Source organism: Dermochelys coriacea, chromosome 12 (genome assembly GCF_009764565.3).
Source record: "Dermochelys coriacea isolate rDerCor1 chromosome 12, rDerCor1.pri.v4, whole genome shotgun sequence".
Classification (NCBI taxonomy): Eukaryota; Metazoa; Chordata; order Testudines; family Dermochelyidae; genus Dermochelys; species Dermochelys coriacea.
Window position 1 is genome coordinate 3,382,440 of NC_050079.1, and position 272,221 is coordinate 3,654,660.

Here is a 272,221-nt window from a genome sequence, read left to right on the forward strand (position 1 = left end):
TGATCACCAACCCTGCAGAATGTTTCACAGGTTGGGCTCTGGGGTTTTAACTGGTGGTTTTATAGCCCTGCAGCCAGCTCCTCCTAGGCAGGAAGTGTACAGACCGTGGTGCCGAGTTAGGGCCAGGCTGAGACGAGCTGGACCCATCACTCCACCATGATCTCTGGGCTGTTACAATAAAGTAAAACCGTGATCTAACCTTTGTCCCTCCATCCTAGGTTTGGGTTCATTTTGCCAAATAGAAGCTGAAAACCAAGACGGACTTCCCCCATTTTGGTCTTCTCTACTGTTAGGTGCCCTCTTGCACTGCAGTTGTGAGACACATCTACAATTCACATGGTATCTTTGCACAGGGTATCACATTCTCCCCCAACCACCTTCCCAAGGTACGAGTCACTCCTATTGACTTCACCTTGGAGATGCTGTCTCCCTGCAAGGAGAATCGGACTCCAATGGCTTTCAGGAGAAGGGTTTATAGAGATTTTAGACCCCACAACAATGTTTTGGGCATTGCCCTGTGGTTTGGGTTCAGAGTGCAGCTGCGAAGCTGATTGTGGGGAGGCAGGAAGCGGACGCAGAGGGTGTTGATAGGCAGGCAGCAGGAACTGGAGATTAAATAGAAGTGCACAACTGAAGTAACATGTTGCTGGCCCCTCTTCCTTTTCCATACCCTCCAGCCGTCTGCTACTAATATTAACTGGTCATGATCCCAGTCCCCCTGGGGCAGATGATGGAGTTCTGATTTCCCAGAATGCCTGCAATGAGATCTACAGACCCCACGCTGGGCAATTCAGGGGGAAATGAGCTCTTGTGGGCCAACCCAGCACTGCCCTGAGAGGTGCCAGACTTGGAGGGGGTCTAAAGGAGAAGACAGCACAGCTGGAGCAGACTGCAGAGGGCAGAGGCTTCTGGCCCCCAGCTCCTGGGAAAGGGCTGGCTGACGGCAAGAGCTTCGTGGATGCCTGATGGCTCCCTGAGCTGAACCAGCCCTGGGGGACTATTATTCCCTGCTAGCCTGTGGACCCAGTTAGGGTGCTCAGGAAGCAGTGGCCCCACCATGCCAATGGAAGAGCTGCTTTGGGGTCATTGACCATCCCTTTCAGAGCCGCTCGTTAGTGGTTTGGCCAGAGGGGCTCTTATGACCACAGCAGCAGGGCAGAGCACTTGAATGTGGCTGACCAAAGGCCTTGCCCTGGCCCCTCGGGGCATCCTGGGAGAGGAGTGTAGTAACAGTGCCGCTGTGCTTCCTGCTTTCCCCTTGACCGGTGTACCTTGCCATTTCCCCTTCTCATCCCTGGGGGTCATGCACACGGCTGTTCCCTCTCTTGGATGGCAGGCTGGTCTCTCCTGCGTTGGGGCCCTGCAGGGGTGGAAGAGCGACATGGGGGGCCATGCTGGCTCTGAGGTAGGGAGGAATGCACCGGGGAGGAACTCTGCCGTGCTGCATGGCTGGTAGCAGGGGCTTGGCAGAGGGGCACAGGACGAGTTTATAGAAAATTACAAAAACAAAGGGAGACAAGTTCTCTCTCATGGATTTTATTGTCAGTTTCTAAATGGCCCAAAGGGCTGGTCCCTGCTCAATGCCCCAGAGGAAGGCGAAAAACCTCCAGGGTCTCTGGCCAATCTGCCCTGGAGGAAAATTCCTTCCTGACCCCAAACATGGCGATCAGTTTCACCCTGTGCATGTGAGCCAGGACCACAGTGGGGAAAGGACCCACTGGTCACTATGGTTACATACCCTGGAGGGGCCTGGGACAGGGTATTGTCTGTGTCCCAGTATTAGCCAGTGGCCAGTGCTTTCTTCTTTGCTTCCATCCCAGCAGACGGGACCAGCTGCTCCCCTTAGCCCAAGAGGTGACCCCAGGCAACTTTTGAATATTGTTTCTTGAATACTGACCACACTGGCTGTGTTTCCTTCAATTGAAAGTCTAACCAAAGCCACTGATGTTATTCAGAAGTGACAAGCAGGTTCATCACCTCCTGATAAAGATGAATCCCGATGTCTGCCATCCCCCTGAGCTCCTCTTAGATTCTGGGATGGTGTGATCAGCTGTAACAAACATTTTGATGCAATGGAAGTTAGTACTTTTGTGGCACTGATTGTATGCTCATTTGGTAGACTTACCAAATGCTTCTTACCTCTCCCCAGAGACAATTCTGTTGCTTTATTGAATGAAGGGTCTTTTTCATGGTCTCATATCTTATGAGAGCCAATTGTCCTTTCAGGTGTTGGATCTGTTCAGCTCCATTCCTATTACTTTGTACTCAAATCCTGAGCATCTGTAACTCTTATTTCCTGAAAAGACCAATCAGCTTCACAAACTAGTTCCTGCAAAGCACAGCTGTGGCTGTAGAGATCAGCATTTGACAGGTAACTTGTTTGCGTATTATAAGTTTTACAGGCCCATAAATGTACACGATGCATCACGATCTGCTCCATTTGGCAATAAGAGAATCCTAAGCGCTCACCTCTGTCAGTGATGGTCTCCTGCATTGGGGTTTGAAACTTGATGGTGATAAGGGATTGTCTTCCCATTCCAGTCAAGGAAGGCAACTTTTTTTCCTCTCTGCAAGTCTGGGAACATGTTCCTTTATTCTTAAGTAATATGACTGCTTATAGTCCTCAACCCCAAGCAGATCAGATCAGCTGCATTTCTTTCACCTGAAGAGAAACCAGATCCATTAGTTTCTCCATTGTGAGGTGAGTTCCTTACCTCTTGGCAGCAGTGATGAGTTTCACTGGTTTCCTTCCTATAGATATCACAGATCTTCTAGGAACTTCCTGAAGTTTTCACACCCTCAAAGTTCAAATCAGCTGCATTTCTCTCATCTGAAAGTATAACAGGATCTATTCATTTCCACTTGAATGTGAAAGAAATGTGCTTTTTTTCCTTCCCAACTGACATGCCTGGTTCAGCTAGTTGCATTTGCATTAATCCCCACAAGAGCACAACAGCTCCCTGGTCTTTTTCCACCTGGAGATGTGTGACCTATTTATTTGGTCTGTAAGTGTTGCTTTAGTATGAGGTTCATTTGACAACCAGGGAAACTTAAATGCTTACCTCCACGTCTGCTGACTTGCTTCATATTCAGATTTGCAACTAGCTGAACTATTTGAAATGACTCTTCTGTTTTCTGTTTGTTGCTCCTTGAAATAACAGCATCTTCTCATTGGAGTCCTCCATGGATTCAGCAGCTGGCAAGTCCATGTTGCTTTGTCTTGCCTCTGCTTTCACACTCTCCCATGACAAGTAAGGTCCTCCACAGTTCTCCCTGAAAGTAAACTCCACACCACTTGATATACACATGGATGTTTGGAGACTGGTATTTCTTACCTCCTTGCCCGGGACAGCCACTTACCCTTACTTCTCCCTGGCAGGAATGGCCACCTGGTCTGTTCACATCTCCAGTTAGCAAAACCTGACAACTATTTATTATTATTTCTCATTACCAGTTATGAAGAGTCATCAATAGAAATGTTTCCTTAGCATCCAGATCATTAGGCTTCTACAGACTTCCCAGTGCTCACTTACTTCTCAGTGATGTTGCACCACAAAGCTTTGATTCTTAGAGGTACAGCCAACTACACTGGTTACAACTTGAGCATATAATTGGCTGCTTTCCTCTTTCTGAACTAGAAGTAAAAGATGCTTTTCTTCCCCCTGGCCAGGTATTGTTACCTGTCTGACTATTATTAAATTCAGCAGCCTCTTATCTTCTCCTCTTCCCCCCTGCAATGGTCAGACCTTTATTTCACCTGAAAATAGAAACAGAGTCTGTTATTCCTGCCCCTGTGCTGAGAGGAGGTGCATTCCTTACCTCTTGATAGAAATGATCAATTCCACTGATTTCTTCTTGACATTTGATAAATAAGCAACAATGATCAATTCTGCACAAAGAGAATCAGCTGGACAACTCATCTCTGCAAATGTAAGAGCAGGTTAAATGCTCATCTTCACATTCTGGTTAGTTGCATTTTTTCTGTGATACATCCTTGTAGGAACAACCAACCATTAGCCGGGAAGGAGAAAGGAGTAGATGTCATGATCATTGGTTAGAATTACTGACTTTCCTTACCTCTGAACAGGTAACTCCCAATTTTTTATTGCTTTATTCAGTACAGCAACTTCTTGTGCTCTTTAGAGAGGTGATGATTTTATCCATTACATTTCTTCCACCTGAAAGTATGACCAGAACCATTGACTATTATGGTAAGGGTGTATTCTATATCTTACCTCCCTAAAAGGATGGATCCGCTAATTCATTCCTGTATCCTACAGCCATCTGTCATCCTTGTATCTCAAAATATGACCTTCTGCAAAGATCAATGTTTGACAGAGTATTTTTGTGAGACAATAAATGTAAATGATTTGTCATTGGATTCGTTTTGTAACGGTGAGTATAAATGCACACCTTCTGTGGGATGAATTCCTGTATTGGTTTATCTTGTTCCTCTCCATACAATCAGCTGTTTTTTAGCAATCTAGTAGGTATAAGTGGCTTCCTTATTCTTGAGTAGAACAAGTAGATATTTCTGTAACCTCTCGGAAGCTTTGGTTATGTATATTGCTTTATTCTGACAAAACTGCTTGTAGCCTTTGACAGCAAAGGATAGATTCACTTCCTTCACCTGAAAGTACACTCAGATTGGTTAGTTTCCACTCCATTGCTAGGAGAAAGTGCATTCCTTACCTTTTGATAGGAACAGTTTCTCTGACTACTAAAGTGGTACAATAAGAACTTCTGACAGACGAGCTGCAATGAACCAATCAACGGAAATCAGACCAACTGCAATGTCGTCTCTTGAAAGGTGAGAACCATGCTGATGTCACCTCTCAGCTATGGCCACTTGTACCCTTTCCTTCCTGAATTGTACAAATGCCTCCATTATTACCCCTAGTCATTACACCTGGCTGCTTGCCTACGTCTTGACAAAGGCAATCAGGATTCTACCTGAAGCTAAAGAAAACCGTCCTGGTTCTTACCCCCATCCACTTCCTCTGTGCTTCTCCTTTCTCTTCTCTTGTAGCCTCTTTGCCCATTCCTTTTTCATGTCTCTCTCCTCACCCATTTCCCTTCCCTCTTTCTTCTCTGTCCCTTCCTCAGTTCCCTGGTGTTTCTCACTAACTTCTTCATTCCCCCCGCCCGCCATCTGATGCCTCATTTCTCCTCCCTCCCAGTCTTTTCCCTGCCTTGTTTCCTTCCTCCTTACAAGAATTCTTTCCTTCATCCTTCTGTGTCTCACATTCCCTTCTTTAGCAATGGAAGCAGGTTGGTCCCACAAGGCCCTACTCCGTCACCCTGGTCCCTGTACTCAGACCCACAGGGAGCAGCCATGTGCTCTGGGCGACATCCTGGTGTGAAATGCTGCAGCCCCTGGTGGCCGACCCAACAATCACTGCATCACAACAGAGTCGCGGGTCATCGTCACCACCTCCTCATCTGGGCAAAGAGACCTGCCCCACGTCCCACTGGGGAGCTGTAGGGGGAAGGCACTGGCTGGCTCTGAACTCTCACATGAGTCAAATTACACTTCAGATCTAGAGTCACCAGCTGGGGCTCTGTCTGTGACAGTGAGTTCCAGGGTCACGAACGGCTCCTTTCCCTGTGATTTGGATGGAGTGGGACTATGTAGCCCTCACCTATGAAAGCTTATGTCATAGTTCCCTTCCCCTGCCTGTCTCCACCTCTGTGTTTGACTCGGTCCCCACCCCTACGGTGGAATGTTCCACCTGCATCACAATGGGCCAATTCTGAGCAGTGCTGAGTTCCTGCATCTCCCTCGGGAACCAGTGGGAGCTGCAGGTGCCCAGCCCCTCTCAGGACTAACCCTGTTGGCTGCATTTCATGGCACCACGCTGTGCCCTCCATCTTGTGGTCTAGGCCGATCGCTACAGACCCACCAGGGGACTGACAGCCAGCACCTCCTGTGCAGGGGAATCCAGGCAGGGGTTTCAGTGTTAGCTGGAGATGGGCAGATACCAGAGCCATCACTCCACCCTTCCATGATCGCACGGGGCTCTGATAAAAGGACACCTGTTATTGGCTGTGTGGGCCCATACGTTGTCCTGGCTCTAGCCAGGTAGCTGGCCCAGCCGACCTCAGTCAAACTGCCCAAAAGACCACAGACTCGTTCGGTGGCAAAGGCGCTTGGACAGCTTTGTAGTCAACAAAGCACTTGTCCTGCCACCCCATAGACTCTACATGGACACTAGTTCACGGACGCCCATGAGAATGGACCAGCTGACTCAGTCAGCAGTCAGCCTTTCCATTGCCCCCTTGACCAGATGTGCCTTCCATGACCCCTCTTTTATACACTGATACAGACAAGTTGTGTATTACCCCCACACGTGGTTAGTTACCATCCTGTAGCTGTGGGTTTGAACCCTAGGAGGGGTCAGTGTGTCCCTGTACCATCTTTGGGGAGTGTATTTATTCTATAACTCTGTAGCGGAGTATTCTTGTATTACCCTTCTGGAATGTTTTTCGTTAATAACTAGTGCCTAGTATTTATTAGGCGTGTCTCTGTTTTAGCAACACCAGCCACATCTTTACCAAGTTCATGTACTGGACAGTGAAGTTGTAAGCAGGCATGTGCTTTGTAGCAGGGCCTGACTCTTGCTCATAGTCTGACTTTGGCTGATTTTTGGTTCAGGCCTCATCTTGTACCAGGCCCTATGTTTCAGGCTCTTTCTGCTACAACACCCATATCCAAACCACCCCAAGTTTGGCTTTGGTTATCCCAGCAGATGAGTTTTCAAAACCCAAGATCCTAACAATCTCTCCTTTTGTTCTTTAGTGTTAGAGCCTCTCCAGCCTCGTTTGTGAGTGAACCTCCCTGTAACTTGGGTTGCCTTGAACTCCCAGATCTGTTTACCTTGACCCCCTGGGCAGGAGCAACTCCCATTGATTTCCACTTGGAGATACTCTTACCCTCCAGTCAGCATCAAGCCCCAACATTGCTGGCCTGAATCTTTCAGAAGGTTGGGCTTATAGAGTTTGCGAGTGAGCAAAGAGTCAGCTCTGGTTTCCCACAACCATTTGTACTTCACTGTGTGGTTTGGGTTCAGTCTGATGATCTAAGGACAATGTTTGTGAGAACTAGAGATGTGTCAACAGGAAGTGGAGATGAAATAGAGTTGTTCAGCTATATTGTATAGGGGAGGTTAATGAGAGCTAGAATTGAAGGGAAGGGAGCGGGAAAGACAGATCTCTCAATGGTCTCTGATTGTCTCATTCAGAAACATAACTCCATAAAACACAAGCAGGAAAGAAGATAGAAGTGGCATTTTGTTTACTTCTACCAGTTCAGGAGGTGCCCCAGTGTTCCTTATGACCAATTTATGGAAATATTGGACACTATGAGGTTGATGCATGGGGCATATTTATAGCGTTACTAGTTTTTCAGTGTGAAGGATTTTGGTAACTGGAAGACCTAATGACTTTGAAACAAAGCTAACCATTATGGATAAGGCCTTTAGACCTAATTAGGGCCCTGGTTACTCCAGGGCCAGCTGGGTCTATGTTCAGGGGCCTATTCTATATCCTTTTGCTCTGTGTGGGTATAGCAGGATGGAAATTTTTGCAGCAGCTTCATTCACCTTATTAACAATATTTTGCCTGAATTGAATATGAAGAAAGATCATATAATCAGTGCAGCAGCCCCTGCATGGGTCAGGTTATAAGAGGATGTCTGATTCACCACAAAGACAGCAGCAGTATTTTCTGCAGCTCCTGAAATACAAAGTTCAGTGTCACTAGATGAAATTATTGCAACCGAAGGAAGAATTAAATAAAAAAAAATTGTTTGCAAATGATCCACTGTAGAATGTTTCCATTTCTCTAAAAAGAAGCCAGGTGCACAAGCATGAACTCTCTGCTGAAGGTCACGGCATGAAATTTAGAGTGGGGAGGGTTCAGACTGGGCAGTTTGCACAGGCCTGCCCTAGTGGCACTGTTAGCCAGCCTTCCCACTGGCTCCAGCCTGCCATATGGGCTTCATGGGGCCATCGAGAGAGCACTGGCTGGCTCCTAGGGATCTAGAGAGAAGCCCAGATGCAGTGAATTGGGCCTGCAGGCCCCGAGGTGGAGGCTCCAGGGAGGCCTCTGCAGGCTCCAGGGAGGCAAATTTCAACAACAATGGGCCAATTGGACTTGGGGGGAGGGTTCAAAGAAGGGCGATAGCGGTGAGAGACACGAGACAAAAGGAAGGTAGAGGGGGGAGAAGACTGAGGGAAAGAGAGAGCTGGGAGTGGAAAAGAGCAGATGGGAGAGAAAGAAAGGGAATGTGTGCAAAGCAGGGGAGAGGGATAGAAAGATGTAGGGGGCTTAAGGAAAGGGAAAGTAAAATAGAAAAAGAGAGAGGAAATGCGGTGGGAAGGAAGTATGAGATGGAAGGAAAGGACAATTCATGCTATTATTTATTCCCATTGCACCTCGAGTCCTCAGCCACCAGTAGAGCCCTACTGTTTTAGGCCTTGTACATACGTACTGTAAGAGACCGTCCCTACCCTGAAGAGCTCACTGTCTAAGAGGGGGACAAGAAAAAGGTATACTGTAGAGGAGGAGTTTACTTATTCCCTATGCACAGGGACGCCGCCAGTCTCTTCCCAGCTGTGGGGCTGAGATGGGCCAGATAGAAAATTGGGCATTGTGCCCCCCATTGCCACAAGCCCCACCCTTCTTTGTAGCCCCTGTCTATGGCCAAGTTGGAGGCCGGAACGAGGTAGTGAAGGTCTTGACTGCTGACAGGCAGTAAGAGCTGCCCTGGCAGGGGAACCTGGCTCTGGGGCCAGCCGAGCCCTCAGGGAGCAGCGACCACAGAAGTGGGGCCCAGGAGCCTGGGCTGGAGTTTTTCCACTGAATGCATCCAATGAAGTGAGCTATAGCTCACGAAAGCTTATGCTCAAATAAATTTGTTCGTCTTTAAGGTGCCACAAGTCCTCCTTTTCTTTTTGCGAATATAGACTAACACAGCTGCTACTCTGAAACCTATTTCCCCATGTTTATTCCCCCCTCCCCCCATACTCCACTGTTCCTCAGACGTTCTTGTCAACTGCTGGAAATGGCCCACCTTGATTATCACTACAAAAGGTTTTGTCCCCCCTGCTCTCTTGCTGGTAATAGCTTAAGTGGTCACTCTCATTACAGTGTGTACGGTAACACCCATTGTTTCATGTTCTCTGTGTATATAAATCTCCCCACTGTATTTTCCACTGAATGCATCCGATGAAGTCAGCTGTAGCTCACGAAAGCTTATGCTCAAATAAATTTGTTCATCTCTAAGGTGCCACAAGTATTCCTTTTCTTCATGGGGAAATAATTTTATTTTGTGTAATGACCCATCCACTCCCAGTCTTTATTCAAGCCTAAGTTAATTGTATCCAGTTTGCAAATTAATTCCAATTCACCAGTCTCTCCTTGGAGTCTGTTTTTTTGTTAAAGAATTGCAACTTTTAGGTCTGTAATTGAGTGACCAAAGAGACTGAAGTGTTCTCCGACTGGTTTTTGAATGTTATAATTCTTGACGTCTGATTTGTGTCCATTTATTCTTTTACGTAAAGACTGTCCAGTTTGACCAATGACAGTCTCTACGTAAAAGAATAAATGCTGATACAGCACATCTTCATAAAAATCACACCTCTCATTGACAGTGTTGTCCTGGCAAGAGTTTCTAGTGTAGACCTGGCATAAGAAGAAAATCCTGTAAATTGATTTTCAATGATGATGCTCAGATCAAAACCAATACCACAGTCATTACCTCTCTATGTCCTTTTATTCCACAGAAATATTTGTTACAGTTCATCCCTCCTTTCCCTCCAAACACTCGCTTCTCTGAAAGCGTCAAACCCCACAAACTCACCCATCCACAAAGACAGGAGAAGTGGCCAAAGCAGAGAGAGCCTTTCCAGCTGGGCTCTCATGTTCCTTAGAGAACCTTTCCCTGGGCAGCACTGTCAGGGTCCCTAATTGAGGAGGTTGCAGATCTGCTGCTAAACTAGCCGATGCTCTTATTTCTTGCAGCTCATTGTCTGAGGTAGCACCAGAGCCATTGATGCACTCTCTCTCCCCGTCCCCTTTCTGTGCTGGCTCTTGGGAACTCTCCTCTCCTCTATGGTATTTTTATCTGCTGATTCTTTGTTCCACGTGTGAGTTTCCTGCCAGTATCCCCTGCCCACTTCCCTAGTGTGTTCTCACATTCTCTCACACTGAATGTTTTCAAATCACACGGTGAATTGGAAAAATATTGTTGTTGAATTGATTTTTAAAACTTCCTCTCTTTACTAACCCGGCCTTCTCAAAGTTTGACAATATCAGACCAGCAATGTCGGTGGCCCAGAATCTCCCTCTGCAAGGTCTGAGTAATTTCTGTTCCAGTTGTAATCTCTCAAATGGGGTGTGGATCGGGGTCCCAAATAACAAATATACCATTTAAAATACAGGTGTCATTCCCAAAGAGTGGTGCAGTAGGGTTGTAGTACAAAGAGTGAACAAAATTGAAGGGCAGGTTTAACTTTGCTTTTGAAAATCTCATTAGGTTCTATTCTCTTCTGCAAAACTAAACCCGAAACCCAGCCATGGGTCACACCTGAGTCCTATCTTATCTGAGCCCTCAGAGATCATGAAGGGTTTGGGTGGGCAATTCTGCTGTTGGCCCATCAGTCACTCAGACTGACATGCTGCTTGCATATGGAAGGCCTTGGTAGCTGTGGTATTAAATCCATGATTAAGAAAGAAAAATCCCTGATGCCTAATACATGCTGCCACATCCAGGAGATGGCAGACCCAGGTGCACAGATGTGAGGTCCCTTCACACAAAATGGTGCAATTTAACTCTACATAGGAAATGACACACACCTGTCAATCTAAGTTTAAAACAAAGAGTGTGTTTTTCTTAACAATAAGAGCAGCATCCACTGGTAAATAAGCAATGCCCCAACGGAGGGTAAGCAGAGCAAGGGGTCACACCTGTGAAGGGAAGAGGAGAGCAGCTGTACCTAGTGTGACAGGGAATGTCCCTGGTGATAGTGTTTGGGAAGAAGGCAGCACCGTTGGCCATACATGTGTAGATGTGAGCAATGCAACAGGTGTCAGCTGTCACGATGGAGGCAACGAAGTATGTCACACCTGTCAAGAGGAAGGCAGTGCAGATGTGCAAAAGGAAATCTCACGTTACTTCAGACAGACTAAGGCGAGATCTACACGAGGGACTGTCTTCTGTGTCTAGGCCTGTGGTTGTGCAATCACCCTCCATTGTTCCCCCAAACCAAGTGTCTGCAGGCAAACAGAGAGCGAGGGAGCTAGGCCACCTGAGGGGTGTGGTGTATATGCCTCCGGCTGTGGCCTGGCCCCGTTCCCATGCCAACTGGCAGCATGGACGGGAGGTGGGGGGGGCGGGAAGGGAGTATACCAGATTTTGTGTTTCAATCGTCCTCCACCGCCAGCCCCACAATGCACGGACTCCTTTTCTGCCTGGTCCTTACCCAATCTATAGCGGGCCGCGTCCCCCCTTTTCACCCCTAGGCATGAACTGCGCTGACCACATCAGCTTTCCGCTGCACTCTTAAAGAGGAGCTGCGCAGAACAGGGGTGGAGTTTGGGGGTTAGGGTCAGGGAGGGAAAGTGGACACTAGTTATCTGAGAAAAGGTTAGTCCCAGCTGTCCTTTCTCCCTTGGAAGATTACGAAATCCTACTACCCCCTCCCTGGTGTCTGGCTCCTCTCCACACTGAGCCGTGCTGCACAAGGTCGGAAATGAGGGGGCGTAAGGAAGCCGGTCTGGCAGTTGGATAAACACAGTGCGATGTCCCTTTGCTCTGGAGAGGCGAGGGGCTTGTGGTGCTCCTCCAAAGCTCCAGGGAACCAAATAAAGGGGCAGTGTCTCTTTCTCTCCCTGTACTTTCCCCGGTTGCTAGGCAGGCACAGAGGCAGGATTTTCTGATGATGCCAGGGCAGGGTGGGGCAGGTGGTGGTCATAGTTCACATCTTCCTTTGCACAGCAACTCCATGTGCTTGGTGACAATATAGTCAATTTCCAGTCGAATTGCCTCCTAGTTTTATAAGCATATTTCAACAAATTTGTGGTGTAGCAGAAGCAGAAGCTGGATCTTGATGGTCAACGGCAGTACATATCTGCTTGGTCCACCTTCACAGCTGATCCAACCCCTCCATTCAGTGATAGGTAGATAGGTACCAGCCAACATTTGCAGAAACATCTCTCTGGCATAGCGTGCCGGATCTCCTCCACAGAACTGGAAAGCCATGTACCTGTTCCATGCTGGTACCTTGGCAACCTCTATTTTCTCCAAATGTTGGCTGGCCTTTAAAGAAGAAATTGTAAGCTGGTAGCATTGCCCCGGTATCAACTGCCACGCCCCTGCCTCCTGAGAGTCTATGAAAATTCTACATTTTTAAAAACCTTGAATACACCTGTCTTACTATCAGTAGCCTTTCTCCTTCCTCATGGGCTGCAAAAGCTGTCTGGGAACCCAGCATGGTCTAACAGTCACATTCCAGGAATGCTGAAAAGTAGCAATATTGTGGCCTCCCTCCGCAAATTAAAAGGAGGAAGATTTCTTGGCTTCTTCAACATGAAAAAACATATAATGCTACCCTTGTCTTTGAAATGGCAGGACCTTTGGCTCCTGGGAGGGAAACCATTCTGCTAGAAGGGCAGGAGCGGCGCTCCAGAGACAGCAGAGACAGACGGCGTAAGACTGTGTAGCACCTGGTTATTGGCATGGACAGGAGGAATCAGGAGCAATTTGAGTTCCTTAGGGCATGGGAGGATTTGACTCTTCATCATCAAAAGACAACATGTAATGGGGTGGACTAGGCCCAGAGGCTGCTTTCTGGAGGCCTCAGTGTCCTGCCACATCTATCACAGAAAGGAGCAGTAGAGGAAACCTCCAAGCAGCCTAGAGTGGCTGCAGGTGAAGCAGCCAATCAGGGACCAGGACAGCCCCGTAAAAAAGGAGCTGCAGAGGCAGAGACAGTCAGTTCCTTGCTGGAGCGAGAGGAGGGCACACAGTGCTCCTGGATGGCCAGAGGGAACTGCAGCACCACAGAGAGCTCAGTGCTGGCAGGGACTGGGGGAGCGAGAAAGGGCTGCTGGCTGGCAGCTGAGCCTGAACTTAGGTGAGCCCTGAGGTAAGGGTGAAGCTTTGGCAAAGGCTGGGGCCATGGGAAAGTGGCCCAGGGAACTGAAAGCAGTGTAGTTAAAGGGACACGGTGGCATGACTGCTATTCTTAAGATCTCTGGACTGGGACCCAGAGTAGTGGGTGGGCCTAGGTCTCCTGCAACCCTCCAATAGGCCACTGTGGAATTGGCTTACAATCAGACAGCGAGAAACCCCCAGAAGGGAACTGAGCTACTTTGTGGCCCAGCTGGGGCCAGAGTAGACCAAAAGGGCGAAACCTTTGCCTCCAGGGAGGAAGCCTTGGAGTTACGGCCTGATACCAGGGCTGGGACTATTTAAAGATTGCAGACACACTCAACCAGAAGGGGGCACCATGAAAGGTGGGTGCCATGCCATTACACACCGATGAACCTGTTCATGGAGGAAACGGCACACCATAGGGAAAGGGGCATTCCCTAATGGAGAGACTGAGAGAATGGGTGGCCAAACAAGTTTGGGGTCCATCTTCTACTGCATCCACTGCACCTCTCTGAACCACTACCATCATCCCCTACGTCGGTCACTGCCTAAGGTGCTGCTGAGGCAGAGGACCCAATCCCACCCAGAGTGACCAGGAGGGGTCTGCAGGACTCCCACAACTACACCCTCTACCAGCACCCAAAACGCCTCACAGGGGAACCCCCATGAGCATGCATAAGGGGAATAACAACTCTGTAGGAGTCCTGGAACCTCACCAAATGCCTTCCCCCCAAACCGCATGCAGGAGACATCCCTATCTGTCCCCAAGATCAATTATCCCCTCGATGTCATGGGGAGGGCAAGGAGGCAGATGCAGAGACAACATTTGGCTGTTGTTCATGGATTCAGTCCCATTATGTTTTGTTGGTTTCCATCTCTTTCTTAAAATAGTTTCCTTACACGTTCCATGTAGTCCTTTAATTAAATGTTATCATTTTCTTGATCTGGGTGAGGTCCCTCCTTCCTAGCCAAGATGAACATAAGATGTTTTCAGGCTCAGGATTGGGGCCCAGAATTCACAGCACATGAATTGGAATGGTGTAACTATTTGACATGAGTAGTTGACTAGTTTGACATGAGTCTCATGAAAATTATTCTTTTCCTTACAGCCCTGGCTTCTGGAGTCAAGAGGACTGGTGTTGAGTTCAGCCTTCATTCTTAAAGTAAAAAATAAGTTTCTGGCCCTCATGTGACCCCAGTGCACCCTAAAGACTCAAAAAAGCAGAAGGCAAACAAAACCAACACAAAATGTACTAACGTTTACATGATCATATAGTTTTAAAACCAATCTCATGACTTTTGGTGAGCATGACTCATGATTATTGAATATTTGGGGTTGGTAATACTGTATCTTACTGCAACTGCTTTTCTGTCTGTCCCACACCCACTTCCCTTCCGCACAGGGGTAAGGAAATATCCCAAGTCCCAAGGATGAAGAAAATGCAGCTAGTGTGATGTGCTTACAGACCCCACCGCTATCTCCAAATGTAGCGGAACTCCCAACACAGACAATGGGTAGATTAATGTCTTTGCGACTTGGTTGATGTGCAGAAAAACAAAACACAATCCAAGTACCAATACAGGCAGCTGCCACTACCCCGTGATTAAAAGGCCCTTCCTAGCCCCCACTGCCCAACCTTGACCAGTTTCACATGTAGTAGGGATTAGTGCTTCATAATAGCCACTAAGCGCACTTAGCACTGCTGACAAAAAATGGTTTTAAAAAATGGGTGCATGTCCCCACCCCTCACTTCCCCAAAGCAAATGGTGCTAAGGTGGTTAAGAGTGACGGAGTACTGCTGATAAGAGGGGTGTGAACAGCTAAGAAAAAAGAATCGCACAATGACTGTATTACAACTCAGCCACCATCCTCCACAGCCTAAAAACGTGTTAACCCAGTGGAGTTGCCCTGTTAAAACTGTCTTTAATGTGTGAATTGTCACAGGAATGAACACCCTCCCAAAGCTATGTAGCCCCCGGGTGTGTGCCAATGTTCCCTCAGGAGATTTTTCCAGCAGCTGGACAGGGTGTGACAGTGTCCCTTGGCACAGGTAGATGTCATCCTTTGCCTCCCTGCTGTGCCAAGATGCATCCATGTATGGCAACCCTGATTTCCCTTGCATGCTGGAAACCAGGACCAGTGTGCACATGGGTGGAATCCAGCTGTCTGTACAGTGTTTATAAACTTGACTTGTCCAGAGCCACTTTGCCTTCACAAATGTTGTGGAGCGAGTCCCTTGTAAAAATTCCAACCAACTTCAATAAGGTCAGGATTTCACCCATTGTGCATCCAGATAGAGGCTTGGAGGGACAGGAGAAAGATCTATAATTCCATGGTGTTTGCTCAGCTATTTGAATCCATTTACCTTCATACCCAAAACTCCAGGAGTCAATTTCCCCTGCCCCTGAGCTCTGCTTTTGCTCCATCTCCTTTTGGTACAAGAATGGGAGACTGATAAGTAGCAGTGGTTGCTCAGAGAGGGCAAATTAGACATTGCCCTAACGTCTCTATCTAAGCTTCAGCCCTGGCTGCATATTCACTCTGAGCATCACCTCGGAGTCAGTTTTGTCTGTCCATCAGCAGTTGCCCCTGCCCCTGCCCCTCCACTCTGCCGGTTCCCGGCATCAACTGCCCGCCGCAGGGTCCTAGCGTCCCCCAACCACTAGTGTCAGGGCAGGCTGCCCCAGGCTGACCCTCACCCTGCCCTTCTGCCTCGAACGGACCCTTCCCTTTTCTGGTGGGCCTCCCACCCACAGTAACCACTCCTGCCCCAGGCTGGGCAAGGGGCAGCCCTATCCCCCACCCCCAGTGAGGCTACAGTGAGGGGCAGCAGCAGGGGAGGAGGCGCACATGTGATGGCAGCCCCCCCCCGCACCCACGATAGGGGATTTGAGGGGGCTTCTTGGACCTGAGGGGGCCCTGGGAGCATGTGCAGTGTCAGTAATGCAAAGTGAGTGTGCTGCTAGCAGGGAGAGGGCTGGGGGCAGTCCCTCTCTCTTTCCCCAGCTGGGGGCAGCCTGCCTGCATCCCAAACTCCTCATCCGTGGCCCCGCCCCACCCTAGAGCCTGCACCTCCAGCCAGAGCTCTCACCCCCCTGCACCCCAACCCTCTGCCCCAGCCCTGAGCCCGCTCCTGCACCATGAGCCCCCCAGCCCCACCCCACAGTCCTCAGCCCCACACCTCAACTCTCTGCCCCAGCCCTGAACCCTCTCCCAAAACCCTCATCCTAGCCCCACCCCAGAGCCCTCACATTTTTCCATTATTTTAAAAAATATATATCGGCTTACAAGGCAGGGGTGTGTGTGTGTTTGGGGGTGGGGGATGGGACTTGGATCCGTTCTGGGCACCACCAAAAATTATACAAATCTGCCACCCCTGGTGCCAACTTGCCCTAGGCACTTTCAAAACGTGGTTCTGGGAGGGGGGGGTGGATCCCACTGTAGTCTCCTATGAGGCCTGTATCCTCTTCCTCCTACTCCCCATAGATTACTGCTTGAAAAAAGCCTTTCGTGGCAATCACAAACATTTCTTCTTTTTACTTCTACTACTGTATCTGCTGATCAGAAAATTAACCCAATAAGGTTTTTTAACATTTATTTGCACACAGGAAATATTAGCAAGTTAGCACTCAGAGCCCATTGATGTCTGTTCTCTAACAAAGAAAAGTGCAATTGAACAAATAAAGTCAATGAAGTTTCATAAAATTGCTGGATCAGGAACAAAATGGCTACAGGGTCATAAGCTATGTCAGTAAGAGCGAGACTGCGAATAGCCAACCATCCTTAATTACAGCGGTATATCACAGCAACAGTGTCACTCCAAAGCAGAACCTGTGTCAGAAGGGCAAAGCCTGCTCTCAAGCATTCAGGCCCAGATCCTCCAAGGTTGTAGGTGCCTAACTCCCATTGATTTCTCCAGGCATTAGGTGCCTAAGAACCTTTGAGGATCTGTGCTTATCGCCTCCAAGCAGCCTAGAGTGGCTGCAGCTGATGCAGCCGATCAGGGCTCAGGACGGCCCCGTAAAAAGGAGCTGCAGAGGCAGAGACAGTCAGTTCCTTGCTGGAGCTAGAGGAGGGCACATGATGCTCCTGGCTGGCCACAGGGAACTGCAGCACCACAGAGAGCTCAGTGCTGGCAGGGACTGGGGGAGTGAGAAAGGGCTCTTGGCTGAAGGCTGGGTCTGAACTTAATCCTGGGTGAAACTTGCTGTAAAAGCTTTAGTTAATATTTAAAATCTGCTGGCGAACAAATTCATTTCGTTGTTTGGCTCGTCAGTGCGTGGAATTCAGGGAAGCTTAATTCAAGCCCAGAAGGGACCGTCGAGTTTGACCTCCCTGATACAGCAACTCCAGACTTAAAGTCGTCCTGGTTAACGTTGTTTCATTGTTATGTTGCTGATCAATTAGGAACATGCTCGTTTAACATTGCGCAATGCTCCCTTAGATTGTTGTTTGGCAGCCACCAGCTTTGTCCACTGCTTGCAGGAAGAGCAGCCCATTGAAGCGAGCTGGGGGGGGGCTTGGAACCAGAGTGGACCGGCAGCCCCCCCATCGGCTCCCCTAAGTTCCCTGTGCAGCAGCTGCCCAGCAGGCTATCAATTGCGGGCATTTCAGCTGTCCCTCCCCCCACTGCCGTGTGCTGCTCCTGCCCTCTGCCTTTGAGCTGCTCCAGGAGCCTCCTGATTGCTGTGCAGGGGGTGGAGAAGAGGGGCTAATGTCAGGGTGTCCCCCTCCCCCCTGCTCCTGAATCCCACTTACCCTATCTCCATAGAGCAGGGTGGGGGACATGACAGGGCTCAGGACTGAGGGAGATTGCTGGCAGCAGCTGCTGTCTCAACTTATCGATCTACTTAAAAAGGCAATGTGCTTAGAGTGGAGTCAGCCTACTTAAAGGGGCAATGCATGTCTCTGTCACACAGGTGAGAGTCTCTGTCTCTGTCTGCCATGCTGTCTCCCCTCCCTACATTTGTGCTGCCTTGTAGAGTGTGAGGCTACATTAACAACGTGTTAACCCTTGAGGGCTCAGCTGTTCCAGTTCATCATTTAGCAGTAAGGCATTCCCTGGGAAATATCCCACCCTCTGACTTCACCACCTCAACCAAGCTTCACAATCATCATTGCTGTGTTCAGTATTAAATTGTTTGTTTAAAACTTATACTGTGTATAGTCTTTTGTCTGGTGAAAAAAAATGTCCCTGGAACCTAACCCCCCCATTTACATTAATTCTTATGGGGAAATTGGATTCGCTTCACATCGTTTCACTTAAAGTCACATTTTTCAGGAACATAACTACAACGTTAAGCGAGGAGTTACTGTACTGAATTTCCTGTAAATATGGGTCCTTTTGTATAATACAAGATGGGTTATTTTGAACTATGCATATGTAAGAGGACTGTTATCCCCTTATTAAATCTCAGTGGGGGTGTTTTGGTTGCCTAACTCCCAGTACCAAGGGGAAGGGCCGATGGGAAATCAGGACTCTGAGACTGACAGTCCCCAGGAACAATGGGGAGAGGCCAGTGCTCCAGGTCAGCCTGACTGACAGAGCCACAGCTTAAACGGAGTCAGGTGGCAAGGGGGTCCCATCCTCCCTGTGATCTGGAATTGCCTGGGTCAGACAGAGGGGGGCCAAGATAAGGAGAAAGCAGGGGCCCGAGCTGAGCTGGGGAGTAGGGCCGTGCCAGATCCAGAGGGGCCAGAAAAGCAGCCCAGGAAGCGGGTCAGTGCTGGGAGCAGAATCACAGAAGCAGCCCACAGAGCAGACCTGTCCTGGGAGCAGAGCTGTCGCACCCAGAGCCAGAGGAGCCAGAGAAGCAGCGCAGAGAGCTGGAGGCAGAGTGGTGGAGCTGGAGCTGAGGCTGGAGCTGTCCAGAGCCGGGTGCGGTGAGCAGCTGGGGAGAGCAAGGGGGACTCGGGGTAGCAGGCCCAGTGCAGAGAGACGCCCCCATCCCCCCTGCAGGCCAGACTTGGAGGGGGATTGTAACCCAGACGGTGCAGAGGCGATGCTGGGAAGAAGGGTCCTGCCACCTAGAGCCTGAGGGCATGTGGCCTCCACAAGAGCAAGTGTCCAACCCGCAGCATCCCTGCAGCACAGCCAGGCCTGGGCAGGGGCCCAAGACGTGTGAGGAACAGACTGAACTGCCCTGACATCAAAGAGACGCTGGTTGTGGTGTCCCCATGCCACAGAGCAGGGTGATGTGTTTTCCTTTCACCTTTCCCATTTTTTCCTTATTTTTTTTTAAATTTATTGCTGTTTTATAAATTGCATTTGCTTTGAACTGTATGGAATGATCAGTGGGTCAGGGAAGCATCCAGTGCAGAGAGAACACCCTGGAGTGGGGACACCCTAACCCCTGCCCTAAGTGACCATGACAAGGTTGGTGCTCGAACCCCCCAGGAATCCTGGGTGCAGCCATGTTGGGGTTACAAGGACTCTGCCACACGGGAGAGTGGAAGGGGAGCCCTCGAAGTCAGGCAGGCGTCTAGGTAAAGGGAGTGTGAGTGAGGACTCAGATCCTTTCACTAGCCCACTTCACCGGGGTCATGTCTAAGCCAGGAAATTTCCCCTCGATAGGGGACCATTCCCCCACTTACACACATTCTTGCAGAAGTAGTCTGTGTGTTACCTGATCTGTGAGTTGCCCCACTGCTCAGTCTTTCTGGGCTTTATTAAAAGTATTTCTTCAAGACTCAAATAAAGACGGATTCAAAAGGATTGCGTTAGTTTCATCTCCTTCCAATGAACAGAAGTAACAAGACTTTCAAAATGAATTAACTTAAACTGTTTTTACTCTCAAATCATGAGCGGAAAGTGGTGGCTTACATAATCACACAAACAGGTTTTAAAGAAGAACTGAAAGTGCCTCTACCCTGCTCAGGGTAGAGTTCGGGGGACTGGGCTTCTCCTGCATGTTCTACTGTCCTTCCCCAGCCACCAGCAGTCTATGGATGGGAGGTGCCTTAAAACTATAAACTCATAAGAGTTTCCTCACATCTCACTTAAATGATCATATCTCCACATAGCTACAGTTCTGGTGGCATGTTAAACCCTAAACCTCCTCTTATAGTTAATGCTGGGGGCTAGCTCCTCGGCTGGTGTAAAGCAGGGTAGCTCTATTGAATATAATGAAGTCATACCAGTTTACACCTGAAGAGAGTCTGACCCCTTGTGTTTTAATTTTACTGATTTAATGGTTTCTCCACCCTTAAAAAAAAATGATTTAAGTAGCAAGGACACTGAAAATAGACAGCAGAGTCCTGGGAAAGGCTAAGGGCCTCGAATGTGACTGTATGTTTGGGGTTGATACAGGAAGAGACCAAAACAGAACTCAAACTAATACAGATGCGAACAAACCCCTGCCTCTCAGGCTGAAGCATCTAGGCAATGTGCTACATGGTAGCGTTGTGGAGATGGATGTGAAGGGTAACCACTGGTTATGCTCAGCTCTATTAAAGGGATTTGTGTCTGTGGCTAGACAGAGCTCTGGGCACAAGACTGCAGACCACACACTCAGTCATGTGCTCGGAGGGGAAAAAGGGGAAGTGAGAGTTTAGAAGCTGTAAAAACCGAAGAAGCAAATGACTCTGTCTATGTCTACCCGGCAGCCTATGTCAGCCTAACTTATGTCACTCAGGGATGGGAATAAACCACCTCTTCGAGTGACATAAGTTACACCAACATAAGCATTTGTGTGCACAGTCAATGTGCTGTGTCAGTGGGAGAGCTTCTCCCGCCAACATCGCTTCTGCTGTTCATGGAGGTGGGTTTTTTATGCCGACAGGAGAGCTTTCGCCCATCGGCCCAGAGTGTCTTCACCAGATGTGCAGCACCGGCGCAGTTATATCGGTACAGCTGCCACGCTGTACATGTAGATGTGGCCCTAGTCGCATGTCAAGGGGCTGAAGAGAGCGTCAGTGACAGCAGCAGTGAGGGTGGGAATTGGAAAAGGGGCATGTCACGGGGTGGTCACCCACTCCAGCCCTGAAAGGGTTACAGCCAGCCCTGGGAGAGGGCTGGGGCAGTGAGCCAAAGGCTAGGCTGATGGGGAAGGCAGCCACAGCTGGGACCACACTCCAATCAGGCCACAGCTGGCCCTATAAAAGGCTGTGGGCCGGGTGCTCAGGCAGTCTCTCTCTAGCTGTGGAGAGAGATAGGCCTGGCTGCTTGGGAGCTCAGCAGGGTACCCAGAGTGGAGCAGGGCTGGGAAAGGCCAGAGGAGCTCCAGGCTGGAAAACCCCCAGCCTGCAGGCCTTGCTGAAGGTCTAAAGCAGGTACTGGGGTTGCAGAGGGGCAGCCCAGGGGTAGGCAAAGGCAGTAGATCCAAACCCCCCTTGCTGCTGATGAGTGGTTCACAGACTGCAGTCTGCCCCAGTGTGTGGGGGCTAGATGACTGGCAATAGCCACTGAGGCAAGGTGGGGTTAGAGGGTTGAGGGGGTTCCCCTGGGTGGGGAGTCCCAGAGGGTGGGCAGACCCAAGGTAAAGGGGCACTGGGGTCCAGCAGGGACACGGGGCGCTCCCAGGCTGGAAAAGCTAATTCCCTGGACAACCATCGGGAGGTGCTGCACCAGTGAGTCGTTGCTATGTTTCTTAAGGGCAAAGGGTTACAACACTGCACACTAAACTGGGACTCGGGAGATCTGGATTTGATTCTCTGCTCCCTGTGTGACCTTGGGCGAATCACTTTGGTGGAGGTGAACTAATTTGAATAGGAGCTATGTAACTAAATCTACTATCTGGCTTTGAACATCTCAACCTTAATCTCCCTCTCTCTCTCAGATTTTGACAACAGGATGGGAGGCACCATTAGATTTTTTTTTTTTCCATTTTTCTTCCAGGTGCCTGTCTTATTTCTCTAGATAGTACTGCAAGCTCTTTGGAGGCAGAGATGGATTGTTACTATGTTTATATAGTGTCTAGAATAAGATGGCCCAGATCTTGGTAGAAAGGTGTAGGTGCTACTGTAATGGTAATATTCATGTATTGCAAAGCTGGTCAAAAACCACATACATTTTAGTTTCTATTTTGCAAGTTTCTGCAACACTTTTATCCATATTTTTTTAAACTTTAGGCCAAATGTTTGTAGTTAAACTCCATACTGAACATGGCTTTTTTCCCCTATATGCAAATAAAAGATTTTTAACTTGAGTTTATGAAAATGCAAAAAAACATTCAAAAATTATCAGTTTTCTTTTCAAAAAAGCCCACCCCACACTTTTTTTTTTTAAAGCAGAAAATATTTTTGAGCAAAAAATGTCATTGGGTCTAACAAATGACCAATAACAACATGGGGCAGCAGGGGACAGAGTCACATGCAAGCATCACAATGACTCTTCCTGGGAGTGGAAAATAGTTTTCAGTTGCACAGTGTGGAAACCTTCACAGTGCCCTGGTTTGTCTTTAAACTAAGCTCCCACACCATCCTTATCTAATCTCTGGAGAAAGTCCAGAGAAGAGCTAGAGAAACATGACCTGTGGGGAAAGATTAAACAACCCAGTGTCTTCAATCTGAGAAGAGACGACTGAGAGGGGACATAACAACCTTTTATGTAACTGAAAATTGTTGGAGGAAGGAGAAAAATTGTTCTCCTTATCCTCTCAGGATAGGACGCTGTAGATATGAAAAGGATGCAACTCAGCCCAGTGAGAAGGGGTCATTTTTGTACAGTTACCTTTTAAGCTTAGTTGCACATTAAGAGTAAGATTTCAAAATGCTTTCTGGAAACATGGAAAAAGAAACACAGAACTTTGAACGAACACCTGTGAGTGACACACAATGTTTGGTAACACTTGGAAGTTGTATAGCCAAAACCTGAAGAGAACCTTAGGCACACTGCCTCCGCATTAATCTGTGACTAACCCTCTGGCAGTAAACTAAGGGGGGGGAGGTGTGACATTGCACCCCACGTTCTTCATAGTTGATTATGATATGATTATGGCATAATTATGATGCATTTTGTATCAAATGGGTCACGTAAGGTGTTCCATTTAACAAATGATCATATCCTCCCCATACAATACCCAGGCCATAAAGAGGGTGTCATGTTATGACCCTTAGCCTTGGCTCTAAACACTAGACACCTGTCACACTTAAAGTCTTGTTCCAGATCCTCATCTGGTGTAGCTCTATTGAGCCCAATGGAGTTGTACCTGTTTACACCCAAGGAGGCTCTGGCTCCATGGCTCTTCATTTTACTAAGGCTTCTCCAAATACAATGTCTTAAAAAGACATTGACTAGCAGGGATCTCTGAATGTAGCCAGACAGAGCCCAGGGAAAGGCTAAAGGCCTCTGTAAGAGACCATGTTCTGGAGCAACCCAGGCAGATACCAAGATAGGAAACCACCACAGATGAGAACAAGACCCTTTCTCTCAGGTGATGTGTTACATGGGAGCTCTGCAGAGATAGATGTGAAAGAGAACACACTGCTTACACACTGAGATCTATTTAAGGGATTTCTGGGTGTGGCTAAACAGAGTTCTGACTACGTGCAGCAAGTTCACACACACAGTCACGTACGCGGAGGGGGAAAGTGGAGGTGAGCACTCAGAAGCTGTAAAGCTGAACAAGAGAAAATCTTCTGTCCTCTAAGTCATTTTGCCTATGGAAAGGGAACGCCAACATTTAGTAACTTTAAAAGGCTCCACCTTTTGATATGAAACATTGCATCCAAGGCACAAGATTGGGACTCGGAAGATATTGGTTCAAGTCCCTGCTCACTCTGCGGCCTTAAGCCAGTCATTTGGGTTCAGCTTAATCACGTTTTATGGGAGTTAAATCTCTGAATCCTCGAGTCAGCTTTGAAAATCTCAGCCTTGATCTCCCTGTGCCTCAGGTGCCTACCTGCAAATCAGAATGAGATTTCCTGTGTCCTAGAGAGACAAGACAGCAATGGGTCGATTGTTCAGTGCAGGAATTGTCTTGTCTCCGATTATCTGTTTGCCCAGTGCTAGAATAATGTGTCCTGGAGCTTGGTTGGAACCTCTAGTTGCTTCTGTAATAGTGCTAATAAATATTATTGGTCAAATATTGCAAGCTGTTTGGAAACGTTGCACAAATCTGTTTTCCATTTTTTGCAGGGCTCATAATGGGCCTGTTTTCCACGTACCTTAAAGCCATTCTTCATTTTTGTTTAACCAAATTTGTGGGTTTTGATAGAGAAAGTTATGTTTGAAGTGGTTATCAAAACATTGTTCACTTTTTTTAACCATTAATGATTTTTTTCACTTTTAACTGGAAAAAACGTGTGTCAAAAATTTCACCTGGCTCCAATAAAACAAGAGAGGGCAGCTGGTGTGGCTTCCACATAGGCTAAGTGACCCAACAAGCCCACCAAGGAGTGGAGAAAGCTGCACAATGTAGAAAATTGATCTGCGAGCTGTTCTGGTTCATGAACTAATCCCCCCAGATCAACCAAGATTTCTTGGGTACAGAAGGCTTTAACCATGGCCAGTTTGGTCTTCACAATTAGTTGCAGGGACTACTAGATTCATAGTTTGTTTTTTTTTTAGGTCAGATGGGCCTATCACCATCATTTTAGTTTGATCTTCTGCATGATACAGTCCACAGAATTTCACCCAGCAACCTCTGCATGAAGCCCGTATCTTCTAGTTGAGCTAACGCGTATCTTTTAGAAAGAGATCTTGATTTAAAGCAATGGAGAAACCACCACATCCCTGGGGCGAATTCTTCCAATGGTGATTTGTGCTGCTGCAGCTGGTGTGAAAATGCGAGTTGAGAACACATGAACCACCTTGAAAATCTAACCCTTAAAGGGCTGATGTATTGAGAGGCCTACCTGCTGCCCTCCGGAACTAAACTGGATGTTGGGTGTACTTTATTCCTGGAAGTCCTGCATCACGCCCACGATGTCACCTCTACAGAGAGACGTTTCACAGCAGAGCAGCGATGTAGCGTGCACCAGTGAGGCCTGTACATTGAGAGGGCTACAGAATAACCCTGTTCCCTCCGCAAGACACTGCGGAGCCACATGGTGCATATCTGCCCATCTCCACCGTATCTAAGCATTGCTGACCACTTTTACTCCTACATATAGGAAGAGAGGATTAAAGGAACTGCCAGAATGGATTGTATCAATATCAATCTAGTTCAGTATCTTCTCTCCAGGAGGAGTCAATACCTGACACTGCAGAGTAAGGTGGAGGAATCCACAGATTGGATAATTCTGGAATAAAAATATTAGAGCGTAGAGCCAAGAACCAATTTCTGGAGGATTCTGCTAGAAACTGACCCTTTCAATGAGGGATTCCTATTTACAGTTACATTTTGGGACCCATCAACTAGCCAGTTTTTAATCTATTTCACATGTGTGCCATTGATTTTTTTGTATCATTCTAGTGTATTAATCAAAGCGTCATGTGGTACCAAGTCAAATGCCAGATAGAAGTCAAAAAATTAGATTAGAACCAGGTCTCCTGAATCTGTCTAGTGCCCTATCCCCTGCAGCACAGAGCCCTCCTCCATAGCATATTTGGGGGCAGCTGGGTGTACAGCTGGAAATAGTTATCAGTCTAGCAAGCCTATACTCCAATGTCCAGCAGCTTGGGCCAAGCAGGATTAAAAGGACATTATTAAAGATGATGGGGTTTTGTTTTCCTCCTTTCAGTTTCTAAGGACGATGCTGCCCTGGTCATATATCAGGCCCCGCTCTGTATCTCTGCAGCTGTGGGGATGGAGCCCATTATGGAGTGCAGGCTCCCTCCCATGGAGGCAAGTGAAATAGTTTATATCTTATGGTACAAAGAGGGGGAGACACTAAACTCATCAGACAGCCACCTCCTACTGTCTGAAAATCTCACAGCAGGGTCTGGTACTCTCAAGATATCCTGTGTGCAGGCTCAGGATGCTGGAGTTTGTCTGTGAGATGGGGAATATCACCCACAGCTCTACCGGGAATGGCACAAACCTGGAAGTCCATGGTGAGTGGGTCCCACACTGAGCAGTGAGTTTCCTTCTCGCATTTTTCCTCCCTTTGCTTTACTCCCCCTCCCCCTCGCATCTCCACCCAATGGCTAATGGAACAGGGAGTTCATGGTGAGCAGGTCAGACTTTCAGTGACTTTTCCCTGCTAGTGATGGGCTCCAGGACAGACTGAAAACACTCATGGTACAGGTGAGAATACACCATACAGGTTCATGGTGCTGATCACATGCGGCCCAGGACATGAAGAGCCTCGTTGGCCAGGGAGTACTGGGATCTCACTCGGTTGGCTTATGCAACACAAACTCTATTGAGTGGAAGGGTTGCCATTTAATTAAGCAGCCAATAGAGGACATCCCTTCCACCCAATCAGCACTTGAAGGTAGGAATTTAAATACTCTTCCCACCCCCAGACCTGAAACTATGAGGACAGGACAGAGTTTTCTGTGCTGCCAGCTCAAGACCTCAGCATATGCTCCTGCTACTAGTTGCCTTTTCCTCTCCAATGAGAAACACCATCTCTCTAGGTGCCCACTTCTCATGAGTGCCCCTTCCCCAGCAGGTTCGCCTACCTCCCCTTCCACATGGCATCTAGGGTCCTACATTCTCTCCCCAGGAGTCAGTTTCTCCCCAGCTGGCACCTAGCACGTAGGAAGGTCTATCGGCTGGTGCTGTGAGGTCTTTGTGGTTTCCAAGATAGCAACAGATCAGTAGCCCTAATGCACCAGATCCAAGCTCTGTTTTGTCTAGTAGCCTGTCTCCATCAATGGCCTGCATCACATGCCCACAGATGTGTGATGACCCCACAGAAGGCAGTCTAAGATAATCTGTCACCATGAAGGACTCATTCTAATTACTCATAGTAAGGCTATGATTTAGTCACAGGTATTTTTAGTAAATGTCATGGACAGGTCACGGGCAATAAACAAAAATTTGTGACCTGTCCATGACATACTAGAAATACCTCTGATTAATCTTTGCGGTGGGGTCACTGCAGGAGAGTGGGGTTGCTGGGGGAGGCCCTAGGGGTCAGCTGCTGGGGTGGGGGGGCAGGGCTAGCAGTACCAGCTGCTGGGGGCCACTGAGCAATGGCTGCTCTGGCTGCTACTGGGACCACTGCTTAGGTGATCCCGGGGGCCAACAGCAGTGGCTGCTGCTCAGGTGGTTCCTGGGGCTGCCCGAGCAGTGGTGGGTGTGGCTGGCCCCAGGCCCACTTCAGCAACGGCAATCTCGCTGGCCTGGGAACTGCCCACCTGCCCCTGCTCCAGTGGCCCCTGGACCACTGCTCAGGTGGTCCCAAGGCCAGCTGCTTAGGGCTGCCTGAGCAGCAGCTGGTGCGGTTGGCCCTAGGGCCACTCCAGCAGCAGTTGGTGTGACTGGCTACGGGGGCCATCCAAGCACCTGGGTCAGCCACACTGGCTGCCGCAGAGGTCATGGAGAGTCACAATCTGTGACTTCCACAACCTCTGTGACAAGTACAGAGCCCTACTCATTGGAGATTAGTATAAGCCCTGCTGCATAAGATTTTTCCATTCCTTCCCAAACATTTTTTTGGGCAACTCTCACACTATTCACTAGGGCTACTGGCTACCAAGGCTGTCTCAGTGACCATATAGTGTCACATCTGCTCCCCGTCTTGGTGGCTAAAATAGTAGGTAAGTGAATAGCTAGTAATGCCCTGTCACTATGAATGGGGGAAACCCCTGGGAATCACGAACATCCCCAAGGATGCTGCTGTCTGGCTGAATATGGCCCTCTCCAGCGCAAACCAATGGGAGAAACTACTTGTTTGTTGTATCATTATTCAACCAGCTCTTCCGAGAGGAAGACTCCGAGGGAACCACAAAAGCCAGGCAGATATTTAGCTCAGAGAGACACGACCCTCTGGCTATGCCACTGATTTCCAGCCACCCAGGAGAAAGAATCCAGTATCTGATGGCTGTTGGGAAGGTGAGAGTGGATGGAACCGGGCTGCCTTTCACAGGACTCGCTTGCAACTGGAGGGCAGTTAGGAATGCAGGGATAGTGCCTGTAAATAGCTGCCATCACAATGTGTGACGCTCTTGCAACAGCATTTGTCTTCAGGCAGCAAAATCCCTATAGCCAAGGGGGCATCACACAATTCATTCCAGCCCCTTCAGATCCCCAGCAGTGGCACAAAGGGGCTGAAAGCCATCAGACCTCCCCAGCGGATGATTCAGCCTACATAGATTCATAGATACTAAGGTCAGAAGGGACCATTCTGATCATCTAGTCCGACTTCCTGCACAGCGCAGGCCACAGAATCTCACCCACCCACTCCTATGAAAAACCTCACCCATGTCTGAGCTATTGAAGTCCTTAAATCATGGTTCAAAGACTTCAAGGAGCAGAGAAGCCTCCCTCAAGTCAACCATGCCCCATGCTACAGAGGAAGGTGAAAAACCTCCAGGACCTCTCCAATCTGCCCTGGAGGAAAATTCCTTCCTGACCCCAAATATGGCGATCAGCTAAACCCTGAGCATATGGGCAAGATTCACCAGCCAGATACTGCAGAAAATTCTTTCCTGGGTAACTCAGATCCCATCCATCTAATATCCCATCTCAGGGGATTTGGCCTATTTACCCTGAATATTTAAAGATCAATTACTTACCAAAATCCCATTATCTCATTATACCATCTCCTCCATAAACTTATCAAGTAGAATCTTAAAACCAGATAGATATTTTGCCCCCACTGCTTCCCTTGGAAGGCTATTCCAAAACTTCACTCCTCTGATGGTTAAAAACCTTCGTCTGATTTCAAGTCATAAGTGATGGGGAAGATCCCAGACAGGGTAGAGCCAGCATGGCCAGCTCCTATGCCACCCCTTTGCTGCCTGTGGCATAACGGGCAAGTTGAGGCCCTGGAGATGCAGGAGGGTATTTGTGGAGATTATAGGAATGGAGACTTTGTTAATTTATGTTCCAGGTTCAACCCCACCTATGAATCAATCTGCAATGGAAGGATGTGTTTACATTACTGCACCTCAGAAAGAGAAAGGTAATTGCTTTAATGCCACGGAAAGCCTTTCCTGTCTTGCAAGATCAAATTGAAATACATTCATTTTCAGCTCTTTCAGACTGTTCCTCAAATGCAGCCTCTGCCCTTAGCAGAATGTGATATTTCTTTACACTGTCCCCATCACCAGCCCATTGTACACTGTTGTGAACACACCACTGCAGTGACTAGTTATTGATTCTGAAACATTTCTGCTGAGAAAGCACTAAAGGGCTCAATCAGTTTGGACAGCACCTAGCACCTACACCATGGGGCCTAACAGACTACAGGAAAGTCCTGCCCCACAGAATTTAGCATCTAAAATGAACCAAAGGAAAGTATGGTAAGACCAACAGAGTCAGCACTAGCTCCTGCCTGGCCCTACACATCTGCCAGCTTTAGTCAGAGGGAATATTTGCCCCAATAGTGGAGTAATTCCTTACAGCTTTCTAGATGCACCAAGGGATGTTTATATTCCACTTGGACAAGCATTAGAGGTGGAACATGGGCTGTGGTTGAATGACTCATCTAGAGATGGGCTTTGTATTGCCGAATCTCCAGTACTGCACTAAGCATGAGCCCCTGGCAGAGATTTCATGTCTCCCTAGATTGAATTCCAACTATTGGCAGTTGCAGTTGGGCTGAGACATTGTCACCTGGAGGTGGTAGAATGGTATCCCTAAGAAAACTCTCATCCCAGGGATTCAGGTTTCTTTCAGCTTGCTCACAGTCTATCAGGAATCCAAAAGTTAAATATTTCTTTCCATCTTCTGTATGTTTCAGTGGCAACATTGTAGGCATTAATATTCTGCTTCTCAGAAACGTCGTTGGAGGGCAGCTCTTGTTGACTCTAATGCTTGCAGTCATCATCGGACATTTCATGTCAGCTAGAGTCCAATTGGATCATGTTCTCGGATATACGTTAAAATGTGTCTGCCTCCTCTCCTCCTATTCGAAGATCACAGGTGGGGAAGTACATTTTGGAAAGTTTGACCTGTGGTTCAAGGAAAGACCCACCGGATGTGTGGAGAGGACCTTAGATAATAGTTTTCACTAGCTATAGAACTGCTTCACTCTTAGGGGTTAACACAGTTGCATTTGTTGTCCTTGTTCAACATAAGTGTAAAGAAACTGGGAGGATCAAGGTTGGGAGGGAGAGAGTGGCTAGAAGACCGGTAGCCAGCAATCCTGGGTTCTCTTCCTGACCTGCCACTAACTAGCTGTTGGACGTTGGGTAAGTCATTTCTCCCTGTGCCTTGGTATCTCCATGAGCAAGATGGGGATAGCGATATCTACCTACCTAACAGGGGATTGGAGAGTCTCCATTCTTCTCAAGAGCATTGGACTCCTTGGATAATAACATAAGAATGGCTATACTGGATATGACCAAAGGTCCATCTAGCATGGCCAATGGCCAATGCCAGGTGCCCCAGAGGGAATGAACAGAACAGGGCAATCATCAAATGATCCATCCCCTTTTGCCAATTCCCAGCTTCTGTTACAGAGCATGGATTATTAAAGCATTGCCTTTAATAAGGGCTCTGTAACTCCTTAGAGAAGGAGAAGTCCCCAGCCAGCAACTAAACCACCAAGTGGAAGCACCGAGTCTCTCTCACCTTTTCATCACAATCTGGGCAGAGAGTTGGGATTCCAGAGCACCCAGGTCGTGGGACCTGGCCTGTAATGGGGTAACCTGACTAATGAAATTGCTTATAAAGGCAGCCTGTGTGAAAGCTGGAAGTCTTTAGCTGAGTCTCACCTGGACAGGCAGTTCAGAAACAGGTGGGGACCCTTGACTGATGTCTGAGACAGGTGATGAGGGAGATCAGGGTGAAGGGGAGGAGCTGGTGCAGAGTGGACAGCCCTCGCTGGTAGTCCAGAACATGGTTCATTTAATGCACATTTCTCTTGTTTCCAGGTCTCATTGGATATTCAGAATAACCCAACCTGCTGGAAACATCAGGACATCGAAAGGAACAAACTCTTGTTGCTTTGCTCTGCTCCCCCCCCCCCAAAATCAGCAGTATCCTAGACAGCATTGAACTGCCAATCTTGTCCCACTAATGAGAAAGGAAAACCCAACCTTTCCCTCCCACTCCAGAGCACCTGGTCACCCAGCAGCTCCTGACCATTCATCAGCAGGTGTCTCTCCTAGACTACAGCTACAAATTCATTTTCTCTGAGGGGAAGACACCACCAGCACCAGGTTCATTAGTTGGAAGCCAATTCCCAGCTGTAACAGAAACTCTCGCTCCTAAAGAAGTTTAAGTAGCTCCCAGCTCCTCCTGGCGTCCATTCTGCAGCCTGCTCTGAAATCCACAGGACATAGGACCCCCTTCCCCCATGGAGACATACCATGATTACCCCTGTTACTCATCCCAAAATGTTCTGATTTTTCCAAAATCTCCTTCCAGCTAACTAAATTCCCAGGCAGTAAATAACTGTCAGTAACACAGCAAGCATCACTGTTCCCTGGGCCCAGTCTGAGACCAGCGCTGAGCAGAAAGAGCAATGGTTAGCATTGCACGTAGGGTTCCCAGCCTATGGCTCAGTCTTTCCCCTTTCGTTCAATTCTGTTTTAAATGGCTCAGCCTTGCACATGGTCTCTGGTTAAATAGGATTCCAGGACAGCAATGATGGGGAAACTGACATTAGCCGAGACAAAAAGTGGGAGGGAAGAGTTATATTGGGCCTCATGATGTATCACTGTGTAATCTTGAGGGTATTCATTAGTATTATCTTTTGGAGCAGGAGTGGAAAGGCTGGTCCCAGACAGTACTTCTCTGGGTCCTTCCCACCAAATTCCCTGTGAATATGGGTCCTGTCATGCAATACAAAATGGATGATTATTGACACAGAAGGGTCTATCAGTGTGTGTGTCACTAAATTGTTCAGTGGGTTAAAATTATTTGTAGGGAAGGCACCTCCAGCGTGAGCCCTGAGCTAGAGCCCAGCTCCAGCCTCGTTGGTTGATGCTCCATTTCCCACTTCACTGAGCGGGACGCAAAGCCCAGCTGCCCCAGATACCAACTGAAGCTCCAGCAGCTCCCAGCTTCCCCATTCCAGACCCCGTCCTCGAACCCTGACCATCCCCAAGGAGCCAGCCCGGGGTTGCCATGGTTACCTTTGATGGCCCCTCCTGAATTGTTCTGCTTCTTCCAATGTTGCTTCCTGTTGGCCAGATTCCATCGCAGGAAATAATGAACTTGAACGGTTTGAGCCCCTAGACAGTAGTGGCTTAAGCAAAAAAATCACCCAACTAGGTGTTAAAGAACTGCAAGAGACTCCAGAGTTTTGACCCTGCCCAGGGCAGAGTTCAGGGTGCTGCATTTCTCCTGCATGCTCCACTCAACTCCAACCCCACTTAGTGTTCCAGCCGCTGTTGCTTCTGGGCTCCATGGGTCTCTTTGGGGTGTGTCCCATCCACCCTACTGGGTCTGTGTGAAGAGGGGGCACATTTGCAATTTAAACTCTCGATGCATTTGCTCAAATCCCGATTCACAAATGAATGGATCCACCACACAGAGAACCACAGCTCCAAGGCACACTGGGGTCCCCTGCAGCCTTTGCAAAGATTCCAGATAAAGCCTTGAGCCAGATCCTCAACTTAGCTCTGCTGAATCCAATCTTATACCAGTTTACACCACATGGAGAAGTGACTCTGAGTCTTAATTGTCTTGACCAAACGGCATCTCCCAATACTCTTGGCCCTCCCAAATTATTTGAGTGGCAGGAATTTCCAAAAATAGAGCCCTGAATATTGGCTTAAAGCCTCTGTAAATGATCAGGTTCTAGGGCAGAGGTGGGCAAACTATAGCCTGCGGGCCACATCTGGCCTGCGGGACCCTTCTGCCCAGACCCTGAGATCCTGGCCTGGGGGTCTAGCCCCCAGCCCCTCCCCTGCTGTTCCCCTACCCCACAGCTTCAGCTCACTGTGCCGCCAGCGCAGTGCTCTGGGCAGCGGGGCTGGGAGCTCTTGCCAGGCAGCGCAGCTGCAGAGTCTGGCCTGACCCGGTGCTCTGTGCTCTGCGGTGCATGGCTGGCTCCAGCCGGGCAGCGCGGCTGCCTCTCCTGGTGCTCTGGGCAGCACGGTTATAGCACCGCTAGCCACCGGTGCTCCAGACAGTGAAGTAAGGGGGCGGGGGGGGGGGGTTGATAGAGGGCCGGGGAGTTTGGGGGGGTAGTTAGGGGGTGGGGGTGTGGATAGGGGTCAGGACGGTCAGAGGGCAGGGAACAGGGGGGTTGAATGGAGGCAGGGGTCCTGGGAGGGGCAGTCAGGAAGGAGGGGGGGGTTGGTTGGGGCAACGGAGGGCAGTCAGGGGCAGAGGTTCCGGGGCGGTCAGGGAGAAGGGGTGGTTGGATGGGGCAGGAGTCCCCAGGGGGCAGTCAAGATTGGCCTGCTAAACTCAGGGTTGTGAGTTCAATCCTTGAGGGGGCCGTTTAGGGATCTGGGGCAAAAATTGGGGATTGGTCCTGCTTTGAGCAGGGGGTTGGACTAGATGATCTCCTGAGGTCCCTTCCAACCCTGAGATTCTATGATTCTATGAGAGGAGGGGTTGGATGGGGCAGGGGTCCGGGGGTGGTCAGGGGGATAGGGAGGGGTGAACAGGGCAGAGGTCCAGGGGGGCCATCAGGGGACAGGAAATGGGGGGGTTGGATGGGGCAGGAGTCCTGGAGGGGCCATGGGGAGGGGGCAGGCCATGCTGGCTGTTTGGGGAGGCACAGCCTCCCCTAACCGGCCCTCCATACAATTTTGGAAACTCAATGTGCCCCTCAGGCCAAAAAGTTTGCCCGCCCCTGTTCTAGGTTCTGACCCAGTTTCAGGGTAACTGCGCCTGTGTTCCTCCTCTATGATCCATGAAGGGGACCCACTCAATGATTTCTTGCTCCTCAGCCATCACCTTTCTTGGCCAGAGTTTGGCATCTCTCTTCCTCCTGACCAGAGTGTTCGGGCTGCACAGCTCCTGGCTGGGGTGATATCCCCAGCACGCCAGACTGCCTAAAGGCCAGCACCTGGGGCATTGCTTTCTTTCCTGAGGCTATGCCCACTGTTGTAAGTTACCACACAGCTCTTTCTAAGCAAGCACATTTATTCTTAAGTGGAAAGCAGTACAGAGAAACCACATTAAAACAAAGAAGAACCTATACGAATGCTAAGAAGCTTACCAGAGATCACCCCAAATCCAGCCTCTGGCTCTGGAATGTGTCAGTCCTTCAAAACCCACAAGTGGGTTTACCCCGTAGTTACAGGTTCATAACCATCTCAGATTCAGAACCGGAACCAAGCCTGGGCAGATCAGCCTGTTTTTTTTATACTCTGATTCTGTAGAGTGGGTGACCTGTGCTAAACCAGTAACAAAATATCTAACCCTATCTGTGCATCTGTTATGCTCATCACTGTGGAATCCAGGCACCATGTAACAGATAAGGTATATCTATTTCTGTCTGCAAGAGGACCTGGCACAATGTGCTGCAATATAAACAAGACAGCCAAGTGCATGCATTAAATGATTAACTCTTTGATGATTACTTATTTGTAACCACTATGCCCATGTAGGAACTTTCTGGGTATCATTTTGCTACTAATTACATCCCCCCAGAATTTCCTCTTGGGTAAGAACACAGTTCTCCCTGCAACAAAAGCACAGGCACATAATACATGAACCAAAGGAAACTCTCCACTAACTATGAGCGATATAGGGTCGGTGATATACAGCTGAGCAGTTCAGATGCCATCCAGGAGAAGGCAATGGTGCAAATGCACTGTGATCAGTTCCTTAGAACAGTCCATTCCAAAACAAAATAACAACTTAGCACTTAAGTAGCACTTCACATTTTCAAGGCACTGCACGCATATGTGCTATGACTTAAGTACCTAAATATAAGGACTAATGTACAATTAACCTGACCAAGCCATGTCTACAAGAGACACAAGTTACAAAAGCTTGCCATCCTGAATTAGATGTAAGTGGAGTGCATCTTCACCCACTTTACCGCCCCTGCAACGACAGGAGCTGGGGAAAGTGTTGATTTTTCAGCCCCACCTGTGTCTGGAAAGCGCCCTGTTTCTCCTTTCAGTCCCCATAGTGTACATCAGGGCACATGTGATTAGATATTGTTTGTGTTTAGGAGAGTGTTCAGAATGTAATTACTCGTGCGAAACTGCAGGAATGGGGAGTAGATAGGAGAATCTTACAAACAGAATTCCAGTGGATTTGAAATCCTGTCAGTGACCTTGGTGAAGAAAATGAGAAAGAAGTATGCACAGACATAGCCACGAGAGGGAGCCCACATAGCAGAAACTGTCAGAGGCTGGTGAAACATTTAGGTTTTGTCTACACTAGCACTTTTGTCAGCAAAACTTTTGTCAGTGAGGGGTGTGAAAAAACAAACATCCGGACCAACATCAGTTTCACCGACAAAAGTGCCAGTGTGGACAGCGCTGTGTCAGCAGAAGAGCTCGTTGGGGGTAGTTTAATTAGGCCAGAGCTCTCTCCTGATGGAACAGAGCAGCTACACAGAAAACTTTACAGTGGCGCAGCTGCAGTGACACAGATGTGCTGTTGTAAGGTCTATAGTGTAGACACAGTCTAAGCAGAAAAAGAAAGTTTCTTTTCTAATGCATTGCAAAGCAAGAGCAATGTAAATCTGACTCCATTTCAGTCAGGAGATGATGCATTTAGTGGCTCTGCATTATTAAAATTACCACTTATTAGCATGCACTATAGTGAGAGGATCTGTGTCAGAGGGTGAAGTTCCAGTATTTGGAGAAAATCTCAGATTTTACCATCAGATATGCTCTAATACGGATAGAAATGGCAGCACCTGTCAGAGAGGGCTGAAAATCATGACTAGGAAATCAAAGTGAGCTAGGCCCAAATCAGTACCCTGGATCCCAATACACAGAAGTGTGTGTGTGTGAATGAGAGAGAGAGAAGTGTGATAAACGTGTGTGTAAAAATCGAAACCCAGATCTGTTCCACAATCTCACATGTAGGTGATCCCTATCTTCATAATGAACCAAATTAAAACCCCAGATTGACACCGCCCTGAGGGACTTGGGGGTGTTTGAAAACTGGATGCAAAGTAACTTTAAGCTTAATGCTAAGGCTCATACAACTGGCCATCTCTCTTCTTCAGGGTCCAATCCCAGTCCAGTCTTCTCGCGCCGAAGATAAGTACAACAAGCAGCCAAGAAGAGGAACAGGTCTGTTGATGGCAGTCAAGGAGAGGAATGTATCTGCCACACAGGGAGCCAGAAGAAGACAATGTACAACCAGTGCTGGGATGGGGATACAGGGAGTGGGTTACCTTTTCAATGGTAAAATCACCCAACAGTGTTTGCCCGTTCAAATCTCTGCATGCACAATTGCTCCCTTGACGGGGCAGTTAGATACATAACCCATATCAGGCCTGATCCTAGATGCACTGAGCATCAGAAGCCCCCCACTGACTTCAGTGGCAATTGCTGGGCTACGGCTCCTCTCAGAAGCGGCCCAAGGGGTGCCCAGTTGCAGGTTTTCACGCAGACAAACCCAGGTGCCTGTAAATATTTGCAGAAGTATTTTTAGGGCCCAGGAAAATGTTGGCTGTAAAGAAGAACGTTTTCTAAAAAGCAAAGTGTTTTTTTAAATGGTGATGAAGAAATAAGATTTAACGAATGGAATTAAGCAACGGGAACAGGGTCAGGGAAACAAGTTAGGAACTGTTATGATTAAAGACAGACACCCAATTCTTGCTGCTTAACTCAGTAATTAGTTGATATTAAAATCTCATTTTGGTAACAGTGCGTAGTGAATATTAATAGATCCCTTATTAATAATGAATTTTAATGGAGCAAGAAGGGTTATGTTAACTATAAATATGCAGAGTAACTAGCTTTCACACTAAAGATCTTGCCTGCTAAATAAATCACAGAGGCTGATTCAGAAAGAGTTAATTAGACTCTGATCCATGAAAGAGGCAAACTAAGAAGACACTGAGCATAAAACAAGCTTGGTAAGGAGGTATCAGTGATCTGTGTTCCACCATCGAACTTAGGGACCTAAAAGGCAGCTACGCAGAAGATCCAGACACAGAAAGTTGTATGAGAAAGCGTGATGTAGTGGTTAGAGCAGGAAGTCAATGCTTGGGTTCAGGGTTGTAATAAAGGTGCCAGACACAGGAGTGCTGGGGGCAGAGTGTGGAGAAGGGGGTCCCAGTCACTTGACATGGGCCAGGGTTACAAAAGGGTAATACCACCATCACATGGCAAAGCTCAATATCCAGTAACTCCAGGTGTGTCTCTCCTTCTTGGGTCTCCAACCGAATGGTCTCACCTGGTTCACTGGATTGACAACGGGCCTTTTCCAAGTGATGTTGCCTGGGTCACAGCACTCCGGACATTTCTGCAGGCCTAGCTAGCCATTTGCAGTGCCCTTGATCCCACTGGGATGTATTGTCAATCGCCAGAGATTCCAGGCCCGGAGCAGTCTCGATGCTTTGCCCCTCTCAGATTTCTCTACCATGACCTTTGCCTCCAAGAGAGTCTGGAACGCTGCAAAGCCCCCTGCTCAGCTCTCTGACGGGTTCCCTTCCGGACTGGGATTCAGGAGCCTCATTTGTTCCATTTTTGCTCCGAGGTGCAGTTTTCTCCTGGCACCATGTCATAAAGGAGTGCCCATAAGGGATTGGTCTTTATTTCCTGGCCACAGTCACGTGACACGAATGTTCACATCAGTTACGGTCTTCACTGGCTGCTGTGGCTACTGTTATCCGGACTGCTCTTCAGACTCTGTGCTCCCCAGCCCCAGCGAGGTGCAGAGCTAATTCTGCACACCCAACGCATTGTCTGAGCTGCACCACAAACCACTGTCTCACAAGTGCTCCTTCCACGTCTGCATGGCTCTCGCTTAGACAGAAAGGAAGGTATTTTTTCCTCCTGCAACCATGCTTAAAGCATCAGAGCTTAGATCACCATAGCATCTAGTCCGCCACTTTCCACGGCGATGTCAGAGTGCAACCTGGTGGTTGCTGGGCTTTATTCAAATCTCAAGCAGCAGTGTCTTCATCCAACTGGAGGTCACTCCTGTGAGATGTTGGCTTCAGACTAAGGGACAGGTCAGCTGCTGGTGAGAGTCAGTAAAACTCTCATTGTTTCATGTTCTCTGTGTGTGTGTGTATATAAATCTCTCCTCTGTTTTTTCCACCAAATGCATCCGATGAAGTGAGCTGTAGCTCACGAAAGCTTATGCTCAAATAAATTTGTTAGTCTCTAAGGTGCCACAAGTACTCCTTTTCTTTTTGCGAATACAGACTAACACGGCTGCTACTCTGAAACCAGTAAAACTCTGATAATTTACATTTCCTGGGGGTCTGTCTCTAAGCCCCTACTTCTCTCCTGTTACACCAAGCCTACAGTTGGGTAACTCTGTAGAGTCATGCAGCTGTAAAGCTGGTAACAACACAGCAGAGAATCAGACCTAAATTATTATCTGCCATAAGATAAGAGTTTTAAGAGTGTATGAGAAAATAGAGGGGAAATAAGACAAAGGATTCGGGGCCAAATCCTCAGGAAATGTAAACTGGCATGGTTCCATGGAGAGACATCAGTTCACACTAGCTGAGGATCTGGCCCATGCTCTGAAGCTCTGGCATTGAAGGGCTGGGAAACATAGCTCCAGGGCATTGAGGCATAGCACTGGCAGACTCCCCAGACCAGAGTCTGGCAACCTGCACTTGACCTATGTCCACACCATAAAATGCCTGAGCTTTGACCCATGTCATGGTGGGACTCCGGCTCTGACCCACCTGCCCTAGCAAGGTCTGCAAGCAGGGTACAGAGCAGTTCCCCAAGCCAGACTGATTTCTGGACGGATGGAAGCAGAGTTTTGGCTGAAGTCTGTGTCTGAGCCTCAGCTTAGTGTGCTGTGCAGCCAGACCCAAAGAACCCACCTCAGAAAATTCAACATGAGTAATCTGGCACACACTGGGCAGTCAAGGGTTCCTGAAAGGTTACGTTACAATGAAAGGCAAAGGCACGGTCCAGCAGAGATTCCAGGCATGGAATCCTAACGCTGCAGCAGTCATGTGCATTACAGGCGATGCCAGCTTGTCTCCTGGTGAGCCTCAGATAGGACACACATTAAATTTGTGAACACGTTAAATCGTTCACTTACAAGGGGGTAAATGTGGAGTACTGCCGCCTACTTCAGGAGTGTGACTTCAGAATTATGCCACAACTGAGAGCAGCCTTAACTGCTCCTCTTATAACAGGGGCCTTCAGGATTTCTGTTCCCAGCATGCAAGGTTCCATCTTCATCCAAGTTCTGTTGAGAGGAACCTGGAGCACTGCATGCTGGGAATGGTCGTCTCTGTAGGCTGCAACTCCAAACTGAAGCATTATGCCAATAACCTGCCTCCTTCAGGCTTCTACCAAGTTGCCAATGTAGCCCTCCTGCTGGGCCAACTTTGAGCCTGCCCTTAAAGCTATTTGCAGAATGGCTCATTCTCCATGGACTCCCCCCCAATCCCATGCAGCATCTGAACGAGGGGGACCTTTCTCTTGCAAGCCCTGTCATGCATCTAAAGGAACGATTTGTTTTAAAAGACTAAGAGCTGTTAGAAGTGAGCTTGCCCGTGTCACCTCATTACAGAGATTCTCTAACCTGTCCCTTATTATTATTTATAGTATCATAGAGTGTAAAGGTCTTAGCTGTGATCAGGTTGTGCTATCTGGTTGTGCTGTCTGCTGGATCACAGCCCAATTCCTCAACCGCAAGCCCAAACTAACCCCCCCCAGGCTGCTTCTTGTTAGCAGAGCTCACAGAGGTTCTCTTCTTTAGTTAAGTCTTTGCTCGCCAGATGAGGCGCCTCACGCAGAGAGAGTCTAACAGCAGCCAAACTATTTTGGTGGAGATTGGCCTTGGAGGCTATATATAAAAATACACACTCGCTGCTAGACGCATGTGGACAACTGTCACCTGGCTCCTTCATGGCAGAAAGGCAGAGCGAGACATGCTCCAGAACAAGTCACAGCCTTCTGAAGTAGCTCTGTTGTATTAAGGACACTCCAGCCCAGAAGGAGCAAAAAATAATTCTCATATAATAACGCATCTGGTTCTCTTAATCCCCGGCCCCAGAGAAAGGAACTGGTGAAGAGAACTGAGAGTTTGGCACTGTAAAACTGAAAACTCCCCCAGAACCCTCTTTCAATAGAGAACCTGCTGAGGAGACAGCTCACAGCCAGGATGAGCGAGGTGTCTATCCTGGAGAGAACAACCTTCCTATTAGGATTGCTTTGCCTTTGTACAGGTAAGACGACTGCACCGTTCTCCTTATCAGGACTTCAGTTTAGCCATCCCAGTCTAGTTATAGGGGGTTTGCTCTGGGTCTGCCAGTCTCCAGAGTTGTAATCTTCTGTTTATCCACAGAGCAGGGGACAGCAGTGCAAACTTCCCCACTCCAGCCACGTGCATTAACCCTGCTGTGGAGGGACCCCCCTTCTCTAGCAATGCCAAGGTAGTTCAGCCTCTTCGCCCCATTCATTCCATGGTCCTTTAGCTTTCAGCATCTTCCCTTCCCATCCCTCATAGAATATCAGGGTTGGAAGGGACCTCAGGAGATCATCTAGTCCAACCCCCTGCTCAAAGCAGGACCAATCACCAACTAAATCATCCCAACCAGGGCTTTGTTAAGCCTGACCTTAAAAACTTCTAAGGAAGGAGATTCCACCACCTCCCTAGGTAATGGATTCCAGTGTTTCACCACCCTCCTAGTGAAAAAGTTTTTCCCAATATCCAGCCTAAACCTCCCCCACTTGCACTCCTCGTTCTCTCATTTGCTACCACTGAGAACAGTCTAGATCCATCCTCTTTGGAACCCCCTTGACCCATCCACATTTACAGCTCTGGACAGTGCAAAGGACTTTGATCTCAGCAGAACCAGGGATGATATTTTAAGGTACCAAATGACAGGTTTCAGAGTAGCAGCCGTGTTAGTCTGTATTCGCAAAAAGAAAAGGAGTACTTGTGGCACCTTAGAGACTAACAAATTTATTAGAGCATAAGCTTTCGTGAGTGAAGTGAGCTGTAGCTCACGAAAGCTTATGCTCTAATAAAAGTGTTAGTCTCTAAGGTGCCACAAGTACTCCTTTTCTTTTTAAGGTACCAAAGTGAACACTAGCTGCTGAGCAATATCAGTGGCACATACTGTACAAACGTAGACACGCAGCTGCAGGGGTGACTTTCCTGAAACTGCACCTCTAAACAATCCCCCATAGCATTGCACTGATGTAGTTGCCCCATCCATTTAATTTTGTGTTCCCCATGTTTGCCTTTCCCTATGCCCAAAACAAACATCAGCTCATGAAGTTGCTGTGATAGACGCAGTACTAAAAACACAGCTAGACTAGAAATCTCTAATTTTCACTCTCCCACTACCAGTGCGCCAGAACAAATTCATCCCATGCTGCAATCAGCTGCACGCTCGCTAGTGACACACCCATCCCTGCCTCAGTTAGGGGGTCCAGCTCCTGAGCTCATAACTAGAATCAGATTTAGAAAAACCTTGGCGGGTTTGGAAGATAAAGTGTTTCAGAACATTATTTTAAATGATTATTTTCTCTTCCTCATCTAGGCTCTGCAAAGGCTGCTGCCCCAGGCATGTATCAGTCCCCGCGCTGCATCTTTGCAGTCATGGGGTCGGAGCCCATTATCGAGTGCAGGTTCCCTCCCATGGAGGCACGTGAAATAGCTTTTATCTCATGGTACAAAGAGGAGACTGAATCCCTCAGATAGGCGCTTCAAGTGGTCTAAAAACCTCACAGCAGAGTCTGGTTCTCTCCGGATACCCCATGTGCAGGCTCAGGATGCTGGAGTCTATACCTGTGAGGTGGGGAATGCCACCCACAACTTTAAAGGAAATAGAATGAAACTGGAAGTTCATGGTAAGCGGGTCCCAGCCTGAGCCGTGAGTTTCCTTTACTCATTTCTCCTTGCCAGCTGACGAGCTGCAGCGTGGGAGTAGAGGGGGCATCGCAGGGAAGTAATGTGGGATGGCCTGATGGTGGGTGAACTATAGATGGGGAGAGAGGGAATATTGAGTGGGTGGGGATGAAGGGTGCATGGTGGGGGTCAGACAGGCAAGCTAAGGAGAGGCACTGGCTGAGGGAACCACCTGCTCGGACAGATGTCAAGTAACAGCTGTCAGAGATCATAGCCCAAATCTCAATCAATCCATGGTGTCCAAGTGTGGACATAATAGCAAACCTTATCTCAGCTGAGGGTGTGGACAGACTCAGTGGCTGATGCAGCATCATTGTTTGAAGCACAATTGATTGACTGCTCTAGTGTAGACAAGCTCTTAGTGTTGATTCAGTCTCATTTAGGTGAATTGGATGGTCAATTCAGTGGCTAATATGAGTTACCCAATGTAGAAAATTGGGCCCAAAGTCGCAAATGGAGGATCTGGGGGCATACGGAGGGAGTAGGGCTCATTCTGTGCCAGTTAGGAAGGTTGGAAAAAAGACCCGAGCCAAATCCTCCTCAGCTGGGAGAAGCGACCCACCTGCAGATCAAAGGTAAAAACCGCAAACCATGCTTGAGATCTTAATTCTTAGAATGGGCAAAGGTAATTAAACTAATTCCAAATGCTGGCTAGTGGGAAGAGCCCCTGAGAGCTGGGGGGCATGTGTCCCACCTGCTTTTCACATGGTTGTTATGGCCTTATTTCTAAACCAACCCTCATAAGTCCCAGCAGAAGCTCTTGTCCCCATTGAGGGTTCTTTCAAGGGCAATGTTTTGATTCTGCAAAACTGGGGCTATTCACGCTAGCGGGGCCCTGAGCTTGACCATGTCAAAAGAAGCCTTTTGAATGATCTGAGGGCCAAAAGAAGCAGCTAAGAGGTGCTTTAGCTGGTAGCAGACACCTTCCTCTCTCCCTAAAGCTCAGGTAAGTCCAGAACCCACCATTCACTATTAGGGGCTAGGAAGAAACGTTCCTCTGCACAGATGTGAAGGGGTTACTCACTGGCCAGCACACTCCCTTGTGGCCAGTGCAGCAGGCTCTTCACATCTGGTGCCCTTATTCACGGCCCCTCTAGCCCTGCAGTTGTTTGCCCCATCTCACAGCTCAGCCCTCCACCCAGGACATGGATAGTCCCATCCCTTCCAGGGTAGTAAAAAGCCCAGCCAATCAAGAGCATAATGACTTATGCCAGGCCTTCAGCCCCACCCAGGGCTCAGGGTCCTTGTCCCCCTTGAACCAGAGGGGCTTATACATTCCTTTCCTTGGGAGGTGGGGGTGGGGGGGTCAGTAGAAGAATGCAGGCCAGCCCCGGGACCCTGTATTATGCAGTTATGGTCTGCTGCTACCTCAGACTCACTGCTACTGTCCTGGGCTACTTCCTATCTTCATCTGCCTCCAGGCCTTTCTCAGAGCAGTTCCCCTCACCCCTTCGGCTGCTTCCTGCCAGTTTGTGACTGTGGCAGAGCCCACCAAGATTCCTTTGAAAATCCCAGCTGTCAAAGTGAGACTCTCTGTGTTGCTGATTTATATTCTAGGTTCAGGTTAGAAACCGGAGAATCAAACTGCAGCAGAAGGGTATGTTCTTTTTACTGCGCACCAGGAAGGTAATCACTGCTGGGGGGACCCGGGGTGGGGGAAGGAGCAGGATACCGAACCTATTTCATTATCAAAGATGATCAGTTTTAGAGAACTAGAAACAAAATAGTGACACAAACAGATTTTCAGCCATATCAGGTGTCTAATTTGATCTTGCTCAACCAGATTACTTTGTGCACACAATTATCCCTTTTGCATGTGCACTTGTGATAACTGCACACAGACACAATCACATGCATGTTTTTCAGGTGCCATTCCATAGCAGGCCCTGAGGCTACACTTTTAAAGATAAACTGGAATAATTGTATCGAACATACAACAATCCTGCACTGAACACAGTTAAACACAGGCCCAAGGTCAGCTCCACAGCTAGCGTAAACTAGCGTAAATGTCACTAAAGCGACATCAATTTATAGCAGCTGAGAGTCTGGCATGTGAAATCGGTTCTTCCCTCCATCCTTTGAACCCCGAGCTCCTCCACCTCCAGAAACCTGAAATATGCCACCAAGAGTGGAATGTATGTAGTCAGCTCTGAAAATTCACTCTTCATTAGTAGTTGCCCCTGTATTAGTCATTCAGTTACCACAAGGCCGGATGGATGAACTCTTTCTGTAGAACACTCACAGAAAACAAACCCGACCAAGGGTGTAAACATAGTCAAAGCAAATTAGAAATGTAAACCCGTATTTACAGAAATTATTTTGCAGCATTTAGCCAGCTCTTGAAATGACATCCTGTGCTCTTAAACTCACCCTGCATTTTGTGTAGTGTTTTTAAGCACGGTAAGACAGCTGTTGCATTCCACCTCAGAGGTGGCTGCATTTCAGTCATGTGTAAAGCTACTCCTATATTTACAGTGCATAAGTTGAGCAGTCAGCCAGAAAAGCATGTTAGGTTCCATTTGGATGAAAGGTGCTACATAAGTGAAAGAGCTTTTAATCCTGTGGAATTTCCCTAGTCAACATGAACCTTAGCACTAAACCTGGCCTTGTCTATACTACAAAGTGAGGTTGACATAAGCCGCTTTATGTCAGTCTAATTGTGGATATGTCTGCGTTTAAATTGGTCTCCCACAGATGTAAGTGCCCCATTACGCTGACATAGCAGCGGCACCTGCCTGAGCAACGTTGAGCCAAGGTCAACATACAGAGGTTGATGCAGTACAAGTGTAGACACTGTGATGATCACTATGGTGATCCTACCAGTCTTCCAGCAGGTGTCCCACAATGCCTGATGCTGATTGCTCTGGTTACAATTGTCAGCTCCACTGCGCAGGGGTCACGTAGACGGGAAACCCCTTCCCCACTTTAAAACCCTTGTGAATTTTTGAAGTGACTTTTCCTGGTTGCCTAGCTTGGTGGACACACCTCTATCTGCTCTCTGCTGCTGTGTACAACCGATCATGGCAGCGGCAAGCTTCAGCCATGCTCCTCCCTGGAGCAGACAAGAGGCATTGGGGCTTGTAGGGAGAAGAGGCTGTGTAGACAGAGCTCCGAACCTGCTATAGAAACGTCGACATCTACCAGCAGATTGCTTGGGGATGCAGGAGGAGGGTACCATGGGGACCAGCAGCAGTGCAGGGTGAAAGCCAAGGAGCTGCAGACTGCGTGCCAGAAGACCAGAGGCCAACGATCAATCTGGTGCCAAGCTGCAGACCCGCTGCTTTTACAGCAAGGTGCATGCCATCCTCAGCAGAGACGTCTCCCGCCCAGCACCAGATACTGCCAAGAAGCCCAAGTCATAGGCCCCTGCTGTGAACAGTGGAAGAGGTAGAGAGGTGGTGTATGGGGGACAGGCAACTGGGAGAGCCAGCTGTGCAGAGAGCCAGGACACATTTATGACTCCACCCCAGTGCAGCCAGTCGAGCACAAGTGAGCCCGATGCAGGGGAAGGAACCTCGGGTAAGTGTGTAAAAAAATTCTCCGTTACTGGGAAGCAGTAAAATAGCAGGACACAGCTTTGGACTTTCGTTAATTTACTTGTGCTAGAAGAGGCAGTGGTTCATCCAAGAGAGGTAGAGTTGCTATCTGCTTTTTGTTCACTTCTAGAGTTCCAAGGGGGGCAGGGCATGCAGAGCAGTTTGTTTACGTACACAAGGATATCCCTTGAACCCTTTTGAGAGATCTTTATGAAGCTTCCATGGAGGTTCTCTGCAGTCCTCTGCTGAAAGTTTCTAGGGAGGGCAGCCTTATTTCATCCTCTGTGGTATGACACCTCCCCACACCAGTCTGTGATAACTTTGGCAGGCACTGTTGCAGCACACAGACTAGCAGTATATGGGTCTGGGGGGCTTTGAGACCCCAGCAGCAGCTGTGCTCTCTCTGTGCCTTTGTTACTCTCAGAGGTGAGATATCAGCTAAAATCACCACCACCTGTGGAAAATGGTGCCAGTCTTCAGTGCCTTTTCTTATACTCAGTTTCATGCAACTGAGCAATCCTTCTCGTTTCCTTCACCCTTGGCAGGTCATACTCAACATAGCTGGTGCTGCCAGTGGCACCAGGGTTCAGGAACTCCAAAGCACAAGCATCAATAAGCTTGTCTTGTTTAACACTTTAGGAGAGCAAGGGAAGGGGGGGGAGTTCTGAGTCTTAAGTTTCACTTTCCGTTCCTAGTCTCCTGACTATGGTACCTCTGTGTGTTTTATGTGGCCTCAAGGGGCTCTTCCCCCACACCAGTGGAATGACTTATTTTCTCCTCCTTATCTGGGACAGAGGATGCAGGAGGCCATGTTCTGTGAGAGCCTTCAAGCCAGTGCTGCATCAGACCTTGAACAGTGGGCCTGGAGGGTGAATATTGCAGACTGTACAGAGAAGGAAAGAGGGGGCAGGAGAAAGGCACAGGAGATGCTCCAAGACATGATGGAGCTTCTCTGACAGCAAACTCAGAAGCTGCAGGCTTTTGTTGACCTCCAGGTTCAACAATCCTGGGCTCAACTCCCATTGCAGTCAGTGGAGAACTGCAGCATAGCTCCTCCCTACACCCCCCCAGCTTTTCTCATGGCCTCAGGGCCTAACCCTACCACTCCACGCTGGGGGAAAAGCATGGACAGCCACAGCTTCATCTATATTGACCTGTGAGAGCCACAGTTGATGTAGGTGTAGTTACAATGGACATCAATACTCCTTTCTCTTGTTCATTTACTAAGGTTCCTCCATTTTTTAAAGGTAAAATTGAAGTTGTTCAGATTATTTTTTGGAGCTGTTTTCATTAGTGAATAAAAAGCTTTTTTTTTTTTAATAATGCATTGTTATCGGTTTACATAACAGGGTATATAATACCTGCTGGCAGTGAAAAGAGTGGTCTTGTACACTCACAACCCAATGAATCAGTACTGAACACTACAGCTGTCATAAATGTATAGCAGACCCCGCAACATTAATAGATAATGGAGCTGTTATATGCACAGATGTGCCGTAAGCACCACACAGTTGCTAACAGGCCCCCAGCCTGCCACCCCATGTTGAGCAGAATATACCAAAGCACATTACTGCGGCTTCCTGTTAATGTGCTCTTTCAAAGCCTCCATAAGTCGTATAGCTCTTTGCTGAGCTCATCTGATAGCCCTTGTGTCTGGCTGTTCAAACTCAGCAGACAGCCATTCCACCTCCACTCCTGCAGCAAGTTTTCCCACTTTGCTTCACAAATATTATGCAGGACACAACAGGCACCTATAAGCATTGGGATATTTTTCACACTGAGATCCAATCTGGTGGTCAAACAGCGCCAGCACCCTTTCAATCTACCAAGAGCACATTCAACTGTCATTCTGCACCTGCTGAGCCTGTAGTTGAATCGCTCCTTGCTGCTGTCAATGTGGCCAGTTTATGGCTTCATGAACCAGGGAAGTAAGAGGTTGGCTGGGTCCTCCAGGTCATTATTGGCATTTCAACATGTCCAACGATAATCTGCCAGTCGGGAAAGAAGGTCCCTGCTTGTAGTTTTCTTAACAGAACAGTGTTCTTAAAGATGCAACTGTCATGCACCAACAATGATGTTAGGGAAGCATCCCCAGTGATCCACCAGCACTTGCATAGCCATGGAAAAGTAGGTCAGTGCAGTTCTCATTTTGGTGTCCCTGCACTGGAGAAGTTGGGTGAGCTCAGTGCAGAGGATCCAGGAATGTGACCTTGTGCATCCAAAAATTCTGCAGCCACTGCTCTTCATCCCAAACCTGCATTATGATGTGATCTCACCGGTCAGTGCTCATTCCTTGGGCCCAGAAGCGGCACTCCACTGTTTGCAGCTGCTCTGTGAGCAACAGCCACCACCTTGAATTGGTTCTCGCTACGTCCAACATTAAACTGACTGCCAGAAAATCATCATGTTCCCCATGAACCTTCTTCTGGCTCTGAAAATACAGGAGGATCCTCCATCCTGTGTTTGCAACGCTCATGACAACAGTGCAGAGCTGTGCAGGTTCCGGGCTTTTGTCAGAGATAGTGGACAGCGACAGGTCCTATGCGGATTCATGGAAAATCGAAAATAGGTGTTAAAATGATGGGATAGAGATATTAGGGATGGACAACACTGCATTGTGAGAAGTTGACCTTTTGCTCCCAGCCACCACTGCCTGAGTCATTTCTGCCCCCCCCTGCATTCCCAAAAGACACTGCACTGGATGGTGGCAGGTTGTACACTGTGCCTCAACACAAGCACTCCTGGTGCTTACACACTTCACCAATGCGAGGAAACAGCTGTGTACGGGCACAAGCAATGTACTCTCTGCGGCAGCTGAATGCCGACTTAACCTGTAGCGGCAAAACTTGGTAATGTAGACATGGCTTATTAGTCATTAGTAGAGTTGATCAGAGAGAAATGGAAATAAAATCATTGAAAAATGTTATGATTTTTTTCCCTGTTCTAGGGAGATTTGGTTGGTTGGTTGGTTGGTTGGTTTAATTTTATTTTCCCTCTGAAATTTGAAAAGAAATTGACCAAATATAACTAGACCAAAAACGTGGGAGAAAATGTTGGCAACAATTGTTCAAATATTTTTCCTTTAAGAAAAAGGTGAAAATTTTCAAGCAGTTTTCTTTTATTTTGATGACTGTTGTGCATTATTACAAGCCCAACCATGAAATAATTTTACCTTGTTTAGTTATTTGTTCTCACTTAGTCAGTGTGTTCTTGACATGAATACCGTCTCTCATCTCTGCTCAACACAGCACCTATGGTTTTGACAGTGGGTCTGCCTCTTCTGTTCTGCTGACACTGAGCATGCTCATCATCTGCTACTTCAAACGGCCAAAATGTGAGTTTGCTTGTCCAAGCAAAATGCATCCTATCCAATGAGAGCAACATGCGCACTTCAAATCTTCATCTTAGACCAGGTCCAGAGACTGCAGGTAACACGGATCACAGACTTTATAGTCAACATCAGAAATTGCTTTGCCAACAAAACTTACAGCAAGAAATCCACAGTCTCTGAGCAAACAAAATATGACCCTTACAGAGGATCCTACCAGCGAGGGCACTGGGGCTTAGTTACACTCACAAATTGCACCAGTTTAACTTAAATCAGATCTTACTATTCTTATTTATCTATATGAATTTGTCATTGCTATTCTGTGCTCCAGGACACTCAGGCTCCCCATTGTCTGTTTTTAGGGCTCCCAGCTGAGGAAAGCTTGAGGAGCCAATTGGATATGCACACAGAGATGTCAACACAACAAGGCAAGAACTCACAAGAAATTGCTCCAATTTTTGTCCTCTTGAGGCCAGAGGACGTCACTGTGGCCTCTTCTCTAGATGTGCTCAAGCAGTCAGGTGACACACATAGGAGTCAGGTATAGAGAATAATCCTGTGCTAATGATCCCAAGTGGTCACTTCCAGCCCTATCGTCAATGATTCCAGACAAAGCCAGTGATCCATAGAGGCTAGGGACCCGTTTCAGCAAGTCAGTTCCCTCAGCCCTGGACTCAGGAAGAGTTAAGGGGAGTCACAGGTGCTCAGCTCCTTTGAAAACTAGGCCCTACTCGCTGTTCTACAAGATGCTGAATGCTTCCCAGGCGCTCAGGATCCTTCAGGATCAGGCCCTACATTAACCCAGATCTATATCTCTGAGGTAGGGGGCAGGGTTTCTTTGTGAAAAGGCTACAATCACCATTCTGCGTAACTTACATGCTAATTATTGTTTGTTTGTTTTAATAAGTAACTGCAGGAGTATCCCCCGAGTTGTATCACATGCCAAAAAGCACCACTAGACTCGCACAACAGAAGGAAAGACAACTGCAACCTCAGGTACAAAGCTGCTTTTCCAGTCCCACAGAGCATTACAACATCAAGTACCCTGCTCAGTTTCCCTCCCCAAAGCAACTGTCCTATGATCAAGGCTATTCATGATCACTTTCAGGCAACTGGGATGTAACAGAACGTGTCCCAGTAAGAGGAATCTGCCAGGGCAGTAAGTTGCTCTGGGTTTGCAGTAGGGCTTTGTTAGGTTTAGTCTGTTATTTTCTAACACAGAATCGCTCTAAATTGTATTTAAAGGGGGGTTAAAGCTAGAGGGGGCCTTGATCAATCAAAATTAAGTGCCCCCCAAAACTAGGTGATACGGGCTGGTGGACAAAACTCATCTCAACGTTCAAAACGTGGGAGGGGAAACAGTAGTCGCCATCTTGGGAATGCAAGACGCGTCTTCAGGGGTGCGCCTAGACTGACTGATTGACTCCTTGGATAGTTAAAGCTCTCTGTATTTGCTAAGCAGGAGCGGGATCATATTTATCTGGCTAACAGACAGAAGTGACGTGTAAGGGAGGTAACTGCATATCAGTAAGCAGGGGTGACTTGCATGGAGAGGTAAATTACTCACTGAAGGGGTGCTGGAAGATGGTATTAGTCACATTGAGGGCTTGTCTACACTACCACATGGGGTCAATCTAAGATACGCAACTTCAGCTACATTAATAGCGTAGCTGAAGTCGACGAACTTAGATCTACTTACAGCAATGTCTTCACTGCGGTAAGTTGACAGCTGACGCTCTCCTGTCGACTTAGCTTGAGCTCCTCATTCTGGTGGAGTACCGAAGTCAACAGGAAAGCGATCAGCGGTTGATTTATTGCTATACTAAATGCGATAAATCGACCCCCACTGCATCGATTGCTACCCGCTGATCCAGCGGGTAGTGTAGACAAGCCCTGATATAGACACAAACTACATTCTGAATTTCCCTCATGTCCTTAACCCCGTCCAAAATGAATACTGCATGAAGCATTCATGCCTCCCATTCTATCCCGTCTGAGAAATAATGACAAATAAGTGACTCAAGATCCACATGAAAGCTAAAACCAGCTCTTAATTCTTGTCAGAGCCCACGGCAGACTGCCAGACATGAAACTGCTTGACTTCTGGCTCAGCCTCTCTCTCCTGGCTTTGGTGGTCTTTCACAAACCAAAGCCCCAAAGTTATGTTGATTCCCTCACACATCTCTTCCGCTAAGAGTGCATTGTAAACAAACCTTATTAAAAAATCTCTTGCAGGGCTTGGAGTGTATCAATAAAGCAGAGCTTGGTTCTTTGCTCTTGAGAATGATCTCAAGGGCTTATCGATGATGACAAAGGCAGAGCGAGAGCCATGTCAGCCTAGATGGTTCCCACATTCCCACAGTGCTTTAAAGCTGATCTCAGAGATAATGCAGAAGCTGGGCCTGAGCACGCCGCAGCACTGGGCTCTCCACAAACCTGCTTTGGTGCTCAGCTCTTTTTTAAAAGGCCAAGTCCTGGGAAACTGCTTTGATCTTTCTAATGCAATACCTCTCCTTTTAAAAAGCCATGGCCTGCTTTTGTGTTGGAGACAGCGTCAAAAAACTACACATGCAGGCACGCTGCTTTAGGCACCAGCTAAACCAGCATCTGCAGGGACAAGCATCCTCCTATCCCAGCTCCCTCTCTGCAGTAGAAGCAAAGGAAAATTTGCTAAGGGGCAGATTATAAACTCAAACAGTTACTAGTGTCCTTCATCCAGGACCACCTCTAACAAATCTCATGAGAAAAAGCATTTCAAGAAGGCTTTTCCTAATGAGATCTGAGGAGACTTTGTCGGATCAGCAGCCCTTTCTAACTGACCTTTGCTTAAAGAATGTTGGTGGAAGACGGACTCAAGAGGCAAGGGCCAGTTCTGTATTTGGTGTCTTCATTCAATGAGATCCTCAGACCACGGTCATGTATGTGTTTTGTTCTGAATGTCCCAGACTCCCGCGAACCCAATCGAAGACAGCCTGAATTATAGCTCTCTGCACTTCAGTCAGGAATATCCAGAGGCTCCACACATGGATGGAGAGAGAACAGAACTATATGCACCAGTGAAGAAAAAGGAAAGGTCAACCTCTGATGCAGTGTATGCCCCATCATTGGACTAATCAGCGTGGTCCGAGTCACGTTGGATGGCTTATCCCATTGGCAGACAAGTCCCAGTTTTGTCCTGTCTGCGCTTCAGATCTCACTTGAAATAAAAGAGCTCTGCCTTCTATTAGACCCAGTTGCAATCCTCTGAGCAGAAACACGGGTTGCAATGGGACTATTGCCTTTCTCGCTCCGATAATTCGTTGACACAGAAGTGTACCCACAGTCTAATCACTTTTGAATTTCTGTCCATAGATGCATAACAATTTTCAAGCTTAATGTTTCTACTGTCTGAGGCTGAAGACGTGTGTGCAAGTATTTTTATACTAGTCACAGCCACCAATAAACAACAATTGCCAAGGTTTTATTTTAATTGGTGAGTGAAGTCCAGCTATGTTCATATTCCACTCACAGAACTATTAGTAGGAGGAGTGGAATTATAAGAACACCTACAGGCACTGCTGATATCAGGACCTCATTGTGCTAGGGGTTGTGCATACACATAATTAGAGACACTCCTTGCCCCAAAGACCTTACCGGCTAAGGGGAGCAGGAAGCAAGCCATGGAAAGATTAAGGAATCTGCTCAAGCTCACAGATGTTAAGGGGACATTCACTCACCAAACTTTCCCAGTGTAAGGTGGGAAACTGAGGCAAAGGACACTGCTCAATGCGCTGTGGGGTCAGGTTTGCTTATGGTCACATGCTTTTGAATATCGTTGTGATGTTTTCCCAGATTAATGCTGGGTTCCCTTTCCCCTTTTTGATAAAGGTCCTCTTTTGCTATACACTGCCTCAGTGCTTGTGAGTGGGGGAAGTATGGCCCCTTAGAGGTGCCCAGGGGGGTGTTGGGTTTTCCCAGGTTACTGGATGGGGGCCTGAGCCGATTCTGTTTTGTATTGTTAATAGGAACCCTTAAATACTGAGCCCAGCCCTTGTTGCTGCCAACTCCACCTGGCAGAAGGGTTACATTTTGGGGTTCACGGAGGTGTGTTCACCTCCCACCCCAGGGAGGTGTAAGGAGAGGCATCGAGAAATGCCTCTGCAACTAGCTCATAGCTGCCATCGCTTCTCTGCCTCTCTCTTCCACCGCTGCTTCTCTGCCGCCACCACTGGCCACCATCTCTCTTCCACTGCTGCTCCTCTGTCCCGGCTGGCCACCGTCCTCTTCCACTGCTGCTCCTCTGTCCCGGCTGGCCACCGTCTCTCTTCCACTGCTGCTCCTCTGCCCCGGCTGGCCACCGTCTCTCTTCCACTGCTGCTCCTCTGCCCCGGCTGGCCACCGTCTCTCTTCCACCGCTGCTCCTCTGCCCCGGCTGGCCACTGCTGCTTCTGTGCAGGCACTAGCCACTGCTGTGGCTGGCCACTGTCTCTGCTGCCACAATGTCATGTTCTGCAGTTCCACTGCTTCACCCAGCTTGTAACGATCTGAGCTCTGTGATTTCAGCAGAGAGTGGGGAACCTCACCGCCAGTGCAATCTCTAGGTTGTCTTTCACTGTCCCCACGCAAGGTCAAAGGCTTCGCTCCTAGACCTGCTCAGCAGTGCAGTCAGCACTAGGAATCACGAACCGGAAACAAGGACTCTCAGTTGACTCTAATCTGCTCCATCATTGAACACTGGAGAGGGGCAAGACAATGGTGTCTAGGCAGAGTCCACACCACCAGGTAGGAAGCAAAACTTACTAGTGACATCTACTTTCTGAGCAAACGCAAGAAAACAAAACATCGTGCCCAGAGCTCTGACCACTACATATAATTTCCAATATGCTGAACAGCTCTGAAGAAGGACTTCAGAAAAACTGAGGAACCACTTACTGCACCTCACATACTCCAGGAGGGACTCCCTCCAACAAGAAATCATCACATGCTCCTACACACTGGAAGAAAAAAAATAACCAGGAAAGTTACCTGGAAATCATGAAAGAAATCCAAACCAATGATAAAACATAAACCCTGCTGACAGACATCAACCCAAAAACAAAAAGGGGAACCAATTACAACTTCTTCACAACCCAGAGAACACCACGTCCAGGAAAAACCATGGCTCCTTTACCCACCACATGGTGACTATACGACACCTCAACATCATCAATTCATTAAAACTAACTGGAGATGAATTATCTGTACTCGCTAAGGGACCGTGTGACAGGATCCCTGGGGTGCAACCAGGGACTGTGGGACCACTGTGCCCCCTTAACTCGCTAATCCGGGCTGTCTCTCACAATGCCATCAGGTGACAAGCAGCAAACCCCTCCAGATGCTGTTACCACTTGGTACAAATGCATGTGGAGCCCCACACCCAGCTAGATTGTATGAATACTCCCAAAGGTACTCACAAATCACACAGAGTAAGGCGCCAGCCAAATCCCCCTAGCTCCCAGCCTTGTACCTCAGGCATATACTGTCTTGCACTACTCAAGACCCTTTCTTGAGCAATGCACATTTATTAATTGGTTCAGTACTTCATCAATGGAAAATGGACATGCCACGGCCTTTGTGACCTGAGCAGATTTACCAAGCACTTCAGTCAAACTCACCGGTAAAGATAAATCGTAAAACAAGCTTATTGATTACAAAAAATAGATTTTAAGTGATTATAACTGCTAGGCAAAAAGTAAGAGTGGTTACTGAAAAAAGTAAAATATAAGCACACAGTCTAAACTCTCAACCTATAGACTGAGCAATATCTAGATTAAGCAGTTTTTCTCACCCCACAGGATATTAGTCTTTCATATGCTGGCTTTCCCTCTTAGCCTCAGGATCAGTCTCTATAGCTCCAGCATTCTTGTTGCCTTCAGCGTAGGTGGGGGGAAGAAAAAGGACCAAGCATGGGGCCACTGTGTTCTGTTTTATACCCTTAGTCCATGTGCTTGGAGAACATAAGTCCAGGCATGTGTGGTGGGCATTGCCAAGTCACCAGGTAAGCTTGAGCAATTCCCCTAGTGTGCCTTGTCCAAGTGAGTCATTTAATTGTAACTCCCTTGCTGGACAATGGCTGTTGATGGTTGTTCAACACCCGCGCTAGGCATTGGTTATTTTCCTTGTTCTTGTCTCTGGGAATCTAATATTTGGGTGATTCCCCAATTCACAGCATGTATTAGTGACAACCATACCACACAATCTCATAACTTCATATACACTAATGATGTACACATTTAGATAAAACAATGGCTTTTGGTAGATCATAACTTTACCCATAATACCTTACATGGCATGCTTTATATGAAATATCACAATTATATATAAATAATGAATATGGGGGTTACAGGGTGCTCCCTGAGGTATAGAGTCTCACAGACTCATCTTCTGCCCACCACGGAGCCAGGCACCATACTAACTCATGAAGAACTAGAAGAATTCTTCCACCAACTTTGCCTCAAGTAATTATTTCACAACAAAGATGATACCACTCACAATTACCACCGAGAATCATAAAAAAGAAGATTAATCTAATTCAGGGGTGGGAAAACTATGACCTGTGGTCCACATCCAGCCCACCAGCCGATTTAATCCAGCCCTCGAGCTCCAGCTGAGGAGCGGGGTCAGGGGCTGCTCTGTGTGGCTCCCAGAAGCAGCGGCATGTTCCCACTCCAGCTTCTACATTTAAGGCCAGCCAGGGGACTCCGCACACTGACCCTGCCCCAAGCGCTGCCCCTGCAGCTCCCATTGGCCAGGAACTCAGCCAGTGAGAGCTGCAGGGGCGGCACCTGTGGACGGGGCAGTGCACAGAGCCGCCTGGCCATGCCTCTGCATAGGAGCTGGAGGGAGACATGCCATTGCTTCTGAGAGCTGTTTGAGGTAAGCGCCACCCAGAGCCTATACCCCTGAGCCCCTCCCATGCCCCAACCCCCTGCCCCAGCCCTGATCCCCCTCCCAACCTCCAAACCTCTCGGTCCCAGCCCGGAGCACCCTCCTGCACCCCCACCCCTCATCCCCAGAGCCTGCACCCCAAGCTGGAGTTCCCAATCCCCCACACACACACTCCAACCCCCTGCTCTAGCCCAGAGCCCCCTCCTGCACCCTGAACTCCCCATTTCTGGCCCCACCCCAGAGCCCACACCCCCAGCCAGGGCCCTCACCCCCCCCGTGACCCAGCCCTGATCCCCCTCCCACCCTCAGAACCCCTCGATCCCAGCCTGGAGCACCGGCCTACATCCCAAACCCCTCATCCGCAACCCCACCCCAGAGCCTGCACACCTCCAGCGGGAGACCTCCGGCCAGCACTCCAACCACCTGTGAGCATTCACAGCCCACCATACAATTTCCATACCCAGATGTGGCCCTTGGGCCACAAAGTTTGCCCACCCCTCATCTAATCAGACACCAAAGTGAAGATGAAACCACACTCTTGATCATTACATTGATTGCTTGAAGGGAAAAAATTGAAAATCCTCAACAACAACAAAAATCACATCACCACAATCTCTCCACCGCCAAAAGGATGGTGGTACAGTCCCTGAAATCTAACCACCAGATAGTGATCAAACCAGCAGACATACGGGCACTATGATAGTCCTCAACCATGATACATATGTTAACAAGGCCAATCGACAACTCTCTGACACCACCTACTATAAAGAACTCCAGTTTGTCCAAGAATTTAAGGATCATCATCAAATCCTTCCCCAAACCACTCCAAGAGAAACTAATCCCACACAAACCTCTCCCAGGATCTTCTACATGTTTCTCAAGGTGCAAAAACAAGGGAACCCAAGGGAGACACATCATATCTGTCCATAGCACTCTTACAGAAGGAATATTGGGATTCATAGAAACCATCCTCAAACCACTCACCACACCAAGGGCCAGGTGCCTCAGGACACAAATGACTTCCTCCACAAACGCGGCAACATTAACAGCCTCAAAACACTATCCTTGCCACCATGGATGTCACTTCCCTATACACCAACATCCATCAAAATGACAGCATTGCTGTCTGCCTCAAATATTTACACGACAATGATCAACCCTCAGATATACACCCCAAACACATCGCTGAACTCATCCATTTCATCCTCACCCGTAACAATTTTACATTCAAATACTTTGTCCAAACCATGGGAACAACCGTGGGTACTAGGATGGCTCCCCAATATGCCAGCCTCTTCATGGGCCACCTTGAAGAAGAATTTCTGGGAAAATGCACCACAAAAACAATGATATACCCGAGATACATCGATGATATTTTCATCCTCTGGACAGACAACAAACTCTCTCAGATTTTTCACCACAACTTCAACCACCACCACCAGTCCACTACATTCTCTCTGGAATACTCTCACACTAGCATCAACTTCCTGGACACCATCATCAGCTTCACAATGGAACCCTACAGATAACCCTAGACAACAAACCAACAGATCACCACACCTACCTTCATAAACCCAGTAACCACCCCAAACAACCAAAGAAAATCTGTTATCTACTGCCAGGCACTCAGATACCACTGAATATGCTCTGAGGACAAAGTCTGGAACATATACCCTAATACTCCCAAAACCACCTTCACAAGCAAGGACGCTCCACCAGAGAGGTAGCTCACATTATGGAATGGGACTCCCAAATACCCAGAGAGAACATGTTTGAATATAGAAATGAACCCCCCTGTGACAGCACACCACTGGTTGTCACCTACTACCTCACACTGGAACCCATACAGGGTATCTTCAAACTACTATTCGACAGGGACCCCATTCTGAAAAAAATCCTTCCTGAACCCACTTCTGACCTTCAAACAAGCCCCCAACCTCTCCAAGCTCATTATCCAAAGTAATCTCCCCACAGACCAGGACACACCAACTCAAAAAGGCACCAGACCCTGCCATAACAAATGCAAAACCTGCATCCACTTCTGGACTCCACACTTTAGGAAAGGTTAGACAAATGGGAGAGAGTATGGGGGAGAGCAAAACAACACAGATAAAAGGTTTAGAAAACTTGACCTATGAGGAAAGGTTAGAAAAACAGGGATGTTTAGCTTTGATAGAAGACTGAGGGGGAACCTGATAACTAGAGTCTGCAACAGGGTTCACTCACCATTCTGATGCCTCCTGCTAGCCGTCCTGGGGATTAGCTCTGCATGTTAGTGCACCCTCTTCGGGTGGTGCCTTGCTGCTGAAAGTTCTGCTCTAGAACTCACTTCTCTCCAAGGACCGTGGCGTCCTCTTCAGAAACACAGCTCTCTGGCCGTGCCACACTCTGTGCTCCCCCATTCTGGGGCACCTGCAGTCCGCTGTTCAGCCACTTCCCTTAGTGGCTACTGCAGTGAATTGTCTGGCCACTTCCTCGTGTCCCCAGCATCCTCTTTGCTCTTGCCTAGGGGCCTCAGCCTGCAAACCCCAGCAGCCAGCCTGGAGCGGTCTTTTACTCCCCTGGTCCCTGCTAGCAGCACTGCTCTGTCCAGCATGCTGGCAGTTCTCTCAGCCCTCCAGAGAGACAGCCGTTCATCCCTGAGCTCCCAACAGAAAACTGAACTCCTCTGCCCTGCAGCTCCTTTTTTTATATAGCTGATTGGCTGCCTCCTACGCAACCTCCCTAGGGCTCTATTAACCGCTTAGAGCCCAGGGTGGGGCAGGTGCTCCATCAGAGGGTCCTACCAAATTCACAGTCCATTCTGATCAATATCATGGCCAAAGGGTTTTTTAGTTGGTCAATTTCACATTTTCAGATGTTTACATCTGAAAGGTACCCGGAGGTGGGTCTGATCTTCCCCCCGAGAGCAGCCGGGCAGGTAAAGAGGAAGTCCTGTCCCTCCCCAGCCCAGCTGGACTAGCAGCTAGGAGCCCCCTGCTGGGGAGCTCCCAGCAGCACGTGGGAGATCAGACCCATCTTCACCCCCGACAACCTCCCCCAGGTGTAGGAAGCTCCATGGCTGCTGCCTTCAGACTCCCTTAGTCATCTCTTTTCCAAGCTGAACAGTCCCAGTCTCTTTAACCTCTCCCCATATGTTGTTCCATATCCTTAATAATTTTTGTTGCCCGTCTCTGTTCCAATTCAAATATATCTTTTTTGAGATGGGGCAACCAGACCTGCCCACAGTATGCAAGGTGTGGGTATACCATGGATTTATATAGTGGCACTGTGATATTTACGGTCTTACTATCTCTCTCTTTCCTAATGGTTCCTAACATTGTTAGCTTTGACTGCTGCTGCACATTGAGCAGATGTTTTCAAAGAACTATCCACAATGACTCAGATCCCTTTCTTGAGTGTAGCAGCTAATTTAGATCCCATCATTCTGTATGTAGAGTTGGGATGTTTTCCAAAGCGCATTACTTTGCATTTATCAACATTGAATTTCCTCTGCCATTTTGTTGCCCAGTCACCCAGTTTTGTAAGCTCCTGTTATTACTCTTCAGAGTCTGCTTTGCACTTAACGATCTTGAGAGACAAGGTGGGTGAGGTAATATCTTTCTTTGTACCAACTTCTGGTGGTGAGAGACACAAGCTTTCGAGCTTACACAAAGCTCTTCTTCAAGTTGAAAGCTTCTCTCTCTCTCAACAACAGAAGTTGGTCCAACAAAAGATATTACTTCACCCACTGTGTCTCTCTAATGTCCTGGGAGCAACAGAGCTACAACATTGCATTAACTATCTTGAGTAATTTTGTACCACCTGCAAACTTTGCCACCTTACTATTTACCTCTTTTTCCAAATCATTTAACACCTCTCCAGTTCCCTTCCAGCCCTACATTTCTATGATTGTTGTCATCACAAAGGCATAAATGTGCTTTTGTCACTATAATTTATATTACTGGGGGAACAGATATAACCTATATCACAGCACAAAAGCACTCTTTTGGCAGAGTAAGCTGTGTCTATACTGGCAACCCTTACTAGTGTAAACCGGGCTCAAGTCACTTTTGAAAACAACACAAGTTTCAACACAGATGCATTTGAAAATTTTACCCCAGACCAGAAAATGCCACCAGTGCAAACAAACAATCTAGTTTGTTGTTCCTTTCTGTTTATTTACCACCCCCCTGAGCCCCATCACAATTTATTTATTTTTACCTCTCAGACTATCAACATAAATGTTATTGTACACAGCTACAGACAACCTCATTCTATTAGAAAATTCAAGCCTGTTACAAAACTGTCTTCGGTCTATAGCTTAAGCCAGATGTAACCTTTTTAAAACCAGAACACATGCACAGCATGCCATTAACCAGCACATAAAAAAAACCTAGAGAGTTTATTTGTAAACACATGGTTTTATTTACAACAGCTTTGTCTATGTGCATTTCAGCTTTTGCTGTAGAACAGTTTAAAAAAACCAAACCAAACACACGATGACAAGGCTCTTATTCTCTCTTCAGCCCTCCAAAACCAGCTTTATTTAAATTCTGCACAGACACTGTAACACGCAAACACCTGACCTATTATTCACACCAGTTGCCTTTAACTAATTATCATTTTTTGATCATCAAGCATTCTTCCACAGAAATATTTTACATGCAGCCAGTCTCCATTTTATTTCTCTGTAAGACCCCGTTCTTGCACACACTGGCCCATGCATTGCAGCGTTGGGGTCTAACTTTGTACAGGCTCTTTGTGCTGTAGGGTGGGTGTGCACCATTTAAACAATAGCTGGGATACCATCAGTATATCAGGGCATGTCCTGCCATGGGATGTTCATGTGACACGGGGTCCTGGCAGCACATCTATATAAAATAAACCTACCATGCCCACCCCCATACACTTCATACAGCCATTTTCAACTAATATTTGAACACCAGCTTTTACTTTTCACCTGCAGCTTGGTCCTTTATCAGCCTCTAACTCAGTGGTTCTCAACCTATTTACCATTGTGGGTCTCATCTGCAGCTCTCTCTGTGTTATGTGGGCCACATCCACACAATATATATACTACCTGTGTGGCCCTGAGGATGTCACATGGGCCTTAGCTATGTGCTGATTGGACTGTGGGTTGGGAACCACTGCTCTAGTTGAATCCTTTCAATTCTCTTACAAACAGTGCTTTTCTGAAAGAAGGTTTAGTAATTTACTAGTCCTATAAGGAGCAGCTGCTGTTGTGTTAGAATGTAGCATGTGACCGATAACAAAAGGTTGTCCTCTATTGTGGAAGGTGGAGCTCCAGCCTCTAGGGGGTGGATCAGACAATGGAAGGCTCTGATTACGGTATTACTTGAATAAAAAGAATTGTTAAATACAAGTTGCCATTGCCTCAGTAAGAACTTTTACCTCAGTGCAATAAACACTATTAAAACACTCTCTGTGCAAAAAACTTGGCACAGATATTCCTGACATCATGATTCACATCATCTGAAGTCCAGCTGACAGAGTTATGGCCTGTCAGTCATCAGTCCTCAATCATCTTCCCCTTTCCTCATTGTTTTATGCAGTCATATATGGTGTGACAAAGCTATGTCCTTGTCTCCGTGGATCCTGCGTTTCCTGGTGGATTTCGCTAGCCTCAGAGGCTCACTGTGACCCCTACACGTACCCTTCTCTCTCTAGAAGCAAAGGTCACAGCCTACTGAGCCATTTTCATCATAAGCCAGCAAGGGAGGTGAGGAGAAGTAACCCTCCCTCACAGAGTCTCTGTTGTTTCCCAGTATCAGGGATTAATCAGGGGGACAAAGGAGGGGAGCCTGGGCCCGCCCTCTACTCCGGGCTCCAGCCCAGACACTCTAATAATATCAGCTATGGTAGCTGACCTTTTAGAAACAGGATGCGTACAATTCCCTGGGCTACTTCCCCACAGCAGCCTCCACTTCACCCTTACCTCAGGGCCTCCTTCCTTGTGTCTGATGTGGTGTGTACTGCTCAGTCTCTCCAACAGCACAGCTTCCTCCCACAGCTCCTGACATGCCCACCCACCTGACTAACTGGAAGGCTTTTAACTAGTTTCAGCCAGCCCCGATAGGCTTCAGGTGTCCCAATCAAACTAGCTGTCCTCCCTACCTTCTGGAAAGATCTTAATTGGCTCCAGGTGTCTTGATTAACCTGGAGCAACTGCCATTTGGTTACCATGGTAACAGGGATTTGTTTAGCCTGGGGCTAACATACCTGTTTCTCACTACTTTCCTATAGCCATCTGGCCTTGCCCTGTCACAGTGGAAACGTACAATTTTAGTTACAGACTCACACCTGGGCTCAGCTCAATGTCAAGTCCCTTCTTTAAAGTTAGATTTATCCTTCTCAGCAGAATTAGCACTGCCCTATCTTAGACCTTGTCTACACTACTGAGGAAAGTCAACCAAAGTTACGCTACTCCAGTTACATGAATAAAGGGCAACAAAAATGATGAGCGGGTATGGAACGGCTTCCACATGAGGAGAGATTAATAAGACTGGGACTTTTCACTTGGAAAAGAGATGACTAAAGAGGGATACGATAGAGGTCTATAAAAGCATAACTGGTGTGGAGAAAGTGAATAAGGAAGCGTTTACTCCTCATAACATAAGACCATAACATTTGGAGGTCACCAAATGAAATTAATAGAAAGCAGGTTTAAAAACAAACAAAAGGAAGTATTTCTTCACACAACGCACAGTCAACCTGTGGAATTGTTTGCCACAGGATGTTGTGAAGGCCAAGACTATAACAGGGTTCTAAAAAGAACTAGATAAGTTCATGGAGGATCAGTGGCTATTAGCCAGGATGGGCAAGGACAGTGTCTCTAGCCTCTGTTTGCCAAAAGCTGGAAATGGGCAACAGGGGATGAATCACTTGATGATTCCCTGCTCTGTTCATTCCCTCTGGGGCACCTGGCCTTGGCCACTGTCGGACACTGGGCTAGATGGACCTTCGGTCTGACCCAGCATGGCCATTCTTATGTTGACTTACTGCGGTGTCTACACCAGATTGCATCAACAGGAGATACATCGACTTACCTTATCCTCTCGTTCCGGTGCAGTACCACAGTGCACTCTGTGGTCGAGTTAGGGCTCTTCACTAGACCCACTATTTCGAGCCCCGCTGCATCGATCACAGAAGTGTCCATCACCAATAAGTGTAAACACGGCCATAGTGTCCTGTTGAGGAATCAGGTCGGAGCGAAAGCCGCACAGGCTCAGTCCATTTGTGTATGCAAGACCTTTGGTGTCCGGAGGGTCCAAGGCCCCTGAAGAGCTGTCATTCAGCATGGACAACCCATGGAAAGTGTGGCTATCCTCCACAAATGGACAATCAAACAGTCACCGAATTGTGACTGCGGTGACGTACAAACTACATGACATCACAGACAACTGCCCCATTCACGCTTACGGTGGTGGCATCAGGGGGATCCGCCTCGCTAGCCCAGAAGCATTAGAATGGCTTTCAAATCTCAAGATTCAATTATAATCGCAGCCTGTTGCTTTTCAAATGCCATATGAAAGAAGAAGATTCAGCTGCTAAGGGATTTAGAATAGTGAACTCTCATAAATTACACTGGTTTAGTGTTACTATGGCTGGCTCTGATCACAGGCACCCCAAAAATTTAAACACATTTTATGCGCAGATTGCCTACAGCTCAGCACCCTGCAGCCTGACGTTGGGTTAGTTTAATAGCAGCTCCACATGCTTATAGGTACTCTCCTTTTCCAACAGTTCAGGCAACGGAAAGATTTCCTCTTCCTCTGTTTCTGGGCCTGCTCCAGGAGAGAAGGCATCATTCTCACTCACATCTCCTGATCAGGTTCTGGAATCTCAAAGGTAGGACAAGAGTTTGGCCTTTCACTCCTCCTCTGAAGAGTTGCTGATGTTGCATTTTCTTTGCTGTGCCCTAACTATCAATGGAAGTGAAGCAAACTCCACATTTCTCACAAGGCATAGAATCCACATTGTCTCTCAGTTACTTGTTTTCATAAATGTAGCTATCAAACAAAATTATCCATGAGTGGCTCTACTGAACAGCCAGTAGTTAAGTGGTTGGTTCACTCTGAGGTTTCCCAACTACTACCTGCCCTGGGGTGTTGTGAGCGTAAATATATTAAAGACTCCGAGGTGCTCAGTTACTATCATAATGGGGGGCCAGATAAGTACATTACATAGACTGCTTCTGAATCCTTCCCCGTAGCCATAAATAATCCAACTCGCTTGGACCACTGGATGGGTCTACAAGACCCCAGATCAAAACTGATGGAGGGAGGGAAATATGGGCAGTCCACGGAGGTTGCTTTCATTTCTGTCCTAGCCTTTGGTACTCCAGGGAGTACCACCCACCACGAGATTGGATTTAGGGGTCTTCAGATAAGGGATGGGATAGCCGGTGCTGACTGGTCTAGCGGGCGGGGCTAAGGGGGGGGGATAAGGACAGAGCCTATGGCCCAGGACAGATGCTAATCAATCAGTCAGGGGGTAGAACTAGGGGGGCCACCATCTATGAAAACAAATCTACAATGTAGAGTACCCCTCTTCCTTTCCAGTAATGCTCCCTGGCATAGTAAATTCCCATTTCTGTGAGCCTCATACACAGCAATAATGGAAAATATGTTTTATAGAAGAAATTGTGATTGTTATAAGATCAACAATGGTTATATGAACTCAGAGGCCCTTGAAGTATCAGAAATTACATTTAGCTTTTTAAAAACTGACTAGATTCCAAATTGACTGGGCCCCTGTAACTAAAATATCCAAACCCCATATTTTATTTAATCCTGACTGGCTGCCATGTCCACACGGAGACCAGATTCATTTGAGAAACCATCTTTACATGTAGGACTTTTCACATGAAAACATCTAGCATCTAGGCAAATATCCAGTCTCTGAGAGGGACCAGCTAACTCTTTTAAGCACCAGAAAGCATAAAACTCCCATAACACTCCCAGAAATGCAATATTACTCCATAGAGAATATTTGGTACTGCCCCAAATGCTGATCAGCTTCACGTCCAGAAGCTTGGGGGCTGACAGCACTTGTGATTTTCAGTCCTGGGCAAGATGAAGCAATCCAAAAGGCCATTCGAAGAGCTTCTTTCCAGTTTCAAACTATTTTTTATAAGCACTATATTTGTTCAAAGGTACTTTTAGAAACCAAACAAAAAACAGTTACCAACATCTGAAAGAGTCCCCGTTACGGATCCCCCATGAAAAGGAACTCTCTTCTCCTTTAAACTCGGAGGATAGGACAAGCCGCAATGGACTTAAATTGCAGCAAGGGTGGTTTAGGTTGGACGTTAGGAAAAACTTCCTGTTAGGGTAGTTAAGTACTGGAATAAATTACCTAGGGAGGTTGTAGAATCACCATCACTGGAGATTTTTAAGAGCAGGTTAGACAAACACATGTCAGGGATGGTCTAGATAATACTTAGTCCTGCCATGAGTGCAGGGGACTGGACTAGATGACCTCACGAGGTCCCTTCGAGTCCTACGATTCTAGGAGGAAAAGCCCAGAAGATGCTCCTGCTGAAACACTGTCATGTCAAAAAATACTACCGTCTAGATGAGCAGCACAGAGGAGACTAGCCAACCTTTCGCTCTACAAACTAATTCAAAAATAAAACTCTTGGCTTTGCCAGGACATTTCTCCACGGCAGCAGGCCAATTCACAGTCACTTCACACGAAAGCCTCACTAGTAGCTCTACCACTTCTATATTTGAAAAGGAAGCAAGACTAAGATATATGGAAGCATTACGTGGTGACCTAAACAGATGACTCTAAACGGGTCTAGTGGGCTATTCTCCATGTAGTTACTGAAGGAGCTTAAAGATGATGAGCCCTGGGATTACTTTAAATCAAAGCTGCAGAAGCTATCAGAAGCCTGTATCCCAAGAAAAGGGAAAAAATTCATAGGAAGGAGTTGTAGACCAAGCTGGGTGAGCAAGCATCTTAGAGAGGTGATTAAGAAGTAGTAGAAAGCATACAGGGAGTAGAAGATGGGAGGGATCAAGAAGGAAAGCTACCTAATTGAGGTCAGAACATGTAGGGATCAAGTGAGACAGGCTAAAAGTCAAGTAGAGTTGGACCTTGCAAAGGGAATTAAAACCAATAGTAAAAGGTTCTATAGCCATATAAATAAGAAGAAAACTAAGAAAGAAGAAGTGGGGCCGCTAAACACTGAGGATGGAGTGGAGGTTAAAGATAATCTAGGCATGGCCCAATATCTAAACAAATACTTTGCCTCAATCTTTAATAAGGCTAAAGAGGATCTTAGGGATAATGGTAGCATGACAAATGGGAATGAGGATATGGAGGTAGATATTACCATATCTGAGGTAGAAGCGAAATTGAAACAGCTTAATGGGACTAAATCGGGGGCCCAGATAATCTTCATCCAAGAATATTAAAGGAATTGGCACCTGAAATTGCAAGCCCATTAGCAAGAATTTTTAATGAATCTGTAAACTCAGGAGTAGTAGCGAATGATTGGAGAATTGCTAATATAGTTCCTATTTTTAAGAAAGGAAAAAAAAGTGATCCGGGTAAATACAGGCCAGTTAGTTTGACATCTGTAGTATGCAAGATCCTGGAAAAAATTTTGAAGAGAAATTAGTTAAGGACATTGAAGTCAATGGTAAATGGGACAAAATATAACATGGTTTTACAAAAGGTAGATCGTGCCAAACCAACCTAATCTCCTTTTTTGAAAAAGTAACAGATTTTTTTAGATAAAGGAAATGCAGTGGATCTAATTTACCTAGATAAATTCTAGGTGAGACCTCACCTAGAATACTGTGTGCTGTTCTGGTCTCCCATGTTTAAAAAGGATGAATTCAAACTGGAGCAGGTACAGAGAAGGGCTACTAGGATGATCCGAGGAATGGAAAACTTGTCTTATGAAAGGAGACTTAAGGAGCTTGGCTTGTTTAGCCTAACTAAAAGAAGGTTGAGGGGAGATAGGATTGCTCTCTATAAATATATCAGAGGGATAAATACAGGAGAGGGAGAGGAATTATTTCAGCTCAGCACCAATGTGGACACAAGAACAAATGGGTATAAACTGGCCACCAGGAAGTTTAGACTTGAAATCAGACGAAGGTTTTTAACCATCAGAGGAGTGAAGTTTTGGAATAGCCTTCCAAGGGAAGCAGTGGGGGCAAAAGATCTATCTGGTTTTAAGATTCTACTTGATAAGTTTATGGAGGAGATGGTATGATGGGATAATGGGATTTTGGTAAGTAATTGATCTTTAAATATTCAGGGTAAATAGGCCAAATCCCCTGAGATGGGATAGTAGATGGATGGGATCTGAGTTACCCAGGAAAGAATTTTCTGTAGTATCTGGCTGGTGAATCTTGCCCATATGCTCAGGGTTTAGCTGATTGCCATATTTGGGGTCGGGAAGGAATTTTCCTCCAGGACAGATTGGAGAGGCCCTGGAGGTTTTTCGCCTTCCTCTGTAGCATGGGGCATGGTTGACTTGAGGGAGGCTTCTCTGCTCCTTGAAGTCTTTAAACCATGATTTAAGGACTTCTTGTGGGAGGACTACCCCAACACAGAGGGATCCTCTGGCAGCATGAAGCAGATATAATAGCTCCTAATGCACCCCCACCCCCTTCCCTAGTCAGCATAGTGGGCACGTGCCTTGCAGTTTGTGTAAGTTAGCTCACATCTCACTTCAGGGAACCAACTCAGCACACAGCCATACAATCATAGAATATTAGGATTGGAAGGGATCACAGGAGGTCATCTAGTTCAACCCCCTGCTCAAAGCAGGACCAATCCCCAATTTTTGCCCCAGATCCCTATATGGCCCCCTCAAGGATTGAACTCACAACCTTGGGTTTAGCAGGTCAATGCTCAAACCCCTGAACTATCCCTCCCCCACAAGATCAGGGATGGCTCAAAGCACTGTGTGTGCGTCTTGGCCACACAGGCTCTAACCCCCACAAAACTATAAAGCACTATCACTTTAAAAGAAAATACCTTGTGGAATATGGGGGGATAGAGGCTTTTCTCTCCTTTCCTCAGACTATGAAGACCTAGGAGAGTTTTTAGGTTGTTGCGATTTTCCCTGCGTTTACCTAACTTGCCTGGAGCTGCTATAGTGCTCATGACAGAACCATTTCTTCAGCAGTAGAGCAAGGAAACTGTTCCAGGAAGCCCCTTAGCGTCCACATGCCCTTTGCCAGCTGGCAGCCTAGGCAACTGTCATGGTGTTTAGTCACTTGAGAGGCTGTTGTATAATCTCAATCTATCGTATTTAACTCTGGCATCTAGCTGGGACCCACACTGAATAGCACATAGCTCACATCATGGCCTATGCTCGCAAATCAAGTGTAGGGATGCTTCCCCTATCACCAGGGTTCACATCCTCTCATGCTTCCTGCTGATAGAGAATTAGTCACCTATCTGTATTCCTCCAGCTGCAAACCTGACTTCACTCTTCCTCCTACCCCAAAATTATGAGACAGCCTCCTTTTGAAATGCATGAATAGATGTTCAGTGAAGAAAATTTTGTATTTCTTCTTGAAGTCTTGATTCTATTCTTTCCTACACTGAGTATAATGAAATGTGTGTGTGTGTAATTTTTGCTGGAACAGTTACTGTAGGAAGATCACTACCAAGGTGTGCTCAGTGTCTCTGTTTACAAGTAAAAAAGGAGTACTTGTGGCACCTTAGAGACTAACAAATTTTCCATCTGTTTGCATTTGGAGAGGAAGATGATGTCTGTCTGTATCTGTGCGAGTTTTTTCATGAAGTTGACAGATTTCCACTCTATACAGCTAAATTCAGTGCCTTGCATAATGACAGGTTTCAGAGTAGCAGCCGTGTTAGTCTGTATTCGCAAAAAGAAAAGGAGTACTTGTGGCACCGCAGTCTCTAAGGTGCCACAAGTACTCCTTTTCTTTTTGCGAATACAGACTAACACGGCTGCTACTCTGAAACCTGCTTACAAGTAGTTCAAGCAGGCAAAACAGAGCCAAGCCAGCCGATTCTTGTTGATAGTCAATGAACAGATTTAAACCATATTTAAAGCTCCACCAAGACCAATTTTTAACAAATGCTTTATTTGTGGTCACAGCCTTTAAAAACAGAACAGCCCTTAATCCTAACCTACTACATGAGTTTATTTCAAGTCAGTGCAGGGTAATGACAAGAAGATGAAGTTGGATCCTGTACTGAAGTGGCTCTAAATAGGATGATATATTTATACACAAAAGAGTTGATATGAGGGTGTGAGGTGGGAAACGAAGGAAAATAAACCCGGTGAACAACAGGGAACTTCTCAGGAATGGCTCCCTTGTCCTGAAGCTGCAGGGAGGGGAGGTTAGCTACAGCCCTGAAAATCTTTCACACTGTAACACCGGGTAGGTAAATAAATACTAAAGCACTGTCAAAGGTCAACTTCTCTCAGGGATGGGAAGGAGGTGGTGGCACAGAGCGCCCCGACATTAGGATAATTCAGTAGTTATTGCTATAGATCTTTGTAGGTAACGATCTTCTCTCTAATTAGTATAAGATATTTACTAGCGTTAACCTTTATGTTCCCAGTGCTTATTGGATGGAAGAAGGGGCAGCAAGGCAGACACTCCATATATAATCCACTTTCTACCTAACAGGCTGGACTATTCTCAAACTGCTTGAACGAAGCTTTTACCTTTTCATGGAAGGAGAGAGGGCAGAGAAAGGAGAGAAAGTTTATCACTAGCAGCTTCCCAGGATACTTGGAACTGTTTGCTACCATCATGTTTGCTAAACTCTGCAAGGGACTTTCACAGGATTCTCTTTGCTAACAGTTCCTACGAATTCCTTTTTGTACATCACATGGAATGACAAACCAGCTCCATATTTTAATAAACTAAGCCCCCAAAGAGAGCAGGAGATGTGTCATCTCAAGAGACTTGAGCAAAAACTAAGCTAACTCCCCAGGAATAAATATGGCAAAGAGTGGTCTGAACTGAGCTCAGAGGCATTGGCTGGGGTTCCAGGTACACTCAGACAAGATCAGCCTGGCATCTGATTCCCATTGTACATACCCCTTCTGCTAATAGCACATACTCTGACGGCCAGCGCCTCTCATTCTTCAGCCAATAAATCTGAAAAACCTAACATTCCATTAACAAGTCTGTATTATGTACATGATAGGAGACCAGACATCACTGCAAATTATCAGTTACCCAAAAGTTAATTAAGTATATTGAGATCACATTTTTAGTTCACATCAGCTCCACGTGCCCTCAACGTCCCAACCCACCCCCATAAAGAAGCATTTCCTGGAGAGGGAAATTTAAGGAGATGGGAGGGGCTGATGTAAGCTCTGAAGCCAGTGTGCTATGGAACTGCTGTGCACCAATGGTGTCTCTGTAACATCCCCCTCTTAGGCATCATGAAGATTGTTCTCAGCAAGGAGTATCTTCTCTCCGGGTTTGAAGGCTGGCATCCCCATGTAGGGGCAGCTGGCACAGCGGAATGCATCCCCCAGGTAACACTGACAAGACAGAGAGGAGACAAAAAAAATCAGCTTGTTACCAAGGCAGACAAAGACAAAGGGCAGGGTTTCCTGGTTTAAGTTCTCTTCCTAATGGGAAGTATTTTGCCCTACACAGAGGTACAATCTGCCCACCAGAGAATAAACCAGCACCAAAAGAATCTGCTTTCAGCCTCTAGCAATCAGCACAAATCTGGTTAGGTCAGGCCTACAATCTGAAGTAGCCCGGGATTGAACAAACAAAGAATGAGTTTTTCCTGACTACACAAGAAGGCAGTCTCTTCAGATTAGGGCTAAAGCCTAGCTGCTGTAAAATCCAACTCTTGGGGCACTCAGTTTCTCCAAACCATTCAGAAAATCCTGTTTCACTTTGAACACAGGTAGCTTCAGGGAGAGGAGATATCTTAGTAAATATTGAGCAGCTCAATGGATTCAAATTCAGCTCAGGTAGGTCATGAATGAGAATCATAACTATATGGAATGGGGAGACGTCAGTCTAGCTCTTCCTAGAGAGATATCCATATCTTAACAAGGCATGAATATGCGCAGAGCAAGAAGTGGCTGCAAATACAACCAAAGTTACTACAGACCCATCAAAGCCAAATATTACAAAAACTGATAGCCCTGCAGAGACAGAATGATTGCTTCTAGACCACAAATACTGGTGAGTAAAGTCAACCCATAGGGAGCAATCAGTATCTCAATAGAAAGTACTGTTTTTTTAAACTAGTTCTCAGATAAGAATACACTCTTTCCCTGTCTGTCTATACCACAGGATAGCTGGGAAGGATATTTACATTTCCACAAGCAGATTTGGGCTGCAGGCTCTCTCTCTTCTCCTGCTCCAGGTCCTCCGCGAGGCCACACGTGCTGCAGAAGAAATAGGACTCATCCTAAACCTGTTTGCAATGGGGTTAGCCACTGACTCTACCCACTCCACCCTCTAACTTTTCTTCCTCGGTCCTCCACCCATGAGATTACAGCCCCAACATACGATTCCACAGAACGGGCTTTAGAACATGCGCAGTCACTTGCACATCCACACACACCCCCTTTATTATCCTCTCTAATGTCATAGCCCATAGCCATGGTTCTCAACTTATTCACCATTGTGGGCCACATATGCAGCTCTGTGTGTGTTATATTTATTGTGAGAATGTGGCCCACATACTACCTGTATGGCCCTGAGAATGTCACATGGGCTGTAGCTGTGTGCCGATTCAGCTGAAAGTAGCCCGTGGGCTGCTGGCTGAGAACCACTGGCCCACAGGACCATGTCGAGTGTCCCAGTTGCTTGAACTTCCCTCTCTCCACCTAGCACATGCGGAAATACTATCAAATACCAAGCTCTTATTTTAAAATCTACATGCAATATTTCTCTGGAAGAAAACTGAGGAAGAGTCGTGGTTTTAAAAAGAGCCTGCATGAATCCTGTGGTTGCCCCCAAGTAAGTCCGTGTGTTGGGGGAGAACTATTCATCTCATCGGGGAACATTTATGCCTGGGATATAAGTAAACGGATTTTAAAACACTCTAGTTACAGCAGCATACACCCTTAATATAGATTCACTTAAAAACAGTTTAAATCTTCTTTAAAAATCAGGTTAGCTTATTTTAAAAAAAACTAGTTATACTATTGCAATTTTAATACACAGAAGCCCTTGACAAAATTTAAAGAGATTTATGCACTAGAATCTAATTTTTGAAAAATTCTACAAAAGGAAATTCACGTGGCTAACAGATTTCTGAATGTGTTTCTTAAACTAAATACCTAAATACACTAAGGGTTAAAAAAAAGTAAAGATACCAATGAATAATTCTTTGGAAAAACAGCACCATACCCTGCTGTTTTTCAAAGGGCAATGGTTAAATCTGATTTGACATCAGCACATTCACCAACACATCAAGTCTTGTACTCACCAGTTCTTGCAGGCTTTCTTTTTACCCAATTCCTTACAGGATGGAGCTTTGAGGGAAGATGGATCTGGCTTCTTCAGATCCTCAGAATCTAGCAACTCATCTGAGTCCAGGAGATCCTGACAGAGACAACATGGAGGAAGAAACAACAAAAGAAGGAAATTGGCTCAACAGGGACACTGCCAATGTTAGATTCAAAGAAATGACAATACCTGGCATAGCTTGTACCTAAGTGTCAGAATTATGCTCCATGCAATAAACCTCTCACCATGTAATATTAGAGGAATTTTTCCATATGGCTCTCACTCCACCCTCTCCTCTGTAAAGCCCTGAGTACTGTGGGTTAAAGTTCATGAAACTTCTAAGTTTTGTGTGGAAAACTAAAACAGAACTTACCATTCCCTCATCATCCATATCATTAGCAGAGAGAGTCCACAGCTTTGCAGCAATGGGGTCCACAGCAGGCTTTCCTGGAGCCAAAACAAAAGAGACATAGACAATGATCACACATAGCATGAATCAGACCTATTCCCAGCAAGGAAATGGTTCCAATATCACTCTTGAAAAACTCACTTCCTGTGCAGTAGTGCCTTTTATCATACCACACACTACCTGTGGAACACTCTCACTGTTCTCAGAAGCCAACCACCGGCTCTCTCGCTCAAATCCATCTTCAAACCTGATTTGTGCAAGGAATCCTCTGTCCACTTCTCCTCATCCTTCATCAAAGGTCAGTTATGAAAAAAAGAAGTGACAATATCCTCCCCGGTCCACCCATTTTTGACACTAAAATGAGATGTCATTTATAGTAGCTGCATCTCTTCATAATATGATCACCCCTTTTATTTCTTGTTTTGTTTGAAATGCAGCGAAATAGTTAGCTGACATTAGAGCAGGCATTGATGCTGGGAGCCGAGACAGCTCCAGTAATCTAATTGCCATTCATATCCTTCAAAGATATTGCATAGGCCCATTTGCACAAAGGAAGGAAGGAAGGAAGGTACTGGGTAGTAATGGTGTTTCTAATAAGGTTAAAAATAAAACAAAACCCATAGAAAATCCTTTATGCAGCTCTCTGTATGCATTACAAAGCAACAGGAAAGGGCACAGGTTTCCCTCCTCCTTTGCTTTGCAGTTAACCTTTGAAACAGAAATGGAAGCTTCCAACAGATACAAAATGGTTGTTAACCAAGATTATAGAGAACCATGTTTTCATTAAGCATTCAAAATTATTATGCTCTCCATTGTACAACGTAAGGAGTTCATACGCTACCAGCACATATACCAGTCTTCTCTTCGCTCTTACCTGATGAAGCAGATTTCTTAGCAAAGGAAAGTTTGAGCTGACTTGAGGATCCCACTTCAAAGTTGGGTTTCTTGCCTTCCATTTGAACAGACAAAAGGTCATTGCCTTGGTAACTCAGATGCTCTTGGACTGACTGGGTCTCCTCAGGGGTCAAAGGCTCCTTCTGCAGCTGGAATGCAAGACACAATGAGTGTTAATTCTTGAACAGAACTGCCATATTCCAATGCCCTATGTGGTAACATCATACCATACAGAGAAGGGTTTCGCCTCTATCCCATGATGTTGCATTATACTTCAAACTGGCTCCTCCTCCCAGCTTTCACAAAGTGGCTCACAGTTCTGGCTGTTGCACAGCTGGTGATATTACACAGCTTACTGCCACTATTCATTTGAAGATGCACAGATTTTTTTTTTTTTTTTAAATTGCAAAGAAAACTCTTATTCATGCAGTACTAAAAGCACAGTTTTCATTGCTGGTTGTCCTGCTGCATATTTAAAGGCACACTAACATGGCAATACAGTGAATAACTAGCATCCCTTTTGGAAGTCTCTACTCTACATTATACAGTCCTGAAATGGGTGCTCTTGGGAGGTGGTTAGTGCATATACACATACCTCCTTGACTTCCACCAGTCCGGAAAGCGTCAGAGCCGTGGGGAGCCTGGCTGCTGTCTTGATTCTGCTGTTGTCACCTGGGAAACATGACAGGAAAGGCAAAACAAAGCTCATTATTAAGAACTAGATGTGTTGCTTCTAATGTGAAAGGACTGACAGTGCTTTAGAAGGCAGCATTCCAGTTAATCCCTTTGTTTACATGTTTCTTTCCTAATCACTCCGGGCACATCTGGGAAATCAGCCGTTCATCCATTCAGGCTCTTCAACTCTGAGACTATTAATTAGTTCAAAATTATGCTCTTGATAAATACATTAAGATCACAAAGGCTTCTCCAGCATCCAAGAAAAAAAAATCATCCCCACCTACTAAAGAGAAAAATGGGAGCTCCCACTTCGACAGGCTCATGGAAGTCCTCAAAAATATAAAGTCCTAAAAAGCATGAAGTTCAGAAATATACATTAAAGAGCTCATCCCAGAAGGCATCAGGTCTTACATCGAATGATTTAATTAACAGCTTTGGTGCATCTGTTTTCCAACTGGGTAGTTGACATTACCTACTAGTAAGACTCTATTCACATTTTTTGTAAATTGTCATAGTACAAGATGCACCGTCTCGCTCCTAAACTTCACTTTATCTTTTTTAGATTATGCAAGTACCTAAAGGCCCCAATCAAGATCCACGCCCTGTTGTGCTACAGAGTAAAAGATGGTCCTAGCCACTAACAGCTCATAACCTAATTTTACTTTCATAGAGGCCCAAAACCTGACTTAAGTCACTACAAACTCTAGCATCAGCTCTGTGCATCCACTAATCATAGCAGTATGCTTACAAGAGTAAGTCTTTCTCTGCTCTTACATTTTTGATACAAGGTGGTCATCAGCAGAGATTCTACCATGACAGTGATAAGCTCAGACACAAGATCACATCTTGCTGCTTACGTTAATGAATCACAGGAGCAGAACTACTCTTTATGTTGACTAACATTCACAGTTCTTGGCCCTTCAGCTTTGGCCTAATCCTCCATGAAAGTATGTTTGGTTGCCTCAGATCCAGGGGCAAGAACATAGCAGACTCACTCTTACCTATTTGCACAGCCACTGGTTCTTTCAGAAGGACACGACCCCCTGGCTTGAGTATCCGAGCTATTTCTGCCAGCACCTCTGCACTGTGCAGTGTCATACTGCCTGGTACCATGCCTGACAGAACCACATCGAAGCTGGACTCCGCATGAGCCGCTGAAAAAAAGGAAAGATGAAGAGAAAAAACAGACAAGTGTATCTTACCAGCTATACCCTCTCTGATCTCCTTCGTACACATGCACGTGACAATCATACCACATGGCGTCCATTAATAAGGCTATGATTTTGTCATGGAGGTCATGGAAGTCACAGAATCCGAGACTTCCAAAGACTTCCGTGACTTCAGGCCTGGTGGCTGGGAGCTGCAGGGTCCTGCTGCCTCCCACAGTGGTAGGGAGCTGTGAGGTATGCTCCCAGCTGCTGTGGGCCGGAGAACCCCTACAGCTCCCAGCTGCTGCAAGGGGGAGGGGGTTCAGGGGGATCCCTGCAGCTTCCCAGCCCCCATGGCAGGGCAGGGGGACCCCACAGCTCCCTGATGCTGGGGAGGGAGTAGGGGGACCCTATAGCTCCCCTCCGCCACGGGTGGTGGAGGCCCTGGAGCTCCCAGCCAGCCCGCAGCTGCCTAGTCCCTTCATATTTTATCATGGATATTTTTAGTAAAAGTCAGGGACAGGTCATAGGCCTTAGTGAATTTTTCTTTATTGCCCATGACCTGCTCCTGACTTTTACTAAAAATATCTATGGCAAAATCTTAACCTTATCCATTAACAATCGTCAGTGATGAAACAAACATGACTAGGGTGTATAGCTTTCTTATATACTATTAACAGTAGAAGTCACAAAAGGATTTCTACCTTTATATTTAAAGATGCCCTAGGTTACAAATCAAGGAAAATGCTAGCTTACATCCATTAACATACCCACAGTGCATGACACTGCCCTTACACCAAAATGTGTGGTAAAAATGATATCCCCATTCTTACAATGGGACAGTTGGTCAATATTTTCCACGGATACGCGGCTCTCGGGTCCCACCAATGCCTGAATCTTAGCCACCAGATTCTTCAGTCCTTCAACAGGAGAGGAGCTATCCCAGATCACTGCCACACGCTGGCCAGCTGAGATTCCATATGCTGCCATATCGCTGGACCTGAAAGTGCCAGACTGAGAATGGAAGAAATCAGTGTCAAGGCTACCATGAAGAAAGTGGATTTTCACTTAATCCAGAGGATTGCCTTCTTAAAAATTAGGATAATTCCTTGGGCACTGAAAACAGAGTTCCCATATCTGCAAGTTAACATAGCATGAAGAAATACCATCTCTCTGTCTAAGAGCATAATTCAGTTTCTCTCAAGTTGTGATGCTTGCGTCCTCCAGGAGGATCTGCCAGGGGCAGTGCAAACCAAGTTAAAGGGAAGTGGGGAAGATGTTTTATGTAATCCCAAGATAAAAATGAACAGGCAATATTAAGTGCTCAGCAGCCACTTATGCTTGTGACAGTGACCCAGAAAAGAAGTAGTTAATATATTCCCCCTTGTACATGAGGAGAACATGCACCTTAGTTTCAGCATCCCCAATTATCCAAATTAAGGCCCTTTGCTCTCCTCCTGACATTTTTTTTGTGAAGAAATGCTTACATTTGGGGAAACTAAAGTATGGTGAGGGCAGCAATAATGAAAGTTTGAGAAATCCTGTCCTGTGGCCCACAAAGTGTAACAACTTGACAACCACTTCTCTAGTTGTTTTCATCAGGTGGAACTATTACTAATTAGGAACCGGTTTACTACACTCAGAGATTGCTTAACTCACCATATTTTCTTCTCATTCCTTAAATACCTCCAATTTTAAAATTAGTGTTACATTAGCCTTGCCTATTGTACCACTGTGACACACTGTACCCCATTTAACATCCTGTAAACCCATAGTCATCACTTTTATACGGTCATATGTTGTACAAAGTTTGCCTTGTGAGGTACCATTTGAAAATTCATAATCTACTGAGCATCACTATCCTGTGGAAATATGTGTAGCGACACTATGTGTAAAGTTATTAGTAGGGCTGACAAGCGGTTAAAAAATTAATCGCAATTAATCGCATTGTTAAACAATAATAGAATACTATTTATATAAATATTTGTAGATGTTTTCTACATTTTCAAATATATTGATTTCAATTACTACACAGAATACAAAGTGTACAGTGCTCACTATATATATTTTTGATTACAAATATTTGCACTGTAAAAAACAGAATAGTATTTTTCAATTCACCTAATACAAGTACTGTACTGCAATCTCTTTATCATGAAAGTTGAGCTTACAAATGTAGAATTATGTACAAAAAAACCCTGCATTCAAATATAAAACAAACAATGTGAAACTTTAGCGCCTACAAGTCCACCAGTCCTACTTCAACCAATTGCTCAGACAAACAAGTTTGGTTACATTTGTAGGAGTTAATGCTGCCCGCTTCTTGTTTACAATGTCACCTGAAAGCGAGAACAGGCATTTGCATGGCACTGTTGTATCCGGCGTTGCAAGATATTTATGTGCCAGATGTGGTAAAGATTCATATGTCCCTTCAGGCTTCAACCACCATTCCAGAGGACATGCATCCATGCCAATGACGGGTTCTGCTTGATAAATATCCAAAGCAGAGCAGAACGACACATGTTCAGTTTCATCATCTGAGTCAGATGCCACCAGCAGAAAGCTGATTTTCTTTTTTGGTGGTTCGGGTTCTGTAGTTTCCGCATCTGAGTGTTGTTCTTTTAAGACTTCTGAAAGCATGCTCCACACCTTGTCCCTCTCAGATTTTGCACAACACTTCAGAGTCTTAAACCTTGAGTCGAGTGCTGTAGCTATTTTTAGAAATCTCACATTGGTACCTTCTTTGCGTTTTGTCAAATCTGCTGTGAAAGTTTTCTTAAAATGAACAACATGTGCTGAGTCATCATCCGAGACTGCTAGAACATGAAATACATGGAAGAATGTGGGTAAAACAGAACAGGAGACCCACAATTCTCCCCCAAGGAATTTAGTCACAAATATAATTAATGATTTTTTTTTTTTTTTTAAAAACTAGCATCATCAGCATAGAAGCATATCCTCTGGAATGGTGGCCGAAGCATGGGCATACGAAGGTTTAGCATATCTGGCAGGTAAATACCTTGTAGTGCCAGCTACAAAAGTGCCATGAGAATGCCTGTTCTCACTTTCAGGTGACATAATAATTAAGAAGCAGACAGCAGTATCTTCCATAAATGTAAACAAACTTGTTTTGTCTTAGCAATTGCCTGAACAAGAAGTGGGACTGAGTAGATGTGTAGGCTCTAAAGTTTTACATTGTTTTGCTTTTGAGTACAGTTACGTAACAAAAAAAAAAAAAATCTACATTTGTAAGTTACACTTTCAGGATAAAGAAATTACACGACAGTACTTGTATGAGGTGAATTGAAAAATACTGTTTCTTTTGTTTATCATTTTTACAGTGCAAATATTTGTAATAAGGAATAATAATATAAAGTGAGCACTGTACACTTAGTATTCTGTGTTGTAATAGAAATCAATATATTTGAAAATGTAGAAAAATATCCAAAATATTTAATAAATTTCAATTGGTATTCTATTGTATAACAGGATGATTAATCGCAAATTCTTTTTTTTAATTGCAATTAATTTTTTTGAGTTAATCGCGTGAGTTAACTGCAATTAATCAACAACCCTAGTTATAAGTTTTACTGTATGATGTTACTGAAGTATGTTATAACTCTGGAGAATGCCCACAGACGAGCCCTTCAGACACAAAGGAGTGTCCAACACCCAGCCAGGTGTGAGAGAGACATTGTCCAGCAGGAGGAAGGGAAACAAGAAATATACATTGCATAGAGGGACAATTCAAATCTCAAGTACACAATAGACTGTTGGTCACCTGCACCCCAGCTGGGGGTCAACCTGAAAGAGAGGAGGAGGGTGTAAAATAAGACAATGGCTTCCTCATTACCTCTCCACGCTCCCATCTCTACTCACAGAGCAAGACTGTTTGAAAGACAAAGAAGTAGAGACCTGCAAATCTGCAGATATCTGTGGACCATTTTTGTGGATTGGATGCAGACACAAATTTTGTATCCATACAGAGCTCGACCAAGAAGCATCACTGAACTAGACGAGTGGTCCCAGGCTGTAGGGGGATCCAGCCTGCAAACTAAGAACTGTGAACTATGAACTACCTGCAGCATTTGGTGGGGTAAGAAAATTCCTTGCTTCAAATTTTATTTAGCTTGGTAAAGTTTAAGAATTAGATTGCAATTTTATCATTTTATTTCTTTTTGTAACCACTTCTGACTTTTTACCACTCTATCACTTATAATCACTTAAAATCTATCCTTCTATAGTTAATAAACTTGTTTTAATATTTTATCATCTAAACCATTGAGCTTCGAGAGGTTAACAAGGGTTGGTGCATATACATTTCTTTGATAAAATGATGGACTTATGAGCTTGCACTGTCCAAGGGGTCTTGAGCTGTGTAAGATGCACATTTCTGGGGTGCAAGGCTGGGGGGATTTGCAGGTGTCTCCCTGTATACAGTTTATGAATGCTCTCCCATCCACTCATGTAACTTTGCTGGGTGTGTCTTCACACGCTAATGGCTGTGCGTGAGCAATGCCTGGAGGGCTACTTTTCACTAGCAGAGCAGTGTGAGAGGTATCCTGAGCTAGAGAGTTAAGGGGGCACAGATTCCACAGTCCAGCTTGTACCCTGGAGGATGTCACAACCAAACATTTAACTATGTCAAAACCAGTAAAAGTAAAAAAGATGGCTGGTCATTTGGCTTTACAACAAAAATGGAAGGTTCTTTGCAGTTATAATAAGGTTTCTGTTGCACTACACCAGGCATCTAAGATAGGAGGCCACAGGACTACAATTCAGGGTGGAAAGCACTCTACCCTACTTCTTGGGTCTTATCTCAGTCTCGCATACATTTTAATCAACTGGTCTCTGAACTCAATATTGTTCCCTCCCAAAAATGGGCAAGAAAAGAATTCCGAATTTAAAGAGCAGCAAAGCTACAAATCTCCAACAACTGAGGAATTCTTCAGCACTCAGTGAAAGCTGGACACACAAATGCACTGCTCACCTTCCCTGAGTCAAGGCAGCTGAGTTACACATATTGAAAAATGCAACACATTTACGAACCTCCCTTCTTTACGGAAAAGAGTTCAAAGCAGTTTCCCTAGATTTCTAAATAAAACTTCTGGAGGAGAATAATTTCTCCACCTTCCCAAAATTCATTGAATTGTTGTCCTCATTCAACTGAACCTGAGCACGTATGCGAGTAATGCACTTTAACTTTCATCTCATAGGCTTGAGTCACTTGTATGTGTTCAAATTGGAGGCCTGCCCTTTCTTTTTTTCCTGGAAAAATAAGTTGAAACATTTAGATGCAACTAAAATCAGGTGAAAATTAAAGGTCCACTTTTCGTTAATATTTTCATATATGGGTTCCAATCCATCCAACTTTGAAAAAGTCTCTATTACTGAAGCATATTAAAATCACTTAGGGAGGTTATTGAAAAATTATATCCGAATTCATTATTTCAAGACTTACAGAAGCATGGGACTTATAATTGAGGTGAAAGATTTCTTATTCTAAAGACATGGTCTACATTTAAAAACAATTATACTGGCATAATTGGCAGTCAGAGGTGTGAATCCCCAGAGTAGATGCCTTGTTGTTCGCAGAGATGGTGTTCCCATACCAGCACAAAAACTCTGTCGGTGTACACTGCGTCTATACTAGGGGGCTATGCTGACACAGGCACTGTAGTACAGTATAATTAGCCTTTGGCTATATCTGTAAGAGATGGGGTGTGAATCCCAGACTTGTGCTAGCTCTCATCTCAAGTAGCGTGCTAAACACAGTAGTGCAGCTGCGATAACACAGGCAGTAGCAGCTCGTGCTAGCCACCCAGAGTCTGTACCATCCATGGGGTTTGGGCAGGTTTATACTCAGGGCAGCTAGCACATGCCATTGCTGCTACCACAGTTACCCCTACTATTTTTAGCATGCTAGGTCAGATAAGAGCTAACACAAGTATGCTTACGTGAGCATGGGATCACACCGCTAGTTGGTAGTGTAGACGCAGCCATATTCTCTGTGGATGAAATCCAGCTCAGGCAAGTAGTGAGCAAAGTCACTGCTAAGTAGTGTCTCTTTGGTAACCTTTGTGAAATCAATTAGTAGTCTCAGTTCAATTCCTAGAAGACATGTATATGCAACACAAAACCACTGCCACAATCGTCACTATTTTAAGCAACCTCAGAAGAGAGGCCAAGGAATGGATGGACACTAGACTGTGTTCTCATCCCTTCTGGGGGGCTCTCTAAACTAGGAAGAAGCATATTAGCAGAGCAAAGCAGAGTGTTCTGGACTGCTTTTGCCCATGCTGCAGATAGAGGATTTCACTTTAAATACTATCATTTTGCATCAGTCACAACCTAAACGAAGTTCCATTTTTCACAAACACTTACACACACACTACAGAATTCTTAATTAAATTTCCTAGAGCACAATAATGTGGAGTATCAAACCATGGAGCTCCCAGTGGCCTAGAACTAAGCATCACTGCAGTGCTCCTAGCTATTACTGCTGTTGGTGAGCATTTTAAGTACATTCCCTCATGCAGATCTTGTTAACAAGAACACAGGAAAGGGAGGATTAAACCTCTTGGAGGTAAGTGCTTACAGGGATTAGGAAACAGCCACATGGAGCAGTTTCACAGCTGGGATGCAAAAGTAGGTATTAATGTAATTGGGAATAAAACCATTTTCTCAAGGGATGCTGGAAATTTTCCAGTTCACTCAGAGCAAAGGGAAGATCTGGTCAGTGGAGAAGTTACTGGCTTTATTCCTTCTCTGAGAGAGCACATAACATGTGCATATGTGACTCCTATACATCAACAGGACAGACACTACAGAGAGGTTTCAGAGTAGCAGCCGTGTTAGTCTGTATTCGCAAAAAGAAAAGGAGTACTTGTGGCATCTTAGAGACTAAAATTTATTTGAGCATAAGCTTTCGTGAGCTACAGCTCACTTGCTCACGAAAGCTTATGCTCTAATAAATTTGTTAGTCTCTAAGGTGCCACAAGTACTCCTTTTCTTTTTACACTACAGAGAGACTCTGTATTTTGTGGCATTAGCCACAGAAATTCCATGCCAGAAACAGGTCTTGGGACACCGCTCTTCCCAAAAAGCTTCTTTATTCACCGAGTCTCTGTTCAGTTTTTACCTCTATTTCAGACAGATGCACAAAACCTTTGATCTTAAGCTACCTTTTCTTACCAACCTAATACTTACTGTCTGACTACATGTCAGAAGGACTGCTGAGAGAAATCCACTGGGAGCAGCACAACTTTCTTTGAAGCTTTTTTTTTTTTTTTTTTACTATTCACATTACACAATACTAAACAAAGTTTTATTACATGAACGCTGGTTATGTCAGCAATTAGCAAGAGACGAAAACACCTCTCGCTACTGTGCTTCTCTTTCAAACTAAGGAGGCAACATTACGCTCAGGGAAAGAGAGATGATTAATAAAGATTACAGCACCTGAGAAAGTGGGACATGCCCACAGTTCACCACACAAAATTGTTTCAAGTTGGTAATAGATCTGGCACTTGGAAACGTTCAAACAAAACACAGAAAAACTCCTTTCCACAACAATAAAATAGCCCCCACCAGCAATTTAGTTGCCCAAGCCACACTTCTTTCTACAAATACAGACAAAGTGGGAGGAGGTCTTTAATAAGGCTTCCAGATATCTGGGCGTGGAGGGGAAAGATGGGAAAAGCATGCTGGCAAATCAAAGGAACATGATTTCTTAGGTGCTTCAGAGCAATTCAGACAGTCAACGGCAGTAGAAGTAGCAAGTCAAAAAGTACCCAAGAATCAGATCTCCAATGCCAAGTGCAATAAGGTTTTCAGAAGGGCTGTCGATTAATTGCAGTTAACTCATGCAATTAACTCAAAAAATTAATTGAGTTAATGATTAATTTTTTATCACAATTAATCGTACTGTTAAACAATATAATACCAATTGAAATTTATTAAATATTTTAAGGATGTTTTTCTACATTTTCAAATATATTGATTTCTATTACAACACAGAATACAAAGTGTACAGTTCCCACTTTACATTATTTTTATCACAAATATTTGCACTGTAAAAATGATAAAAGAAACAGTATTTTTCAATTGACCTCATACAAGTACTGTGGTGCAATCTCTATCATGACAGCGTAACTTACAAATGAAGATTTTTTTTTGTTACATAACCACTCAAAAACAAAACAATATAAAACTTCAGAGCCTACAAGTCCACTCAGTACTACTTCTTGTTCAGCCAATTGATAAGACAAACAAGTTTGTTTACATTTACGGGAGATAATACTGCCCGATTATTTACAAGGTCACCTGAAAGTGAGAACAGGCATTCGCATGGCACTTTTGTAGCCGGAACTGCAAAGTATTTACACTTCAGATATGCTAAACATTTGAATGCCCCTTTATGCTTTGGCCACCATTCCAGAGGACATGCTCCCATGTTGATGATGCTCATTAAAAAAAAAATGCATTAATTAAATTTGTGATTGAACTCCTTGGGGGAGAATTGTAGGTCTCCTGTTCTGTTTTACCCAAATTCTGCCATATATTTCATGTTATAGCAGTCTCGGATGATGACCCAGCACATGTTCGTTTTAAGAACACTTTCACAGCAGATTTGACAAAACGCAAAGAAGGTACCAATGTGAGATTTCTAAAAATAGCTACAACACTCGACTCAAGGTTTAAGAATCTGAAGTGTTGTCCAAAATCTGTGGGACAAGGTGTGGAGCATGCTTTCAGAAGTCTTAAAAGAACAACATTCAGATGCAGAAACTACAGAACCCGAACCACCAAATAAGAAAATCAACCTTCTGCTAGTGGCATCTGACTCAGATGATGAAAATGAACATGTATCGGTCCGTTCGGCTTTTGATCGTTATCGAGCAGAAACCATCATCAGCAAGCACACATGTCCTCTGGAATGGTGATTGAAGCCTGAAGGGACATATGAATTTTTATCACATCTAGCATGTAAATATCTTGCGATGCTGGCTACCAAGAGTGCCATGCAAACGTCTTTTCTCACTATCAGGTGACATTGTAAACAAGAAGCAGGCAGCATTATCTCCTGCAAATTGTAACTAAACTTTTTTGTCTGAGTGATTGGCTGAAGTAGGACTGAGTGAACAGGTAGGCTCTAAAGCAGGGGTTGGCAACCTATGGCACGCATGTCAAAGACAGCACGCGAGCCGATTTTTAACAGCACACTGCTGCCTGCCGGGTCCCAGCCGCCGGCCCCCGCTCAGCCCACTGCCGAACCCAGGCCGGGACCCCGCAGGCAGCAGTGTGCCATTAAAAATACCCCCCCCCCCCAGTCCACTCTTCTCCGCGCCCCCAGGCAGGAGGAAGAAGCTTGGTCCTGCCAGCTATTGCAGGGCAGGCAAGCTCCCCCTCCCCCGCCTCTTCCCCCAGTGTGCTGCGTTCCTGCCCCTCCTCCTCTCCCTGCTGCCGATCAGCTAATGGCCCTTGCGATCAGCTAATGGCCCTTGCGCAGGAGGGGGAGAAGTGGAGCCCCAGCTTGCGCGCTGCTCCAGGGAGGAGGCGGAGAAGAGGTGGGGACGGGGCCTTGGGAAAGGGGGGTGGAATCAGGGCATATCCCCTCAAGCCCCTGCCATGAGCCGCTCTGAGCAGAGGGCTGGGAGCACCCCCATGACCCCAGCCCTCTGCCCTGAGCCCTGCACCCCCCTCACACACACACAGCCCTCTGCCCTGACCCCTGCACTCCCCTCTCACACACACCCAGCCCTCTGCCCTGACCCCTGCAACTCCCCACACAACAGCCTCCTGCCCTGACCCCTGCACTACCCCATGACCCCAACCCGAATCCTGCACCTCCACACATACCCAGCCCCTTCACACTCCATGTCCTGACTCTTGCACCCCCCACATTCCCACCCCCACCCTTAGCACCAAACAGGAGCTCCTGTACCCTCCCACATTCCCACCTGCCCAGGTAAGCACTCCACACCCAAACCTCTTGCCCTGTGACCCCCCTCCCTCATTCTAGAACTGGACAGACCTGCACCCCAACCCCCAGCCTGCTCCTTCACCCCCAGCCCTGTGCTCAGTGCACTCCCACCCTCAGCTCAGTGCAGAGAGCGAAAGGAAGAGAATGGACTAGAACCAGGGAGAAGGTAGGTACCCATTCTATGTGGGCAGGGCCGGGATCCCAGACCGGCAGTGGGCTGAGCAGGGCTGGCAGCTGGGACCCTAGTTGGCAGGAGCCGGCGGACTGAACCCCAGGCTGGCAGCGGGCTGAGTGGCAGCAGGCTGAGCCACTCAGCCCACCACTGCCAGTCTGAGGTCCCGGCCACCGGCCCCGCTCAGCCCACTGCCAGTCTGGGGTCCCGGCCGCTGATCCCTTGCCAGCTGGGGTGCCGGCCGCAGGCCCCGCTCAGCCTGCTGCTGGCTTAGGTGAACGAACCTCAGGCTGGCAATGGGCTGAGCGGGCCAGTGGCGTAAGATCAGCATTTTAATTTAATTTTAAATGAAGCTTCTTAAACATTTTGAAAACCTTGTTTACTTTACATACGACAATAGTTTAGTTATATAATATATAGACTTATAGAGAGAGACCTTCTAAAAAACGTTAACTTGTATTACTGGCACGCAAAACCTTAAATTAAAGTGAATAAATGAAGACTCGGCACACCACTTCTGAAAGGTTGCCGACCCCTGCTCTAAAGCTTTATGTTGTTTTATTTTTGAATGCAGTTATTTTTTCTACATAATTCTACATTTGTAAGTTCAACTTTCATGATAAAGAGATTGCACCCTATTTGTAATGGGGGAATTGAAAAATACTATTTCTCTTGTTTTTTAAATGCAAATATTTTAAATAAAAAAATATAAAGTGAGCACTGTACATTTTGTATTCTGTGTTGTAATTGAAATCAGTATATTTGAAAATGTAGAAAACATCTAAAAAATTTAAATAAATGGTATTCTATTATTGTTTAACAGTGTGATTATCACAATTAATTTTTTAATCGCATGATTAATCACAATTTTTTAAATTGCTTGACAGCCTTAGTTTTTAGCATTTGTTGTCCTAGGCAGTCATCCAGCCTCTGCCCACATAACCAGGGCATGGCAGCTGTTAATCATGATGTTATACAACGGGTGTAAAGAAGGGTGCATTGAGTAGGAGCATATTAAGGTAGAGACGCTGCAGTGAGAGCTTTCAGAGTAGCAGCCGTGTTAGTCTGTATTCGCAAAAAGAAAAGGAGTACTTGTGGCACCTTAGAGACTAACAAATTTATTAGAGCATAAGCTTTCGTGAGCTACAGCTCACTTCATCGGATGCATTTGGTGGAAAAAAAACTGTGCAGTGAGAGCAAGTGTGGTATGCTGATATCTTACAGACACACACCAGGAGAAGAAACAGATGGGAAGCAGCATCAAACTAATACCAGTGTAATGCCGGTGGCAGAACAATGGAGGAGAAATGCGAATAAAAAGGGTCTCTCCCCAAAGATAAGTAAGCTGGAGAGGCCAAGATCACACTGAAGGCCCCTGTGCCAGCAAGCAATATATGACTAAGGATGATCAGCCTAGCACCAGGCAATGACTTACGCCAGGCTGCTAGCTGAGGGGAGGGGCAAAGCCCTCATGCCAGGCAATGCCCAGGTGAGAAGGTGCCCTCATGCAAGAGAAGAGGGACAAGGAATCTCACTCCCCCTGACTCTGGTGGGGGCAGGGTGCCATAGCCATCCATCGCCCCTGAATGAAGGTATTCGCAGCCCTGCAGGGCTCATGGGGGGAGGGCCCCAAAGGCATCATTGGGGGCAGGGGGCAGAGAGAGGGAACAGGGAGAAGGTGTCCAAAGGAGTCACTGTTGGGAGGGGACAGAGAGGAGGAATGGGGGAGAGGAGGGGCCCCCAAAGGAGTCACTGGGGGGGGAGGAACAGAGAGAGATTGGGGGACCCCCAAAGGAGTCACTGGGGGGGGAGGAGAAAAGAGAGAGGGAATGGGGGAGGGGAGAGGCCCCCCCAAAGGAGTCACTGGGGGGGAGGAACAGAGAGAGAGATTGGGGGACCCCCAAAGGAGTCACTGGGGGGGAGGAGAAAAGAGAGAGGGAATGGGGGAGGGAAGAGGCCCCCCAAAGGAGTCACGGGGGGAGGAACAGAGAGATTGAGGGACCCCCAAAGGAGTCACTGGGGGGAGGAGAACAGTGAGAGGGAATAGGGGGAGGGGAGAGAGTCCCCAAAGGAGTCACTGGAGGGGAAAGGACAGGGGGAGGGGCTCCCAAAGGAGTCACTGGGGGGGAGGGAAACAGAGAGGGGTAAGGGGGCCCCCCAAGCAGTCACTTGGAAGAGGGGGGCCCCAAAGCAGTCACTGGAGGGAGGGGGACAGAGGGGGCCCCCAAGGAGTCACTGGAGGGAGGGGAACAGAGGAGGAATAGGGGGAGGGGACAGAGGGGGCCCCCAAGGAGTCACTGGAGGGAGGGGACAGAGGGGGCCCCCAAGGAGTCACTGGAAGGAGGGGGACAGAGGGGGAATAGGGGGAGGGGACAGAGGGGGGCCCCCAAGGAGTCACTGGAGGGGAAAGGACAGGGGGAGGGGCTCCCAAAGGAGTCACTGGGGGGGAGGGAAACAGAGAGGGGTAAGGGGGCCCCCCAAGCAGTCACTTGGAAGAGGGGGGCCCCAAAGCAGTCACTGGAGGGAGGGGGACAGAGGGGGCCCCCAAGGAGTCACTGGAGGGAGGGGACAGAGGGGGGCCCCCAAGGAGTCACTGGAGGGAGGGGACAGAGGGGGAATAGGGGGAGGGGACAGAGGGGGGCCCCCAAGGAGTCACTGGAGGGAGGGGGACAGAGGGGGAATAGGGGGAGGGGCTCCCAAAGGAGTCACTGGGGGGGAGGGAAACAGAGAGGGGTAAGGGGGCCCCCCAAGGAGTCACTTGGAAGAGGGGACAGAGGGGGGCCCCCAAAGGAGTCACTGGGGGGGAGGGAAACAGAGAGGGGTAAGGGGGCCCCCCAAGCAGTCACTTGGAAGAGGGGGGCCCCAAAGCAGTCACTGGAGGGAGGGGGACAGAGGGGGCCCCCAAGGAGTCACTGGAGGGAGGGGACAGAGGGGGGCCCCCAAGGAGTCACTGGAGGGAGGGGACAGAGGGGGAATAGGGGGAGGGGACAGAGGGGGGCCCCCAAGGAGTCACTGGAGGGAGGGGGACAGAGGGGGAATAGGGGGAGGGGCTCCCAAAGGAGTCACTGGGGGGGAGGGAAACAGAGAGGGGTAAGGGGGCCCCCCAAGGAGTCACTTGGAAGAGGGGACAGAGGGGCCCCCAAAGGAGTCACTGGAAGGAGGGGGACAGAGGGGGAATAGGGGGAGGGGACAGAGGGGGGCCCCCAAGGAGTCACTGGAGGGAGGGGGACAGAGGGGGAATAGGGGGAGGGGACAGAGGGGGGCCCCCAAGGAGTCACTGGAGGGAGGGGGACAGAGGGGGGCCCCCAAGGAGTCACTGGAGGGAGGGGGACAGAGGGGGAATAGGGGGAGGGGCTCCCAAAGGAGTCACTGGGGGGGGAGGGAAACAGAGAGGGGTAAGGGGGCCCCCAAGGAGTCACTTGGAAGAGGGGACAGAGGGGGGCCCCCAAAGGAGTCACTGGAGGGAGGGGACAGAGGGGGAATAGGGGGAGGGGACAGAGGGGGGCCCCCAAGGAGTCACTGGAGGGAGGGGGACAGAGGGGGCCCCCAAGGAGTCACTGGAGGGAGGGGACAGAGGGGGGCCCCCAAGGAGTCACTGGAGGGAGGGGACAGAGGGGGAATAGGGGGAGGGGACAGAGGGGGGCCCCCAAGGAGTCACTGGAGGGAGGGGGACAGAGGGGGAATAGGGGGAGGGGACAGAGGGGGGCCCCCAAGGAGTCACTGGAGGGAGGGGACAGAGGGGGAATAGGGGGAGGGGACAGAGGGGGGCCCCCAAGGAGTCACTGGAGGGAGGGGGACAGAGGGGGAATAGGGGGAGGGGCTCCCAAAGGAGTCACTGGGGGGGAGGGAAACAGAGAGGGGTAAGGGGGCCCCCCAAGGAGTCACTTGGAAGAGGGGACAGAGGGGGGCCCCCAAAGGAGTCACTGGGGGGGAGGGAAACAGAGAGGGTAAGGGGGCCCCCCAAGCAGTCACTTGGAAGAGGGGGGCCCCAAAGCAGTCACTGGAGGGAGGGGGACAGAGGGGGCCCCCAAGGAGTCACTGGAGGGAGGGGACAGAGGGGGGCCCCCAAGGAGTCACTGGAGGGAGGGGACAGAGGGGGGCCCCCAAGGAGTCACTGGAGGGAGGGGACAGAGGGGGAATAGGGGGAGGGGACAGAGGGGGGCCCCCAAGGAGTCACTGGAGGGAGGGGGACAGAGGGGGAATAGGGGGAGGGGCTCCCAAAGGAGTCACTGGGGGGGAGGGAAACAGAGAGGGGTAAGGGGGCCCCCCAAGGAGTCACTTGGAAGAGGGGACAGAGGGGCCCCCAAAGGAGTCACTGGAAGGAGGGGGACAGAGGGGGAATAGGGGGAGGGGACAGAGGGGGGCCCCCAAGGAGTCACTGGAGGGAGGGGGACAGAGGGGGAATAGGGGGAGGGGACAGAGGGGGGCCCCCAAGGAGTCACTGGAGGGAGGGGGACAGAGGGGGGCCCCCAAGGAGTCACTGGAGGGAGGGGGACAGAGGGGGGCCCCCAAGGAGTCACTGGAGGGAGGGGGACAGAGGGGGAATAGGGGGAGGGGCTCCCAAAGGAGTCACTGGGGGGGAGGGAAACAGAGAGGGGTAAGGGGGCCCCCCAAGGAGTCACTTGGAAGAGGGGACAGAGGGGGGCCCCCAAAGGAGTCACTGGAGGGAGGGGACAGAGGGGGAATAGGGGGAGGGGACAGAGGGGGGCCCCCAAGGAGTCACTGGAGGGAGGGGACAGAGGGGGAATAGGGGGAGGGGACAGAGGGGGGCCCCCAAGGAGTCACTGGAGGGAGGGGGACAGAGGGGGAATAGGGGGGAGGGGACAGAGGGGGGCCCCCAAGGAGTCACTGGAGGGAGGGGACAGAGGGGGAATAGGGGGAGGGGACAGAGGGGGGCCCCCAAGGAGTCACTGGAGGGAGGGGGACAGAGGGGGAATAGGGGGAGGGGCTCCCAAAGGAGTCACTGGGGGGGAGGGAAACAGAGAGGGGTAAGGGGGCCCCCCAAGGAGTCACTTGGAAGAGGGGACAGAGGGGCCCCCAAAGGAGTCACGGGGGCCCCCCCAAGCTATCTCCGAGCGAAGGGGGAGACCCACAGGGGCTGCCCCGGCTCCCCGCCGCCCCGCTCACCTCTCCGCCGCGGCCGCCCTGCCCGCCTGCGCCGCCCGGCCCGGCCCGGCCCTCTCGGCCCCGTCATCGGCCCGCGCCCGCCGCCCCCACGGGGCGCCGCGCTGACGGCTCCGCCCGGCCCGGCCTTGCCCGCTTCCAAGATGGCGGCGGTGGCGGCGGCTGTGGGGAGCCTGCGGCGCGCGGGCTGGGGGCTGCTGCGCTGCCGGCCGGGTGAGGGGGGAGCGCGGGGCCCGCCCGAGGGCGGGGAGGCGACGGGCTCCGAGGGGGCCCGCCTGGCTCCGGGCCTGGTGACCGGGGGGCCGGGGCCAGGCTGGGCCGCTGTTCTCGGCTGTGGGACCCCGCGGGCTGGGGCGGGTGCCGGGTGCCAGCGGGGTGAGGGCGCTGGGGAGAGCGGGGCGGGCGCTGGGTGCCAGCAGGGTGAGGGCGCTGGGGAGAGCGGGGCAGGGGGCGGGTGCCAGCAGGGTGAGGGTGCTGGGGAGACCGGGGCGGGCGCTGGGTGCCAGCGGGGTGAGGGTGCTGGGGAGACCGGGGCGGGTGCTGGGTGCCAGCGGGGTGAGGGTGCTGGGGAGAGCGGGGCAGGGGGCGGGTGCCAGCAGGGTGAGGGCGCTGGGGAGAGCGGGGCAGGGGGCGGGTGCCAGCAGGGTGAGGGTGCTGGGGAGACCGGGGCGGGCGCTGGGTGCCAGCGGCGTGAGGGCGCTGGGGAGAGCGGGGCAGGGGGCGGGTGCCAGCAGGGTGAGGGCGCTGGGGAGAGCAGGGTGGGCGCTGGGGAGACCGGGGCGGGTGCTGGGTGCCAGCGGGGTGAGGGTGCTGGGGAGACCGGGGCGGGTGCTGGGTGCCAGCGGGGTGAGGGTGCTGGGGAGAGCGGGGCAGGGGGCGGGTGCCAGCAGGGTGAGGGCGCTGGGGAGAGCGGGGCAGGGGGCGGGTGCCAGCAGGGTGAGGGTGCTGGGGAGACCGGGGCGGGCGCTGGGTGCCAGCGGCGTGAGGGCGCTGGGGAGAGCGGGGCAGGGGGCGGGTGCCAGCAGGGTGAGGGCGCTGGGGAGAGCAGGGCGGGTGCTGGGTGCCAGCGGGGTGAGGGCGCTGGGGAGAGCGGGGCAGGGGGCGGGTGCCAGCAGGGTGAGGGCGCTGGGGAGAGCAGGGCGGGTGCTGGGTGCCAGCGGGGTGAGGGCGCTGGGGAGAGCGGGGCAGGGGGCGGGTGCCAGCAGGGTGAGGGCGCTGGGGAGAGCAGGGTGGGCGCTGGGGAGAGCGGGGCGGGTGCTGGGTGCCAGCGGGGTGAGGGCGCTGGGGAGAGCGGGGCAGGGGGCGGGTGCCAGCAGGGTGAGGGCGCTGGGGAGAGCAGGGTGACAATGCTGGGTGCTAGCAGGGTGGCATTGTGGAGCCCCATTTACAGACACACCTGGCTGGCATTGGTGCCCTGCAGGGGTGCCCTGGGGGCGTGCTGCCAGCTCCATGGTTAAGGCTGCGTAGAAGTTTTCCATTTAACTAGACTGATATTTATTTACGAAGCACCAAGATGGCCCTTGACACTGCACAGATTAAAAGCGATGGCTTCTGCCCCAAGGAACTTGCAAACCAAATCACAGGCTGCCAGTAGAGCTCAGATGCATCAGCTAGGTAGGCGGAAGCTCTGATGTGGTTGTGTTTAAGTGGTTATCTGTGAGTGCTAGTGGCACAGTGCTAGTATTTGGGTCCATTTGGTACTGGGCCAGGAACCAGACATTCACTCGGCTTTGGTATATTCTGGGTATCAGGGCATAGTAGGGGGTCAAATGGCGTTGAGACGTTATGAGTGTTAAGGAGAAGCAGATGCATAACTGACAAGGCGATACTCCACATGTAGAGTTCTCAAACTGGGGGTCGCGAGGTTATTAGTTGGGGGTTGTGAGCTGTCAGCCACCACCCCAGCCCCAGCTTTGCCTCCAGCATTTATAATGGTGTTAAATGTATAATAAAGGGTTTTTAATTTATGGGGGGGGAGTCACACCCAGAGGCTTGCTATGTAAAAGGGGTCACCAGTATAAAAGTTTGAGAACCACTGGGCTAGAGTGAATTAGATGTTTAACTGGTATTCCGGTACCCTGAGCCCTGCGTGTATCAGCTGTAGCCGAACCACTAAGAGGAGCATAGCAAGCTGTTAGTTCACGCCATGACAAAGATTAGCACTGTGTCTGTGGAGTGGCGTAGCGGCCTCATTGCAGTGTCTCATGCTGACATCAGAACTCTTACACACTGTATACCCATCGTGCTGGCTTTAGTGCTAGGGTGCAAGATCCTCTCAGCTTTGCTCTAATATGTAATATGTGCGGCTGGCGGTGTCATTGGGACACAGGGCACAGTAAGGGTGAAGAACACCTGCAGGTGACATACTCTAAGGAAGAGAAATTGATGTCTCTAATACAATGAAGCCAGACCTATTGCAAGTTTTGGGTTAACTGGAGTCAAGTGGCTCAGACAGTGGTGATGAAGTGGTATGAACAATGAGGAAGCCCTGTTTGACTGCAGTTTATGTACAACTGTTGGCCAGTTCTAGACATAACAAGTAGTACAGCATGAGACTGGGAGGTGTGGGGGGCGGAAATGATGGTTGATAAGAGCCTGTTATGGAAGAGGAAGTGCTGGGTGAAGGATATTGAAAGGAGTATTCTGCTATTAAAACTTCTTGGCTCTTGGGACATAAAGAAAATCTCCTTTAGAGTTATCAGATCATCCCATTAATCTCTTCCTGCCCCTCCCCCCAAAAAAGGGAATGGGTAAAATTGTCCCAGATTGTGTATTTTCACTTAAGGGAGAGCTTAGAGGGTGTCTGAACTGTGCAGCCAATGGCTTGTCTATGCACGTACTTTGCAGCAAGCTGGGGTGTAAATCTACCCCACACTAGCCTGCTGCATACCAAGTGTCCAAGCAGACCCTGCTGACACACACTAACAGCTCCTTATTGTGCTTTGATTCACTCCCATTTCAAAATGAGGAAGATAAGAGCACACTATGGAACTGTTAGTGCATGTCAGCAGGATCCACAGGGACAGCTAGTGCGCAGCTGGCTACTGTATGGTAGATTTACACCCCAAACTAATGATTTGTGTAGACAAGCCCTATGGAACTGGTTCTTTCTAAGCCAAAGACGGGTAACTGTGTTAATGTACTAACATGTAAACCCCATTCTGGCCAAGACAAAATTTAATTAGTGTCCAGTGGAAAAGCCTTAAATAAAAGCCTGCACTTAAATATCTTGGTAGTGAGGCTGAAAATGAAAACTAGTCTCCTTAATAACTTTCCTTGGCCAGTTCCTCCCCAGGCATATATATAATAAGCCATGCACATTCTTTCCAAAGTGCAATTTGGGGCATGACTATGATCAGACCCAGAAAGGAATTTAGCAAAGTAGCAGGCCAACTCATTCATATAATCTGTCACTGGGTGACATTTACCAGGGGAGGAAGCCAATTTTTATTTACAATCTCAAGTCAGATGAGCTGTTTAGTCAATGAACCCAGATTTTTTTAAAGTGCAGTCTGTGTCAGATCAGCAGCATGATCCTTTGGGAAGGACACCGAATATACATATACACACATTAAATTTAAAAAAAATAACTCCGTTTGGCTAAAGAAAAACAATTATTATGTGATAGCCAGATTAGAGTAGCATTTTGTCTTTGAACAAGTCACTTCAAAATTAAATGCCCTAGTCTAAGTGTAGCATTGTCAGGATTTGGTTAGTCTGTCTGTCATAAGCACTACTCATTCGAGCTCTTTATTGTAATTTCACTGGCTCTTTACTTTCTTTTCCTTACTGGTTTCAGCATGGAAAGAAAGAGGAGGCAAGTCATGCTGTGGTGGCCTCCAGTCAGTGTTTGCTTGGCTTCCAGTGCAAGGTTGTGAAATCCTCTGCTGTTTGGAAGAAGATCACAAACTGCAGGATTTTTTTCCTACCACAGAACATCTTCCCTTTATTTCAAGCACACAAATATGGACATTTTTCTGGAGGAAAAAACTAGTTGCTCCAATCTCTGTTTCTGTTCTCATTCACCCCTGGTTCCTCCTCACTCTTCTTTAAAGGAGACCAGTGACTCTTGTGGTTTCCATTTCAGTTGTCAGATGCCCATTGTACCCAGCCCAGCGTGCCTTCCATGCCTCAGCTCTGCTGAGGAGAGTCTCAGATGAACAGAAACAGGAACCACCACCATCTTCCTCCCAACAACATTTTGAATCACACCCACCAGGTGACCAGCCTGACCAGGAGCCCCAGCGCTCACACCACAGGTAACCTACGTAGCCAGTACCAGTACCTGCTGATAAAGGGATTAGAGATAGCATTTTGCCAAATGGAGACCCCACTCAAAAATCATGAATTCCAGGTTTAATCCAGAACTTGATATTTCTGAGTTTGGTGTTCTGTTTTGCTCTGACAATATGCAAGTTCTCTTGGCCATCAGAGAGGCAGAATAGGAACTGCTTCCAAGCAGGAATTTCTCTTGTTTGCATAGCACATGCTTCAGTTTTAGATTTTGTAAATTTGGCAGTTATGGTCGCCTTATATGCTAAATAACAAGGCCCGTGACAAAACGATTTACAGTTACACAAGCAATATTCAAAACTGGGTAGTCACCAGGTACCCATCTAGTTCCAGCCCTCCTTTTCTCCTCTTGCCCCAACATGAACTGTGGTTAATTTAAGGGTCATTTTCCCTAGAGACAGGAAGGATTTTAGAGAGATAGCGGGATTTGTATTAAAAGAGCAGAACCATAAAGCAAAGCACAACCCAGTCACAATCTGACTCAAGAGAGCACCTGCCAGTGGTGACACAAGAATAAGATGTAGTATCCTGGTTTTTGATATGTGAGGGTAGAATTTCCTCACTATAATGACACCTTGTTGTAGTTACACTGATCAGGGTGGTGAGGAATCTGAGGACTATGAGAGTGAAGAGCAGCTGCAGCACCGAATCCTAACAGCATCGCTGGAGTTTGTGCCTACTCACGGTTGGACAGCAGATGCCATTGCAGAGGGAGCCAAGGTACGTGGCAGGAGAGACCGAGAGCATCTAAGAAATTAGAGATTCAGTTCAAAGAGACCCAGGGCCAAACTCTTCCCTTACACTTGAGCCACCTTACGGAAATCCATAGGGTTGGTCCTGTCTATAAAGCAGGGCAGAACTGACCCACTGTTTATACACTCTCTAGAAGGTAATGTCAATGTTAGATGCAGTGTGGAGCAACAGGGGCACAGAAGGGTCTGGGAAGAGGTTGGTAGACGAAGAGCTTTATAAAGTAACTTCATTCTTTTTTGAATTCTTATGTCTTGTACCAAATCAAATATCAAACAGCATTCCCTACATGGTGCCTGTTCAGCAATTAGTGACCTACTGAGTCTTTCTCCTTCCATCCCTCAGTCTCTGGGCCTCTCTGTTGCTGCAGCAGGGATGTTTCAGAATGACGGCAGTGAGCTGATACTGCACTTTGTGTCCCAGTGCAACTCTGAGCTCTCTAATCTGCTGGAGGAACAGCAAAAACTGGTGCAGCTGGGCCAGGCAGAGTGAGTATCATATGTTGTAGTTACTAACTATACGCGGAAACATACGTCTTCCTAGGTGCACAGGCACCAGGGGGTAAAACAAAAGTACTGTCCAGTGACATAGGTGCTTCAGAAGAAAAATTATTCAGGTACAAATGAATCCAGCCATACAGACATGTGCTTGTATAGATGAGCCAGAGTTAGGAGATGGGAAGGATGCACCTCATCTGCTAAATTTAGATGGAGGTTAAAACTTTAAAAATGAAAATTCAAAGTTGAATCTTTAGCAGATAGGTGTATGGTTTTTATTCTTCCAGGAAGAAGAAGACAGACCAATTCCTGAGAGATGCTGTGGAAGCCAGACTGAGGATGCTTATCCCATACATTGAGAAATGGCCCCAGGTACAAAATGGACCTGCAGATTCTCTTTTTAAATATCTCCCTGAAGCCTCCGGATTCCCTAGCTTATGTGTTCTTTAATCTGTCCATCAGACCAGTCCAAAGCTGTGTCTGAAACCCACACTAGATAGTTCCTTCAGGACCTAGGGGGATCTCCCTGGAGGGTAACAGCTGGCAGCAGAGATTGATAGTGTCTTTTCTTGCAATCCCCAAATGGCAAACATCTCATGATGCATCCCTTCCATTCTGGAGCTCCAAGGGGAGTTCAGTTTCTGTGCCGGATTGCTCCTGCACTCAAATTGCAAGACAGGTTCCCTGTAGCACTGGTCCTGGGGTCTGCTGCATTCTGCTCATCTGATGCTTGGAAATGGTGAGGTGAAGTGGTGCTTATTTCACTATATTGCATCTCCAGTGTGCTAATGATAAACCTTCAAAAACACTAAGGTAAACCTTCAAAAACACAAACTAAGGTAGATTGATGAGCTTGTTAGAACTTGATGCTGCCTTGATAAACATCCAAGCTTGATTCTTGGATTTAGCCTGTTCCCTCCGTGGGCCAGAAGACTAGGAGGCATATGCAGGTGTGGTGCTCAATTCCAGTGGGGGTGAGTATACCTTCAGTAGCTACCAGCTGATCTAGAAATATCACTGCTGGATTGGATAGCTTCATCCAGTTTTTCCCAACAGAGAGAAGGAAGATAATAGTGTTAATATATTAGTTGTGTTGTGAAGGAAGATAGAGGCCTCCCACAGGAGGGTGGGAGTGTTTCTTTCTTGCAAGAAAGAGAGCACCGATAGGATTCATAATGGCCCTGTTACTCAAGGAGAAGTGACATAAAAGAGACCATTGCTAGCTGAATGGGACTGGGAATGCCTCTTGCTCGAGGTGGAAACAGAACAATAGCAACACGGAAAAAAAAATCAATGCATGCAAAAGATTGTGTGTTGTTTTGTTTTAATGCTGTGTGCTTCTCTCCACTTGTCTGTCTCCTTCCTTCTCAGGCTGTAAGCATTCTGCTGCTTCCACACAACATCCCTTCCAGCCTAAACCTCCTCACTAGCATGGTGGATGATATGTGGCACTATGCAGGAGATCAGTCCACCGATGTAAGTCCTGGCGCCATGCAAACAAACTAGTCATACCTTTTAGCATTGCATAGCAACATGAAGGATTGAAGTGTGCATTGCAATCATGTCTGTTTCAGAGCAAAGCCTTTATCCTTGTTGTACAATTGAGTAAGGACAAAATTTTCAGAACGCTTAAGTTCCCGTTTTCAACAGTGACTTAGGAACCTAAGTTTCTTTGAAAGTCTGTGGGACTTAGGCACCTAATGGGATTTTTCAAAAGCCTACCTGCATCTCAAGGTTCCTAAATATCTTTACAATCTGGATCTTCAGCCCATTGACTTTCAGTGAAACTTAGGCTTTTAAGTCACTGTTGAAAATGGAACATCATCTACTCCTGGGGGCATTCTGCACCAAAACTTAAAAATTCTGCACATGGTATTTACAAGTTCTGCAAAATTCTACAAATTTTATTTCTCAAAAGAACACTACATAATCACACTAATTTCAAGTTATTTTGGTAACTTATTTCAAAATATCTGCCAGCAAATATGTCTGTAAAAATACAAAAAGAAAAGGAGGACTTGTGGCACCTTAAAGACTAAGAAATTTATTTGAGCATAAACTTTCGTGAGCTACAGCTCACTTCATCGGATGCATTCAGTGGAAAATACACTGAATGCATCCTATGAAGTGAGCTGTAGCTCACGAAAGCTTATGCTCAAATAAATGTGTTAGTCTCTACGGTGCCACAAGTCCTCCTTTTCTTTTTGCTAATACAGACTAACACGGCTGCTACTCTGAAACCTATAATAATACAGACACATACACACATTCCCCCAGGAGTAGAGTTAAAGAAACCCCTATGACAACCCAGTTCCTGTTTCTCTACCCCCTTCCTCTCCAGAGCTCAGCTGGGGGGCCAGACACACACAACCCCTCCCCTACTCTCCCTGCGGTGCTCCTCCCCTAGCCAATACACCCTCCCCTTTTCACCTGCAGTGTCTTCTATGTGTGAGCTGGGCTCTGCTGGGTCCAGTGACCACTAGTGGCGGCCAGAAGCATTGCAGCCCATTTCTGTGGGGGAAAGGAAATTCTGTGCACACATTAATTTCTGCAAAATTCTGCATTGTGCAGTGGCGCAGAATTCTCCCAGGAGTAATCATCTGTTATGTAACTTATGTGCTTTTGAAAATTGTACCCTGTGTCTTTTTAACTGCCTGTAATTAGGCATAGACTAAAAGGTGTCGCTCTCCTAGACTTCGTTATAACAATGTTCTTTTTTTTTTTGACCCAAACACAATTCGAGATTTTATATGAGTGTAACTCGGGGACAGAAAAGTTGATCCAAATGTTCACCAGCTTAAAAGAAATGTTTCTGTTCAAGCTACTGTCTCCACCACTGATGATAGCATGTGCAGATTCTCCTCAAAACCCTTCAAAGCAGCTAAACATAACATACCAGTAGCTTATTAAAGCCTTCATCTTTCTGGCAGGAAATAAAAGCAAAGTAAATTATAACCTTAATTAAAGCAATTAATAAATTATTTTAATTCATGCAGACATCAGTGGGAAAAGCTAAATGAGCCATCTTAACAAACTACTTTAATAAACTTCACTTATGTATAAAATAGCTACTGCAATGGAAAATAAATAAGATGACAGAAAAATTAAAGAAATAAACCAGAAAGCAGCTGAAAGGAGGTGATCACACCAGGAAATCTAAGTCCCTTATGGAGTCTGAAAGTCATTGATGACATTTCAGAGGCTGGGCCTAAACTGAGCTGTTTCTGAAAGTCTCCCCGACACCTTTGAAATGGAAGAACCTCTCTTTCACATTCTCTATCTATTCATCACTACTTCTGAGGGAGTCACCAAGTTGTCTGTGGGGAGCTGGGAAGCTGATCCCATTCCCTGTTTCCCTAGGAAGGCGTTAGCTCAGTCACTTGCAGTAAGGCCATCTTGAGCATAGATGGAGCTCTCCGTCACCTACCTTTGCACAGGGCCTCCCTGTGGTGTATGCTTTGAAGCAGCAGAGGAACAAGGGCAAAGAATGGGATGCATCTGAGACAAACTGGTTTGCAGGTGGCTACGCGGAGGGTAAAGGTTTGCAAGTTTCTGGTGTAGCTGGTAGAAGGACAGTCTATCCGACCAATATTTTGCCAACTTCCAACCACGTTTTCGCAACTCAAGTCCGCTGTTTTTTCTTGTGCTTTTAATTGTGAATGGAGCAACCACCACTGCTCCTATCTCTGCTGCAACTTGGGGTTTTTAATCACGAAAGCAAACAAAGTTGAAAAGTAAGAGTCCCTTTACCATTTTTTTTTTGCTTGGCATGGGAATTATTCAAGTGGGATTGGACAAACTGGAGAGTTTCAGGTATAGCTCGTTGTAATGCATCTTATGGCATTGCTAGCGCAATGTAATGATTCAGCATGTGGTATCAGTCCTCTTTACACATGTCTGAATCTCTAGCAGCTCACAGCTGGGGATTGGGCCTGAATATAGGATTTGTTGTGCTGCATCAGGCTATTAACTTCACATTGGCTGATACAAATGCCTTACGGAAAGGTGAAGTCTTCCACAATGCATCTTGCTGACTGGGCAGCACAGAATAGGCTGAGGTTGGATTCCTTTCTAACCCCTGCAGCAACCTATTTGCACTCTGAAGCAGGTAGTGGTGGTGTAACTTTTGGTCAGCAATTTTCTACATGCAGCTTTTTCTCCCTCTCTTGCTCAGAACCAGGTGGTCACTGTAATTGTGATATCAGTTTGGTGCCAGGACAGCAGCTGCAGTGTCAGAGGGTGGTGGCCTACTGCATAAGCACAATTTGTGCATTCATAATAGTTTAAGGCCCAGAGCCACAAAGGTATTTAGGGTTCTAACTTCCATTGATTTCAATCTGTCTTGTCTGCTAAGCTGTCCCTTCACCCTGGATCAATCACTGCCCAGCTGGTAACTTGGGAGAGATTACCTCTATTCTACCTCTTCCCTTCCCAGATCATCTTAAGAGATCTGCATTTTACTGGACAGTGCTTAACCTTGTGTCTCATGATTAAAGCTATGATTATGTCACGGAGATCATGGAATCCGTGACTTCCAGAGACCTCCGTGACATTTCTGCCCTGGGGCTGGAACTCCCAGCCAGCCCCCCTGCAGCTCCCAGCTCCCGCCCTGGTCGGGGGACCCCTCCAAAAGTCAAGGATAGATCACAAGCTTCTGTGAATTTTTGTTTATTGCCCGTGATCTGTCCATGACTTTTACTAAAAATATCTCTGACAAAATCTTAGCCTTACTCATGATTCATGTCCTTGCAGATTAATTGGTACACTCGTCGGACAGTGCTAGCTGGCATCTATAACACCACTGAAGTGGTGATGATGCAGGACTCGTCTCCTGACTTTGAAGAGACTTGGCGCTTCCTGGAAAACAGAATAGCTGATGCCATGAAGATGGGTCATACAGCTAAACAGGTAACATTATATCTATAGTTTAGGGAACATGGGGCATATCTATACTGCGTTCATGGGTTTGTTGCAGCTTGAGCAGACATATCCAAGCTATCTGTACTCTAGATAGGTTGGGTAATGGACCGTGAAGCTGCAGCAGCATGGGTTTAAGTGCACGCTAGCTGCCTGAGTAATTACCCAGGGTTCCACACAGGCTTGTATAGCCCATGCTGCCTCGGCCTCTCAAGCTGTAATCACACCCCATGATTTCAGTGCAGACGTACACATAGCCTTACATAGGTGATGTGTGTGGAGCTGGACATGGTTCAGTGCTAATGCACAACAAGCACCTAGGCACAAACCAGCCAGTACACACACGCAGAAAATATACTGACAGGCGAGCCATGTGCACTGTTAGTACAATAACAATAAATGTGTATATATCACATAGAGAGTGAATTACATGTGTATACCTCTCCATGTAAATCCAGCAAAATAGTTACATTTAGTCACTTTGTTTGATGCCAGACTGGCCCACTTAGATAACGTTACTGGGAGAATTCCAGGCGAGTCCCTCCTCTGCTTTTGAACCATTCCTGTGTTATGGTTTTAGTATATTAGTCCATGTGTGTCACCACTTGGCCTATGTACTGGTTGTGCATGTAGGCTACGTTGTGCTCCACTCTGAACCTGTGCTTGGATGTCACTTTTCTGCATCACTGGGCGCATACAAACACCTCCATCACGGCAACACATGCTTGCAACGAGCTACATGTGTGTAAACCTCTCCTATGAACCTATACAAGTTTAAAATCAGCAGAAAGCAACAGTGTGTTCTTGTATTGCCTAGGTACAGTCAACGGGAGAAGCACTCGTCCAGGGCCTAATGGGAGCTGCAGTCACTGTAAGTAGTGTTGAAAGCAGAGCATCTAAAGAGGGTTGTTTCTATTCCTCATCCAGACTTGATATTAGTTTCTTCTTCATCCCAAATTTAGAACCCAGCTGAGAGAGAGTCTCTTGAGGTATTTCTATCAGGGAGGTAGTAGCTTCTTTACTGGTGGAGCTTCAAGTCACGAGCATCTTGAAATGTTTTTTCTGGGGAAGAAGTATTTAAATGGTCTGCTGATTTCCCTGTGAAAGAACTCACAATACAGTGCCAAAATACGGGATGGATGTTTGAAGATTGGGGGCCAGGAAGGAGGAGAGGAAGAGGTGTCAGAATAAAGAATTTATCAGTCTTTTCCCCTTGTAATGTCTTTCCTGGTCAGTGACCAAATTAGGGACTTTTAGGAAAACCAGGTGCTGCCTGTAATAGTATTTGGTTAAACAGTAGGGGGTGCATTTCCCTCTGAGTCAATCCTGAACCCCTGCTCCAGTTTTATGGTAGGAGATGCTGTGCTGCTGAAGAGGTCTGTGCTCAGGTAAGATGTAAAACCAAGTTCCTGATCACTTGTGGTGACTAAATAGCCCATGGTGCACTTATTATGAGAATCAAGGTGCTTGTGCCAGTGTCCTGACCAAACTGCTAGTCGGGGGATTATGTTCTGGATTAAATGACTTCCACAATTTCATTTGGATACAGTATCCTCTTCTTTCACTAAAAAGAGACTGTGTTTCACCACAGAGGTGGTAGCAGGTCTGTGATATATGGAGTGTTTCCCCTGTGCCTGTTTATAACTGATAAACTGCTTTGAGTTCCTTTGGGATGAAAGGGTGCTAAATAAATAGATGATATACCGTTCTTTTAGCAAGCAGAGCCTGTCAGCACTGTGTTTCTATACTAAATTTCTCTACAACACAGATTACACATGCAACAAAACTACCTTCCCACTAATAGAAATAAGCTTTTCTTTGTGTTTAAGACTGGAGATTACTTGGGAACAACTTTTACTGTTGTTGCAGTTAAGGATTAATCCCACCCTCCTAGACTGGTCACCTGTCAAAATAGTTCCTTCGCCTCAGACTGTTAGGGTTTTTCCTGCCATTTGTTGAAAGGATTCTAGGATCCTCAGCCACAAGAAATCTGCATGCTAGAGTTACTGCTGCCACACTGCGAATCTCATCACTGTAGATTAATTCTGCTTGCACCAGGTGTCAAGGCACATCCCATTGTTGAAGATTTAGTGCATCAGGGCATCTTTTAACCATCAGTTACATTACTCACAAAGAGGGAGAGATTAAAGGAGGTTAAAGGGGTCATTTAAAAGGACAAGTTCAGTGGTTCAAAAGCAGCACATGTCAACGATGGGAGAAGTCCAAGTCCAGGTGCTGCGATTGTTCGTCCCAAGGCTGGAGTTGCTACACAGGGGCACTAAAACCCTGGAGAGTTAGGAAAAGGGGTTTGTATTGCTTTCCAAGGACACCTCTAGCCAATTCAGCAAGTGATGTTGATTGTGCTATAGAGGGAGCCACATGCACATTGGCTGGAGAGAAGGCTGATACCAATGCAAAAGAGGAGATGATGGATGTAATTCCAGAGAACAGTTAGGTTAGATTGCTGTGGTGGTGAGCATGCGATATCTGGGAGTTTTTTCTGTAATCCCAGCCTGCCTGATATCTGCCTAATCCGTTCCCGCAGAGACAGATTCCCAAACACTTGGAAGGAACAGCTACATGTAGCCACACTGAACATTCATGTACCACTGGCATTAATTACTTTCATCTTGTCATTTCTGTTCTATTCTCTTGGTGTGCCACAGATAAAGAATCTGGCGGGACTGAACCAGCGGCGGTGAAGAGGAAGAGACGGAACTGAAAGTCTGTGCCATGCCCTTTGCCTGTAAGAAGATTGAAGGCAGAATCCCAGGGCGCACAAGAACATGGAGCCATCACAATAATGAACATCCCCATGACTGTTAAAAATTTTCCCCACCGCAGAAGCCTGTCTAGCAGAATGGCACAAGCATCTATATTTACTGGGATTTGTAAATAACTTAAGACCAGGCTTCCTGTTTATGCTCCATATTTTGGTTAGACTTTCCTAGTATCCCTGGTGTAGTAAAAACACTGATTAGTGCATTATTAGACAATTGTGATGAAAGGTTGATTGAACTGCATTAGCCCAGCCCCCCAGTGACATCTTTCACTTGCACTGCCCCAGTCCTCCGTAACACATAGACCATGTGTGCCTTGAACCCTGAGTGGACATCATGTTTTCACGTCGCTGATGGAAATAACACTTTCAGGAAGAGACCTCTCAGCGGGGGCCAGCTGGCGTTATTAGATGGTGCTCTTTGGAAGGCTGTCCCTGGGATAGCCTTTCACGGTTTATAGCTGTGCGAATGCATTCCTGGATTTCTTTCTGAGGGGAGTAATGCACTCAAACGTGGTAATGACAAGGGGTGCGGAGGTTGGGCATGCCGCCAGCCCCCAACCAGCCATTTGCGGATACCCCCAGTGCCTGTAGCTGTAAAGCCTGCTTCTGAATGTGTGATCCACCCTGCTGCTGGGCTCCGGCCATGGCAGCGGGCCGACGCGCTTGTGAACCAGTCTGTAAAGAATTAAAAAAGTCCTATTTAAAGTGGGTTCCTGTGTGGTGTTACTCTAGGGCTCCTTCCCTGCGCACCTGGCTTGGCCAGCTCCAGCACTGGGGGGCTGGGCCCAGGATCCCAGGGGAGGGGGAGGTGTTTGTACAGCGCCTAGCCCGGCGGCGGGGGGGGGGGGGCGGCTAGACGCTGTGATCACAGGCGGGGTTAGGTGCCCGGGGCAGCCTCCTCCCGCTCCAGCTGCCCTGCGCCGGCTCGGGCCCGGAGCGGGGCGTGTGTGGGGGCGCGGGGTCCTCCCGGGGCGCAGGGCGGCGGGCGGCCGCCGGGGGGCGGGCGCGGGCCGGGCGGGGCCGGGGCCGGGGCCGGGCCGGGGCGGGGGCGGAGCGGAGCAGGCCGGGGCCCGCCATGCCGTACGCGAACCAGCCCACGGTGCGCATCACCGAGCTCAGCGACGAGAACGTCAAGTTCATCATCGAGAACACGGACCTGGCGTGAGCGGGGGGCGCAGGGAACGGTTGGGGGGGCGCAGGGAATGGTTGGGGGGTTGCGGGGAGCGGGGGGGCTCAGGGAATGGTTGGGGGGGGAGCGGGGGGGCTCAGGGAATGGTTGGGGGGGGAGCGGGGGGCTCAGGGAACGGTTGGGGGGGTTGCGGGGAGCGGGGGGGCTCAGGGAATGGTTGGGGAGGTTGCGGGGGGCTCAGGGAACGGTTGGGGGGGTTGCGGGGGGCTCAGGGAATGGTTGGGGGGAGCGGGGGGCTCAGGGAACGGTTGGGGAGGTTGCGGGGGGCTTAGGGAATGGTTGGGGGGGAGCGGGGGGCTCAGGGAACGGTTGGGGGGGTTGCGGGGGGCTCAGGGAACGGTTGGGGGGGTTGCGGGGAGCGGGGGGGCTCAGGGAATGGTTGGGGAGGTTGCGGGGGGCTTAGGGAATGGTTGGGGGGAGCGGGGGGCTCAGGGAACGGTTGGGGGGGTTGCAGGGGGCTCAGGGAATGGTTGGGGGGTTGCGGGGAGCGGGGGGGCGCAGGGAATGGTTGGGGGTGTTGTGGGGGGCTCAGGGAATGGTTGGGGGGGGTTGCAGGGAGCGTGGGGGCTCAGGGAATGGTTGGGGGGGGGAGCGGGGGGCTCAGGGAATGGTTGGGGGGGAGCGGGGGGCTCAGGGAATGGTTGGGGGGGTTGCGGGGGGCTTAGGGAATGGTTGGGGGGGAGCGGGGGGCTCAGGGAACGGTTGGGGGGTTGCAGGGGGCTCAGGGAATGGTTGGTGGGTTGCGGAGAGCGGGGGGGGGCGCAGGGAATGGTTGGGGGTTGCGGGGAGCGGGGGGGGCGCAGGGAATGGTTGGGGGTGTTGTGGGGGGCTCAGGGAATGGTTGGGGGGGTTGCAGGGAGCGGGGGGGCTCAGGGAATGGTTGGGGGGGTTGCGGGGAGCGGGGGGCTCAGGGAATGGTTGGGGGGAGTGGGGGGCTCGGAATGGTTGGGGGGTTGCAGGGAGTGGGGGCTCAGGGAATGATGGGGGGCTGCGGGGGGGCGCTGCGGGGAATGGTTGGGGGGCTGCAGGGAGCTGGGGGGAGCTCTGCTGCACAGAGTTGCCAGGCTCTGGGGGGTGCACACTCCTCCCTTGGGGAGGGTCCTGCTCCCTCTGCCCCACAGCTGTGAGGGGCCTGAGCCACATCCCACAGTCACTTTGCCCCCCTCCATTCCTCCTGGGGCGAACAGGGCAAAGGGCTTCACTGCACCTTGAGGCTCCATCTCTTATTCCTCTCCCCCCCCCATTCCCCTCTCCGAGCTTTTCCTTGCCCACCTTCAAGCCTTGGGTTCCTGTCCTCCCCTGGCCCTAAGAGGCCTGGGGGTGCCCCGCAGGGTGGGAAAAGGAGACCCCCTTGTGCATGGTGCCCTCTTCCCCTCAGTGTGTTGCGGGGTGATCGGATGGTGCTAGGGCACAGATGGGTCTGCTGGGGCCCTGGGGGCAGGTGACCAGGCTGAAGGACTGGTGGGGGCGGGGGGAGGAGCGAAACAAGGAGAAACTGCCGCCCACATTGGGATGATTCAGGCACCCAATTCCCACTCTCCAGCCCTGCTACTTTGGTCTTGACCTTTATGTGCCTTGGCTGGCTGGGGGAAGACAAAGAAATTTCTCCCCATAAACAACCCTGTCGTCCCCCCCGCCCCCACCAGCTATCTGTGTCCTGGCTCTAAAAGCTCATTCACAAGTATGTTTCATCTTTACATTTTTGTGTTTAGCATGATCCTTGGCTAAGTATATTCAGGGCTCTGTGCACACCTCATTTTTGCCACAGAATTGTACTCCAGAGTCCGTTTTCCTTTTAAAAAATAACATTTCTAGTTTTGTTTGTGAAAAATCCCTTAAAAACATGAACAAAATGTGACCCAAGCCCTTACTGTGTGCGTGAATCTGCAAACAGCCTGAAATCATACCCCTGAGAGGTGTGAACTGCCCTATTTATTTCAGTGGGGCTGGTAATCCACAGTTCAGAATTTAAGTGTCAGCATTGTCTACCATTTGCTGCTGATTGTTTTAGCAGAAACAGATAATGTGCTTATCCCACAAACCCAGAGGACCTCCCAGGATGGCAAAAGGGCCAACTATCCTTACCTGGCTGCCAAAACCTCTAGCCTCTGTCCCCTCCAGATAAAGAAAAATCTGTGATGCATTATCAATACAAAAGTCTGTGGTAGGGTGAAAACATACGGAAAAGGTAAAATAAGTGGCCTCCACACATAAGTAGGAGCTAGGATGCAGATTATAGTTTCATATTTAATTTATTGCTCTCCATTTTCAATTTAAAATTAAACTAATCTTCCGCCTGCCACGCTAGAGTCCCACGCAATCCAGGGACCTTGCTGCAGAATCGGGGTCCAATGTTCTGCCAAGCACAAGGGGCCGTGACTGTATTACTGTGTACACTTTAGTTTATGGCACTGTGACCGCTGTAAGAATTTCACAGATAATCATTAGCAAATCCTACTTTTCCACTAGGGCCTCTCTCCTCGGCAGGAATTGCCATTCATTAACCTGGGGGTGGCTTGTTATGGGGAGACTGTAGAGAGTATGTTTGAACCTCTTATCATCAGTGGTCAGAACAGGGATCACGGATGAAGGCTCTGGGCTCTGTTTCTAGACTGCCCGCTATTAACGAAGGGCAGTAGCATTAGGAGCAGGGTGTTGAAAGCTGCATAGACCCCCATTGGGTTTACTCTATCAATAAAGCTTTGCTGGGGGTGCAAACACATCTAGCTGTGGATGAATGGGGAATGAAGAGGATCCAGGGAGCAGGTATTATTAGTCTTGGCAGGCTGCACTTTGGCCATGGCAGGCTGCACTTTGGCCATGTCTATTTGGAGCAAACCTTGTACCTTAAGACACTCAGGCCTGGTCTATGCATAAAAATTAAGTCAATATAGTCCACGCCCCTTATCAGTGAGCTATGCCAACCTAACTCTTAGTGTAGATGCAGGTATGCCATCAAATGCATCAACGTGATTACCATTGTTCAGAGAAGTGGCGGAGCTGTGCCGGTATTGCCTCCACAGTGTAGACCAGGGGCGGGCAAACTTTTTGGCCTGAGGGCCACATCGGGTTTTGGAAATTGTATGGAGGGCCGGTTAGGGGAGGGGGTCGTGCCCCTGCCCCCGCCTCTGGGACTCCTGCCCCATCCACACACCCCCGCGCCCTGTCCCCTGACTGCCCCCGGACCTCCGCCACCCCATCCAACTGCTCCTCTCATTCCTGACTCCCCCCCCCCCCCCGAGACCTCTGCCCCATCCAACCACCCCTTCTCCCTGACCACCCCTGGAACCTCTACCTCTGACTGTCCCCCGCCACCCCATCCAACTCCCCCGCTCCTTCCTGAGTGTACCACCCCACCCCCGGGACCCCTGCATCATCCAACCACCCCTTCTCTCTGTCCCCTGACTGCTCACCACTGCCCCATCCAACCCTCCTCCTTCCTGACTGCCCCCCCAGGACCCTTACCCCCATTCAACCCCCCTTTTCCCCGCCCTCTGACTGCCCAACCCCTATGCACACCCCAAACTCCCCTGCCCTCTATCCAACCCCCCCCTCCCTGTCCCCTTACCACACTGCCTGGAGCACCAGTGGCTGGCGGCGCTACAGCCGCGCCACCCGGATGGAGCCGGGCCGTGCTGCCACCGCCGCCACCATGCAGCGCAGAGCACTGGGTCAGGCCAGGCACTCTGCAGCTGCACTGCCCCGAGCATGGCGCCGTCCGCGAGATGAGGCTGTGGGGGAGGGGCCGGGGACTAGCCTCCCTGGCCAGGAGCTCAGGGGCTGGGCAGGAGGGTCCCGCGGGCTGTAGTTTGCCCACCTCTGGTGTAGACAGTACAGCCTCCCTCGGATACTATGATGGTGGATGTGGTATCGGACTAGAGAGAAAGAGAAACCCTGAATGTCCCTGTCCTCATATTGAGCTCTCCTTTGTGTATAGTTCATGTTAGCTGAGCTCAGAGGATAACTCCTCATGTCTGTCTGTCTCACCCGGGATTAAATGCATTTTGAAGTTCATTACTTGTGTTTCTCAGTGTCTCAGTGCTGGTTTTCTCCTCTGTTACAGAGTAGCGAATTCCATCCGAAGAGTGTTTATCGCTGAAGTTCCCATCATAGGTATTTTCTCCTCTTTTAGTCTTGTGTTGTCTGTTCATGAAGAAGATCCTGTAGGGGTACATCTGCACAGCAGTTAAGAGGGGGATTCCCAGCTTGGGTGGACAGGCCTGTGCTAGGTCTGCTTGAGTGATCACACTAAAGATAGCAACGGGGACACAGGGGCACAGGCCGTGGCTTGGGCTAGCCAGCTGAGTGCAGTCCCATGCAACCTCTTGGGCAGCTAGCCTGGGTGATCACCTGCGCTGCCGTTAGCTCAAGCACAGCTAAAACGTGTACTACCTGAGCTGGGAATCACCCACCAAACTGCCATGTAGGCATCTGCTGCCATTGTCACTGTTCCTTCAGTTCCCAGCCGTCCTCTCACCTGGTGCCAGACTTACCTTTCCCCAAAGATGAGGGGCAAAAGGATGCAAATGGTTGTTAATGTGCCTGAGCCTTGAACTTTTAGTTAGTCATTAGGTTTTGCGCATTGGAGCTAAGACCATCTAAACATTTCAGCCTCTCTGAAACCATATATCCTCCTGGGGGTACATGCCCCATGAACTCATGTCTTTCTGCCTCCAAGAGCTTTAATTACTTGTTTCCATTCTGTTTACAGCCATAGACTGGGTCCAGATAGATGCTAACTCCTCTGTGCTCCATGATGAGTTCATTGCACACAGATTGGGTGAGTAACCAACATCTTGAAGAAAGGAGGAAAATGATTCTGGACCCTAAGTATGTCTAGAATGTATTGTAGGGAACAATCCTAGAATCATAGGGCTGAAAGGGACCTCATGAGGTCATTTAGTCCAGCCCCTTGTGCAGAGGCAGGACCAAGTAAACCTAGACCATCCCTGACAAGTGATACATCTTCACTTCAAAAAAAAAAAAAAAGTGTTTGTGAGCCTGTTCTTAAAAACTTCCTTTGGTAACCTATTCCAGTCCTTAGAAAATCCTTTCTAACTAGAAGGATAGTTATATTTAACCTAAATCTCCCTTGCTGCAAACTGAGCTGATTACCTCTTATCCTGTCCTCCATAGTTATGGAGAACAGTAGATTGCCATCTTCTTAATAACAGTCCTTGACATATTGGAAGACTTATGTCCCCCACCCCTTAGTCTTCTCTTGAATAATCATGCCCAGTTCTTTCAACCTTTCCACACAGGTCAGGTTTTCTAAACCAGTTTTTTCATTGTTGTTGCTCTTGTCTGGACCCACTCCAATTTGTCCACAATGTTCTTGAAGTGTAGAGCCCCAAACTGGACACAGCGCTGAGCAGAGCGGAGCCATTACCTCCCCTGGGCCTCGGGCTTAAGAGTCATCCGGCCACCATGTCTCACATCCAATACTCTGTTAATACATCCCAGTATGACATTTGCCTTTTTTTGCAGCAGCACCACACTGTTGACTCATTCATGATCTACTGACAGGTCTCAGAGTAGCAGCTGTGTTAGTCTGTATCCGCAAAAAGAAAAGGAGGACTTGTGGCACCTTAGAGACTAACAAATTTATTTGAGCATAAGCTTTCGTGAGCTACAGCTCACTTCATCGGATGCTGTAGCTCACAAAAGCTTATGCTCAAATAAATTTTGTTAGTCTTTAAGGTGCCACAAGTCCTCCTTTTCATGATCTACTGTAACCCCCAGATCCTTTTCTGCAGTACTGCTGCCTAGCCAGTTAGCCCCCATTTTGTGTTTGTGCATTTGATCTTTTCCTCCTGAGTGCAGAGCACTGCACTGATCTGTGTTGAATTTCTCATGGTGATTTCAGTGCAGATCTCCAATTTATGAAGATCATTCTGAATTCTAATCCTGTCTTCCAAAGTACTTGCAACAAGCAGATTTTATAAGTATGCTCTCTGCTCCATTAAAGACGTGAATTAAAATATTGACTAGTACTGGACCCAGGACAAACACCCTTGGGGCCCCTCCACCTCCTTGATAGGTCCTCCCAGTTTGACACTGAACCATTGATAACTATTCTGAGTACAGTCTTTCAACTAGTCATGCACCCACCTTACAGCAATTTTATCTACACCATATTTTACACTCTTACACTGGCCTAGATGATGTGTGGAAACTGACCCTATTGGTCTTTTCTGTCTCTAACTGCTGATGGGACCTTCTGTGATGGTGAGATGCCAGGAGCTTTGTTCCTCTCTGGTGGTCCCACTTGGAGGGGTGATAGGTCCCTTGGTATCACTTAGACGTATTTCATGGTGTCTTCTGCACTCTCCGTAACTATCATCTCTCCTCAGGTCTGATCCCACTCACCAGCGATGACATTGTGGATAAGCTGCAGTATTCCAGGGTGAGTTCAGAGATACGTCAATCTCTCGTTGAGAGGGCTGTGGGGGGAGAATGGCCTGATCTGACATGGGATGCTACACATTCTCATTGGCAGAGAATAGTGGTCCTGACCTGTTTCTTACCCCCTCTCCCTAGGATTGTACATGTGATGAGTTCTGTCCAGAGTGTTCTGTGGAGTTTACCCTTGATGTCCGGTGCAATGAAGACCAGACTCGTCACGTGACATCCCGTGATCTCATCTCCAACAACCCCCGGGTTATACCGGTCAGTATAAGATCAAGTCAGTCAGTAAGGTCTCTTCCCTACCCTTTCTCTAAGCAGAAACAGCAGGCTCCTGTCTGATAGCTATGACGTCCTAACATTTTAGGCATCCTAGCTAGGCATTCTGCCTATCTTCCCCTCCACAGTCCAAGTATGCATTCTTAGATCGTCCATCGCCAAGTTCTTCCTAGACAGCCTCAGTGTTACATCACCTAGACTGGTGTTCTAAATCATGATGGCTGGGGGGCTCTTTGGAAGAGCTCTCAGAACCTTCAAAGGCCTGGCAGAAATTCTGCTGCCTGCAAGTTTGCTTGTTGGCCCTCAGCAGTGCTAGGTAGGAGCGGTATGTCAAATGAGGCATCGGAGCCATGTGGCTCTTGACAGGCCTCGGAGAAGGATGTTAAGAGAGCCCCAGGAGAATGGATTCAAAGGGATTTGGTGGGGCAAGTCTTTAAAATACTGCTAAATCAGGGATACCTAGCCACAGGTGAGTAGTCTGAAGGCTGCCCTTCGTTTTCGCAAAGTGGAGCAGATCGCAGATGGTTTCCTTTTTAAAAAATACTCTGCCAAATCTTCCTCGGAGTAGCCAGGCCACTTTGATTATGGTAGGCCCTTGCGTGCTGGATCTGTCGTCTGCAGGCCAAGCCTCCATGTTAAAGATAGAGCCGCTCTGTGCAGCGGCATGGAACCACGGAGTCACCTTTGGCCCACAGACTGCACCACTCGGTCACCCTATAATATGGGAACGCTGGTTAGAAAGATGTATAGTCTGGCTCTTCCTCCCTATACAATCACCAGCCCAGGTATGTGGGGCTGGAAGGGACCAAGAGAAGTCAGCTAATCAACCCCCCTGCGCTGAGGCAGGACCAAGTAAACCTAGACCATCCCTGACAGGTTTTTGTCCAACCTGTCCTAAAAATCCTCTGACGATGGGAGCTTCACAACCTCCTTTGGAAGCCAATTCAAGAGTTTCAACTATTCCGATAGTTAGAAAGTTTTTCCTAATACCTAACCTAGATCTCCCTTGCTGCAGATTAAGTCCATTATTTCTTGTCCTGCCTTCAATAATTCACTACAGGCTAAGTCTGTTTGCAGTGACGGTCTTCTTAGTTTAGTGGGTGAGCCAGGGTTCGAAGTCGGGAGAAAGGGGTTGGTCCCCCCAGTGACCTCATCTGTTGCTCGTTCTGTGCAGGTGACTTCCCGGAGCAGAGACAATGACCCCAATGACTACGTGGAGCAGGATGGTAAGTGACTCACTGTATAAAAGAGCTGCAGAGAGAAAAAGATTTTCCTCTTGGCCTCTTTGACCCACACCCCAAATTACTAGTCAGTTAACCCTGGGGCACTTGCAGACGTGGCGCTGACAGCCAAAGCTGGCACTGTGGAAATGCCAGTGTGCACAGGGTTAACTTTTTGCTCCAGTAAACAGATGTCACCCCTGCATTTACTGCTACTTTGGAGTTAGAGTGTTTGGGAGGTAAAGGAGATCGTCTATCTCTCTCTCCGTCTCTCTCTCGGTTATAACTGGATGTTGCAGCAAAGATGCAAAACCAGCTTCTCCCCATCTGCTGTGGTCTAAGGGCCAAATCATGCCCTCATCCACATGTACAGCTCCCATTTTTCCATCGGTGGGAGTTGCATGGCTGATATCAGGGCATTTCTAAGATTGTAAATGAGTTCTGCTTTCTAAGGAGATTTCCCTATGCACTAATAATTCCCCACTCACTCATCACTAAAATGCAAACGTGCTACCGTGCGAGGATTTCTCCTTTGCAGCCACTCTCCCACCCCGATTTGACTCAGTGTTTGTGCTTCCCAGACATCCTCATTGTCAAGTTACGGAAAGGCCAGGAGCTGAGATTGCGAGCCTATGCCAAGAAGGGGTTTGGCAAGGAGCATGCCAAGTGGAACCCTACAGCAGGAGTAGCCTTTGAGTATGATCCAGACAATGCATTGAGGCACACAGTCTACCCCAAGCCGGAGGAATGGTATGTTCTGGTTTGAAAATAGCATTGGTTGAGTGGCACATGTGATCACAACAAAGAGAAAATATTCTGTATTCAGTACAAGAGACTACAGTAATGCAACACTAGCTGAGAAATTAAAACCACAAATTATGAGATTACTTAAAGTTAGGATTCCCATAGCATTTGTATTGTTCCTCCAGTAAAGGTGGTCATCTGGGCGGTTAATGCTACTTTCAGCTTGAGATATTCCTGTAGTATTAGGCATGGGTGATCCTTACTTTGGCAGCCTTAGTGTCTCCCATTCTAAATATTCTTAGTCAAACGTGTTCACTACAAACTCGATTCAATTTCCTTTCACATCATTTCCAATAGCAAATCAAGTTCTAACCCCAGAAGTAATTTTTAAGAATTTGGTAAGCAACTGAAAATAGGGGGTTTGGAATGAAAATGCCATCTCGCCCTTAGGCAGAGCGACTCCTCTGTGTGTGTGTGTGTGTGTGTGTGTGTGTGTGTATTTGAATATAACAGGTTCCCAGTTATTTTCTTGAAGATGCCCATGGTGTGAATTGGGCAATGGGCACCCCCCCCGCCCCACACACACACCTCTCCTGGTTCTAACACCATGTGCTGACACAGTTGCTGCTCTCTCTCCGTTTTTCTGTTGCTTTTATCTTATTACTCCATGCGCCCCCCCGTTCTCCATATTCTTTGCAGACATTTTCCCCTGCTCCCCTTCCTGACACCCTCCTTCAGACCCCCCCACACCAAAAGAGCATGTAGGGATAAAGTGAGACAGGCTAAAAGTCGAGTACAGTTGGACCTTGCAAAGGGAATTAAAACCAATAGTAAAAGGTTCTATAGCCATATAGGTCAGAAGAAAACTAAGAAAGAAGAAGTGGGGCCGCTTAACACTGAGGATGGAGTGGAGGTTAAAGATAATCTAGGCATGGCCCAATATCTAAACAAATACTTTGCCTCAGTCTTTAATAAGGCTAAAGAGGATCTTAGGGATAATGGTAGCATGACAAATGGGAATGAGGATATGGAGGTAGATATTACCATATCTGAGGTAGAAGCGAAACTCAAACAGCTTAATGGGACTAAATCGGGGGCCCAGATAATCTTCATCCAAGAATATTAAAGGAATTGGCACCTGAAATTGCAAGCCCATTAGCAAGAATTTTTAATGAATCTGTAAACTCAGGAGTAGTAGCGAATGATTGGAGAATTGCTAATATAGTTCCTATTTTTAAGAAAGGAAAAAAAAGTGATCCGGGTAACTACAGGCCAGTTAGTTTGACATCTGTAGTATGCAAGGTCCTGGAAAAAATTTTGAAGGAGAAATTAGTTAAGGACATTGAAGTCAATGGTAAATGGGACAAAATACAACATGGTTTTACAAAAGGTAGATCATGCCAAACCAACCTAATCTCCTTTTTTGAAAAAGTAACCCATTTTTTAGATAAAGGAAATGCAGTGGATCTAATTTACCTAGATTTCAGTAAGGCATTTGATACCGTGCCACATGGGGAATTATTAGTTAAATTGGAGAAGATGGGGATCAATATGAACATCAAAAGGTGGATAAGGAATTGGTTAAAGGGGAGACTGCAACGGGTCCTACTGAAAGGCGAACTGTCAGGCTGGAGGGAGGTTACCAGTGGAGTTCCTCAGGGATCGGTTTTGGGACCAATCTTATTTAATCTTTTTATTACTGACCTTGGCACAAAAAGTGGGAGTGTGTTAATAAAGTTTGCAGAAGATACAAAGCAGGGAGGTATTGCCAATTCAGAGAAGGATCGGGATATTATACAGGAGGATCTGGATGACCTTGTAAACTGGTGTAATAGTAATAGGATGAAATTAAATAGTGAGAAGTGTAAGGTTATGCATTTAGGGATTAATAACAAGAATTTTAGTTATAAGTTGGGGACGCATCAATTAGAAGTAATGGAAGAGGAGAAGGACCTTGGAGTATTGGTTGATCATAGGATGACTATGAGCTGCCAATGTGATATGGCTGTGAAAAAAGCTAATGCGGTTTTGGGATGCATCAGGAGAGGCATTTCCGGTAGGGATAAGGAGGTTTTAGTACCATTATATAAGGCACTGGTGAGACCTCACCTAGAATACTGTGTGCAGTTCTGGTCTCCCATGTTCAAAAAGGATGAATTCAAACTGGAGAAGGTACAGAGAAGGGCTACTAGGATGATCCGAGGAATGGAAAACTTGTCTTATGAAAGGAGACTTAAAGAGCTTGGCTTGTTTAGCCTACTAAAAGAAGGTTGAGGGGAGATATGATTGCTCTCTATAAATATATCAGAGGGATAAATACAGGAGAGGGAGAGGAATTATTTCAGCTCAGCACCAATGTGGACACAAGAACAAATGGGTATAAACTGGCCACCCGGAAGTTTAGACTTGAAATCAGACGAAGGTTTTTAACCATCAGAGGAGTGAAGTTTTGGAATAGCCTTCCAAGGGAAGCAGTGGGGGCAAAAGATCTATCTGGTTTTAAGATTCTACTTGATAAGTTTATGGAGGAGATGGTATGATGGGATAATGGGATTTTGGTAAGTAATTGATCTTTAAATATTCAGGGTAAATAGGCCTAATCCCCTGAGATGGGATATTAGATGGATGGGATCTGAGTTACCCAGGAAAGAATTTTCTGTAGTATCTGACTGGTGAATCTTGCCCATATGCTCAGGGTTTAGCTGATTGCCGTATTTGGGGTCGGGAAGGAATTTTCCTCCAGGGCAGATTGGAGAGGCCCTGGAGGTTTTTCGCCTTCCTCTGTAGTATGGGGCATGGTTGACTTGAGGGAGGCTTCTCTGCTCCTTGAAGCCTTTAAACCATGATTTAAGGACTTCAATAGCTCAGACATAGGTGAGGTTTTTCATAGGAGTGGGTGGGTGAGATTCTGTGGGCTGCGCTGTGCAGGAGGTCGGACTAGATGATCAGAATGGTCCCTTCTGACCTTAGTATCTATGAATATAAAAGGCTACCTGCTGCAGATGAGGGGTGACCATTGGTGCCATCCAAGGCTCAGCTGAGTGCCAGGGGAGCAGAGAAGAGGCACTTGAGCTGGCAGGCTGCTGCCTGCAGCCCTGTACTTGTAAGCTGCCCCCAGGGATGCGCAGGGAAGATTTTAATGAGACATCTGTTAGTTCACTTGCAAACATGGTAGCTTGTTTGCAGCCAGAGTGTCAGAGGCAGGAGGTGGAGCTGGGTCCTTTCCCCCATCCTCTTTGATTCTCTCCTGTGCCAAGCCCTGAACTAGCCTGGCATCCCCTTCTCCAACAGCGGGCCTGTCCCTCAGGTTGGGAAACACGCATACATCTTTAGCTAAGATCAAGTATAGCAGTGGTTCTCAATCGGGTACGTGTACTCTTGGGGGTACGCAGAGATCTTTCAGGGGGTACGCCAACTCATCTAGAGATTTGCCTAGTTTTACAACAGGCTACATAAAAAGCACTAGCGAAGTCAGTACAAACTAAAATTTCATACAGACAGTGAATTGTCTATATTGCACATTGAAGTGTAAGTACAGTATTTATATTCCAATTGATTTTATAATTATAGTAAAAATAAAAGTAAGCAATTTTTCAGTAGTAGCGTGCTGTGAGACTTGTATTTTTATGTCTGATTTTGTGAGCAAGTAGTTTTGAAGTGAGGTGAAACTTGGGGATACGCAAGACACATCAGACTCCTGAAAGGGGTACAGTCGTTTGGAAAGGTTGAGAGCCACTGAAGTATAGCATCAATGTAAAGTTGTGCTGTCTAATGTCTGTTGGCAGACTGTATCGTGCTTTGGGCATTGGACTCTTCCATCTCTATAATCTTAAATACACAAATGCCATCCTCCTGCCCCAGTTCATTCAGCTGCTGAATGTTGGCCACTCATGGGACCAAACTGCAGCCCAAGGTGGGAAGGAGCCAGTGGGGAGGTGGGTTCCAGCATTAACCTTAATTGCTGTATTTGATCCTAGGCCGAAGAGCGAATACTCCGAAATTGACGAGGATGAGGCACAGGCTCCCTATGATCCCAATGGAAAGCCAGAGCGGTAAGGAGCAGCGCATGGGAAAGGAGGGCATTTCCCACCGCCACCTGGAAGCGCCTCAGCCCATTGTCTGGGCCTTTGGTGCTGGGGTTCAGTGACTTTTCAGAATGATTTGCCAGCCTCAGGAGATGGTGTAGGTTGGGGCCCATTGGTGGAGTAGTGAAATGGCAACCAGGACTGGCTGGCTGCTCCCTCCAAGAAAACCTGCCCTATCAGAGACTGGGAATCCATTCAGTGGGGCAGTGCAGGATTCAGGGAGCCTGTCCTCTCAGATAAGAGTGATTCTTCCCCGCTGCAACTGGGTGGGACCACCTTGCTTTGGGGCTCATGACAAATCACTGCATGGTCTCCAAGAGGGGGCAAAGCAGCAGAGGTTTGTTGAGGGCTCTCATCTCTTGGGGGAGGAGGAGTATCACTGCAGTAATCTCCTTCAGACCACAAGCCTGTCCCAGGTAGAACAATAAACACAGTAGCCCCAAGTAACAAAGTAAACACACTAGTCCTGCCCCAGGCCTACCTTTCCACAGAGAGGCTCCAGTGTGTGGTTATATCCTGGTTCTCAGCTGGGCTGTCTTTCAGGAGCTAGCACAAGAGATCTGCCTCTTTCCTAACCTCCGCTGAGCTGAGCTAAGCTGACTCTCTCCTTTTAACTGCCCCCTCCGTGCCTGACTGCTCCTGCAGAGAGGGCAGGGCAGATTAAGCCCACAGAAGCTCACTAATCCTTCCCCCAAACAGGTCGGGATGCATATAACCCATTACAGTGTAAATGAGACTTCTCTGGAGGCATCAGGAAGCCTCATTTACACTGTGATGGGTTATACACATCTAATGGCTGACCCTGATGTCATCAAAGGCTTGCTGGGGAGTTGTGTGAGTGGTACAGAGATGTCTCATTCATGTTCAAATTGAGGCATTAGTTCATCCTTCACTGGCTTCTCTGCCTTGGCAGTTGCGTACAACGCTGCATCTTTGTCTATGATGAACATGTTTGAAGCTGGGCAGGTGAGCTGAGCTTCTGGAACGTACTGGTATCCCCATTTCCAGTGCTGAAATGACTGTTAACAATTTGTATTGCAGTAGCGGCCAAAGCCGCCACCCAGTCAGATCCAAGACCATTGTGCTCGGTGCTGTGTGATAGGTTGCATGGCAATTGTGAGCAGAGACAGAAATTCCTAGAGAAAGCTTTCTGAGCAATATGCAGTAGCCTGTAAACTTACAAACCGTCATTTTGGATCTACGGCTGCTGGTGGAAAGATGGGTGGAAAGGAGGGGCTAACAAGACTCCCAGGAGTTGGGAATGAGATCTCCTTGCAGTGAAATACAATAGGGTGGAAACACATTGCAGAGAGAAATCTCTAGTTCTTTGCATTCCTGTATAAGAATCTTAATTTCCTCCAATACCCTCAGGTTTTATTACAACGTGGAGTCCTGCGGCTCCCTGCGGCCGGAAACCATCGTTCTCTCGGCACTGTCCGGGCTGAAGAAGAAACTGAGCGACCTCCAGACCCAGCTAAGTCACGAGATCCAGAGTGATGTCCTGACTATAAACTGAACCCTGCCCCTTCCTGCAGAATCTCCCGTTGTGACCAAGTCACACTGATGTGCCACCCTGTTCATGGAGCCACCTGCTTTTTTCCTGAGTGTGGCTAATCGTAGCCAAGTGAACATGGAGCCCTGCTCCTTGTGTGCTGAACCTTTGGTCTCAGCGCCTTCAGGCCTTTCTGGCACTGAACTGGTGGGGATGTGATGTGTATTGAGAGGGCTTCCAATCAGTTGCCCTTCAGAGCATGGAAGCTGCTCTGGGGGAGCAGAGGTGAGATTTCCAGAACGGTGTGGGGATGCTGTCCCCAGTGAGACCCAGGCGTGGTATATTATTATTGTTGTGTGGGGATGTGAATCTGTGTAAATGACCCTAGCTCTTGCCTGTTGACACTGGACTCTGGCCATCGGTTGGCTGGGATTTGGAAGCATGTATCTCAGCTCAGTTGCACAATTGTATCCTGTTTGTTACCATGCTGAATAAAGCCTTTCTCCTATGTTCAGCCGTCCCCAAAAGCTTGTCTGAGGCTGCTGGAGGAGGGTCCCAACCATCAGTTCTCTCTTCCAGATATTCAAGGAATGAGGTCTGCTTTGCAGGGCTGGCTGCTCTCTTTGCTTTTTGCTGCTCCTGACATTCTCTCCTACAGAAACCAGCCCCCAGCCCTGGCACTTGTATAAAATGTGGCATCTGTGGCTAAGGTGAGTCTGTCTGAAGCTGGGCCACTGCAGAAGGCAGTGCTCCAAGAGGGACCCTATGTGCCAAGGAGGCTTAGCTGGATTTAGACGACTCGGGGGTATGCTGTATGTGAGCAGTATGTACTCTGTATGGGGAACAGGGTAGCTGGGTCCCTGTCACTGATAACCCCTCTGATTCAGTCAGCGTCAGACCCGTACAGTGCCGGGAGTTCAGCACCTATCAAACCGTCACTGCAATTGCGGTGGCTGAAATTCCCCCAGACACTCCTGCTGGGTGACAGTGGTGGGGGAAGGCTAGGACTTTAAAGATGAGCTTCTAAAGAAATGCCATTAGCTTTCTGTGGGCAGCCTGGAGTGAGAGAGTGATCTGTGTTCGTAATTACTCCAGTCACGGAGGAGGGGCATTCCCAGTACAGCGTCCATGATAAATGGAGAAGGAAAAAAGGCAGAGAGTCACTTGCTCTGGTCACACCACAAATGTGTGGTGCAGGGGTCTTGGCTGGGCAACACTGCCTCCATGTCCAGGGCTGAAGTGTAGCTTTCCCCTGATGCTTTGCTACTTCTGATCTGCCGTGGCATGCCCTGGATAACCAAGCCATGGCAGGGGATACTTAATAGCTGTTTGCCCAGTATAGTGAGGTGCGGGGAATTCTGGACCCAGCATGTAGGGTTCAGAGCCTACAGTGTGCTTGAAAATCCATCCATCGCCTTAACTATGCTGGGCTTCCGCTCCTTTCCTTGCTTGCAAACAGCCCAGCCTGGGCGCTTGCCAGACTGTTCTAAGCCCTTGTTTGATGAAGTGAGCTCCTAATGGGTTTAGGAACGCAAGTACCGACACCTTTCTGTGGGACTTGTGCTCTCGAGTCACTCAAGTACTTCTGAAAATTTCCCCCATAGTGTCTGTTCTGAAGAGCCATGAGGGCCTCAGCCGGTTTTGGAGAGAGCATGGCTTTGCGGGCCGCAGAACACCTGGGAGCAGTATTCACCCTGTTTGGGCCAGTCTGGTGAGGGGTTGAGAATCACTACAGTGATGGACAGAGGATTACATAGCTCCTTTTTCTCTAACCTTTATGTGCAGATCACTCAATCTGGGAAAGACCTCCCCCCCCCACCCTGTACTGTTTTAAAGCTTCATTGAGGGTCCCATGAAATGGCCTTTGTAATGACCCTTTACACAGTGCAGCCTTGGATCTAATTGAGTCTTGAGCATTTCAGATGTTAGGAAGCCTTCCCTGATAATCAGGACCTTTGTCTTCACTGCACCATTATCACTCTGTATCCCTTGCACCCTGTACCGTGTTTGGAGTTAGTAGACAAACAGGAAGGGTGAGTAAAGTTTGTTTATTGATTGAGCAGTTCCTTTAAAAAACACAGCATTTTTTGGCAATAACTGCTATGTCCTGTCTTGCCTGGCTTAACGCATCTGTGCATCAAATTCCTGAGGCAGCCTAGCTCCTGCTAGAGCTTTCACCTGTCCCAGCATTTAGCAGCTCCATGCCTCCAAACCTCAGGGCAGGGCCTGTCATCATGGGATAGCCCAGCACTTGGGCTCCAGCCCTACAAACCCTTTTCAAAGTTGACAGTGTCTCTGCAGCGATGTTTTAAAGGCACGGGGCCAGAGACTCAGCTGGTACAACTCTGTGTACTTCCATTAGAACCACAGCTGAGGACTTGGTCCGCTCCTGTAGCCTGAACCAAAGCATTTTACCCTAGTGCCTAAAACAAGAGTGAATAGCCAGGGCACCTAGATAGGTGTTTAGGCTAGGAAATGATAGCAGCTTACACCTCATCTGTGAGAACGTACTTCCATTAAGCTCATCTGATCCACTGAACCACAGAGTATGTGGTCTAGACTTGAAGCTGGCTGGTTCCTGTCACTCCAGATAAGTGTCGTGGGGAAAGGGCACTGAACTTAGTGGGGCTTGCAACAGGGCAGTTTGGACAGTCGCTGGTCTTGTGTGCCAGGACTTCTCCAGCAGATCTGTCTGAAAGGTCTTCATTGTCTTACACATCACCTACACACACACACGCACAACCAGAAAACGAGTATTTACAGGTGATAGTCCATAAGGTCTCCCCATCCCCAAGAGACAGTACCTTACGCTTTAAAAACAAACCAACCAACCCCAAGTGAGGAAACCCCAATGTTGGTACTGCAATAAAAAGATAGCCCTTCTGAAAGGTATTCAATAAATAGCAGAACTAGAAAATCAATTGCTTTGAGTTCAGCATATTAAAACCAACTTCCACATGCCCAGGGGTTCATTGATTATTCTCAGGAAGTGACCCCTGGGGGGGAGGGAGGGGCTACAAAGGAGATTGAAAAGGGCCTTGGGCTGCACACCAACCCTCTGCCAGCATTGGCTCCTTGAGACTGCAGGGCATCTAGTGGAAATGAAACCTGGGTCCTCCACCATCAGCTAGAAGCACAATGTCCCTTACAAGGAGGAGGTCATATGACCAACTGATTGTCTCTGGGTAGCCTCCTGTCAATGGGCTTTGCTGCAGGTGAGAGTGCCCCAGAGGAAACGGGGGCCATTGGCCAACCCGGGGAGGTAAAAGAAAGAGAACTTATCAACATGGATGTATCCCAACAAGGCTGGCTCTGCCAAACCGGTAGATTGGGCAGGTTGCTACCATAGCTTAGAGGCAACAAAGTATTTAGTGGCTGTGTATTAAGGGTGGGAGGGGTGTAGCCCTGCCAGCCTGTGCTAAAATGAGGCAGCCCTGTATGTACCCCATCCCTTGCAATTAAACTGCCGTGCTTTGGGTATCTGGAGAGAAGGGCTTGGTTTGGAAGGGAAATCCATGCTACAGCCACATAGCTGTTAGAATCTGAACCGAGGAGACACAGCTAATGGAGCAAAAGCCCGCTCAGCCGGTCCCCAGCTCACTGAGAACACCACCTTCCGGAAGCTGGGGGAGTTTGTGCAGAAGTCACAGTTCGGAAAGAAAACCAGTTTCTCCTGAGATATCGGAAAGTTCCATGGTGTGTGTTCTAGTATCTTCAAGAAGTGCAAAGTGAGCGTAGACTCGCAAGTCCCCATTCCTCCCTTTCCCAGGGAAAGCGCTACTTGATTCAGGAGGGAGCATCCATTCACAACCTATGGGACCCTCTGGCCCTAAAGAAACAGGCCGGATTGGCAGCAGCCTCTCCAAAACGTTCACTTCAGTTGCCCTGCTTCGAGCATCACTTCATTGTTCCCCCAGCTACCAACAATAACCGCAACCCGTCGGCCACTTGAGAAAACTCAGTCCTTCCACTCTTGAGCCTTGCTGAGGGGATCCTGGGGAATTTCCCTTCACAGCAGAGGTGGTGGGACGTCTGCTCCAACTGGGGCTGGGTTTCCCTCACGATGCCACCCTAAGAAAAAAAGAAAGATCCACCCATCCAAGAATTAAAAATCTCTGGTGTCTCATCTTCCCAGTGTCTCTTCAGTGGCTAAGAAACTTGCATTCGTGTGAGAAGGAAAGTCTCTTAATATAGAATATGTATAAGCAACAGATATTTAAAATCGTTTAACAACATAGAGCTAGACATCATCTTCCCTATCGTAAGCTCCTCATGCTCAATCTGGCATGGCCAGGGCTAGAGTTTGGGGCCATCTCCAGCCTCCTTCCCAGCACAGAGGACCCAGTCTCCCACTCTCTCCCTGCAGGCAGGAGCTCTGATAACTTCTCCAAAGAGAGGGGAGGGTTCCCAGAACTTCAGCACCCTCAGGAAAGGAGGAGAGCGGGGCGCTAGAAAACAAATGTCTCCTGCACTTAATGCCCCCTTTCTCCAGCGTGGCCTGGCCCCTGGACAGGGCTGGGGGCTCTCTCCGCTCAGAGCACGGTCACTGAGAAGCCGACTTGGACTCTTTGCTGTCGCTCTTGCCGCTTTTTGCAGGCTTTGGCTTCAGTAAGATGAACCTGTTCAGGAGGTCTGTGTCCGAGCTGGCCTGGGCTCCGGAGTACACTTCACCTGCGGACAAAGCAGAATTTTGTATTGTTTTGTGGTCCTCATAGTACTGAAAGGTGAAGTAAAGGAACCACAATTGTGTCCTTCAGTGCCTCCTGCTGGAAGGGGCTGGGACTGGACTATTGGGGAGCTGCTGCAGCCAGTGCTCCTGCAGTAATCTCTACACCGTCTCCTGCTGGACGGGGCTGGGGCTGGGACTGGATTATTAGGAAGCTGCTGCAGCCGTCTCTACACCACCTCCTGCCGGACAGGGCTGGGACTGGCGTAGCAGCAAGCTCCTGCCCAGCAGCCCGCTGGCTTCAGGAACGAGAAGCTGGGCTGGGAAGTACAAAAAGTTTCACTAGCCCTATACAGAGCTTATGGCGCAGCAAACCAGCCCCTTCAGTAGAGGCGGGTAGAGAAGCCCCTGGATGAAATGATCCCACGGCGCACAGAAGGAATTGTGGAGACACTCACCGGCATAGCTGGAGGACTCGGCAATGTTCTGTGAGCCGGTGATGTGGTGCCAATAGGCGCTCCGGGGCAGCATGGTGGTGGGCGTGCAGGGATAGGAGTAGTGCTCTGTGCCCTTGTTCAGCAGCTGGAGCAGAGAGAGGGAAAGTGGTGGGGACTATTTTAAACATCAGCCAGGAAAATCCAGTTGCTTTCAGCTCCACCAAGTTAAATACAATTATTGTCTGGCCAAGGCGGCATGAGCTGTCGGGCCGTGAGCCCTCTGACAGCAGCCACTGGAGTCAGCGGATTCTGAACTCTGTCATGTGATGGGGCATCGTCTTTCGTAACCCCAAGTGTGGCGGGTGACTGGGATCAGGAAAGATCCACTTCTCCATATGTCGCCTTTATCACTTGGGCTCAGAAACCTTGGGCAAAACAATGGAGCGCACAAAGCCCCTTGGATTCCTCAGCGTGGAAGGCAACACGGCCAAGAATTGGAATGGGAGCTGCAGCACTCCCAGATTCTCCTGGGAACAAATGGCATTGCAAAGAAAGGGGGAAATCCTCCATGGGGCAGGCCCAGAAGCACTGGAGAGCTATAGTGGGAGCACAAAGGGGACTGCACATGGCTAGACAAAGTCACGCAGCATCCCTTGGGAAAGGTGCATTGTCCTTACAAGGAGTGCAGTGAGACCACTGACCTTCCTGTTACAGGCCTGTGCAACGAAACAAAGCCATGGGAATTTGAAGAGTTTGCAGATGGACTAATTAGAGACTCGGTTATGTCTGCTGTAACGGATAACGAGGTTCAAAGGAGGTTACAGCAAGGAATGGACTATATTTACAAAGGACTGGGGAGACTATTCCAAGAACAAGCAGCAAGAGAACTGAAAAGCAGCTGATTAAAAAGGCAGAGCAAGGCTCCCCTAAGGCAAAGGTTAATTCCGTAGGGCCCATCACCTACTTTGCTTCATGAAAGCCGCTAAACCCGGTCAGCCAATCAGGTCCCTCATTTTGGCTACTTTCATAGCAGCCGCCTGTTTTTGTGAATGGAGATGTCCCCTCCCGTTGGGAAAGAGCCCATGGACTGTACCAATCTCATTGTCGGGGGGGGCTGTTTTTCTTACTGAAAAATGAAATATAAACCAACATGCGAGTGCTTTTTAGCCAGTTCACAGGGCTTCCTTTTCCTTTCTAGGCTTTTCTGCGGGGCGTGTCACTTTGGTATTTGACAGAGCTGCTCGTGTCTGGTACTAGGAAGCGTTTTGCTCCCTGGCTGGGTTTTACCTGCTGTTTGTGGAGCTGTGCTAGGTATTAGCCAGTCAGCTCCCAAGAGTTCTCTGTAGTTCCAAAGAGAGGAGACAGGGAAGTGGCCCTGGAAATACGTTTAAGCACTGCACATTTCAACGCACGCACCAGGAAAAGAAAACGACAGTCCTCACTGTGGTCCCGATCCATCGCAGGACATGAGTAAAAAAAGTTAAGTATTTGGTTTAATTTCAGTGACTTCATGCTTCAGTGCTTTGCTGGACCAGGGCCTATAACATTAACTCACCCCTATGTATTTGTAATCTCTAGGTGCACTGATCATGTGCAGTGATCTACATCAGTAGTTTTCAAATTGTGGGTTGCAGCAGCTCTGGTCAACACCCCCCGACTGGGCCGTTAAAAGTCCCAGCGGCAATGCTGCCCGGCTAAGATAGGCTAGTCCCTGCCTGTTCTGACACCGCGCTGTGACCCGAAAGCGGCCAGCAGCAGGTCTGGCTCCTAGGTGGGGGGACCACGGGGCTCCGCGGGCTGCCCCCACCTTGAACACCAGTGAGAGCCATGTGCCCCCACCTAGGATCCAGACCTGCTGTTGGCCGCTTCTGGGGTGCAGTGCCAGGACAGGCAGGAAGCCTGCCTTAGTACCCCCACTGCACCGCTGACCAGGAGCTGACCACGGTAAGCCCATGCCCCAATCCCCAGTCCTGAGCCCCCCCAACCCAAAGCCCCTTCCTGCAGCCAAGCCCTTCATCCCTGGCCCCACCCCAGAGCTTGCACCCCCAGCCCAGAGCCCCTCCTGCACCCCAAGCACCTGCCCCAGCCCTGAGCCCTCCCTCAAACTCAGAGCCCCCTCCTGCACCCCAAAGCCCTCATCCCCAGAGCCTGCACCTCTCCTGCACCCAAACTCCCTGCCCCAGCCCAGAGCCCCCTCCCACATCCTGATCCGTTCATTCCCAGCCCCACCCTGCAGCCCTCACCCCTGCACCCCAACCCTCTGCCCCAGCCCAGAGGCCCCTCCCACACTCCAAACTCCTCATCCCCAGCTCCGTTGGGTCATGGGCATCATCAGTTTTCTTCAACTGGATCACCAGAACAAAAAGTTTGAAAACCACTGATCTACATAGCACGCACAAGGTAAGGTAATGTTACAGGGGGACCTTTCATCTTCTTTATTGTCCGAGCTTTGTGCACTGAATTTGTAGCTAATCACATGATCGACTAACTAATGTATAGGTGCTACATTAGAAGTGAAGTTACAGGTTTAAGGGGTAAAGAGTAAGTAGGACCACACGACAGGGATGTAGGACCGATGAGTGTGTATATCACTGATGGGTGTGTATTAGGTATATAAGATAAGGCGGTCCTGCAAGGCCTACAAGCTTTAGGTCTGTAAGAGAGGTGGCTTGGCCATAGAAGCCTCAAGCCTGAAACAGGCTGACATAACGAGCTGAGCCAGGGAGAATGCTGTAAAGTGTAAGATGACAGGACGAGATGTTCTGGAAAACATGCCGCAGTGTACCAGGTGATACGGCAAAAAACCGGAGAGCAACATTTCAGGGAATTCTGTACAGTAATAACCTAAAGTTGCTATGGTAACTCACTGACATAGATGTTAATAAGAAGGGGAACTAAGTGGGTAGCCTATGAGAAATGGAGCACCCTAAAATTCATGGGGCGTGGAAGTGCAAATAAGGAAAAGGGGGTGAAACTCATGCATATGCATGAGTGTAGTGGGCATACAAGAAACTCAGGATGAAAGGTGTTGCCTAATCTAAGGGGGCAGAGAAGCCTGTCCAGAAACACTGAATGAGATGGCCACCTGCCTGTATCGGTGTTTCTGGGGGGAAGAGTATGAAATCATTACTGCTGGCTAGCTTATGGTTTCTCTCTCCTCTCTGGATGCGTTTCGGTGTTTGTGGCTTTGTACATCTGCTTAATAAAATTCTTGCTAACTTGTCAGCGTATTACTTGGGGGGGGGGTCACCCTTCCTCGTGTGTGCCGAGCGTCTTCAATCCTAGTGATCTTCCCAAGAGTGAGTCTCACCCGGCTAATTCTGACACGATCGTCATTCAGGAGCTCGAACCCTTGGCAAAGGTCACTGTGGGCTGATACTCCACTGGTGATACCGAACCATCCGTGTTATAAAGGCTACAAATCTGTACATTTCCACTGAACAACGGGCTCTGCCAACATGACTCCCCATCCCATCCCCCCCCATATGCTGCTGTGCTCGGGGAGTTGGTTCACTAAGGGGCCCCGGCACCAGGTACTCACCCTGACGTTCTCCATCTCCAGCAGGACCCTCTTATGCTGTTCTGCGATAGCCAGGGTGGCGCTGTGCACCCGCTGGTAAATCTGCTCTCCCTCCTGGGTCTGGAAGGTGTAGAGCCCTTCCCCTGCGTCACACATCCTGCTGAGCGAGAGGATATCAATGTACAGCGTCACCCGGAGTATGGTGTTCTGCCACGGCACACAGATAGGCTGTGCATGCTACCCCTCCCTGCACACACTAAGAGAAGACACACCACATCCACCCTTGCAGCCACTCACGCTCCCCCTACACACACTATTCCTACACCTCATGTGTGTGTGATGCACACATGCCCCCAGCTTGCACATGTGCAGTCACACATACACATTGGATCCACACTCACACACCTCTGGCCCCTCACCCCCACCCGCCCCCTGCAAATGTTATATAGACTATTGCAGCATTATCGCTGAAGGACACTCCGCCAAAAGCAACGCCGACTGGGGGTTGTTTAACAAAACGACATGGCTACATCTTGGCACGGGGTTATTTTGTAGGCATTAGCCTAGGGGAGCAGCACTGGGTTCGCTCTGTGGACCCAAAGGAGCTGGTTTTCTACAGCATCTGAAACAAGTTTCCGTGCGACAGCCTTTTACGGCACTCTCAGCCACCAACAGATATCCCTCCACTTCCCACACCAACAGGACATGAAAGAACCAATAGGCTCCCTGCTTCCAGTGATAAAAGTGGACGCCAGTAATTCAACAGGGAATTAAGACCTTCCCCACCTTTACAAATAAATAAATAAATTGCCAAACAGATTTCAGTTCAAGTTTGGTAAAAATACACGAAAATCGGAAGTGGTAGAAATTATTTTAAAATTTTTGCAGGATTCCCCTCCCCCCTTTGCTGTTTTTTTTACTGGCTCTAATAAAAAGCTATTAAAATGCTCAGTTGTCAAGAGTATTTTTATGGCACCCGCCACCTGGGAATAGCAGTGCCCATAATTAATTACTGACTACTCCATACGAAGCCATCTGCTTTGACTGGTGAGGTTGCTTTTGGCGTTTCACATTGGACAAAAGTTAGCAGGTGGGGTGCTGAGAGTCAGACCCTGGTATTAACTCCCCTCTCACCCAGAACATGGAACCGGGAGCAGATCAAGGAGGGATGCGAGAGGCACTACAGTGTAGGAACATCAAAGCCAAGTTTCCATCGGTCAGTTCCCCCCATTGCTCCTCAAGATGGGCAGCTTGAGTCTAGCAGAAGCAGGCTTTGAATGCACAAGACCAGCTTCCCCATCCTAAGCCAGGCTCTTGGGCCAGAGCAGATACTGATTCAGCATGTCCGGCTAGAAACACGGTGGGTCTGATTTCCAGGGGGCTCGGCCTTCCAGCTCTTGTTCAGCTGGGGATGTAGATACCCAGCACTAGTGGAAGCCAGGCTTACATTTCCAACGCTAGCTAGTGATTTGGGGTTCCCAGTTTGCGACACCTTAAAGGGGCCTGTTTTTCAGAGATGGGAGGATCAGCACCTTCTGAAAATCAGGTCCCTCTACGGCAGTGGTCCCCAAACTTTTTACCTCACGCCCCCTCTTACCCCTGTCTGCATCCATCCCTCCCCCCTTCCCCTGGAGTGGGGATGTGGCTCCTACAGGGCAGGACGCGAACAAGGGTAAGGGGGCCAAGGCTGGGGTCTGCAGCCACGGTGGAGAGTGGGACCCCAGGTGCGGGGCTGAGGTCAGGAGCAGAACTGGGTGGCACTTCCTCCCCGCCCCCCATGGGGGCTGGCCCAGGACCCAGCTGCGCCCCCTTAAACATTCCTCTGCACCTCCCCTAGGAGGACACACCCCACAGTTTGGGGACCTCTGCTCTATGGCTTCTCAGGTTGGCCCTCCCCATAGTCACGGCCCCTTAGCGAGATTCTCGTTCCCCAGGTACCTCTGATCCCTAAAGCCCAGAGAAATCCTGATCTGGTGACCCCCTTTTTAGACTAGTCCTGGTACAACATTGAAGCCAATTTTACCAACTGGCCCACAAAACTCCATTCAGCCGTCGGCCCCTTGTGTGCTCTGGGCTTACGCGATACCACCGCTGACGGGTAGCGGTGTAAATCTCCAAATAAATAATCCGTTCCTTCTCAGTTCCAAGGAATTGGGATCCACCCATGCTAGGGGACTAAGCGAGGTGCCCTGGAATAGCACGGTCTTATTCACAAAGCGGATGGGATGTTCCCCGAAGAGTCACTGCCAGATTCTGCTGCCAAAGAAATAAGCAGCTTTTTTCTTGCAGGCGCCAGTTCAAAGGCTCCAGGGCAGGGCAGACTAGAGAGGATGAGGGTTTTTCTATCTCTGTAAAAGCCCAGTGTGGTGAGTCAGCAGATGGGAAGGTTGTGTATGAAAGAAAAGCTCATGTTTCTTTCCTCTCTAGCAGGTAATTATCTGGAGTCCCTAATATAGTCAGGCCTGGCTGAGCCAAGTAATTTTGCAAACAAAGTTGGCACAAACCTTCAAGAGGGAGAAACGTGGGTGGTCAGGCAACCGCGCTTAGACGTCTGGAGACCCTGGTTCAAATCCTGCCACAAGTTGTAATTGACAAGCGTTCTTGTCACTAATCCCTAATGCAAAAACCACCACTGCAAGATTCATTCTCCTTCCCGTTCCGGAGAGGCCCATGGCTGGAACCAAGGTACAACGGCAGAGCAGTGTGAGGGGATCCTAGCCTGGTGCTCGACTCTGACCCTCCCTCACTTCCACAAGCACAATTATTACTCATATTCACCCAGCGTGTCTATAGGGAGGTCTCCAGCGGCTCAGGATCCTGGCCTGTCAGAGCTCGCCCCCCCCTCCCCCCCGCATCTGCAATCAGACCGCACTGCCCTGGCACAGCCCAAGCACTGTAGCTCCCTGCCCGATGCTCCCAGCAGGCCGGGCAGAGCGTGCTGAAGGAGAGAGGAGTGTCCTACCGGCCGGCCTCGAAGGTGAACCTGGTGGCATCGCGCCCGTAGCGGCGCAGCGAGCACAGGGGCCAGGAGATGAGCTTGACCCGGGGGTTGTGCATGTCCCAGAGGTAGATATTTTCGTGGGTGATCTGCAGTTTACACTCCCCGTACACGTCCAGGTTCGGGCATGGCAGAAGGAACACGTTGAACCGATCTGCGGTGGGAGATGGGCAGCTGAAACCAAGGAAAGCACCATCTCTGCACCCCCACCCTCTCAAGGGGGACGAGCCCAGGCCCCCCATCCCAGTGTGGACCCTCCACATGCAACCCCCACCTCCAAAGTGGGACAAACCCAGGTGCCCTCCCAATGCACCCTGGTACTCCAAAGGAAGAGGGAGCCCAGCCCTCTCAGGGCGTTCCCCATCCCAGCTTCCTTCTGTTCCCGGGGCAGTGTGCCGGGCACCGCCAGCGCTCTCACCTGTCTGCTCACACTGCACCCCGGGAGCCAGGAGGTCGGGCTCCCCCAGGCTGATGTCGTTGAGACGTGCTCCTAGGCACTCAATGGACAGGGTCTTGTACCACTCCTCGGCCTCCAGCTCTGCAGGGAGCCAAGAGCTGCCCGTCAGGCCCTGCCTCCACCGCATCGCTCAGCTCCCCCAGCACAAGCCAGCTGGGGAACGCCACATCACATAGGATCCCTCTCCCCGAACAGAAGACGTGCCCTGTGCTCCCGTTTCCCTGGGCTACGGCCACACCTTGCAGCCTGTGTCCTGCTGGCTGGAGCCACATGGCTGCAGCAGAAATGCACAGCTGGGACTTCCCAGCTTGTAAGGCCCATGTGATCAGCCAGTCTGGCCTGTATAACCAGGACCCCTGGACTTCCCTGAATTAATTCCTGGTTGATCTAGAGCATCTGTTAGAAAACCAGCCAATCTTGATTTAAAAATTGCCAGTGCTGGAGAATTCACCACGACCCCTGGTGAGTTATTAATTATCCTCCCTGTTAAAATGCGGCACTTTACGTCTGAATTTGTTTAGTTAACTTCCAGCCATTGGGTCTTGTTATACCTTTGTCTGCTAGATCAATTGGCCACCTATTATCAAATCTGTTCACCCTGGAGCACCTCCAACCCAACCCAGGGCTCAAACCAGCACCATTGAGCCCCATGCTCTAGCCCCGTTCATCACAAAAGATCCCAAGTGCTGTATGATGGGCCAGTTCCCGGAATCCATGCTTAGGAGACTCTTCCTTTGTCCTCACGGGCACTTGGTGCCCAGTGGGCATTTTGCCACAGGAAGGGCTAACAGTTAAGTGGGGGAGTCCGGATTGTGGCCCAGTCCATATGGAAAAGAGATCACTCACCCGTCAGTGAAATGCAGCCACCTCTGGGGTGGAACACAGCAGACATTCTGCACCAGCAATACTACAGAGCAGTTTTTAGCCAGGGTAGTGGAAAATGACTTCTCCAGTGAAAATCCAGGGGAGATTTTGGGTTGGCAGAAACTACTCCGGTTTGAATTTGACAGTGACCCCAGAGTTAACACTCCTCCTCATGCGGTCTCCAACGACGACAAGTGCTCAGCACCAGGGGCTTTACACCTTATTCCCAACACAGTGCCCCATGGCAAAGGCTACAATTTTTTCCATGGACAATTTCAATCAATGTCATGGCAGAGGTCCAGGAAACAAGCCCATGTCACAGAAAGGGGGGAGCAAGGGGCAGGGGGGGCGGGCTGGAGAGCGAACCCACCCCACGTTAACTCCGCAGCAGCAGCTCCTGTCCTGTGTGGAGCACCAGCTCCCTGCTCTGAACATTGTGACCTGTGCACACAGCACCTCTTGGGCCCCTCCGGAGGGGTCACATTTGATTGGCGTTGCCACCTAGCGCCTGGGGTCGCCACGCCACTGGGGTTTCGTAGGGGCCACCACCACATGGGCCAGGTCGCAATGCCCAGAGGGGAGAGGAGCTGCCCTCGCGGGGCTCATGGACTTCAATCACAGCCACTGTTACCAGGAACGGCGTGACCTCCCGTGCCAGGGCGCCGGCTCAGTACCGACTCAGAGGGAAGAGCACCACCTACCCTGCCGCCAGCATCTGGGAGCGTCCCAACCGGCTCTGGCCCAGACCCAACCCTGCCTTGCCCGGGGGAGTGAAGAGGCTCCCAGCAGCGGCGGTGGAGCTGTAAGCCAGAGAAGGCACGACACCCCTGAAGGAGCTCTCCCTCCTTCCCCCAGCCAGGCCAGGCCAGGCACCAGGATCTCAAAGCGCTTTACCCACATTGACTAATGAACCTCCACAGTCCCCAGACGAGGGGCGGGCTGATCTCCCGCAAGCCCCCTCGTGCCAGGCTGGCTCTCAGTCCTGCAGGCAGCTTCCCGGATTGTGTGGCAGCCTGGACCTCTTGAGCCAGCTTCCCTGGCATTCAGAATGAAGGGTGTTAATTAACGAAGGAGAATTAATCCTGCAACCAGCACGGTCGCCCCTGGGTTATTTCTGCTGAGCTCCGATTCTGTCCTTATGTTGCCCCCATGTTTTCACTGTGCATCAGATTTTGGATCAGTGGCATTAGAGAAATCATCCAGGGGAAGCAGGCAGTTTCAGCAGCTGGCTAGGGACGGTTGGGCCCCCAGAAAGGTGTGGGAGTGGATTAGGTCTGTGGGTAAACGTATTAGATGGGTATTGCTGCAAAAAATGACCAGTTAACAACGTAGCTATTTAAATGGTCATCTTTAGCCTGTGGAGGTGACTTTAAGCCCTAAAGAGGAGGTGAGGAGATCTCGCCGCTGGCTGGGTGCATTCAGGCTCTCTACAGACTCAGGCAGATGCCAGCCAGTCAGAAGAAAGAACGAGGAGGACTTGTGGCACCTTAGAGACCAACAAATTTATTTGGGCATAAGCTTTCGTGGGCTAAAGCCCACTTCATCAGATGCATGCAGTGGAAAATACAGGAGGAAGATCTATATTTTTTCATGTTCTCTGATATATATCTCATCTTCCTCCTGTATTTTCCACTGCATGCATCTGATGAAGTGGGCTTTAGCCCACGAAAGCTTATGCCCAAATAAATTTGTTCGTCTCTAAAGTGCCACAAGTCCTCCTCGTTCTTTTTGCAGATACAGACTAACATGGCTACCACTCTGAAACCAGCCAGTCAGGCACATTTTAAAGCTGACTTTGCAACCACAAGGACTAGGAATGTTGTGTTCATCAGTGAAAGCGGCAATTCTAGACCACATTGCCCTGGCAGTCAAAGGGGCCTCGCTGCACAGACAGGGCAACAGGCACCATGGGCCACATTCTCCAAAGGGCTCCACACCCTTCTGAAAGCCTGGCCCTGCAAGATGGAGTGACCTGTCCACGGTTTCAGAGGGAATCACAGGCAGAGCTGGGATTAGAACCCAGGCGTTCTGGCTGCCAATCCCAATCTCTAAGCATGCTTCCCCTGGCCTTTCCCCAGCCCGGCAGCTCGTGACCTTGCCAGCCCCAAGCTGAAACCACAGACGTCCTCCTACCTGAGTCGCAGGTGAAAGTCCTGGCCGACTCGTCAGTGAAGATGATGGCCACGGCCTGCCTCTTGGTCTCTTTCGGCAACCGCGTGATGCACTTCACGTTGCTGATCTCCGTGACCTGCAGAGGGAGATGTTTGTTCCTGAGCTGCTGCCATCTGCATTCTGCACAACCCCCCTTTTCTGCACCGAGTAATGGGGGTCCCTCAAAGTCTCCCCTCCTCCGCTTGGCTTCTCTTGGTTTCTCCACTGCTCGGCACTAGATATTCAGGGGGAGCCTCTACCTTCCCCAGGGAGAGCCGCAGGGGCTCTCAGCATGGGGGGGCATAGAAAGCCATGTGAGTACCTGTATTTCAAGGGGAGAGTCCCATAGCTAACGGAGATCAATTGCAGCAAGAAAACATCTGGCCAGTAAGCTCATCGGGACATAGGCAGATAAAGGGCCATGACACTTGGATCCTGCATACCCGTGTTCAACAATCACCCTGGGCAAGGAATTCTTCACTGCAACGTACTTTTGGCCAGGCCCCGGAAGAATCACCACGACAAATGGGGAGGGAGCGCTGGCTATGGGGAAGTGCCCAGCTGTTCCGGTCCCACCCAGCAGGAGTCGCTGTGGGGAACGGGGTAAGAGCGCTGGCTGGGGGTGGGAGCTCTGCCTCAGTGATTTATTCAGCTTCGTCAGAGCAAAGGGGCAGTAGATAAGCAGAGACTCTCCAACCTTTGGGCATCCACGCAGGCACACTGACTTCTCGTCCGGATACTTCTCTAGCCGCTGGGGCCCTTTACTGGAGGATTTCCTGAATACCAGCCAGCATCTCCGATAGATCTGCCGGAGAGACACCAACACAGAGGCTGCAGCATGCACCGAGCACCCCTGCAATTGCACAGGGACATCTCGCGGGGGGCATTTTATCCAGCGATCAAACGCCCCCTGACTGGCATTTCTCTGTCACCACCAGCCCACTAACAGCATCCAACATGGAGCAAAGTACGCGACACTCAGCACCTCCCTGCCTGGGGAACTGCTACATCCCCAAAGATGGGGCAGCATCGGGTTATGGTTAAGCCCTAAACTTGAGCAATGACCAAACCTTATTTATAGCAAAATCCAGGGAAAACCTCTTGCAGTGAATCCCCGTTTGCTCCCTACCACGGATCAGTCCAGCTTCTTCTAGGCCAAGGAGAGCCAAAGAGCTGTGCGCGTTATGGCCACATCTGTGTGAATCTGCACAAGTACACTGGGCTCAGAAACGGCAGGGACTGGGCCCCTAGACAAGAGAGTCGGATGGATCAATCGCTCCAATGAGAGAGGACCAGACACTACTGTGTGATGCAGACTGGACCCTGGACTGTAGGGAGCAGCCCTGCAGAGATTTGGGGATGGACCAAGGCAGGAGTAGCAGAAGGTCCCTAAAAGTGGGGGAGCCAACAGCACCCAAACCATGGCCCCGCCCTCGTGCCGCCCCTTCTCCCCAAGACTCCGCCCCCTGCTCGCAGCAGGGGGTGCCGGAGAGGTTTCCCTGCCTGCCGCGTCAAACAGGCGCTCTGTGGGCCTGACGTTCCTCCCGCTCACACCCGTGGAAATCCGCCTTCTCCCGTTTGCTCACTTTCACCAACATCGCCGCGAACGCCCAGAATGTGCCCCGAAACTCTAGAGCTGGGCAGATGGAGCGTTCAAAAGTGACCACGTCACAGACAAAGACAGACAGACAAACTATCAGGTTGAGCCTCAACTGGACGACGATCTAGGCTGGACATCTAGGTTCCCCCGCTCAGAGAGTCCCCTGTGGATAGGTTCGCTCGACGGGGTGAGCTCCCTTGAAAGGAGAGTCTGCCCCACATGCTGGCTATGGAAATCACTTACTGTAGACTAGCAGTTCTCAAACTTTAGCAACCCCAGGACCCCCATTGTGATTTAAAACTTTTTGGGGACCCCCAAGTCCCTCCGCTCAGCCCTTACCCCACCCGCTTCCCTGAGGCCCCGCCCCTTCCCTGAGGCTCTGCCCCCCACTCACTCCATTCCCCCTCCCTCCGTCCTTCACTCTCCCCCACCCTCACTTTCACCAGGCTGGGGCAGGGAGTTTGGGTGCAGAAGGGGGTGAGAGGTGCGGGCTCTGGGAGGGCATTTGGGTGTGGGAAGGGGTGCGGGCTCTGGGCTGGGGCAGGGAGTTGGGGTGCGGGAGGGGGTGAGGGGTTCAAGCTTCGGCCGGGTGGCGCTTACTTCAGGCAGCTTCCAAAAGCAACTGGCACATCCCTCTGGCAGCAGCTCCTAGGCAGGGGATCCAGGGGCTCTCCACATGCTGCTCCAGCTCGCTGGCACCACCCCTGCAGCTCCCATTGGCTGCAGTTCCCAGCCAATGGGAGCTGCAGAGTCAGCGCTTGGGGCGGGGACAGTGCGTGGAGACCCCCTGGTTGCCCCCTAGAGGCCACAGGGATGTGCTGGCTACTTCCGGGAGCAGCGCAGAGCCAAGGCAGGTAGGAAACCTGCCTTAGCCCCACTGCGCCGCCCGACTTTTCACATGCAGGAGCTTCTGGGGGGGAGGGGTTGAGGGAGGGGGTGGACATGATCAGTGGGGCCCGCAGACCACCTGGGGTACCCTCAGGGACCCCCAGGGGTTTGCGGACCCCAGTTTGAGAAATGCTGCTATAGACAGTAGCTAGGCCCTTACCAAATTCATAGTCCATTTTGGTCAATTTCACAGTCAGAGGATTTTAAAAATTGTAAAGTTCACGGTTTCAGATACTTAAATGTGAAATGTCACTGTGTTGTAACTGTGGGGGTCCCAACCCAAAGGAGGGTCAAGGGGGGGCTCACAAGGCTATTATAGGGGGCATGGTATTACCACCCCCACTTCTCTGCTGCTGCTGGCAGCGGTGCTGCCTTCAGAACTGGGCTCCCAGCCAGCAGCGGTGGAGCTCCTTGCAGCCGGGGGAGGTTGCCAGAGATGGGATTGACCCAGCCCCAGGAGCGGCCCCTGCAGGGGAAGAGGAAGTCCTGTCCCTCCCCAGCCCAGCTGGGACCAGTATCTGAAACTCTGCGCACAGTAAGAGCCCCCAGCCCTGCTCCTCCCCTATACTAGCCAGATTTCACGGGGGAGAACAGATTTCAGGGTCTGTGGTGTGTTTTTCACAGCTGTAAATTTGATAAGCCCTAACAGAAGCACATGGCCCCCTTTCACCCCATTTGGGAGCTGCCGTGAAACACCTTCTCAGGAGAGATCAGAGCCACCAGCCCATTGACATGCAGAGTTCATGCTGAAAGACAGGAAAGCCCCTCATCCCAACCTAGAGGTGATCTCTTAAGCTCTAACACCAGCCCTCCTTTCCTATCCCTTCTTGGCCTGCAACTGACACTCTGGTACACTGAGAATCTCTCCCCAGCTCAAGGCAGCAGGACTGAGTGGTTACAGCAGGGGTCTGGGAGCCAGCCCAGTCCCGACTCAGGTCACTAACTTACTACGTCAACTTCCGCGAGTTAATTAGAGCCTGACTTTCAAGCTTCCATCGACCTCAGCAGGTGCTCAATAGCTTAGAAAATTCAGGTTTCAGAGTAGCAGCCATGTTAGTCTGTCTCCGCAAAAAGAAAAGGAGGACTTGTGGCACCTTAGAGACTGAAGTGAGCTGTAGCTCACGAAAGCTTATGCTCAAATAAATTTGTTAGTCTCTAAGGTGCCACAAGTCCTCTTTTTTTTTTTTTTTTTTTTTAAGAAAATTCAGGCTCTTTGGGCCTCAGTTGCCCCACCTTTCAAATGGGGATAGCACCACCCACTTTTGCAAAGCCCTTGAAGATGGAAGGCAGCAGGCTCATTGTTAAGCCACACCCACCCCTAGCTTTTCACATACGAACTGAACCCGGTGCAGGCCGGCTCCGAGACGATTCCCTTGGATTTCATTGCACAGCCCATTATAACACCACCGCTATTGGTGCTGTTCGTGCAGCACCTGGGCACTGTAATGCAATTTTCCTTCTTGGCTCTCTTCTCATTCCAAGGAATCCTGGAACCTTTTTATTCTCACTCCAGGCTTTCAAACAAGAGAAATCACAGCGGTTGGACGGCAAGGCCCTTGGAGCTGAATTACTGCATAGGTCAGGTCTAGGCACTCATTGTACAAGCCAGCAGCCGGGGGGACTTGGTTACTCTCTTGAGTCTACACAGAATAGGGGTTTCTGTCTTGCTCCAGGATTTGTAGGTCAGCCTGCCAGAGTCATATCAGCGACAGGACATCGTGCATGGAGCGGGGGACCAAAAGCCTGACCCAAAGCTGGACTCAAAGAGGTTTGGATTCAGGCCCCAAAACCCCAGCCTGGCCACTAGGTGGGGTAATGCTGGGCACAGCCCAGGGAAGGGAGAGTGGGCAGCGCTGGGGGCAGCAGCTGGGTAGGGTCAAGATGGCATGGTTAGGGAGAGATCAAGGAGGTGATTGTCAGTCAGGGCCTGGGTCAGGCTGGTCTGGCAGGAGGCTGTGGCTGGGAACAGAACAGGAAGCAGAGGCAGTGCCAGCCAGCTGATGCCCGGATGGAGGATGGCATGGCGGTGGTGCAAGGTGTAACAAAGCCACGGCAACCTCGAACCCGCCCCGGGTCACTCTCCTGCCCCCCACGAGGTTCTGCTGAGCGGCTGTGGGTGAAGAGAGGGCAGAACGAACTCCAGGAGGATCTCCACTAGCTGTTAGCAGTACGTGGCCTATGAGACAGAGGAGCAGTTCTGGTCCATCCAGCAGGGGGCAGTGGTGTGCACACGCCCCAGCACAAAGCCTGGGCAGCTCCAGCCAAGGGGTCCCCAGGCCAGCATGCCGAGGCACCAAGCAATGGCAAGGTAAGGACAGGATGGGCAGTGCTCGGCCACACCCCCTCCTGGTATCCTGGATGCCAAGTGGGCCCACGCCCCTTTCTTTCCCATCTGCTCACACTGCATGCAAAGTCTCCTGCCTATGCTCTCCCGCAGCGTCCCCCTCCCCCAACATCCTCTCATCTCTGCAGCCCCACTGGACCACCCCCTTCATTTCCCTGCCGCCCCTTGTGAGTGCGCTGGGCTGCCAATCCTCAGGGCAATCAATCCATTTGCACCCGCAGCCAGGGCAGCCCTTTGCCAGTCCCAGTGCACGGCCCTGACCTGATAAAGCATCGTGTGCCCCAAGCACCGCGGCCCAGCCCAGGAGCCGCACCCCAGGGTCACACCCAGGGTCCATCTCACCCCAAACCCACCAGAGCTGAAAGGTGGGGACAGCTCGGCAGGCGACAGGCCCCCACTGCGCTGCAGACACTGTTGTTCCCGGCCCCGCCTGTCACCCACAAACCGGAAACTCCCCCGATGCCTCGCTCCAATCCTGGGGCTGCAGCCGGGCCAGCCCTGGGGGAAGTGGGTGCAGAGCAGCCTGCTCCTGTTCCAGGCGCTCTGGATGAACGCAGCGAGACGCGGGTCAGGCTTCCGGAGCGCGGGTCCCAGGCCAGGCCAGGCCAGGCCAGGCCAGAGCAGCCGCAGGGTACACACACATACGCCAAGAACGAGGGCCAAGCACCAGCCCCAGACTGCAAAGGGCAGAGCCAGCAGCTGGCACATGCACTCAGTGTTTGCAAAGTAACCACTGCGCGAGCGAGGAATCGCCCTGCACAGCGCCCAGGGGAAGGACCTGGCGTCAGTGCGCCGGGAACCACCACCTTATAGCTCCACAGCACCCAGTGCCCTTTACTGGCTAGGAGCCGGAGGCTGCTCTCCCGGACCCAGCTTACACCCCTGCGTGTAACTGCTCTGGCCCTACGTAGTTACTCCCGACTTACACCCCGGTGCATAACCGCCCTGGCCCCTAAGGACTTACTCCCAACTTACACCCCTGTGTGTAACCACCCCGGCCCCTATGAGGTTACTCCCGACTTACACCCCGGCACGTAACCACCCCGGCGCCGAAGGACTTACGCCCGACTTACACCCCTGCGCATAAACGCTCTGGCCCCTACACAGTTACTCCTGATTTGCACCATGGTTGTAGGGGCCAGGCCAGTTACACGACTTATTCCCGACTTACACCCCTGTGCGTAACCGCCCTGGCCCCTACAGAGTTACTCCTGATTTGCACCATGGTGTGTAACTGGCCTGGCCCTACAGACTTACTCCCGACTTACATTGCGGAGCGTAACCGCCCTGGCCCTTATGGAGTTACTCCCGACTTACACCCCAGTGCACAATTACCCTGGCCCCTATAGAGTTACTCCCAACTTACACCCCTTTGCGTAACCACCCCGGCCCTTACAGAGTTACTTCCAACTTACACCCCGGTGTGTAACCACCCTGGCCCTTACAGAGTTACTCCCGATTTGCACGGTGGTGTGTAACTGGCCTGGCCCCTACAGACTTACTCCCGACTTACACCCCGGCGCATAACCACCCTGGCCCCTATGGAGTTACTCCCGATTTACACCTCGGTGTGTAACTGCCCTGGCCCCTATGGAGTTACTCCTGATTTGCACTGTGATGTGTAACTGCCCTGGCCTCTATGGAGTTACTCCTGATTTGCACTGTGATGTGTAACTGCCCTGGCCCCTACGGAGTTACTCCCAATTTAAAATCGGAACCAGGTCCTAAATCCACAAGGGTCACTTCAAGAGCCGCTTTAAACATCCTGAACTCTCGATTTACACCAGCTGAGGATCTGGCCCGGCAGCTGTTCAATGGCTCAGAGCAATGCAACACTGCAGTTCAGGACGGGAAGGGAAACAGGACCAGGAGCCCACTTCTCCACCGCCCTCCCCTGACGCCATCATGGCGGATAGAGCGGGTGCAAACCACCCCCCCCCCAGCCAGGCTGCAGGGCAGGGGGAACTGGGAAGCCTGACGCCTGCAGCCCCAGGAGGCTGCTAAAGCAGAGGGATGGCACAGAAACCAAAGCCACCACCGCTGCTCATGGTGCTCGTACAAACGCGGGGGACATTCCAAACATTTATCTGCTTGTTAAACCAGAGCTCCTGCACCGCGGACAGCCCAGAGCTTACACGGGCCCCAAGACTCCTGTAGCTGGCAGTGGAGGCTGATGGCGGCTGGCAGAGGTGCCAACTCAACCATATGCTGCCCGGGAACACCCCTGCTAAAATTCAGCCACCAAAGCGGGCTGCGGGTGGAGCAGGTTTCTGTGCCTTTGGTGGAGTGGTTTCCCTGGGTCGTACCAAGTCCTCCCGCCAGGAAGGGCTCAGCCCTGGGACCCACCCAGAAGCTGCTGATGTTTTTCATCCTTGCAGTGGATTAAATTACACTTTTGCTGAAGTGGGAGGGGAAGGCAGGAGAGGAGGGATTTAAAATTCCCAGGAAGGCTCTCCCGCACGTCCCGCCTCACCCTGTTCCAAAAGACAATAGTAATGACTCCCTCGGCACTTCACAAAGGAGGGAAGGATCAGCGCCCCCCTTTTACAGATGGGGAAACTGAGGCACGGGGAGGCAAAGCAACTTGCCTGAGGTCCCTGAATAGAACCCAGCTCATCCAAGCCCCAAGCAGCTCGTGTTTTAGCCCGGACCATAAACCCGCTTAAATTCCCGGCGCCACAGCACTGAACCAGCCCACAGCAGCGTGCCTCAGCCGTCTCCAACAGGGCGACGGGGCAAAGCTCATCCCTTGCTGTGCCCCACGGGTCCCTCCCAAAGCACCGCAGCCAACGTCCGGAGCAGCCGGCCAACGGACCGCTGACAGCAGGCTGGCACGGGAGGATGGGGCAGGGAGCGCCCGTCTTGGCACCAGCTCAGCAGCGAAAGGGTTAACGCCAGGGGCTCTTTGAAGGGGCTTTCCCAGCCCATTGAGAGGAACGGGCCAGGCTCCCTTGTTCCCAGCTGCCACCCATGAGGGTTTCCCTCCCAGCGAGAAAGGCGCCCCGCCATCAGCCAGCACCCCACCCCGCCACAGCAGATCTCAACGCGCGGCATGAACATGAGGGATGCCATCATTAGTCTCAGCTCACAGAGGGGAAACTGAGCCACAGCAAGGGGCAGAGACGCACGCCAGGAGCCAAGAACAGAACCCAGGAGTCCTGGACCACAAAGGTTGGCGGGGTTTATGACACATTCTCTACGACGCATGAGGAGGAAGGAGATCCTCGCCATGCCCACGAACGCCTGTTGTCTCAGCTCGGAACGGACATTCCTCCACCCTGCTATTGTTGTTCTCCCATTGCGCTGCACCCTCACCCGCTTCCCGCCGGGCAGAACCGCGCGCGGCAGCCAAGCCGGGCTCGGACCGGTCACGGCAGCTCAGAGCCACCTGCTCTGCCTTTCTGCTGCAGCCGGACGTGGCGCATCTCGAGGCTATTCCAGTCCCAAGTGGCTGCTGCTTCTTCACTTCCTGGCCTGCACTGTTGTGGGGGGGATCAGCGATTTCAGCCTGGGACCAAGGAATCAGCAACGCCCAAGCCGTGGGCCCTACTCTGACCCGCCCGTGCCTCAGTTTCCCTGGGGGATAACAGCACTTGGCAGGGAGGGGGGATGTAACTCATTAGTGTCTGTCGAGCACTTTGGGCAGGAGGTGCTAGAGAAGGGCCTGGCTACAACAGGAATCCAGTTAGTCCAGATGCCAGGGACCGTGGGTGGGCAGACTGACGGGCTACCGTGGTCTGGCTCCTCTCTCGGGGGGAGTAAGCGGGCAGCAGGTACCTCCCCGCCTGCACCAGCGTCTGCCCAATCCCTGCAGAGTTCCAGGACTCGCCTTGAGGCTAAACCTGGATCGGGGGGGGGGGGGGGGGGGGGGGCAGCAGAGGCTGGCTGGGTTTTACAGCTTCCCCGCCCCCACCCCCTCCCCCGCTTCCCTAGGGTGCTCAAGGCCCCTCCAGTCACTCTGCCAGCGTTAATTGCAGCACAATCTCACTTAATTAGTGGCAGCCGGAGCAGCAGCCATGTCTGCCTGACTGGCGTTCTCCCCCAGGCACTCGCACACACCTGCCCCCTCTGCCAGGCACAGACCCTTCGCTGCTTTACCCCTCAGGCCCCAGCAGCCGCCCCCCCCCATCCTTTCCCTGCAGCTGTTCGACCCCCGCTCCCTCCTTCCAGGCGGTTTTATTCTGGGGGGAGCTTCCCCCTTTCCCCCCGCCCTGCCCTCTCCTCTCCGACAGCCCTCAGCATCCCAGTTATTCACCTTCCCTTTCCTGCCCCCCCCTTCTTTGTTCTCTGTAATAGCATGAAATTATCCAGCTCGCTCTCTGCTCCCTGGCGGCTGGAGGAAAGGAGATGGTGAACTGGCCCTTCCCTGCTCTGCTGCCGTCGATGTCTGCAGCTGAGCCAGAAGGTTTGTCTGTCCCTCACTGTGCTATTGCCTCTAATCCCAGGGATTGCACGCTGGCCCCATTGCCTGCTCTCAGCACTGCTGCTGGGCCAGAGCCAGGCCAGAGTGCGGCGAGCTTCCCCCCAGCAGTGCCCAGCCGGAGCCAGGCCAGAGTGCGGCGAGCTTCCCCCCAGCAGTGCCCAGCCGGAGCCAGGCCAGAGTGCGGCGAGCTTCCCCCCAGCAGTGCCCAGCCGGAGCCAGGCCAGAGTGCGGCGAGCTTCTCCCCAGCAGTGCCCAGCCGGAGCCAGGCCAGAGTGCAGCGAGCTTCTCCCCAGCAGTGCCCAGCCGGAGCCAGGCCAGAGTGCGGCGAGCTTCTCCCCAGCAGTGCCCAGCCGGAGCTAGGCCAGAGTGCGGCGAGCTTCTCCCCCACTCGCCCCGCAGTGCCCCGCCAGAGCCAGGCCAGACTGCGGCGAGCTTCCCCCCAGCAGTGCCCAGCCGGAGCCAGGCCAGAGTGCGGCGAGCTTCTCCCCAGCAGTGCCCAGCCGGAGCCAGGCCAGAATGCGGCGAGCTTCTCCCCAGCAGTGCCCAGCCGGAGCTAGGCCAGAGTGCGGCGAGCTTCTCCCCCACTCCCCCCGCAGTGCCCCGCCAGAGCCAGGCCAGACTGCGGCGAGCTTCCCCCCAGCAGTGCCCAGCCGGAGCCAGGCCAGAGTGCGGTGAGCTTCCCCCCAGCAGTGCCCAGCCGGAGCCAGGCCAGACTGCGGCGAGCTTCCCCCCAGCAGTGCCCAGCCGGAGCCAGGCCAGAGTGCGGTGAGCTTCCCCCCAGCAGTGCCCAGCCGGAGCCAGGCCAGACTGTGGTGAGCTTCTCTCCCCACCCCCCCGCAGTGCCCCGCCAGAGCCAGGCCTGACTGCGGCAAGCTTCCCCCCCCCACCCCCTCGCAGTGCCCCGCCAGAGCCAGGCCAGACTGCAGCGAGCTTCCCCCCAGCAGTGCCCAGCCGGAGCCAGGCCAGACTGCGGCGAGCTTCCCCCCACCCTGCGGTGCCCAGCCAGAGCCAGGCCAGACTGCGGCGAGCTTCCCCCCACCCTGCGGTGCCCAGCCAGAGCCAGGCCAGACTGCGGCGAGCTTCCCCCCACCCTGCGGTGCCCAGCCAGAGCCAGACCAGACTGGCGAGCTTCTCCCCCCACCCCCCGCAGTGCCCCGCAAGAGCCAGGCCAGACTGCGGCGAGCTTCCCCTCAGCAGTGCCCAGCCGGAGCCAGGCCAGACTGCGGCGAGCTTCCCCTCAGCAGTGCCCAGCCGGAGCCAGGCCAGACTGCGGCGAGCTTCCCCCCAGAAGTGCCCCCCCAAAGCCAGGTCAGACTGTGGTGACCACATCTCCTCATGAGTTTCATTTCATATAACTAGACTTGCTCTGCACCCTGTGTGGGCGGGAGCGTGGTAAGCAACCCCTGCATTTGAAGGGTGAAAGGCTGTGCGAAACAACCAGGTTTCTGGGCAGCCCAGATGCAGGGAGCCAGAGTGCTGTAGCTTTGCAGACACATAACAAGCCCCGTGGGAGCACAGCGGCTGTTTGGCACATAGCACTTCCTCCCAGCCCGGTCCGCCTCCGGCAAATCTCCGGCTGCTTCTAAGAAAACATATTTACTGAGCTGTCTGAGAGAATTAGCCCCCGATGCAGATTTCAGAGCCTGTGACACGCACGGCCAGTGAGGCACCGATAGCCAATTTGCAGAAGGGGCTGGTCCAGGGAACGCGCACGTCCCGCTACCCCAGCACTCCCATCCCCACAGCCCTCTGCACACAGGGCTCCGGCTTACAGGATCCAGTCCTGATTGTTTCTTGCCTCCAAGATGGGTGTGTCCCTCACACACCTCTGTCTGGGGGATGTCTGCAGCACCCGGGGAACTGGAGAAGTACCAACCCCTGATAGGAACAGAAGCTCCTTTAAGGTGGTGCCCCCAAGCAGCAGATGGGCCTGGCTCAGTGTCAGAAATGACAGCCCACTCACATTGAGGGTCCAGAGAAGACAGCGATACCAGAGGCTTCTGTGAGTGGGCTGCTAGTCTAGGTCTGGACACCACTGGCCCCAGCCCGGCAGTAGCTGAGCACTTCACGGACTCCAATCAATGTGCCCATTCTACAGATGGGGAACCAAGGCCCCGATTCAGTGACAGAGCAAGGAACTGATCCCATGTGTCCCGTGCCGGTCATTTTCCCTGGCCCTGGCTGCAGTTAACCGCATTGTCCTGCCACATCCAACAGGCAGAAAAATAAACAATCAGGAGCAAACTAAAATGAAGGCTCCACAAGAGAGAGCACAGTGTATGCGTCATGCCACAGCTGCCTCTACAGTCAGCGCGCGTAGGAATTTAAAGGGGCAGAACTCAGAAAACAAAGGCACTGCAGTTTTGCAGCCACATACACCACAGATGGCTTCAATGAGAGCAGGAGCCGGCCGTCTGTGCTGGCCCGGGTGCCTGTGACAGAGGCCCATTGATGGTTCGCTACTTTGCGTCAGCAACTCTTGTCAGGCCGGGCAATACCTAACACGCTGCGGTCGTGATATATACCCCAAAGGTGGCATGTCATAGATCACTGGAAAACTAACAACTCACTGATCATTAATATTCTCGCACGACGTATGTAGGGTAAACCCACAGAGGACTTTAGAGATACATGCTGCGAAGATGTCCTTAAAATGTATTTGGCCTACGCCACGCCTGTTGCAGACAAAGGGATGTTTTCCACCTGCTTGAAAGCGTCTCTGATGTAAATTAGGCAACATGTGACCAGAGACAAGGAAGGTCCATTTACATAAAAGGTGAAGAGAGCCATCAGCTTGGCGAGGAGGGGAGACAGCCTCAGCTATAAAGACAGGGGCTCTGAACCTCAAATGAGAAGCAATTGAAGCAACTGATTGTGCTCTATGTTACTGTATTACAGCAGTATATGGAGTGAGGTATTTTATAAAACCCTGTGCCACACAGCTAATTAACATCATTGTAAAATGCACCGACATGGTAGGAGGATTTTTGGATCCTCACTGACACACTGTGCTTTAAAGTCTGCGACCAGACAAAAGGAGAAACAGGTTTTCCCCACAGACAGGAGGGGAGGCCACTGTCTACCTGTCTCCAGTGTCAATTAAGCAGCGTGGAATCAAAACGATGGAAGTCCCTTTGCATACGAATCAGCAGGAGGATGGGATGTCCACAAGTAAGGAAGAGCAGCAGGAAGCTTGAAGAATGAACTCTGGGGTGATATAAGGGGTGCAAAAAAACATAGGGGGCATCCATCACTTGGGGGATTGCAGGGGCCAGAGCTCTTGAAATCACAGAGCGTTGGCTCTTTTGCCCAAAGAGGCTGATGTGTCGGGGGAGCTGAGCGTAGGTGAGAAACCTGCTCACCAAAGATTGTCTCTTTCTGAAACTACATTCAGAGTAGCAGCCGTGTTAGTCTGTATTCGCAAAAAGAAAAGGAGTACTTTCATGTTTCATGTTCTCTGTGTGTGTGTATATATATATCAATCTCCCCTCTGTTTTTTCCACCAAATGTATCCGATGAAGTGAGCTGTAGCTCACGAAAGCTTATGCTCTAATAAATTTGTTAGTCTCTAAGGTGCCTCAAGTACTCCTTTTCTTGAAACTACATTGCATCTTAGAAGTGTATTTTCACTTAGAATCATAGACTTTAAGGTCAGAAGGGACCGTTATGATCATCTAGTCTGACCTCCTGCACAATGCAGGCCACAGAATCTCACCTACCCACTCCTGTAACAATCCCCTGACTTATGTCTGAGCTATTGAAGTCCTATTGTGGTTTAAAGACTTCAAGGTGCACAGAATCCTCCAGCAAATGACCCGTGCCCCACGCTGCAGAGGAAGGTGAAAAACCCCCAAGGCCTCTGCCAATCAGCCCTGGAGGAAAATTCCTTCATGACCCCGAATATGGCGATCAGCTGAACCCTGAGCAGGTGGGCAAGACTCACCAGCCAGATACGCAGGAAAGAATTCTCTGTAGTAACTCAGATCCCACCCCATCTAACATCCCATCACACAGGCCTTTGGGCCTATTTACCGCTAATAGTCAAAGATCAATTAATTGCCAAAATTAGGCTAGACTTCTGTTTGCTTGTAACCCCCATCTACCTTTATTCCTTATACTTGGCATCACTTAATCCTCTCTCTGTTGGATTAAATAAACTTGTTTTACTTTTGATCCAAACCAACCCAGCGCTAGGATTGAACTGAGGGTGTATGTCAAAGCCCAGTTACATTAACAAGTTGCAGTGCATTGACTCTGTAAAGACGCAACAAACTTATTAATGTCTGTGAGTGTCCCAGGAGAGGGCTGGGCATGACCCAAGCAGGCGGACTGGGGTAAGTCTAGGACCAGGGGCAGGGTGTTGGAGTCACTCTGCAAACAGTAACCGGGCAGTGGAAGCCAGGCTGTGACCCACATGCTGGCAGCCGGGATCCGGGCTGTGAGCCAGAGCAGCAGAGCACTAGAGGCCCCCAGAACTGCAGGGCAGGTGAGGACAGAATCCCCCGCTTGTCTGGGTTGAACCCCAAAACATCACAGTGTGGTTAATGGGCTACACACTGTACACGACCCAACGAGAGAGACAGCCCCTGCCCTGAGGAGCTCACAGTGTAAAGGGACAGATAATGCCAACTAGGAGAGCCAGAGGGTGCTGCAAGCCCAGGGCCGTGTTGTGTCCTTAGGAGGAGGAGGCACCAGGCGTTAAGAGAGCGCTGCAGACACTCGGCTCTGCACATCAGCACTGCCACCTGGGCTGGGCCCAGTCCTGCAGAGGGCAGCACTCATGCCGAACAGCCCTAGCACGAGGGGCAGTGCAAGGGCGGGGGACGTATCCCTGCCACACGCACGGCCAGCCACACAGGGCTGGGGGACACTCCCCCCTCTCCCAGGCTGTCCCCGGGCCTACCCCTCAGAACCTCGCTCTCTCCAGCACCGGATGCCGGTGGCAGCACTTGGCCAACGCTCGTCATGCCCCTTAAAGGAGGGCTTGGAATGAGCAGAGGGGAGCCTGGCACACAGGGACGGGGCGCCAGGAGCAGGAACGACGGGAAGGAAGCTGAGGCTCCACCGGCCTGGATGATAGTCAGACGTTCTCCCTCCATCCAGCAGTGCAGCTCCAGAGATGGGAGCAACGTTAGCCGCGCTTGGCCTCCCCGCTCAGACGCACGGCGTCGCCGCAGCTGGGTTTTGCCACCTCAGCTGCCCCCTGGGTCCCACCCCTGAAGCTGCACCAACACTGGAGCAACAGGGAGAGAATTGCTGACAGGTCCCGGTGTACACAAGGCCCCTGTCAGATCCCGAGTGTGCAGAGAAAGCTCCAGGAGCGGCCACTGGTTTTGGACGCCTCCAGGGACCCACCCGGATGCCTCAAGCAGCCACTTTGGGAAGATGTTGGCCTCCCCCAGTTTTGGGGCTCCATCTCCCCAGCTGCACAAGGGGGCTAGACACACCCATCTCAGAGGCGAGGCCGAATCCCTGATGCCGGCGGAGGGCAAGTGAATGGCGCTACGAAAGCACTAAGCCACACCCAAGGGAGGCCCAGCAGTTTGGGGTAGATTCTCGGCCGGCCATGTGAGCAGTCCAGCATCCATTCCTGCCAGAGCAGCTTCCCCAGATACTCAAAGCGTACAGTGAACTGGGCCATAACCCGCAGATTCCTGGGTTCGACCCGTGGAGCTGCCTCTCAGCCCGACCTGGGCGGTGTGCTCTTTTCTCTCACTTTACCACGCCCAGATCTGTCACATGCACCCGGGCGGCTCGGGCCTGGTAGCTCAGCAGAGGGCCGCACCCACTCGGTGCAAGGCCCCAGAAAGCAAGAGGGAAGGATCGCTGCTGTCAACGGTCAGCAGGGCACGGCGGAGACCCGGCTGGCACAGGGCCCTGGGGACGACAAACAAGGCCTTTCACCATTAAGTCGCCGGTTCAAATCAGCCCCAAGTCCTTAGTGAGCGACTGGCCTAGGAGACTTAGAGGGTTTGCCACAGGCCATGTTGCAACCAGCCGCTTTGTCGGCAGTAAATGCCAGGGCGCGTGGGGAGGCTAAACTCCTCTCTCACCCCGTACGGCAGGGTGCAGAAGCTGCTCCTTTCCTGTGAACACAGGCTGCTGCCTGCCAGCCAAGACCCACAGGCAGTCCCGCTGGAGGGCTGGAGCTCTGAATAGTGCATGGGTCCACGAGCACAGATGGGGTAACATCCTGCACCCGATGGCTGGGCCCAGGGGCTGCTGCGGTTTGGAGGCTTGGGGAACATCAGGAGGCTTGACAGGCTCTCCCCAGCCCCCATGCCCCATGCGAGGGACCCAGGGCAGCTGGGGCTGGGATGAAGAATGTGAACAGACAGCAGCTGCAGGCGGGTTGGCTGGGTGACATTATCTGGGGGTGATTTAGTGCTGATGGAACTGGCCCGAGCCCAGGCACTGTGCACCCCCTGCCCTCAAACAGCTCAGCCAGGCCCAGCTGCCACCCACCAGAGTGGAGATGTGGGTGCCCTGCTATTCCAGCCCTGCCAGTGCCCCGAAATCCCAACTCACCACTCCCCTTTCCATTCCAGTGCTTGGCCCCAAACACCCAGCTCTGCTGATGCCCCTCAATCCTGACCCACAGCCCCCCCGCCCCATGCTATTGCAACCCTGGTCCCCCACACCAGAGTCTGTCCATCCTGCCCTGCCCCCACATGCTGCCCCAGACCCGACTCCATCCCAAGCAGAGGTGCCACTCATGGCCAAATAACCTGTGTGATGGTTTATTTCACATCCAAACTGAGATCTCACATTGGCCCCTGCCACAAACCAGGGTTTGACCTCCTCTTGCCAGGGGGGAAAAGGCTCGTGTGCCGCTCCACAGCTCCACGCATCTCTTCCGCGCCAGACTGGGGGTTTCTTTGTCTCAGCAATTGCAGTTTGGCCCCTTTAAGAACGGATCCCAGTACAGAGCCCTCTCCATTGAAATGCGAAGCACACCGGCTCTCCACCAACTCTGCTTAAAATATGGGTCAAGCCAACCAGCCCCGGTCACGTGGGATCACCTGCATCTCCCGTGACAGGCTGGCAGGTGAAAAAAATTAACTGCTCTTTGGGGGAGGGGCAGGGTGGAGCAAAAGCTTGAACCTCCTCCACCAGCAGCTGCCCCTGCCACCCCCACTCCTCCCTCGGGCAGCCTCTGCCTGCCTCTGTGACTCCCGTAAGCAGAGGGGCCCAAGGTCCCTGACCAACAACCCCGGTTCTCTCACTAAGGATCAAATCCTTGGAAATCGCCTCCAGGCCCCATTGCAATCCATGGGAGCAGAGCATGCCCAGCTTTGGGCCCCAAATCAGTGACCTGCTAACACACACTCCCCCCCCCGCTCCCATCCCCCTACAGGGAAGTACAACACCATGTATGCCGCCCTCCAACTTCCACCCACCCACCCACTCCTCCAGCTGCACAACCAACCTCCCTGGTGATGCACAGGCTAGGGACCCAACGGGAGATTTAACTATTCCCTAGCCCGTGCTGACGTCATGAGCAAATGCAGCCAGTGGCATGGAAGGGGCCCGGGGCGACCAGGGTGTAAGGATCTAGCTGGATTTGGCCATTAGGCCTGCCTCGTGGCTGTGAATCTGCCCCTGCCCGCACCGGGCCGCAGCCTGCCCTGTCCGGACAGGACGAGCACAAACCACAGTGCCAGATTCCTACTGAATTACACAGAAAGCAACAAGTGCAAACCCATCCTCTCTCCCCTTAGCCTATCAATAACCCATGCGGTCAGATGCTTTTCTCAAAAAAATTATCCACGCACAGCTTGTCTCCTGGGCTGATCCCAATTCAGCAGAGTTTTCCTCTCGGAGGGAGATTGCTGCAGCTGAATTCAAAGGACAATCCCCCTCCCTCCCTCCTCCCTGACTTTTCCGTGGAAACGCCACAGCTGCAACTTTACCCGTCCCCAGAATGACCAGTGACAGCGGCCAGCGCAGCCGTGTACAGCCCCCTACGCATGGCACAGGAGTCCTGGTTGCTCAGAGCCAGCCGTGGTCGGGAAGGATGGTTGGGCATAACCCAGAGACAGGATCTTGAGCGAGGATGCTCTCAACACAAAAGAGGGATGGGGGGGTGGGGGAGGTCGTTCTGCATTTTGCAGCTGCCCCGGTGTTTCAAAAGCGGGGGTGGGGGGGGGTAGACCTTCAAAGCTAACGGTAATGAATCATGCATCACAATCCCCGCTATCACCTCCCCACTTACCCCTAATTTCCTGCTCTTCATTTTCACGTAGCCCTGTTTGACGATGTCGTTAAAATTCGTAGCCATGGCGTAGCCCTCTGCAGCCGGGATCCACTCCCGAGGAGCTCCAGGCTTTTCCCAAGCCCGCTTTCCTTCCGTCTGTCTTTCCCCCCCTCCCCTCGCTCCTCCTTCTGCGTTCACCTGTTTTCAGATCCTCCCCGGGGTCCAGGTCGGGGTCCTCCTCAGCATTGTTGTAGCAGCCCTCATGCTCTCCTCCTTCCCGGCACTGGCTGTAAAATAAAAATGACAGATAGATTAGAGATGGTGACATCTTCCCCTTGATTTCCCCCCCCCCCCCCGCTTTTCTCTTTCTGGCTGAACCATTCGGGAAAAACCAAGGTGCATCATACAGAAGAGGAGAAATGGAACAGTCCAGTTGTTAACCCCTTGATTCTTCCTCAAGATGCACAAGGAACAACTTTCTCCGTGCCTGTGAATCTGCTGCAGATCCAAGAGGGGAACCAAGTCAGGTGTGCGGGGATGAGACTTCACAGCAGGGATGTAACAGGGGCTGCTGCAGGCCCTGGAGAAATCATCTCCAATGAAGGCTCTCCAGAGCTTTAATGCACTACAGAGGCAAATCAAAGCAGGAGGGTCACTGCAGGGCAGTAGGAGGGTTGAGCTACTAAATAATGACATCATCTCACAGATCTACAGCTCTTTTCGTCTCCAAAGATCCCAAAGCACTCCAATCAACTGAAGAAGCCAACTGTACCCCAAATCAATCCATCTACCACTGACCCTGGGAGCCAGGAAAGCGATGGCAGAGATGGCACACATTACATAGTGACCTACCAGCCGATCAAGCCTGGATGCTTCTGACAAACAGGGGATCAAGCCCCCGGAACAGTGCGTCGCTTGCTCCTCTCTGACGGATCTTTTTTTTTTTTTAAATATACCTTCGCACCACTTGTATACCTTTTCATGCATCGAAATGCAGCCACTTCTGGAGTGGAACCTGCCTGACAGCATACAGAAAAGGCCCATCTACATTGCGACAGCAACCAAGTCAACAGTGTCATGTCTGAAACACTGTTCCACCTCATAGCACAGGACCTAAGCATGCCTCTCAGCCTGCCAATATGGAAAGCCATGCCTGATGAACACCCAAAATGATAGGCACCTAAACACCGTGTATGTAGGAAATTTAAACTATGTGGGCTTCCCTCCTTTAGCATCAATCACTCTCTAGAACCTCTGGAGCATGAATCTTTATTTCTGTCAAATAATTCTCCGAGAGCGGGGAATATAGGACATTTTAGGATTAAAATGAGCGACAGCTCTCAAAAATGAGAGACATTTGTTAGATACCAACCCAAGCAGATCTGATCCCACATCAGTGCATTGTGCTGCAGGAGGGCTGCAGCAGAAATGGGTTTAGGTCCCATCTACACGACAAGGCACAACAATATTGGAATTGTGTCAGGATATAAGCAGGATGTAGCCAGGTCCACTGACCTGGCTGCTTTTGTATTGTAGGCTGGCCTGTAGGCTGCACACGACACTTTAGGACAGGAAGTGCAGAATGACACCGCATTGAAGGTGCTGGGGGTGGGGTGGGGGGTGACTTACGCAAGCACAAGAGAATTACACTGTTTGGAATAGGACCAGGATGCTGGAGCTAATGCCCCATCTTTTGGGAAAAGCGTTGCAGGGTCTTTCATGGCCATAAGGGGTCAGCGCTAGGAACTCCCATTCAAAAGAATTGCTGACACTACAATGGAGTGTCCAACATACGGTTTGCTGCCCTGAGACGGAGTTATGGGCGCAAGCACGGAGAGGCTGGCACCATGACCAACCCCAGGAGAAAGCAGACAGTACCAGAATCCCATGGCCAGAGACGGGAGGAAGATGCCAGCACATGGACAGATGGCACAGCACAATTCCTGGATCTCCCCCCGAGAGGTGCTCGCTTCTATCCATTGCTGCCATGCCAGTGCCAGGGTGGCTACGGGCCACTGCTATGTTACCAGCCCTCAGGGATCTCGTGCACACACAGGGCCAAATTGCAATCAGCTGACACGCCAGCAGTCCTGTCAGAGCCAAAGGGGCTGCTTGCGTTTGTAAAATGATCATAATGTGCCCCTGCGGGGCGGGGGGGTCCCCCTTCTGTTTTCAGGGAGGAACGCCAGTCATTGAGGTTTGCTGCTCAGAGCTCCCCATGCGTCACAGACAAACCCTGCTTCTTTCCACTGGGGAGCCCTGCACCAAGGCAGCACTACACATATCTACTACCAGGATGGCGTAATGGCACAGAGCAGGATCATGTTACTGACCTCGGAGTGCATACCCGGTGCCAACATTGTATTGCTAGCTCCAGGGCGGCTGGGTTATTAGTGCCAAGGCTGAGTTACCAGCAGCTGGGTGGATTTCCTGGCGCCAGAGCTGCTTTAGTGAATCAGAATCGGGCTCCCCGTGCAAGGGTGCAGATCCTGGTTCCAGGAGTGGGAGAACAGCACAAGGGAGGAGCTCTTGGCATCAGGCATGAATCATCAGAGCTTTTAACACCACGGCAGGGTTCCGGGCGCCAGGTAGACTGGCAGGGCGAGGGCGGGACAGGGACACCAACTGTGTCTGTGCCATGAGTTTCTCTCTGCCAGAGCTGACAGCAGTGCAGCATTAATTAATCTCTCTGAGGCCTCAAGTTCCTAATGAGGAACAGATGGGGCGGCCTGTTTGGCACATTCAAGCAATGAGAGTGGAAAGGCAAAGAGCTCAAGTGTGGTTCTGCAGATTTCCACCTGGAACATCTGTCCACCCATCCATCTCTGCAAATCTTCTTCCTGTCCAACCATCCACCTCTCGGTTGTCCCTCAAGACCTCTAGCCTGTCTCACTGGCCCCTTAACACCACTGAATTGCAACCCTCCCTGCTCTGACATTTCCCTCTCCCTTTTCTTTCATCGCCTCCCCCTTTTTTTGCCTTTTCTTTCTCTTCTGAAGCCTGACACTAATATACTACCTCTGAGGGAGAGTTAAGTCAGGGACTGAATTGGAAACAAATGTCATGGTACTCTCCCAAGCTACAAACCAAGTTCCACACCCTGAACGCTCAAACTAGACTCCACTCACAGCAGGCTCCATAATTTGTGAGACTGTTTCCTTTACTGCATGCCTTGATCAGGAGTAAAACAGCTAATGTTGAGAGTTAACCAGCCATTGTTAGGTTTCAGAGTCAACATTTCATCATATCATAGAATATCAGGGTTGGAAGGGACCTCAGGAGGTAATCTAGTCCAACCCCCTGCTCATCATCTCATTCAGATGAATGGGAAAGTTCAGGCTGCCCAAGGCAGATATCGCTACAGCACTCACACTCTGGTCCCACTTTGAAAGCTCTTTGCAATCACGAGGGATTTGAGACTTTTTAAAAAGGGAAACTTAGATCCGGGAGAACAAATCCCAGCTCATCAAGCCACTGCCACCCAGCTCGCTTGATCAGTAACACCTGGCATTTGAGACGCCCTCTAAGAAAACATAGTAGAAATGTTTCACAGATAAACCTTCAGTGTTACATCATTATTTTGTGCAATGATCGTAGGGATGGGCAAACTGGCTGGGGTAGAATAAGGACGAGCACAAAATTACTCATCCCAAACCCTCTTAACTTGCATTTTAAATCATTTTTTCTGCTGTTGCACTACCTGATTTTGGCTAGGGCCAGCAGTGAAACGGCTGTTATCCCATAAGAATGGTTTTTCTCTCTCTGTTTTCCAACCCAGCCGCAAGCAGGCAGCATCAGATACTCAGCAGGGTGCTCAGAGGGCTGTGTACACTGGAAATGGCGATGCCTGTTTTCTGCCTCCTGCCCTTTTACATTTCTAAGAAATTCATCTACTTGCAGAGGCAGCAGCCATATTGCTCTCAGAGCTGCTACTGCAGCCTGTTCCAGAGGGGAGGCACACACCCCGCTCTTTCTGACGGAGACTTTACTTTTGTTCTTTCTTTGCACTGTTGTTCCTTAATCAAACAAAGGAAACCATTTAAGACAGGAAATGTGCAGCTGCCCATTCCCACACCGGTGCGCTGGATCTAAAGCTCTCAGGCTTCAGGGACGTGTAGATCCAGATCTAAACTCTGTGGTTCAGAATCATCTCAACAGGAAATCTGCAGTGTTAAGAGCCTCTGAGAACTCTGGGAAGCCCCTGACCACCTGGACACTTATCTGACCAGAACCTATACAGCTTTTGGCAAAAGGAGCAGGCTGGGATGGGGAAGGGGTGAATCCTTCTTTAGCCCAATCCTGGATTGTTGTTGCAAGAGGCCCTGTTATCTTGTGAAACAGTCTCTGTTTTACCCCAGTGCAATCCTGTCTGCAAAACACATTTCTCTTGCATTTAAGACATAAAAGGCGTGGGTGGCTTTTGTTTGTTTTTTAAAGGGGCACTGTCAAAGGAGGGGAGGGAGAGAAACGTACCACCAATTTCCCCTTTTTTCCTTAACCTGTTGTAATTCCCTAGCTGCCTTATATCCCCAAGACAAAGGCTTCCACGACTATTTCCTGGAACAGGCAAACAGAATCAAACCACTGAACGCAGCTCAGCATTTATGACCAACCCTACAGCAACAAACGAGGGTGTGCAGCAGCCCATACCTCTGAGCATCCCTACAAACCAGTGTGTGGCACTCTGTCCTTATGTGCAACCCTACAATAACAAACCAGTACACGGAGCCTACGACCAACCTGACCGTCACAAACCTCTGATGCAGCTCAAGGTAGAAGAGCACCCCTACAATAGCAACCTAATGCATGCACTTCCCGGTTCATGACTAACCCTACAATGATAAACCCATGGGGCTCGGGGGGGTGGGGGGGGAGGACTACAAAGACAAGGAAACAGGGCTTGTTTTCCTGCCTCTGAGGGGCGTTCTGCTGTTATGAAACATGCCGTCCCCTACATGTTTTAGAGAGTTGTAAGCAATTATCTTCCAAGTCAGCATCTGTGAATCTGTGGCCACAGCCCTACACAGCGCTCCAACAGCGTAAGGTCACGTGTGGTTTTCCCCGCGTGCTCTGAATAAAGTACTCGCAGCGCTGGGTGGGTTTGCTGAGGGCACCCAGCGCTGGTAAACAGGCACCAGATCCAACAGCCCTAGAGACAAGAGGCCTCCATGCACGAGAAAGGTGCAGGGCAGTGCCAGCTTCCCCGGGGGCATTCACTCTGCCCACTGCTGCTGCTGAGAGCAAAGACACCAGCCGTGATCGCGGAGCGCCGGGGTGTTGATGTTCATTCCTGAGAGGCCGACCCTGACAGGTGCCAGGCTCCCCGCACATTCCACAAAGCCAAAAGGGAACAATGACACTCAGGCACTAAACTCATTTCCTATGGGCCCCCCCAAGCAGCCAGGAGACAGTAACGATATCCCAGTCCTGAAGAAGAGCTCTGTGTAAGCTCAAAAGCTTGTCTCGCTCACCTACAGAAGTTGGTCCAATAAAAGATATCACCTCCCCCACCTTGTCTGTCTCAAGGATTGCATACTGTGCCCATCACCGTGGTATCTGTGCTATCAAGTCCTGCGGCCAGTCTACCTAAGGCCGTGGCGTTCGGACACTCCTAAGAAGGCAGTGAGCATCTCGCTTTCTTCCTAAAGGCAACCGCCATCTACCGCACACACCACCCTGCCTGCGCCAGCCCAGCTGGAGCCTCTCCCAGCAAGTCACGGAGTCTGCACGTTAAATAATTCACGCAATTCAAAGTGATCATAAAAACCAACAGAATTAGTCAGAAGCCAAACACCGCCGGCCCAACTTTGCGTGGCGGAGGCGCTTGGCTTGTGTCTCTGTTCCAGGGTCCACGGCAAGAGAATTCCAAAGCCGATCTCAACCAAAGGGGGAGAAACCTAGGCCCTATCTGGGAAGAGAGCGCGTGACCTGCCAGTGGTGCAGTGGGTTCTAAATGCGGTTTGTATCTGCAAACCACGTGGCTCATACTCAGTTCTGTGCCACAGCAGGTAACAACCTGTCTTCACTGCTGGCGGCTGGCATATGATTCCGGTTCATTGGTTCAGGACAATATCTACGCTGCAAAATGACACTAGGGATAACAATATCAAGCTTTTGTATAGCTCAGTATCATTATCCCCATTTTACAGAAGGGGAAACTGAGGCACAGAGCTATAGTGTGACTTGCCCACGGTCACCCAGCAGGCCAGTTGCAGAGACAAGACTAGAACCCAGATCCCCCAAGCCCAGATCCCGCGCTCTATCCGCTCGGGCAGCCTGCCTCTCACATAGAGAGCTCTGGAAGCCCAACACTAATGGCATGACAATAATTGTGCCTGAATATCTGAGCAGGCCATTCCTCCCTCTTCTCAGACCTCCCTGTGGCAGAACGTCCCACAGTCCATTGCCCCATGTTGCTGGTGCCATGTGTGTACATCTTCCAGGTGTTCTCCCCATTGCTAGGACACCATGGGGTAGCTGCCCCAATTTGCCCAGGATGCACGGCTACAAAGAGGAAGCATGGTAGCGGAGGATACACGCTCTAGACAGATACACAGTTGTGTTGTAAAACACAGCTGCTGTGTGCCGTGGTGGATTAGCCACTGGGCCAACGGGGCCCGTGCCCAGGGGGCCCAGAAAAATGCATTCCTACGGGGGAGCGGAGGCTTGCCCCGGGGTGGGGGGGGCAGGTGGAGCTGGGGAAGCCCGCTGGAACACAGAAGGTGGGAAGCTGGGGCAGAGGGGAAGAGAATGAAGGCAGAAGGGGTGGGGAGGGGCCCACACTTGCTCTGGCCAAGGGCCCACAAAACCCTAATCCGCCCCTGGCTATGTGGACCCAACTCACCCAAGTTGGTAGGTACCAGATCAGAGGCGAGAATCCTAAACTGGTTTTGATTGTAGTGGAGTGAGGACTTTAAAACTGTGGGTTGCTCTTGCAGCAAGGGGGCTGGAAGGAGCATTAGGAGATTTGAGCAGCAGCGTTAATAGGGTGAAATTAACAGGGAGAAAAGGCTTAATGTCCAGGAAAGCGATCTACTCGGCCTTCACCCTATAACAATTATCATGTCGGGGAGCCTAGTAACAGCCCACAAGGCCTCCTTTATAACACAGCAGTGCCTGGACAACTTGTGAGCCAACAGCAGCATCTTGACTGTGCAGCCCCATATAACCAAATCATGCGGCAGCCCTGGGCTGTACTTCTACACCCATCTGGTTTAGCTACATCGGGCATTTCCGGGTTGCAACCAGCTCTCCCAGCATGCCTGGCTTTTTAACAGGACCCCGGACTCTGAAAGGGAAGGGGTGGGAACCCCATTGCTCAGCACCTTTGAACTGAATCTGGCCAGAGCGCTGGTAGCTGTGCAATAGAGAATGATCTATAGCAGGGGAAGGAGTCGATGGGACAAATTAGGAGGCCCAGAACAGATATGGCTTGGCCAGGTCTATTGCTTCCTGAACATGCACTGGGCCCAGCTGCACGTGGACAGGGCAGACCGAAAGCTCCCTGGACATGGTGCTACCGTACCAAGCACTGTGCATCCGTGTTCACTCTCACTGACAAATGGCAGAGCACTGAAGAGGCTGGTCCACGCTTTCAGGTCCTCAGAATCCTGCCACCTACCCCAGGCAGGTGCTTATCTGCATTAGGAGGCGAGGGGATACTCTAGAGGAAGGGGCGGCAGGGGGTGTCTCAGTACAAATCTCTCTCACTCCACCCAGCGAGGAGCAGGAGACAAAGCCCAGAGGGGAGCCCGCTAGCTGGATTTCCTTCCGGGGCTCTGGATCAGGATTCAAACAGCCTTAGTCTTGTCTATTTCTCTGCTAGAAGTTGGCCTTGACATCTCTGCCCAGCAAGGCCCCTGCATTTTGGCCCTGACACTGCACACGACCTGACCTCTCTTTCCCTAGGGGCACATGTCATCATCCAGCAGCAGGCAAAGGAGAGGGATAAACAACAAACAACATGGCCAGCAGCCTCTCCTCTGGAAGCCCCCCCCCAGCAATGAGCACAGCTGAGACACCGAAAAGCTGCCCCTCCCAGCGCTGGACAGGAAGACATGGAATAGCTTCCCACCGCAACACCAGGTCATCATGAGAACAGCAGGGGAGCTGGGAAGGCAGAGTGAGGCCACCTGTCCGGATTCATTCTCCCCCAAGCCCCAGCATCCCCGGCAGCCGCTGCTCTGAAGGGAGGGGAGCCGGAAAAGCTGACCCGCAATCTCAGCTCAGGATACAAGGAGCCAGAGCTGGGGCTGAGCAAGGGGGCCGACTCCACCGGGTCAGGGCTGCGCTGAGATAGGGAGCTATCTAACCCACTGCCTCAGCACCTGGAGCAGCCGGGGACCGGTCTGAGCTCAGGGCAGCCAGAAGAGACGCAGGTGTGGAGGGGCTGTGCAGACAGCGGCATGGGGCGGAAGGAGGAAGAGAACATGAGGACGTTGTATCTGAGGGAAAGGGGGGACGATCGGCTGGGAAATGGAGAGTACAGCCCCCCTAAGCTCTAGAGGTCAGGCTAGCATGGCTGGCGAACGCCTCTCTTCACAACCTGTGGTCTGGGAGGCCTCAGAGAAACCGAGCTTCTGAATTTCATCCACTCCCTATCTGTGCAAAGGATTAAACCACCCGACAGGTGCTCAGCATGCGAGATCCACCTGTACGAGAGCAGAGGGCACTGTGTGGGGCCCCGGGCTGAACTGAGGGGCATCTGCAGGGGTAAGGGAGGGAAGCCCAGGGCTGGGATAGCAGGGGGGCTGCAGGGCAGGATTGAGGGGCACTGGCAGAGCTGTGTAAGGGAATTTTGCACAGCACCTGTTGGGTCCCCTATAGCGGCGTGCAGGCAAATCCATCAGCCCCTTGATTTCACAGCTCCCGGTTAGGGCCTGCTCCTGCTCACGTGCAGCCGGGAGGGTTTGGCCCCTGACTTACACAAGCGCAGAACTGGAGTCACAACAGCAGAAGAAGCACGCGAGCGACAACTCAAAGGGAAAACCCGTGCAGCGGCACCTCTCCAAATGGAGACCAGTGGCTTCCAAAAAGCAAGACCTTAACGCCCACGGCACACATGCAGCCAGTCCGAGCTCGTGAGACCAACACCTGCCAGTGCGGGCTTTAGATTGTAAACATCTTCTGGCAGGGCCCTGGTCCTGTCTTCTACACCTGGGTGACTTGTAACCAGTTACTGACGTTGAGAACACCCAGAACGGGAGGATACAGCAGTCCCCAGGCGCTGTCCCCCGGCCCGACACACAAGTGATTTCCCCTTGTTGCACAAGCCACCATCACAGTGCTGCTGATGCAGGGGGTATAGGGAAGGGGGTATTTTCCCCCTACAGCTTGTTCATGGAGTAAGAGGGAACTGGGGGGAATCTGACGAAACGATTAGGCGGGGTGTCGCCAAACCAGGAGAAGAGCCTGTCCAGCTGGAACATGGGAAACAGGAGCCTCCCACCCGAAGCTGGCTCATTTGCTGGTCGTTGGATTTGGCGTGCGGGTGCTGGTGGCCTTTGAAGTACAGGAGGTCAGCCTGGGAAGATCTGATTGTCCGGTCTGGCCTTAAACTCTATGACTCCAGAGTCAACTTCTCCGGTTGTGTAGCTCACACTTCACCGATGTGCAGCAGGTTTTGTTACAGGCAACGAGTGCAGAATTTCGACAGTGCCCATATACCTCAGCTTGGTTGGACTCCTTGCATGGACAGCTCAACACATTGAGCTAACAGTCCCCGGGGCCTCTCTGTACCAAAGGTGGGCACTGTGTGGAACACCTCCAAGAACCAGAACCCCTTTGGCGACCAAAGCTTCAGGACTGTGAGGAGGACAACACGGGTCCTGTTGCCTCCAGAGTCTCCATTCAGCAGGCCTCTGGGGCTTAGCCTCTCCTACGCTTCCACTCAAGCCTAGGGTTTGAGAAGAGGAGGGGGAATTATCTAGTGTGATGCCCGGGGCGTGACTAGGGCTCAGAGGATGGAATTATGAACCCTCACTGAACATGGTTGGATTCAATGGGGATCAAACTAACTGGGTTCTACGGAAATCACTCGGCGACGAGCTCTCGAATTTCCAGAACATTCCGCTCTGCTCTGGAATTCCAGAGGTGGTCTGGAGAGAGGGCGTGGTCAGGCCAGGGGATCGAAAACTTCTCTTCCTCCATGAGGGAAGGGCAAATGCAGCCGGGCCATCAGGACGAATCCTGGATCGCGGGCTGCAACGAGCACGGGCAGCAGTCTGCCATGGGAGGGATGGTGGCCCTGGTACAGAGGATTTTTAAAGCTAGACACCACAAAGCACTAAGGACTCTCCCATAGAGAACAATCCTGTACTGGAGAACTGGACCGGACAATAATGGGCCTCTCCTGTCTCTAACATCCATGTTTCACAGGGTTAGTCTCTTACAGGCCTCCAGTCCGGGTCAGACTACACTGTGGCAGAATCTCAAGAGCTCTCTCTAAAGCCTCCATGGTAGCAGCTGCAGCCGTCTGGTGGGTCGCCTTGGAAGAGACACAAGGGGCTGTTGTTGGAAGCAGCAAGCACTCCCTTCACCCTCCTAACCCTGGAGAGGTATCAGACGGCAGATAGTGGGACCTTTCCCCATCACCTGCCTTCCAGCCACTAACTGATGGAGCTTAGGAAGGAGCCTACGGGTCATGTCCACTGCAGGGTTCTGACACCTTCAGAGACAGGCTCCCAGCCTACACCGAACACTGGCCCATGCAGTAGGGCTCGGTTCCTCACCAGCCCGGCTCCCTTTGACCCCAGAGAATCCTGTACCCGGGCTCTTCCTGGGTGGATTGTTTTCTAAACAAACACTATTGCCAAGGAATCTAGCAGGTTAACAAATAACCTTGGGAGATAAGAGAGCCCGCAGCAGGGTGATCTTATCTTATCAGAGGCCTTTGGAAATGGCTAGGCAGGGCTCCCGCTGTCTGCTGTGGGCCCCCTACCCCCAGCACATTGATCTTATCAGGGTTTCTCTGGCCCTAGGAAAGTAAAAGCCACACATCCAGCTGTCTGCTCCACCGGGTTCTGTCCTATCACCAGCCAGGGACCTTCAGCAGGGTTTGTGAAAACTATGTGCTGCCCACACCCTTATTGTCTCCACTGCAGAGTCACATCCTAAAGCAATGTGATCTTATCAGGGTGTGATGGGGGGGGACGGTACAAGAGGAGTTACAGGTTCGTTAAGGGCATGCCCTGGGAGGGGGGGGAGGGGGGAGACAGACTCAGTCTGTGACCCTGCAGCTCTCTGTGATGTGGGACCCCGTCTCTCAAGCAAGCCAGATGGAACAACCCCAGGTGGGACCCAGCTCACACGTCCGCAGCCATGAGAAAAGTTGCAATGCAGACTCCCAGAGGTCCTGGGAAATGCGCCTTCATTCCCTGGCTGTGTCACTGCCTCAAGGAAAAGCACAGATCAAATTCTGCCCGATTCCTTCCTGCCCACTCGCAGGCTCTGCCTCACTTTGCGACCTGGGGCAAATCACTAACTTTTCTGTGCCTCGGTTTCTCTGTTTGCACAATAGGGATAATACTACCCAGAGGTGTTGCGCGTCTGAATTCGCTCCCGAGTCCGAAGTGCTTTGAAAGCCTAGGATGGATGGTGCTATGGAGAGACAAAGCATCAACTGCCACTCTCCTCACTTGGTCCCTCTCTGGGCTGGCTGGTTTTTGCTGAGATCGGGGGAGGTGAAGAGATTCAGGCTCCTGGCCTGGCTCCACTGAGGATAGCACAAGAGCAGGCACCCAATCAACTCAGCACCCGAAAAGATCCTCTCTGACCCACAGCAAAACAGGAGGGAATCGGACGGTGGGCTAAGTGAATTAGGAACCAATCAGTGATGGGATCACCAAGGGGTCACAGAGGAATCCCCTCATCTGGAGCACCCTTCTGGAGGAACTTTGCCCACCGCTCTGGAGTTGGGGTGGAAGGACTGCTCCAACCCAGGAAACCTTTAGTGAGGCATGAAATACAGAGCTCCCCAGAGAGAGGGGTTTCTTTCCTGAGGCTACTTTAGAAAGAGGAGACAGGCCAACCCCCTGGTGTGAGCCGACAGACCCCTAAGGAGGAGAGAACTTCCTCAGGCCCAGGGGGCCACTAGAAGGAGAGTTCAGGACTCTTCCTCCAGCTCTAGGCTCCTTTAAAAAGAAACAGCCATATGGCCTCTACACCCAGCTGTTGGGATGGAAAAGGGCATCCTGATGCGGGCCCCCTGTAGCAGGGGCAGGGGCGGTGGGTACCCCAGGGGGTGCCCTGATGCGGGCCCCCTGTAGCAGGGGCAGGGGCGGTGGGTACCCCAGGGGGTGCCCTGATGCGGGCCCCCTGTAGCAGGGGCAGGGGCGGTGGGTACCCCAGGGGGTGCCCTGATGCGGGCCCCCTGTAGCAGGGGCAGGGGCGGTGGGTACCCCAGGGGGTGCCCTGATGCGGGCCCCCTGTAGCAGGGGCAGGGGCGGTGGGTACCCCAGGGGGTGCCCTGATGCGGGTCCCCTGTAGCAGGGGCAGGGGCGGTGGGTACCCCAGGGGGTGCCCTGATGCGGGTCCCCTGTAGCAGGGGCAGGGGCGGTAGGTACCCCAAGGGGTGCCCTGATTCGGGTCCCCTGTAGCAGGGGCAGGGGCGGTGGGTACCCCAGGGGGTGCGCTGATGCGGGTCCCCTATAGCAGGGGCAGGGTCGGTGGGTACCCCCGGGGGTGCCCTGATGCGGGTCCCCTGTAGCAGGGGCAGGGGCGGTGGGTACCCCCGGGGGTGCCCTGATGCGGGTCCCCTGTAGCAGGGGCAGGGCGGTGGGTACCCCAGGGGGTGCCCTGATGGGGCCCCCTGTAGCAGGGGCAGGGGCGGTGGGTACCCCCGGGGGTGCCCTGATGCAGGTCCCCTGTAGCAGGGGCGGTGGGTACCCCCGGGGGTGCCCTGATGCAGGCCCCCTGTAGCAGGGGCAGGGGCGGTGGGTACCCCAGGGGGTGCCCTGATGCGGGTCCCCTGTAGCAGGGGCAGGGGCGGTGGGTACCCCAGGGGGTGCCCTGATGCGGGTCCCCTGTAGCAGGGGCAGGGGCGGTGGGTACCCCAGGGGGTGCCCTGATGCGGGTCCCCTGTAGCAGGGGCAGGGGCGGTGGGTACCCCAGGGGGTGCCCTGATGCGGGTCCCCTGTAGCAGGGGCAGGGGCGGTGGGTACCCCAGGGGGTGCCCTGATTCGGGTCCCCTGTAACAGGGGCAGGGGCGGTGGGTACCCCAGGGGGTGCCCTGATGCGGGTCCCCTATAGCAGGGGCAGGGTCGGTGGGTACCCCCGGGGGTGCCCTGATGCGGGTCCCCTGTAGCAGGGGCAGGGGCGGTGGGTACCCCAGGGGGTGCGCTGATGGGGTCCCCTGTAGCAGGGGCAGGGGCGGTGGGTACCCCCGGGGGTGCCCTGATGCGGGCCCCCTGTAGCAGGAGCAGGGGCGGTGGGTACCCCAGGGGGTGCGCTGATGGGGTCCCCTGTAGCAGGGGCAGGGGCGGTGGGTACCCCCGGGGGTGCCCTGATGCGGGTCCCCTGTAGCAGGGGCAGGGGCGGTGGGTACCCCCGGGGGTGCCCTGATGCAGGTCCCCTGTAGCAGGGGCGGTGGGTACCCCCGGGGGTGCCCTGATGCAGGCCCCCTGTAGCAGGGGCAGGGGCGGTGGGTACCCCAGGGGGTGCCCTGATGCGGGTCCCCTGTAGCAGGGGCAGGGGCGGTGGGTACCCCAGGGGGTGCCCTGATGCGGGTCCCCTGTAGCAGGGGCAGGGGCGGTGGGTACCCCAGGGGGTGCCCTGATGCGGGTCCCCTGTAGCAGGGGCAGGGGCGGTGGGTACCCCAGGGGGTGCCCTGATGCGGGTCCCCTGTAGCAGGGGCAGGGGCGGTGGGTACCCCAGGGGGTGCCCTGATTCGGGTCCCCTGTAACAGGGGCAGGGGCGGTGGGTACCCCAGGGGGTGCCCTGATGCGGGTCCCCTATAGCAGGGGCAGGGTCGGTGGGTACCCCCGGGGGTGCCCTGATGCGGGTCCCCTGTAGCAGGGGCAGGGGCGGTGGGTACCCCAGGGGGTGCGCTGATGGGGTCCCCTGTAGCAGGGGCAGGGGCGGTGGGTACCCCCGGGGGTGCCCTGATGCGGGCCCCCTGTAGCAGGAGCAGGGGCGGTGGGTACCCCAGGGGGTGCGCTGATGGGGTCCCCTGTAGCAGGGGCAGGGGCGGTGGGTACCCCCGGGGGTGCCCTGATGCGGGTCCCCTGTAGCAGGGGCAGGGGCGGTGGGTACCCCCGGGGGTGCCCTGATGCGGGTCCCCTGTAGCAGGGGCAGGGGCGGTGGGTACCCCCGGGGGTGCCCTGATGCGGGCCCCATCCTTGGCGCTCCCCCGGGGATTCCCGAGCGCCCCGGCTCCTGCGGGCTCGGTGCCGCGCAGCGCGGCGGCGGCTCCTACCTGCCCGGCCCCGGCGCTCCCGGCGGCCCGTCTCCCGAGCCCGCTGCGCCCCGGCTCCATGGACGCCCGTGGCCGGGCCGGGGAGCTGGGGCGGCGGCGCTATGGGCCGAGCGCAGCGCCCTGGCCCCGGCTTCCCCGCGGGCTCCGCTCGGTCCCGGGCACAGCCCAGCCCGGCCCCTCCGCCGCCGTATTCCTCCGAGGAGAGGGGCAACCCACGCTTCCCCGGCTCCAGCGGGCTCGGCAGCGCGGCCCCCCGCTCCGTGCAAAGGGTGGGCTCCAGCCTGACCCCGCCCCTTTCCGCCCCCTTCCTGCGGGAGCTGCCTCTCCTCGGGGGTATTCTAGGGTGGGGGCCCTGTGGGGCCAGGCCCTGTACAGTACAATACAGACTGAGCCAATCCCTGCCCCCACGAGCTCTAGACAGAAAGGAAGGGGTGTTATCCCGCCCCATTTTACAGAGGGGAAACTGAGGCACGGAGCGATTAAATGAGTGTGCATCAGAGCCAGGAACAGAACCCAGATTATTAACTATTCTCTCTATTCCAGGCAGCTCCTAGGGAGCCCAAGCTCTGGGCCCCATTGGTTTAGGTGCTGTACTACAGTCCCCACCCGAGGAGTTTACAGTTAATCTCCTGAGTCCCAGTCTAGTGCCTTAGCCTGGAGAGTGTCTGTTCTCTTCACCTCACTCCTTACCTTGTGAGGTGACTTCCCCACCGAGCAGGAGTAGTTCCCACTGGACCCCCAGGATTTGTGGGCACCTAAGAACTGTTTCACTGGGTGGCCTTACACAAGCCCCTTTCCCCGCTCTGTGCCTCAGTTTCCCCATCTGTAAAAGCAGTGCTGTGAGGTTTAGGCAGCTAGTGTTAAGCATTTTGAGATCCTCAGGTCAAAGAGGAAAGGTAACATTATGTATTTATAATGATTATACTGCATAGTAAGTGAGATGCAGTATCAATTCCTCTGGTTTCTCCCATCCCATAATACTAAAAAAAGGGCAGATTTCAAATAATTCCACCAGCCACTGGTTAAACTGAGCTGTGGAAGAACAGGGTGGCAGCGAGGTGATTAACCTCAATGTAGTGCATTTCAAAACCAGAGGGGAGATTTACATGAATTAGAAGAGCAGCTGCAGATACACCAACTATAAGGAGATTCATCAGCTCAAACTGCCATGCATGCTTTAGGGTGGAAAGTGCTCCCTAGCTGCATGGTCAGGTAGGTTTATACCTTCAGCATCAGGTATTGGCCCCTGTCACACAGGAGAGCTCATGAGATGAAGCTTTGGTCTGGTCCAGTAGGGCAACTGTTGTGTCTATCATTTCAGGTACTTCTAGGTCACCCATTACCTGTGCCCCATCCTAATATGTAATACATTTACCCTCACCTGCCTCTGATGTAGGACAATGCTATTATCTCTTAGCTAGTTGAGGGGAAACTGAGGCACAGACTACGTGACTTGCCCACGGTCACACAGGAAATCAGTGGCAGAGCAGGAAATTGACTGCGGGTTTGACTAGGCTAGTGTTGCAACCACTGGAACATCCTTCCTCTCACTGGGGCTTTGTCCAAATTGACTTTACCAATCGTGAGCCAGGTCCTCAGTTGGGTGCAGAGCAGCATAGCTCCATTGACACACGGCACTCTGCTGATGTAAACACGCTGAGCATGTGGCCCCTGTTTTATTACGATGTTATAATGCACATACAACAGTCATCTCCAGGCTGAAACTCAGCTTGTAGGGGGCTCTGTTTAACAACACACAGTTTCTTCTGCATACATGTTTAACACCAGCTGCATCACGGGAATTACTGGATGTACAAATACTTCAGAGATGAGACATTTGAAATTATTTTGTTGTGGGGGGGAAGGAGACAAGAAGGGGGAGGACTGATGCATTTGTGTTTCACCCTCTCACTCTGTTTTATTTAAACCATAGGCCAGACCCTCAGCCGGTGCGAATCACTCGACATCACTCCATTGACTTCAGTAGAGTTACACTGGTTTGCAGCAGCTGAGGATCTGGCCAGCGATATGTAATGCACCATTGTGGGGTGTTTCCTTAAAACAAATGTATAATTGGCCAAAGATTTTTCTTTAGTTTAGTGTGCGATTGATTTATTGTTGCTAGTGGAAAAGCTGCTGCAGGTGCAAAATAACCACTTTACATGGGAAAATAAAATGTCCATTAAGCTAATCCATAAAGTCAAATGCCCTTTAGCTTTGCCTTAAATAGCACCTCCACAGGCTGATGATTCAGTGTGAGCTTGTGCAGCACTGGATTGGGACTCAGGACAGCTGGGTTTTATTTCTGGCTGTGCCACTGACATGTTGATTGACCTCGGGCAAATCACTTGACCTGCCTGGGCCCATTTCCCCTTTATCTGACTTATAGATTCATAGATTCGTAGATACTAAGGTCAGAAGGGACCATTCTGATCATCTAGTCTGACCTCCAGCACAGCGCAGGCCACAGAATCTCACCCACCCACTCCTACGGAAAACCTAACCTATGTCTGAGCTATTGAAGTCCTTAAATCATGGTTTAAAGACTTCAAGGAGCAGAGAAGTCTCCCTCAAGTCAACCATGCCCCATGCTACAGAGGAAGGCGAAAAACCTCCAGGGCCTCTCCAATCTGCCCTGGAGGAAAAATTCCTTCCCGACCCCAAATATGGCAATCAGCTAAACCCTGAGCATATGGGCAAGATTCACCAGCCACATACTACAGAAAATTCTTTCCTGGGTAACTCAGATCCCATCCATCTAATATCCTTTCTCAGGGGATTAGTCCTATTTACCCTGAATATTTAAAGATCAATTACTTACCAAAATCCCATTATCCATCATACCATCTCCTCCATAAACTTATCAAGTAGAATCTTAAAACCAGATAGATCTTTTGCCCCCACTGCTTCCCTTGGAAGGCTATTCCAAAACTTCACTCCTCTGATGGTTAGAAACCTTCGTCTGATTTCAAGTCTAAACTTCCTGGTGGCCAGTTTATACCCATTTGTTCTTGTGTCCACATTGGTGCTGAGCTGAAATAATTCCTCTCTCTCTCCTGTATTTATCCCTCTGATATATTTATAGAGAGCAATCATATCTCCCCTCAACCTTCTTTTAGTTAGGCTAAACAAGCCAAGCTCCTTAAGTCTCCTTTCATAAGACAAGTTTTCCATTCCTCGGATCATCCTAGTAGCCCTTCTCTGTACCTTCTCCAGTTTGAATTCATCCTTTTTGAACATGGGAGACCAGAACTGCACACAGTATTCTAGGTGAGGTCTCACTAATGCCTTGTATAATGGTACTAAAACCTCCTTATCCCTACCGGAAATGCCTCTCCTGATGCATCCCAAAACCGCATTAGCTTTTTTCACAGCCATATCACATTGGCAGCTCATAGTCAACCTATGATCAACCAATACTCCAAGGTCCTTCTCCTCTTCCGTTACTTCTAATTGATGCGTCCCCAACTTATAACTAAAATTCTTGTTATTAATCCCTAAATGCATAACCTTACCCTTTTCACTATTAAATTTCATCCTATTACTATTACTCCAGTTTACAAGGTCATCCAGATCCTCCTGTATAATATCCCGATCCTTCTCCGAATTGGCAATACCTCCCTGCTTTGTATCATCTGCAAACTTTATTAGCACACTCCCACTTTTTGTGCCAAGGTCAGTAATAAAAAGATTAAATAAGATTGGTCCCAAAATCGATCCCTGAGGAACTCCACTGGTAACCTCCCTCCAGCCTGACAGTTCGCCTTTCAGTAGGACCCATTGCAGTCTCCCCTTTAACCAATTCCTTATCCACCTTTTGATGTTCATATTGATCCCCATCTTCTCCAATTTAACTAATAATTCCCCATGTGGCACGGTATCAAATGCCTTACTGAAATCTAGGTAAATTAGATCCACTGCATTTCCTTTATCTAAAAAAATCGGTTACTTTATCCATTAGGAGTGGAAGCCGTTTGGGGCAGGGGCTCTCACTCACTTTAGGTTTGTACAGGGCCTGGCGCAGTGGGACTTGGTTGGGATTTCGTGTCTCAACTGTGATACAAATAATAACCTGCAGCAGCCGGTCCAAATGCCAGGAGAGTCAACCTCCATCTACAGCAATGGTTCTCAGCCTGCGGCCCATGTGACATCCTCAGGGCCATACCAGTAGTATTGGATACGGCCCCCAATGGTAAATAGGTTGAGAACCACTGACACAGGAACGTTTCTGGCAATGGATGATGCACTGCCTTCTTACTCCAGGATTGAACTTGACCCTCAAGTCTGAAATGACCCAAGCGGTGTGGTGGCTTCCCTCTGACTCCTCACTCCCCTGGGGCAGTGGGAGGGGGAGGGGGAGAACCAGCCTCTGCATTTTAACCCTGCACTGGAAGACTGGGAAAAGTCCTGGCACTGTAACTCCCCCAGGGAGATTGATTCCCCACCATCCCAGGCTTTGTCTGGTGGGCAAGGAAAAGGGAGGGAGCCCTGGAGGCGCCTGGATCCCACCCCACCACCCTCACTCGGAGAGCACAGGGCACGGTGCCCATAGACCATGGAATGTAGCATGCGTGCGGCTGGCACAGCTCGGCCTAACTCCGCCAGTCTCGCCTACACAGAATTGGCATCAATGGGCCACACACTGCCGAACGAGGCGCCCCACTCCCTCCCCGCTCCAGTCTCCAAGCTGCCGTCCTCTCGCTCTTCTCCTTCAGTGCCCAGAACCAGGCAGTGTCAACTCCTTGCCGAGGCAGCTCCCTTCCCTGCCAGCAAGCTGGGCTGTGCCAGCTCTAGGCCAATTCCAGTAGCCTCCTGACTACTGAGCAATTCTGTTGCCCCACTAACCCCGTTCTGTGACAGCAGCAATACCATCGCCCCCAATATCCTATTAACTGGCCACGCCTCCATTAGCTGGGCACTTCCCTATTAGTAGATGGGACTAGGCAGGTCTCTTCTCTCCCCTCATCTCTGGGCACCACGCAGAAAGGCCTCATCAATGTGCTAAGGATTTGCCAGGCCCTGACTGGAATCCTGCTTCCCTGATGGCCATCCAGCCTGATCCCCCATGCCAGCCTGTCAAAGGGTATGCCTGGCCTGGAGCACCCCGTGCTAGCCGAGCCTGGCTCCGCATAAGCCTGACTCAGTTTCCTTTACTGTCCAGGCTCCTTAGTCAACTCCACCCAGGCTGTTTCGTGGCTACCACCACCCCAGTCTGGAGCTGGTTGAGCAGCACAAATAGTTCAAAGCAACCCTCTAAGTCCCCCACCACAACACAAAAGCTCACACTCTCCCACAGGCCTGGTGCTCATCTGTCCCAGTCGGCTCTTCACCACGCAACCATGCCCAACCCTCCCGAGCTAGCATTCAGCCTCCCTCAGCCCCCGTCTTTGGCTCAGAGAGGTCAGCAGACAACCACCCCTCTGCTGCTCTGCTTGCTACCCCTAGTTACTCAAGGTCTCCTGCTCACTGCAGCGTCCTCATGTCCTTCCCTGGGTTGGAAAAGGTCAGCGAGCGAGCGAGCAACCTTCCCCTCCTACTGTCTCCTCCTGTGTAAGGCCCAGGTGTCTTCCCTTAAGACCAGTTGGACAGCTGGTAATCAGTCTCAGCTGCAGTGGACCTGCCCCCCACATATGCACACATCCTCATAAAGGGCCCAGTCACCCTGTGACCCAGTGTCACAGGTAAGGTCACTGATGAATGAGGTGACAGCTTTCCAGTGCCCATCTGCACACCGCTCCTTTTCCCTCTGTGGCACAGCTTTCAGCCAGGTAGGCAACAGAGAGGGCACTGGCACTGCTGGGTACCGGGGATGGAGCTGTGATGGGATGGAGCATGAGAGCAGTGCATCTGCTCAGATAGTACTGGGTAACCGAGGCCCATATGGAGAGGCATCCTTGGAAACCCTACAGGAAAGGCCATGAATGGAGTGACACTGCTCCAGTATGGAAGGGTTACAAATGAATAGGGAATGCAGTGCAGCAGAGAGCCTGGGGAGGTGCCAGGGAGCTGGGTCCAAACCCCACTGGGCAGAGTGCCTAGAGAGGTAACAGAGGCCTAAGCTCTGTCCAGAACAGTTGGAACCCATGTAGCTGGGAGTGCACCCAGTCAGGAATCAGGGCCCAGGATCATTCCCCAACCAGGCACACACTGGGGCAGTAACTGGGGCCCAGGATCAGTCCCCAGCTGGACACACATTGGGGCAGTAATCGCGACCCAGGATCTGTCCCCAGCCAGGCACATACCGGGGCAGTAATTGGGGCCCAGGATCAGACCCCAGCCAGATGCACACCGGGGCAGTAATCAGGACCCAGGATCTGTCCCCAGCTGGGCACATACCAGGGCAGTAATTGGGGCCCAGGATCAGACCCCAGCCGGGTGCACACCGGGGCAGTAACTGGGACCCAGGATCGGTCCCCAGCTGGGCACGCACCGGGGCAGTAACCGGGACCCAGGATCGGTCCCCAGCCGGGCACGCACTGGGGCAGAAATTGGGCCCAGGATCAGTCCCCAGCTGGGCATGCACTGGGGCAGAAATCGGGACCCAGGATCTGTCCCCAGCCGGGCACATACTGGGGCAGTAATTGGGGCCCAGGATTAGACCCCAGCCGGGTGCACACCGGGGCAGTAACTGGGACCCAGGATCGGTCCCCAGCTGGGCACGCACCGGGGCAGTAACCGGGACCCAGGATCAGTCCCCAGCCGGGCACGCACTGGGGCAGAAATCGGGCCCAGGATCAGTCCCCAGCTGGGCATGCACTGGGGCAGAAATCGGGACCCAGGATCTGTCCCCAGCCGGGCACATACTGGGGCAGTAATTGGGGCCCAAGATCAGACCCCAGCCGAGTGCACACTGGGGCAGTAACCGGGCCCAGGATCAGTCCCCAGCGGGGCACATACTGGGGCAGTAATTGGGGCCCAGGATCGGTCCCCAGCTGGGCACGCCCTGGGGCAGTAATCGGGACCCAGGATCGGTCCCCAGTTGGGCACACTCCAGGGCAGTAACCGGGCCCAGGATCAGTCCCCACCCAGGCGCACACCGGGGCAGGTTTCATGGGGCGCAAGGGGTGAAGGGTTGGGAACCCCCAGCTGTAGAGCGTTTGATTGTCCAACACCTGAAGCCCAGGTGGGCCCAGATCAGGGCTCTGCTTCCTGCCAGGTGTGTGGGGCTGACCCGTCCTGCTGGGAGGATGCCACCGGTCTGGTCTGTCCTCCCACTGCTGCCAGCTGCTCATCTCCCCGAGAACGGGAGACAGAGGAGGGGAAAGCCCAGGGGACAGGCTGCAGAGATGGATGGGGGCTGAGTCAGAGGTTACACAGAGAGCAGGCCTGCCTGGGCTCCCCCCACCCGGGGCCCATCTGGGAGGTGCTGTGTCAGCCTCCACAGGAGCCTGTGTTTCGCCCGCCTGTCACTTGAATAGAGATGGATGAGGCGGCAGAGAGAAAAGAAACAGACATTGGCTCTTTCTCTGGGCAGCATGACAGGCCTGCAGCAGCAGTGCAAAGAGCCCTGCCTAGCATTCCTCTCCTTAACCCTGTGCATGCCGTAACCCTGCAGCGAGGCGGGGGGCAAACACGGGAGCTCTGCCTACCCGCAGCCAGTGACCAGATCAAATCCTGGAGTTCCCCATGCCGAAAGCCCATCTCCTCCTGCTGGGAGAAGGGAGCCAGCCCCTTCATTCCCTCAGAGCTGGGCCTCCTCCATTAATCCAGCCCCCTCTAGTGCCTTGGGAAGAGCGGGACTCTACCCTCTCTGTGTAGGGCCCAGGACAGGGAGAGCTCCAGCCCCCGACTGCAGAGGACCCTTGTGTGTTAACCTACTCTGAGGATCTCCTTAGAGACTAACAAATTTATTTGAGCATAAGCTTTCGTGAGCTATATCCGATAGGATGCATCCGATGTAGTGAGATGTAGCTCACGAAAGCTTATGCTCAAATAAATTTGTTAGTCTCTAAGGTGCCACAAGTACTCCTTTTCTTTTTGCGAATACAGACTAACACGGCTGCTACTCTGAAACCTGAGGATCTCCTGCTTCACGTCTGCCTGGTTCCGGTGGTCTCAGCTGATACTCCCCTGTGCACTCAGCCATGCCCATGCCATGCCACGCGACCCTGCGCCAGCGGAGGGAGGACAGCTCTGCGTCCAGAGCTGGGGGACGCAAGCCCTTTTGCCAACACACGACCACCAACTCCAAAGGCTGGCGTTCAAGGCAGAGCTCCAAGCCTGCCCCTGAAAACAGGCCATGCCCATGTTCAAGGACGATCATGGAGAAAGGCTGGAGACCAGCTGGAAGGGCAGGTCGTGGTGAACAGTGACCCTACAGGACCTTGACAGGCTGTTTATTGGTCCCCAGCCCTTCCGGCTGCTGCAGGGCCGATCTTGCCGGTTTCCAGATCAGCTGCTCTTTCTTCACAGATAACTGTTCCCCGGGGCAGAGGCCCCCAATAGGGGGCCACAAAGGCCTGGTACACCCCACGTCAGTCATCATGATGCAACCAGCACCCAACACAGCTCAGTGTCTTTGTGTCATAGCACTGGACGAATACTAATCACCAGCTCTTAAAAAGCACTTCTCATCTGTAGAGCTCAAAGTGCTTTAAAAAGGAGGTCAGCAGCATTATCCCCATTTCACAGATGGGGAAACTGAGGCACATGGCAGTGACTTGACTTGCCCAAAGTCCTCCAATGGATGAGTTGGGAATAGAACCCCTATCTCCCATGTCCCCGTCCAGTGCTCTATGCACTGAACGACACTGCTGTTACTGCAGCATAGCTGGATGATGACCTTGTTTTGGCCTGGAAAGGTTTTTTCAGGTTGCTTTTAGCCTGTACAGTTCAGGCTTTTGTGCTTTTTTGGATCAAGGCCAGTGCTCAGCACCTGGCAGGATTGGGCCCTTAAAGTTACATCAGCTCTTCTTGCACTGTCAAAATCAGGCGTATCCCTTCAGAAGTCAGGATGGATCACTAGGCAACCTAACTCAGGTGTCCTGCTATGCCAGCCTTCCAGGGAGAATCACTTCAGACCTCCTGCCTCTGCCATCCAGTGACCTTGCCTCAGACGTCTGCAGCTAGCCCAGTTGTTTATGGCTGCTGAAATTGCTGTGTGGATACCTCTGCCACTATAGTCGGATTTGTTTGGCCATAAAAAAATTAATGTTCCCCACAAATAAAAAAAAAAAGGGAGAGGTAATGCTTTTTAGACAATCAATTAAAAGCCAGAGAGAAAGGGATTAGCTCATTGAAATATCAATTTTTAATAACATTGCATCTCTGAGTCCTTCTAAACTTTTCTGCTCTGTCGTTCTCTCTCTAAATATGTGCCCTGCGACACAGACAGGACAGCGACTCTGATGCCAGGTGAAGTCGGGTTTCAGCCGGGACTGGCATTTTCACTAGCACCCCACAGTGAGGGTTATTAACCAAGGGAACAGGTACACTCTCTCTTTCTTTCTCTCTGTCCTCAAATCCAGACTGGCTGCCTTTCTGGAAGATATGTGTCAGCCAGACACAAAACATTGGGCTCAGTGCAGCGGTAACGGTGAGATTCTCTGGCCTATGATATACATGACTCAGCACAACTCCTGCTTTTCAACAGTTGCAAAATGTTCGTCCCCAAAATGAGCTTTTTTTTTCAGAATTTTGTGATAAATGTTCCGTATATAGTTCAAAACTTGCTGTAGCTCACGAAAGCTTATGCTCTAATAAATTTGTTAGTCTCTAAGGTGCCACAAGTACTCCTTTTCTTTTTCCCTTCAACTCTGACGCCCTCTGGATAAATAACTTCTCGGCATCCTCTCCGCCCTAATTCTCACCCTCTGTGACTTTAAAAAGAAAGAGAATGCTAGTGTTGTTTTTTAGGTTTCAGAGTAGCAGCCGTGTTAATCTGTATTCGCAAAAAAGAAAAGGAGTACTTGTGGCACCTTAGAGACTAACAAATTTATTTGAGCATAAGCTTTCGTGAGCTTTATTGGAAGTTTATGCTCAAATAAATTTGTTGTTTTTTAAAGATTGAGGCGGATTTTCCTAGTCCCCTGAAACCTGGTGTTTAACCAGATTGAAAGTATCTGGATGGAAAACAATCTGAGTGGCTTGGAGTTTACATGCAAGGAAACAACAAAGCAAGGAAGAACATAAGTAAATTCCTATGAGAGAGTGCAGTGTGCCCCTCCTGTGACAATGCTGCATTAGCTATGCCCACAAAATGGCAGCCTCCATCAGAGATCTTGAAATGTAAAGGTGCAGGGCACAGAAAACAAGGTCATAACAATATCTAGCTGTGTACAACACAGATGATAACTCGGGATGGGTAAGGGAGGGATGTGTGCTTTAAGGGCTAAAGCTAGTTGGGCCAATCCTAAAACATAAGTAGCTCAGATCCTAGTTCCCCTTGTACTCCGGTATGGCCAACCCACGCATTCAAAAACCACAAGTCAGCCCCTCAACATCACGAGAGTGACTTAAAATCCCAAATCCCTCCTGTTGGCGTAGGTAGTATCTACACTGAAGCCGGAGGGGCTCAGGCCCAGATGGGGAAGAAGGGAAGGCCACGGGGATGGGGCAGGAGACGTGAGGAGGAGCTGGATGAGGATGGAGGCAGTGTGGCAGCACACCCCCGCCATGGGATGACTGACCCCAGTGATGCTAGAAGAACCCCAGAATGTTTGCCCGTTGCTCTTTGCTTTGGAAGCGTCCGCGAGTTCACACCCGTGTCCAAAACCTCCTTTGAGGCCTGCTCTGTCCCCAGGCCCCATGGCCAGGCCCTGCTCCTGCAGCAGCCTGCTACTTGCCCACTCAGCTTCAGCCAGCTGCTCTGGCCGATCCCCACCCCAGAGCCACTCAGCTCCCTTCTAGTAGGGGGTGACCTGGTGGCCTGGTGACCCTGCCCTTTACAAGGGAAGTGGCCTTTGTGCATTCAAGGAAAGGGGAGGGCTGAGCTCTGGCTCCAGGGAAGGGATGGGGCAAGGTTCACAGTGGTTGAGGGGGCGGATTCATATTTAAACCAAGCTGGGTCAACTCTAGCTAATCGCTACGGTTGTTCACCCAGGTGGTCTGAGAAACACACAGCGCCCCAGCCAAGCATGGCGCCCACCTGCTCGCCCAAGCCGGACTTTCCCTGCTCCACAGGATGGGGAGCAAAGAGATGAATTTGCCTGGACCCCTGGCTTTCTTCCTGTGGGATTTCAGCTGCTGCTGCAATGAGTGGGGCTGCTCCTCACTCCTCTACCCTCAGCCTCTCCCAGCAGGAGGCGCTGTGGGGAGCCGGGGCTGAGTGCTGACGGGCCGTGGGGAGCTCATGGCTGTGCCAGTCCCAGCAGGTCCTGTGGGGTGAAGTACGATGTAGCCAAGGAGTCTGTTGGTCCTCGGTTTGTTCATTCTGCAGCCATCTCATTGACCCGCAGCAAGACCCAGCCTCCAGCATGCACAGACTCCTGACTAATCCAGGGGGCCCTCCCCAGAGTAGCACAAACACCTGCCCCCTCCGAAGCTGTGAGGGCGGAGGCTGGATCTATCCTCACTCAGCCAAGGACCATGGTGCTGGAATACTTGGGGTGGGGCAGATGCACCCACTGAGGGTTCCCACCCTGGAAGGAAGAAGGACTAGGGAGGGGGCAGAGTTAAGGTTGATGCTGGAATCTGAGTTGTACCTTCCTGCGAACAGGCTTCAGAGATGTTAGTAGGTCACAAAGAAGACAGGAACACATTGCTCTCCATGGCCACTGAAGGTAGGACAGCAGGTCAGTGGCCTAACCGGCAGCAAGGGAGGTTTCGGCTAGGGATTAGACAAAGCTTTCTAACTATCGGATAGTTCATAGGATTCCCAGAGCGTGTGGAAGGAATGCCCATCCCTGGAGGTTTCTAAGAACACGTTGGAAAAACCCCTGTCAGGGATGGCCTAAGGGTGCGTCGCTGGTTTTGCCTGGTTACAGGGGGCTGGACTTGCTGACCTCCCCAGTCCCTTCCAGCCTTCGCCTTCTATGATTTTCTGAGATCGTGACACGTAGGGATTTCCCCTATTGTTTCAAAGGGCGATGGAGTCTCAGCCTGAACTCTGCCACCCCTTCACTTAGGAGTAATTTGGCTTCCTCAGACCCACTCACACCCTTCTCCCTAAACAGCGTCTCTCTCCTCCCTTCCTCTGCTCTCCCATCTCCAGGTGACAAGCGGGATTCCTGAGCGCTGAGCTGGCCCTCTGCAAACAGGGGCCGCAGGAAGACCCAGGCGCTGTAATTACCCTGCTTGCACAGACGCTATCTTGTTTTAGGTGCCAATGAGTCTGGAGCGAAATACCCTTGCATTCTGACTGTGTCTGCTGTGTGTCTGAGAAGGGCCCGGCTGGGGAGTGGAGTTGCCTGAATGCAGGATGGTGGTGCAGGGGCTTTGAAGATTATGGGCTAGATTAATCCTGGAGGGACTGGGATCAGATCCAGTGGGCTTAGCATGTCCTGGAGGGGAGGGAGAAAACCTTGGGCAACCCGCAAAAGGCATCTAGAGTTGTCTTTTCTCCAGTTTCAACTTCCCCTTTGAAAACAATCGGGGGTAGAGTTTCAAGGAGCACCCCCAAACCAGAGCTGCCGCCCCACTCCCAGAGCACCCCCTGCTGGGAGAAGCTGGGAGTTGCCCCGCTCTGGGTGCTCCTGCAACATTCCCTCCCGGGATTCCTGGAAACAGCCGACTCTGGAGGAAGTGAGCTCCTTGCCATTACATTACACTCTGTTATGCAGGAAATAAACCGCAGGCTCCCTATAAAATTGTTATCACAGGCCATTACTGTTTAGGGGTTTTTTTTACTAGCGTTTTAGGCCCCAAGCCAAGGCCCTTTTCAGCTGCCCTGCAGGCTCCGGGTGTCATGGGAATGGTGAGAGCAGTGGTTTATTCATGGGCTGATCCAAAGGGAAAACAACATGGTTCTGCCAGGGCCTGTTAACAGCGATGTCACCCACCACAAGACACGGGGTGGGGGCCCTCAGCCCTCCAGTCATATCCCTCTAGCATCCCACCCGTACTAAGAGACAGAGGTAGCAAGCCAAGAAGTCTTCTGCCCCACCCAGCCTCTCACTTCAGGGCCAGGCTCTTCAGCGAGTAGCATCAAACAAAGCCACTACCTTGCTCCCCCTCCTATGACTCTGAGATACCAGTCTCTCCTCTCATTCCCCTTCTCTCTTCCTATTCCCCTCTGTCCTCCCGTCAGGACACCGACCCACAGGGCCACGTCCCTCAATTCCTCACCCCTCCCTGGGAGCCACCAGAGGAGTGAAACCTAGCTCCTGCAGCTTCATCTCTTTTCTGCTTATGGCTGGGTTGGTCTTCTGCCTTACCACCCTACTCCCCCACCCCGACTTATGGAAACTACCCCAGCTGGGCCTGCTCCTCAATTGAGCCTGACATACCCATAGGCTCTCAGGCACCCATTAACCCCAGTGTGGGGTTTATACTTCCCATCTAGGCAAGCCCCGCCACTGAGCATCCTAACATATAACACCTCTAGTCACACATTTGGGTTTATCATAAATTCAGGTTATTACAACCCTCCCCTTGCCAGCGGTCAGATTGTCTGTAAATGTTCCCTGCCCAAGAAGCCACCTGCTTCCTGATCTCCTGTCTCCACCAGTCTCCGTTTCCACACCACCGGCCGGCACAGCAACAGATTGACTGGCCAGCCCACCCGCAGCAGACGGGGCGCAGTACAGAATAGAGCAGAGCATTAACACCAAAGGGGTTAGGTGTGGGGGGAAGGACTGCACCATACCAACCACTGGGATCGCCTGGGCCCATAGCTCTATATTTATAATATAAAACATATACAAATACATACATATATATAAAATCCGTATATAAAATAGAAGGGTTTGCTCCTGTGTACTTGGCTCCTGCTGTCAGTGCTCCAGGGGCCAGGCTCATCCGGGTTAGCTCAGCCTGCTTTCTGCCTTGGATGCTCTCCGATGTATTGTTGCAATGTCTCTTTATGCTTTGAGGTGCATGTGTTCAAACAGGAGTGAGGGAGAGGGGCTGTTGTTGGACAGGGCACGTGGGGAGGAGGCAGGGCCTAGTGCCCGAGGTGCAGGCCTTGGAGTCCATGATCCTGGGCAAGTCACTGCCCTGCTCTGTGCCTCAGTTTCCCCATCAGTAAAAGGGAGGTCATCGGTTGAGAGGCTCAGTTCATTCACGTGTGATGCTGAGATGCAAACTGTTCTCAGGTTAGGCTGGAACCAAGGAAAGTGTCAGAGATGGGGCCTGTCAGGCGAAAGCCATGTGCCAGGAAAGAGCTGGGGAGGGAGGGACGGGGCAGGCCAACTGCAGGGCATGTGCAGGAGGCTGGAATTGCAGAGGGCATTCTGGGCAGGGATGACGAGGCGGGGCAGAAGGGGTAGAGACTGCACTGTGTACCATCCAGTGCACTGGCCTTCACAGCCCCTCAGCTGTTGGCATCATTTATACAGAATTGGCACCAATGCCATTGTTCTGCCAAGGTGGCTAATTCAGGCTCTGCAGCCTGGCCCCTCCTCTCGTTATCGTCTGGTAACAGCCACCTGGGGATTTCTCTTCATCCCACTCTTTGGCGCTTTAGCTTCCTGTGTATACGAAACCCACTGGGGTAGAACCAATCCTGCCCCCTGGGATGGGCCCTTGGCCACAGGGTTTCTCTCTAGGACCCCCCCATGACTGGTGGTGACACAGGCCAGCAGGGCCAGAGGCTATATCCGCACGCGTCCTCTGCCGGCTCTTGGCTTGTCTGACTGGAGCGTGTGCTGCCCATGGAGCAGGCTCCTGCCAGTATTATCCTCCCCAAGCGTCCAGCCTGCCACTTCCTTCTCCTCCAGCCACAGTCTCATTGGCCCTGCGCACCAGGCACTAAGGAACCTGGATCTGTAGCTCTTCGTCTTCATCCAGGTCACTGGTCCCGTCGTCAGGGTCGTCGGGGCCAAACCGAGAGCTCCGGATCTTCCCAAAGAGCGGCGCGTTCTGCTGTCTGCGCAGTCTGGGCCGAGAAAAACCAGAGCAAAGGCAAACATAGTGGAGAGGGGGACACAGAGACACCCGCGAGCTCCCTGCCGCGCTGTGTCTATCTAGCCCCAGATGTACAGACCTCTCTATACATCTATCGCCACATGTTCCCCTTTCCCTCTCTGTTTGGTTAGGCTCTCGTACGACATCCATCAACATGGCATTGGGGTCCTCCCCCCCCCCGACCTTTCTATCTTCCCCTCTCCATACCCCTCACGCCTGCCGGGGCCCCAGTGCAAGGCAGGGCCCCAGGGCCGTGTACAGAACCAGCAGCATGTGGCGATCTAAACGCTGCAGGCTCTGCCCTGCCGTTCTAGGGTGGATGCTGCTGTGTGCAACCTCGTCTGCACTTTGCTGTTTCTCCCATGCCGGGGTGAAAGCCAGGCACCACGCGGTTGGTGTGGGGCAGAGCAGGGCAGACATGGGGCTGACGGGAGAGGCACTGGACAGGCAGGTCCCTTTGGCCTCGCCCTCATTATAGACCCAACCTCCCCCAGTCCCACAAAGACCTGCCAGAGCCACCCTTCTACAAACCCACTCTCGGCCCTACCTTTCCTGGCCAGATTCCCCAGGCAGCCCCGGAATCTGGCAACTGAGTGAAACCTGGGAAGAATCACTGGCACTGCAGATCAGTGCCCATCCAGAATGGATGCCAAGGCACAGCCCCTGGGGGAAGACCTGGCACTGGATTTCAGTGCTGGCAGTTTGATCCTGCGATCCAGCCCTGGGGTCCAGGGCCTGCAGATAGCTATGTTACACACGGCTGGAACTTGGCCATTCCCAGGGAGGGATGGGCCTGGGAGAAGAACACAGAGCTGTCTTCTCTCTCCGCTAAGTGGGTGTTACCTGCTGATAAAGCCAAATCTGAACAGCCTTTCCCACAATGGCTCCAAGCAACACTTAATGGACTTCTGATTAAAGCAACCAAGTTCACTTAAAGCCTTTTTCAGATCCCGGGTACTTAACTGCAACACTTTATTGTCTGGAGCCATTTATCAGAGCGCGGCGGGGCAGGGAGGGGAGTGAGCAGCAAACTCGGCTCAAAGCTGTCATGACCTCCAGCACAGCAGTCTGGGTGTCACTAAGACCGAAATGGAGGCTGCATTGACACTGCCGGGAAGAGGGGTCTCCCAGCACTTCCCTGATCAACTGGGATGTCTCGTTACGGCTCCCGAGTTGGATCCTTGGATCCCTGCCCCTGCCAGTCCCAGGGGAAGCTCAGCTCCAGCTCCCAATTCCACAAGCCCAGGGCCCATCTCTAGGGCACGATTTCGGCTCCTTGCGGTTGCGTTTGCATTTGGTTCTGACATTGGTTCGGCAGCGCTGCGGGTTAGTTAAAGTTGCACCCAGAGCAGTCAGAGTTTGGCTATTTTCTGAGATGTTTGTTTCTCTTTATAACAAACAAAACCAACCCCCGCAATCACAGTGCGTCAACGTCTCAGCAGCCTCCAGCTTTGGCTGATTCTAGGGCCAGTTCTCTGCAGGCTCCAGCCCCAGCATAGAGAGCAACTCATATCGCCCCCCCAACTGGCTGGGAATTGCAGCCTTCTCCTCTCCCTAGTCCTATGCTAGACGGGGAAGTGATATACATTGACTCTCCACCCCCTGTGCTCTCTTAGGCCTGGGGAATCCCTGGCTGGGGAGATCTGGGTGCTTTACACCCCTTTGAGCTGCCTGAGCAGAGCTGATAACAGCAGCATCACATGGCCTATTAATATTAAAAACAGAGACTTTTTGGAGGAGGGGAATCCATTGGATTTCCCCCCCAGGCCAGGCATCAGGGCGAGCCCTGGAATGCTGCTCCAAACCACGCAGTGAGGCCAGGTGGTCCCTGCTGTTCCTCCACAGATGCCCTCTCAGCCCCGAGAGCCAGCGACTCAGCCCCATCCCAAACTGGATCTCCCAGGACTGCCCCCTAGAAGTTTCCAATGTGCCCCGGGCAGCAGTACATGGTCCCCCAAGAGGTTTCTAATCCCTTCCTGGGTGGCAAGAAAATATCCCTGAGTGGGCAGTGCCACTTAGGGTGCGTCTTCCTGCTGAGTTAGCCCAGGGGATCGGTGCCTGGGTTCGGCTAGCCCAAGTGTCAGCAGCCACACTGCAGAACCTTGCCTGAGTTACTGGATCCTCACAGGTGCTGAACCCACCCGTGTGTGGCGCTGGGATTTCTGGAGGCACATCCCATGAATCTTTATGCTGCAATGCACTGAGCCACCCTGTGAGTCTTTCCCAGTGAACTGTGGGAGAACTTCTCTCCCTTTCAGGACACATGCGGGGAATCTAGGAGGGCACTAGAGGACTATCTGCGCTCGAGAGCTTTACCTTGTGTCCTCACTGCAAAGCAAGTGGGTTAGCAGCCCAAGGGACAGTTGAACCCGGGCTCCAGCCTCTATCCCCAGCTAGTCCAGTGAGTCTGGGTTGAAAGCACCATCAAACTCGGGTGAGAGGGTTTTGTGTGAGGATGGGAGAGGGGCTAGGGGCAACACTGGGTAAGAGTCTGGGTTAACTCTGCAGTGAAGACAACCCCTCGTCACCGCTGTGATGGCACAGGGGATCGAAGGCTGGGAAGGGAGGGGTCGAATGTTCCCCACAAGGCGGCCCAAGGAAGCTAGAGGTTCAAAGTGCTGGAACTATTTCGACAAGAACCGGTTTTCCCCTGACAAAAATAGGTTTTATCCAAAACTGGCTATTTTTTGGCAGGGAAATAAATCAGGCTTCAGAGAAGCGTGTGGAGGGCGATGGTGCCTTCTGAACCACCTCAATGCATCCACAGGGGAGAGTGGAGCACACCCTTGACTGAGGGAGTGCGGCAGCTGGAGCAGGGAGGAGGGTAAGGGCTGAGATCTGTTATTGGAGCAATAGGAGGGAGGCCCAGAACTGACTGGACATGGAGAACACAGTCTCATTGTGTGGCCTCCCACAGTATGGGCTAGTAGACAGAACACTGGACTGGGACGCTGGAGGTCTGCATGATATCCCAGTTCTGCCAGCAGGCTTATATTACTGCTCCGTGCCTCAGTTTACCCATCTGTAAAATGGGGATAATGGTCCTGACCTCCTTTGTAAAGTGCCTTGAGATCTACTGATGAAAAGCCCTGGGTAAGAGCAAGGGACCAGCATCACAGCCCAGGGTGGGCTCCCTAGATCATGGTCTGATAGAACGGTGAGTGGGAAGCCCATGACTGCTCTCACTCGTAACTCTCTCCAGGAGACAGGAGCAAGGGGGCCTGTTCCCAGCACTGCTCCTCAGAGATGGTTTCAATGCCCTTTGAGGTCAAAGGGAGGCTGCCCATTGGCATCAGGGGGCTTTGGATTGGGCCCGTGTTCTCCTTGTCAATGGGAAGCTCTTTGTATTCGTATCAACTCACTCTCCGGAGCATTCTACTTCATCAGCTAAATTTATGAGTCAAATTCCAAACCCAAGCCCCTAGAACGTGATGGAAGCGGCTCTCCCATCATCCTCTGGGCGAAAAGCACGACTTTGCTGCCTTTTACTGGAAAGCATGAATTATTTAAAGAGGGGGCTGGGGAGGCGGGAGGAGCTGAAGCCTCCATTATTCCTGTATGATTTAATGGAGATGTCCAAGTAAAATAAAATCAGATTAAAAAAAGGCCAAGCTGCCTCTCAGAGGCACTTTGGATGGCGCAGAATCGATTTGTCATGTGTCCATTTCAATGTTTTATTGCTGGAGGAACGTCCCTCCTCCTCCCCCCCCAAAAAAAAACTTTTTAAGAGCAATAAAACCAGAGCATCTTTAAGAGGACAATGCATTTCTCTGGCCCTGTGTCCCCCCCACTCCCTTCAGCCCGCCTCCCCGTGCCATATCACACACAGCGCTCTCTCTCTCTCGATCCCCTGCTCATACAGAGCTTGGTTTGTTTTCTGCTGCGTGCTCCTGTGCCTTAGTGTGGAATCCTCTCCCCGCAGCACAGTCTGGGGCGATTCCAAGGGTCTTTGCATGGAGGGAGGGTGAAGGGTCCAAGAACCTGGGAGCTGGTTGCCTGGCTGGGCACAGGAAGGGATGGGTACAGCTAGATGGACCTTTTAAACCAGCCTAGTAAGAGTTGCTCTCTAGATTGGAACATCCTACCGTGCTGAGAGCTAAAGTTATGGACTAGTGACGGTTCTTCCAGCTGTCCCAGGTTTGGCAGGTTATAATCAGGTCACAATAATAATTCTGAGCACTTCCATTGCATAGTGCAGCCATAGATCTCACCCTGATTTGCACAGCAGGGTCAGTATAATTATCCTCATTCTTCAGATGGGGAAAGATGAACAGAGATTCATGCCTCAAAGAGCAGAACGGAGCCAATGCCACGATTTTCCACCAGGACTAGCGATTTTGGGGGCCTGACCCGCTATAAAGGAGCCTGGTTTCCAGAGGGCAGGGGCTCGGCGCTTTCTGAAAATCAGGCTCCTTTAACGTGTCTCACGTTGGGCACCAATAGCTGAGGCACCCAAAAGCACTAGCCACTTCTATTGATGTTGGCTAAACGCCTTGACTCCCGGCTTCGTGCCCAGGCCCTCACATCACACATGCCCTCTCCCCAGGTCTGCCTCTGCTGGCTGAACATGGCTCCAGAGCTTGAAAGCCTCACTCCTCACAGGCACTAAGCAGGGACTTTCTAGGAGCCCCACAGCCCTCTGGCCTCGGAGGGGTTTGAAATCTGAACCCAGCTCTGAACAACGCACAATCTTCCCCGTGGGCCAAGCCCGAACCCTGGAGCTGAACAACCCAAAGCTGGGGACACGTTGGATCCATGGTTCTGATTTGGGCCAGTGTAAGGACAGGAGCCATTTGTGAAACACTCCTCTGGGCCCAATCCTCATTTACATGGCTCGAGTTGCGTAAAGGGGCCTTAGGGTGGGTGCAAATAATAGTTTATTCCCCTTTGAAGGCCCCTTTATGGTGCAAGAATGGGTGAGAATCAGGCCCATCACTTCCACTGAATTATCACCCTCCTGAGCAATCCCCATCGTCCTGTGTCTCACTCCTGTTACAAATCATAGGCTTTTCCATGCAGAAAATTAGTGCAGTTTCATGGATCGCTCACCTGGTGGAGCTCATACTACAGGCTGGTTAACACACCTGCTGTGGTCTCTCATTCCCCTGCTCCCCATAAGAGCTAACCTGACCTCAGCATGGCCTGCCCTCGGCCCTAAGCCTGAGCCAAGAGACAGGCGTATATGAGTATCGGTGCTCGTCCCTGCCATGTTCCATCCAGGCGTCAAACTGAGGAAGTACTCCAGGAAAACAGAGACAACCAAGAAAATAATGAATGACTCGCTCGACCCCTGGAAGTGACCTCATGCCGGTTATGGCAATGGGGAAGATTGCTTCTCAGGGAACATGGATCAGCCTCGCTCATTACACTTCCTCCTCGGGCACTGCAAGTCTATCCCAGGAATGCCGGATCAATGGAGGAAGTAACCCATGTGCTTTATATCATGATCACTTGCATTTCTGTCAGGCCAAACCCTCTGTTGACTGGTGCCTTCCAAATGCCAGTGATGGGTTAGAGACAACATCCTCCAAAAACACTTTGCGGCCTAAAATCCAAGACCTGCCACTGCAACGCTGCCTCTTCTGGGCGCAAAGGTGCAGCTGCTGAGAAGTGCACAGCACCCTACCCCATGGCTCAGGGCAGGAAACGAGGAGCAAACAGACCCATGGAAGCGGTAGGGGAAATTTAGGCTAAATCTAACTCCCCCAAGTGACTTTGGCCAGGACACTGGGGCTAGCAGCTCGGGAATCTCTCTCGACTACTCATTAGCAAGGCCTCATTTTGACATGTTGTCCATAAGACAGAATCTCCAGCAGCAGAGTAACCCCATGCTGGGGTGCAGCCGGGTTCAGAGGGAAGAGCATCCCCCTACTGAAGCCCCCGTGTTACTTCCTGCCACACCAGGGTGTTCCTTGGAAGTCTCCCAGCTCATTCTGACCCTGCTGAACTTGCGGGCGCTGATGGGATCACAACCCAGGTGGATACAGTTGTAGACCACCTGAGTAGTTCTAGGGGTTTATGCAAGAGACTCTTTTCTCTCCTTGGCTTGTGCTATTCAACGGAGCTTGCTCCCAAGAGCCCAATGGATAGTCTGCTCAGGGTGTCCCAGGTGGCGGCTCTTGTGAAGCCAAGAGGAGAGCTGGATCTTGCCTAGAAAACCTGCCTGGTGGAGGGAAGAATTGGCTCCTGCTTCAGAAAAGCCTTGTGACAGGATGGCCATCCCCAGCACCTCCTCCAGCCACGAACAGAAACACCCTTTCCCTTTGGGAAGCTGGTACCAAACTCCAGGCACTAGCAGCTGAGGAGTTATTAGTGCCTTTCAGAGAGAAGGGAATCTGGGGGCTGGGAACCAAAGCCAGACTGAATACAACTGGAGCCTCACCTACACTCAGGGGTCAGGCCTGGGGCAGCTGAATCAAGGCTATGCATACAAGGCTTGGTCCCAGGCTAGGTGGTGTTGGCTAACACTTCCCTGGGCTGCTACCTGCATTCAGCCCATTGGTGATGGCAGCAGAGAGAGCGTGCCGGTGTCTGGATTCCATGACCCAGCCTGTGGGGTTAGACTCAACCTGCTATAGCATCCTGAGAGGCCTGGCAGAGGAACAGCAGCCAGAGACTAGTGGAAGTGTCACACCCATCTTGCTGGCCCCAACTACAGGTCAAATGCTGCTCCTGATGGTGCCGGACACATGCAGCCACGGGGGCAGTGGGGAGCCACAGAGGGATGTGCCTCCCCCCAACCTTTCACTGGCCTGGCCCTACTCAGTACAGCTGCAGGGTTCATGCCTTTTCACCTCGCCAACTTGTCTCATGTGTCTTCACCTCTGCAGCTACAGGAATCCTGAAGAAAGTGAGCAAGGACCCTCCCCTGCATATGCTTCTCCCCCTCCCCAGCTCACAGCTATAACCTAGCATCTACCAGGTTTACGTACAGTGCAGACCCATCCACATTTTGACCAGGTGTCATCTGGCCTGTGTGAACTGTGCCAGAACCATCTAATGCAGAGGTGGGCAAACTGTGGCCTGCAGGCCACATGCGGCCCGCGGGACCCTCCTGCCTGGCCCCTGAGTTCCTTGGACACTCAGATGTGGGTAGGTAGAGGTGAAGCTCAGCCACATGTGACATCATTATTGGGGTCCTCCAGAGATTCAGGCCAAGGTCCCCCAGCAGAGGGAGAGCGGGGAGGGTCCTGTTCCTAGTATAAAAATAGGAAGTCAAATGATTTGTAAAACCCTGGGACAGTCTATGCAGAGGACAGTGTAGCTGCAGACCCAGCCGCGTGGTCTGATGCTGCCAGGGCAGCAGGAAGAAGCCGGAAGGTGTGGGTGTTGCTGCCCTTGTCTTTCCAAGCTGCCAGGATTGAGGGAGGCTTCCCCTGGTTTTAGCTTCCAGGCCTTTCTTGAATGAACGTGACAGAGAGAGGGAGAGAGCACTGCCCTTGCAGATCCGTCACTACACACGGGCACTGGCCCTGCATTCCCATCATGACCCTCCCCTCTCCTCCCATCAGGAGCTGACAGGCATCCCCTGGGGGGACACTAAATGGATTAGCCCACTTTGGAAAGCAATTTATCACTGGCAGGAGAATTCTCTCCTACTCCACTTGATAAATAATTCAGGGCAGATTCCGCCCCCACCTAAGCACCCTGCCCTTCTTCAGTACAATCCTCCTCCTTGTCCCCCGACCATTTCCAGCAAACAGGATCAGACCAGCATTAGTCTAGGGAGATTTGTCCAGAGTCCCTATTAACCCTCCCTTAGTAGCACTTAGTTATAGCGTCTGTGCCCATCTGTGGTCTAGACGCCACCCTAAGTGACTATGGGGACTGTGAGGTAGGTGGGATGACCGGCCAAGCACCATGGAAAACAAAGAGGCAGAAGCCCTGGCTTGGCAGCTGTTCTCCTGAGCTTCCACCCCTCCTGCATAACACAGTTTAGCTGGGCGAACCTGAGTGCCTCCCAGTTTGGGATTTCTGACAATGCAAGTACAGTGACCAGTCGTCCTGCTATTAGGGGGTTTTCTTATATACGCAAATATAACCTTCCCCCCCACCCCACCCTGAAAAAAGTGTGTCCTGATTTTTCACACTTGCTATCCTAGGTGCAGGATCACAGCCAGCGACTGTGGGGTGAAAGGAAACCCAAACCAAACCTGTTTCTCAGCGGCATCCCTTACGAAAGGGTAGCTTCAGTTCTACTACTGTTTAGCTGCAGCATGGCACTGATTCAATGGGAGGGGTGATTTTATTCCAGTTTAGTTAAACTGGTGCAAAAGGCAGTGTGGATGCTCTTATTTCAGTTTGGTTTAAATCGATTAGGAACAGAGTTATGCTGAACCGAAATAAGCCCCTCTTAAACTGAAATAAGAGTGTCCACAGAGAGGTTTAACTAACCTGGGGCATATTTGTATGTAAACAGAGCCCTAACTAAACCGGTGCAAGTCTGTGAATAGACCACCCCTGAATCTGCCATTTAGACTAATCACTGGGAATCCCAGCTCCTGCTCCCTCACCATAGGCCGGTACTCTGGCCTATCCTCCCTTCCCGCTCATCCTCTCTTCTCCTTCCCTCCTTTCTGCTACTTCCATTCGTTCACCCACTTCATACCTTTGTGATGCTGGCAAACCAGGTGCCAGCTCATGCCAAGACCACTAGGTCTCAACTGAGCACTGAAAAATACACAGCGGGAACCAGTCCGGCCCGTGGATCAGTATAGTTAAAATAGGTATTAGAATTATAAAAATGTGTTTAGTGATTAGACTTTATGAAATGCTTGTAAACTGCCACATGTATCTATCTCTCTTATAACATCTGTAGTCCACGTGAGAAAGTAAAAATACGCCCCCCTAGCTGACACCCTGAGAGTGAAGGGCTATGAGGTGCAGATGGATGCCCTGATTGTCAGAGCCCTGGGCGCTTGGGACCCCTGCAACGAGCGTGTGCTGCGGACCTGCGGGATTGGTCGACGCTACGCACGGCTCATGCGGTGCCTCATGGTCTCAGACACCATCCGATGGTCCAGGGACATCTACATCGAACGCATCACTGGCCACCAACAGTACCAGGAGGTATGAGCCAGTACGACATCGTGCATCAACTATGGGAAAGGGACTGAGAGACTTTTTCCATTGGACCATATGAACTGGAACCATAAACTCACTAAACATTAAATCCCACCAAATGAGGGAGATCCATCCTCATCATCGTATCCACTCATTATACTCCACAATGAACATAGCCATTATATGGACAACATTCCCCCATAGCTGAATGTCTGCACTTTGATCCGTTAAAGTTTTACCCCCAGTTGGGGAGATTGCAGATTATGTATTCCTTACGCCACCCTCTCCTAAACTGAATTTCACACCCCTTGATAATCTGTACCTTATTCCCTGATAACCAGAAACTTCTATGCCTAAACTCTGTACCGTTTTCTTTTTACTTCATTATCTTAATAAAATTTTTAAGTGTTCGCTCTGTAACTGTAAATCACCAGAGGAGAGAAGCTTTACCAGGTGTGAAACACTAGCTTCCAACAGGAGATGTCTTCTGCCCAACAAAGGAGGCCCCATGAACATCAGACCAACTCTTGTGGAACATCAGAGGACAAAAGACTTTGTTGATTCCCCCCATGCCCACCCCATGGAGAGGAGATGAGCAAGTGAATTGCTCCCCACAGCTGAATTTGCAACTTGAAGCAGAAGCCGGGGAAGGAACAAAAAGCCCTAACAAGGAGGAACTGTATCTTTCATGCTTCTTGGACTCTGAGGGCAGGGATTACTAAGAATAAGCAAAAGATTCCCTGTGCTTGGCCTGGGTTAGCCCTAAAGGACATATAGAGCTTGCTTATTATAGAAGCTTCTAGTCCTTTTGGAAACTTAAAATTGGAACTTGTGTGTGTGTATGTTTACTTGCATCAACCTTGGAAATAACTCTCTTATTTCCTTCTCCTAGTTAATAAATCTTTAGATGGTTTATTATAGGATTGGCTACAAGTGTTGTCTTTTGTGTGAGATCTAGGGTGCAGTCAACTTGGGGTAAGTGACTGGCCCTTTGGGACAGCGATCAACCTGAATATTACTGTGATTTTTGGTGCAAGGGACCACCTATCACAAAGACAAGCTTAGCTGGGCAGCCAGACAGATCGGAGTGCCCACGGGGACTGTTGGACTCCATGTTACGGCTGTTACAGTGCTTGAGGAGTTAATACTTGAGAATTAGTTGGTGAACTCTAAGTATAAAACTCAGCCAATTTGGGATTTGTGCCCTGCTTCCTAACAGTCTCCCCTGAGGTTAATAACCGCGCTCTTGAGCCACACTTGACAGCTTCACCTTTCAGTCTTTCCGCCCCAACTTCCAACTTCATCTTGCCCATCTTTATTTCTGTCCTTCCTGTCCTCCCACGTTCCAATCTCTGTCCCTCCTCAGGTCTTGTCAACAGGGACTCCGTCCTCCCCAGCCCTGCTTCTCCTCACCTGGACTGCAGGTGCTCCAGTTGCACTTGGAGGTTCTCGCTTTGTTCTGTCTGCTCATCCAGGGACCTCTGCAGTTTCCGTGCCTGGTTATGGGCTTCATCAAGCTGCAAGATGAACAGAAACACAGCTGTCTTCGCTGTGTGCAGTACCCATCGTCCCCAGTCACTGCCACCCACAGGGTTTGTAGGACAGCCCAGTGATCTGAGACGAGAGGATCAGATGTAGGGCATAATTGAACAGGATGGAGGCAGCTCTGAATTTCCTGGATTCTGTGGGTTGGCATCTGGTATATTTCTTTTCTGCCATTCTCTCGTTACTGTTATGGCAGTGCTGACACGAGACTGGCCGTGAGCACTGACCATCTCTAGGTCATTGGTTCAAATCTGACCCAGACTCAAAGCCATTACTCTTTGATGGCGGCCGGTGACAGGCCCATGTGACAAACATTGCCTATACCACGTCAGCAGCAAAACCAAGCTACCCTCTCACCCCTAGAAGTGGCCGCACCAGGCCAGCACTGCGGTGCGCTGGCTGTTCATCCACAGAACAGGTGCAGTATGGCCAGTGGCACTAGATACTTTCCCCACAATGTACCACGCCTGGCCTGGTGGGGATTGCTCTGGGGGTGAGCAGGGAATTCATTCTTTATACCTATCCAACCCTTGCTAGCAAGAAAGGCAGGTAGCGACATGGACACTGAGTTACTCACTAGGAACTGGGCTGAGTTCCATCAAACTCGTTTCACACAAGGCCGTCATCTATCAGATAGTAACTTGCAGTCACTTCCAACCTAGGCAGGAGATGAGGTGGGAAAGGCTCTTTACCTCATTAGCCTAGCTCCTGAGCCACTCAGTCCATCACATTAATACTTAATCGCCTTTTCTGGTTCCATCTTAGCACCTTTGAAATGTTGCCAGGGACTATGACTAAGTGCTTGGCCTGCCCTTTCAGTAGGCCAGGACTTCCCAGCGGTGTGCTTAGATGCCCCTGATCTTACTTGCAGGGGAGCTGCTGTGACAGTGCTATGGGAATAGGTTCCTCTCACTGGGAAAAGGAAATGTTGATAGTTTGAGAGGTTCTGATCATTGGACATCTATATGTCTCTGTGTGGGAGGCAGTGTGGCCTAGTGGATACAGCACTGGACTGGGATTCAGGAGACCTGTGATTCTATCCACAGGTCTGCCCCGGGCCTGCTGGGTGATGTTGGGCAAGTCTCCGTGCCTCAGTTTCCCCATCTGTAAAATGGGGATAATGATCCTGACCTCCCTTGTAAAGTGCTTTGAGCACGACTCGTGAAAAGCGCTCGATAACAGCTAGGTGTTAGGCTGCCTACCTGTGGTTTCATAAAACCCTCTCACTGCGGCATCCCAGACATTATGAATTTTATCCTCCCAGCCCCTCTGGGCTGTGACCAACTATCAATATCCCCATCACAGGTCGGGGGATGCAAGAAATTAAGTGCCGTGCTCAAGGTGACCCAGGAACCCAGCTCTCCCCCAGGGAAGCGGTGATCCTGCATCTCCAGACTGGCTGCCTTTCTGGAAGAGACGCTTTAGCCATGCGCAAGTTGCTGGGCTCCACACAGGGGTAAGCTAAGTGAAACTGAATGGCCTGTGATACACAGGTCTGACTAGATGGTCTTATAGTCCTTTCTTAACCTCTCTGAAACGATGTCTCCCCTGAGTCCCAGCTCAGTGCCTTTGTGCCGTGAGAGGACGTTTAACTGCAGTTGTTGCCACGACTGAGTCGCCATGTGCCAGCAATGGCCTCACCATATTACCTGGGCTACCACTCCATTTCCCTCTGCTCAGAGCAAGGAGCGATCTGCAGCATCTGCTGGTCAATGGTGACATTTCAACGGCTGCTCCAATTTTGGGCTGGGTGCTAAAAACCCTCCCCTTGTCCCCGAGGCCAGGGAGTGACGGGCCAGGGTGTGTGCCCCAGACTTGCCTCATCCTCAGCCTGGGCCAGCTCCTTCTTCAGCTCCTCCACCCGCAGACGCAGCTTCTTCACCTCCCCCTCGTGCTGCTCCACCCGGCGGTTGGCGTGCGCCAGCTCGGCCGTCTTCTCCTGGTACTGCTTCTTCAGCTTGCTGTGGATGTGCTTCAGGTCGGCCAGCTCCTAGAAGGGCCGTGGGAGGGGTTAGGGTACAGGCAGTGCCAGGGTCTGCAGGCTGGGGCATAGGTCATTCAGGATGGGCTAGCCAGCCATTGAATTAGTAATCTGCCCTGCTCTGGCCTCTTTATCCAAGGAGCTGAAAGCACTGAACAAACACTAGTGCATTAAGGCTCCTATCAGCCCTGCTAGAGGGCTAAGTATCGTCTCCCCCCTTTTACAGATGGGGGAAGTGAGGCAGAGAAAGGGGAAGTGACTTACTCAGGGTCAAACAGCAGGGAATAGAACCCAGGAGTCCTGAGTCTACCTGAACCACTGCCCCTCCTTCTTACTTCATCTGAAAACCGTATTACCCCAGGGCTCTCCAGGTTGGGGGGGGGGGGGCGTGAACAGGTTTCAGCAGGTTGCAAGCACTAGGGAGAGAGGTTATTAGAGAAGGGCAGAGAATCATTAATATAAGGGCTTTCTTTATGGCTAGAGGAGAGGGGCACCCCAAAACTCTGTCTGGAAGAGGTCCAAGCCCAATGGTCTCTAGTAATGATAGATAGATAGGAGTGAGCAGAGCTCCCACCGGTGCTACTGGGGTGATCGACCTACTACTGCTTTACACTGCCAGAGTTGTCACTGAGGGGTTAGACTGAACCTTCACCCGCATCTCAAAGCGAACTCAAACATTGATTTTTGAGATTCCTAAATTCAGGAGACTTCCCCTCCCACAAGCTCTCCAAATACCAAAGTAGCACAAACTCCAGGATTTCCACCCAGCTGAAGCCAGGAAATGCTGATGTCCAGTCCCTTATCTCCACCAGAAAGGTTTGGGAGAATGACCGTTCCAGGGGAATTGCTAGTGGAGGTCACAGCTACACCTGGACAAAGCCACCTTCATTCCTTTCCCATCGGCCCACCCACAGGGCTGGAAATATGACTGACTCTCCAGGTGAGGAGGCACCCGATAACGGGTGAACCTCAAACAACAGGGGATTTTGCTTCAGACATGCAGCCCGAAAGGTGCATCCAGAGCTTATCTGAGTTGCTGCTTATAAACCTCTCCGGCTGGAAACCTCAGGACTGGATCGTCTTGTATTTCAGCAGCTCCTCTCCAGAGGCAGCCAGGACCAGGTCATGCAGAAACACATGGACCTTGACCACTAATGGGGGAAAGGTTAATGGAGCTGTCTCACACCTCACAGCAGCAAATGCCAGGGTGGGTTTTTATTTACTTGGATCTAGTTCTTCCATCCCTAAAACCATGTGGGTTTTACGTCCAGGGTAGCAGCCTCCTTTCCTCCCTCCCCCAGCAAGGACACTGGGTGCCCGAGCCCAAGACGCACGTAAAGCAACGCCCAGAAACCCGCCATGATCACTGTGTCTACACCTAGCCTGACTCTGGGCAATGACAGGAGGTGTCACGGCTTCTCTCACTGGATGCAGGTGGCTAGGTTCCTCTGATCCCCTTCCCACCTCTCCCCATTGTCCTCTTGGTGAGATCCCAAAGAAGCGGAGAAGCCCACAAACACCGTTTGGACTCCTGAGCTTGAGCTAGAACCTGGGCACCCTGCCCTGAGGTCTCTAAGGAGGACACGGAGGTTGGGATGGAGCATGGAGATGGGTTTAATGGCCAGGATCCTAGAGCCAACTGGGGTGTGACTGGGAGCATTCCTGGCTCCAGATGCTCTCTAATATCAAAGGGCCCAATTCATCTCTGATCAATGGGGTTTCCCGAGGCAGGAATTTCCCTCCAAGGCTTTCCCACCATGGTCGCTAGCTGTGCCCCCACTGTTACTGACGCTCTGCCCAACAGCCTCACCTTGTTCTTCTCAAAGAGCTCGGCCTGGATGGTTTTGAGGTCAGTGTCCAGCGCGCTGGCCGTCTGCCGGCGCTTCCGGGCCAGCACCTCCTCCAGGTCCTCAATCTGTGCCCGCAGCTTCTTGTTCTCCCGCTCCAGGTTCAGCTTCTCTGTCTCCAGGCGCTCGCGCTTCCCCCATTCCGCCGCGTTCTCCGCTTGCAGCCGCTCCATCTGGGTGATGGGGTGGGGACACACACACCATATAAAACCAGGCGGTCATCGTGTGTCAGGTACCAAAGGGCATCGTGGGGAGCCCACAGCTATCCCCTGTCTGAGAGCGATGCCCCCCACGCCACCACGGCTCATCAGCAAGGCTAGAATCCAAGGCCTGCAATGCACACCTTAGTTGAAGTGGAAGAGGCCGACTCCTTTGGCTGGTGGCAGTAGTAGACTCTTTTCTCTGTGAGCCAGCCAGTAGAGGGAGATATGCCCACACCTCTTAGCCAGTGGTTAAGGTAACATCCTACACGCAGTAGCGCAACTCCAGCCAGAGCTGACCTCGGGGAAGCTCACCAGGGGTTCTCCATTAAACTGGGTGTATGGGCGAGAGTGAGTAGACCCAGCCAGCTGCTGGTCCATTGGGTACTGGTGTCAGTACCCAAAGGATGGATGGGACTCAAGACATCTCAGTTTGGACACTGACAGGGATGAAGCTCCTCGTCTCCACCCTGCTACGCCGCAGCATACAGGGCAGTCCCAATCAGAACCAACACCAAAGCAAAGCCCCCTTTCTCCCAGTGCTGGGCCCCTCCATACAGCTCCACCAGGGGTCCTCACTCCTGACTCAGTCACTGCGGGTCTAAGCCTCTGCACCCAGCTCTACCAAAGTCCCTCCTTGCTGACCCACAGCCCTCTCTGCTAGCCCAGCCCGGCTAGCAGCTCTGCTGATGGATCCAGTCCTGACCTGCAGCTCCCCCTGCTGTTCCAGCCTTGGGCCCGCACATTTCTCTGCCAGCGCCTGAGTCCTGGCTACACCAACCCTCATGGGGCTGCCAATGCATCTCAGTCTTGACCTGCAGTGCCCCTGCTGGCCCAGTGCTCTGCCTCTTTCAGGAAGATACGGCCAACTAATCTATTCAGTGGTGGCTTTGTGATGTGCAGACTAGGGTGGGGATCAGCCCCTTTTGTTCCCTAAATTCAGCCAAGCTTCGCACCTCACTGCCCTATGTGTCTCCCTCCCTCAGCTCTGTGCCTTTCTCCACACTCCTCAAATGCCTGGAATCCTTTCTGCCATACGCCAAGCACGCCCTGTCTCTTCCAAGAAACCATCAAAGCATTCAAATCCCACTGGAGAGATCCTGCTCTGAGCAGCTTGCCCTTGTCTCGTCTTGTTGGTGTTCACTGGTGCCTTTACATCATGCAGCCGTTGGGGCGGGGACTAGGGGGGAGGGATAGCTCAGTGGTTTGAGCATTAGCCTGCTAAACCCAGGGTTGAGAGTTCAATCCTTGAGGGGGCCATTTAGGGATCCGGGGCAAAAATCAGGGATTGGTCCTGCTTTGAGCAGGGGGTTGGACTAGATGATCTCCTGAGGTCCCTTCCAACCCTGAGATTCGGTGAACTGGCAGTGATCTGCTACTGCTGGACACGTACAGGAGGCTCTAAAAATGATTGGTAGAAAGAGACCCAAAGCCGAAAGAAAGGCTGTCCTAGTGGCTGGGCACCAACCGGGCACTCAGGTGATCCGAATTCAAGACCCTGCTCTGCCATAGACTTCTTGTGTCTCTTATTCTGTCTGTACAATGGAGTAACAGCCCTGCCCTACATTAAATGCCTGGGGTGCTCAGACAATGGAGGGCTGTATAAGTATTTGGGCATTTGACTGGTCCCAAAATAATTGGTCAATTGAGCAGCCAAACAAGGTAAAAAATGGTCAAGCATTTTAGAGCACCGATTTATTAGAACAGAAACAACAGTAACAAAAAAGAGTGAGGGTTTATGGCCTCCAGCAGGCTTCACCTTAGATGAATACTGATGCCTAATTACAAAACATAAGTGACTGAACCGAGTTATTTTAACTCGGAAAAATGCAAAACAACGATTCGAAGTGTTAAAGAAGGAAAGCACAGCCCCACCTGGCTGGGGAACTACTTCCTTCAGGGCACTCTTGCTGCAGTACCTGACAATATTTGACTGTGGTCAAACAACAGGCAATCGGCTGACCACTCACTTGACCAGCTTGGCAAGCCTACCATGTACCACAGATAATCATCCCCCTAAGTCAGGATTTGTACTGTGTTTCCCAGAAGCTCACGCTTCAGTCAATTGCACCAGTCAATCCTGCCCATAAATGCAGGCTGAGATGCCACTGTGGCATTATGCCTCATATTCTTCAAAGTAATATTATTATACGATATGGTTATGGCAGAACGGTGATGTATTTTATGTGAGATAAGGCATGTGAGAGGTCATTGAAAAGGTTATGATTTGCTGAATACGGTTATCCAGTTTGTATGCATGTATTGTTTTGGTATCTGAAGTTAGGAATATTGTCTCTGCATCTATTTATTACAAATGTGTTTACACCTGGGGAATACCCACTAGGCAGAATGCAATCAGTCTAGATGGCTGGCTGAGAAGGGCCATTAGGGACATAGGCGCCGACTTCTACTGGGGCCGGTGGGTGCTCGACCCCCGTTTGCCCCCTGCCCCGCCCTGACTCCACCCCTGCCCTGCCCCCATTCCAACCCCTTCCTCAAAGTCCCCGCCCCAACTCCACCCCCTCCCTGCCCCTATTCTGACTCCTTCCCCACATCCCCGCCCCGCCCCCGCCTCTTTCCCGCCTCCTTCCCTGAGCGCGCCATGTTCCCGCTCCTCCCCGCTCCCTCCTAGAGCTTGCTACAGCTGTTGGGCAGCTGCAAGCGCTGGCGGGAGCGGGGACGCAGCGTGCTCAGGGGAGGTGGCGGAGGAGGAGGAGGTGATGTGAGGTGGGGCGGAGGGGGGCGAGGAGCTTGGCTGCCAGTGGGTGCAGAGCTCCCACTTATATTTCCCTGTGGGTGCTCCAGCACCTATGCTGGCACCTATGATTAGGGAGAACAATAGGTCTTAGAAGATTCTAATCTCTCACCAGGAAACCTTCCTGGGGAGCCTTCCTGAGGACGCTCCAAACAGCCTGACTCATGACTGCTATGGCCCTTCAGAGCCATGTGACCAAGTCACCCAATATTGGACTCCATCACAGAATTTCCACTGAAAGGCATGGGAACTAAAGTAGAGACAAAGGATTCCTGCCATATGCAAAAACTATTTTAGGCAGGAAAGTGACATCATTGTGGTTCTCCTTCATTGACTCCCTGTCCAAGATGACTGCTGGAAAAACCTGAGAAACAAGGACTGAACTGGGGGAGAAGTGCTGAACCCAGGCTAGAGGGCATTCTAGCCTGTGAAAGGAATACCTGGGGTTTTAAGCTGAAAGCAAGTGAAGCTTGCCCTCAAGAATCTCTGCAAACTGCATAAATGAACAATTAGGGTGAGCATTTGCTACTCGTATTCAATTTCTTGAGTATGTTAAGCTTAGATTGTGTTTTTGTTTTATTTGCTAGGTAATCTGCTTTGATCTGTTTGCTATCCCTTATAATCACTTAACATTGGTCTTCTATAATTAATAAACTTGTTTTTATTTTGTCTAAAACCAGTGTGTGGAAATCATAACTTGGGGCAGAAAGCTGTGTATATCCCGCTCCCCACACTGAGGGGGTGAATTTCATGAGCTTGCGCTGTCCAGTTCTCTGTGAAGCGCAAGACAGTACAATTTTGGGTTTACCTTTCAAAGGGGGGTGTGCACTTGAGTAACTGGGCAGTTCTTTAGCTGAGCCTTCCCATACAGAGCTGATCTCAGCATCTGTGTGTGTGGCTGCAACTGGTGTGTTCCTATCTGCATGTGTGCTGGTAAAGTGCAGTCTGAAGCCTGGGAAAGGGCTTGGCAGGTTTGCCACCACAGTACAGTGTATAGGGAGCCCAGGCTGGTGGGTCGGGGGGCTCAGTGGTACCCCAGTTTCAGGTGGCACCCCTGGGGAAACCCATCAAAGCTGCCTAAGGGATGTGGCTGCCTGTGACAAAGTCCTGGGAATCAGCAACTGAACCAACACTCTGGTCACCATTTAACCTATGAGGACCTCAGGAGGGAAAGATTAAGAAGAGAAGTTCCTGATTAGCAGATCAAATTGCGGCTAGGTAGCTAGTGAGCTAATTAGTCCCTTAACAAGGAGACTGAATAAAAAGAGAACAGGAAGAAAGTGCAAGTGGGGAGAAGCACAAGAGAGGGAATGGCTAGGAGGGCCTGAAAAAGGGGAGTTCTCTGGGAAGAGACACCTTTTCATCCCCCCTTTTGGAGAAGGAGTAATAAAACCAGATAACACTGTGACAGCACTAGTGTGTAAAAGGTGGTAGAGTGAGACCCTGTAAATCAGGGGTGGCCAACTGGAGCCTGAGAAGGAGCCAGAATTTACCAATGTACATTGCCAAAGAGCCACAGTAATACATCAGCAGCCTCCCAGCAGCTACCCCCATCCCCACCCCCAGTGTCTCCCACCTGCCAGCAGTGCCGCTGATCGGCACCTAACCCTCCTTCCCACTGTGATCAGCTGTTTTGTGGTGTGGAGGAGGCTCGCAGGGGGGAGGGGGGGCGCATAGGAAGAGGAGCAAGGGCGCAGCAGACTCAGGGGAAGGGGCGGGGGTCTTGGGGGAAGGAGTGGAATGGGGCTGGGCCTGGGGCAGAGCTAGGGGTTGAGCAGTGAGCACCCTGGAAAGTTGGTGCCTGTAGTTCCAGCCCTGGAGCTGGTGCCTATCCAAGGAGCCGCATATTAACCACTGAGGAGCCACATGTGGCTTCGGAACCACAGATTGGCCACCCCTGCTATAAATGAACGACACAGTGGTATCTTCATAAGGAAAGATCTCAGAGCGCTCTGTGCAGAGCCAAGAAGACGGGAGGCATGGGTACCCCGTCACAATGCCCAATTCGCATTCATCTTCCTGCAAACTGGGCTTCCAGAGATCTTCCGGAAGCTTTGAAAATCTCAGCCATATCCAGGAGAGGCCGCATTCCTCCTGCACACCCCGCTCGCTCTCACCTCCGTGCGCAGCTCCGCTAGCTTCTTGTCCATGCTTGAGCGAGCCCCCAGCTCGTCCTCCAGGTCCTCCGAAATCCGCCCTAGTTCATCCTGGTGGAGCTCCTTCAAGATGTTTAGCTGTGGGGAGACAGATGCAGAGCAGTCACCACAGCCCCCGGGCTGTGAACCAAGCTGGCACCAAATCATGGACTCACACAGAGCGGGAAACAGGAAGCAGCTTGGGACTGATTTAGACCCAGAAGGGGGCAATGGGTTAGTTGTACCCAAGGGCATTCAAATCCACTTCTCAACTGGACCCACCTGTGATGCGACAATCCGTGCTGGCAACCCTCCCTCTCCCGCACATCTGCTATGGCCTTGCGCAAATAGCATATGCTGGTCATCGGCACCTCAGACTGGGCTCAGAATCACTGCACATGGCAGCAAGGAACGTCCACTGCACTAACCCTGTCTGTCCCTCCCAGTGCTTTGCAGCTCAGATACTATGGGCATGGCTGACTACATACCTGACCAGATTGATGGTGAGAATTCACTAGAGTAGAGCATCCGTGCAGCACGAGGAGGTTTTCCTGGAGCAGGGGCTCCCCCTAGTGGATATCAAGTACTAATGGTCTCAGGGCACGCAAGACGGAATGAAGGGTGTGATGGAAACAGCCCCCCCCACCTCCCCATCCCGCAGCACGGGCTGAGTTTTCGGCCACGTCAACTGGGCAGGCCTGTGTGCCATCGCTGCACACGAGCACCCTTCAGGGCGTAAGGGGCCCCCCGCTCCTCTCCAGGGTCACAGAGATGAGCTCGCCCACCTGCTTCAGCACTTCCTGCTTGTTTTTGTTCAGCTCCTCGTACTTGATCTTCCACTGGCTGAGCTCGCCCTCCAGCTTCTCGATGTTCTTGCTGAGCGACAGCTTGTCCCTGGAAGAGACAACAGGGAGCGGGCTCTAGCAGGGCTGAGGCGAGGACAGGCTCCAGCCGCGGGAGTGTCCACTCCATTCCTGGAGGGGAGGCATCTTTTGGAGGACACCTTAAAACCATAGCTCTGGCCTCTCGTGGCCATGAAAGGCTGCAGTCGCCACCACGGGGTGATTCCACTGCTGCTCAGTGACTTGTGGGGGAGAGACTGTTTTCTCCCACGGGCCCCAGAGAGCTTCCAGCTATATGGGCTGAGTGCTAGAGAAATCCTTTGGCCCTTAAAGCATTCAGGTAAGCTCCTCAGCTGGCATAAATCAGCCAAACTCCATTGACTTCAGTGGAGCTAGGCGGCTTGAGAGCAGCTGAGGACCTGTGTTCCGAAACGGAGCTGGGGCATCGGACAGGTGGGAGGGCCATGAGGACGAGTGACCGGGGGGGAGGGGTGGGAGCAGAGAGGAGTGAGCAGGAGGCGGGGTCGTGGAGGGAAGAGGTGGCGCGGGAGCAAGGCTTCGGGGAAGAGACGGCACAGGGGCAGGGCCTCGGGGAGAAGGGAAGGAGTGGCGCGGGGGTGGGGCCTCGGGGAGAAGGGAAGGGGCAGCGTGGGGGCGGGGCCTCGTGGGGAAGGGAAGGGGCAGTGCGTGGGTGGGACCTCGGGTGGAAAGGAAGGAACGATGCATGGGTGGGACCTCGGAGAGAAGGGAAGGGGTGGTGCGTAGATGGGACCTGGAGGAGAAGGGAAGGGGCAATGCGTGGGTGGGACCTCGGGTGGAAGGGAAGGGGAGGTGCATGGATGGGACCTCAGAGAGAAGGGAAGGGGCAGTGCATGGTGGGACCTCGGGTGGAAGGGAAGGAACGATGTGTGGGTGGGACCTTGGGGAGAAGGGAAGGAACGGTGCGTGGGTGGGACCTCGGAGAGAAGGGAAGGGGCAGTGCGTGGTGGGACCTCGGGGGGAAGGGAAGGAACGATGTGTGGGTGGGATCTTGGGGAGAAGGGAAGGGGCAGTGCGTGGTGGGACCTCGGGGGGAAGGGAAGGAACGATGCGTGGGTGGGACCTTGGGGAGAAGGGAAGGAACAGTGCATGGGTGGGATCTCGGAGAGAAGGGAAGGGGCAGTGCGTGGTGGGACCTCGGAGGGGAGGGAAGGGAAGGGGCGGTGCGTGGGTGGGACCTCGGAGAGAAGGGAAGGGGCAGTGCGTGGGTGGGACCTCGGGAGAAGGGAAGGAACGGTGCATGGGTGGGACCTTGGGGAGAAGGGAAGGGGCGGTGTGGGGGCGGAACCTCGGTGGGAAGGGGTGGCAGACAGGGCCACGGTTCTGGCGCTGGTGACCTCCCCACTGTTAGGGAGCTTCCACTGCTCTCATACTGAGTGCACTGCAGTCCAGGTGACGGGTTTAATATTTTTCCCAGATGCCTGCTTTGATGCTGGGTTTGGTTTGCACAAACCTGCCCTTTGGGTTGATCCATGTGGATTCACACCCTTTGCGTTTTGGGTGCAAATGGCTGCCCCAGTTCAAAGCAAGACTCTGGAAAGCACCAAGCGTCCCCTGATCTCAGGCTGAGACCACGCACTGGGCAGCCGGGCCACGTGGGGATGGTTTGAGGCTGCACTCAGATCCTCTCGAGAGGTTCACAAACCGTATGGAACCTGAGGCAGGTTTCAAGTCCAGCGCTTAGCTGCCAAGGCTAAATATGAGCCCCCCGGCCTGCCCTGGGTGAGTGGGCAGGAAGTGATGTAACAGGAGCACTCACTCCCGCTCCTTGAGCAACACTTTCTGGGACTCATCCAGCCTCAGCTTCAGTGCAGTCACTTTGGTGGCATCTTCCTCGATGACGCTCATGTCCTCCCAGAGCAGCCGGTTCCTCTCTGGGCGGGTGAAGGACGTCCGGACGCTGACTGAGCTCCTCTGGTCCCAGCACTCGGGCCCGTCCTGTTTGCTCTTCAGGAGGTTTTCCAACAGCTCGAACTCCTGGAACAATGCGGAGGGAGAGGGAGAAGGAGGATCGTCAACAGCACGACCACGCTCCCAAGCCATTCGGGTTTTCGAACATACAGAATAGATCCTGCGATAGACACAGCCATCCAGGCACTTCCTTGTCACCTCCCCAATAGTCTGTCTCGTCGGGAACCACCTTAGCCCAGCTCCTACCGGTCTGGCCCGGCAAGCCCCTTTTCTGAAAGAATTGGCCCACCAAGGTCCTTGCTCAACTGGGTCAATGCCTCCTGCAGTGTAGGAAACCCAAGGCCAAAGGAATATGGGCACCAGGCTGCAGGAGGACATGTGGGCTGTGCTAATACCAGGGGTATAAATAGTGCTTTGGGAGCCAGATCCTCAGCAGGTGGAAATGGGGGCAGCTCCACTGAAGTCATCTGAGAAACATCAGTTTACACCAGCTGAGGATCTGGCTCCATGTCTTCAAAACACCAGTGATCGCATGAATCCTCCCAACCACCCCGGCCAGGTAAATCCCATCCCTGGTTTACAGCTGGGGCCCAGAGATGTCACCTCTGGGACTTACTTAAGGCCAATGAAGGAGTCAAGTGTCCAAGGAGGGGGTCCAGCACTCAGGAGTTCCAGCTCCTGCTCCTACACTCCAGCAACTGGGCCACACCACAGGTGGGTGAGGATACGCTTTCATCCTTGCCTGCTATACGTAGTGGCCTATAACCCTTTCCCCTCACACCTCCCCCCAAATCTTTTGGGCTGACATTTTGTCATGCTTCCCCTGCCCCGAGATGGACTTCTTTTCTTTTAGAAAGGTTAAAAAAATAGTTTTTTAAGTATCTGACCATGAAACATGAGAGTTCTTCAGCAATCAAGAAACATCTCAGAAGCATTTTTTGTGCTTGGGTAACCCGCAAGGTTTGGAATGAATACTTCAGATGTGGCACACATGTAGCCTTCAGCTAAGGGACAAAGGCCTGGTCTATGCACAAAGCTGACCCGAGATACCGAAGGGGTGATTTTATATGTTGTTAAAATGGGGCAGCTGTGTGTGTGGACACGCCGATGTCAGCTTGAACCTTCTGGCTTCTTTTGGTTTATAATGGGAACAAACTCCACAGGGTGCGTTTAAAAGAGCAGGCTGGGTCGGATGTGGAGCTGCTCTGTAATAAGTTACGAACACCGTACACCAGTGTTGCCAATCTCAAGGGAACAAAACCCAGGAGTCAGATCCCCCCGAATCATGAGATTGGCCCCACAAATCATTAGACTTTTATATTATCATCAAACCATGTTTTTTCAGGCTGTCTTTTGACTGTTTAATTCCCCTCTACTCCGCTGGCTACGTGCGTCAGGTAATATCAGGCTGAGAAGTCAATGCACAATTCACACCTCTCCCTGCCTGCTCACTTATCCTCTCCTCACCCGAGCTAGGGGAACTGCCATCCATTTCCTGTTACTGTCCTGGTTCCCCTGTGGCTTGTGCCCTTCCCCAGACCCAGCAGCACCAACTCCCTGTCTCCCCCTCTCTCCTGCCTCCCACTGCCCCCCAGGCTTCTCCTCTGCCCAGATCCCGAGTCGAGAAGTCCCAAGGCAGCGGGAGACAGGGGACCAGGCCCCTGGACCTGGCAGCAGCTTTTCCCTCATGCCCCCTCGACTGCCTCCTGCTGTCCCAGGACCCACTCTCTGCTTTGGGGTCATGCATGAAGACTGGGCTCAGCTGCAGGGCAGGTCTGAGTCCTCATCCCCGAGCCCTGAAAATCAGAGGAGCTTCTTGTGCTTTCACAACAGCTCCCGCCGCAGGCACCAAACTCTCAACATTTATTTTTTGAGCACTTGTAATCCTGGAACACTGTCTTCCCCTGGCTGCTCGAAGGGACGCCCCTTCCCCACTGCTCCCCCCAGCCTGGGGGAGTGGCCATCTTATCTCCTCCATCTCCCACCCCAATCCTCTGCAACCCCCCCAACCTCCCTTCTGCCCCCACATCCTTCTCAGCCTTCCTCCTTGCCTTCCCACCCCACCCCCCGCCTCCCCTGCTTCCCTGCGCCCCGAGCCTCCCTCCTGGCCCTACATTCCCCTGTCCCCAGCCTCAGAAGGGACTGTTTATGATGATCTAGTCTGAGCTCTTTTCCTAGCCAGCTGCCCCTATTCTAAAGTCCCCCTTGAATCTTTCCTCAACCCATCTTAATAATGGCATCTGAAGGGCCCAGGCTGCAGGCACCATCCATTCCTTTCCGGGGGCATGATAGACACCCAAGCAGCTCTGGCAGCCAACGCTGGCCTCCAGCCCTGCACACTGTATGGAGCACCACTGCTCTTTGAGCTCACAGCCCCAATGGAAAGTGCCCAAACACGGGCGTTTCTTTAACGACGCCACCCCCACTTAAGCCCGTCTGTAGTGCTTTTTGTCAGTAGAGCTCCAAGCGCTTTACAAAGGAGGTTAGTTTCATTATCCCCATTTTACAGCTGGGAAAACTGGGGCACAGGAAGGGGAAATGACTTGCCCAAAGTGGCCAAGCAGAGAGTAGAACCCTGGTCTCCTGAGTCCCAGCCCTGTGCTCTAACCCCTAGGCCAGTAGTTTTCAAAAAAAATTTCTGGCGACCCAGTTGAAGAAAATTGTTGATGCCCACAACTCAATGGAGCTGGGGCAGGGGGTCGGGGTGCGGAAGGGGGTCAGGGCTCTGGGCTGGAGGTGCAGGCTCTGGGGTGGGAATTGGGATGTGGGGTTTCAGGTGCCGGAAGGGGCTCTGGATTTGAGGGGAGGGTCTCAGGTCTGGGGCAGGGGATTGGGGCACAGGGTTGGGGCGCGGGGTTACCTCTGGTGGCTCCTGGTCAGCGGCGCAGCCGGGGAGCAGAGGCAGGCTTCCCGCCTGTCCTGGCACCACGGACTGCTCTGCGTCCTGGAAGCGGCCAGCAGCAGGTCTGGCTCCTAGGTGGAGGCATGCAAGCGGCTGCATGCGGCTCTTGTCCGCAGGCACTGCATCCACCCACCTCCCAGCTCCTAGGAATGCAGAGCCGGTGCTCAGGGCGGGGGCAGCGTGCGGAGCCCTGTGCCCCCCCCCCGCCACCTAGGAGCCGGATCTGCTGCTGGCCACTTCCAGGGCACAGCGCAGTGTCAGAACAGGCAAGGACTAGCCTGCCTTAGCCGGGCAGCACCGCCAATGGGACTTTTAATGACCCGGTCGGTGTTGCTGACCAGACCCGCCACGACCCAGTGCCTGACATTCCACCACCCAGTTCTGGGTCACGACCCGCAGTTTGAAAACCAAGGCACTAGGCCACATTGCCTAAAATGCATTTTTTTGGATTCTGCACTGCTTGACTGTACAGAGTCCAATCAACATATTGGCTTCACACTGTTTGAACATAAGGAAATTAAATGCAAAAACCTATATTAACCACATGTCACGCTTGAGATTTTACATACCCAGGTGTCGGGTGATTCTAAATTACGGTCGCCACAACCTTTGCATCTCTGTCACATCACTCAGATCTAGAAAGGCATTCAAATGAACACCCCACCCCATACAGAATTGGAGGGGAAACGCCGGGGCAAGTTACAGTTGCTGTGGGAACTGTATCGTTGAATGTTCTGATTTTTGTGCCTGTACAATCATCAGCTCAATGATCCATTCAAACAGGCCTTTGCGTCTAATTCACAGCACCATGCAAGTGCATTTCTTTTGATACAGGCCATCTGGCCCTTTGAAGAGGGACAATCCCTATTAATTTTTTTGAGCAAAATATCTATTATTTTTCACTCTGCTCCTGCAAGAAACAATCCCAACTGAGTGCATTTCAGTGGAGTGGTAATGACTTTGTTTTTTACCCCAGATACCACTATGAATAGCTTCCAAACGTTGGCAGATGAAACCTGGCAACCCACGCATTCATGGCAGGGGACAGTAACTGGAGATTTGCCATCAGATATCAGTATCACACCCCGAGGCTCCAGCACAAAAGAGGAGGCAGCAATCTGACAAGCAGGACACACAGCTGGACAGCTGACCTGATGCTTTTTTGTAGATTCCTCCCTGTCTCTGGAGGAGGAAGGGACCAGGGCGGGGCTGGGGTGGTGGTGTCTGGTAGACTAAGCAGGATGGTGGGATTAATCTAAACTCAAAGCAAGGGAGCATGCTGAGCTGTCCTGCCCCAACTGGCCACGTGCTCTCTGTCTGCCCAAGGGTGGAAGAGAAGAACAGCCAGGATCTGTTTTGCAGAGGCACAAAACTCCAGTCTGGGGTTTCTCCTCTGGCTGCCCTTCCAGATCTCAAGACACTGTGGCCGTTTATGTCAGCCTCCAGCTGGGAGAGGCCTCCCTTATGGCTAGTGGGTTAGGTGGATGAAAGGGGATAGTTTGGATCAGGTGTCTGCCCCCCCCCCAGGACACGCTCAGTGATATAGCCCCTGGCAGGAGGAAAACCCGGACTGGAGTTCTTGCTCATTTCGGAAGGGACTCGGGGCACAGCATTGCCTCTGGGAGAACTTCATTTCTACCCCCACCTGGAATGGGGTTTATGTTTCAGGTCTGAGACATCACGGTGCCAGGTGCAATGGAAAATGCTAGGTACACCTGCCGTGGTGCAGACGAACCTGGAGCAGGCCCTGGGTAAAACCACTAGGAGACCTAGCCCAACACAGATTTCCTCGCCACGTGTGAGTGAACTCAGGATAATCCCCAGCTGGTGAGGATCCTGAATTTGGTCTCTCTGGCCATCTGGGTAGAGAGGAGAATCTCAGCTGGGTCTTCTTAGCATAGACGTGGGGCACAGGCACGAAACCACTGACTCCTCTAGCAGGGACAGGGCTGGTCCCTGATGACCACAATGCAAATACATTTGCTCCTCGACTGGAAATGTTACAGCTTGTAAAATCCCTGCTGGTCCCACCCCAGAGCTCCCCAGCTAGCCAGGGAAGAGAGGGTCCTAGCACAGGGCTGAGCAAGGGGGAGACTGGGAAGGGAAACAGGGGACAGAACCACCAGGGCGCATATGAGTCTAGCCTGCTTTGAAAACAAACACGCCTGGTTCTGAGAGCGAACGTCACTCCCAAGGCCTGTGGAAGCTCTTTCGGGGGCGGGGGGTTAGTAGCCAAGGAGAAGGGGCTGGTTATCTAACTGGTGATACTGTGTTCCCACCCCCATCGCTGGCAAGGCAAAGCTTGTACTCGGCTCTGTCCACAGATCTCAGGACGCTTTACCCACAGGCTGATCATACAGACCCTCCTAGTCACAGATGGGGAAACTGAGGCACGGAATATGGCACGGACTTGTCCAAGATCACCCAGCTGGCCAGGGACTGAGCCCACAACAGAGCCCTGGTTCCCATTCCAGTGCCTTGTCCATTGGATCATGCCGGGTCTACCTGCGAGCGCATCCATTTGCCCATGAACGTGCCCTGCATGCATTGGGGGGTGATGGAAACCTGTTCCCTTCTGCCCCCTCACCTTGTTTTTACTCAGCTTATCGGAGCCCACATCCCGCACGGGTTCCTGTTCTTGGGAGCCCTCGTTCTCCTTCTCTGAGGCCACCCTGTTGTCCAGCTCCTTCTCCCGCTCCTCCTCGCCCTCCCCTTTCAGCCGTGCCACCTCCTTGCCGAGCTGCTCGTTCTCATTCAGCACCTCCTGCCGCTCCCGCTTGAGGCTGGTCAGCTCCTTGGTCAGGGTCTCCAGCTTCTGCCGCAGCTGGCGCACCTCCTCCCGGGCCTTGTTGCGCTCCGCCCGCACCTTGCTCCACTTCTCCCGCCAGTTGGCAGTGCAGTCCGACCACCAGCGCATGGTCTTCTCCATCTGGGCCGCCCGGGCCCGCGCCTCCTCCAGCTCCCGCAGCCGGAGCTCCTCCCGGCTCTCCCAGTCTCCATCCAGACACACGGCGCCCAGCAGAGGGAGCTGGGGGGGCCCCGGCGAGGGCGTGCCACTCTTCGGGGTGGGGGGCATGGAGTCTGGCAGGCTCATCGTCTCGGGCTGGGCGCTGCCGAGGATGTTGAGGAGGCTGGTCCTGGAGAGCTGAGGGGAGTCTGCCAGGCGCGAGCTGGTGCTTTGACTCATGGCGGCTTAGGGGCAAGCCCACCTCTCAGATTTTGGGTTATAGCAAATGCTCTCTCATCTACTGCCACTGGGCAAACGGTGGGGAATGCTGGACCCAGACTCGCTGTGCACAGACATGCAATTGGGAGCAGTTACAGCCTTGGATCAAGGGGAGCCCTATCTATTGCAGGTCAGAAACAGGCCAGGCATGATGGGCTGAGCAGCCAGACCCCCTCCAAAAGGTGCATCAGACGAAGAAGGGCAGACATGATCCAGCCTCTGCTGCCTAGCCGCTGAGAGGCACAGCAGATGGCACCCCAGCGGAAGGGAAACGGCCTGCTATCTCCTCACTGAGAGGCAGCTGAGGCCCGTCATGCTCTTGCTTTCTTGGGTGGGAGACGCTTTTCTTGCTGGGCTAGTTTCTCAGGCGACGAGATGATCCTGGAGCCCTGAAAGGAGGAGGAGAAAGATGAGATGTACAAACAGCTGCTTGTTCCTCAACCCAACCCAGGACTCTGCACTTCTCATGTCACACCTCACGCTCCGGAAGCAACATCCGCGATGCCTAGCTTTGGATTGATTGAAGGGGGGGGCCTATTGAGGGGAAGGGCAAGACGCCACTTAGCACCAAACTGGGCACCATGGGAGAGAGGACAACTGGGAAGGGACACACTGGTGCTTTGTTGCTTCTGTAGTTGACACTGGGAAATGCTGCAGCTATTAGAATCATAGAATCTCAGGGCTGGAAGGGACCTCAGGAGGCATCTAGTCCAACCCGCTGCTCAAAGCAGGACCAATCACCAACTAAATCAGCAACTAGTCACTGCTTCAGTTCTGATCCCGGCTAGCTGTTCACTAAGACCCCAGGCCAAAAGAATCAGGTGATTCTGGTTGCCTCAGGTTTTTGGAGGCCCAACTTGAGACATCTTGAAGGAGGCTGATTTCCAGAGGGTGGGTGCTCGGCCCTTTCTGAAATCATGCCCCTTTTGGGCATCTCAAATGGGGCATCCCTGATTGCTGGTCATATTTGAAAACCACATTTTCAAGCGGCTACTAAATTTGGATATCCAAAATGAGATAACTAGAGCATCATTGCGAGGAGGTTCCGAGCAACCACAACTCTGGTGGAAGCCAATGGGAGTTGTGGGGAACTCAGCTCCTCCAAACACCAGCCCCCAGGTGTCTCCAGCTGGACACCGAAGAGAGGCCCCCCAAATTGGGAGCCCCCTGGTGAACGTGTTGATCTAAACTCTCCTGGGGTTCTAATAGTATGGAATGGAATTTGGTTTTGTCTCACACTCTTCACCCCAAAGGTCTCCTGCAGCGATTTCCATAGGGATGATACCATGGACTAGGTAAACTTCATGCTGTTTCAGCCCCAGAGGCTGGACTAGATGACCTCTTGAAGGCTCTTCACCCTATGTTTCTATGATTCTATACAGGACAACTTGAGAGTATTAACATTTGCTCTCTCAGTAATTTCCAGTGTACACGTTAAAACGTGCCAACCCTGCCCACCCTGCCTGGAATCTAGAAACCCAGCTATCTCCTTTCTACTCCTTCCACCATCAACAGTAAAGATCCTCCAGTCAGAATTGAGCCTGCAATTCTACTGATGTGCAAACCAGAACAGAACCTTATTCACCTTCCCAGGCTAAGAAGAGTAAAAGTTTATGTCAACAGAGTAGACACAAAGGGAGATGATCAGTCATAGATTTCAAGGCGGGAAGAGATCATTTTGATTATCTATTCTAGCCTGACTTCCTGCATTACACAGGCCAGAGAATTTCCTCCAGCGATTCCTGCAATGGAGGGAATTATTCTTCTCTCCAGCAACTTGTGGTTAAGCTAGAACATGTCTTGTCGAAAAGCATCCCATCTTGATTTAAAGACTCAAGTGATGGAGCATCTACCCCATCCCTTGGCGAGCTCTCCCAGTGGTTAACTACATTGCAAAAGATTTCCAATTTGAATTTGTCTCTCTTCCAGCCGCTGGATCTTGTTTTTCCTTTATCTGCTCCCTAATATCATAGATTTTTATAGATCACCATCAAGTCGCCTCTTGGCCTTCTTTTTGTTAAGCTGCTGCGTAAAGAGGTGTCTTTTCTGCACAGTCCCTTTTCTGACCCTCGCTGGAATCTCACAGTTTGCACCCATCTGCCAGAGCTTGGCCACCGAGCTGCAAATGTTTCTTAGAAACGCCTTCGCAGAGCTTCCAGCGGCACGTGTGTTCAAGTGGAGTCGTACTGCATTCCACTGTGCAGCCAGGACTAGGGGGCCCAGGCCGGGAGTTGGATCAAGCTCCAGGGGGCGCAGGGAAAGCAGCGCTTGGGCGAAGAATTCTCAGCACACACACACACACACACAGAGGAAGCGTGCACAGCGAGCTGGGCGAGCGAATGCAGACGGATATAAATAGAGCAAGCGAGAGAAGCATACATGTACAGGAGGAATTGGCAACGCCAAGGTGCAATTTGGCTCTAGCGAGCCTGTTATTAGAGGCAGCCGTACAGCATCTCTGCTGGCAGGGGTGAGGCAGGGACAGAGACCTTGCTCTTTAAGGCAAGGTGGGCTGCAGCTGGTAGGCTGTGACGTGTCTCTGGAGGGTCGGGTAGCCTAGCCCATCTGGGGATGAAAGCCTAGCTAACATGCTGGAAAGTGGATTGCTATAGGGGGCCCTCGCTAAGCAGAGATCTGTGCTTCTCTCTCTCTCTCTCTCTCTGTGGCTGGGCCCCAGGACTGGTGCACGTGTGATGGGAAGGGGGACAGGCTAACCACAGAGAACGGAGGGGCCTTTGGAAATGGGAGTGGGGGAGGGAGGCTGGATTCACGGCCAGTTTGGAAGCGTCACTCCAGCCAAATGCCAGAATCTCCCCTGACCTGGTGAGGGAGGACGCAGTTCAACATGCACGAGTGAGGCAGGGCAGGGGACGGTGGGGCTCAGCAAGGGCTCTGATCATGAACTCTCTCGCCTTCCCTCCCTCTTCACCTCTCCCAGCCGATCCCAGCCATAGTCTGGCATTGCTCTGTTTCACTGTAACCAGGCCACTGATGAAAGCAACCCCCTTTTCCCTGGGGGTGGCATTGTAACGTGCCCCGGAGAGGTAGTACTGGCACCTCAGGGACAGGAGCTCTTAGCGCCAAGCCCCGTCCCACAGCAGGATTTGGGCTTGCTCCCAGCATTCATGCTGCAACGCAATAGCTGTGGCGTAGGCCTGCACCCCTTTACCAAGATGTCGTATCGAGGATCCTGCTCCCCATCTCTGGTGGCTGTCCAGGTGTAAGTTGAAAAGCTCATGGCTTCAAAGGGCCCAGAGGCCATAAACCGTCCCACCCCAGCGCCATACAGCGACGGCGCAGGGTGCCACGATCCCTTTGCAATGCGCCGGTGCAGCAGGAAGGTCACCGTAGCGCGATCACAGGTTTGTGCCCACGGGAGAGTTGTGCAATGGTGTTTCCTTAGGGGGTGTCCTGCTGCAATAGGGAGGCTGGGGTCCACCTGTGGAGAAGCCACCAGTGTGCTGAGCGACTGCTCTCATGCAGGGCATCCTCGCCTGCCTGAGGGGGCCATTTCTGCACTGCAAACCTAGGGGTAAATGATGGGGATTGTGGTGGCTTTGTGAGCTCACTATGAAGGGAAACAAGGATACTAATTCCCACTACAACAGTCAATGGGCCTCACCCCAGCTCGGCCTGGTCATCCCCAGCCAATAAGTGCCCGCTCCACCCAGCTCACCCACTGAACAGCTGGGGACGCCATGGGAAAACCCAGCAGCCTGCTCCAGAGAACTTGGGTCTCTCCTCATGGCTCCATCATAGTGCGCTGCCCCCACCCGGATTCCTCATGGGGGGGCACAGCTGTTGCACAAACCTGCCCTTCCTGCAACGGGTGCACCCTCACATTGCTCCTCATGCCCAGTTCTCCACTCCGTGCTACGCCCCAGCAAACCCCGAGATGTGTGGCCCATGTGGGATGGCCAAGTCCTTGGCCAAGCCCTGAGGATGCCATCCATCAGCCATATTTGATCCCTTTACTATGTCCCCTGCCCCAATGTGCCAGCTGAACAGCACAGGATGGGACCCCAAGGAAGTCACTGTTCAGCAATGCCAAGCGCTGCCCGCACCACAGTGCCCTTAGGCCAGAGCGCTCCATCTCCACAGCACCCCAGGCCTGGCCCACCCTTTATAGGGAGCAGAGTCCTCAGAGCCCCCGGGGCCACACGTTCTCTGCTCTTCCCTTAACCACCACCGCTGCCCCTCTAGGCCCCAGTCCAGCACAACCATCCCCCTGGCTGAGAAGAGCCGGGAGCAAGCTTCTGTGCCATTCAGGTGAGGGGAGGATCCAGGCTCACCCGCCCTGGGCACTGAGAGAGATGTAGTATTTATGTAGCTCTCTCAAACCCCCAGGGCAGCCTCCCTTATATTCCAGGCCCCCCCAGCCACCAGTTACAAATGCCATTGAGGAAATCCAGCAGCAACCCCACACACTGTAAGGGCAGCTGAAGGGAGCAGAGGAAGTTCCTTGCCCTCCCTGGACAGCACTTTGTGACCCAAAGACCCTCCAGGCCACCAGGACCGGGCTCTTCCAGTCCGGAAGCAGGGGAGGGGAGTGCATTCCAAAGGGAAGGGGTCGTCATGGAGAATCCTAGTGTTGGCACCCCAGCTGATCTCAGTGTGCTGGGGTAACGGGCAGCCTCTCAAGCAGGGAGACTAAGCCTCTGAGCGCTCTACAGGTCGGAGCCAACACCTTGAAGCCACCCAGAAGCCAACATCCAGAGCAGGTCACAGAGCACTGGTCTACGTGCTTGCAGCAGGACAGCGCTTCCCACGTGGGCAGCGGCGCTCTGCGCTAGCTCGAGTGGCTTCAAGGTGCATCCCCAGGCAGAGCACATGGCCGGCGCCCAGTCTCCCGGTGTTAGACACAGAAGCAAGGAATAGTTCCAGGCTCCTAGCCAGCCAGAGGCAATCGCCATTGAACTTGGCTGCAGCTCCGGGCACATGACCGCTCTCTGATCCCTGAAGCCACTTCCACTGGCTCCTCACCCCTACTTCCCTGGGCTGAGAAAACCACAGCTGCTTCCCGCTGCCCTCAGGAACCCTGCTTCGCGTTTACAGCCAGGCCCGGAGACCAACACGTCGGAGTTTGCTGCAGAGTCCCTGGCTCCTCATCCCTCCCCAGAGCTCGTGGCACAGGCCACCGGGCCATGGCTGCGGCAACACGAGGACAGGTAGAGTCAGAGCATCGCAGCCTGGCTCCATCCGTCAGGGTCCCTCTGGTCACAGGAGGCTGGCTGTGCGCATGCCCTCAGCTTGTCCTACAGCATCTTCTGGACCAAATCCTGGCCCCAAAGGAGTTGGTGGGAATCTTGCCATTGACTGCAATGGGCATCCATAGCATTTCCCTCGACACTAACTCACTCTTTTTCTAACCCCACCTCCACAGCTTGTTTCCATGCCCTGGCAACATCTCAACTCCAGCACAACCACTTCTTCCTCTCCGCCCGCCCTGGCTCCCTGCGATCTGTCCAAACCTCGGCTGACCAGATCCGCTTTCCCCAGGTCAGCCCAGGGAATCTCTGCACTGGCTTCCCTTCCTCTTCCTCTGCGCCTTGGAGAGGCTTCAGGGCTCTTCTCTCAGGTCCCCCTTTGTAACCTCCCACGCCCTAGGCCCCAGCCGCGCCCCTCTCCTCGCTGCTCCCAGCGTCTCCTTCTCCCATGCTCGACTTCGTGCCTCCATCCCAAGGCCAGCAGGAAGAGGCCAGATCCTCAGCCGGTGTAAATTGGATTGGCCCCAGTGAAGTCTACAGAGGGAAGCGAAGTCAATAGGTTCACTACACCTGAGGGTCAGTGCCGATGGTCGGTGCTGTACCTCTGTGCTCCCTTGCCTGCAGCATCCAGTTCCGGCTCCAGATGACTAACGATCATCGGCTTTCCTCAGCGTCTTCTTTCCTTTACCTCCCTCCCTTTCTCCCCAGTTTGCTCTTCCCCTCTATTCCTCTCTCTCGTCCCCTTCTATTCTGCATACTGCCCCATCACCATGGCATCTGAGCCCCCTTCCCCGCCCCCGTCTACTTTCACCATCTCTTTGCTCACACCTTGGCCATAAAGTTCTTTTACAGAGTTCAGCTGAACCAGGCTCTTCTATGTGGCTTTCACCCTGCCCCCCGCTCCCTCCCTGTCTTCCAGCGCCCCCAGGATGCCATGGGAGGGGCTGCTAGGGAAGGGTGCACTTGTTAAGTCTGGGGGCATAAATCACTGGAGGTAATACAGCAAGGAAGGAGCAGTCGGAGGGTGAATAGGTCTCATTCAGAGTGTGGAGATGGCAGCAGGTGGCTGCGGAGGGAATTGCAGTAAAAAATGAAGCCATATTCTCCCTAACAGGAATGTGCCCAAGGAACATCAAAGCCAGGGATCATCCAGAGCAGGGAACGCGGCTCGCCAGGACACTCACGCAGGGAATGCCAAGGGGAGCCAATCTGGGCTTACTAGCCCGTGGGTTCAGAGGCTGGGAGAGCGACTTCTGGCACAAGTGGATCTTCTATTGATCCAGATGCTAGATCCAGACTCGGGGGCTGAGTGCGAATCCTGCCACTAGTGGCCCAGAGGATGGATACGCCTGCTCGCAGCAGCTGGATACTGATGCTCCAGTGTGGATCCCTCACCAAGCATTTACAAACCCAGCTATCGCTGACATGCCCCAAGCTGCTCTAGCTGGCGGTTACACAGCGATGCTCAGAACAGCCAAAGGTTCATCTGTCTCCCCCTTCCTCCCTTGCTGCCCCGGCAGGCCCTCCGATCTCTGTCATCCCTAGGCAGGGTGGGCCGCACTCCCTTGCCACCCCAGCGGCCAGGCACACTGAGCACCTGGCTGTGCCCATGCCGCAGAGCCGGTCCCAGTCTCGGGCCAGGGCCTGGCGAGCTGATTGACGGGTGAGACACCACCCGCAGGACACCCCAAATGCTGGTCGCAGTGCCTCGCCCAGGGAGAGGAACCCCCAATTTACCTGCAGGAACTCTGCTCCAGCCTACCCCCTCTCCCCTTCTCACCCACTTCAAACACTTCAGTAAGTTAATTCATTAACTCCTCCCTCTCCCCAGCTCTCCGGAACAGCTGTCACAGCACTGTCTGCCTCTGTCCAAAGAACATACCCAGATAAACTCTCCCAACCTCTGACCCCCGCTCTCCCCAGCCCATTAAAGCCAGGCATCTGGCCACTCCCACAGCAACCCTCCCCAAACTGACTCTATGCCCTCACGTGTGACTCGTGCAATGAGTGTGGGGGTTCTCTGCTCAGCTTCTCCCCCCAGGTCCTGTCCTGCTCCCCCTGAGATCAATGGGGCTTCTGACTTCAGTGGGAGAACGGGATCAAAGCCCAAAGGCAGGGGCACAAGGATAAGGCTTTTCCTTATTTATAACAGGTACATTGCCTAGCTCTAGCCTTTTCATTCAAGGATCTCAAAGCGTTTTGCACATCCCCTGCGGGACAGCTAAGGTCACCAAACCCCAGAAGGTCTAGGGAGATTATCTGCCTAGTGCTTCCTAATTATCAGATCTCTGGATTGCCCCATCATCCTTGGTGTTGCCCAGGCAGCTCACACAAGCTGATGCTGCATCTTTATCGCTGTTCTACAGCTGGGGAAGCAGAGGGTGAGGATGATTTGCTCTGGACAACACAGCAGGTAAGTGGCAGAGCCAGGAGCTATGATTGAATATGGCACCTGTCACTGCAGCGTCCGAGTGCATCTCACAGAATGTAGGCCAAGAGCCTCACACATCCCCCAAACTAGGAAGAGAACCCAGGATTTCAGTCTCCTGGGGTCTGCTCTGTGATTGATGATGGAGCGGGAAATAATGATCTTGGAAACATGTACAGCCCCATCCCACCCCGAGGAGCTCAAAGCCCATTACAGACAGATACGGAACCAAGTTTCCCCACCCCCTGCTGCATTGGGCAGTATGATCCCCTTCGTAATGGGGAGGAAATAGAGGCACAGAAGGGGGGAAATGACAGCCGAGGGAGACGTGAAGATACCGTGCAGCTTGTGCAGGGAGAGGACACGGGGTTTAAATCAAACATCCCGTTTCCTGCCCTGCGTCAGCACAAACATTCAGCTCGCTAAATAAATCCAACATGCCAGAAGGACATGGGAGTTTGCGGTAACGCCCTATGAAGGGATGAGCGTGTGCTGTAGATTAATGCTTAGGACTGTAGTCAAACAATGGAGGGCGCAGGAGGAACATGTGTGTGTCTATGGCATATTATCCTAACTGTACAGTGGGGGAAACTGAGGCACAGAAAGACAAAAAAACAGGCCCAGGGTGAGGCAGGGAGTCAGTGGCAGAGTCAGGAAAAGAACCCAGGGCTCATGAATCCCCGAGACAACGCAACCTGTCTTATGAGGGCATGTAAGTGAGCATGCGTTGCATGGCGGAGGGAAGCAGACGAGTACTCCAGGAGGAAGCCAGGCAGGAGAGGGAGCTGGAGAAGGTTCGAGGTAGAAGCTCTGTGGTGAAGTCGAGACTGGGAGACAGCAGAGCTTTAGGGATAATGGGAAAGATTTCCAAAGGTAGTTAGGCACCTTACTCCTATTGAAAGTCAATGGGAATTAGGCACCTACCTTCCACTGGGGCCACTGAATATCTCCCCAACACAATTTTCTTGATTCTAACAGAGCTCCTTGTTCAGTGCTGGAAGAAAGCGACTCTCTCTGGGAAATCTGCCAGTGCCGTACAGTAGGTGGTGAACCACTTTTTGGCTTGGTGGACAAGAAAAAGAGATGGGCATGTTGGAACAAGCTGAAGCTACTAGAGAGGCTACAGCAAAGATTAGCAGGACCATCAGAGGAGCTGGGATTCCCACAACAGAGAGCAAGCTAGATGTTCTAACACCTGAAAGCTTCACTTCACAGCTGGAAATTAACACAGAGGGTGCACTTATTGTATAGTCAGGGCCTATTTAGATTGGAAGCTGTTTGGGGCAGGGACTGTCTCTTCATTATATGTTGGGAAAGGGCCTAGTTCAATGGGGCCTGGATCCCTGCTTGAAGACACGATCATAATACATAGCAATAATTCACAACGTCCCCAGGCAGGACACATTGCTGTTGCCAACTCTTGGGGAGCTAATTTTTAAAGCCCCAGCTTCTGGAGTCAATGGGAATCTCAGATTTCTATTTATAAAAGAGAGAAAGGTTCTAGTTCTCATGGTTGTGGAAAAAAACACAAAGGGATGAGATGGAACGCCCTGGAATGGGGCAGCTTCTCTGTTGCACTGCAGTGTCAATGTACAAGCCTGGGGAGAGAGGCAGAAGATATGGGGGGGGCACGCATGTGTGTATACAAGGGGATGAATTGGGGGGGAGAGGAAGCCCACTGGAAGCCTCTCTTGGAATGGTTCTGCAGTGGATCAAAGCCCAAAACCACAACATAGTTTTCTCCTTGATACTCGACTTGGGGCAGAGGCAAGGGCGCTCTCCCAATGTTTCCACTAGAGCCGTTAATCCCATCACTAAAGCCGGAGTGGGGCTGGGGGGAGGAGGGTGGGCAGTCTGGCTAGCTCTGGCTCTTCCTCCTGGCTCTGGGCTCCATCCATGCATGGAGGGGGAAGCCAGCTACCCGCAATTCACACTAATTAGTTGCAGATCTGCCCATTTCCAAGTAGTTTTGCCCACATGAAAGGACATTGCCACGAGCAGCCAGACAGCATGCAGACATGGGGGAGGGAGGCGCCTGGCCTGGGAGGGAAAGGGGGTTGTGCCAATTTTCCACTGGGCTCTTCTGACATTTCCACATTGCTTCAGCCAAGTGCCACAACACAACACAAGCCCCCCACCGCTCCCTCCCAGAGGGAAGGGAAGAGGAGAGAACAGAGATCTGCTGTTGCTCTCTCCTTCCTCCCCGCTATAAAGCCTTCTTTACACTCTTTCCCCAACCGAGCACAGCTGGGGCGGGGGGAGGCATAGCTCAGGGGTTTGAGCATGGGCCTGCAAATCCTAGGGGTGTGAGTTCAATCCTTGAGTCCTTGAGGGGGCCATTTAGGAATCTGGGGCAAAAACTCGGAATTGGTCCTGCTTTGAGCTGGGGGTTGGACTAGATGACCTCCTGAGGGCTCATCCAAACCTGAGATTCTTTGATTCCCCAGCACACACACAGGTGCTCCCCGTCACTCCCCAAGGCTGATCTTCAGAGACAACTTCCGTGCTACAGAACGGGAAGCTCGTCCCATCCTCTGCACTTAGATCACAGAGCAAAGTGCTCAGCTGGCATAGGAGTTGTGTAGCTCCACAGACTCGAAAAGCTTTACGCTAGCTGAGAATCTGGCTCCCTGGTGGACTGGGGAGATGGAGGAAGCTCAAGGCCCAATGGACATGAAGAATGAATCCTTTGGTCTGGTTTGTCTTCCTGAAGCGTGGCCTCCTGTAGCCAGCCAGCATCCCCCATGCAGAAGAGAAGTGATGGGTTAGATACAGAGACCGTACAAGAGTGAGATGGTATCCCCTGGCCTGATCCTCCTCTTTCCCCTGTGAACGCAAACCGCAGGAAGAGGGAGATCCCATTCCTTTTCCTCTCCCCCTGTAGGCATGCGAGAGCCCTATTCTGAACGGAGCAAATGCAGAGTGGAGACAGAGCTGGCACGCAGTGCTTACTCCCACCAGCACGGCCCTGTGGGCCCCACCACTTTCTGCAGAACTGGTGTGTTCGTTCTTTAAAAAGTATTATCACATTTCTAGCTTTTATGGACACAAAGGAAAGCTTCCAACTGTGGCCTGACCAAGCACCATTTGCCTGAGTCTGCAGACAGGCAGCGTGAAACAACAGCTCTGAGAGGTGTGATTGGCCCATTGAGGTGTATCCCTGAAACCGTCCCAACACAACCTAACCATCAGTTCTCTAACCCAGTGGTTCTCAAAGCTGGTCCGCCACTTGTTCAGGGAAAGCCCCTGGCGGGCCGGGCCGGTATGTTTTCCTGCCGCGTCTGCGGGTTCGGCCGATCACGGCTTCCACTGGCCGCGGTTCACCACTCCAGGCCAATGGGGGCTGTGGGAAGTGGCGCGGGCCAAGGGATGTGCTGGCTGCCCTTTCTGCAGCCCCCATTGGCCTGGAGCGGCGAACCGCGGCCAGTGGGAGCCGCGATCGGCCGAACCTGAGTACACGGCAGGTAAACAAACCAGCCTTGCCAGCCAGGGGCTTTCCCTGAACAAGCGGCGGCCCTAGTTTGAGAACCGTTGCTCTAACCGATCTCCCTGCCAATGCTGCAGAAACATCCAGCTACGCTGGTATCATGGGCAGAGCTTGCAACTGTGGGTAGAGTGCCTGACCCAAAAGCACAAGGGCAAAGTAAAGAAAGCACTTTAACACCATATTTTTGTCCTCATTTTGAGGGACTACTTTTGCAGCATAGGGGGAAGAATATCAAAATACAAAAAGCAGTGCACACTGGCTCTGCCATCCCAGAGCTGAGCCAGAAGACAGGTCACCTGCCATGCGCAGCGACCCCTGCAAGAACGCTCCGACAGCGCCGACCCCTTCGATGCCTCCACCCCCGCTGTCTTTGCCCGTTCTGCACAGTCTGCCCTGCTACGCCAAAGCCTTGCTTCAGAGCCTGACAGTAACACTTCAGGGCGGATGCCTGCTGCCCCAGGAGCTGAACGGATTTCTCAGTCCAAGAACCTGTGACCACAGCGCTGGGGCCAGTGGCTCTGCCAAGCTGGTAAACCGCTTCAGGAAACCTCAATGGGAGGGTGCTGGAGAGATTTAATTGGATAAGTATAGGGTCCCGAGGACAGTCAGCCCACAGCTGTCACAGTCCCTAATCACTTAAAGCAGCTTAACTGCACTGGGCAGCCCAGAAGCAGATGGACACAGCTGCCAGCTACAGGTCTCAGTCCTCCATACTAATGCCAGACGAGGGGATAGGGTATTGAGATCTAGCTATGCTCATCCCCCAATATACACCAGCCTGCACCTGCTAGAGGGCCCTGCTCCACCCTGAAGAAGGAGACCAGGCCTGCAGATGGGGTGGGCAGAGGGGGCAACTGCCCAGGGGCCTAGGCGATTTAAAAGGGCCCACAGTAGCCGGGAGCCCCGGGCCCTTTTAAATCACCTGGGCAGGCCGTAGGGCTCCTAGGCGTTTGTGACTGCTCTGAGCCCCGCGCTTTGGGGGACCCCGGGCCGGTGCGATTGGCCAGCACGGTTGGTCCCGGAAGTGATGGGTCTGTCCCAGAAGTGATGGATTCGTCACTTCCATCCCGGACCCCACCCCACCCCCAAAGGACAGCCCTGGTTGCGGGGCCCGGAATTGCTGGCGACCGGCCTGAAGGACACAGAGTGTTGCACAGAGTTAAGGCCAGAAGGGATCACCTAGTCCGACCTGCACATCACAGGCCACTGAGTTTCATCCAGACACTCTCACACTGAGCCCAAGGACTTTGGTTAGACGAAAGCATTTCAGTCCTCAGGAGACTAAACTGCCGTGGGTCACAAGCAGAGAGCAGGCGGGACCAAGGTGCCAGCGATACCCAAGGCCCCTGCATCAGCAGGGGATTGATTAAGTCGGCTATGCCCGGATGATCCCAGCAGGAGAATCGTGCCCCATGCCACAGAGGAAAGTGACTCCATCCCCCATGGTCCCTGCCAATCTGAGCTGGGAAAAAATTCTTTCCTGACCCCGCCTCAGGTGGCTGGTTTACCCTGAGCAAGACACACTAGGTAGGCGTGTGAGAAAGGATTCTCTGCACCCCGACAGAACACTGGTCCACCCTGCCCAGTGGCCCAGCCGGTCTCTCCAATACGGGTTCTGCCCCACAGCCCAAGGAGGGGAGAATTCCCATCTGGCTGCATAGCCCGGGCCAGTCTATGGAGCCCTTGCTCACATTGACGAGCACTTACTCATGTAAGGGATCCCATTGGTTTCAATGGGGCAACCTGTGGAGTAAGGGCCTATTCAGTATGTCTAGTCCCCGCTGATCAGTTTAGTGCTGTGCACGTGAGCAAGAATCATCCGCATCCAGCTCCATTTACAGCCTCAGATTCTGTCGGTGTACAAGGTCATTAACCCTTTGTTTCCTGAATCCTTGTGTCTGCAGGGGCAGAGAATGAAGAAGAGTAGGATCCTAGTCGGGTTACTAAAAGGAAACACGCACACCCCGTTAGGACAACAACCCCACCCCCACAGGAGAGAAATCAGGATTGGTACCGGGTCTCCAGGCATATAGCACATGAGGGATCAAGGGAGGATCCTCACTGAGGAGTTGGGAGATTGCTCCCAAACATCTCAGCCACTGTTCTGTGTGAATGAAGGGCTGGTACTGTACGCCTGGGGGTACCAAGTCAGACCACTGGTCCACACAGTCTGGTACCCTGCCTCCAGCAGGGGCTGGGAGAAGGGCTAGAGTTAGGAAGAGGAAGTTGAGAGAACATCCTACATCATAACACACCCAACCAATTGCAATGCTGAACCCAGGAGGAAATTTAACTTCAGGACTCTCTGGCCTGGGGCATTAGTTTACTCCCTGCAGCATGAAATTAGAGGATTTGGTATACTCGGTTGGTGCACTAGCCTGCCACCTCTGGACAGCTGTACAGAGATCTATGTTGGATCTTGGTTCTAGTCCTAACACCCCTAAATGTCATGGAAGCTCAGGGACATGCATAAGAGATGCAAGTGGATGGAGTTTGTTAGGGCTCAGCCCAGCCCAGCCCCCATTTGTTCACATCACGAACTCTCCTTCACTCAGAGCAGGGTTGGCCATAAGAAGCTGATAGCATTTAGTGGTTGCAGCATGGAACCATGAGATAACTCCATGTACCCAAGAGCTCCAAATCCAGCTCTGGCATCACTCCCTATGTCACCTTTGGCAAGTCACTTTACCTCCAGGCACCTCAGTTTGCCCATCTGTAAAATGGGGGGATAATACTTCCCAGATCTACTGTGGCAATTAACTGGTTACTCTCTGCATAGTGCTTTGAAGAAGTAAGTTCTCTATAAGGGCAAAATACAACCCTATGTGAGGCCAGTCCCAGATTGGAACAGGAGGAGGTGGTGTGGGTCAGAGCTGAGGTTAATTGGCAGAACTGTGATTGGCCTGGAAAATGATGCTTTAGGTCAGGACCGAGTGCATTGACAGAGCTATGTGAGAGCTGCCACAGCAGGGGCAATGCAGGCCAGAGCTGAGGTGCATCAGAAGAGCTGTGTGGGGCTCTAGGACTGGAATAGTGGGGGGAGAGAAGGGCTGCAAGTCACAATTCAGGTGCATTGGCAGAGCGGTACGGGAATCAAAGACTGGTAATGCAGATCAGAGCGGAGGTGCATTGGCAGAGCTGTGTGAGGATCAAGACCTTGAATAGCCGGGGTTGACTGTGCGTTGTGTGAAGAAATACTTCCTTTTGTTTTAAACCTGCTGCCTATTCATTTCATTTCGTGACCCCTAGTTCTGGTGTTATGAGGAGTAAACAACACTTCCTTATAGACTCTTTCCACACCAGTCATGATTTAATAGATCTCGATCATAACCCCTCTTCGTCCTCTCTTTTCCAAACTGAAAAGTCCCAGCCTTATTAATCTCTCCTCACAGGGCAGCTGTTCCATACCCCTCATCGTTTTTGTTGCCCTTTTCTGAACCTTTTCCAATTCCAATGTATCTTTTTTGAGATGGGGCGACCACATCTGCACGCAGCATTCAAGATGTGGCCGTACCATGGATTTATACATAGAGGCAATAGGATATTTTTTGTCTTATTATCTATCCCTTTCTTAATGATTCCCAACATTCTGTTGGCTTTTTTGGCTGCCGCTGCACATTGAGTGGATGTTTTCAGAGAACTATCCACAGTGACTCCAAGATCTCTTTCTTGAGTGGTAACAGCTAATGTATATATATATATTCCAAGCCTAGAAATGCAGAGCATGCTGCAGGTCAGAGCTGAGGTGCATTGGCAGAGCAGTAAGGGGATTAAGGCCTCGAATAGCTGTGGGTCTGGATTCAAGCTCATTGGCAAAACTGGATAGGATTCAAAGCCTAGTAACGTACAGAGTGCTGCAGTCAGATCTGAGGAGCGCCGGCAGCGGTGCATAGAGGAAGCTCACAGTCAGCCTTCCTACAATATGTCTCATTCTGGCCAGCTTTATGCCCAAGCACCAAATTCTACTAGCAACCCCCCGCTAGACAAACGGGGGCTGGAAAATACAAACTCAATAAGGAGCCTTTTCCACTACCTGCAGCAAATTGATAAATACTAACCTCTGTAGCTTGCAAACTGAAAAGAGCTGGCAGAGCCACCTGACTCTCAAATTTAATGCCATTCCCTCCGCTTAGGAGCAGACATGTCGAGGGTTGGCTCCCAGGTCCCCAGACAGTACATTTCACAGGCCTACTCAGCGTGTTTCCGCACAGGGGGATTTGCATGGAGTGCAGAGCACAACACACACCTGGCAACCCCAAACTAGCTTAGAGCTGTTCTGAGCAACCTCCCTGGCTCCAAAACACCGCTGCATACCCGTGCAACTCGCTGCCAAATGGAGCCCATTCTTGGCTCTGACTTCCTGCCTCTGTGCCCACTCAGGATGCTATAAACACGGCATGTTTCCAGATGTTTCCCTCTCCTTCTTTCGTTCTTCTTTTCTAATTAAATAAGGAGCTAATGAGAGCTTTTTCCATACTGTACTAGACGTTGCTAGCAGGAGCATTTATCATTCATATTGCAGTAAAACGCACAATTTGCTGGGTGCTTTCCAAGACAAGAGGAAGATGCGGCACGAGATCCAAAGAGGGAATTATCTAGGGGCTCATTTTCAGTGTTAAGATCCAAATTTTCCTAATCTTCAGGGAGTGCTGTGTTGGTTTGAGCTCATCTCTAAAAATAGATGAGATGAATTTGACATGGTGATAGAAATATGCAGACAGAAAGCGCGGCAGAGATGGGACAGAAATAGGGCTAAATCCTCAGCCCTGCTCCGAACTCTGTATGCCACATGTAAGGGCTGAAGTGGGGTAAAAGGCTGTTGAATGCACAAGGGGAGGATTCTCCCACTGTGGAAGTTACCTGTCAAGCGGTCTTCCAAGGATCCCCTGCAAGCCCCTTGTTACTCCTGGGGGAATTCTGCACCAAAAAGTTCAAAATTCTGCACACCGTATTTTAAAATTCTGTATTTTTTGTCAAAATAATGCAATATAATCAAGTTGGTTTCAATTATTTTAGTAATTTATTTAAACTACAATACAATGGATGGAGAATGGGAATGGGAGGCATTGGAGGAAATCACCAACCCCCTTTGTCTCATAGTAATGAAGCTAGTATTGACTTTTTACTTCTAGTTATTAGTCAAATATATGCAGCCATCTGCTGTGTTGCATCATAGCCAACTGAGGGGCAAGTGAGGCCTGGGAACTCAAACTCACAATTTATATTGGCTACAGACCATCTCCGGAAAGGTCAGTAGCAAACAGTTCACGGAGCAATTTTGATAGGAAATTTTTTCAGTCCAAAAATGTAGACCAGTTCTAATCACTAAAGCACCATAAGCTTTATAAGGGCCATACTTTCCTTTACACCACTCTAGCAATCTAAGAAGCCTTAAATTGTTTTACACCTGTTTTATACTCCTGGGGGAATTCACCAAGAACAATGGGAACAATTCACTCATCAGGCAGGCTGCTACATATTCTGCTCTGCTTTAGGGAACAGAGCCAGCCCCACACCTGCCTCCTCAGAAACACCCCAAAGTCCTGCCCCTCCACACTGCGATAGCAAGTGAGAGGGACAGAGGGTCTCTCCTCTCTCACATGCATGACTCGCCAGCCCTCCACCCCCACCCTCAGGTGCTCTCTACCTGTTGCTCTGGGTGCCCAAACCAACCTGCCTGCACTGCCGGGGAGGGGGTGCATGACCGCTCTTGCAGCTTCCCTTTGCTTCCCCATCAGAAGTCATTTTTCTGCAGGGAAGCAAAAAAATCTGCAGGGGCCTTGAATTCTGCAGCACCGCAGTGATGCAGAATTCCCCCAGGAGTACTTTGTGAAGGACATGCAGAAGAGATTCCAGGGGAAGTTCAACCAGGGCCCTTTTCAACCCCTGAAGTAGTCCAGAATTGGGATGGTGCAAAAGTGGGTTAATGCTATCTTAGCCCCCCTCTCTCACTGGGCTGTCCGTTCTTTGCTGTGCCTCTTGGCGGGGCAGCACAGAATCTCACTCTTATGAGAAATTCTTTACACGTTCTCTCGTGCTCAACTTCCCATTTAATCCCAGTACATCTAGTACATACCAAACCCAATATAAAAAGAACATTCACGTCGCAAAGTCAAGCACTCAAAAGTTAGGAAATGACAGAATTAAGGCTGCCCCGAGCCTTGTGTGCATGCATCAGGCTACAGCTTTGAATTACGGGATCTCATGCTACTCTTCCACAGTACCTCTGCCTCATTTAGTGCCCAGAATGGATGATGCTCACTGCAGGGGTAGCTATTCAATATTCCTTTTTATCATCCTTCTAAGAGTGGCTGCAGGACCTGTTTAGTGCAAACCATCCATACCCTGCACTAAAGACAGAATTCTTAATTTCTTAATTAATTATTAATTAGCTGGACGTTGCAACCTTAACATTCTGTTAATGTAGTTTTGTGCATGTAATTTCCTAGGTTTTAAAAAAAAGCAAACTGAAAAAACAAATTCCCTCACGTGGAACTATCAGCAGGAGTCACACCTTGAGAGCCACAGCACAGCCTGCTACCACTTGAACCTATGTAGTAGTACTAGTAAAACCAGTAGCAGTAGTAGGCTGTTATTTTCTAAGTGGACCAGCCGCTGAGGGGGGTAGGGGCGGTGAGAAACATCACAGCTTTTGCCCCTGGGTATCACAGCTTTTTGCTGATAGAAGAGGAATGGTGAGCCTCAGAATCCAGGGTTCAATTCCAGGTTCTGGAGGGAAATATTCTCTAGTGGTTATAGACCCTTCTTTCCTAGGTCCACATTCTTGCGCCATCCCATAGCATATACCCCACCCACCCATTTCTGCCCCCTTACTCTAGCCACCGCCACAACCTCTCTGCTTGTTCCCTCCCTACCACAGCATGCCTTTTCCCCCTCACTTCTCCCTACCCTCACCCCCCCTTGTCTCTCTTTGTGTCTCTGCATTCCAGCCAGGCAGCTTCTTCTTTCTCCTCCCCACTGCCTGGGAGCTAGCAATGGGAGCTTTGAAAGAACACAAAAGTATGGTGCCACGGTTGCCACACCTCCACTGGCCGTGGGCTAGAGCCTGCTCAGTGCAGATGGAATTCTCAGAGAATTTAGCTGCTAAACTACCAAGTCTCCATTGGGTGTACATGAACTGAGATTTTTCAGAGGCTTATAACTTGGCCATATTTGGGCCAGTTTTCACAGGGAAAGCAAAAGGCACATCCCTAGCATGAGGGTGACCTCGCCCTGCCAAATTTCAAGTTCTTGCCATAAAACATGGGGGGGGGGGGGGGTTGGAGGGAGCTAGGGCTTCTCAAGGAAAGAGTAGCAATAATTGTTTAGCCATTAGTTAATCATGTATTTTTCTCTAACCTCACTCTCAGAAACAGCTGACATTTTTTTGCTGAAACTTTCAAAAAAAAAAAAAAATTCAGTCCAAAGCAGGCAACTGGTATGGAAAATTTCAGCCTGAATGGTTAAAGTTGAGGAAAAATTTGTGCGACTGAAAACAGGGTCTTATAATGGAATGTGTCAGGCAACCCTAACTATAGGCAGTGCTACCTGTTCCACCTACAATTTTCTTTTTTCATCTATCATAATAATGCCTAGCTCTTATACCAGTGGTTTTCATCCCTAGATCTCAAAGTGCTTTCCCGAGGAGGTCAGTATCATTATCCGCATTTTACCAGAAGGGGAAATGGAGGCACTCTCTCCCCCCACCATCTAGACAGGTTTCAGAGTAGCAGCCCTATTAGTCTGTATTCGCAAAAAGAAAAGGAGGACTTGTGGCACCGTAGAGACTAACACATTTATTTGAGCATAAGTTTTCGTGAGCTACAGCTCACTTCATTGGATGCATTTGGTGGAAAATACCCCCGCTTTGGTGGAAAAATCTCCCCACTGCATCCGATGAAGTGAGCTGTAGCTCATGGAAGCTTATGCTCAAATAAATGTGTTAGTCTCTACGGTGCCACAAGTCCTCCTTTTCATCTAGACAGCGTGACACTGTGTAGCTGGAACAGACAGAGGTGGGTGTTCCCCCAACATTAAAGTATAAATTAGGAGTATAAACCCAATCCTGCACTCTCTCTTCTTTCTTCGGGAGTTGAAATAATCCATATTCCGGGGTTTACTTGAATTTTAACTTTTTCCTTCCTCAGTGACCAACATTTTGTTCGTTTTGAGGCGGCGGGGAGGGGGAAACCTGCTGATTTGTGTTCTTCAAAAACGCTTTTTCGGGTTAAGGCCAGCAGAGTCCACCTAGGCTGCCAACTTTCTAAGTGCACAAAAGGGAACACCCCGCCCCTTCGCTGAGGTCCCGCCCCCCCACTCACCCCAGCCCCCCCCGCCCCTTCGCTGAGGTCCCGCCCCCCCACTCACCCCAGCCCCCCCCGGCCCCTTCGCTGAGGTCCCGCCCCCCCACTCACCCCAGCCCCCCCCGGCCCCTTCGCTGAGGTCCCGCCCCCCCACTCACCCCAGCCCCCCCGGCCCCTTCGCTGAGGTCCCGCCCCCCCACTCACCCCAGCCCCCCCCGGCCCCTTCGCTGAGGTCCCGCCCCCCCACTCACCCCAGCCCCCCCCGGCCCCTTCGCTGAGGTCCCGCCCCCCCACTCACCCCAGCCCCTTCGCTGAGGTCCCGCCCCCCCACTCACCCCAGCCCCTTCGCTGAGGTCCCGCCCCCCCACTCACCCCAGCCCCCCCCGGCCCCTTCGCTGAGGTCCCGCCCCCCCACTCACCCCAGCCCCCCCCGGCCCCTTCGCTGAGGTCCCGCCCCCCCCACTCACCCCAGCCCCCCCCGGCCCCTTCGCTAAGGTCCCGCCCCCCCACTCACCCCAGCCCCCCCCCGCCCCTTCGCTGAGGTCCCGCCCCCCCACTCACCCCAGCCCCCCCCGCCCCTTCGCTGAGGTCCCGCCCCCCCACTCACCCCAGCCCCTTCGCTGAGGTCCCGCCCCAGCCCCCCCGGCCCCTTCGCTGAGGTCCCGCCCCCCACTCACCCCAGCCCCCCCCGCCCTCGGTCGCTCACTCTCCCCCCACCTCACTCACTTTCACGGGGTTGGGGCGCCGGTGAGGGCTCCAGGGTGGGGCCGGGGGCCAGCAGCGCTTACCGCAGCTGCCGGGGCTCAGAAGCCCCTAGGTGGCTCGGGAGGCGCCGCGGGCGGCCCCGGCGCCCACAGACGCCCCCCCCCAGCTCCCATTGGTCCCGGTTCCTGGCCAATGGGAGCTGCGGAGCCGGCCCCCGGGGCGGGGGCAACGCGCCGAGCCTCCCTGGCCGCCCGGGCAGCGGGGAGCAGACTTGTCATGGCCCGGGGGGGCGGCGGCGGCGGCGCCAGGGTCCCTTTTGGAGGGGGGCGGAAAAGCGGCCGCCTGGCAACCCTCGGGCCCCCAGCTGCAGTCCGGTGGCCGGTAGAGCACAAGCCAGCGGCGCCACCCACCCCCACATGCTGAACCCCACAACCAAATGGCGACCACATCCCCCCCCCCCCGCGGCTGGGGACCACGTAGCCAAGGGCCCCCAGCGGCGGCAGCGGGGCGTGGACACACGCAGCCCCCCCCGGGCGAGGGCGAGGGCGAGATCGAGCCCGGGCGCCCCGCTCCGAGCCCAGAGCTCGCCCCCGCCGGGGTGAATGAGGGGCGGGCCCCTTGTCCGCTCAGTTCGCTCACAGCCCCTTCCCCATTGGCCACCGGGCTCGCCAATCGTCAAATCACCATGGTGACGCCCCCCCCCCGGGAGAGCTTCAAATTCCTCCGCACCCCCCCCTCCCTCCCCGCCGCTTCCCCAGCCCCCGCTGGCGGGTGTAACCCCAGGCCCCCGCCCCCACAGAACTGGGTCGCCCCGAAGGGGCAGCAGCCCCCGGGTCCCACCCCTCGGGAAAGCCTCCCCCCCCCCGGCTGCCTGCAACCACGTCCCAGCCTGCACCCCCCCCCCCCCGCGCTGCTGCCTGCCCCCGGGGAAAGTTCTGCTCAACTCTGCAGCGGGAGGGGTTCCCAGTTTGCCCTTCGCCCTCCCTTCCCAGCCCCTGCACCGCCGGCCAGCACAGGGGCTGCCCGGGAAACTTTTCCGGGGGGGCGAACGGCTGATCCGCAGAGGCAGCCCCGCCGACCCCGCCTTTGGGGCTGCCGCACTCCTGGCTGGAAGGGGTGTCCGTCATACCCAGGGTTTACAGTTCGGTTCGCGGGCTCTCAGCCCCCCAGCTTTAGGATGTGTGTGTCACCCAGCGGCCCCCGCCGGGATCAGAAGCTATCGTCCTAAGTATTGTACCCACAGATAGGAAGCAGCCGTCCCTGTCCCAAAGAGGCATGGGGGGGACCCCAATACGCCCTGAAACGCTCCCACCGAGCCCAAGCCTCACTCACCGCCTTTCAGAGTGTCGCGCCCCCCTTTGCAGCGGGACGGAGCTGGCCGGGAAGCCGAATGTGGAGGAACCGGGGTCTGCAGGGCCAGCTCAAACAGATCCCATTGCTGGGGTGGTGACCTAGGAGAGAGGCATAGGAGAACTTAGTCTCCTCCTCCTCCTCCTCCTCCTCCCAGCTGGTTACAGAGCTGGGGGAAGGGAAGTGGGAAAAGACTGGCACAGCCCCGCCAGAGAGGGGAGGTGGAATGGCCCAAGTTACACACCCGTTTCCCCGCCTGGTGTTGGGGCCTTGAGAGGTCCCCCAGGGTGAGTGGGGGGCCAGGGAGCGTCGGAAAGGGAGGGATCTTAACTTGGAAAACAGTCCTGGAGAATGGAAATAGGCGCACAAAGCTTGGAGCAGCTTCTCAGCCTCTGCTTGCTGGAGGGGGAGGGAAGGGGGCTCTGCGCTGGGCTTGGCACTGCATCCTGTTCGCACTGGCAGCAGTGAGTGCGAGACACTAGTGAGCATCAAAGCACAGGAATGGGAGCCCCAAAGAAAGACCCATCCAAGGCCCCCAGGTTTGCTCTGTGTGGTCAGTCACCTCTTTTCTCCTCAAGCCTCCTGGTGTGCAGAGGAGCCCTGAACATCAGCAAAGGGCTCTGCACTGAGCCAGATACTACTGAAAACAGGCTGAGAGCAGCAGCAATTCCCCTGCTACAGCAGAACTGAACCAGGCCAATAAATCACAAAAAACCCACACAAGTAAGACTGCAAACCCCAGAGAGGTTTGTTGCAAATGTTCAGATTCTGACCACTCCCAAGTTTTTCTGTGCAGGCGTATGTGCGCGTGCACATCTCAAATCTCAGGTTTGGGTTTGATCCCCTATAAATAATAATAGTACCTAGCTCTTACTTTCATCAGTAGATCTCAAAGCACTTGATAAAGGAAGTTGCTATTGTGATCCCCATTATAAAGATTAGGGCCATTTGCTAAATTCAGATCTGGACCTTTTTTCAGATTTCAGGCACCCCTAAAGCTCATGGGTGGTTGCATGAGTGGAAATTTGGCCACAACATCAGAGAAAACACCCCATGATCTAGAAAAATACCATAGGATCATCAGTGGCCATGAGTGGTTAGGACCGTGGTTTTCCATCTCATCAGAAAGGTGTCACCCCCAGAGCCATTTTACTCCACATGGGACTACTGGTTCAGGGCTATTAGGGGAACATGCTACCTACTCACTCAAGAAACCAAGACAACTTCCTACTTCACTATAGGTTCTACTGAAGGCCACACCATTCAACACTGACCAAGCATAGCCTCTGTGATGGGGTGTGGCACCCACCTCTCGCAAGCACCCCCTCTGATCAGGTGTGTCTGCAGTCTCAGTTTATGGTGACCCATCAGTGGTTTCTCAGGTGGTTTTTCAGTGACTCAGCCCTCCAGCCGAGTCACATGCAATGTCTGAATGTGAAACAGAGCAAACCCCTTCTGGGGTATACAGTCTTTAACTCATCCCAGCCCTGATATGGGACCATACCCACAAGGGCTTCCTCCCTGTCTTCTTGCAGCCCTTCCTGAGCTCAGTCCTTACTCAATCCCAGCAGCCAGCCATGAGCTCCTGCTTTGCTCCCTGCTAGCAACCATCTTGGGCTCAGTCCCGGCAGCCAGCCAGGAGCACCTTCTTAGCTCTCGCAGTTCTTGCCCACACTGAGTTATCAATGGTCCTGCTGCTCTTTCAGCGAGCCAGGAACATGACCCTCTCTCCTCCAGCTCCAGGCAGCAACTGACTGGTGCTTTAGTCTGCAGCTCTCTTTATATAGCCCTGATTGGCTGCTCCCTGTAGCGTCTCGCATTGCCTGCTACCTCGCAACCACTCTAGGCCACTTGGAGGACGTCTCTTCTACTCCTCAGTGGAATGAGTGTGGCAGGGCCCTGAGGCCTCCAGGAGGGGACCTTTGGGGCTAGTCCACCCCACCACAGCCCCTGAGGGATTTGATGAAATCACAGCCCCAGGTAGTAGGGCCGGTTTCAGTACTGGACCCTGGGGAGCTCCAACCCCCCGCGGGGCGCCCAAAGGCAGCCGGGGAAACTCGACCCCAGCTCCTGCACCATGTGTGTTTAATATTACCAGCCTCACGCATCAGCACCTGGAGGGCTACGAGGCGCAGTGCTACCAAGGAGACCCAAGTGCAGCCTTTGCTGCTACAATTGCATCACTGACATCATCTCACTCACATGTACCCCTCTGGCTCTGACTCTGCACCCAGGGGATTTGCTGGATTGTCTTTACCTCACCACCGCTCTGTCATTGCCAGCACTGACTGCTTATGCAGGATGGACAGCGGGAAGGCTAGAGGGAGCTTGATACAGGTTCTTGGGCATCATCTGCCATCAAGATGTAGTAACGGTTGGATTAAGAAGGTGACTAGTGATGGGCTAAGGAGCCTTTAATCTCTACGTTGCTGGCTGGACCATTGGCCCAATCCAAGAGTGACAGGAAGGGCTGGAAATCAGACACTGTAGAGCAGTGGCTCTCAACCTATTTACCATTGTGGGCCCCAGCTGCAGCTCTCTGTGTTCTGTGGGCCACCCCCACACAATATACACACTACCGGTACGGCTCTGAGGATGCCACCTGGGCCGCAGCTGTGTGCTGATTGCACCGGCACCAACTTCCTCTCTACCCAGGGAGTGCTTGACCCCACCCCCTGCCCCAGGCTTCGCCCCCCACCCCACCTCTTCCCGCCCTCACTCTTCCCCTGGCACCCACCCCCATTCCTCCCCTTCCCCCAAAGCCGCACTCCGCCCTGCCTCTTCCCGCCTCTTTCCACCCCCTCCCCAGAGTGTGCCCCATCTCCGCTCCTCCCCCTCCCTCCCGGCACCTGAGGTGTGAGGTGCTGGGAGGGTGGGGGAGAAGTTGATCAGTGGGGCTGCCGGTGGAGGGGAGCTGGCTGCCGGTGGGTGCTAAGCACCCGCTAATTTTTTTCCATGGGTGCTCCAGCCCTTGAGCACCCATGTCGTCGGAACCTATGGCTGATGGGGCCGCAAGTGGCCCGCGGCTTGAGAACCACTGCTGTAGAGGGACAGGAAAGGCCAGGGGGACATCCTGAATGGAAGCCTCCATGAGCAGCCTTTGTGGAAGCCCTAGTGAAGAGCAGTCACCAGCTTTACTAAGCTCCCCCAGGCAGGGAGAGCCGGGGCGGGAAGCTGGGGGAGTGCAGGGGCAAAGAGGGGCTCTGTGGTAAGGTCATAAAGTGACTTGCTCCCACTGAAAACAAATTCCACCCTGGCAAACCAGAAGCTTTGACTATATCAACCCCCAAAATAGCTACCACAGGGCCCCAAGTGAATTGGGTATGAAAGCAAAGGAGACGGAGTCCTATAGTGGAAGCAGAGACCACTGAAATAATCTGCTCTTCCGAGGGTCAGCACAATCCGAGCCAATGCTGCGGAGAGCCTGGACTGGTCAGTGCTGGACCTGCTGTCAGTCACTCAGCATGAGGTGTCCTTCCACGGGAGTCATAGGTGCCAACTTCTCCTGGTGCCGGTGGGTGCTCGACCCCCCCAGCCCCGCCCCGACTCCACCCCTGCCCTGCCCCTCCCCAAAGTTCCCACCCCAACTCCGCCCCCTCCCTGACCCTATTGGACTCCTTCCCCAAATCCCCGCCCCGGCCCCGCTTAGTGCACCGGGTTCCCGCCCCTCCCCTCTCCCTCCCCCAGCTTGCTACACCGCGAAACTGCTGTTTTGCCGCGGCAAGCTCTGGGAGGAGGCAGAGGTGAGGTGAGCTGGGGCAGGGGGGGCGGGGAGCTTGGCTGCCGGTGGGTGCAGAGCACCCACCAATTTTTCCCTGTGGGTGCTCCAGCCCCAGAGCAACCATGGCATCGGCACCTATGACTGGAGTCAGTATCATGCCAGGTCCCCAGCACTGTGGGAGGGGCTGCTTGGCCACTGGATGAGACCCTGAGGTCAGTAAAAATCCCCTGGCCCTGGCTGAAAGAGCCAGAGCATCAGCCTAGCCAAAATCCCACCCCCGCCTTCCCCAATTACGTTACCTCCCTAAATGTCCCTGTTGGTTCTAAAGGGATAATGTATTCGTCATCTCCTTTCCAGCTGCGGTCACGCTCCTGAGCTGGACTGGTGCGTGGGTAAACACACCAGTGTGCTCGTGTCAGAATTCCCACTGCCAGTCCCTAGGTGCGTGCACCAAGATTCACTCTCAGCCTCCAAGCACAGCAGGATTTACACACTCCAAGATTCACACTCTAAGCACAGAAGGATACACAGCAATGCACTTGCGCCATGATGCAAAATCGCCGTCTTCCTCCACACAAACCAGCCCTAGCGTGATGTGCCCAGGCAGGGGATTGCGAGCTCATAGGACGCCCACTGACTTTTGTGCCAGGATTCCAAACCCCTGTCTCCAAGTGCAGGTGGATCTTCCCACAGAGGCTGCTTTTACGGAGCTCAGGAGGAGGGAGCTGAGGTTTTGAGGAACTGTCAGCAACTTCCGACAGTGTGGGCAGAGACTATAGCAAAACAGCTTTGAAATGCAGTGCAGCGTGGGCCCCACCCCACTGGCAACCCAGGGGCATTGTCTCGGCATCAGACTAAAGGAGACCCACGTGCTCAGCACTAGCCAGCCGTTTATTTATGGAACCCGCGAGCCAGAGATGGAGGGAATACAGAAACCAGAAGCCGCTTGAAATCTCTAATTTAACGTCTTGTGTTTCAGAGCATTCACCCTCCCGCTGCAGATGTGGGAAAGCAAGGCCCGACTGAAAGCGTTTGCTGCCCTGGTTTTATGGGTTTCTTTTTTCCATTTTTGATTTTTGGGGACCCCTTCAGTGTGGGTCACACAGGGATCTCAGAACTGCAATTCCCCTGAACAGGGAGGGGCCCATCTAGGCTCTGCAACACAAACATTGCCTAGTTCAACCCCACGGCACTCCCGGTAGTTTGGGATGGAGGGCTTGTCCAGGAAAGAGAATTAAGGGGTAGTTTTTTGGCAGGCCTCCTTTCCCCAGGGTGCATGATTTGGGAGGGACTCTGTTATGCACACACACACACACAACTTATATTCACATGTGCAAAGGCTGGAAGTACATGTGCAAAACACCAGTTTGTGCACACACAATGGCCCATTCTGTGCGTGCAAGCCAGTTGCACTGGGAAATCTCTGCAGGTGCAGGTACAGAGGCTACAGACAATGTGGCTCTGAAAATGTGACCTCTGGCTCCGCAAAACTCCCCACAGCTTCAATTCACGCAGCATGCCTGGGTCAGCAAGAGGTCCCCAGCAGTAGCATTGTCAGAAAAAACCTGCACCTAGGAAGGTTCCCAGGTGGAGAACTGGGGAGTTGGGCTCTTCTTCTTAGTCCATTAAAGGAGCAGTGTGTGACCAAACCTAATATTAAAGGAGCAATGTGTGACCAAACCTAAGATTGACCGGATATGGATTGTCTCACCTTCTCTCTCAGGAGATAGTTCTTCCAGAGTAGAATAAGGGCACGCTGCTCTGGGTTCCCTGCTCCAGGGTGGAATTGGGGCATGCTGCTTTGGGTTCCCTGCTCCAGGGCAAACACGGGGCACGCCGTTCCAGGGCAGCATTGGGTCACTCCTCAGCTCTCTCTCTCTCCACTTGCCTTTTCCAAAGACAGAACAGAGGGGCCGTATCTAACCCCTGCCGGTTCCTGACTTTCAGAAGGAAAGGAAAACTGATTTATTGCAGGAGAAGTTTAAGTCAAACTTTGTGCCTCATTTAGCAGGTCTCCCTTGAACGTGCAGGATGAGATCACTCTTGGAGTGTGAATTTAGAACAGTATCTCCTCCTAAACCCAGCCTTCCCTCTTGGGGGCCAGCTTTTCACGTGCTGTCTCTCTCATTCACCCAGGATCACCAATGATGCCTTTGGGCAGGGTGCCAGGGTGATAATTCACCTCACCCCCACTTCACCAAGCACCTCACTGCATTCAATCAGGATGTATATGTAGAGAGATATAGAGAGCGATTCATGCAGCACTGGAGTCCACCCAGAAGGATGCAATGCAGGGAAGGAGAAGGGGAGTATCTGATACTGGACTTCCCTTCTCCAGGCTGGATGCTACCCCCTCCCTTTCGGACATGGACTGAAGCCTCATGTGGCCCAGGTTTACTAATGCAGGCCACAGACCTGCTCATGTCTGGGGGCAAACGGGGGGTTGCTAGATGCAGAGGTGGGGGGCTCTTAGGAGCATGGGGCTCGGGTCTTGTTTTCACCTGCGCATTCACAGAGCACCTGGGTGCCACCAGGATTTCTCCAGAGACAGCTCAGGGCATTTGGGAGATCATGACATCATTTCCCCCTCCCCTCCCTGCAAGCTGCAGGACACCTCCAGGAGGCTGTCGGACCCAGGCCAGCCAGCCCTTGTGCTGCCCCGTTGCTGTGTCAGATTGGTGTCCTCCCCTAGGCAAACTCCCTGGCCCACCTGCCCCCAGGCGTGCCCCATCGTCCCAGCTCAGCGAGTTTCCGCTCTTCCATTCTGCCTCTCCTGTGTGCCCAGGGCCATCCCTGGAGCCCGGGACATAGGCACCAAGTTTTTATCTGCCGGAGGGTGCTCCTCTCTGGCTCCACCCAGGCTCTGCCCCACTCCACTCCTTCCCCCAAGTCCCCAGCCCCACCCTACCCAGTTCTGCCCCCTCCCCCCAGCGCCTCCAGAGGAAACAGCTGATCGAGGGTAGGCACTGGGAGGGAGAGAGAAGCGCTGACTGGCAGGGCCCGCCAACAGGTAGGGGGCACTGGGGGGAGGGGAAGGTTGGTAGTGGGGCTCCTCATCACCCCCCTCCATCCGCCTCTTCATGAAGCCCCCCAAAGCACGGGGCCCAGGGTGGTCGTCCCTATTGGCAGACGGCTCTGTGTGTGCCCCTCCTACATAGGGGAGAAAGGAGAGGAGAGGCACACCTGGCTACTCCGTCCGTCGTCGAGGTCGAGGATGATCTCTTTCACGGGTTTTATTTTTCATGGGTCCTTTGGGTGACCAAGGACTGTGATCCCTGAGCCACAGGCTCATTGGCAGACATTGCAGGTGGGGTTGGAAGACAGGGTTGGGCCGCGATTGCTGCGTGACTGTTGTCTTCCCTTTCGTTTCTGGGGTTTTTCTGCCACAGGGCAAGGCGATTTTCCTCAACGGTGCATGGTCCCACTCTGACAAGTCTTCACCAGTTCTTCCTATTCTGGGCGGCTGTCTCCCAGCGTGTGGTGTCGATGCCGCATCTCTTGATGTTTATCTTGAGGCTGTCTTTAAAGCGTTTCTTTTGAGACAAAGACCCTGGCTTCTCTAGCACACTGCTGGAATGGCCCTGTACGCCGGGTAAGGGCCAGCACCTAGGAACTGAAGTGTGAGCCAACTCTGTGCCTTCCCCCTGCATGACGTGCCCTCGCTCTGTGGGGCAGTAGGCTGCCCTGGCTGGCATGTTTTGGGGGCAGGGTATGGAGACAAGCCTCTGCCCACTCCCTATCCTCATGTGTGGTAGGAAAAATAGAGTAGAGGCCCTGTGCTGTCTCTGCTCTCCCCCATGCTGTGCCCCACGCTGTGGGGAGCCCGTACAAAGGAATCAGGGGGTGGGCATCCTATGAGCTCACAATCCCCCGCCTGGGCACATCAGGCAGCTCGTCAGGGAGCCCTTCCTGCACATTCAGGGCTTGGGGTTTTTGCACTTGCATTTGGGAGAAGAAGCAGATTCAATATAATCAGCCCAAGCGTGTGGATTTCCTGCCAGCGGAGCTGCACAGGAACTGGAAGTGGGTCAGATGGGAACTCTGTGTCTTCTCCAGGAAGACTCCAGCTGGCCTGCCAGGTGAGTGTCCCTCAGGTAAATCTACATTGAGGTGTGGTCCGAACTCCTCGGGCTGTGAGAACCTCCAGCTGGATTTAAATGAAGTGGGGGATAGGGCAGATGAAATCTGATAAGATGAATAAATAAAGGAAACACACAGTGGCAAAACAAGCCGAAACTTCTCATACACCATTGTACCATGATGTCTGGCTGGGTCACCAGCAGTGAGGATTGAACCTGAGACCCCAGGGTCTAAACACATGGACCTCTACTGCCTGAGCTAAAAGACTTACTTCTTTTAGGCCACAGGCTGTACAGACTCATACCTCCTTACATGGTCAAGCCCCTGGAAGTTGAAGCTAGACACATTCATGCTGGAAATAAGGTGTACATTTTTAGCAGTGAGAGTAGTCAGCCACCAGAACAATCTACGAAGGGCTGCCCATGATGAATTCTCCATCACACACAATTTGTAACTCAAGACTGGATGTTCTTCCAAAGGATCTGCTCACGTCATTATTTTGGGGCAGGTCTCTGGCCTGTGCTATACAGGAGGTCAGGCGAGATGATCACAATGATCCACCTGGCCTTGGAATCTCTGAATCTATGAAACCAACAGGCCTGGTGGGATCCAAATAACTGAGTTTACACAACATGCAAGGCTAAGTTATATATACACACAGCTGCTCTCCCTGGCTTTTAACATACAGGGCACAAAGCACCATTAGAGGGCTTGCCAGCGATTTAAAGCGATACCCACCCCATTCCTGTACACCACAGCATGGACACAGACAACATATTCTTCTTAAGCCTCATTTTTATGCACACTTTACACAGAGTTCTTGTTGTCATTGGACAAAGACAAGCAATAAGAAAAGCAACCGCAGCAAAGCTTACATACAGGTGGCTGCACTCTTAGAACTTCCATTAAATACAGCTGTAGTGTGTTCCAATGCCAAACCGGTCCTGTTGGAGGTGACCCTGTCCCCTTGCCCCATTTCAAACATGCTATAGAACTGGGGCCAATTCTATGTTGGTGTTATGCCACTGCGATCAATAGAGCAGTGGATCACAGATGCTCAGGATGAGCTTCCCATCACAGAGGAGGTATGTTGCAGACAGTGAGTTGTGTCCTAGTCTAGTGGCTGGTCTCCCAAAGGATAATAGCTTACTACTGCTACTAGGTGATGGAATTATTCCCTTATCTCAAGTGATGGAGACTGGGGCTGAAGGTCCCAAGTTCACGCATCAGTGGTGAACCATGCAAAGAGAGCATTACGTGAGCGGCACCATCCCTATGGATTGTATAGCATGCTCTTTACCTCCGCAAGCTGGTGCTGGGGAGAGGGAAAAGGCCATGCCCTGGTTCTGTCGGGATGGTATCATCCCCAGGAGGAGAGAAGGGCGCAACCCCTTGAATTCAGGGACTGTGATTGTGCCCTGTCCCTGTAAAGGAATGCAAGAAGGAGCCAGGGAGAGGTGTTGAGCTCTCCTCCACACACTTGTGTGGGAACCTGTCGTTCTATTCTGTGTGATGTAGCACTCTTTTGGGTTAGGGTCCCAGTAAACTGCTGGTGAATCTAGCCAGACACAAGCAAGGCTGGGTGGGAATGGTTTTCCCGTTGTGGGAGAACTTTCAAGATTTCCAAACATTTGCCGTCTCTTGTCAGGAAGAATAGTTACTATCGCAAAAACTTTTGCGAATAAAGAAACCAAGAACATTTCAGATTCAGTCAATCGAGACATTTCACTGTGATCGTTCTGACACATTTTATTTCTAACCATTTTTTGGACCGTAAATTATGTTACATTTCAAAAGAAAAAGTTATTTTGAATTTGAAAAATGAAACTTCCCATTTCAACTATGTCAGAATGGGACATTTTGACAATTTCAAAACGTTATGGGGGTGGGAGGGGAGTTGGGAAATTCATCGACACTGATCCTTTTCAGGGAACAGTTTAGATTTTGACAAATTGGCATTTTTCATTCAGAAATGTTTTACTGAAAAATCCCTGATGGGTTCTAGTTACCAGCCCTCCAGAACCAGGGTGAGGAAGGGAAAGGACAGCAGAAATGGTCTCCTGACTTGTTCTCCATCCAGGGCACATATCCCTTTAGTGCTCAGGGCTGCAGTTCCTGTAGCAGGTCTGCAATAGGCCGGCAGGCACTTAGAAGAAGGCCACCACACTGGAGTTTGGGGGTGGGATGAATGGGAACAGTGCTGAAGGGGAGCGATGGAAAATGGAAAGAGGGCGGCAATGAGAGGAGGGGTATGTCAATAATTGCACAGGGGAGTGGGGAGAAGAATGACGCTGGAAACAGCAAAAAAAGGGCGGGGCCAATGGCGAGAGAGGTAGTTGAGGAGACCGAGAGCAAACACTTGGATTCTATTCAGATTATGTCACAGCTATGGATCCTGCAGCCGGAGCTCTGCCGAGCGCCCGGCCCTGGGCACGTTAAGCAGAGCACTTACTGGGAGCAAACCAGCAGTGGGCAGTGATTTCCTTCCAGTGGGCGCCCCTTTGCCACGAGGAATGCAGGGCTCTCTCCTCCACTCGCACACACACTCAGACCTACCGAACACCTGCTCAGCCAAGCATAGCCCAGACAGCGCTGTGTCAGCAGTGCAGCGCCTGGGGAAGCAAGACACCTGCCCCTCTAGCCAGGAGAACTGACGCTGCAGCACTCTCTCCTCCTTCTAAGCAATACAGTGGGCTTCTCGGGAGGCAAGGGGTTGGAATGGACGTGGGGGAGAGAGAATGGAAAAAAGACTGATCTCTCCCTCCCAAAAAGTTAGTGGCAACCCTCCCCCACTAACTCCCGCAGCTGATCCCAAGGGGTTTCGTGGCACTTTGACCGGAGAAAGTGCTGTTTACAACACTTGTCCCAGGGATGGCCGAGTGTCAGGTGCCCATTAGCAATAGGAGGTTGAAATGGGAGTTATGCAGATACAGGGTGTGCTACTCTGCTATTGCAGATCTGTACAGAAGAGGGTGCTGGAGTTATTCTACGGATTTGGCTGCGGCGTTAATATTTAGAAATACAACTGCAGTCTTGCAAATGGGTGTCTGACACTCAAGCACACAGATCGAATCACTTTCCTTTTCCTTTGCTGACAGCAAAGAAAAAACAGATGTGATTTTACTCAGAAACCTGTGATTTTACTTACTTACCCATCAGGAAAAGCTGCTGCAAATGGGAATTCTGCAAAGCTGAGCTAAAGAGTAATGAAGGAATAATGAAGACCCCGTCTGACCGTTCATGGATGCTGTCTCCCTTTGGAGTGATTCAGAAGCTCAAGTTGAATCTTGCAATAGCCCTAAAGAGAAAATGGCATATTGTGGGCACTGCAGGGTTAGAATCACAGACTCATAGAAATGTAGGGATCGAAGGGACTTCAAGAGGTCACCTAGAGTCCATCCCGCCCCCTTCCCCCCATGCTGAGGCAGAATTAAGTAAACCTAGATCTTCCCCGAGGGAAGTTTTTCTAATCTGTTCTTACAAACAAACCTCCAATGACGGAGATTACAGGATATCCCTATGTAACCTCTCCCAGTGCTGAACCATACTTAGAGTGAGAAAAATTTTCCTGTTTAACTGTAAAATCATTAGCTGCAAATAATTTGCCTGGCTCAAAACTTGTCTGTGAACTAGCACTGACAAAAATACTCCATTCAGAAATCCGAAGAGCATGGTTTCCCCCCTGATATCAACAAAGGGCAACCACACATGGGGCTGACACTCAGAGAATGTAGTAGGTTGGGTCATTGGTTGAGACCTGGGTTCTAATCCTGACCCTCTTGCTATATGTGAAAATGCTTTTTGGGGTCTCCTCGCCTGCACATTCCCACATGCTGAAACAGTCAGCCTCTACTGTTTCTCGTGGCAAATGTTAGCCTGTTTGTCAGAGTGGATACATTCAGATCCTGAGCATTGAGGGAGACTTAGGCCATGTCTACACTAGTGAGCTTACAGCTGTACCGATGCAGCCAACTTTTCAGCCGGATTTACACACCAGTGAGAGATCAGAATCAGCCCCTAAATCTTTTTGCATTACATTTGAGCAATAAGAGCTCATCCAATCAGAATTCCCATTGCTCTCCTTCAAGAATACAATTTGTTTTCAAGTTTAGTTTAGTTAATATGTTAGTTTCCAAGTGCTTTGCAGCAACTATAGAGCTGGTCATAACTAGGGCTGTAAAGGGATTTAAAAAAATTAATCATGATTAATTGCACTGTTAAACAATAATAGAATACCATTTATTTAAATATTTTTGGATGTTTTCTACATTTTCAAATACATTGATTTCAATTACAACACAGAATACAAAGTGTACAGTGGTCACTTTTTATTTATTTTTGATTACAAGTATTTGCACTGTAAAAAAAAATAGTATTTTTCAATTCCCCCATTACAAATACTGTAGTGCAATCTCTTTATCATGAAAGTTGAACTTACAAATGTAGAATTATGTACAAATAAAACTGCATTCAAAAATAAAACAATGTAAAATTTCAGAGCCGGCAAGTCCACTCAGTTCTATGTCTTGTTCAGCCAATCGCTCAGACAAACAAGTTTATTTACATTTGTAGGAGATAATGCTGCCTGCTTCTTGTTTACAATCTCACCTGAAAGTGAGAACAGGCATTCGCATGGCACTGTTGTAGCTGGCATCGCAAGGTATTTACATGCCAGATGCGCTAAAGATTCATATGTCCCTTCATGCTTCAACCACCATTCCAGAGGACATGCATCCATGCCGATGACGGGTTCTGCTCGATAATGATCCAAAACAGTGCGGACCGACGCATGTTCTTTTTCATCATCTGAGTCAGATGCCACCAGCAGAAAGTTGATTTTCTCTTTTGGTGGTTTGGATTCTGTAGTTTCTGCATTGGAGTTTTGCTCTTTTAAGACTTCAGAAAGCATGCTCCACACCTTGTCCCTCTCAGATTTTGGAAGGCACTTCAGATTCTTAAACCTTGGGTCAAGTGCTGTAGCTATTTTTAGAAGTCTCACACTGGTACCTTCTTTGCGTTTTGTGAAATCTGCAGTAAAAATGTCCTCAAAATGAACATGTGCTGGGTCATCATCTGAGACTGCTATGATATGAAATACAGGGCAGAATGCAGGTAAAACAGAGCAGGAGACATACAATTCTCCCCCAGGGAGTTCAGTCACAAATTTAATTAATGCACTTGTGATAAATGAAGTGGGGGAGGGGTAGATCCCTTTTATGAACACCCAGCTTGCCAGTTAGCTATAAAATCCCTGTTAGTAGCTGTTCTCTACTTGCTTTACCTGTAAAAGAATTTAAAAAGTCCATAGGTAAAAGGAAGGGAGTGGGCACCTGACCAAAAGAGCCAATGGGAAGGCTAGTACTTTCTAAAATTGGGAAAAAACTCCCCACTTTGTCTGTCTGTTCTCCCAGGAAGCAGGGGACAGAGCAGCAATGCTTAAAAAGCTTTGAGCCAGGTATGAAAATCATCAGCTCATACCTAGAAACTACTAATTTAAAACCCCAGATATGTAAGTAGATCAGGAAATGTCTAGGAAGACGTGATTAGGTTTATCCCTTTTATTTCTTTATGGCTTGTGGACTCCTCTGTGCTAACCCCAGATGCTTTTATTTTGCTTGTAACCTTTAAGCTGGACCTCAAGAAGCTATCTTGATGCTTTATTCTTGTAATTGTTTTTTTAAACCTAGCAAAAAGCCTAAGTTCCAGATGTAGTTTCTTTCTTTTTGTTTTTAATAAAATTTACTTTTTTTAAGAACAGGTTTGGATTTTTGTGTCCCTAAGAGGTTTGTGCATATGTTGTTTAATTAGCTGGTGGCAACAGCTGATTTCCTTTGTTTTCTTTTTCAGCTCTTCCCCAGAGCAGGGATGAAAGGGCTTGAGGGAACCCTACAGGAAGGAATTCCCTAGTGTGCCTTCCTGGGCTCTCAAAGGGGTTTTTGCCCTTGAGTGGTGGCAGCATCTACCCATCCAAGGTCAGAGAGAAGCTGTAACCCTGGGAGTTAATGGTCTCAAGTTGCAGTGGGGGAGGTTTAGGTTGGATATTAGGAAAAACTTTTTCACTAGGAGGATGGTGAAACACTGGAATGCGTTACCTAGGGAGGTGGTGGAATCTCCGTCCTTAGAAGTTTTTAAGGTCAGTCTTGACAAAGCCCTGGCTGGGATGATTCAGTTGGGGATTGGCCCTGCTTTGAGCAGGGGGTTGGACTAGATGACCTCCTGAGGTCCCTTCCAACCCTGATATTCTATGAGTTTAATACAAGCCTAGAGCAGCCAGTATAAATTTTTAGAATCCTTGTGGGCCCCCACCTTCTGCACTCAAAGTGCCAGAGTGGGGAATCAGCCCTGACAGCACTATTTTTTTAACGAGCATCATCAGCATGGAAGCATGCCCTCTGGAATGGTGGCCAAAGCATGTAGAGGCTTGCAAATGCTTAGCATATCTGGCACGTAAATACCTTGCAACGCTGGCTACAAAAGTGCCATGCAAATGCCTGTTCTCACTTTCTGATAACATTGTAAATAAAAAGAGGGCAGCATTATCTCCTGTAAATGCAAACAAACTTGTTTGTCCTAGCGATTGGCTGAACAAGAAGTGGGACTGAGTGGACTTGTAGGCTCTGAAGTTGCACATTGTTTTGTTTTTGAGTGCAGGTATGTAACAAAAAAAAGCCACCCGACATCTATAAGTTGCACTTTCACAACGAAGGTTGCATGACAGTACTTGTATGAGGTGAACTGAAAAATACTGTTTCTTTTGTTTATCGTTTTTACAGTGCAAATATTTGTAATAAAAATATACACTTTGATTTCAATTACAACGCAGAATACTACATATGAATATGTAGAAAAACATCCACACTATTTAATACCTTTCAATTGGTATTCTATTGTTTAACAGTGCGATTAAACCTGCAATGAATCACAATTAATTTTTTTGAGTTTATTGCGTGAGTTAACGGCGATGAATTGGCAGCCCTGGTAAGAACATTTCCATTGACACTGCTTCTTCAACCATGACAAAAATTCCCAGTAATACTTTTTTCCCTTGGTTTGAAATTTCTTAACACAAAAATTGGAGAAGCAAAATTTCAATTTTTAAAACATTTTTGGTTTGGTTTGGTTGGGGACAAACCACTTTCTCTTGGTTTTTAACATTCCTCTTCTCCCCCCTTCTTCCACTGGAAAAAAAAGAAAAATAAAAAGTGAGAAAAAGCCCAGTTTCTCTCATTTGTTCCCCTCAGCCCAATGAATTTTTTTGAAAAATTTCACAAGGTGGTTTGGAAATTTTTCATTGAAAAAAACCCAAAAAACTTTCCCAACAAAACAAAACCCCTTACATTTCTTTTGATTTTTACCCCTGAAGACTTTGAGAAGCTCTAATTACGAACAATGGGCCTGATCCTGAAATCCGATCTTCAGGGAGAGCTTTTCTTAAATAAGAGCTGAGTAAAAGCTAGGTAAGGCCATCAGTTGGCTGTGTGTGTACACAGACAGATCATTTACCCACAGCCAGCATAGGACACGTCAACTATGTAACAGTGCTATATTCGGAAAAGACTGGTTGGGTCTTTAGTCTACAAACACAAAGGGCCAAATGCCCAGCAGATATAAATGTGTCCAGCTCCATCAAAACCAGCGAATGAGCTGCTGCCATTTACACTAGCTAGGGACTAGACCTGACTTTCAGCAGGACTCATGCTCTGACCCATCCCCCTAGCAGGGTCCTACGGCCCAGGTCCTGAGTGCTTGCTGACCTGAGTAAGACTGATTTGTGTGTAGACAGAAGAGGGGCTTGGGCTCAAACCTGAGTCAGATTCTGGGCTTAATGTGCAGTGTAGACATACCCTCAGTCTCTTCCCTGAGACCCAAAATAAAAAGTCTCTCTGGCCTGTTGTCTCTCCCATCAGGTTCAAAGGCTACCCAGTCCTCCTCCTTAGGGCCTGTGTTTCTGGGCTCTCCGCAGCTTCCCTAGCTGATTTCTTCAGGAACCCTTGCAGCAGCTCTCTGTCATTCTTTCTCTTACTTCCCTGGGCTGAGGGAGGTCCACAAGTAGCCCTCCTTCCCCTGCTGCTGGCTCCCCTTATCAGGCCCAAGTGCCTTCCCTTAAGCCCAGCTGGGCCACAGGTAATCAGTCACAGGTGCACTGGATCCAACTCCCTTGCAAAGGGGCCAGTCACCTGGTGACAGGCAGTCAATGACAGGGAGCATTTAGAGCCTTGGAAATAAGGAACCGGTTTGGGATTTTCAAAAGCCCCTAAAGAAGTTAGATACCCAACACCTATTGAAATTAAGAGGGATTTATGTGCCTAATTCCCTTGGGCTCCATTGAAACCCCCAGCCCAAGATTTTAAACTCAGCGTGATGTTCCGTGAAGAGCCAATGGAATGAGTGAGACACGGGGTGATGTGCTCTCAATAGCCCATCTCCCTGAGGAAAAGAACTGCTGCGTTCTACACCTGGTGTAGTTTTCTCTGGGTAGATGCTTTCAAGGGTAAGAAGACTGCATCACCAAGGAGATGAAGGCAGGTACATTGAGACTAGGTCAGCAACAATAGGATGCTCTCTCTAAGCAGGTTGGAGATGCATTGTCACATCTCTAAGGGCTCATCTAGACATGGAGTTATTCCAGAAGTGGATTAAGCTAAACCAGAAAAAGACCATTCTTATTCTGGAAGAAGAGTGTCCATGCATGGAGTTAGTCCAGAATAGCTATTCCACTTTAAATTCACACCCTATCTTATTCCAGAATCAAAGTCATGTCTAGACAAGTCCCACCATTGGTTGTCTTCCCTTAAACTACACCTATATAACAGATGGGCCTTCCAGTGGGTGTGTGATGCATTATTGCATGCTCTATTGGATTACTGATAGGGCCCTACCACATTCACGGTACATTTTGGTCAATTTCACGATCACAGGATTTTTAAAATTGTAAATTTCATGATTTCAGCTATTTAAATCTGCAATTTCACAATTTGTAATTGTAGGGGTCCTGACCCAAAAAGGAGTGTGTGTGGGGGGGAAATCGTAAGGTTATTGTAGGAGGTTGTATTGTAGTGGTTGAGGTATGCTACTCTTACTTTTGCGCTGCTCGTGGTGATGGTGCTGCCTTCAGAGCTGGGCTCTCAGTCAGCAGCCGCTGCTCTCTGGTCACGCGGCTCTGAAGGCAGCAGTACAGAAGGAAGGATGGCATGGTATGGTATTGCCACCCTTACTTATGCACGGCTGCTGGCAGGGTGCTGTCTTCAGAGCTAGGCACCTGGCCAACAGCCGCCACTTTCCGGCCGCAGAGCTCTGAAGGCAGTGCAGAAGTGAGGGTGGTAATACCATGACCCCCCCTAAAATAACCTTGTGACCCCACCCTGCAACTCCCTTTTTGGCAGGATCCTCAATTTGAGAAACACCTGTCTCCCCTGTGAAATCTGTATTGTATAGGATAAAAGCACACAAAAGACCAGATTTCACGGTCCGTGACGTGTTTTCCATGGCCGTGAATTTGGTAGGGCCCTAATTATTGATCTCAACACCATTATTATAGCATTGGTGTCCATGGAGCTACCCTTGATTTACTTTAGTGCTGGGGAGACAGGAGGTGGGACTGCTAGTCTCAGGGTGTGTACACCCCAGCAGAAATTAGTATGATTTTTAATAATGTGAGTCATCTCTGACCTATCTTGCAATTGCAAAGCAATGATAAAAGGCAGAACAGCTGTCAGTGAGGACTGGGTGAGACAGTTAGCTTCTGGGTTGTTCATATGATAATTCTTGGTCTTGTGATAGACTAGAGTGTCCTGTAACTGCTGAAGGGGAATGATGGTTTTTTGACCTTTTTATAAATTTATTAACCCAAATACCAAAATCTGTCCTAGATTTCCCAGTGAAATGTACTGAGCCATTTCCTAGCTACATATGAGCCGGCCTACATTTGTGTGTTTTGACCCATTTTGCTCATGGCTACAGGAGAATAGCTGAGTTTCATCATCAGCTAATCTTTAACCAAGGCCAGGATCTTTTGTAAACTAAATAGGCCAGATCCTCAGCTGGAGTAAATGAGAAAGTCAGTATAGGTATAGCGGAGTTGTACACACTGAGGGTCTGGTCCATAACAGTAAGGAACTAGCTAAGATGTTCTCACAGATAAAGCAGTGAGCCTCAGTATGCCTGGGCTTCAAGGTGACATCTGGGTGGCTTGTTCCCAGTGTGACAGAGCTCCGACCTTGTCTCAGTGGGTCCCACACTTCCTGGCAGATTATACTAGCCTTAGAGGCTCACTGTGACCCTCCACCTAACCCTTCTCTCTCTAGAGGCAAGGGTCACAGCCTACTGAGCCCTTTTCATCATGAGCCAGTAAGGGAGCTGGGAAGAAGCAACCCTCCCTCACACAGTTTCTGTTGTCTCACAGTCACTGTGATTAATCGGGGAGAGTGGAGGGGGAGCCCAGGGCCACCCTCTACTCTGGGCTCCAGCCCAGGAACCCTAATAGTAGTAGCTAGTGGTAGCTGACTTTTTGAAACAAGAGGAGTAAAATTCCCTAGGCCACTTCCCCACGGCAGCCTCACACTTCCTCAACATCTACTTCATCCTTACCTTAGGGTCTCCTTCCTTGTGCCTGATAGGGTTTGTACTACCCCATTTCTCTGGAAGTGCAGCTTCCTCCTACAGCTCCTGACACACACTCCTAACTGACTAATTGGCTTTTAACTAGTTCCAGCCAGCCCTGGATTGGCTTCAGGTGTCCCTATCAACCTAGATGCCTCCAGTGCTTTCTAGAAGGATCTTAATTGGCCCCAGGTGTCTTAATTGACCTGTAGCAACTGCCATTTGGTTACCATGGTAACAGGAATTTGTTTAGCCTGGAGCTAATATACTTGTTTCTCATTACTTTCCTTTAGCCATCTGGCCTTGCCCCATCACACCAGCCAGAGTTCAGCTCTGGGATTCAAAGGTAAACCACAGTGTTTGCAAAGAGCTGGACAGCAAATACAGTCTCCTCCTTCTTATGTCAGAGCTGATACAAAAACAGCCTCTATCATCTGTTGGAGGACATGATGAGGAAGCAAAGAGCACTGTCTGGAGTAAAGTAAAATGCATTGTGGCCCTTTTATTAACCTACACCAGGGAAGATAATGCACAAGGAAACTCCCCTGTGCAAATAGCACAGGTGGCAGATTAGAGCAGGAGCCAACCGACTGGCCACTCTGGGTCTTACACTTTGAAGGGGACCCCAAATTTTGCAAATTCACCTTCCATAAGGCAGGGTTGGGGTCTATGTTTCTGAATAATCATAGAAACGTACTGTAGGGCTGGGTGCGACCTTAAGAAGTCATCAAGTCCAGGACCAAGTAAACCTAGACCATCCCTGTCAGGTGTTTGTCCAACCTGTTCTTAAAAACCTCTAACAATAGGGATTTCAAAGCCTCCCTTAGAAGCCTGTTCCAGAGCTTAGCCACCCTTATAGTTAGAGAGGTTTTCCTAATATCTAGCCTAAATCTCCCTTGCTGCACAGAAAGTCCATTATTTCTTGTCCGACTTTCAGAGAACATGAAGAACGTTGATCACCATTGTTTTTATACCAGTCCTTAACATATCAGAAGGATGTTATCAGGTTCCCCCCTCAGCCTTCTTTTCTCAAGACAAAACATGGCCAGATTTTTTTAACTGTTCCTCATAGGTCAAGTTTTCTAAACCTTTTATCATTTTTGTTGCTCTTCTCTTAACTCTCTCCAGTCTGTCCACATCCTTCCTAAAGTGTGTTCCCTCGGACTGGACACAGTGCTCCAGCTGAGGCCTAACCAGTGCCAAGTAGAACGGGGACAGTTGCCTCCTGTGTCTTACATGGGACACTTCTGTTAGCGCACCCCAGAATATTAGCCTTTTTCGCAGCTTGATCGCATTATTGACTCAAAGTGTGATTAGCTATAACCCCCAGATCTTTGTCAGCAGAATGACCACCTAGACAGTTAATCCCCATTTTGTAGTTGTACATTTGATTTTTCCTGTCTACGTGAAGTACTTTGCATTCGTCTTTACTGAATTTCATCTTGTTGATTCCAGACTATTTCTCCAATGTCTCCAGGTAATTTTAAATTCTAATTCTGTCCTCCAAAGGGTTTTGACCCCTCCTGGCTTGGTGTCATCTGCAAATTTTATAAGCACAATCTCCACTCCATTATCCAAGTCATTAATGAAAATATTGAATGGTACCAGACGTAGGACTGATCCTGCAGGACCCCACTAGATACACCCTCCGAGTTTGACAGCAACCCATTGATAACTGCTCTTTGGGTATGGTCTTTCAAACAGTTGTGCACCCACCTTATAGTAATTTCATCTAGGCCACATTTCCCTAGTTGGCTTATGAGAACATCATATGGGATTGTGCCAGAAGCCTTACTAAAAATCAAGATATATCACATCTACTGCTTTCCCCTTATCCACTAGGCCAGAGACCCTGTCAAAGAAGGAAATTAGGTTGGTTTGGCATAATTTGTTCTTGACAAATCCAGGCTGCCTATTCCTTATAACCCTATTGGCCTTCAGGTGCATAAAATTTGATTGTTTAATAATTTGTTCCAGTATCTTTCCAGATATTGATGTTAGACCAGTAGCCTATAATTCCCTAGGTCCTCTTTGTTCGCCTTTCTCCAGTCCTTTGGGACCTCACCCATCCTCCAAGATTTCTCAAAGATAATTGCTAACTGTTCCGAGATTGCTTCAGCTAATTCCTGAAGTACTCTAGGATGAATTTCATCAGGTCCTGCCAAATTGAATACATCTAACTTATTTAAATTTCTTTAACCCAATCTTTCCCTATGTTGGCTTGTGTTCCTTCTCTCGTTAATATTACCTGTGTGGAGTACCTGGCCATCATTGGGACCTAATCGCATCAGCCACACTATCAGAGGCTCGTTCACCTGCGCATCTACCAATGTGATATATGCCATCATGTGCCAGCAATGCCCCTCTGCCATGTACATTGATCAAACTGGACAGACTCTACGTAAAAGAATAAATGGACATAAATCAGACGTCAAGAATTATAACATTCAAAAACCAGTCGGAGAACACTTCAATCTCTCCGGTCACTCAATTACAGACCTGAGGGTGGCTATCCTTCAACAAAAAAAGCTTCAAAAACAGACTCCAACGAGAGACTGCTGAATTGGAATTAATTTGCAAACTGGATACAATTAACTTAGGCTTGAATAGAGACTGGGAATGGATGAGTCATTACACAAAGTAAAACTATTTCCCCATATTATTTCTCCCCCCCTCCCCACCCCCCACTGTTCCTCAGATGTTCTTGTTAACTGCTGGAAATGGCCTACCTTGTTTGTCACCATGAAAGGTTTTCCTCCTTTCCCCCCCTGCTGCTGGTGATGGCTCATCTTAAGTGATCACTCTCCTTACAGCGTGTATGATAAAACCCATTGTTTCATGTTCTCTGTGTGTGTATATAAATCTCCCCACTGTATTTTCCACCAAATGCATCTGATGAAGTGAGCTGTAGCTCATGAAAGCTTATGCTCAAATAAATTTGTTAGTCTCTAAGGTGCCTTTTCTTTTTGTGAATACAGACTAACACGACTGCTACTCTGAAACCTATATAAACAGGGGGCCTGGCCATGAAACTTTGGGTTTGTCCTGCCAAGACTTCCCCAGAGCATCTTGTCGCAACCGACAGAAACTGTCTCCTACCTACCCGTGATCACCTAGCTGGCCACTAGATTGATCTGGACTGGTAATTATAACATTGCCTGGCAGGACAGTGTGTGTGTGTGTGTGCCTGCATGTGGTGTGATTAAATGCATATGCTAATTGTTGCATCTTCAATAAATGTGGCATATTGCCTTTTCCCCTGAAGAAGATCCTATGTGCTTCTTATAAGCGTAACATTTTTGGTGGAGAATTGCGAAAGGGGGAAGACATGCACTGTGATTGTTGAATATATTGCTAAAAGGTATACCATATGTATAAAACGATCAGTCATTCAGGTGTGCATACCCCTGGTCATACAAGTGCTGGGCAATACGGGGAGGATTAGAGTCTTCACTCCGACCCGTCTGTTGAGGAAAACTATACAGATTATATATAACTGTTTGTACAAACTGTCTAGGTATATACACCCCCGATCGTAGAAGTGCTGGGCCATAAGGGGGAGGATTAGAGTCCTCGGTCCTACCCGTCTGTTGGGGGAAAATTGTATAGGTGAATATACCCTCGGTCATAGCAGGATCATGCCCAAAAGGTGGGGGGCTTAGCGTTCCCCCCTCCTGCTCTGTCAGGCACAGTTTTTAGTCGGTATAGACTTTTTGTGTGTGTTGTGCAAGTCCCAGCACAAGCTTTGGCCTATCGGACAAGTTAAAAATGTTTAAGGAAAGGGACCAGGAGGTGTGGGGGCTAGATAAACCTTGCTAAATGGTTAGTGGGACAAAGTCTGTGCCCATGGGAAGGGACAGTTCAGCGAGAAAAGCAGGATCGGGCCCAAACAAGCAGGTAGGCAACAAATGACTGGAAAACAGGTTGGGAGCCCTGAGGGGCATAGTAGCAGGAGTGAGTAAGTACAGGCATGGGGATTTCAGATCCCTGGGACAATATTTGTAATGGTGATATCTGGGCTGATGGAGGTGTCATTTTAAAAAATAAGCAAGTAATTTAAGGAAAAAAATGAGAAGTTAATTCTGCAAAAGCTGGAAGGAATTAAGCTGTTAAACATTGTAAAAATTGTTAAAAAGAAAAAAAGTGTTATAGAAAGAGCACTCTTGGTTTCTTTGCAGCCATTCTGAAGGGAAAATGGGCCCCTTTCCAAAGAAATGTCTATAAAAAAGCCAGGCAAAAAGAACCTAATTTAAATCATTTGACTATGAACAATTTACGCAAATTTGCTAAAAAATGATAAGGGGTTTCTATTGGAACTTAACTGCCCTCAAATGTATACCATTGTAATCTATGTACAGCTGTGTAAAAATTAAAGCAATGTAAGGGATGTTAAGAAAAAATGTGTGTATAAATATCTTGTGTAAATATGTGAGGTTTTAAGGACCTAAAACAACACTCCTGGTTTGTAGGTTTAAGATGAATTGGTTTAGTTTTTAAAACTAAACATTTGAATCTTTCATTCAAAGTTGCAAAACTGAGAAACCCTTTTTGCCAGACACAGGTAACTAGTGTTGTTTGGCTTTGGTATTTAGCATTTAATCCTTAAGGTACCTTAATGGTTTATAACATTCAATATTTTTTTCAAGACCAAAGTTGTGGCTGCAGCAAAACCCGGAGAATGGAAAGAGATTCTGGATTTGTTTTTTGGTAACAAATAGCAGATAAGAGCCGTAAATAAAAATTAAATATTAAAATATAAAAATATAAATATAAAATAAAAAATTAAAAAAAAAGACAGTGCCCCTCTGGAGCACCAGAAGGGATAAGGTGCATAAAAAAAAAGCAGCAACATTATGAACACTGAGCCTTAAGGTGGCTCTGAGTAATCAGACTGTCACTTTGATAAAGGTACATGAAAACTTTGTGAGCACAAAAAAAAACCAGTTACACCTTATGTAAAAATTAATATGGCTAATATAATTTTATAGAAGTTAAACTATGGAAGGAATGTGCATTTTTCCCAGGACATGTGCAGTGTGTATTGTAGAAGGGGTAAAAAAAATGCAAACAAAATATGTTAATTAAAATGCTATTAGGGCTCCTAAAAGGAGCCACCATAGGGTGTGTTTTCTTTTTCAGATCACTGTGTGTTCTGGAAGCAGAAGTAGTAAAAAGTAATCAAAACTCTGGAGGAAGTTCATTGTGTCCCTTTTAAGACAGTCTCTGAGCTCTGCTGACAGCTTTAAATCCAAAAGCAAGCCAGAAAGCATCTGTGTTAATGCAAATTACCTAACTAAGAGGAAGAAAAGAACTGCCCATAAATGGCAGTACAAAGGAGCTGAAAATAAAGGGCATACCAGGTCAGCAAACAAACTGTCTAAAACCAAAATGCTCAAATTATAACCCTCAACAGAAAGGTTAAAAAAAAAAGTCAAACCTAAGAATAAAAAAGGAACAGGTTAACCTTAAGTAGAAAAAAAAATACTTTGTGTGTATGCACAGTGCTAAAATCTGAAGTCAAATACAAAAGGGGTATGCTTATATGCATGACACCCCACCTTTTAATTCACCAAAATCCCAAGGATATAATTAAATTAAAAAGCCTATGCAGAGATTTCAAGAGGACATTAAAAGGACACTGGCCTCGAAAACAAATTGTCTAAATAAAAAACATGGTATAACAAGATACTTTTAATAGATTTGATGTCAATATTAAGCACTGGGATAAATTTAATGTTAATAAGTACCCCGTAACAATGTATAGTGTGCATAATTTTTTTTTTAAATTTTTTAAGATCAGATGGTAATGACGCTTCTTAGCTATTACCTGTGAATAAACTTACAGCTTAGCACAGCAGAAAAAACGTTACAAACCTGGTCTGCTGTATAAAAAGGAAAACCGAGGTACACCACCTAATGAATTTAATGACTGAACAGTGGGATAATTTCCCCTGAACCCTTAAAAAGGTAAAAGCCATTGAAACCTGGTCTGCCTATAAAAAAAAAAAAAAAAACACAGGAAAATCTGGGGGTAATTTCTCCATTTTGCCTGCAATCAGCAGATATTTGTAAAAGGAAGGGCTATTTTAAGCAATAATCTGTCACCCCAAAAGGGGTAGAAAAATGTTTTTTGTCTTTCAAAACTTCATAAAAAGCTGGTACTAGTGAAGAGCAACCCAGAATACCATGAATCTACTGTCGTGACAAAACTTGTGTTTTATGTTTTGTCTTGTGTTTGTCTTGTTGCTAGCATTGTTGTGTATTATGTTACCAAAAAAAACTCTACTGCATTAAGCAAAAATGAATTAATAAGCATTTTATCAGTATTTACAGAAACCGATGTTGCAAAAGGGTGAAGGTCAAGGAATGCTGGTCTGTTAACAGGGAAACATCCTCATATAGCAAATACCATATTATGAGGAATTGGCTTTGGAGCAGGAATTATGAATCCCGTAAACCTGGAGGTAATTAAGAATAAGTTACGTTCCTTGTCACAACTGCAAGATAGTCTTATTCACAAGCAGGCAGATACTGCTGTGGACTTGTTACAAATAGGTCTGAAAAAACCTAAAAGCAACATGAAATATGTGGCGGTGGCTAAACACCACTTCCTGGCTGCTGTATAAACAACAAATAGAGTTAGGAAATAAAGGTGCCTTGGCCATAGGATGTACTGAGATGCAAATTCTTAGTTTAGCAACACTTGAACACAAAATGTTATGGGGAATGTTTGGGTCTTAATGCATCTTTTAAAACAATGGAAAAGGTCCTTGTTCAATACTTACAAAAATAAATCACAGGTTTCAGAGTAGCAGCCGTGTTAGTCTGTATTCGCAAAAAGAAAAGGAGTACTTGTGGCACCTTAGAGACTAACAAATTTATTTGAGCATAAGCTTTCGTGAGCTACAGCTCACTTCATTGGATGCATTTGGTGGAAAAAACAGAGGAGAGATTTATACACACACACACACACACACACACACACACACACAGAGAACATGAAACAATGGGTTTATCATACACACTGTAAGGAGAGTGATCACTTAAGATAAGCCATCACCAACAGCAGGGGGGGGAAGGAGGAAAACCTTTCATGGTGACAAGCAGGTAGGCTAATTCCAGCAGTTAACAAGAATATCAGAGGAACAGTGGGGGGGGGGGTGGGAGGGAGAAATACCATGGGGAAATAGTTTTACTTTGTGTAATGACTCATCCATTCCCAGTCTCTATTCAAGCCTAAGTTAATTGTATCCAGTTTGCAAATTAATTCCAATTCAGCAGTCTCTCGTTGGAGTCTGTTTTTGAAGCTTTTTTGTTGAAGGATAGCCACTCTTAGGTCTGTGATCGAGTGACCAGAGAGATTGAAGTGTTCTCCAACTGGTTTTTGAATGTTATAATTCTTGACGTCTGATTTGTGTCCATTCATTCTTTTACGTAGAGACTGTCCAGTTTGGCCAATGTACATGGCAGAGGGGCATTGCTGGCACATGATGGCATATATCACATTGGTAGATGCGCAGGTGAACGAGCCTCTGATAGCGTGGCTGATGTGATTAGGCCCTATGATGGTATCCCCTGAATAGATATGTGGACAGAGTTGGCAACGGGCTTTGTTGCAAGGATAGGTTCCTGGGTTAGTGGTTCTGTTGTGTGGTGTGTGGTTGCTGGTGAGTATTTGCTTCAGATTGGGGGGCTGTCTGTAAGCAAGGACTGGTCTGTCTCCCAAGATCTGAGAGAGCGATGGCTCGTCCTTCAGGATAGGTTGTAGATCCTTGACGATGCGTTGGAGAGGTTTTAGTTGGGGGCTGAAGGTGATGGCTAGTGGTGTTCTGTTGTTTTCTTTGTTGGGCCTGTCCTGTAGTAGGTGACTTCTGGGTACTCTTCTGGCTCTGTCAATCTGTTTCTTCACTTCAGCAGGTGGGTATTGTAGTTGTAGGAATGCATGATAGAGATCTTGTAGGTGTTTGTCTCTGTCTGAGGGGTTGGAGCAAATGCGGTTATATCGTAGCGCTTGGCTGTAGACAATGGATCGAGTGGTATGATCTGGATGAAAGCTAGAGGCATGTAGGTAGGAATAGCGGTCAGTAGGTTTCCGATATAGGGTGGTGTTTATGTGACCATCGCTTATTAGCACCGTAGTGTCCAGGAAGTGGATCTCTTGTGTGGACTGGTCCAGGCTGAGGTTGATGGTGGGATGGAAATTGTTGAAATCATGGTGGAATTCCTCAAGAGCTTCTTTTCCATGGGTCCAGATGATGAAGATGTCATCAATGTAGCGCAAGTAGAGTAGGGGCATTAGGGGACGAGAGCTGAGGAAGCGTTGTTCTAAGTCAACCATAAAAATGTGGGGACCTAGAATCCTATTTTTGACGTCTCAGACTCAAGGAATATTTCCAACACACCTCTGACCAACATATTAACCCACAGAGACCTTCCTGCCAACACTACAAAAAGAAGGATTCTGGGTGGACTCCTCCTGAAGGTCGAAACAGCAGCCTGGATTTCTACATAGACTGCTTCCGTCGACGTGCACGAGCTGAAATTGTGGAAAAGCAGCATCGCTTACCCCATAACCTCAGCCATGCAGAACACAGTGCCATCCACAGCCTCAGAAACAACTCTGACATCATAATCGAAAAGGCTGACAAAGGAGGTGCTGTTGTCATCATGAATAGGTCGGAGTATGAACAAGAGGCTACTAGGCAGCTCTCCAACACCACTTTCTACAAGCCATTACCCTCTGATCCCACTGAGAGTTACCAAAAGAAACTACAGCATTTGCTCAAGAAACTCCCTGAAAAAGCACAAGAACAAATCCGCACAGACACACCCCTGGAGCCCCGACCTGGGGTATTCTATCTGCTACCCAAGATCCATAAACCTGGAAATCCTGGACGCCCCATCATCTCAGGCATTGGCACCCTGACAGCAGGATTGTCTGGCTATGTAGACTCCCTCCTCAGGTCCTTCGTTACCAGCACTCCCAGCTATCTTCGAGACACCACCGATTTCCTGAGGAAACTACAGTCCATTGGTGATCTTCCTAAAAACACCATCCTAGCCACTATGGATGTAGAAGCCTCTACACCAACATTCCATACAAAGATGGACTACAAGCCATCAGGAACAGTATCCCCGATACTGTCACGGCTAACCTGGTGGCAGAACTTTGCGACTTTGTCCTGACCCATAACTATTTCACATTTGGTGACAATGTATACCTTCAAATCAGCGGCACTGCGATGGGTACCCGCATGGCCCCACAGTATGCCAACATTTTTATGGCTGACTTAGAACAACGCTTCCTCAGCTCTCGTCCCCTAATGCCCCTACTCTACTTGCGCTACATTGATGACATCTTCATCATCTGGACCCATGGAAAAGAAGCTCTTGAGGAATTCCACCAGGATTTCAACAATTTCCATCCCACCATCAACCTCAGCCTGGACCAGTCCACACAAGAGATCCACTTCCTGGACACTACGGTGCTAATAAGCGATGGTCACATAAACACCACCCTATATCGGAAACCTACTGACCGCTATTCCTACCTACATGCCTCTAGCTTTCATCCAGATCATACCACTCGATCCATTGTCTACAGCCAAGCGCTACGATATAACCGCATTTGCTCCAACCCCTCAGACAGACAAACACCTACAAGATCTCTATCATGCATTCCTACAACTACAATACCCACCTGCTGAAGTGAAGAAACAGATTGACAGAGCCAGAAGAGTACCCAGAAGTCATCTACTACAGGACAGGCCCAACAAAGAAAACAACAGAACGCCACTAGCCATCACCTTCAGCTCCCAACTAAAACCTCTCCAACGCATCATCAAGGATCTACAACCTATCCTGAAGGACGAGCCATCGCTCTCTCAGATCTTGGGAGACAGACCAGTCCTTGCTTACATACAGCCCCCCAATCTGAAGCAAATACTCACCAGCAACCACACACCACACAACAGAACCACTAACCCAGGAACCTATCCTTGCAACAAAGCCCGTTGCCAACTCTGTCCACATATCTATTCAGGGGATACCATCATAGGGCCTAATCACATCAGCCACACTATCAGAGGCTCGTTCACCTGCGCATCTACCAATGTGATATATGCCATCATGTGCCAGCAATGCCCCTCTGCCATGTACATTGGCCAAACTGGACAGTCTCTACGTAAAAGAATGAATGGACACAAATCAGACGTCAAGAATTATAACATTCAAAAACCAGTTGGAGAACACTTCAATCTCTCTGGTCACTCGATCACAGACCTAAGAGTGGCTATCCTTCAACAAAAAAGCTTCAAAAACAGACTCCAACGAGAGACTGCTGAATTGGAATTAATTTGCAAACTGGATACAATTAACTTAGGCTTGAATAGAGACTGGGAATGGATGAGTCATTACACAAAGTAAAACTATTTCCCCATGAAGAAAAGGAGTACTTGTGGCACCTTAGAGACTAAAATTTATTAGAGCATAAGCTTTCGTGAGCTACAGCTCACTTGATCGGATGCTGTAGCTCACGAAAGCTTATGCTCTAATAAATTTGTTAGTCTCTAAGGTGCCACAAGTACTCCTTTTCTTTTTGCGAATACAGACTAACACGGCTGCTACTCTGAAATCTATTTCCCCATGGTATTTCTCCCTCCCACCCCACCCCCCACTGTTCCTCAGATGTTCTTGTTAACTGCTGGAATTAGCCTACCTGCTTGTCACCATGAAAGGTTTTCCTCCTCCCCCCCCCCCCCGCCCCCGCTGTTGGTGATGGCTTATCTTAAGTGATCACTCTCCTTACAGTGTGTATGATAAACCCATTGTTTCATGTTCTCTGTGTGTGTGTGTGTGTGTGTGTGTGTGTGTATAAATCTCTCCTCTGTTTTTTCCACCAAATGCATCCGATGAAGTGAGCTGTAGCTCACGAAAGCTTATGCTCTAATAAATTTGTTAGTCTCTAAAGTGCCACAAGTACTCCTTTTCTTTTTACAAAAATAAATGGATGCAATATGTCTCCAGCATGGTTAAGCCTGATTTGTTATTAGGTAAAATTATTATTAAAACTGCTCACCAACAGTCTGTGGAGACAGAAATATGAAAAGTGAGCTTGCTCCCAAAATTGACCATGGGATCCTTTTGGCTACCCCGGGTTATGGTTCAGTGGGCTGGGAAAGAGGAGAAATTATTGACACCCGAGGGTGTATGGAGTGGAGCCCTCAGAAATGGGTGTGTTTGTCCTTGCCTGTCACCCCAGAACCATGTAGCAAAAATACCTCATTGGAAACACGTGTGTGGGATGAACTAGAAAATGTGATGTGTGTTTTGTACAACAGACAATGTTTACATGCTACATCCTGGAAAACAGCATTTTGGGAAGATGCAAGTGATACAAACCAACCCCCAGTGAATAAATGTAGATGTAATGCCTGTGTATTAGTTACAAAAAAATAGAAAAAGCACAGAGCATTATAACTGCTACTCCGGTTAATTTCTCCCTTACACTTCGTCTGGATTGGCACTATCTAACTAATCACTTATTGTTAAAAACAAAGGTGACTCAGTTTTTACAACAGACACAGAGGGATACAGAGAAGTGTGTCATTCAAATATTGCATGCAAATGGAGACATGCTAAAAATTGCATGGTCCGAAAAAGAACAAAGAGCCTATCATTGGTATGACGTTTTTACAGGCTGGTCCCTGACTTCTAAGGGCATATCGTCTATCATGTTCCACCCATTGCTAGTTGTGTTAATATTGCCCTGTGGTTGCTTGCTAGGAATGTCTTGTATGTGCTGTTCAACAAAAATAATGTTTGTTAAATTACAACCACAAGCTCAAATGGCCTCTCAGTATATTGCTATAAAACAGTTGTATAAAATATGACCTACTCAAGAATTGTTCTTGAAGGGTCAAAAGGGGAATATGTAGTAGTAAAATGTTATGCTTGTATTTTGTATAATTTAAAATGAAGAATAAAGAATAATAATGTAGCATGTATTAAATGTATTGGTGTATGATTTGACCATATCCTGCCAGCCAACCTTTCTGAAAGCAGAAAGGAATGGCCTAATGGGCCATTGGTAAAGATGCATCAGCCAGAATCTGAATCTGATCTGATTTCAAGGCAGTAACAGACCTTTCAGGGTCACCACTTTGTTGTAGCTTTAGTATTTTAAAATAAGTAAAAGAACGCTGTGGCTGAATATCATTGAATGCCATGATTAAATAGCTAGCGATGAACCCATACTGGCCTCTTGCTATTTTTCCTATCTGTCCTTTGCATCAGGATAGTTTGCAGTCCTTAATATTGTCTCCTTGAGAAAATGCCAGCTCTTCAGAACTCCTATTCCCTTAGTTTTTCTTCCCATAGAATCTTACCTACCACTTCTCTGAGTTTGTTAAAGTCTGTTTTTCCGAACACCATTGTCCTTATTCTGCTGCTCTCACTCCTTCCTCTCCTTAGAATCCTGAATCTATCATTTCATCATCACTTTCACCAAAATTGCCTTCCACCTTCAGATTTGGTCAGAATCAAGTCTGAAATGACTGTCCACTTGGTTACTTCCTCCACTTCCTGGAACAGAAAGTTCTCTCCAGTGCATTCCAAGAGCTATTGGAAATGGTGTGTTTTACTGTGTTACTTCTCCAACGGATGTCTGAATAAAGTCCCTCATTACTATCAGGTCTTGCGTTTTGAATATGTCTGTTATTTGTTCTAGAAATGCCTCATCCACCTCATCTTCCTGATTTGGTTTATAGTAGTCCCCTACCATGATATCACCCTATTTGGTACCCTTTATCTTTACCCAGAGACTCTCAGCTGGTCTGCCTCTCACCTCCTTCTGGACCTCAGAACAAGTGTATATATTCTTTGTGTATAATGCAACCCCTCCCCACTTTTTCCCCTGCCAATGCTTCCTGAACAAGCTATATCCTTCTATACCAATATTCCACTCATGAGATTTATCCCACCACGTGTGATGCCAATTACATCATAATTTACCTTATGTACTAATACTAACAGTTCTTCCCGTTTATTCCCGTACTCCTTGCATTTGTATATAGACTTCCAAGATGTTGAGCAGATAAGAACGTAGAACAATAAACTGACTAAGAGACAACAAACTCACCAGCAGCACTCCACATCTTCTCCTTTCGGCTGTGGTGTTCCAGGTGTTCTGCCCAGGAACCTGAGAATATGGCCACATCATCAAGGTAGGCAGCTGCAAATTCCTGAAATCCAGCCAGAAGGTTATCCACCAGTCTCTGGAAGGTGGCGGGTACATTTCACAGTCTGAAAGGGAGCACATCAAATTCATACAGCCCTACATGGGTGATGAAGGCTGACCTTTCCTTGGCTGGGTCATCTAGCAGCACTTGCCAGTACCCCTTAGTTAAGTCTAAGGTGGAGATGAATTGAGCACATCCCAGTTTCTCTAATAGCTCATCTGTGCGTGGCATTGGATAGTTCTCTGCGTGAGTTACAGCATTTAGCTTACGGTAGTCCATGCAAAAGCGGATTTCCCCATCTGGTTTGGGAACCAGAACCAGTGGAGAGGCCCATGCACTCTCAGAGGGGTGGATTACACCCATCTGTAACATGTCCTTGATCTCTCTTTCTATTGTAGTTTTGGCTTGAGGAGCCATCCGGTAGGGTTGGGCTCTAATTGGGCAAGCATCACCTGTGTCAATGGAGTGCTACGGCTGTTCTGTCCATCGTGGGATGGCTGAAAACATTAGTGCAAAGCTGTTGCACAGCTCCTGGATTTGCTGTCACTACTTATGCCCAAGGGTTATGAAAAGGCTCACCTCTTCTACGCCACCATTGCTTTTTCTTTTCATAGTACACTCCTTCAGGCCACTCAGCATCATCTCTCTCCTGGGCTGTGAGCTGGAGAACCTTGATTTCTCAGGAATAAAAGGGCTTTAGAGAATTAACATGGTATTGTCAGGGTTCCCTCCACACTCTGAACTCCGGGGTACAGACATGGGGACCCACATGAAAGACCCCCTAAGCTTATTTCTACCAGCTTAGGTTAAAAACTTCCCCAAGGCACTAATCCTTTCCTTGTCCTTGGATGGTATTGCTGCCACCACCAAGTGATTTACAGAAAAATGTCAAGAAAAGGATCACTTGGAGTCCCTATTCCCCCAAAATATTCCCCCAAACCCCTTCACCCACTTTTCTGGGGAGGCTTGAGAATAATATACTAACCAATTGGTTACAATGTGATGTGACAAAGTTCCAAGCCTGTATTGGTGGATCCCGCACTTCCGGGTGGATTCAGTGGCCTCAGAAACTCACTAAGGCCCCAATGTGACCTTCCCTTCACAGTGTAGTGGCAAGAGTCACAGCCTATTGAGTTACTTTCATCACAGGCCAGTATGGGAGTTGGGACGGGGAAATACCCCCACAGTCTTTGTTACTCCATAGAGTTCAGTAGGCACAGTTTGGCCTCCTGACTGGACCATAGCCTGCTTCCCCTCTCAAGGGGATCTCTATAGAGCGTGGGGGGGAACCCTCTACTCTGGGTTCCAGCCCAGGGACCCTAATGGTAGCAACTGTTGGTGGATTTCCCTTCACCACTGCAGCTGTTTTGATTCCCTGGGCCACTTCCCTGTGGTCCCCTTTTCCTAGCTTCACCCTTACCTCAGGATTCAGCAATGCTACCTCACCTCCAACTTCTTTCACCTAGACATCCCCCAAGGGGGCTGGGGAGGAGAGCTTTTAAGCAGTATGAGTGAGACCTTGATTGGTTCCAGCTGTCTCCATTAGCCTAATAGTCTTAACTGACCCTTTGCCAGTTAATTGGGGTCAGGTGCCGGCATTAGTCTAATTACCTTAACTGGTTAATTGGCATTAGATGTCTTAATTGGCCTGTAGTAGCCTTTGTTTGGCTATCAGGAAACAGGGACCTGCTCATTCTGAAGCTGATACACCTGCCTTCTATTTCTCTCTTATCCTTCTAGTCTGAGTCTGTCACAGTGAGCCCAGACCAAACCCCTTGTTTTTTAGGACACTGAAAATCAATCAGGTTCTTAAAAGAAGAGTTTTATTTATAAAAAAAAGTAAGAGAATCACACCTGCAAAATCAGGATGGAAGGTAACTTTACAAGGTAAATAAAAAGATTTAAAACACAGAGGATTCCCCTTGACTCTGCTTCCCAGTTACAAAACAGGAATGAAATTACCTCTAAACATAGGGAAAATTAACAAGCTAAAACAAAAGATCATCTAACCCATTTCCTTGCCCTTTCTTACAATTTCTGTAATGTTACATAGATCATTTCAGGTATGTTTTCAGGAGATGTTTTACCTGCCTGGTCTCTCTCTCCGTCCAGAGAGGGAACAAACAAAGAGAGCACAAACAAAACCTCCCCCCCCCCAAATTTGAAAGTATCTTCTTTCCTCATTGGCCCTTCTGGTCAGGTGCCAACTAGGTTATTTGAGCTTCTTAACCCCTTACAGGTAAAGATTCAGTACAGCTACCTAAGAGGGATTTTATGCTACTGCATACATAAAGGTTGATACCCTTCCCTTTATATTTATGACAGGTATACATTACCTTTTAGGGTAAGTTCTAGGAATGCTATGAGGTAATTAACAGCTCCCAGGCACTCTCAGACCATAAATGGCCCTTCCCATGATGCTTCTATCTTATTGGCCTGGAGCACTTTCAGGACCATGACTTGGTCACCTACTCTGAAGGAACACACTCTGACATGTTTATCATACCAGGCCTTTTGATCTTGTTGAGCACCCTGTAGGTTTTCTCGAGCACTGGCTAGACAGTCTTTGAGGATGTTTTGCAGGTTGGTTACAAAGTCCAAAATGTTAGTTCCTGGAGAAGATGTAAACCTTCCCATTGCTGCTTCACTAACTGTAATGGCCCCTTAACTTCATGTCCATAAACGAGTTCAAAGGGTGAAAACCTCAAACTGGGATGTGGTACAGCCCTGTAGGCAAAAAGCAACTGCTGCAACACTAGGTCCCAATCATTGGAATGCTCATTCATGAATTTTACATATCATGGCCCCCAAAGTTCCATTAAACTTCTCCACTAGAGCACTTTTTTGATGGTGGTAAGGGGTGGCAATCAAGTGGTTCACCCCATGAGCTTCCCAAATATATTTCATGGTCCCTGTCAGGAAGTTAGTTCCCGAATCCATAAGGATGTCTGAGGGCCAACATACCCTGGCAAAAATGTCTGCCAATGTTCACGCTTTTAGCCCTGGTGTTGCTTGAAAAGAGTCCTCCTTCTACTACAAACCTGACAGGACCTGGGTCGTTCCATGCCACCATCCAAGCTATCTTGAGGCTCTCATCTGCTTCCTGCTCTGCCTGGAACTGCTCCCTTGATGCTCGAGACATTAGGTCCTCGCTGGGTTGTGGGCTTGGGCTTGGTCCCACTGAAAGCGATGCAAGTAATGGGGGTGTCTCTGTTGATTGTGAACCGCTTTCCGCTGGTGCATTAGGTTGTATTTCAGGCTCATGTTGAGCTTCTTGTGCCAGTTTAGCTGCTGCTGCCAGTGCAGGCTCTGTGACGCCCTTTGGTGCTGGCTGCCCTGGCTCTGGTGGGGTTGCAAGCACGGGCTCTAGTGCTGACTGCGCTGCCAGTTCCGATCCTTGGGCTGGTTCTGACCCTGGGATCTACAACCACTGCCATAGATTCTGGCTTGGTCCCCGGGCCTGTGGTATCAGGGGACACAGACTGGGTCCTTGGAGGAGGCTCAGGAATGGAGTTAGGTGTGAAGGCCTGTTTAGCCTGGCTGCGGGTGACTATCCCCACCCTTTCTGTTCACCTCACATGGTTGGCTAAGTCTTCTCCCAGCAGCATGGGAACGGGATAATCATCGTAGACTGCAAAAGTCCATATTTCTGACCAGCCCTTGTACTGGACAGGCAACTTGGCTGTAGGCAAGTTGAAAGAGTTGGCTTTAAAGGGTTCCACTGTCACTTGGGCCTCTGGGTTGATGAATTTGGGGTCCACCAGGGATTGGTGGATAGCTGACACCTGTGCTCCAATGTCTCTCCACGCAGTAACCTTCCTCCCGCCCACACTCAGTTTCCCTTTACTCTGGGGTATTTGTGAGGCATCTGGGCCTGAAGGCTCTCGGTGGGATTCTGTGGTGATGAGTTGCAATTGGCTGGGCTCTTGGGGCAGTTGGCCTTCACATGCCCCAACTCATTACATTTGAAGCATTGCCAAGCTGACTGTGGGCTGGGGTGAGGTGGATGGTTGGAGAGTAGGGTGGTGGGACAAGAGGGCATCTGGGGTCTCCCTGGCTCTGTGGAGGGCTCCTCCTTGTGAGGTGGGGCCTTGGGCTGACTCCGATGGTGGGATGTCATCCCAGGTTGCCCCTTCTGGTATCCCCACCAACTGCTACTAGCTTTCCTCTTCTCCACCACCTCCACCCATTTGGTTCCAATCTCCCCCACTTTGATTACAGTTTTGGGCTTCCCATCTAGGATGTACCTTTCTATTTCCTCAGGAACACCCTCTAGGATCGGCTCCATTTGCATTAGGAGAGACAGATCTTCCAGAGACTCAACATTTGCTCCTGATATCCAGGCATCCAAATTTTTCACAATGTGGTCGGCGTGTTGGGAAAATGCCATGTCTGGCTTCCACCTTAGGGCTTTGACCCCCCAACGGGCCTGCTCGGGTGTTAGCCCCATCCTAATTCTGACCTTTTGTTTTAAAAGTTTGTACTCGTTTGTGTGTTCTTTAGGCATTTCAGCTACCACCTCTGCTAAGGGCCCACTGAGTTGTGGTCTCAGCTCCACCATATACTGGTCTGTCGGGATGTTGTATCCAAGGCAGACCCTTTCAAAATTTTCTAAGAAGGCCTCTGTATCATCGCCTACCTTGTATGTGGGGAATTTCTTTGAATGGGGAGCCTGCAGGAGGACTGTTAGAGCTACCTGGCTGACCCAGCTTAGCCCTTTCCAGCTTCAGCTCTGTCTCTGCTTCTAAGCCTCCATTTCCGCCTCCAAGCGCATCACCTCCATTTCCACTTCCAAATGCTTCACCTCTCTCCTCTCCTTCGCCTCCAAGAGCTTCTCCTCACTCCTGTCCTCCGCCTCCAAGTGCTTCTCCTCCACTTCCGCCTCCAAGCACTTCATCTGTAGGAAGAAATTCCTGTCTTCCACCATTAGAACTCGTCTGAGTTAAGGGCATCCCTCCATCTTGTCACCTGGATCTCTGGTTGGGGAGGGCTGACCATTCTCTTCGGGGAAATCTCCAGTCCCCCATCCCCTCCTGCATTTCTGTCATGGAGTCGGATGTCTGGGCTTGGTCTGGGTCTGTCTTCTCCATGGCGTGCCTCTTTAGGAAGACTGGTTGCTCTAGAGTTTTGGTGGCCCAACCGCAACCTCATGCACAGGGCTGCCCTACTCTAGCCTAGCTATTTCGTTGCCACAAAACTAGAAAAAAAGATAAAGTGCTTGATGGACTCCCTGGCTTGGCAGGCTGAACCCTTTGTGTGTCTGTTCTCCCTCAGGCAGCAAAGAAAGAAAGAAAACCTCCCTGGCTTTGCAGGCTGCCAAAAGGAAAAATTGGTTCTTTTCAAATCCTGAGGTCTGTGCTTCTGGGGTTCAAAATTTTCCCCCGGCTCTGCCACCATGTCAATGCTAATTCCCCACTCTGGCACTCTGAGTGCAGATGGTGAGGGCCAGCAAGGATTCTAAAAATTAATACTGGCCACTCCAGGCATGTATTAAACTCCCAAGGTTACAGCTTGTCTCTGACCTTGGTTTGGTAGCTGCTGCCACCACCCAAGTGCAGAACCCCTTTGAGAGCCCAGGGAGGCACACGTGGGAATTCCTTCCTGTGGGGTACCCTCCAGCCCTTTTACACTCCCCCCAGGGAAGAGCTGAGAAAGGAAAAAAAGGGAAATCAGCTGTTGCCACCAGCTAATTAAACAACGTGCACAAACCTCTTAAGACACAATAATTCAATTCTGTTCTTAAAAAAGGTAATTTTTTTAATTAAAAAAAAAAGAAAGAAAATACATCTGGGAACTCAGGCTATTGCTAGATTTTAAAAGAGCAACTACAAGGATTAAGCACCAAGAATAGCTTTCCTGAGATCTAGCTTAAAGGTTACAAGCAAAACAAAAGCACCTGGGGTTAGCACAGAGGAATCCACAAGCCATAATGAAATAAAAGGGATAAACCTAATCGCGTCTTTCTAGACATTTCCTGATCTATTTACATATCTGGGGTTTTAAATGAGTAGTTTCTAGGTATGATACTGATGATTTTTTCATACCCGGCCCAAGCTTCTTATAGCATGCTGTTGCCCTTTCCGCCTCTCCCCGGGAGAACAACAACACCCAGATAAAAGGGGAGCCTTTTTTCAATTTTAAAAAGTTCTAGCCATCCCACTGGCTCTTTTGGCCAGGTGCTCACTCACTTCCTTTTACCTATGCATAGCAGTGAGACTTTTTAACCCTTTACAGGCAGAGCAATTAGAGAACAGCTACTAAGATGGATTTTATCGCCAGTGGATGGCTGGGTGTCCGGAAAAGGAAGCTACGCCACCCTCCCCATCATTTATCACAACCCTTCTTGTCTTTTAGGCCAAAGGCCCAGGCATATTTGGATAAAATGTCTATCACTGTTAAGATGTATTTAAAACCGCTGTTGAGTTTAGAGAACCAGTGCATATCCACCAAATCTGCCTGCCATTGCGCATCCACATCTGAAGCTATTGTCTTGTTTCTTTTAAAACATATTGGAGCCAGTTTGTGTAAAGCGTAAGCATCCTGGTCTGAAAGCCAAGCTGTTACCTATCTTTTATTCAAAGTTTTACTATGCTTTTTGGCCACTTGAAAAAGAGGGTTCACCCCACCGAAGCTCCCAACTTCCCCGGGGTGTAATATATTTTCTTTAACAGAGCCGTCTGTGGACACATGACTGTTACTTGTACCATCTTTTACTAACACAAGTATGGAGCGGACATGTTCATATTGACAAATTTAAACAAGTTTTATTAATCGCCTGGTTTGACATGCCCTTTTACAGCTGCCTGTGAAAATGAATGTCACAACCCCTACCATTAGGGAGTCTGAGCTGGTTCATTCTTCCATTTTGTCCTTTTCTGGATTTTCCTCTGGAGATCTGTGTCTCAGACATGAGCAAAAACAGCAGAGGCATGATAGATTTACTCCTACAGGGTTACCAATGCGCAAGTTCTCAAAGGCCTCTAGAAAGGCATCATCAAGCTGTCGAGAGATTTTCAGAAAAGAAACACGTAGGCCTCTTATACTACTGACAGTCCCAGCCCCGAAGAGCTATAACCTGCACAGAAAAGACAGACAAAAGGAACCTGAATTACCTGTTTGACAGACAGAGAAACAGAACCGCACAGAGGTTATGGGACATGCCGATGGTCACCGCAGCTGAGTCAGGAATTGAGTCGAGGTCATCTGCGCCATTGACGCCATGGATCCGGGCCCACACTCAGAAGGGGGCCTCAGCCTGCTCTGCTTGCCCTGTGCCCTGAGACCCCGCCAGCCCGCCGGCTCCTCCCCACCCCGCTCACCTCTTGCCCCTCTCAGCCAGCCCGCTGGCCAGCCGAGGGCTCCTCTCCACTCCCTGGCCCCACCCCGGGCTCCTCTCTGCCCCCTGGTCCTCCCCCAGTGCACCTCCGGCTCCGGGCAGCCTCCGCTTCCCATCACCTGTGGGTCCCCACCTGTCCCCCCGGAGCTGGGCCACTTGGGACTGGGGCAGAAGCCTGACCAGTCTCGGCCAGGTGTGTGTCTCTGTGTGTGTGGGGGGGGGGGACAGTGTGGGGGGCTTGGTTGGGTCCCTCCCGGCAAGTGCGTCTTGAGGGAGCCCGCCCGGGGCAGGTCCTGGCCTGGCTGATCGCGCCACTCCCGAGGGGCTGGAGCAATTCCTGGCCGGCTCAGCCCACAGACACAGTCGCCTCCCAGAGGGCCGGTGAGTGTGGCCGGGAGGCAGGGCTTGGGGCAGTGGGTCTCTGGAGGTCTGGGGGTGATGGGCTGTGAGCAGGTGGGGAAGATCTCTCTGTGTTGGGGCACTAGGGAGTGGGGGCTCTGTGTGGGGTGCTGGGCAGTTGTGCTGGGGCTGTAGGCACAGGGGCACTGGGCAGGTGGGGTGTTGTGCAGGGCGCTGTGCATTTGTGGCAGGGTCGGGGGGGCTGGGCATAGTGGGTCGGGGGGGGCTCTGGCCATAGGGAATCAGGGGGGTGTTCTGGTGTTGGGTGGGGGGCGGTGGTGTGTAGTACGACATGGGCCCACCCCCGAGGGAAAGGGCCAAGCTGGCAGCACAGGGCCGAGGGGAATCAGGGGGGTGTTCTGGTGTTGGGTGGGGGGGGGTGGTGTGTAGTGCGACATGGGCCCACCCCCGAGGGAAAGGGCCACGCTGGCAGCACAGGGCCGAGCGGGCCACTGTGCATCTGGCAACTGCCGGTTTGTAAATAGTGCCGTTGCACTGGGCTGGGCAGAGCGGGGCCACCCCTGCCATGCCATGCCCCTGGCCGGCCCCTCACTCTGGGGACCGCCTCCCCCTCACCATGCTCCATTGCCCCTGTGGGGGCCCACAAATATGTTTGGCACTGGGCTCACAAAAGATTAATCCGGCCCTGCCCCTACATTTTAACCACAGGTTAAATGGGACTTTAAATGAGCCTTGTGCAAACCCACTCCCACAAGTGAGCATGGAGAGCCTAGCAGCTCCCTCAAGTGCTCATGCCAGCACTGGTACACCAGGGTTGAAGCCAGTGGGCCAAAAGCAGCTCTCACCCCTGTAAGGCTGAGCAGTGCAGTCACCCTGAACCGGAGGGCTGCAGAGCCACTCACAGGAAGAGCTAGCAGAGAAGTCAGGCGCATGACTGTGGCTAGAGCCCTCTAGAGAGTAAGGGAGGAAATCCATTGGGTCTTTCACTGATAACACATGTGGCCCCCACTGCTAGTGTAATAAACTCCCTGTTTCCCACACCCCGTTTCTAATGCTGGTCATGACTTTAGTCATAATGGAAGGTGAGAGTGTTCGAAACAAACTCTCTGTGTTCACCGCAGCATGGGTATAGCACAGGCAGCTTCTCCCCTTTACCCTACCCATGTGCCTGCACCCCAGCTCTAGGGGCCAGAGCCCAGGGTCATTCACTCCTGAGATGGCTAATGTGGGTATCAGTTAACGTCCATTGGTGCAGTGCTGGTTTTGCAAGGTGGTCACATCAAACTAAATTCAGTCCTGGTGAGCAGGTGCAATCCAGTGAAGTTACCAGGGGCATGGATTTATGCCAGGGCTGCATTTGACCTGTCGTCATTAGGAAGACCCCCACCGCATTCCACAGAGCAATCAGACTGCTGTTGATTTTCGCTGCCTACCAGCCAGTGACCCAGTGATGAAATGCTCCATTTTCCACTGCCACTCCCCTGAGCAATTCTGTTCCGCTGTGTGACATTGCACTCTTATGTTTATGGAAATATGCTTATAAGTGTAAATATGACATAACTGGAATATGCTTTGTGCTAGATATGCCATGTAACATATCTTTGCAAAGGTTATGATCTAGT

The 272,221-nt window shown here is 50.5% G+C and overlaps 5 protein-coding genes and 2 long non-coding RNA genes across 14 annotated transcripts; 3 read left to right on the forward strand and 4 right to left on the reverse strand.

The window, feature by feature from the left end:
• Positions 1-1,520: 1,520 nt before the first annotated feature.
• Positions 1,521-32,348, reverse strand: LOC119841261. Of its 2 annotated transcripts, XR_006275083.1 has the most exons (7): positions 32,239-32,348; positions 30,874-31,064; positions 7,602-7,734; positions 3,063-4,178; positions 2,470-2,830; positions 2,140-2,296; positions 1,521-2,050 (listed from the first exon to the last, which is right to left on the reverse strand). It is a non-coding gene; the product is annotated as an uncharacterized LOC119841261 (long non-coding RNA). The 2 variants fall into 2 exon arrangements; XR_005288474.2 differs by lacking the exons at positions 7,602-7,734; positions 30,874-31,064; positions 32,239-32,348 and adding an exon at positions 4,414-4,482 and having other exon boundaries at positions 3,063-4,315.
• LOC119841375 lies at positions 25,791-32,302 on the forward strand. The gene is made up of 4 exons (XR_005288523.2): positions 25,791-26,094; positions 29,046-29,117; positions 29,898-30,079; positions 31,033-32,302. It is a non-coding gene; the product is annotated as an uncharacterized LOC119841375 (long non-coding RNA).
• A 36,585-nt stretch (positions 32,349-68,933) lies between the features above and the next one.
• Positions 68,934-90,784, reverse strand: CIAPIN1 (cytokine induced apoptosis inhibitor 1). 2 transcript variants are annotated; one of them, XM_043494942.1, is made up of 9 exons: positions 90,729-90,784; positions 76,278-76,444; positions 75,298-75,450; positions 74,214-74,290; positions 73,599-73,767; positions 72,689-72,762; positions 72,296-72,411; positions 71,174-71,246; positions 68,934-70,376 (listed from the first exon to the last, which is right to left on the reverse strand). In XM_043494942.1, the coding sequence occupies exons 2-9, from the start codon at positions 76,432-76,434 to the stop codon at positions 70,266-70,268; spliced, it is 930 nt and encodes a 309-aa protein (XP_043350877.1). In that variant the 5' UTR covers positions 76,435-76,444; positions 90,729-90,784; the 3' UTR covers positions 68,934-70,265. The 2 variants fall into 2 exon arrangements, with proteins under 2 accessions (XP_043350877.1, XP_038224136.1); XM_038368208.2 differs by having other exon boundaries at positions 76,278-76,458; positions 90,729-90,779.
• On the forward strand, positions 87,013-104,669 carry COQ9 (coenzyme Q9). 4 transcript variants are annotated; one of them, XM_038368203.2, is made up of 10 exons: positions 90,774-90,938; positions 92,232-92,339; positions 94,813-94,984; positions 95,603-95,738; positions 96,114-96,256; positions 96,553-96,637; positions 97,637-97,741; positions 101,018-101,173; positions 102,000-102,053; positions 103,849-104,669. In XM_038368203.2, exons 1-10 carry the CDS (start codon positions 90,869-90,871, stop codon positions 103,882-103,884), a joined length of 1,065 nt encoding a protein of 354 aa, XP_038224131.1. In that variant the 5' UTR covers positions 90,774-90,868; the 3' UTR covers positions 103,885-104,669. The 4 variants fall into 4 exon arrangements, with proteins under 4 accessions (XP_043350875.1, XP_038224131.1, XP_043350876.1 ...); XM_043494940.1 differs by lacking the exons at positions 90,774-90,938; positions 92,232-92,339 and adding an exon at positions 87,013-87,193; XM_043494941.1 differs by lacking the exon at positions 97,637-97,741.
• A 324-nt stretch (positions 104,670-104,993) lies between these two features.
• Positions 104,994-119,892, forward strand: POLR2C (RNA polymerase II subunit C). Its single transcript, XM_038368192.2, has 9 exons — positions 104,994-105,125; positions 109,217-109,266; positions 109,865-109,933; positions 111,507-111,559; positions 111,694-111,822; positions 113,012-113,063; positions 113,639-113,807; positions 117,779-117,853; positions 119,258-119,892. Exons 1-9 carry the CDS (start codon positions 105,040-105,042, stop codon positions 119,400-119,402), a joined length of 828 nt encoding a protein of 275 aa, XP_038224120.1. The 5' UTR covers positions 104,994-105,039; the 3' UTR covers positions 119,403-119,892.
• A 1,520-nt stretch (positions 119,893-121,412) lies between these two features.
• Positions 121,413-166,573, reverse strand: DOK4 (docking protein 4). Of its 2 annotated transcripts, none has more exons than XM_038368191.2 (9): positions 166,337-166,573; positions 151,942-152,210; positions 135,169-135,276; positions 134,454-134,568; positions 131,418-131,537; positions 130,964-131,153; positions 128,023-128,158; positions 124,503-124,626; positions 121,413-124,049 (listed from the first exon to the last, which is right to left on the reverse strand). In XM_038368191.2, exons 2-9 carry the CDS (start codon positions 152,005-152,007, stop codon positions 123,922-123,924), a joined length of 987 nt encoding a protein of 328 aa, XP_038224119.1. In that variant the 5' UTR covers positions 152,008-152,210; positions 166,337-166,573; the 3' UTR covers positions 121,413-123,921. The 2 variants fall into 2 exon arrangements, with proteins under 2 accessions (XP_038224119.1, XP_038224118.1); XM_038368190.2 differs by having other exon boundaries at positions 128,023-128,161.
• Positions 166,574-180,092: 13,519 nt separating this feature from the next.
• CCDC102A (coiled-coil domain containing 102A) lies at positions 180,093-231,425 on the reverse strand. 2 transcript variants are annotated; one of them, XM_038368704.2, is made up of 9 exons: positions 231,248-231,425; positions 209,147-210,174; positions 203,506-203,723; positions 201,651-201,759; positions 200,848-200,964; positions 195,739-195,948; positions 193,767-193,937; positions 191,816-191,919; positions 180,093-181,310 (listed from the first exon to the last, which is right to left on the reverse strand). In XM_038368704.2, exons 2-9 carry the CDS (start codon positions 209,744-209,746, stop codon positions 181,184-181,186), a joined length of 1,656 nt encoding a protein of 551 aa, XP_038224632.1. In that variant the 5' UTR covers positions 209,747-210,174; positions 231,248-231,425; the 3' UTR covers positions 180,093-181,183. The 2 variants fall into 2 exon arrangements, with proteins under 2 accessions (XP_038224632.1, XP_038224633.1); XM_038368705.1 differs by lacking the exon at positions 231,248-231,425 and adding an exon at positions 229,937-230,092.
• Between the last annotated feature and the right edge of the window lie 40,796 nt (positions 231,426-272,221).

Excerpts from the sequence above, each read along its gene's own strand:
- CIAPIN1 (XM_043494942.1), bottom strand. The coding sequence starts at position 76,434 with ATGGCAGCATATGGAATCTCAGCTGGCCAGCGTGTGGCAGTGATCTGG. Across the intron at positions 74,291-75,297 it reads ACCAGTGGCTGTGCAAATAG|GTGACAACAGCAGAATCAAG; the intron begins GTAAGAGTGAGT and ends CATGTTTCCCAG. Across the intron at positions 70,377-71,173 it reads CCAAATCTGCTTGTGGAAAT|TGTTACCTGGGGGATGCATT; the intron begins GTAAATATCCTT and ends CTGTCTTGTCAG.
- COQ9 (XM_038368203.2), top strand. The coding sequence starts at position 90,869 with ATGGCGGCGGTGGCGGCGGCTGTGGGGAGCCTGCGGCGCGCGGGCTGG. Across the intron at positions 94,985-95,602 it reads CCCCAGCGCTCACACCACAG|TTACACTGATCAGGGTGGTG; the intron begins GTAACCTACGTA and ends ACCTTGTTGTAG. Across the intron at positions 101,174-101,999 it reads TGGGTCATACAGCTAAACAG|GTACAGTCAACGGGAGAAGC; the intron begins GTAACATTATAT and ends TGTATTGCCTAG.
- POLR2C (XM_038368192.2), top strand. The coding sequence starts at position 105,040 with ATGCCGTACGCGAACCAGCCCACGGTGCGCATCACCGAGCTCAGCGAC. Across the intron at positions 105,126-109,216 it reads ATCGAGAACACGGACCTGGC|AGTAGCGAATTCCATCCGAA; the intron begins GTGAGCGGGGGG and ends CCTCTGTTACAG. Across the intron at positions 111,823-113,011 it reads ACAACCCCCGGGTTATACCG|GTGACTTCCCGGAGCAGAGA; the intron begins GTCAGTATAAGA and ends CGTTCTGTGCAG.
- DOK4 (XM_038368190.2), bottom strand. The coding sequence starts at position 152,007 with ATGGCTACGAATTTTAACGACATCGTCAAACAGGGCTACGTGAAAATG. Across the intron at positions 135,277-151,941 it reads TGAAGAGCAGGAAATTAGGG|ATCTATCGGAGATGCTGGCT; the intron begins GTAAGTGGGGAG and ends TCTCTCCGGCAG. Across the intron at positions 128,162-130,963 it reads TTCACCTTCGAGGCCGGCCG|CAGGATGTGTGACGCAGGGG; the intron begins GTAGGACACTCC and ends CCTCTCGCTCAG.
- CCDC102A (XM_038368704.2), bottom strand. The coding sequence starts at position 209,746 with ATGAGTCAAAGCACCAGCTCGCGCCTGGCAGACTCCCCTCAGCTCTCC. Across the intron at positions 201,760-203,505 it reads GTGTTGCTCAAGGAGCGGGA|GGACAAGCTGTCGCTCAGCA; the intron begins GTGAGTGCTCCT and ends TGTCTCTTCCAG. Across the intron at positions 200,965-201,650 it reads AGCAGGAAGTGCTGAAGCAG|CTAAACATCTTGAAGGAGCT; the intron begins GTGGGCGAGCTC and ends GTCTCCCCACAG.